A 288,358-nucleotide genomic window follows, 5' to 3' on the forward strand; every position below is an offset into this window, starting at 1 on the left:
GGTGTGCACACATAAGAGGGCAATCACCTCCAGAGCTGTCAGGTACTTTTCTGAAGTACTTTTAATTATTTTTTGAAGTTCCCACAAGATCTGTTCTAGTTTGAGCAAATGGTTACAATACATTGTGCACATATCCTCACTGCTATTTGAGCATGGCATAAAGGGATCGCAATTGTCTCTTGTTGCTGCTACAAATCTATGATGTACGTTCTGAAGATATTTTCTCAATTTTCATTTCCACCGAGTCCTTTATGAAACAATATGTATTATATGTCACAAGATATATCATCATTTGACGTTTGTATTGGCAATGTATATTGATTGGAAATGAAAATAAAAACATGAATGAATGAATGAATGATAGCATCTCTTTCTGATCATGCTCACATCAATGCATTTGTCAATCTAAGCTATGTACATTTTATAACATGCACTGATAATTTTTGTTCTTAATTCAATCATTTTGGTAAAAAGTAAACTTTTGCTAAAAACTAAACTGATTCTCCCATGAACAAACCTGAAACAACAGTCCATCAATATACTGACTCATTGTATTAACTAGCTCAATCACTTCTGGTTCTAGAGAAAATCTTTAATTAATCTTAAGGGGAGGGGGACCCCTGGGGCCCCCCAGGTGGAGCATGGTGCCCATTTGATGGAATTGAGATTCTATCCCCCTAGGAATGCTACCTGCCAAGTTTGGTGAAAATTCATCATGGCATTTTCAAGAAAAAGATGAAATGTACAATTTGGGCCCCATTAGGACCCCTCCCCACCCCTCTCCCCTGGGTCCCAAGGGGGGCACCCCTGATTCCGCCATGAACAAACTTGAAACTACAGTTATCAATGTACGAACTCACAGTATTAACTTAGCTCTATCACTTCTGGTTCTAGAGAAGAAGATTTTTTAAGATTCCTTAATTTTGGGGGGTTTGGGCCCCTCTGGGGGCCCCCAGGAGGGGTATGGTGCCCATGTGAACAAATTGAGATCCTATCCCCCTAGGGGATGCTACCTGCCAAGTTTGGTGAAAAATCGGTTGAGGGGTTTCTCAAGAAGACGATGAAAATGTAAAAAGTTTACGCACGCCGGACGCCGGACGAAGATGTGATCGCAAGTAGCTCACTTGAGCCTTTGGCTCAGGTGAGCTAATAATCCAAGCTTCTAATCTCATGTATAACTTTTCTGTGACTTTCATAATCTCTGGCTTACTCTAATACCTCTGTATTTACAAAAACTTCCTCTGTGAATTTCCCTTGAAATCCTACTGTAGACTGTTTTGTTCTTAGACATATGTATTAACTCTTCCAATTCTGAAATGCATTGAAAACAGACATAACAAAGTTACCTTTACATACATCATAGTTAGTAAGTACAGCAGTAGAGAGTTATCTTCTCCTTCTTCACCTACAAAACACAATAAAGGATTGAAATATACATATTTTATGTAGAGCACATATTCTGTTATACATTTAGTATGAGATGTTGTTTGATGCAATTTTCTGTTGTGTGTGTGTGTGTCAAAATTATACATTTGTAAACGAATCTAAGAAAACTAAAGAAGCACTCTGAGAGCACAGACCTCCGCCAAGCATGCAGCTCATTTCCACCACTGATCTTGTTCTTCCATAGAGATATCAGTGATTTGCACCCATACGTACTTACAGCATTGTGTGCTGAAAGTCGCGCGATTTCCCAATACAGAAACCTTTCGTTACGTCATAAACTTCCAGCTGCGCGGCGCGCCTCACTTTGGCAGAAACTAGAGCACACACTTTAGTGCGCGCATGCAAACCTCAAATACGCGCTGCCTGAACTCCCAAGTTCATTGACCCTACCTGCCAAAATATAAAAGATCCTTCATAAATTCCAAAAAATTCTTGGATCACTACCAAAATTTAATCGTCTGTTACTTGTATCATTCTAAACCTTTCCTGCAAGTTTCATCCAAATCAGTTCACTACTTTTTGAGTTATTTTGCACACGGACAAACAAACTAACAAACAAACCAACAAACCAACAAACCAACGGTAATGGAAACATAACCTCCTCCCTTGGCGGAGGTAACAAGGATGATCTTAAATGATGAGAATTCACACAGGAACAGAGATATACTATTCCAATACACAATGTATTTCATGTCAGAATGTGATAGTCAAACTTAACTTGAGCTGAGGTGCGTGCAGGGGGTTGTTGCCAAGAGTGGTATGTGACGAGGAGCTAAGGAAACGGTTTGGAGCATTGCTCTTCCTTTTCCAGGTTTATCAGACTTCCCCCATGGAATCCCCTCCAGTCCTACTACCTCAAACTGTGTAAGCTCCTCAAATATTGTAAGATAAGCAGTCAGCACCATGCACACACACAAACACAGCGACACACAACATACCTCATGCTCAGTGCTTGTCATTTTGACTGCAGCTGCAGAGTCCTAGTGATTTATTCACATATACCTGTATAATGCATTTTATAAACAAACAAATTATGCATTTAAGAGCAGGTCAGAGTTGCCCTGCTGTTGGATTTTAAAGGGCACTTCACGCAATGCACCCAAAAGCCAGTGTCCAATTTTCCTCAATCTTTCACTGATGTGTTCTACTAATATTGCTGCTTTCACTCAATCCACATTGCTCTTTGAGTTTGGGCTCCCTTTAAATAACTGTAAAGTTTTGACAAAATCTTTCCAGCAACCTTCATCACAGCAGTCATCTTTCGAGTCTCAGCGCATGTTGTGATGTGCAATGCAAGCATTAACATACAGACAATGAAAAGAAACCTACGATCAACTCATCAATGTGCCGATAGCACATTTTATGAATTGCTTGCAGCTCATGCCCCATTTATACATAGTCGGGCACAGGAGTGCTAATGATGCCCCTTTCAGTTCACTGTCACTTCCCATCACGACTCCCCACAAGTGGCTAACAGAGTGTCAGTCACTTCTGTTTCTGGTAGCAGAGAAAAGTGTGTGCCATTTGTGTTTTCTACCCATTGTTTGTGCGTGAATGATGAAGGCATGTTTGGTGGCACGCAGTTGACCTCTACTTCCCAGGTCAAACACCGCAAAGAAGCTGTGCAGTGATAACACTCGAACCGTGATTATATGGTGGTTCTATAAATGCCGCATCCCAAGAAATGCATTTCAAACCATGTAAAACGCCATTCTGAACGCGTTCTGAAAAGTGATTCTTTCTCACGAGTTAGATAAATGCAACCTCTTTCCTCCGTGAGGAGTTTAAAGGACAAGTCCACCTTCATATACATAGGGATTGAGAGAATGCAGCAATATTAGTAGAACACATCAGTGAAAGTTTGAGGAAAATTGGACAATCCGTTCAAAAGTTACGAATATTTTAAGTATCTGTGCAGTCACTGCTGGAAGAGAAGACTAAACTACAGTGTATGATGTCACATGCGTACAACTATATAAGGAAAATAAAAAGAGAATTTCACAAAACTTTACTTTTTGAATAAAGTGCACATTTCTTCGACTTGCTACTGACGTATGTTAAGGGTAATATTATTCCCCCTGCCTTCTGAAAGAGAGAAGTCGAGTGTTCTTTTGTTATGCGAGAAAAATGGAAATATGTTGAATTTTCTCTATTCTTTCTTTATATCGTTGTACTCATGTGACATCACAAGCTATAGTAGTCTTTTCATCCAGCCGTGACTGAGCAGAAACTTTAAAAATTCATAACTTTTTAACGGATTGTCCGATTTTGCTCAAACTCTCACTGATGTGTTCTACTAATATTGCTGCCTTCACTCAACCCACATGTCTATGAAGGTGAACTTGTCCTTTAATATGATATTCAGGATGGCCACCAATATGGTCGGCAAAATCTGAAATCCTATATACACTTTATTTCTTTATAAATGGTGAAAAATTAAAGAGATAAAAGATGTTTTAACCTATAAATATTTCAAGTGTGCTAAATCCAAATCTGGATGATTTGGATGCATCCTTGAGGAGTTGGAAATATTCCTAATAAATGGTAAAAATGGAAAATAAATTGATGGTTTTACCCTATTTCAAGGACGTCGCATCTGAATCTGGTTGAAGTAACTCATGCATCTCTTAGGGTTTTGATATATCAATGACAGCCAAAAATTGAAATTCCTATCAAAGTATTTCCTTATCATGGTAAATAATTTTTTTTTTTTAAATGACAATTTCAGCCTATTTTGGGGGTGCTGAATTCGAATCTGGTAGATTGATGCATCCTATAGAGTTTTGAGGTACTCAACATTTTGGTGGTCATTTTATTAACATGGCAAAGAGAGCATAGTTTTACTCTCATATCATGTTTTGAAACTAAACTAACAGGTCTTTTGGCTTGCTGGTTATTCCTTCTAATATAGGTTTTAATGCACCATAAATCTACTTTCTGTCTGGTATCACCATTAAAGCTGACAAAAAAAAAAATATAGCTGACAAAAATAGGATTAGAAAGAAGAAAGACAATTAAGTATCCTTGAGGTGCAGGTGTGTAAATGAGAATAAGAGAAACAATGTCCCAAATACATATATCACAGAAAAGGCTAATGAAGCACATGCATACAGTGTAGCCACCAAGAGGACCATCACATAAAAGCAGTATGTACATATAGTCTACTTTCAGACTGAAAATGTTTTTTTTTCTAAAAAAAAAATATTTAAAATCATGTTTCTTTTATACATATGTATGCATTTCTAGTCAACTTAAGATTCACAGGCTATTCAGTCACTTACATGACTCTCCCTACCAATCTCACATTGCAAATGTCATCCCATACAGCATCTGTGACATTAACTTCACATTTTAAACACGAAGCTTCTAGTATCAGAACACACAAATGAAGGGAAAATGTGTGCGTGTCAAATGAACACATGGCTGGTTTGCTGGATGAAACTAGAATTGTCCATTTAAGCTCATCATCTCAAACTCAAACAATTAAGATGACAATCAATGTACAACCAGAATCAAGCAAAATTTGAAAGGAAAACACCTCAAAACCATGACTGGTCAATCGTGATTTGATTAGAAAGAACATGATTCAAGTTTGCTTTGAGGCATGTGAAAATAACTTGATTAGAATGAAAATATACATTTACCAACAAATTCTTTCGACAGTTTGAATGGGTTCAATGTGAAAGATGAGACAAAAGCAAGAAATTTTTATTAGCAAATGTCAGTTAATGACCAATGCTATTCTTTTGGTTGTTCAGCATAGCCATCACTGTTTCATGACTTACTGTGGGTATAATTATGTCTCTCATCTCCTTCTGTGTTCAAAACATGAAATGGCAACAAATTTCGTATCATTTTTCTGATTTGTATGACAGTACTAACTGCTTCTGTATTGAAAGAAACTGAAATAGCAGTCCCTAGCATGTATTTCAGACTCACATCCAGCAAAATCTTCTCTCTAGAACTAGTAATATCAGTGTCATTTCAAGTTATGAAAATAGGGGGTTGTATACTGTCAACCCTAGAGCATGCCCCATTTCTTGATATTCTGGCTTTTGAATGGCTTGGAGCACTTTTGGATTGTTTGTTTTCTAGCTTTATGGCATATGATATCATAAAATTGTCATAGTTTCTTTTTGTTTCACTGCTTTCAATCTAACTGATGAGTTTCTTGGACATAAATTCCCTATTAAATGAAGTATACATAAATATATAGATTTTTTTTTTTTTCTGCAAACCATGCAGTACCCTCTACATTTACAATTTTTTCAAGGAGAGGCCTAGGGTGACTAGAAGCTCCCCTATTACAGTGTAAAACATGTCATATACTGGGTAATTTCATAATTTTCCTTTGTCAGAAGTCATGTAATAAGCTGGAAACAACTAGAAATATCACTTAAGGTGATTAATACTCTCACCTAACACTTCTTCACTGTTACACTGCCAAGAATGATAAACAGTAACTAATGTGCTATTATCATGGCAATAGACTTTTTGATAATTTTGAAAGATGGGTCTTGCATAACTTTACATCACACTCACCAGGTGTTGTTAACAAAGTGAAGAACATCAATCTACAAGGCTTCTTCCTGATATGGGGACCACAATGCACTGTCACCATGGCAACATACTTTTGCTACTCGAACAAATTTTTCCTGTACAACTTTGCATATGTTCAACAAGCTTGCCAAATTTGATTTGAACTGCAACAAATCTGAAGACATTCCATCTGCAAGGCGTTTTCCTGATTTGGGGGCCACAATGCACTGTTACCATGGCAAGGAACTTCTGACACTCTTAATGAAAATTTGTCTTATTCAACTCTATATCACAGTCACCATGTGTGCCAATTTTTTTCCTCAGTCACATAAAAATCTGGAGGAAAATCTAAATCTACAAGGCTTTTCCGGATGTGGGGGCCATAAGGCACTGCTACCACAACAATACACTTCCAGTACTCATTAAAAAATTGTCCTGTGCAACTGTATATTAGTTACTACACTTGTAATGCACCAAATTTCTTCTCAATCACATAAAAAACTAGAGAAGAATTCAATTTTGCAAGGCTTTTCTTGATTTAGGGGCCATAATGCACTGTTATTATGGCAATGCACTTACCGGTAATGTGTCTTGAAAAACTTCACATTGATTCATTCATATGTGCCAAATTTTTTTGTGAATGGCCAAAAATTTGAGAAATAGTTTGAGAAACAATTAGTGTTGCAAGCATTTGAAAGAGCTGGTCTGCTACCCAAATGTGGTGTTTCATTCTTTTTTATCATTGTAATAACATTCACTGGACATTCTGTGAGACGGTATACAGTTTCACAAGAGAATATACAAATGTGAGCAGTGAGGGCAGCAAACACCTGCCATAAAATGTTGCTGGGAAGGCTAGTTTGATATTGTGTGTGTATGCAGGCAGTCTTGTTTTATTCACAAATCAGTGCAAGATTCTGACAGAACTCTGTCAGAGTTTGTTGAGCAAATAAAGAAAATAAAGAAAATGTACTAATACTGCTTTATCTTTTAGGTTTCTTTACATTTTTCTTTTTGATATTTCACGTAAATGACTTATTGCTTTAATTGAAAAAAAGAAAGAAGTTGTGCACTACAATGATAATAATATCAATAATGATAACAATTTAATAACAATAATAATGACGATAGAGCTTCTATGGCCCATACACCTACATGTATAACAAATCAATGTTCCCTACGTGCTTTACAATAACTCACGATTTTACACACACATATCATCACAAAAACATATTAACAAATTATATTCAAAATGACAAAAAAAGTCACATCGAATATACAACACACAAGAGTAGCTGTAAGCATTGAAACACAAACTACATACTATCATTATTCTTCAAAGCAAGAAATCTACGTCCTTTGGAACTTGTATGCAACAAAACATACTGTCACTTATTGTAAAAGCTGTTATTCTATTCCTCTGAGGGTTTGAATTTCATGAATTTTGCAAATTATTGTTGGGTTGTGAATTTCATGATACAGGAAAATATCGCCACCTGATCTTGATAGCACTAAATTTGCCATGCAAAATGTGCTCATTTTGCACCTTCTGAGCTGGGGAAAACCACGGCCATGACTGGCTGGATAGGCACATGCTAGCTTGTCTAATGTTACATGCATCCTTCCTTATTCACAAACCTCGAGGGTGAGAGAGTGCTGTGAGGGTGGAAATCAAAACCAAAGCATAGTTGACTTTGATGTAACTTTCCTCCGATGATCCTTCATCAATTAAATTGTAACCACTGCTATCTCTTCAGGGGCCTCTAAGCAGTCATAGTTCTCTACCTATTAAATAGACTACATAGAAAACTAGAAATGTCGCTATGGCGACTGATGCCTCCGCCATAATGCATGATTCTCCCAATAGGTGTACAGTACAATGTCTTCACAATGTGTGATGACAGTTTCACATAACTGGCAAAATATTGAAATGACAGGTTTGTCAGAAATATCTTGAATGTTCACTTTCCTTGAACTGGGTTTGCTATAATTGTCTAAAAGTGCAGGCACACATATTTGGGGAATTGAGAATTTTTACTTGACTTCTGACCGACCCTTTTATAAGTTTATGCATTGAGTAATTTCCAAGGTATGAAGAAAGGGTGTAATTACAGTACAAAATAGATTTTTTTTTTTTTTTTTTTTTTTGGGGGGGGGGGGTTGAAACCTGGCCTTTGACCCTTAACCTTTGACCTTTGACCTTCTGGCTGGAAATTTCCCAGAGAATCTCCATTAGGTAATGCATGTATATATTAAGTTTTAAAACTAATAATGCAAGCATTGCATATACTAGTATATGAGGGAAATAGTAAAATTTTGAGGAGTTGACCTTGACCTTTGACCCCTGACTATTGACCCATGACCCCTAAATTCCCTAGATAATCCCTGCCAGTCAGTACATGCATATGTACCAAGTTCCATAAAGATACATTGAACCATTTGCGAGAAAAGTGATATTGCAACATTTTCACCAGACCTTTGACCTTTTGACACGTATGACATGAAACTCTCTCTGGAGAATCTTTACACAGTAGTACATGTCTACACTAAGTTTCAAGAAAATACCTTTGGGCATTGCATAGATATGGGGGAAATAGCAACATTTTTAGCATTTGACCTTGACCTTTGACCTTTGACCTCTTGTCAATGTCACTAAAATCTACTCAACTAATTGCCCCATCATACATCATCCTTGGACCAAGTTTGGTGAAATCTGCTTCATCCAGTTTTGAGCTATCACGTAAACAGATAAATTTTAGGATTTGACCTTGATCTTTGACCTTTGACCTCTGTCCGATTTCACTAAAAAACTAATTAAGTAATTGTCCCATCATACATCATCCTCCGACAAAGTTTGGTGAAATTTCCTCGATCCAGTCTTGAGTTATCGCGTAAACGGATACAATTTCATGATTTGACCTTTGGCCTTTGGCCAATTTCACCCAAAATCTAATCAAGTAATTGCCCCATCATACTGTATACTTGGACCAAGTTTGGTAAAATTCCAGTCAATATTACTCAAGTTATCGCGTAAACAAAAGCGGACGGACGGATGAACGTACGGACGTACGGACGGACGGACGGACAACCCGAAAACATAATGCCTCCGGCACCACTTCGTGGCGGAGGCATAAAAAATGTGTCTAATAGACACAAGATCATGCTTGAAATTCATCATAGTCTGATGCTCAGGAGCCTTACTCCAAAGTCTCCACTTAGGACCCCTCATATTCCACAACCGTCACTACATCCATGTACCATCAAAAACTTATATTGTTAACCTTGTATCAAATGAACAACTGTCCTCCCAGCTCCATTGAAACATTCCTGCAAATTCAAGATGAAATCAGACCATGGATTTTCAAACAGCAGACAAAATGTGTAAAAGTTGATAGGCAAAGCATAATGCAAGATGCATAACATACAGTGGACAACAGATGAAATGCAAATGCAATGCAATGTCCAGCAGTCCTTGCCATATACCTCTGTATGTGAGCTACAAAAATTATAAAACTGCAGAAGTCATAATCATTTGACTACAAATCATAATCTACTCTATAAAACACATACTTTGTGACTACAACATTTCATTTCATTCTAGCATTTTCCTTATCAACAATAACACAAAACTATTATGAAATGATAATTTGCACATCAAACAGGTGAAAAGGCATATTGGGATAGTACAACAGATTACCTAGTACAAATTTAACTACAAATGAATGAATAGATTATTTACAAATGAAGTGAGTAAAACACTTCATGAATTGGGACTTGTTAGATAATTCAGTGAGTGGTTGACCTCTCAATCAAGAACCACAGTGATAAGAGGAATAAGATTTCTCCCTTTTTAGAGGAAAATGTAGTGATTTCCCATCTTGGAGACACAATAGGGCATTAGTGTTGTGGGTAATAATGTTTAAATGCCAGTTTTTATTTGCATTTCTATCAGTCAACTCACAAAATTCACAAAAAACAACAACAAAACTGCACAATGTGCCTTGTGTACAGTACTGTATCTATCAAGTTCTATATCAAGCTGCACTATAAATTGCACTAAAACGATCCTTGAACCACTTCAATGTGTAATCAATAATACAGTAGCTCCATTTTTACTTTCAACGATGCTATGAAACATACTATAGATTGTCATGTGCATCATCTACTTTATAGAACCTGTTGTGCAAGTTTACAATTATCCCTCCTGAAACTCCGCAAAACTTGAATACTTTCTATTCCTGTGTGAGTCAGTTCAACTTGCAATCCTACTCAAAGGTATGCAATAGATCAACTTCTGAAAACAAGACATTCAGCAGAGTCATATAAGGACATTGGTTTTCTGTATTACTTTTGTCTCTCTGCTGACTCAATCTGAAGTTAAAAAATTACATTCTAGACTTCACACACAGGAACTGGACACTCTAATGAGATCTGGTATGTGCATGGGTTAAGGACTCTTTCAAATAAACTACAAGAAGACCACATCTTCATTGGGACAACTGTTCGGGGTGACTGCCCTGATAGACCGAGACCAGAAAATTGATTCATCTGAATACTACACAAAGTATAATGGCTTGTCCAATTGCAGTGCTAACATTAGTGTGCCCTGGAAATGCTGCCACAATAATGGATAATTTCAAGTTCCAGTGATAGTGCTAGTGCTAGTACTATCTCAAAACCAGCACTGGCAAATAAGACCAAACTTGAAATCAGTCAGTGTTGGGAGGTTGACCTAAAAATTATGACGTATGTTGTACACATGTATTTCAGATAGTTGGTGTTGGGCCTGGTGTTGAATGCTGTCTGCTGAATCGAGCTTCACCATTTGTGTTGGCTATTCATGTGTTTGTTTTAATTTTCCCATTGGCTAACACTAGCCCCTAGGGATTATTATCTCTGCCATTTCAAGCTTGATGCTGGTGTTAGTATTGCTGTGCAGACCAATATTCACGTCCATAATAGATGTACGTTGTGATGCAAAGTCTATGCTAATGCAATGATCGCTGACGTACACTATTTAAATACTCTAGACATGGCTACATACTTTTGAGCCTGGGAGCAAAATTAAGATCATTGTGTTTTGGAGAAGGAATGAAATTTGTGGCATTTCAATTCTTTTCCTCATTATTTCTCTAAAACTAAGCAGTCATGACTACATCTTTTTATATTTGACTAGAACCATTTACCGCCACTTTTTCGCTGTTGTGTGATGGTAACACCCACTGTCAGGATTGATCATTTTGATTGGTATCACTTGAGTTTAAAATCTGACTGTTGGTGTTAGAGCTTGATTTAAGGCAGTTGTTTGGGAGACAACACTAGCAATAGCACTAGCACCAAACTTGAAATCACACATTGTCTTGTCTCAGCCATCCGTGTTTACATTTACCTGTGTCCAGGGAAAACATCTGCACATACACAGCCTGAATGTTGCCATCAAGCAGTGTCCACAATCAAGCTGCCCTATCCGGGTAAAACCCACTTTCTCCTCATAAATGCTGGTTATGATTCACGACTTTCTTTATCTCAATCAATATTTTATTTATTTATTATATTTCATACATGTACACACACAATACGTACATTAACACACACCCATAGCCCTGAACAAGATCAAAATAATAGTACTGACATATTTTCAGTATAACAATTCTATTTAATCACAAAATGGAAGAAATTTCCAACCTACTTCAAATCATGATTCTTGCAGTGAGCAAGTAATGAACTATGTCCACAATAATAAAGCCAAAGGGTTGGATAGGTATTCTTATACCATGAACATAAGGTTGTCTCAGGTCAAATGAATAATTGGCCTGTACACTTGTACAAATTTTCTGAAGCGCACTGTCATCAAGTGGAAGAGTGTACGGATACCTATACCCTAATGCCTAGATGTGCTGATCTTCTTGACAATCAGTTGATTCCCTCCCAAACTTGTCCATGATTGGGTTCAGGATAACACCTGGTGAAGCATAACAATGACACAGCCCCACAGGAAGGCCATTCCAGTAATGTTGGGATTAACAGGATATCATGCGTTGGTCCTAGTTTATGAGTAAGCTGGACATCCGTGACAGTGTAGAGGGATTCAAGTGACAGCCACTGAACTCACCCCAATAGGCTGGCCCTGGAGGTAGTGTGCAGCTGCTGCCCTCTGTGTTGATGGCAGGAACCAGAGTCCCTTGGTGTGCACCAGCCTGGTCTTCATGGTCAGCACATCGCTCTCAAATGGAGGGCCAAACTCTGCCATTAGGCTACTCAAGGTTGGAGCGGGTGGGGCAGGGGTGCCCTTGGGGGCTTCCCATCCCCCCTGAACTACTGGCTGGAGAGGCCTGGACGGAACCTCTAGTGAGCTTGGGTGTGCAGGGTGCTGCTTGGAAGTTTTGGGAGGCAGCTGCAATTTGGGAATCTGAAAGCACAAACAAACAAACAAATAAACATTGTCACCATGCTCAGCATTCAATAAAATTCTGCAACTGACGGATATTCCTCTATATTAGTACGCACAAATAGACTGAATATAAGGAAAAACTAAAAATGTAGTAGTCTTAATACATAGTTATGATGTCAGATCCACTTACCTATAATTTCACGGGGAAAAATACTTTTCTTCCACTCTTTAATCTTTTATCTGTTCTCCCCATCTGGAAAAGAACTCACTTGAACCTGCTCAATTCCAAGCAGGAAATAATGGGTGGCACACTGTGTTTCACTGTGTATGTTTGGGAGTTCAGTTCAGGAACAGGTCACAAGTTGTGAAATGCCTCTATAATGACTGCACTGAAGTTATCTTGGGTTCAACACTAGTTTAGAAATGAACATACTTCCTATAATACTGCAGTGTGATGAAAATAATTTACAGCAGCAACACATAGTTTGCAGTTTATGGTAAAGTTCTATGCCATAAGAATGTGAGCATGATACAGACATGAACGCAAGTACAAGCTCATATGATAAGTTGCTACAACTTTAATTTTCATGCAGGGTTTTCTTCATAACATGGTCTGTCTGAATGGGAGGAGTGTAGAAATCATAAAATTTTGTTGATATACACATATGCTTTTGCCCATTGCTATCTGATTCATCTGACCAGCTCTGATGTGCTTGAATAGACAGGTTCTGTACTGTATTCAGATTTTATGCATGCTTTGCTCACAAAAGTTGCCCCTAACAACCACAAAGTTTGGCAGAGGCTTGCCCTACCTAGCAATAACTAAGCAAATTCCAGCCTACATATCGTAATGGGAGGGAGCAGGTGAATGAAATGCTTTGTTACTAGGCTGAGACAGAGAAACATCCAGAAATTGTAATACATTACAGAAACAGTGTACTGACCACGATTACATTAAGTTCTGCTCAATGAGCCGCCATCTAGGAGTTAATCATTTTGTACTGGTACAAATGTATGTCTCATCTCAAATTCATTCAACTTCAGACATAATATCAGAAGTTCTAAGCAGTAGTCCATAAACCTGTTATAATAATTTATTTCTGCAGTGTTCATAGAAAATTCATATGCTTTCAAACTTATACCCAGAAACTCTATTGAAAAGTTGAATTGATTATCTTTGATCACAACTTTCACATTTAAGAGGGCAGTCAAGAAATTCTGTTTCATGCTTAGCTGATGCATTAAAGTTAAAAATAGGTAATTTCTTTCAATATGACATCTACTTGAGCATCTGAAATACTAACATTAATTCTTATGATGCAAACATTGAATCTACTGTCAGATGGTGACAATGTTGTTAAATAATCTTGCCCAACCCCCCCCCCAAAAAAAAAAACCTTCTTTCATCTGTTGTAATTCTTGGTTTATCAATGATTTTCACAGTATGATAGTTCCCCATCTTTGTCCTTATCTTTAAGTAATTTTATTTTTCTTCTTTTTTTTTTTTTTTTTTTTTGGGGGGGGGGGGGGGGGGGGGGGGAGTCAGAAAATAGGGTAGACTGAAACCTATAGTCTGTTACAGCACAATTATTACACTGCCCCAAGCAGCATTCGTCATAATTTATGATTGTCATCCCCCCAATTATTGTAGCACATTAGGCGTTTTCACATCAGCCCGATAAAAATCCAAGCTCGAGATATTTTTTGCGATCGCAAATTAGCGCGCTATTTCATTTCCTATTCACATCAGCCTGAACATCATCAAATAGCGCGCTAGTTAATTATCCTGCTATTTCGGAAATTTCCCGAGTTGGACTCGAGAAATTTTCTCGATCAATTAGCGCGCTAATTTGTATTTACATTATCAAATAGCGCGCTATTTCGTAATCTGGTTAATTTCCCAAGTCAAAAATAGCACGCTATTTCGAAACATCGGGCTGATGTGAAAACGCCTAATGGTTCATTTTGGTAAATCATTAGGTGTGTTACATAATGAAACAGAGCTTGCACCTGCACTCTTAGCTCTCACATTCTGGGTAATCTGCCACAGACAAATATGCCACTAGGACAGAAATGTACCAATCTGTGAATAGAAAATAGTTGGTACAGCTGTTGACATATCTCCCTTCCTTTAAAAAAAAAGGAAAGAGAAAAGAAAACCTAGTTTGCTAAAGCATATTTTTAAATACATTCAGTTGAATGGGCAATACAAAATATGACCTGCAGTGCTGCACCAACTGCATCCCAGTGAACTGATGTGACAAACAATGTCTACAGCACCTCTGGGATATAATTCAAAAGTCTTTGCACTGCAGCACAACACTGGCTATAAGTAGACCTATTATATCTCAACACATATCAACTGAAACCACAACTTATGACACTCTGTAACATTTATAGAGCTCTGTGTACAGTAGATCATTCATAGTGTCACCTGACCAAAGGATTCATTGTATATCAAGTTTATAAACATTTTATAATTTAACCCTTATCCTACTTGAGAAGAGACTGATTATCAGTCAAAATAATGTCTTGTCAAATTACTTATTTAAACAGAGTAAAATCAGTAAAACAATAGAAAAAGTGTCATTACAAATGGACTTAAAACAAGAGTTGTGGAATTTTAGTCATAAACTGCACACTATTACCCATGTCAAGAAAAAAAAAATTCTGTGTAGAAGTTTTGAAGCCCTCACCTAGTGCCATCACATAAAGCAAATGGAATCGAAATTGGGTTAGAAATGGCGAAGGAGTAGCATTTTGTAGCCAATGTACAATATAGGTCAAAAATCAAGGTCAAAGGTCAAAGAAGACAAAGGTCAAAATTCTGTGTAGAAGTTTTGAAGCCCTCACCTAGTGCTATCACATAAAGCAAACGGAATCGAAATCGGGTTAGAAATGGCGAAGGAGTAGCATTCTGTAGCAAAATGCACAATAAAGGTTAAAAATCAAGGTCAAAGGTCAAAGAAGTCAAAGGTCAAAATTCTGTGTAGAAGTTTTGAAGCCCTCAACTAGTGCCATCATATAAAGCAAACGGAATCGAAATCGGGTTAAAAATGGCGAAGGAGTAGCATTTCGTAGCAAAATGTACAATATAGGTCAAAAATCAAGGTCAAAGGTCAAAGAAGTCAAAGGTCAAAATTCTGTGTAGAAGTTTTGAAGCCCTCACCTAGTGCCATCACATAAAGCAAACGGAATCGAAATCGGGTTAGAAATGGCGAAGGAGTAGCATTTTGTAGCAAAATGTACAATATAGGTCAAAAAATCAAGGTCAAAGGTCAAAGAAGTCAAAGGTCAAAATTCTGTGTAGAAGTTTTGAAGCCCTCACCTAGTGCCATCACATAAAGCAAACGGAATCGAAATCGGGTTAGAAATGGCGAAGGAGTAGCATTTTGTAGCAAAATGTACAATATAGGTCAAAGGTCAAGGTCAAAGGTCACGACTGAAATTCTGTGTAGAAGTTTCAAAGCTCCCATGTAGTGCTATCATATAAAGCAAACAGAATCAAAATTGGCTCATAAATGACAGAGAAGTAGCAAATTGAAGATTTTGATCACACACGGACGCACACACGGACACACGGACGGACGGACACACGGACGGACAGACACACGGACGGACGGACACACGGACGGACGGACACACGGACACACACACGTACGGAAACAACACTTGTATATGTCATCAAAATCTTGTTTAAAAGACTACACTTACATAATTGTTGCTATGTTATTACAAAGGCCACAATTTGATGTAAAGGATGCATTTTACTGATTTCCTATCAAATAATGACATATTTTTACTCAAAATGTGTATAGTTCAATTGAAGATCTTACGAGGTGAATATATATCATCACCTATGCCAATTTAAATGTGAAATAGCATCTACTATCACACATTCATTAAGAACAAAGGAAATTTAAAAATTCTGTAACTTCTTTGTTCTAGGTCCATTTTCACATGAAACCATTCATTACCACAGAGCTCATCTAATAGTACCCTATGTATCACAGGCAAGTTGATTATGATGTGGAATTGTACTTTAGAAATCACAGCTCAACATTTACAATGTATTTAAAGACTACACTCGAAATTTGTCCTGGGGTATATAAAATAGAATATCATCATTAGTCAAAGGAAATGTGTACAAATTGTAAAAAGGATGTGCTTTATTCATGCCCTTAGTCCCTACGTATGTTGTACAGTATTTATGCTAAGCCATAAACTGCTGAGCTTAGTAATTAGATTGGCATTGGTAAATCCCCCTTAAACTTACCCATTATGTAAGCTAGGCACACCTGCTGTGGAATAACTTTGCAAGCGCCTTGCTATCCTGAGACATAAAAATGGCATCATTTTTATAAATCAAAAGCTTGTGTCTGGACATCTGAGCCAAGCAGCAAACTAACATGCCATAAGATGTGTCAACTGGTGAACATGGTTTACAACAGCAACAAACTTACCTTCAGCAGATGTGCTACAAACATTCCCAAAATGAAACTACCAAACCAGTTTAGCATTGATGAGTCAGGATTACTGGGTGTAAAACAAATACCCTATCTTGTTAATAACAGGCCAATACCATACGTCTGACAATTTTATGAACTTGACATTTACAATAAGCATACCTCTTCACTCTCAGTACCCATCTGGATGGCTCCTTGTTTGCTGTTCCACAGTACATTCCTGCATAGATTAATGAGAAGAACATCGTATGGACTACATATTCATGCACAACCGTTCTATCCCATGTATATTACAATTACTCGATTGTTTGCCACATGAAGTACCTACACTCAGTTCAAAGGTCTTTACGAGAGCATACAAGACTTGCTTGGCACTTGATTGTAATTGTCCGTCAAAATTTTGAAGGAAAAGTTTCTTCATGTAAACCTTAATAGCTGACAACATAATACATAAAATCATCTAAGAAACCTCCACCAAAAAAACGAACAAACAAACAAACAAACAGCCAGAGGATTTTTGTGACAAACAATTGTGCTATCTTTAGGCTTTTTCTCTAAGGAATACTAGCACTTTCAATCATATTGACAGTATAGTCGAATAACATTTGTATGATAATAAATTCTGTTATATGCATAAACAACTGTTAATTTGCTATTGTGGCATTGCCTCTGGATCTTACAGCATAAATACAGTGAAGCAGTAAAGTTGCCAGAATACAAATTGACTTCAAAGTGCATGCATGTTTAAATGCTTCATATTTGCTCAGCATTTAGAAAATTTGAGCCATTATGACGATGCAATTCAACAAAATTTTATCAATAAGGTCTGCAACTTCGAAGACTCTGGGCATACACAAATACTCTGCTATTATATACAAAAGGAAAAAAAAGGAAAAGGAGTCCTCTTTCAGATCATACTGACCCCCCCCCCCCCCCCCCAACCAAGAAAATTATCACGTTTTACTGAAGTACCAATAGGTCTGAATGCAACATAATGGTATATTTAGATAAATTTCCTTGTACACGTAGAAGAGAAAAACAATGCATGTAGTTTATCAAAAGACATGAGAGAATATATTTCAAATTCCATTTTGCCCACCTCTTGAAGTATATAATCCATGTTTCTATAGGCATACTGTTGTCACCCTTGGAACTTCTGAAAGTGAGCAAAACAAAGTAGCAAGATACAAGGAAAATGTCAGTTTACCTGTCCTTGCTCTCGAAGGATATATTGGAAGTTGAGGCGATAAGGGGCGACTTGGGAGAGGACTGAGTGAACGTCTCATTTTTCTTCAGGTCTTTCAGCATAAAATCAAGTTCACTGGTGATGCTGGACAGCATCTGCATGGAAACCAGAAAAAGAGTGACAAAAAATTGAATGTCAGAAGGCACATATGATGTGAAGGCTACGTATCAATCATGCACACACACACACACACACACACACACACACACACTATTGCCGTTATTTTGCAGTGTAGCACTGAAAATTGTGGGAAATAGCGCAATTGTGATCATGACCTGAACCCTAGTATGGGGCAAGATTTTCATCTGAATGCTCAGTCTTTGGCTGTCAAACATCACACATTGGAATAACATAATACTTCCTTGACTGGTGAGCACTTTTCCAATGTGCAGCACTTCTCACATGCACAGCCAGCTTGAATGTTTTGTCTGCGCTACAGTCAACTTACCTTAAAGAAGAAATCCACTCCAAAATTTTATCAATTTCATAAGAAAGAAAAAAAAATTCCCTGCAAAACAATACAATGAGGATCAAAGTCGGATAAAGAATATGGAAATTATGACATTCTGAAATTTCAACATTTTTCGGAAAACACTTCTTGAACAGTTGTTATGAATATTCAAATCAGAAAATTGATGATGTCATGTTTTCACAATTTCTTAACCCGTTGAGAATGGGCTGATTTTGCTACAACACGCATTTTGCATAGACCCCTGCCTGAGTATACCGGGACTCGTCCTCAACGCGTTAATAATTTCATATGCAGAAATGACAAAAATCTCATATTTCAGCAGTATAGATATAAAACTTGCCATGAAACTACCCAAAATAAACAACAGCAAAAGTTACCTCTGATATATCTTGGTATGGGAATATGCTTAAATTACCTGCATAAGCTAAAAATAATTTTTTTTTCTGAATTTCATATATGGAGCATTATACATGAAAAATTGTGAGGGCATGGCATCATCAACTTGCTCGTGTGAATTTGAATATTCATAAGGACTAGTCAAGAAATGTTTTCCAAAAATGTCATATCTTCCTTATCTCTTATCTGATTTTTGCCATTCTTGGAGCACTCTGTAGGGATTTTTTTTCCATTTCTTTTGGAGTTTATTCATTTTGGGGTGGATTTCCTCTTTAAAAAAAAATTGATTAAATGACATCAATATTCAACAACAACCATTCTGGACAAGAAAAAAACAATTGTTGCGCACTGGTAATATAAGCAACTCATACTTGTCACTCAATAGAGGAAAAACCACCACTATTTAGGAAAAATCTGTACCATTAACAAGAGAAATAAGAGGGTGTATGAGAATATGTTGAATGTCCTATGAAGGATGCTGGGTATGAAAAATCAGGGGAGCATGAAGACCATCTAGGTACCAAAACAGGTATTCAAATGAGCAAGATATCTCAGTGCAGTCTTCATTGTAGCACTGACTTTATGGACCATGTCTGTAGTCCGCTAGTGCACAGAGAATGTTCATATTTGGGAAAAATGTAGTGCAGCACTGCCTATTGATCTTTAAAACAGTTTGATAAATGGTAAAATTTGAGAAAACATTAAAATGGAACTAGAAGAATATTTTCATTTTTCAGTGCGAAACCTATTGGTTGTGAGAATCAACACTCGGTACAAGGTATTCTGATGACCATAGCCATCATTTCATTGAACCATGATTGGTATGCCAGTATGAAGTGTTACTTCTCTTTGAGGTAAAACTGGGCACATTCCATACTCCTGCTATATACTGTAAAATCAACATTTTTTGCATGCATGAAACTTTGGCAAATTTCGCGAGCTGAAATTCGCAAAATTTGCAAAAGTAAATGCACAAACAGGAGTTTGTCTGCACTCAATGCATTGAATGCCAGTGGCAATTCACAAATGTTTCATGCCACAAAAAGACTGTCGGTTTCAATTCGCAAAAGTTTCATGCTGTGCATGTTTCTGGTTTTACAGTAATACTGCCAAAGTTTCTCCTCAAGTGCAATAGTTTACTGAGTAGCTGCATCCTTGAATTATGACACCGTAACCACAACTTTTGCTTATGAATGAAATTACACACAGGTAATAAGTGAGTTTACATACATTTTCCAGAGACTGTATCCGGCTCAAAAAGTGGCGGTCACTCTCTGGCCACTGAAAGGTACTTTTCTTTGAGGCCATCGTGGGAAGCGTAGTCTTCAAAGCCATCCTCATCCCATGAAATACATCTACATGTACACTGGGTTCAGTCGGAGGACTCTTACTATTATGTCCACTGGCACATATAAAATTCAGACACATTGGAAATTGAATATGTCCATCTACAAACACTGCATGTTGCCACTCCTGATATCATCCGCAGATTATTTACATTGTAGCAAGAAAGAGAATGGGTCCGACAGTACAGGTAGCACTTTCCAATGAAAACCACATGTGATTAAACATATGATGCAACTACTATATGCTGGTCCAGTCATAGCAATGGAGTTCACACACAATATTTGCAGCAAAAAAGAATTACAGCAAAAAATGCCCTATTTCTCTTGCTCTCCTGCTGCTTCAGTTGTCCAATGCAGACATGATCAGATACAGCACAAGGGAACTACCGGGTATGCTCTGAATCACAGTATTTTTCCTGAAGAGTGTGCAGGTATGGCACAGGAATTCTTGTCATGAACAGATCTATAGGCCAGAATGACTCTATGATGTCCACACAGAGTAATTTTGAACTGATCCATTATCCACCACAAGCGGCCAGATGATGTTCGATCTACTCTTGATCTGACTGTCCAGTGTACGTAATGATCTTTATAAGCTGAGCTTTCAAGATCAAGTGATACTGTATCAAGGCAGCCTGCTAAGCCATCTCTCTGTTGAAGTCCACAACTGAAAGGATTGAAAGCACCAGTTTCTCTATGATTCACTGCTCATGGTCACAGAAATTCTCCTTGCTCAGTGAGACTGTGTCACCTAAATACCAGAGGAGTGACACAAATTTTGTGACATTGTTCTTCATCAGTTGCTAAGGTGATACATCAGATGGGGAAAATTCCGAACAGTATGCAGAGTTGAGTCAGTTACAAGCCAGGCCTTGTCCTGGGTGTCACTCGACTGGTGAGACTATTTTCCCCTCAACATATTGCTGTGAATCACAAGTTTGGTGGCAGCAGCACATTGGTGAGATAATGTCCTGTCAAACATTGCTCAAGATGACACTTAATAGCTTCAAGTTAAAGTTTCAGCTCACTAGCTATGCTTTCCTGGAATGGGCAGAGAGGAAGCTTTTTATTCCAATGTAAAATGCATTCACAGCATTGACACAAGAAGCCTCCTCATCAGGATTTATGTTCAGTGTTCAGACAGCTTCAGAGATTGCATAACATCTGCAATTCAAACTCAATCTCATTCTAATTTAGAACTGACTTCATCACAGTCATGTAGAAAACTTGTAGGTCCAAGAATCATGAGTGCTGCATGATCTCACTGTCTGTCCATGTTGGCATGAAAAGAGAAAACTGCAGAGCAAATTTTGCGATTGTCCTGGAAGTTCCACAGAAAACGGCAGAAAATGTCAATTACCTAAATATTCTAGCAAGCAGTGATGGACCTTTACTTTCCAGTAAACACTGTGTGCTACATACAGCCAATGCACGTCTGCATAACTGCATACTTGAACTTTGCAATCACTTCCACAGTCTGACAGAGGACCAACGAGGGCTATGAAATCCAAGACCTACTGTAGGATCATTTCACAATTGAGCCATGGGTGTCAATCATCATTCCCAGTTTGAACACCTTCAGTCCCTGGCATATGTCCTCTATGTGTGCAAAGTACTTGATGTATTGCTCACAGGTTCTCTTCATGGGCAGACTATCCTAGGATTAAGTGATCCTCCTCTGCCACTACCCATAGATATGAGTAATATCACTCCTGGAGTCATGGTGTCTGATGGGAAAGCTTGTCAGACCAAAAGCGGATTCACTCAGCAACCATTACCAACCCCAACCCCCCCCCCCCCCTTAGAAAAAAAAAACCAACAACAACAACTACAAATCCATCCAAGGTACTAAACCGCTTCCACTTCCCATTCCACCACGGGGCTGGTGATGATGAGCTCATGCACTAATTCAGGGTGGCGAGTTGACACTATATGTCCTTATCCAACTTCCTGTGACCCATATTTCACCTGTGTATTGGGTAACGTTGGCAGTATAAAGTTACCTGGGTACTACCAGACTAATTTGGGGATGTGAGTTGGCACTAGTTACATGCCTTGAATCCATCATACTCCTACCCTGGATTGATAACTTCCCACTTTTTAAAACGAACAAGCTGTCATACAGGCTAGAGATATTAATACCTTCAGCAAAGAAATGTCAAAACAAAAGTAACATTCAACATCCTCATTCCATAGTTTTTGATGTGCAACACCATTCATCTTTCAATACTCCCCCTGGTAGATGGATTTAGATACTGAAATGACAGAGAGAGATGCCAACACAGGAAAAGCTGATTTCCTTTTTAATGAACATACAATGTCAGCAGAGTGCAATCTTTGAGGTACTAGCAGTTCTGTAGTGGTATACTCACACACACCAAAAATACACTGTAGATGGAAGCTTCACCCAGTATTTTGACCCAGTATGTTCCACTTCATTCAATGCCAATGTATGGGACCTAGCAGCAAAATACCATATATATTATTTTTTTTTTAATATAGGTTTTCCAGCCCAATTTCATTAGATTTGCATTTGAATTAATGACACTTTCAAATTCAAGCAATTTATGTCAACATTCTGCTCTCATATCATTTCTTTTTATAATTGATTATCATTTAATTTACAGAGAAATTCATTTAGAGAGAAATTCATTGAATTGAACAATGCAAAGTTTGCATTCAATTTTGTGCCAGCTGGATAGACATTCAATTTTATCCCAAGATTGAGATTCATTTATAGGCACAAAAATTCAAACTTTAAACACTAGAATTCAATCAACATAAACAAGCACTGTTTTATGGGACTAATACTGCATTTATACAGTATATCAAATTCCCATCTCAATTTTCATCTTTATGTCAAAGTTCTCTTCTTTCTGTTCTTTCTTCCAGTTTCACCTTATTATCTGTAATGGAATGGTCATACACTGTATCTCTCAAATTTCTGTATAAATGAATATAAGTGCATACGTGTATGCTCATGAAAGTTGTTGTATGTATGCATGAATTATGAAAGTTGTTGATTCAGATGACGGTTTATCAAAGGAACTAACAATATCAGTATAAGTCAAAGATACCACACATTAAGCTTGGATTATCTGTTCAAACAGAATGAGATGAGTTACTACATGTACATGGAAAATATGCAGAAATGAAAAGCACTGCCCAAATGCTGTAAATGATTGCCTTTTCGTGGAATTGAATTCCTTCACGTTCATCATGGCAATGCTGACGCAAATTTGAATGCGTTTCGCATGCAATTTAAATTTGAATGTACTTTTAAAATGTTCATAAATGTGAAAAAATCATGAAATAGAATGCTGATGACATCAAGTTGAATGAAATAGTTAGCTTTTTCAATGTTGATCTCGATGATCATTAAATTCGCTTGAACATGAATGACTGCATCATTAAATCGAATGCAAATCAGATGAAATTGGGCAGCGAAACTGATAGATTAAAGTTCAAATTCTGACAGAAGAGACTGCCAGCTAAGAAACACAAATAACCCTTACAAACCAAATTTGATGGTTGTAGCCAACTAAAATGAATAATGCAAAATTAAACATTAATGCCAGAATGCTACCTTGAGACAAGTGGCTTAGAAGTTGAAATAGGGTCTCTTTAAAAACAGTGTCATCCATTCTTACGTGTTAAACAAAAGGGGGATTTAAAACTTTGAGCACTGCACAAGGAATCACTAGATGAACTGGAAATTTAGTATACCAATTAACATTTTATTCATAATTAAGTCAGAGCATTGAAGTGCATCTGTACCCTGAAATTTAAATTTGAGGTGTAAGAACATGTCCTCAGTACCCTGAGAAAGTTCTTGTTTATCACAAAAAAAATACCCATAAAAGAGAAATAATAATATTCTTAATATCCAAGCGCAACCATGTATGCTTAATTAGTATCCAGTTCACTTAAATGCGTAGTACTAAATGGCATTTGCACATTTCCTTTGCCTGCCTCTGTCTGCAAACATCTTTACTGAATGCTTTCTATTGGTATCGCCTAGCTTATTGATACTTACACATACGTGCATGTGTCTGGGGGTTCGAAAAGCGATACCAAACATAGAAGTTTGCACAGAAAGTTATTGAACTATAATTGAATGTAATCGATAATGCTAGACAACTAGTTACATGTATGATATACACTTGTAGATCACGGCACCTGTAATTTTAGGTATTTGGGGACTGATCTTTTTAATTCAATATCTGTGTATGGGAGCAACCTCACACTCTCAGATTTCTCACAGATATTTTACAATAAACTTTAATACAGTTACAGTTTAAAGGCAGAGCTTAATGTGCTTTAATAGTTTGTTGGAATTTTCATGTACCCTTGCATACCACTTTATATGCAGAAAATGAATGAAACCAACCTGAGACAGAAAAAAAAAGAACAGTCTACAAAAACCACAACAATGGACATGTGTTTTATCTCAATTCTCATGCTTCTAAGCTTGAAATTGGATAGAAGGGGAACTAGAAGACACAGAAAATCTCAAATCAATGGAGATCATCCACATTACATATGTGACCCGCTACAACAAAAAGGTCCTAAAGTCGCGCACGGTCGAAGCTGTGAAAATTGAGTTTGAAGTCAGAGCATTAGAATGGGTCAAAACTTACGATTTTCTGATTTTGATATATTATTGGAGTCTAACATGTCTCCTATCATCTGTCGAAATTTTGAAGCAAAATGATCAAAGGAAAGATTAAAAAACCGCGTTTTTCTGAGCCATGTTTTTTTGCGTTTCAACGAAGCAGAAACTGGTTCGAAAATTTGGATTGAGCGCCACAGATAGGTTCCGCCCCTAACAATGACCAGAGTGATCTCATTGGTCAGTTTGCTGCTTGCTGCTTGCTGCTAACCGAAGCGTGAAGCTCGCACACTGCCCAGTCGACTGGTGCATGCGGGCGGGGTGCGCTATGCTCAGCCGCTTCTCACATCCTGGTCACTGATTGGTTGGTGAGGAGACCGCCGACGCTGATGTGCTTGAATGAACTCTTTGGGGGTTGCTAGGGCTTACCTTCTATTGTCCAGAGGTGAAAACTGACTTGCGTGTCCCTTGATCGCGATTGCATCGAAAGGAAGACTTTTAGGGCGCTTTTCTTGAAACAGTGATTTTCAAGACGTCTCGACATGCTCTCTTTTAAACATCGATATCTCCGCAGATGATTATTTTTATAAAATGTGTTATATATCAATTTAAAGCAGAAAGATTAGGGGATTATATAATACAATTTTCAAATAATCGACATCGCCCAACTTTAGGATCATTTTGTTGTAGCGGGTCACATATTATCATCCCTATCATATACTGGACAACTCAGCCTAGGTACAACTTTTTCTGAATTTAGTGTGCAGGGTCATGTGTGTTTATTTTTTCTTTGATAACTCACTAAATGATGCAAAAGAACAAATGCTTCAAAGATCTTGTAATCCATAGTATTAATTGTTCTTACCTGTTGCTCTGATTTGTAACCAGCGCTGTATTGGAATGCAGCCTACATATAGTGTATTGATAAGTAAATGATAATTGATACGAACCATCCCAGACAAAGAGTAAAAATTGTCTACAACTGTTGGGACAAAGAAGACATATCATGATTCCATCAACAGCGCTTAAAATGAAACTATACGATCATATAGGTCCAATACCTACCCCTAATCAAAAAGTGTTTAAAAATCAGTTACAGGTATTGGTTTTACAGGACAAGTCCATCTTCATATACATGTGGATTGATTGAATGCAACAATATCATAAGAACACATCAGTGAAAGTTTGGGGAAAATCAGACAAACTGTTCAAAAGTTTTGAATTTTTAAAGTATCTGCACAGTCACTGCTGGATGAGAAGACTACTACAGTGTATGATGTCATGTGCGTGCAACGACATAAAGAAAATCAAAAGAGAATTTCACAAAACTTCACTTTTTGAATAAAGTACGAATTTCATCAACTTGTTACTGACATATATGTTAAGGGTAATATTATTCCCCCTGCCTTCTGAAAGAGAGAAGTTAAGTGTTCTTTTGTTATGCTAAAAAAATGAAAATATGTTGAATTTTCTTTATTCTTTCTTTATATCGTTGTACGCATTGTGACATCACAAGCTATAGTAGACTTCTCATCCAGCCTTGAGTGAGCAGAAACTTCAAAAATGCATAACGTTTGAACAGATTGTCCGATTTTCCTCAAACTCTCACGGATGTGTTCTACTAATATTGCTACATTCATTCAGCCCACATGTTTAGGAAGGTGAACTTGTCCTTTAAAGTATTAAAGTGATGGGGAAAAAACACCCCCAAACAAAACTGATAATTATTGTATGCGAACACCAAATCGTCACCAATCATTGCACTTTGCATCACAATGTAAAGATCAGTCCAACATGATTTTTTCAAACCCCTTGAGAAATTCATGAAAATAAAATCCCCACAAAATATATGGTGCATACAGCATTCAGTTTACTCCATCTATGAGAAATAATAAAGATGTACGACATGTAAGTAGGATTGCTCAATATAAGCACAAAGGAGTTGCAATTAACAGATGGAGCTATTTGTTGTACACCATACTCTGACATGCTACCAAATACAGTGTGTCTCACATGGCCAGCCCCTCATGTTAATTCATGGGTGTCTGTAGACATATTCTGTAATACATTACAAATCACAAATCGACAATCACACGGCATTGTGCCAGGCCAAGCCAAGAAACAATCCTTTAATCATTGCATGTTCCTTGTAGCATGAAAAGTGAGAAGGTCTTCACTTTAGCCTCTGACAGGTTGTTTGCTATTTAATGCTTCTTCAGAAAATGAATGCTTGCCAACAGTAATGAGTATTGTGTTCCCTGCTGTGCTTCCTTTCTCAGTACTTCACCTTCCTCTTTCACAGAGTCCGTCTTTCATTCTGTCTGTTCCCAAGCTTGCCTCCATTCCCGATTGGGGAAGTTTCCCTGCATCATTTCTTTGTCTTCCTTTCAACCTCTTGGCACTGCTACACAACTTTATGACTGTTTCGGCCTGCATGTGCAGTTGATATTTCAGATCTTACAAGTTAAAGGACAAGTTCACCCTAAAACATTGAGTGAATGCCGCAATATTAGTAGAACACATAATTAAGTGAAAATTTGAGGAAAATCTGACAATCTGTTCAAAAGTTATGAATTTAGGAAATTTCAGTGCTGTCATTGCTGGATGAGAAGATTACTGCAGTTTGTGATGTCACATGGGTACAATGACATAAAGAAAATACTTTTTAAAAATCAACATATTTTCACTCTTCTTTAATAATAAAAGAGCACTCCACTTGCCTCTTTCAGAAGGCAAGGGGAACTAGAAAAGCACTCAGAAGGCTCAGACCTCTGCCAAGCAGCTCATTTTCACCCCGATACGCAAGCTGAAAATTTCCAAATTTCCCCAATACAGAGGCCTTTTGTTTATGTCATCAGCTTACAGCTACGCGGCAGCTCGTACATCGGCCAAGCAGAGCATACACTTTAGTGCGGGTAACACTCCTGTATGCACTGCTTGCACTCCTAAAGTTCATTGACCCTACCTGCCAAAAGATCAAAGATCCTCCAAAAATTGATGAAAATTCCTAGATCACTACCAAAATTCAATCATCTGTTCCTTGCGTCATTATCAACTGTTCCTGCATGTTTCATCCAAATCTGTTCACAACTTTTTGAGTCATTTTGCACATAGACAAACAAACGCTGATGAAAACACAACATCCTTCCTTGGCAGAGGTAATTATGTTACCCTTCCATACGTCAGTATCAAAAGTCAAGGAAATGTGTGCTTCCCCCCCCCCCCCCCAAAAAAAAGGAGAAATTTTGTGGAATTCTCTTTGTATGTTTCTTACATTGTTCTACGCATGTGACATCACAAACTGTAGTAGTCTCCTCATCCAGAGATGGGAATGTCGGCACTTCAAAATTTCATAACTTTTGAACGGATTGACTGATATTTCAAAAACTTTACTGATGTGTTCTACTAGTATTGCTGCACTCACTCAATCCACATATATGAAGGTGAACTTGTCCTAAAACAAAACAAAACAAAACAACTTTGTGACAAGAACAGTTTTAGTATGGGGATACATACGTTCCTCTAATTATGATCACATAGTAAATTTGTATGGTGTAGCAAACATTCATAAAATGCCAGAAGTTCCTTTTTAACACTATTTCAAATCACATACGTTTTCAGCCTCAGTACACTGTAAGGAATGTAACTGTACTTTAGACAGAGTGCTAGACAAGTACTGAATTATATCACATGAATGCTTGAAAAACACTTGTCCCAGACTATGGACATACCTCCACATGTTACCCAATATCACGTTGCCTACATAAAGTCACAGACACAGAAGCAAAAGAAAAAAAAGAGAGTAAAATAACATAAAATAAAATAAAATGAAATACATACAGTTGCCTACGAAATCATTCATACCCTAGCCTTGGACATTTTCAGTGCTTTTCTTTCTGATAAGTGAATGATAGAGTAATCATATTCTATCACCTACAAATTAAAAAACATTTGGTTTGACTTCATTTGCATTTAAACAATACAAACATTGATATTTCAGCATTTTTGGCTGTCATCAATTATTGTAGGCCTATATTATATTCGAATGTAACAATACTCGCTGGACATAGTGAAATCCAGTGTACTGAATGCTGTTACAATGACAAACAAATGGCTTGTGATCAATATTGATGACTAATGTCTGAGTTTGGATAAAGTCTGTGAAGCCTTTAAAATGAATATCCTTACATATTTTTTTTTTTTTGGTTACGCTAGTGAGATGAACTGGAGATAAAATGAATTTTAATATGACCACCTACATTGTAATTTATTAAACAGATGCCCAAGTGCCACTGTAAATTTATTGTTTATTAGGAATTCAAGGCATGAATGGAAAAAACAACAACAGGGATATGAATAATGTTGCAGACAACTGTACATAACAACAAGAGACCCGCGGGTCTAGCGCTCACCTGAGTATCGCAAGTTCACCTTTCACGCAGTCACTAATCTAAATTATTCACAGCTCTACCAAAATTTGACGAGGCATTCTCAAGTGGAAGATGAAAATGTACAAGAAGGGCCCAATTTTTTCAAGATTCCTTAATTTGGGGGAATTGGGGCCCCCTGGGGCCCTCTGGGTGGGGCATGGTGCCCAGTTTGATAAATTGAGATCCTGACCACCTAGGGATGCTACCTGCCAAGTTTGACAAAAATCCATCATGAGGTTTTCAGGAAGAAGATGAAAATGTACAATTCAGGCCCCTATTTGGACCCTTCCAACCACCCCCCCCCCCCACCCCCAAGAGGGGCACCCCTGGATCTCCTATGAACAAACTTGAAACTACAGTCATTAATGTACTCACTCATAGTATTATCTCAGCTCTATAACTTCTGATTCTAGAGAAGATTTTTAAAGATTCCTTCATTTGGGGGGTTTGGGCCCCCTGGGGGCCCCCTGGGCGGGGCATGGTGCCCATTTTAACAAATTGAGATCCTAACCCCCTAGGGATGCTACCTGCCAAGTTTGGTGAAAATGGGTCATGGGGTTCTCAAGAAGAAGATAAAAATGTACAATTTAGGCCCCATTAGGACCCCTCCTCACCCCCCCCCCCCCCCCCCCTGGGTCCCAAGGGGGGCACCCCTGATTCTGCCATGAACAAACTTGAAACTACAGTCATCAATGTGCTAACTCATAGTATTAACCTAGCTCTATCACTTCTGGTTCTAGAGAAGAAGATTTTTGCGGATTCCTTAATTTTGGGGGGTTTGGGCCCCCTGGGGGCCCCCTGGGTGGGTCATGGTGCCCATTTTAACAAATGGAGTTCCTAACCCCCTAGGGATGCTACCTGCCAAGTTTGGTGAAAATGGGTCATGGAGTTCTCAAGAAGAAGATGAAAATGTACAATTTAGGCCCCATTAGAACCCTTCCCCACCCCCCTCCCCTGGGTCCCAAGGGGGGCACCCCTGATTCTGCCATGAACAAACTTGAAACTACAGTCATCAATGTACTAACTCATAGTATTAACTTAGCTCTATCACTTCTGGTTCTAGAGAAGAAGATTTTTACAGATTCCTTAATTTTGGGGGGTTTGGGCCCCCCTGGGGGCCCCCTGGGTGGGGCATGGTGCCCATTTTAACAAATTGAGTTCCTAACCCCCTAGGGATGCTACCTGCCAAGTTTGATGAAAATCGGTCATGGGGTTTTCAAGAAGAAGATGAAAATGTAAAAAGTTTACGCACGACGCACGACGGACGACGCACGACGGACGACGGACGACGGACGACGGACGACGGACGACGCACGACGCACGACGCACGACGGACGCCGGACGAAGGGCGATCGCAATAGCTCACTTGAGCCTTTGGCTCAGGTGAGCTAATAAAAAGCAAATTGATCACAGTGATTTGGCTAGAAACTGAACTTATTTTATACCACTTATACTAATACTATATTTTCCCCCATACTTTTGACAACTTTAGTGTTTCTTCATTGTCTCCATTAAATATTTTCCACAAATAGGATTGATTAGGGATTGTTGCTATGGCATTGAATTCTAGCAATCCATCACTTATTTCGCCACCCATAGGAACAATCCATGAGCAACATTATGAAATCAAAATGACAATACACATTTCAACAGCAATTTTTAAAGAATGCAGCACTACAAATGACCGATCATTTCCATGAAAGCAACCCCATGTACCAATTTCACCTTTGAGAACAGAATGATCCTCTTCTCAACTGCCACCGGCTAGTGTGTGCTGATGGAGGGTTCAGGGCTATTGCTGCTGACCGATTACTGAAGACAACTTAGTGTACAGCATACTGTGGCCGTAACTTAATCAGGATAAGTCAGGAATTACGAGGTTAACCATTGGGTCACCAACATGTACACCAGGCACTTTAGCTCATTACATGGGCCTACATGACACTATAGCTTGGGCACACATGGATATTAGCAACAAGCTCAGTCCACATCTATGTATACCAGAATGTATTAATTGATGATAATTCATGTTTGCTTTTTTAATATCAATTTTGGGTGCAAATTTATTGCAATAGACCCTTGAACAATTGTTGCTTAAGTTATGGTTTCATCAACTTTTCAAATAAAATAGTCCCTTCCAGCTGGTAGCTCAAGATACTTCTTTTTTGTTTTATTCATCCTGTCAGTTGATGGTGTTGAAATATACTACACACTAAATTTTTTATGCATCATCATCATCACTTGCCAGTTGTTTCATAATACTGTAAAAGTGGAAATTTTCACGGTGTTGAAATTTTCGCGCATTTCGCACAACCAGAAACTAGCATGAAAATAAAAGCCCGCGAATCTTTTTGCTTGCCATATCTTCCTGTGCGTGACATCTTGATTCCGCCAAATTAAAAACATGTGAAACTCTTCTGACCCGGCCAAGTGCAAAAAATTAGTCGCGCGAAAATATCCACTTTTACAGTACATCTACATGTATTGTTCTAGCTTCGGATTGCAAGCTGTCATGTGGCATGCTGAAGCTGGGGCCATGATGGGCACACTGCTAATGGACTATACATGATGCACTGTCCGGCAATACATCTTAATTTGTTTCAATATCCACACATATGATGTAGTTTTCATAGCTTGCAAAATAGCTCCGACAAGACCTCTGGTAAGAATGTTTTCACAGGACAACATCCAAAGAAAGGACTACAGATTTACAGCGGAAAATGGCTTACAGCACTGAACCTTATAAACTTTGTGTATTTAACCCATCCCCGTCACATCCCACATATATCGTGGGTTTTATTATTTATGACCAGAGATCACAGAGATCGTTACTGGGACTCTGAAAAATAATCTATGCATAGAAATCTATTTTAGAATGTCTCTTATTGGCCAAAACACCTACCAGGGGTTCGAGCCTGCTGAGAAACTAATCAATATTCATGTTTACAGCGCACATGCATCTTTGTTGCTCCAGCAACGGCAGTGATTTCCTACGCGCGGTATCGTGTTATCGATAGCAGTCGAGACTTGTTGCCCGATACCTGTTTACTCACTGTGGTTACGAAGGTATTGCTGTGTCGCATTACGTTAGTGTGACATAAGTTCTGTAGGGTTTCGTCCATTTCTCTCATTTTTCTCTCTTTTGCTTTCATTTCACTCTATCCCTTTATTTTCAGAGTACAGCCGTACATCTGATCGTGTTGTGTTCCATTTTTTGTTGCGTGATTATTTCGTTTGCAGCAATTTGGAGGTGAGTTTTTGTTCGAATGTCGGTTGATTGATTGAACGTCGTTGTGTGTGTGTGACCATCGTACTTTTCATGTAGCCTACTGTACTGTACTCGTTTCTACCTACCGTAAGTGTCTCCGCAGCAGCTCCGTCCTTCGTCATCAAGCTTCGTGTTTTCATCGTAGTATTTCTCATTGTAGTTTTTCTTCTCCTTTTTAGATTTCAGTGCAAGATATTCTGTATATTTTTTTCTACGGTAATTTGCCTTCGTTGTCGATCGTATTCGTGTTTTATTATTTTTCCACCTCCATTTCATTTTTGTGCTGCAATATGTCTGCGAGGTATGAATCGTATGCTGATGTGTTTGGTTTGAGTGACGAGGATGAGAGTGATTTTGAGGGTTTTGCGGTGGATGAGATTGGTGGGAATGACTCTAATGATGACAGTGATGTTGGTGAAAGTTCGAGTGATGATGGTGATGGTGTCATTGGTGATGATGATGAGAGTGACACTGACAGTGACACACAAGCTGACGCTCAGGAGTGGTCTAGAGACCTGCATTCTTTTTTGGCAAGGTCCTTTTCAGGACCTCCACCTGGACCGACAACAAAACTGAATGAAACGTCTACAGTGCTGGATTTTTTCTTCTTGTTGTTTCCTTTGACTTTGATCCAGCACTTGGTCCAGGAGACAAATCGGTATGCTGCACAAAAGCGGCAAGCCAACCCAAATCTCCCTAGGTGGCAGCCTGTGTCGGTGGAAGAAATGAAGTGTTACCTTGGTATTCGGCTGTACCTCAGCATAATGCCTCTCCCAGAAATGCGCTGGATGTGGAGCTCCGATGATGTTTTTGGCCATCTCCGTATCGCTAAGTTCATGTCTCGGAAACGTTTTGAAGGAATTAGCGTGAATTTTCATGCTAATGATCGAACTCAACACCGACCAAAAGAACATCCAAATCATGACAAGCTGCACTTGGTTAGACCGGTGTTGAATGAAGTTTTGGCAAACTGTGTGCAGCAATACAATCCTCACCAAAATTGTTCAGTTGATGAGGCCATGATTGCTTTCCGTGGCCGTCTCGGATTCCGCCAGTACATTCCAAGCAAGCCGACGAAGTATGGGATAAAGGTGTGGATGAGAGCTGACCCTGTGAATGGATACTGCAATGAGTTTCAGGTGTATGTTGGGAAAGAGAAGAGAAGAGGGCGTGAGAGAGGGTTGGCAGCACGTGTAGTGACTGAGATGACTGAACGGCTTCGGGGGAGGCATCATGTGGTGAACATGGACAACTTTTTCACCACGGTTGACCTGTTTGAGAGCCTCCAGCAGAAGGGCACCCTTGCTCGAGGGACGGTTCGTCGCAACCGTCGAGGTTTGCCACATGCTGAACTTGCCGAGCCTAGGCTGAAAGTACAGGGTGAGTTCAATGTACTCCAGCGTGGCCAGCTTTCAGCCTATGCTTGGCAGGACAAGCATCTTGTGAACCTGCTCTCTTCAGCCGATGATCCTACAGCACAGACAACTGTTGATCGAAAGCAGCAAGATGGGACTAAGAGGGTGGTCCCATGCCCTGTCGCTCTCCGTGAGTATAACAACTTCATGAGAGGAGTCGACCGAGCTGACCAGCTGAGGACGGAGTATCCAACCTTCCGTGCGAGTCGGCGGTGGTGGGTGTATGTCTTCTGGTTTCTCTTTGATGTGGCCGTAGCTAATGCATTCATTCTCATGAATGAATCTGAGGCCCATCAGAGGGAAACCAGAAGTGGACGCCCAAAACCGCTGACTCAGCTTGAGTTCCGGAAGCGTTTGGCAAAACTTCTCCTCAGCTGCCATGGTGATGACGGTCGTGATGACCAGAATCATGGTGGTCATGCTCTTGGGAAGGGACCATCTCGGCGAGCGTGCCAGGCGTGCAAGAGAGAGAGGCGGCGTTGTGAGACCCGAACGTTCTGTGTGAGGTGTGAAGTGGTGATGTGCAGCAAATCCTTTGCAGCATATCATGGATGGTAGATGGTGCAGGAGAGAGCAGCGAGAGCATGAGGTGTAAGTGGTGATGTGTTTGCAGCATATGGGTGGTAGATAGTGTTTTAGTGTTCTGTTTTGTTTGAGAGTGGCATCTCACTGTGATCGATTTTCAGTTGTCAGTGCTGTCAGGATTCCAAATAACGCTTCATTTCTGTTTGTAAATATTTTATGGTAATTCATTGTAAAAGCAATGTAACATTTCAAACTGGACTTCCTTGAGGAAAAATTTATCAAACTGGTAACATGAAAACAAAAACTTCACATTACTCTGTTTTGTAATGTCCTTTCTAATTCACATATGAGCAATCACTGCAGGAATTTAACTTCCTATTTTCTTTTACCTTGTTCAGTTATTCAGGTTCACTTCAAAAATTAATTCAACTAAAAGCTAGACAATAAATTTGTATTAGGTCCAGTTTGAAATGTTAGCTTGTTTACTTGTTTATTGTATTCACAATTGTACATGTATAGTTATGTTGTATGGAATGCTATAATAAAGAGAGCCTGCAGAGCAGGTGTTTTCCATGCTGTCCCTTTCATTTCCTTCTCTCTTTTTTCTTTGCCCTTGGATGAAAAAAAACAAGGAAAAGTAGAAATTACGCAGTGCGTAACATATGTCCCCGCCGGAAGTAGCATTTTGTAACAAAATGTGCAATATAGGTAAAAAATCAAGGTCAAAGGTCAAAGAAGTCAAAGGTCAAAATTCTGTGTAGAAGTTTTGAAGCCCTCACCTAGTGCCATCACATAAAGCAAATGGAATCGAAATTGGGTTAGAAATGGCGAAGGAGTAGCATTTTGTAGCCAATGTACAATATAGGTCAAAAATCAAGGTCAAAGGTCAAAGAAGACAAAGGTCAAAATTCTGTGTAGAAGTTTTGAAGCCCTCACCTAGTGCTATCACATAAAGCAAACGGAATCGAAATCGGGTTAGAAATGGCGAAGGAGTAGCATTCTGTAGCAAAATGCACAATATAGGTCAAAATCAAGTTCAAAGGTCAAAGAAGTCAAAGGTCAAAATTCTGTGTAGAAGTTTTGAAGCCCTCAACTAGTGCCATCATATAAAGCAAACGGAATCGAAATCGGGTTAAAAATGGCGAAGGAGTAGCATTTCGTAGCAAAATGTACAATATAGGTCAAAAATCAAGGTCAAAGGTCAAAGAAGTCAAAGGTCAAAATTCTGTGTAGAAGTTTTGAAGCCCTCACCTAGTGCCATCACATAAAGCAAACGGAATCGAAATCGGGTTAGAAATGGCGAAGGAGTAGCATTTTGTAGCAAAATGTACAATATAGGTCAAAAAATCAAGGTCAAAGGTCAAAGAAGTCAAAGGTCAAAATTCTGTGTAGAAGTTTTGAAGCCCTCACCTAGCGCCATCACATAAAGCAAACGGAATCGAAATCGGGTTAGAAATGGCGAAGGAGTAGCATTTTGTAGCAAAATGTACAATATAGGTCAAAGGTCAAGGTCAAAGGTCACGACTGAAATTCTGTGTAGAAGTTTCAAAGCTCCCATGTAGTGCTATCATATAAAGCAAATAGAATCAAAATTGGCTCATAAATGACAGAGAAGTAGCAAATTGAAGATTTTGATCACACACGGACGCACACACGGACACACGGACACACGGACACACGGACGGACGGACGGACAGACGGACGGACACACGGACACACACACGTACGGAGCCCGTTTCATAGTCCCCTGCTCGAACTCGTTCGGCGGGGACAAAAAAATCCTACTTTGCCATGTAAAGACAGAACACATAGCAACATCAACTAGAAATGTCGCTACAGCGACTGGTTATACCCCCGCCAAACAACATTTCATAAGCTTTGGTCAAAAAACTGAGGAAGTAGTTAAATCCGCAAGATCTTTCCTTGATCTTCTGCCATTAATATCCCGTTACCATGGCAACATACTTTCGGGTACTGTCGAAAAATGCGTCTTGCACATCTACAACCAAAGGCACACATCTGTACCAAATTTCATGGAAATTGGGCAAAAACTGAGGAAGTAGTTTGCAACACAAAATTTTCCATCATTTTGGCTCATAATGTGTGAGCTGTTACCATGGCAACATACTTTTTGTCACTGTCAAGAAATGTGTCATGCTGACCTATATCCTAAGACAAACATTCAATATGAATTCCATGAGAATTGGAAGAACACTGATGAAGCAGTTTTGCCATGAAGCATTTTGCCCTATATTTTACCAATAACATGCCGTTACCATGGCAACGCACTTTTTGCCACTGCGGAAATATGTGTCTTGCACATTAACATATTCAGATGAACATCTGTACCTAATTTCATAAGAATTGATCAAAAACTGTGGGAGGAGTTCGCGACGCAAGATTTGTACCCATTTTTGCCCATAATGTGCCGTTACCATGGCAACGTACTTTTGGGTACTGTCAAAAAATACGTCTTGCACATCTACAACCCAAGGCACACATCTGTGCCAAGTTTTATGGGAATCGGTTGAAAACTGAGGAAGTAGTTCGCGACGCAAGATTTGCAACGGACCGACCGCCCGACCGCCCGACCGCCCGACCGCCCGACCGCCCGACCGACCGCCCGACCGACCGTCCGCTGATTCCTATATACCCCCTTCAAACTTCGTTTGGCGGGGGTATAAATATCATGACATTTGTAAATATTAGAACCTAATAAGCAAATGATAATGATTATGATAATTATAATAATAGTAATAATACTGTAATAATAATAGGTATAATAATAATAATAATAGTTTTAATAATTTAGATAATAATGATTACAAAATAATTCTAATGGTATTTGGAAATAAAAGAAAAAAATACATCAACTATTGTAATTCATGTTTGGACTATAAATGATTTCTTATGATATAAGACATTTCTTGTATTATATGAAATTATTTATAGTGCAAACATGAATTCTAATAGTTGACTTATATTTGTCCATATTATTATTAGCTCATTCAAATGTACAAGTAGTACAACATAGTTTGATAATGATCAAGAGAAACCTGAAAACTATCGTGGTAAAAAGTGATATGACAGGTACTTCTGACAAAGACTGCTTCATCTGATAATGCCTGAATTTCTGTAAAAGAAAAACAGAGAAGGTAAGATTGTAAAATCAGTAATGCCACTGATAAAATCACATTGGCATACATTTACATCTCACAGGAACTGCAGTAGTTGTACGACTACATAACAGCTGATTACTTATGCATCGTTGCCATGATCGCGCGACGTAACTGCAAAAAGGAGCGTTGAATTTAGACTCGAATCAAGAACTCTTCATATTACTATATTTGTTATTCGAAAAGAGAGAAATTTTGGGAATGAAAACCCTCAAAAATATTTGCATTATGTTTCAAAAGTGTACAATAAATATATAACGTATTCATATTTACGATTCTATAAAAAACTGGAATTACCACCCAAATATGAAATAAAGGGAGGGCTTCTATCAAGGCAAATTTCGCCCCAAGAATCTGTAGCACACCGTATCTGGTGCATTCCTTGCGTTCTTTGCCACATGACAAAAAGCACCTTCACTTCATGCAGTACGTGTTCTACAGTACAGTACACACGCTGTTGTATTGGTAGCTGTATGAAGTTCACCGATCTCATTCTTGATCTCGTCGTGCGAGGAAAACTCAGAAATACTATTCTCAAACTCAGCCAAACGTGAACTGGGAATCTACATTAGAGTGTTAAGACCGTTTGGCGATCGTTTTAGTGGATTTTGATTTCGCTATTCATTTTAGCTTTCGAAAGTGTGGCTTTTTTACATCGGATTCCTTTGTACCATGCCACGTTTTCGTTTTTCCGAAGCAGCATAACCCACGTGTTTACAACTGCGTCACATGTACGGTCTTTGTTTTCCCACGCTATCGCGATCGAAGATTGAGAGAGAGCGATAACTCGTGTGGTGGGAGACATGCGGATTTCTGCACAGGGTGAATGAATAGTCAAACGTATCGTGATTGTATTACAAATCTTTTTTTTGTGTGTCTCTAAAAATTTGAAATATGTTATCTAAGCATAAATATATCGTGATTCATTCATAAAATAGATTAGCAATCGCAAAAAATCTCTTTTATTAGAGTTACTTCATGATGTTGCAAAACAAAACCCCCGTGACTGAATGGAATGTCCCACAGTTGTCTCCGAGGGAGTCGAGGACATTGTGGACGCTTCGATTTACGTATGGGTAATGTGTGATAACAACGGGGTTGAAATGAAGAGGAAATACGAAAAAAATACACACAAACGTAACATTTCTTTCAGAATTCATACATTTTATTATTTTCTTTCACATAATTCACACAAACTAGCGCTGTATTGAGTCAACTAAGTGCACATTCGCTCGAGTGTACACGCATCAACCCTCCTGCCTAGTGGGAATGACACAGGCATTTTTTCAATGACGTATGAATGCCCTTCGCGTGTAGATCGCGCCGTAGGGAAGATTGCGCCCAAGTTCACTGCCGACTTACTAAACAGGCACAAACTTACAGATTACACAGAGGCCCGTACGTGGATGGGTTAAAGGACAAGTCCACCTTCATATACATGTGGATTGTGTGAATGCAACAATATTAGTAGAACACATCAGTGAAAGTTTGGGGAAAATCAGACAATCCGTTCAGAAGTTATGAATTTTTAAAGTATCTGCGCAATCACTGCTGAATGAGGAGACTACTACAGTGTATGATGTCACATGCATACAACGGTATAAGGAAAATAAAAAGAGAATTCCACAAAACTTTACTTTTTGAATAAAGTGCACATTTCTTCGACTCATTACTAACACATGTTAAGGGAAATAATATTATTCCCCTTGCCTTCTGACAGAGAGGAGTCGAGTGTTCTTTGTTATGCGAGAAAAATGAAAATATGTTGAATTTTCTTTATACTTTCTTTATATCGTTGTACTCATGTGACATCACAAGCTATGGTAGTCTTCTCATCCAGCCGTGACTGAGCAGAAACTTCAAAAATTCAGAACTTTTGAACAGATCGTCCGTTTTTCCTCAAACTCTCACTGATGTGCTCTACTAATATTGCTGCATTCACTCAACCCACATGTCTATGAAGGTGAACTTGTCCTTTAATGCAATCAAACCCAGGTGAAATAGAATTGCATCCAGTGACTACATTCGATATGATGAGGATTATGCAATGCAATTCAAGTCAGAGCTGATAGGTACAGTCTTCCCCTAGAGTGAGACAAAGGATATAAGGTAACTGAAAGAGGATGCTGCACTGAGTATCTTTTAATATAGAAGTAAGGAAAAATCTAAATGGAGGACTGACTATACAGCAAGATATTGTCAACACACCAGCAAAGAATGACAAGTCATGAATTGGGCATAGATGTTTCATATATATGTCTGCAGCATATTACAAAGTGGATTGTTGGTTGTTTTAATGCCAGGCTAGGGACTATCAGACCCATTTCTCTTGCCTGTTATAGTAAATGCACATGGACATACATTGTGACTGCTATTTGATACATGTACTTGTATCACATTCTGAAGACACATGTTTGCACTTTTATTGCACCTACTTTTGTCACCTGCTGGCAAATATATCAGAGATTACTCTGACTGGTAGTCACATGTTTGCACATACTTGAATGATCATCTGTCTTTGTGCACTAGCCATTTTCTTTGCGTTTGTCGTGTTGGTACTATCCATCTTTTACTTTACTATCCATGTGCATCCATTGTGGCCCAAAAGGTACCCATCAAATTTATGTTTCAATTGGATACCTCAATCATTTACATTGTCCACAAAATCAATTACGGACAGAAGGACTGACAGATGGACGGATGGACAGAAGGATGAACGGAAAACCCCCAAACATGTAATTTCTCCTGCGACACTTCATGGTGGAGGGATGAACACACACACACACACACACCCACACACACACACAAATCCACTGAAATCCAGCACAAGAACTGTAGTTGGGGGAGGACACACATCAAATGTGACACAGTGGCCTATAAAGGTTGGAACAAAAAGGGCAGTATCACCAGAAAATTACAGGAAAGGAACTATCAAGTATTATATTCCACATACTAAGAATCTTGCTATAGGATTGGTCAAGGGCTGATCACGTGATAAAACGTACAAGTTTTGCCCATCACATCTGTCTGTACGTGTTTTAAAACACAACACCTTTATACTGAGTGGTCCGGCTATCCCCTGGTGATCTGTTGTAATTGCGTACTAGTAATTATTGTAAGTGTGACCAAGATGGGTCTAATTGTACCAAATTTTGTATTGTATATTGAAACCCCACACACATTTGCACTTTGCACACACACCTGCACAGTAGTATGCACTTGCAAAATGCACATTAGCACCTATGCAGTTGTTGTCTCTCAAATCTCCGGTAATTTACATCTCTGTATTACGGAATGGCGTCGTCACATGTGAATACCCCCGATATTCCTGCTGACATTATGCCTATGCGCGACAGTAAATATTACACACCCCTTGAATTCAATGATATTGTATCGTATAGTTCAGATAATATTTCACTTCTTCATATAAACTCTAGGAGTTTGAATAAAAATTTTGAATATTTGGAAAATCTTTTGCACTCTTTAAACAATTTTGAATTTTCTGTTATTGGAATAAGTGAAACTTGGTTACATCAAAACTCCCCAGATATCTTTAATTTACCCAATCATAAATTAGTTAGGGCTGATCGTCAAGGAAAAAGGGGTGGCGGTGTTGCGTTTTATATTGCGCAAAATTTACAGTTCAAAATCCGTTCTGAAATCACGTTAAGATATGCAGAAACGTTATTTATTGAAATTGAGAACCCAATCTTTAAAAACGTTATTATAGGTTTAATTTATCGACCTCCTGATCTGAATTGTGAATTATTTTGTGATGAATTGGATTTATATCTCCATAAGATAGGTAATGAAAGCAAACATGTTTTTATTTTTGGTGATTTCAACATTGACTTTTCCCCCACATCCGATAACAATAATTCCCTTAATTTTATGCATTTAATGTATTCATATGGTTTTATGTCGATTATCAATAAACCCACCAGGATAAATCCACACTCGTCAACTCAGACTGATAATATATTTTCGAATGTGTATAATAATACAATTATGGGGGGTATATTATGTTCTGAAGTTTCTGATCATTTACCAATATTTTCAATTTGTGAATGTAAAGTGGGTCGTAATAAATTACATGATAAAATATGGTACTATAAAGAGTCAAAACGTAATGTGGAATTATTGAAACAGAATTTATTTTTAGAGGAATGGACAGATATTTATAGTATTAACAATGTTAATTTGGTATATAAATGTTTTAATGATAAATTGTTGTATTATTATGAAAATAATATTCCTTTATGCAGAATAAAAAGTAACCGAAATAAACCAAGAAATCCTTGGATTACAAAAGGTATTTTGAAATCCATAAACACTCGTAATTTTTTGTATAAGTTACATATTCGTAACCCAACTGAATCTTATTTGAATATGTATAAAGTTTATCGAAATAAATTGACAAAATTGATTCGTTTATCCCGCAGATTATATTTTTCTGATAGAATGAAAAAGGTTTCTTCGAATATTAATGCAACATGGAAAATTATTAAAGAGGTCCTAGGTAAAAAGCCTGATTCTCCGCCAACGGATGATATCACATTAAACGGTATTAAAATAAATGATCCTAATATGTATGCTAATTCATTTAACTCATTTTTCGTTAATATCGGTCCAGAACTTGCTACTAAAATTAGCAATACTTCTGCTCATTTTACAGATTATCTTTTTGACCAAAATCAAGAGTCTATTTATTTTAACCCAACAAGTCCCAGTGAAATCATTAGTATCACTAAATCTTTAAATAGCTCTAAATCTTGTGGTTCTGATAAAATAAGTATGATGTTATTGAAAGAAATAGTTTATCCACTCGCAGAACCGTTAAGTTATATATTTAATCTTTCTTTATCACAAGGTATTTTCCCTGACCTGCTGAAAATAGCGAAAGTTAATCCTGTACATCAAAAAGATGATCCTCATGAAATTAGCAATTATCGTCCTATTTCTTTATTGCCTAGTATATCCAAAATCTTAGAAAAAATTGTTTATAATAGACTTCTTAAATTTATTAATAAGTATGATTTACTTATTCCCAATCAATATGGTTTCAGAAAAAATTATTCAACTGATTTAGCACTAATACAAATTTATGACAAAATTACGAGTGCTTTTGCAAACAAAGAACATGTTGCAGGTATATTTTGCGATTTGAGTAAAGCATTCGATACTCTTGATCATTCTATTTTACTCACCAAACTTAGTCATTACGGTATTCGAGGACAAGCACTTTTATGGCTTAAAGATTATTTAACTAATAGAAGACAATATGTTATTTTTAATGGTTGTGAATCTGACCCCCTTTTAATTAAATGTGGTGTTCCTCAAGGCTCAATTCTAGGCCCATTATTATTCCTTCTTTATGTTAATGATATCATAAATACATCTTCTCTTCTCTCTTTTGTTCTATTTGCTGATGATACGAATATATTTTATTCTCATAAAGATCTTAAGATTTTAAATGACACTTTAAATATTGAAATTAGTAAAGTATCAAATTGGTTTAAGTCTAATAAACTTTCTTTGAATATAAAAAAGACTCATTTTATTCATTTCAAACTTCATTCTCATAATGAAGACAGACTATCACTTCCTTGGCGATCTGAATGTGTACGCTATCTTTACTCAGCTGCGCTTCGGAAAGATAGCTACATCCAGATCGCCTCGCACGTGATAGTTTGTCCCATCACCTTCACCAACGTTGATTATTTGCTTATTATCAACTTACTTCATCCTACCAAGTTTGAATGAAATTTGTCATGTAATGATTAAAACTTTATTCCTCCCCTTATCCATAGTACACCTCTATGCAACTTGTAATAGAGCCTCACATGCATACTGGCGGTACTGTATTTCCCAACTCTGCCCTGTACAGTGTTGCATGTACAAGCTGAAACACTGAGGGCACTATCACCAAAAGATAGGCTGCTAGATTTTCCACTGCTACACATCCATAGCATATTTGAATGAAATCTGTCAATAACTGTTTATGGTAGAATATACACAGGAAAAGTGACATGGTGATTAGGTAGGGCTACTGGCAATGCAACATCACTGAATCCAAGGTATCCTCAAGAGACTTTGATACCCAGGGGCTGTTTGTAAAAGAATTTAGGTTAACATGTGAAATAAACAACAACATAAATTATGGTATGTTGTGTGGGTCTTAAATAAGTATTCTCATTTCACAATGAAAGCAAAAATGTTGAAGACTTTTTGAAGTAGCCATTAACCAGTTCCTTACAGGAATCTGGTATACTGGTACCAGGTTCCCAAAATGTACACAAGTGTGCTTGCATTTGTGGCCTATGAATTCATATCAATTTATATTTTGCTGCCCAGAAAAATAGCTTTCATAAAAAGATTACAGTTTCTTCTCTCAATTTCTGTTTTTGCTCTGTATGAAAACTGCATGTATCGCAGTATTATTTGCCTTTTCTCCATAGTTTGCGCTTGTTTTGCTGTAAAACTCATATGAAGATGTACATAGTGCTCAAGGTTGAGCTCAGTAGATTTTTTATTTTGCTGACCCCATGATCATATGTGAGCCATCAGCACATACTCTTTTCATACCTTCCACCCAACTGATATTTCCATTGTTTGATGGCACATGTACAACTAGTTGACCATAGAAAGGGGGTACATGTATAATGTACTACTTGATTGCTTTCGCACAGGTGGATTGCCAACCTGTCCGTTCTCTCTTGACTTGCAAAAAGAATCTTGTTTGGGGCACTGAAGGTGCTCTGAGAATTGCCGGAGGAACAAGTTATACAGATCAAAATAGTGACAAAAGAAATTTTCTGTGAATTATGAAAACAATTTAAAAGTGGATTCTGGAAGGCTTTAACTGAATAGGGAAACCAGGGGCATAAGTTGATTGTAACTTTAAAGCTCAACTCACATTCTTTGTGAGCCCCCCCCCCCCCCTCCATAAAACAAAACAAAACAAAACAAAAAACAAAAACGGTACAGTTTAGTCCTGTCACAGACGTGCGAAATGCTGGCCAGTCCTGAAACATAATGCAGAAGGCAATGACTTGTTGCTGTTGTTTTAAATAGTTCCTTGTATTTATCATTATGAAACCTTTTCATCATGATGCTCAACTCCAAGGTTTTTTTATTATAATGATCTCTTACCTCAAAATAACTTGCTCTTTTGTTTGTCTTGTCAGAGGCAATGTCCAGGAGACCACTCTGTCCAGCCATCTCCTTGGTTGCCATGATGTCAGTCTACATGTAGGCCTACAGTGTACTCTTATCCTTCAGATGGGTACCTGGCTTTCCCCTAGCCAGCCTCATTTAGGGCATGCTCAAACCTGGTACCTGTGGCATACAACAATAATACAAATAAATATAAATCATTTTAAGGTAGCCATCACATGGGATTGAACAACAATTATTCACTCCATGACTCTCTATACTACATGCAAGTCCAAGGAGCACGATCAGCACCTCGACTGTAACACAATCAAGAAGCAACAACAATGAACACAATTTTGGCATGCTACAGAGCATACGCTCATTCTGTGTTCATCTTGCACGTAATCCCCAAGGCCATATGCTGTGCAACCAAGTGTTCTGTCTTCTCCACTGGAAAATTTCCAGATCTGAATCCATGTACAACCATGTACAAGAAATCCTTTGGCCATGTTGGAAAATGGACACAGTCGGGCATTCTGTCTCAAGACTGTGTCTTTTAAGTCCGTTCTGAGGACTGGGAATTTAGTTTAAGTAAAACAGTTGACAAAATGTTTCATCCCATTTCATGATGGTAAGATAGAGGATTTCAGATATGCAGTTCTGTAAGTTGACGATAAGGGAATCTCTTATGAGACCTCAGTTTAAGTGATCAAATGACTGACATTCACACTATTCAATTGTAATATGCTTTATTTTGTGTAAATCATAGTACCATGTAATTGATTTTTTTTTTTTTTGGACAGAGAGCAGATATTTTCTAAGTCACTTTAAAAAAAAAATCTATATCTTGTTAGAGGTGTTTTATTTCATACACAATGTGGACATAAAGCTGGACCAAAGTACAATCTCACTCAGTGTAAAATCAACACATAATATAGGTCTGTTTTTGATAAAGCATCTACCTTTGAAATAACAAAACAAAACAAACAAACCTTGTGCCAGAAACTAACAATACTGACAAAGGTACAATTATGACCACAGGTTTTGTGAAGTAAGAACATCAGCATTATGGTTTTACTACAGGTCTAAATTCATTTGGTACTTAACAGAAAACAATCTAGCTAAGTTTTGCTACACTCATTTTGTGGTGATTTTGAACCATATTTGGAAGATGATTGGCAAATCTGCAACACAGGCATTAAGTCACAGGTCTTGAAGCACAAAGCTGCAAGCAAGGAGGTAGTAGCCGGGTTCACACGTACAAAATAGCGGGATGACGATCGCGATGCACATCCCGAGTTTTTTTGCGAGTGTCCACACGTACCAAATTAGTGGGATAGTGATCGCGATCGGTATCCCGCTAATTTGGCGAGCGTCCACACGTACCAAATTATCCCGCTAATTGCCGATAGAGATAACAGCAAAGACTGCAAACTGGGTCACACAGCGCCCTTCTCTATCACTGCCTGTGCGCACTTACCTTTGTCCATTGTCTTTTACGCGTCAGTTGTGTGGTTCGCGCGCTGTTGTTTTTGTGCTCCAAAGAGGTGAAGGACCTCTTCGCAGAGGCCTCGCTGTTGTGATGTGCGCATTGCATGATGGGATATAAAAACTCGAGATTCGAATCCCAACCGTTCACACGTACCAGCACGGGGCCAATTATCCCACTAATTGACGAACCAGCGCAAGATTTCTTGGGATTAGCATCGCGATGCTTATCCCGCTAATTTTCGGATTTTTTCTGTCCACACGTGCAAAAAACTCGAGATGACGATCACGATGCAAATCTCGAGATTTGTATCCCGCTAATTGGTGTACGTGTGAACCCGGCTATTCTCTCACACCTCCTTGACAAGACATTCTCATTCCCCTGTGCCATGCTGCCAGCATGAAAACAGGTGTCAAACAGGTGCAAGAACAATAGATTGTATTCCCTGTACACTTGTTTTTATCTCAGGGGATACTTGCAAGTTTGAGTCAAAATGAAAATGATACCTACTTGCATTGCAGATTTAATATAAATTCCAAATGTTCTTGAAATTCCTAAAGGCCCTGTCAAACCTTTCCAGGTAAACCCTGCACACGACTTGCAGGGAACAATTTTGTTTCCCGGAGGTCCTTGCAAATGCCCTGCACATGACAGTACCTAGCACGTATCCCATAGTTGCCTGGAGGTGCACACACAAGTCCTATTTACCCGCAGCCATGTTTAGGCCCTGCCGCAACTTTCTAGGCAAGTTATGCAGGTTTGTTGCTTGTAGGAATTTTCCAGCATGCAGGATTATTTCTCCAGGCAGACAAGGATTTAGGCAAGTTTCGCGTGCATCTAACAATACGTGTGCGTTATCTTGCCCTATTCAAATCACCCTCTGCGAATCCACTTTGCATTTACATGGCAAGAATTAATTTGAAATATGATTCTAGTGATGCATCATTACAATTATTTAAATACTCTTGGTAGGTGTGAAAGCTCGGAATGATAACGACTAGAGTTTTTTTAAATATTTTTCCAACTCACCAAATCGGCCAGATGTGCATAGGACCTAAAATGTCCTAATCTGAAGAAGTCCTATTTACCTACTAGTACATACCAACATTCATCACTGTCTACGCATCAGGAGAGCTGGTTTGATCAAAGTGAACACCACCACATATTTCAGCCAGAGGCAGTATACCGGTACTCAAAATTGGTTCCCCCTTTTTTATTCCCCCATTAGGTAAACTGTACCACCCTTCAGAAGGAGAACAAACAAGAATCTCTACTTTGTACCCATACTCAGTGCATCTGAGAAGTTATGCGCTCTATTGCAGGTATCAATAAATTGCTTTGACAAAAGACAGCACTCTATATCAAGTATGCATCATTCCTAAATACAACATACCTAGCCAACAGCAATTCGCTGTCCCCCTTATTTTTGACAGCAATTGTTCAGTATGCAAAGAATATTCAGGTGCAGTGATACGGTGCAATTCACTCGCCAAAAGCATATGACCTCAAAGCCTCATTTGCATAAAGTACAACTTGTGTTCGCAAAACCGCTGGGGAAGTGTTGCAGGAAAATCGCAATATTTCACCTCAGAAGCCATCAAATGATTAAATCTATACAGCAAATTGAAGGAGAAACTATTCTCTAACTCGCAATGTAGTTATTTTGGGTTTTATTGAGGATAAACCTGTGAAAATAACGTCAAAACTTAACTTCCAACACAGAAAATTTGGTTTCTAAACAAGTGTTATTTTCTCACATTTTCCTTCATTGCCCATAAATGAAACTTCGGTATTTATATGACTTATGGTAGTATGTCCATACTGTGTTCCAAATATCTTTTCTGTATCATTTGGCACACGGTTATGTTGGGAAAAAATCGAGATCACTGTCACTGGTGACCAACGCAAAATCCATAGCGCAAGCAGTACACAGTCCGATGTATCGGTTTTCGTGCAGCATGAAGCAGTTGAAGCACATTGCAGGGTTTGTCTCTCGCCCACTCACCACCCTGTGGACTGAAAACCGAACCCTGTCGCCATGCGCTGAACCTGACACCGCTGATTGGCTACTGTGTAAGTGGGCGCTGACCAGTAGAGAACGCATGCGCAGGAGGATGATCTAGTTGTGCATGTCCAGTATTTTCTCTTAAATTCGGTTGTCTTTTTGCTCTGATTTTCACCTAACTACTAATTGCGCAAACACGAAACTTTGCAGGTAGTGAGTCTGGTGTATACAGACTAGCAATATGTTAATCAAATACATATTTATGCAGGCACAGAGTTGTGTTGGGAAATAATCCTAAACCTTGCCCACGGTCAACTCAAACAGAAAAATACACATATCTCAAAAGATACATCAGCATTTTCACCCATAAATCATATGAAGGATGATATATCCATATGTGTGAAGTTTCAAGGGATTTGGTGGTAAAATAACAGAGATACGAGGAGGTGAACTTGCGAGATTTTTCTGTCCTTCACTCCGCACAGTGCTTCGATGATCGTTACGAATTCAAAAGCTTTGGCCTCTTATCGCGGAGTTAATTGCACCATATCGCTGCGCCTGTATTGGGCATGCCAAAAAAATTAGTCAAAAACATACTTCTTTAACTGCAAAATACTACAAAATATATGCAAACACATGTATTAGTCAATTACTTAATTCAAAAGATTAACCATTCAAGTTCTAAACCTGGCAAACAATGTTATGCACAATTGTGCTCAATAAGGTTAATGTCTGCTTTTTATGAAATAAATACTAAAATTTCAGTCTGGGACCATCAGTAACAGGAGATTTGAAGAAAAACTTGCAGCACATGTATGTACAATGAAGCTGTTCTGTACAAGATTACCACCAAGTTCCATACAGCATTTCAACATTTCCTCTGAAAAACAGCTTAAAATCGTTAAAATCAAGAACCTCTAGACAGTCTTCTTTGGCATTCATATCTAACCTCTATGGAAGAGCAGCTTGGAGCATGGAACATCAAAGCCAGTGAAATGCTAAGCATTCAATTGTCATGTGATAGAACCTGTGCATAAATTTGCAAAAATTGCAATAGGCGTTTTCACATCAGCCCGATAAAAATCCAAACTCGAGATATTTTTCGCGATCGCAAATTAGCACGCTATTTCATTTCCTGTTCACATCAACCCGAAGAGAATTAGCCCGAATTCTTTTCGAGCTTATTCGACAGCTGAGCATGTGCAAACAGCATCAGTAAAGTGTGCACTTTCAAAAATTACTCATGATTTGTGTGCAGTTTGCCTTCATCGATCGGGTCACACATGCTAGGCATGATGGGATGCATCGCGCTAATTTCGTGAGGCGATTTCACATTATCAAAGAGCATGCTAGTTCGCAAATTATCCCGCTATTTCGGAAATTTCCCAAGTTGGACTTGAGAAGTTTTCTCGATCAGAGCAATAAAGTTAGCGCGCTAATTTGTATTCACATTATCAAATAGCGCGCTATTTCATGATCAGGTTAATTTCCCAAGTCAGAAAATAGCATGCTATTTCGAAACATCGGGCTGATGTGAAAATGCCTTAAGAGATTCTACTCCTTCTCTATTAAAACACTTTCCTGCTTCAACCATGGCTCATATAAATAATGACTTGAATATTACACCAGTACACCACATATATACCTACGATTTCATATGACTCGACTTTCCAGGGAAATCACACTATAAGGCCTTAATTTGTAAATATTCAAATAACAGTAAATGTATGGTATCCATGCTTATATTCCTGTGGAAATCTTAGGTTTGAGTAAAAAATGAAAAATACTATTAAACCATTTTTTAAAAAGGATTTCATGCTTGCAAAGCAGCTTCCCGAAAAAAAGAAGAAGAAAAGACTAAATTGTAGGCGTGGCTTGTGATGTAATGTGATGTCATGTCAGATATTCTTAGCCATTCAGCTGTACGTGTAGTAAAGCCCTAAAAATCATGTGATTTTTCACATAGCTGTTGAAATGACAACAAACGCCATTGGATGACTGATTTTGCATCAGTTTTCATGCCTATTAAAAAATACTTTCATTTCGTATTGTAGTTTGGGTATGATTTTTAAGAGTTTCCGGGGGCATTCTTTATGAGGGAAGTCACGAGCAGACGGTTTGTTATAGTAGACTCAGCACAGTCATTTCTTGAGTTTGGAGGGCAAGTTGGGCCAACTTGCAATGCATTGTTAAGCAAATTTACTGCGAGGGCGATGGTACAATCTAACATCGCCGAGGTGATCTGCGAGGTGTCTTCAGACAGAGCTGAAGGCAAGGGCTAATAGACACCTAGGGATCACCAAGGCGAAGTTAGATTGTATTCATTGCCCAAGAGATAGGAGATGATTATTTGCTTTACTAAATATCCTACATCGATTGACAAACTTGAGATTTAATAAAAATGTACTCTATCAACCACGCAGACTTTTATTTCATAATCGTGCTGAATATTCAATACAGGTGGTACAACCGCGGTCCACAGCAGTTGAATGAATGAGACTATGATAACAAGCAATACTGATGTATTGATAATTGTGTGATGTGCACGGATGATGGCGTTGGCACATCCAATGGACTAGGCCGTGGCCGATAGATGTGAGCGATACCTTTATCGATTGCAATCGCAGGTACGGTAAGAAGTGCTAACAAAAAGTATAAATATCGCATAATATGTGATAGTACCATGGCAGGGATGTTGGGAGAAAAAACATCACTCTGTCATGTGTTCCAAATTCCAGTAGTTCCACTGGTCAAACATACTTATGTGGATAAAAATGTAAATACCGAAAAATGACAACCACTGGTTTAGAAGCCCACAGTATTGTTTTATCTCCTGCTATGTACCCAGGCACGCGGCCAGTTCATTGATGAATCATTCACACACTCGCTCACTGCACGCTCTAGCCCTTGTTGTACGCAGAGCTAGTGCTTGTTATGGTGTACACTGTTGATCTAGCTGGGCCAGCTAGCTGTGTCTGCATATACAGTTAACAACAAAATCATTCATACCCCTTGGAAATTTTTAGTTTTGAGCAGATTTTTTACAAATAAAGGATGGAGTGATGGTGATTGGGTGCTAACTTTTTACTCTTATTGGTCCTCTATGAGTTGACATTAATTCCAGTTTCACCTTATTTGCATAACAATAGAAATGTTGACATATTAAGATTTTGCCCTTTACAGAATTATTCATACCCATGTCATGGTCATGGACAGACACGGAAGTGTTCTTGTGTTTGGTCACTGAGTTTGTATAGGTCTCCACCAAAGCATTTGTTGTTCTTTCTGCCAAGAGGACCTCCATTAGCATAAGATTTTAGAGTGTCCATGGCAACATGTGATATCTAGTTCCCAACTCACATTAAAGATTGCTTCAAGAATGTAGAAATTAATTATACATTGGAGTACATTTGCTGTAAATGCCCCATAAACATTACTTTCAACATCAAACCCACATATTTTGCACGGTTCCATGACATTTGCTCCCGCGACAATTACTCCCATGATATATCTGCATGCTAAGCCAAACGTAAATTCAACCCATAAACATAACCCTAACCCTAATCCTAATTCTCACATCAAACTAAACCTAAAACCCTATCACAACCCTAACCCTAACCCTAAGTCCTTAGAGAAAATAAGACCGGAGCAATTGTCGCAGGAGCAAATGTCGTGTCACCATTTTGCACCTGGGTTAGGCCAAGTGACTCTGAAGTGGCTGTTCTCCTTGAAGACAATTGCTGTATTGACATCCTTGTGGAAGTCTTCTCCCAATAGTCTGACTCTATTATCTTTGAGATAGTTCTGGATAGCTTTGATTGTGATCTTTGGGATGGCATTATTCCAGTGTTGCCATAAAAAGCTTTACCCTTGAGCTCCAGACACATCCAAAGAGATTCGTCACAATGTGAAACTGTCCATTCTTGAAACAGTAGTTGATATTGAAACTACAGACATTTATGACAAAGAGTGTTCACATTCCTTTCTCATGGAACAGGCTACTTGGTTAACAGTAGTACACTGCATCTCCCAGCAAAGATGAAAGACCTTTAAAGACATGTCTGTAGTGATATGAGGTGGTCAAGAGTCACGAACGTCTTAAACAGCATACATCCAAGGTGTGCGTTTTGTTCAGTACGGAGCAGAATCCTTCAAGGTGTGTCCGGACATCAAATTTGTCACCTTCTTTACCATTGAGAGATTGCTAATGAGTGACAATGACCTGAATATCACATCAGGGACATTCCAAGTGCATCTTGGGCAGGAATAGATCCAACTTATACTGAGACAAACTCCTTGGAGCATTTCCCTGTCCAGGATTCCATGGACAATAACCAGAAAAGAGCCTCTCCTCCTGCAGAGGCACAAAATAGTCTGGTACGATATTTACAAGTAATGGTCTCAGGACATAACTGTTGATGTTTTGGGGTAGACAAACTATTTCCAAGGTATTGAATGAATAGAATATGCATTGTAGTTCTAGAGATCACATGTCGGCATGGACACTCTGAAACCTCAAGTTACTGGAATACTGGAGGTTCCCTTTGACAAGAGCCTGGACCAATGTCTTTAGAAGATCTGCACAAACTCAATGGCAAAGTAAAAGGACTCTTCAAAGTTGCACTAATGAATAAATCAATGGCAATGACAGTGTTTTCATAAGTGTATGAATAATTCTGTAAAGGCCCAAATTCAAATATCTCAACACTTCTATTGTTATGCAAATGAGGTGAAACTGGAATTGATGTCAATTAGTAGAGGACAACTTAAAGTATAAAGTTAACACCTAATCACTATCACTCATCCTGCACTTGTAAGAAATCTGCTTAAAACTAATAATTTCTCAGGGGTATGAATAATTTTGTTGTTAAAGGACAAGTTCACCTTCATAGACATGTGGGTTGAGTGAATGCAGCAATATTAGTAGAACACATCAGTGAGAGTTTGAGCAAAATCGGACAATCCGTTAAAAAGTTATGAATTTTTGAAGTTTCTGCTCAGTCATGGCTGGATGAAAAGACTAGTATAGCTTGTGATGTCACATGAGTACAACGATATGAAGAAAGAATAAAGAAAATTCAACATATTTTCATTTTTCTCGCATAACAAAAGAACACTCGACTTCTCTCTTTCAGAAGGCAGGGGGAATAATATTACCCTTAACATGTATACGTCAGTAGCAAGTCGAAGAACTGTGCACTTTATTCAAAAAGTAAAGTTTTGTGAAATTCTCTTTTTATTTTCCTTATATAGTTGTACGCATGTGACATCATACACTGTAGTAGTCTTCTCTTCCAGCAGTGACTGTGCAGATACTTAAAATATTCGTAACTTTTGAACGGATTGTCCAATTTTCCTCAAACTTTCACTGAAGTGTTCTACTAATATTGCCGCATTCTCTCAATCCTTACGTATGTGAAGGTGGACTTGTCCTTTAACTGTATATATGTGAAGAATGAGGGTCATTAGTTTGTTCTTGGACCAGCTGAGGAGATTGTTTTTATTGCTGTAATTTGTGAATTGTAATATCCTTACTGGTGAATTAGACCCCTGTTACACATGAAAGGCAGCCTGAGGCCTGCTTTTCGTGGCCGGCCCGAGGCCGCTTTGTGGACCGTTTACACATACCATGAGCTTCTGGGTCGGCTCAAGCAACGACGCTCCTCATGGACCCTGTTTACACATGGGCCTGCCTCACGTCGCCTTTCCCTACCCAGAGGTGGCCTGAAGTAGAGCCGGCCTGAGGCCGGCCCCACTTTTGTGTGACCGTTTACACATACGAGAAAGCCGACCTGAGGCCGGCCTCAGGTCGGCTTTTTCGTATGTGTAACAGGGGTCTTAGAGAATACTTTGTGAGCTATCTTTAAATGTTCATGCCAAAGCAGTAAAGTAACTAAGTACCTAAATAGAGTACATTGAACATTGAAGGTGGAGGTGGTTTCTTTTCGATAAGACTTATACTCTTTTTTACCTTTGTGGACTCGTGAGCTGTGTCGCTACTATGTAACTCCATCATGCAATGTCTTGCCGCAAAGAATGAGGAGCGATTTGTGGAAACACTTCTGGAGAATGTGACAAATTATCCAATTTATTGCCGGTAGGTCTAGTCATGCATGTGTGGGTGAAACTTTACGCAGTCCCACGTGTTGCTATTCGTGTTGCATACATGTATACCCGTCGTGGACTCTGCTATACGCTTGCCTCCATATGTTAGTATTGTTTACATCTGCTACCGCTGCCATTCTTCTTGCCTGACCTTGTTCTTTCAATATCAGTTAAAATGCCTCCAAAATCAGTGTCAGCACTCTTGAAGGACGTCCTTGTGAGTGAGGACTTCCTTGGAGCCATTTCAGATGCTGTCGAGCGAAAGCTCAGAGAAATAATAGAGAGGCTCAATCAGCAAGAACAGCACCTAAGCCAAACTGAAACTGCAGCAAAGAAAACGGATAAAGTCGTGTCTAAACTTCAACAAGTGATGCTGGAAACACGACATGAATTGTCCACAAGGTGTGAGAAGCTAGAATCAACCATCATGGACCTAGAAAACAACTGCGAAACCAAGGACAAGCAGATTGCAGCCCTTCAGAAAGACCTTGAAGGCAGGAAAAACCAGATTGAAAGACTCACCACCAGCATGGAACAGCAAAATCAGTATTCCAGAAGAAACAACTTGAGAATCTTCGGAGCACCACCTGAACAACCTGGAGAAAATACCGATGCCATCGTCTGTGATGTAGCGCAACGAATTGGCGTGGACCTCAGCACTCCTGATATTGAACGCAGTCACCGTGTGGGGAAAACAACAGACAAGAGGGATAAGAGTCGCGGAATCATAGTGAAGTTCTGCTCTTACCGTGTGCGTCAACTGCTAATCAGGAACCGTCGTAAGCTGAAAGGCTCTGGCATTTCTATCCACGAAGACTTGTCATCGAAGAATTTCGAGCTACTGACAATGGCCAAGAAAGCAGACAACGTGACATCTTCGTGGTCTTCTGACGGACGCATATTTGTGACTACAAAGACAAGCTCAGGGAAATCAGCCAAACACTTGATAACCTGTGCGGCTGACTTGCAAAAGATATGAATTTTTAAACAGGTATCATCAATATTTATTCTTTTAGAACTTGTGTCATACTCCTATCTGTAAGCCACATATTTATAAGCGTATTTATACATCTTCTTGGTTACCCTGCTATTTCTTGCCTTTTGTACGTATGTCATTATCTGTGACTGAGATAGCAGTTACAGTACTTGACCGCTGAATACTCTTTGAAATTGTATGATACACTGATGTCATGCTCTCTATTTTTTGTATTTTTAAGAGCTCCTCGCGGCTATGCACTTTTTGAACCACTTGCTTTACATTGTTCTGTATTTGGTATCACTTTACGTTCTTTGATGTGTGTGTGTGTGTGTGTGTAGTTGTGTGTGTGTCCCACTGAGGTAACATGTTATAATGCTTGACCATAAAGAATATTCTCATTTGATTAATTCACTAGATTTATGTGCAATATCCAGATCTCTATTCCCAGAAAACAGAGAATATGATATGGGATTTAACCGACTGATATATACCCCAGATGAATTTAATCATTTTGTAAATGTAGGCGCCCAGAAAATTGATGTTTCCAAGTTTTCTTGTATTCATTTTAATGCCAGAAGTATGAACAAACACTTTGATGATATTCTTACATTTTTAGGCACACTTCAAATGCAATTTTCTGTCATTGGTATCTCTGAAACATGGCTGAAAGAGTTTGACTCATACTTCAACATTGATCATTATGACTTTGTTATGAATGGACGTCAAGAAAAAAGAGGAGGAGGTGTTGGTGTATACATAAGAAATGATCTGAAATACAGTACTCTCCGCGAAATCGGGTATCGCTTAAACAGGTACTCCGTTTAATTGGGTAGTAATGTCAAAATCACTTCCAATGCACATTAAAATTACCTGATAATCGGGTTGCCTCTCCGCATAAGCGGGTAAATAATTTTCTTCTAATCTTATTTCTACCCACATTTTATCGCAGATACAATTGTATAACACTTTAAGAATAATAAATCATGAATGTCAAATTTTTCACGGCTAATCGCATTCTCTGCTTAATTTGCAATGAAGACCGATCATTTGGGGAGTGATTGACACATGTACCAGTACCGACATATTGCCACACGTAAACGAACATTACACAAGTCGTTGGCACTCACAATTGCATAGACAGACAGGAGTTGAACACACTTGCGCTCCTCCCTTTCTCCACAACAACATTCACAATACGAGAAGTTTGCAACGAAAATCAGGCCATGCACCAGCTCCATAATTTTCCTTTTACTTTTCCCCAGTCACTTCTCGAAAAGTAACCCGATGTTCTACGTGGCTAGTGCACGCAAAGAGTCGTGTGCATGTCGGAAAACGCCTGCTTGTTAGCGAGGAGTCTATGGTCAAACGACAGTTTTCTGAAGACATATTTGTCCATAAAACGAGTGTAAATTATTGCCCGTGACTGAGCAAGGTGTAGGGTATGTATAATGTGCCGTGAAGCACGCATGTTAAGCATACAGTGTAGGTGTTTGGTGCAGTGTACAATGCATGTATATATACACATTGTGTGTGTCAATTGTGAATTAGACGTGTTCTTCTGTTAATCGGGTACTCCGCTTAATCGGGTAAGAAACGCTCTGCTCGAGCCTACCCAATTATGCGGAGAGTACTGTACCAAGTTCGGAACGATTTATCAATAAGCGAGCCTTTTATGGAATCTATGTTTGTAAAAATTAATCATTACAAGAAGAATATTACTGTAGCCATAATTTACCGACCACCAAATCAATCTGCACAATCTTTTTTTTGACTCACTGACGAGAATTTTTAACATTGTTAATAGAGAGAATAAATTGATATATATTTTATCGGAGATTTTAATATTGATTTATTTAATGCAAATTCTTGCCAAGATGATTTTCTGGATTTGATGATGTCATATTCGATGTATCCATTGATCCGTTTTCCCACACGTGTTACGAGAAACTCATCCACTTTGATTGACAACATTTTTACAAATAGTAATAGTTATGTAACTTCTGGTGTTTTATTTGCAGATATTAGTGATCACTTTCCCATTTTCTGTGCCAACCAACCAGAACAATGATTTTCGGTCATGTGCAATCTTACAAAAACGTGACATGTCTGAACAAAATATTCATAGGTTTGTAAATGAGATATCAAGAGCTTGTTGGAGAGTGGAGAGCAATGATGTGAATGAAGCTTACGAAGCTTTTTTAGCAAAATATTTATCCATTCATGATATATGTTTTCCATTCAAAGCAACCAGAGTAAAAAAGAAATATTCAAGCAAACCTTGGTTTACTAGAAGATTGTTGAAATTGTGCAGAAAAAAATGTAAATTATATAAAAAGTACCTTAAAAACCCTACCGAATATAGATGCACTGTATACAAACAGTATAGAAATATGGTAACCCGTGAAGTTAAACGTGTGAAGATGAGTTATATGAGAAAATTTGAAGATGCTTCAGGTAATATGAAAAATACATGGAAAGTTATAAACGGTATTCTTGGATACAAATATAAACGCAATGTTTTGTTTGATCTCAATAGGTTTTTGTGTAATGATGTGCAATTGATGAATCAAAAATATGTGATTCTTTTAATGATTTTTTTGTAAATATTGGTTTTAATCTGTCTCGTCAATGTGAGGATCCCTTGGTTGAAAGAAGAAATGAACATAAGAAGTATATGAAAGAAAATGATTCAACTGCATTTTTTAAACCTATCACTACAAAAGAAGTGATAGATATTGTTTGTAGTTTAGCTAATGGTAAAAGTTCTGGGTCTGATGGTGTGAAAACTGATTTGGTAAAAAAAGTTATTCATATTATCTGTTATCCTTTATGTGAAATTTTCAACTTGTCTATGACAAGTGGCATTGTACCGAATCAAATGAAATTAGCTAAAGTGGTTCCAATATATAAATCTGGACCTGAGGAAGAGATATCAAACTATTGACCAATCTCAATATTACCTGTATTTTCAAAGGTTTTAGAAAAATGTATGTATGATAGATTATCCAAATTTTTAGACACGTATGCAATATATTGAATAAGTCTCAGTACGGTTTCCGAACGGGGCACTCCACATCTTCTGCTTTGATTCATGTTTTGATCGTGTTATTAATGTATTTGAAAATAAACAGATTATGGCTGGACTTTTCTTAGATTTGAGCAAAGCATTTGACACATTAGAGCACTCTGTATTAATTGATAAATTGTATATTTATGGTATCAGAGGCATTGTATTACAATGGTTTGAAAATTATTTGAAAGATCGTAAGCAATTTGTTGAAATCAATAATATACAGTCTGAACTAGAAATGTCGCTACAGCGACTGGTTATACCCCCGCCAAACAACATTTCATAAGCTTTGGTCAAAACAACATTTGATAAGCTTGGGTCAAAAAACTGAGGAAGTAGTTAAATCCGCAAGATCTTTCCTTGATCTTCTGCCATTAATATGCCGTTACCATGGCAACGTACTTTCGGGTACTGTCGAAAAATGCGTCTTGCACATCTACAACCAAAGGCACACATCTGTACCAAGTTTCATGGAAATTGGGCAAAAACTGAGGAAGTAGTTTGCAACACAAAATTTTCCATCATTTTGGCTCATAATATGTGAGCTGTTACCATGGCAACATACTTTTTGTCACTGTCAAGAAATGTGTCATGCTGACCTATATCCTAAGACAAACATTCAATATGAATTCCATGAGAATTGGAAGAACACTGATGAAGCAGTTTTGCCATGAAGCATTTTGCCCTATATTTTACCAATAACATGCCGTTACCATGGCAACGTACTTTTGGGTACTGTCAAAAAATACGTCTTGCACATCTACAACCCAAGGCACACATCTGTGCCAAGTTTTATGGGAATCGGTTGAAAACTGAGGAAGTAGTTCGCGACGCAAGATTTGTACCCATTTTTGCCCATAATATGCCGTTACCATGGCAACGTACTTTTGGGTACTGTCAAAAAATACGTCTTGCACATCTACAACCCAAGGCACACATCTGTGCCAAGTTTTATGGGAATCGGTTGAAAACTGAGGAAGTAGTTCGCGACGCAAGATTTGCAACGGACCGTCCGCCCGACCGACCGCCCGACCGCCCAACCGCCCGACCGACCGCCCGACCGACCGTCCGCTGATTCCTATATACCCCCTTCAAACTTCGTTTGGCGGGGGTATAAATATCTTCCTTAAAATGTGGAGTGCCTCAAGGGTCAATACTGGGACCACTATTGTTTATAATATATGTGAATGACATGTGCAATATATCTCCTGCTTTGGATATTATTCAATTTGCGGATGACACCAGTATTTTCATTTCTGATACAGATATTCACAGATTAAACATCAAGGCTTAATGACGAAATGGAAAAAAATTTGATTTGGCTTCAAAGAAATAAACTTGTATTGAATGTAAAAAAGACTCATTTTATTGTTTTTAGTAACAGATGTATAGATCGTAATGATGTTAAGATTACATTAAAGAGTGAGGAGATAAAACGTGTTTCAAGTTTAAAATTTTTAGGTGTTACCATTGATGAAAAATTATCATGGAATGAACATATTGGCGTCATCTGCAATAAATTGTCTATGAGTGCTGGAGTGTTGAACAAGCTAAGATTTTTTCCTAGAAATATATTGTTGATGTCGTACAATACACTCTTTGCACCCCATATTAACTAATGTATTACGTCATGGGCCAGTACCACAGAACGAAATATGAGTCGACTGTTCAAATTACAAAAACGTGCAATACGAATTATATTTAATTCTTCATATTATGCCCATACTCAGCCAATGTTTGCCTCTTTAAAAGTTCTGAATATTTATGATATACATATTTTCCAAATTGCTATTTTTATGTTTATGTGTTCACACAACCTCCTCCCTACTTCTCTGCAAGAATATTTCACTTTAAATCGGTCCATTCATGATTATTATACAAGAAATTCTACTGCTTATCATCTCCCGTCCGTACGTACCTCTATGCTCAAAAATTCTGTTTTCTATAGAGGCCCTTTAGTATGGAATGATTTACCATATGAAATAAGAACTATCTCTTCACTAAATCAATTCAAGAAGAGATATAAGTTGTACTTATTAGATTTATATAACTTACAATGATTTTGCCACGTATAAAGCGATGTGTCACCTCATACTTATGTATGTGTGTGCGTGTGTGTGTATTAATCTGCAAATCTGAATGAATTATTTTGTCATCAGGGTCCAACTTCATATAAGGCAAACAGCCTTCCTGTTGTGCCCTCACACTTTTATAACGTTTCTTTTTCATTTTCTCCTCTGTCCTGCACAGGATTGTATGATTGTAAATGTGTTAATGTGTTTTTTGTTGTGTATCAATTGTGATGTTTTTTATGAAAGTGTTGAAATAAAGAACTGAACTGAACTGAAATCAATTTGGTGCGCGCACAGCACAGTAGTTGATTTGAATGGCGCTGTGTTTTGGAAGGCAGCTGTGAGACCTGTGCAAACAAGAAAACAACGACAATTTTTTTTAAAAATTAATTTAGAAAAATTGGTAGGACTAAGGCAAACATCCATTGGGAACAGATTAGACCCAACCTAGATGTTCCACTAGAGCTGATTCAGTGAGGCTGAAATGCCCTTTTTACAGCATTTTTAGCTGAAAATTTTACTGATAGGTTCAGATCAGTAGTTTTGCATAGCAAAGTGATATGAGGGGATTTTACTGTCTCTACTTGGGAGCTGGGGGCAGACCATGTTACATGTACCAACGACAGATAAGAAACCTGGGGAGAGACAGATACCATCTGTCTACAAATCAATATGACATAAGTTACGTTCAGACGGGAGCCCTTAACCTCGAAGTTAGGAAACTTCGAGGTTAGAGCTTGTAGTTAGGGACTGTGAAGACGCACGCGTAGTTAGCAAACCTCGAGGTTTGCTCGATGTTTCAAGCCACAAGAAATCTTATGGTTAGCGCTTTAACCACCGGGGGGTTCCCACTCGATGAACTTGAAGTTAAGAGTGACCTCGCCGTAAACTCCCAGCCCCCACAATTTCCCCCTGCTTCTAAACCTCCCAAACGTACACAACAAATACGCTACACGTGAAAAACCTATGACGCACGACATAACAACATCATCTTTTCTTCCCATGCGCTTGATCTCTGAAACTGAACACGTCAAACTCACTACTGTATTCTACAAATGCATATCCTTCTCTGACGCTAAAAAATGTTTTCGACGAATATCTTCATAAAGGCATAAAGTCATCAGTGCAGTGCTATCTCTGCATACCATGACAGAGAAAAAGAGTACCTGTAAGCGAGTCCGACAGGGTTGGACTAAAGAATAAATAGATGCCTTGTTAGCAGTGTGGGCTGAAATTTCCGGTTTTGTGGTTTTAACATCGAGTGGGACCCACTCGTAGTTACGGGGGGCAGAAGCTTAACCTCGAGGTTAAGATTCGTCGTGTGGACACACGTCGTAGTTAGGGGGCAAGAGCTAAACCTCGAGGTTAGGGCCTGTTGTCTGGGAACGTAACTATTGGAATTCGGAACCATTATCTGTTAAGTTTGGCTAGACTGAGAGCAGAGTCCCCAGTCACTGCATTTCAATGCAGTCTGAGCGACATCAACGCGTATTGCTGCAGTGACGCTAGCCTAAAGAGGCATGTATAGACTGTAGTATAGCAACAAATTAAATTTTATATCAGAAACATTTCCTTCACCTTAGCAGAGACAAGTCGATATAATTTTTCTGTAGCAAATTGAAACATTGAATTAGTGACATGACCGTGTGACTTACAGCAGTATCCTTCATCACTCTTACAATTAATTACACCATGCTGCTAATTAGACAAAATTCTAAATCTAGGGCTAGATCTAGACCTACATGGATTAGACCTATGAATACTTTGACATATTTTCTCAGAAACACTTTCTTAGCAAAAACAGAGACAAATAGAACTAGATATCACTTTCCAGAATTGACATGACTGTGTGACTATGATATTTATCAGAGTGATTCGAGACATCACAAACAATAGTGAATTGAACCAAGCAGTAGCACTACAGCAAAATCTCTGGCAGGGCTTAGGCCTGAAGCACGCACCAGGAGTGACAGGCTACCACTATGCATCATTTCAATTGGGTACCCCAAATCCTGGCACAGTCTGCTTGTGGTGCTGCAAATGCCAACACGAACAACATTTATTCAATCAAGACACTGTAAGTATCAATTTTATTCGTTTTTTTTATTACAATAAATATGAAAAAAAATATTTTCCAACTTCTGTCGTCTTCAGAAGCCTTCTTACCACGTGGTTGTGATCCTTGAAAAAATTAGAATCATCATAGGCCTTCGTAGGCCCTATCTCCCTTGTCTTCGTGACTCCTGCTACTGGCTGCATAAGCACAACTTCTGGCTCAAGGTCTATAACTCTCGATATTTTCTGGCTGGTAACGAATGAAATATTTTCTCTTCTGTCAAACCTTCTAACATCTTCCCCCCTCCCCCCCCCCCCAAAAAAAAAAAAAAAAATCACTAAACTAGAAATGTCGCTATGGCGACTGGTATGCCTCCGCCATAATGCATGATTCTCCTAATAAGTCTATAGTATGTCTTGACAATGTGTGATGACAGATTATTAAACATAACTAGCAAAATATCAAAATGACATGATTGTCAAAAATGTATTGAATGTTCACTTTCTTTGAACTAGGTTGAATTGGGTGACTGGCTATATTTTCTAAGAGAGCATGTAGTTGGGGATTTGAGGATTTTTACTGGACTTTTGACTCTTTTATAAAAAAAGTTTTATATGCATTGAGTAATTTTCAAGGTATGGAGAAAAAGTATAATTTCAGTATTAAATAGTAAATTGTTAGCATTTTAACCTGGCCTTTGACCCTTGACCTTTGACCCTATGACCCTAATATTCCAAGGAGACTCACTGTCAGGCAGAACATGCATAAATATGTACTAAGTTTCATGATGATACCTTGAGCCACTTCCTAATATGGAAGAAGTGAAATTTACCACTTTCACTTGTCCTTTGACATTTTGACCTCTGACCATTTTGGCGAAAGACTTCCTAGAGAATCTCCAGTGTGTAAAACATATATGTAACACTAAGTTTTAAGAAAAGTCCTGCAGACATTGCATAAATATAAGGGGAAAAAGTGACATTTTGAGGAGTTACGCCTGACCTTTGACCCTGACCTTTTACCCCATGACCCCCAAATTCCCTAGATAATCACTGCCAGTCAGTACATGCATACAGTGTATGTACTAAGTTCCATGAAGATATGCATGTACCTTGAACCACTTCTGAGATATGGAGGAAAAAAAAATGAAATTTCAATATTTCCACTTGACCTTTGACCTTTGACTTAATGACCCGAAACTCTATCTAGAGAAGCTTCATTTGATAGTACATGTATACACTACATTTCAAGAAAATACCTTCAAGGCATTGCATAGATATGGGGGAAATAGTAAAATTTTGAGCATTTGACCTTGACCTTTGACCTTCAGCATATGCACCCAAAAGTTGATAGGCACAACTTCGCTCACTCATACATACAATGCCAAGTTTCATTGGGATACTTCAAATGTTTTTTAGTGTACGCTGTCCACAATATCTATTACGGACGGATGGAAGGACGGACAACCCGAAAACATTAAATGCCTCCGGCAACACTTCATGGCGGAGGCATAAAAAGTAGTAATTGGCAAAGGTTCAAAGACAAAGGACAGCATAAATCAATACACAGTGCACATCATGCGTGCTTGTTGTTCACCATAGAGCTCATTCCTGAGATGATGTCGCCTGGCACTTCATGTGGTTGCATGGTCGAGTTTTGGCAGAATTTTGAGGGGCGTTCCCAATTGTAGTTTTTCTTCCTCAATATCGCGTTCCTCACTCAAAATTGCCAGAGTGTGAAAATCACAATCAGTGAGGAAAATTACCCACAGGATGATGTCTGATGACAAAAAATGACATGTTCTTGACTTCCCTAGACCTTTAAAATGAGTGTAAAGTTCAATATTCAAACCATGAATGCATTCACCACTTCACGAGGTAGTTTCATAACGCAAGGAGACCCTCCATCAAATTGGTTGTTTGGTCCTCCAAATGTTTCCTCTTATATGAATACAGCGTGTACATAGAGACTAAATGCATAACATATTACAATATATACAATCAATGTACGGACACATTTGGCAATGTAAGTATCACTAGGGATTTCTCCAAGTGCCCTGTACATTATCCATTATACACTATGCAAGTATCTGCCGGTTGTCTATAAAGAGACACCCTCTTAATAGTTTTGAGAAATTCTACACAAGCACAGCTTTCAGTTTCATTGACCACAGCCTATCATACAATTAAAATGACAGCCTATAATTGCTGTATAATCTGGAGTGAACAAGCATTGTGTCTCAGCATGGAAATGACTGATCAAGATTTACGAGCAAATTGTGTCACATCTCTTGACAACTGTTTTGTCTGCACAGCCTGAGCATGAGATACACAGTACACTCAAGCGCCTTTACAATTTGCATCGTGAGAGATCTTGAAATTAAATGGGCAAATGGTCATGAAATGAACTAACCTACCCTCAAAAGTATGATTTAATCATTGTTGTTTGGGGTGGGGAGATTGAGGTAAGTACAAACTAGATCACTGATGGCTTCAGTCAGTAAATACATTGTGTACATGCACAGGTGTAGCCTTGTTTTTGCAGCCCTACAGAAACTCCAAATTACTACTTAGTGAGCTAGGCAGTGAGACTAATACATTTGTAGGTCATGGACATTTAAAGGCATAATTTATCATAATTTGCAGATGAAACAAAAACCCAGCAATAGTGCTTTAAAATAGTTCCAAAATGTGAGTTTGGAATAGAAACAACGACTGTAAAAATTTGAATCGGTATAATCAATGTTATTAAAGTATTCTTGAATACACAAAATGTAAACAATAGTCTTATATTATAATCGAGAAGGATCGCCCCCATGCCTTCCTGTGCTTTTTTTGTGCAGCTATCTCCTTCTTCTTGTATTTCTTCTCTCATAACGTGGGTGAAGAAATATTGAAGAAAAAAAAATCCCACGGGTACCTAATACTTAACAAACCTAATGACTATGATCTCCCTCCCCAAATATCAATAATAATAATAATAATAATAATAATAATAATAATAATAATAATAATAATGATAATAATTATTATTATTATCATTATTATTATAACAATGATAATATGATGATAGTAATAATGGTGATGCACAGTGTGAAGCAGATAAACGGATGGTTCTATGATCTATCAAAGTTTTCGGTGATAAAAACATATAGGAGGGAGCAAATGAAGACAAAAATATTTCATTCTTCTATCATAACGTGGGAAAAGAAATAAGAATTTTAAAAAAATGGGAGGCCTTGAGACCAGCTGTTGATTCCTGAATGGAGGCAAGAGCAGGGGGTAATAAATATCAAAGTCATAGAGTCAAGGGTATCTCCCGTTGTTGCGACGGGAAGAATCTGTGGGCAGAACTTTCGGAGAATCTCATATGGGCAAGTCCAAGATAACGCACACGTTACGTATGGGACATTCAGAGACTTTTATGACCTGAAAAATAGTGTTAATGGCCTTTGATCATATTGAACTTCATCATGGTGATTGATATCTAGAAGAAGTATAATCATGTAAAAACTTGAGAAAAATGACCTTGACAATTATATTCTAGAAGAGAAAATATGTGCCGTTACGTATGGGACCAGAAAAATTTTGTTTTTTTGAACACTTTTTTCAACCTCAAAACTCTCTGAAAGTATACCATTCTACAACTTGTAACTCACTGTGATGAAAGTCACAACACTCAAGATTATCACAGGTAAGTTTCATGTCATTAGGCAAAAAGCTCTAATTACAGGTTCTAATCAAAGACAGACATGACGTGTTACGTATGGGACAGTTTGTCCCCCATTCATTTAGTGTGTGAAGAACCATGTTTATGGGTATTTTGCATAATCATTGAAGTAAAATCAGTTGAAACTACTCAAATACTGATCCAGATTGTCAAGGAAACAATATTCCCCAAATATTCACCATCATAATCATATTCAATCATATTTTTATATTTTTATGACCAACCTGGGTATGCATGCCCTTTGTCCCCCATTCGTTTAGTGTGTGGAGAACCATGTTTATGGGTATTTTGCAAAATAATTTTGCAAAATACTCATTTAAACAAATTTTTGCATAATTATTGAGGTGGAATTAGTTGAAATTACTCAAATACTGATCCAGATTGACAAGGGAACAATATTCCCCAGATATTTACCATCATAATCACATTCAATCATATTCTATATTTTTTATGACCAACCTGAGTATGTATGCCCTATTTTTATCATGATAGTTACTACTGAAAAATTGAATAGTTTAAAGTGTTTACTTCCATTGATGAAGGGCAGTTTGCCATTTAGTTTCAATAAAATACAACTTGACACAAGAAATATTAAGTTTAATAAATAAGCAATACCTGCTTCGTAGAACCCCAGTGATCGAGTAGATATCACGATGTCTGTCTAGCAGTCGGGTCATTGATTCGAGTCACAACTCAGTATGTATACCCATGAATTTTGTTGTGGCTACTACTGAAAACTGAATAAGGACAATTTGAGTATCACTTGCAATAAAAAAAAAAATCATTTTACTTTTTATTTCTTTTCTGTATATTTCACAATCATTTCAAATTGGATCTCCATCACATAAACTTTGAATTCCTCTAGTCTTAGGATTTTATGCTCTTAAGTAATTCATATAATTGGTTTCCAATCATCTCTTTAAATGTTGAAAACTGAATCCCCATTTCTACAAAAAACTATATCATCCCTTTAATGCTGATTTTTCATTGTGTATTTTGCCATTTTCCCCTCCCCCTTTCTGAAAATTGTTCAGTCAAGTTCATGTATTGTTTCAAGTGTCTATAAACTCAAAAAGTAGCTACAATGTTGGGATGCTTTCTTCAGGATGATTGACCATCTGTTAACTGAGAGACCTTCCCAGCTAGCTACATGCATTCACATGTAATATGTATGAGGATGTCCCATACGTAACGCATTTGTCCCATACGTAACATTATTTCAATGCCTAACAAAAAATATTTCTTTTACTTTTTTTTTCTTTTTTCTCTGGTATTTAATTTCTCTAAACAATAAATTGGAACTTTCCAAAAGGGCATTAAAACAACCTTAGCAATTTCAGAAAAAACCTAAAAAAATGACCTCATTTAGTTACGTATGGGACATCTCATGATAGGACACGAGCTAATTTGCATAATCATTTGCATAATCCCTAAATTTTCATACCAAGTTAAACTATGTGATGAACTTCTTATGTCCACATATTAATCAAATATTATTTGCTTTCCTTTGAATTAATATGAATTTTTATAAATGTCCCATCTGATACGTAACGCTGTGTTTCACATTTATGCAAATGAAGCCCTTGAAATTTGCATGAATTTACATAATATCATTTTTTCCTCCATGGAAATCAAAACTTCAACTCATAAGCTTCAAAATGATACCAAACATGTCAATATTGAGCAAAGATGAAATTTTGCCTTCTGAGGGGACCTTATCTTGGACTTGCCCATAAGCATTTTTGGTAATTTTTCCCTAAATGTTTTGTTTGTTTGTTTGTTTGTTTGTTTTTAGCGGAATCAAAATGTGTGTGTGTGTGGGGGGGGGGGGGTGGTGGTCATGGGTAGAAGAGAGCATGTGCACAAGTGACGAAAGAACGAGAAAACTTGTCTTTTTATTTCATCAATAAAAATGTGCAAAATCATAATCATGAGGAAAAAATAAAACCCCTCAGACCCGTGAATTTCCACGGGTGCTGCTAGTTATAATACAAATGTTGCTAGACTAAACCATCTACAGTTATGGTTTAATAAGAAAAATACTGATATCTCCTTATATGTTAGGCTTTATTGCAAAGAATTTATCTTATAGTAGGATGTTTTGTGATAAAACAGACCTATACATACGAATGTATGCATCAAATGTGATATCTTGAACATTTTATAAATCACTGTTCCCAAAGGTAAACAGAACTTTCACGACATTTGTAATATAGAGAAAGGTCATTACATTCAAGGCAAACTATACTGTCTGGTGAAGGTTAACTGTTGTGTCATGCTTATCATTCCATCTTTATAATAACTTCATAAACCTCTTTTGAGTTAAAATGTGTACCTGAATGCATGAACTTATGAGCACACTCCAGATTATAACAAGGCAAGGGCCATAATGTGTCTCGCCCATTTGCGTACAAGAAATTGTACGTGAATGGGATATAACACATAAAAAAAAGATAGTTTTAACAGATAAAAAGAGATATAAAAGAGTAAAAATTTATGGCAAAAAAGAAACGTGCCTTAAAATCTTAACATTGAGCCCTTAAAGTTTGTTGACCCCTGCCTGTGACCTTTGACCTTGTGGTGACCATCCACTCCCCAAGAGACATCTACCATCCAAGCTTGGTCACAAATGGAGTTATGGATCAAAAGCTATGACCCATACAATAGAAACGCACCATAAAAACTTAACATTGGGCTCTAAAAGTTCGTTGAACCATGCTTGTGACCTTTGACCTTGTGGTGACCATCCACTCCCCTAGGGACATCTACCATCCAAGTTTGGTCACAAATGGAGAACTATGGATCAAAAGCTATGACCCATAATAGAAACGTGCCATAAAAACATAACATTGGGCTCGAAAAGTTCATTGACCCATGCTTGTGACCATTGACCTTGTGGTGACCATCCACTCCCCAAGGGACATCTACCATCCAAGTTTGGTCACAAATGGAGTTATGGATCAAAAGTTATGACCCATAATAGAAACGTGCCATAAAAACTTAACATTGGGCTCGAAAAGTTCATTGACTCATGCTTGTGACCATTGACCTTGTGGTGACCATCCACTCCCCAAGGGACATCTACCATCCAAGTTTGGTCACAAATGGAGTTATAGATCAAAAGTTATGACCCATAATACAAACGCGCCATAAAAACTTAACATTGGGCTCTAAAAGTTTGTTGACCCCTGCCTGTGACCTTTGACCTTGTGGTGACCATCCACTCCCGAAGGGACATCTACCATCCAAGTTTGGTCACAAATGGAGTTATGGATCAAAAGTTATGACCCATAATACAAACGCGCCATAAAAACTTAACATTGGGCTCTAAAAGTTCGTTGACCCCTGCCTGTGACCTTTGACATTGAGGTGACCTTCATTTATGGTAAAATGTGAAACTTTGTATGACCCCTCTTCCCTCCAAGTTTGATTGCAATTGAAGCCCAGAGTAAAGAGTTATTGAAGTTTTTGTAGCGTTACGGACAGACGACGGACGGACGACGGACGGACTCCCCGCACCTCATGTGGGCTCGACAAAAATGACTTGTATTATCAGCACTACCATCACTACTGTATATCATCAGCTACAATATTATAATATACAAATGATGCACAGGATAGAGTGTGTTAGTGTAGGCGTGGTGCACTCGAGGGTATTTACAATTGTGAAACATGCACGAGGCGAAGCCGAGTGCATGTTGCACTACATTGTAAATACCCGAGAGTGAGCTACGCCTCCACTAACGCCACGAAATAATCCTGTGCATCATTTGTTTTATAAAATGGGTCGAAAATTCGAAAACTAACATCATTTTCAGCGTTTTTTCACGTACCTTTGTGGGTCAAGACGTCCGAAGATGTTCGTCCCAAACATTTACGCACGTCGCACTCGCGGAAGTCCCGCACATACAGTATAACTAATGGGGGGTTGGGTTTCCGGACACTTAAGTTCCCGCATGAAAACTTACTTATTTTACATAGAATATGCACCCTTTACCTTAAAGACTTGATATAGACTCCTCATATAGGCCTACTAGACAACATACTCTGAAAACGGCGTGAGAATTAACCTGCTAAATCGTTGGATTTGCTCTTCAAAGTGACTCCATGTACGCGTCCGGTCCCATAACGCTTGGTCTACTGTACTGTACAAAGTGTACGTATAGTAGAGTATACGTACGTACGCCACACATGTTATGCACAAGGTAAGACAGGCCGGCCGGCCGGCAGCCCGAACTAGAAGTTGTTTACAGGATTGACAGCGCGTATGCATGCAATTCATCAAAGGAGCCGCCGCGCGCACAGACGATCGGCAATCTACCATAGGATTACAGGCAGTGCAATTGTACTGAAGTAAAGGAAGGAGGTGTGTCTCATTTCAGCGCTTCCTATTGGCTACATTCTTGAACCCATTTTATAATGTAGTTTAAAGGGAGGCTAAGTTGAGATTATTGTGCTCTTACAAAGAAAAACAAAAGACTACTGCCTATGTACACTTGTCCATTCAAACTGAAAGTAAAAAATGGCAATATTAGAAAAACTGTAACCTGCGATGTGTTGCTGGGCAATTGTTTCAAAAGCCACCAGAGACATTATTCACCAGAAAAATCATGATTTGGAATGTGAACCCTTTGCGATGCAGTCATGAGACTTTTCACCCACTGTGTAAATTACTCCACATTATATATCCACGTTATAAATGTAAAATGTGCAAGTAATTGTAGGCCTAGTGATTAAAATGTCAGCTGCACAAAGCAGATTCCTAAATGGCAATTTTTTTCTAGGGCCAAAAACTTGTCATTTTCATTGCAGTGTAAATTGAAAAGTCAAACTTTACAGATTAGCAATGTAAAACTTTTCAATGAGAAAGGGCCTAATGATAAACTACTGACTGAACTATTCTCTCTTTCTTTTTTTGTGAGGCAGGAAAGTTTGTCTGGTACGTAAGCATCGAGAAACACCCATCCCTGAGGCATGAGTATTGTAGGTCTGTGGATTTGACTCACATCTTTCCTAGCATCATCACTATTAAACTGGCTGATTTAGAACTTTAAAAGCCAAAGGAGATTTGGCATATATCTTTGCCTGTCAGTTTGCACATTAATTAATGAATTTAAAAAAGCCACTTTAATAAGATATTATACATCATTCATGCAAGCAAAGAAAATACAATAACATTTTTTGTATTATACATGCAAGCAAAGATGCATACATGTAGGCCTAAATGTATCAAACTGTAAAGTTTAGCCACAGTCCCATGCACACACTGGAAGTAGAGTCACTTTCACTTTTCCACCTTACCACACACACAAAGCAATAAAATAAAATCTAAGTACCAAGTACAGTGTACTGTATAGATTAGCAGAAAGTTCAGTTACTACAGTCTAGAATAACCATTACAGTGCATTTAACAAAATACTTTTCAAGTCCCATCCCATGTAAGACTACTGATAAGCACAATGGCAATATAGGCCGGTACAATTCAAATCAGACATAAAATACCATAGATATATATCATCTTGTACGTAGCCTCAAAATTACATTACTGTGTTACTCCCCCCCCCCCTCCTCCTTTTTTTTTCCTGCTTTTTTTTCCTGCTTCTGACCATCTGAATGCCATTTGACTGGGAAGCATCAGAGCTTTGCCAAGTTTGTGTTGATATTGACTCAGTTTTTTTGACTGACGCACTTTGTGTAGATTTCTGCTTCTATGCTGATATGATGCATCAATCACGTTTTGCCTTAAGTTATACTTGCGCCAGCCATAGTCACACCACTACCATGATACAGATGCAGGGTGGTCTTGGGGGGGGGGGGGGTGTATGTCCCTGCAACATGCTCAAATTCTTGTGCCACATCCTCCAAACTCAGCAACATGCTAAAAAAATATATAATCAAACATGTGCAAAACTTGAGAAACATCAAACTACCACTGGCACTTGGAAAATTTTTGCACAAAACATAAGACGGTACACAAGAATGTAAGCAGCACAAAATAAGTCTTGAAATATTGTTTGTTTACTATTTCTGCAATATTCTCACGTTTAGAGCTTGCAACATGCTCATATTTAACAAGCTGGGAACCATCCTGCAGATGAAGACTGGTACAAGTTGTATTGGTACCAGAATCTACCATCTGTGGTGGCTGCTCGAATTTCAAAGTACTTTATCAAAATGAGTGCATTTTTAAAAATATATTTTAGTGCACAAATGTACTCTCCTAATAAGTAACAATAACATATGTGTAGATACTGATCTGCTACAAATAACAAATAACAAATAACAAATAAATGCTGAAATGTAGGCTAGCATTATCATATTGACAACTAAACACAAAACACTAAACACAAAACAACAACAACAACCCTTACAAGCAAAAACACACCAACACACATTTGAAAAAAATATTGTGTATATATGGTGGAAAGCAGGGCTACTCCTCTTCTTCTTCTTCTTCTTCTTCTTCTTCTTCTTCTTCTTCTTCTTCTTCTTCTTCTTCTTCTTCTTCTTCTTCTTCTTCTCCTTCGTACAGTATATCACCGGAAGTATAGTTGTACTATTTGGCAAGTTTGGTGTGTATACAACAGTGACTTTAAGAACATTTCTACATCGTATGGTACTACTAACTATGTGCGGCTGAAAACAATGCTCCTCTACATTTGTACTAGATCAACAAAGCAGGTTGACCGAAAGATTGGTCTGTAGAACTCTACAGTTTGTATCTTGTCGTAGGATATGTTTTGCTGAGACTATGTATGTCTGGCCACTCTGGGTTCAATCATAGAATCCCCTCCTGAGGAGAGCCGTAAAAGTAAAAAGTGATGAAAAACTCCTCTGGACAGACGGATTTTTCTGTCTACAAGGTCAATTCCATTGTGACTTATGGGACAAAGTGACAATTTTCAGCAATTTCAAACCAGTATTTTGAGAAAATAGTTGCATCAAATGCATTTTTCTCAGTTCATGGTTAGATCCATCGTATCACAGTTTATGGAAACGCCATACTTAGTTTGAAAAGTATCATTGCACTACGTACAGCAAGGAAAAATTGCTGTCGTGACTTATGAGACATTTGAGGACCACTGTTTTTCACATGGGAAAGTAAGTTCTGAAATATTCTTACACACAGAGTCTCTGGAAAGATATTTTCTTTCCTGAATGTAGCAAAGGGTTGGTGCTTACCCTGAGCCAAGTGGTATGAATATGTACTCATTGGTACAGTAGCAGGATAGGGAAAACCAGTGTGACTGATGGGACACAAAAACGTGACTTATGGGACGCTATCAACTACCACATTTTGAGATTGAGAGAAACATTTTCACTGATGCCGGAACAAGTTCTAGAACATCATAAAACCAATCTATGACCAAAGAACATTCAGAAAATAAGCCATCTGAGAATTACACAAGCTGTATTATGGTCATAATAGTGTATCAGAAGTGATACATAAATTCTGCAAAAATTTGCAATTTTCATGAAAAATGAAGGTTTTTCGAACATAACTCCACTCCACGTTCACCGATGTTCACAAATGAGGTATCAAAATATCCGTTGTGAAAGGCTGCTTTGAGTAAACAATACCAGATCATCTAATTAAGCTTCATTAATCATCTATACTCAATAGTTTGATTTTCATAAAATCCAACCTTTCTGTGGAATTGACCACAAAAGACAGGATCTCAAGGTTGACCAAAATTGGTCTGTAGTGTATCTTGTCGTCAAGGAAATGTTCCATGGAGGCTACGTCTGGCTTTACGGAATCCCCTTCTAACAGCCTAACCTGTGGAGAGCCACAAAGTAAAGAAATGATTTTAAAAAAAACTCCTCCGGACAGAATGATTTTTTTGTCTATTGACTAGGTAGATCTCCGACTGATGTTCTGATCTGGTTCCCTACTCTGCAACTGTAGAACTATCTATCTATCTAATGATATTATTATGACACAGCCCTGTCGTTGTCGGGCCAGATGCTCTGCGGAGCAGCTGCACCTCTAACTGCGACCAGCCTGAACGCGAAGCGTTCGGCTCCCACAGTATAACATATGGTTATGGGTCTACTGTGTGAAAGAGCACCCCGGGGTTACTGCACCTCTATCTAGACAGAAAGATCCGTCTGTCTGGAGGAGTCTTTTAATTTTTTGACCTTATCGCTCTCCTCGCTCGGGACACAAATCCGTGAAGCCAGTCTCGGTGGAACATATCCCGACAACCAGATACAGACCTATTGATCTTTTTTGGTCAACTGCAGACTTTAATAGACAGAAAGATCCGTCTGTCAGGAGAAGTCTTTTATATTTTTCACGTTATCGCTCTCCTCCGTAGAATCCGTGAAGCCAGACGCAGCTGCAGTCTCCGCAGAACATTCCTCGATGGCCAGATACAGACTGATCTTTCGGTCAACTGCAGACTGCACCTCCTGCTTGAAGAGTCTGTCGTATAACCAAGGAGGTATGAGATACCTCCTTGGTATAATTATAACTAGTCTAGAGTGCCACCTCTCGATTTTATAATAGACTCTATAATATATTGGGCATAAGATAAACACAATACTCAATATCATTCATACGTTTACGCCCGGGGGACCTGTGATAAATGATATGACAAACTCTGTGATAAGATTTGACCGAAAGATCGGTCTGTATCTGTCCGTCGGGGAATGTTCCGCGGAGACTGCGTCTGGCTTCACGGATCCCCTCCGTATAATGGCAAAATACAAAAGAGTCCTCCGGCCGGACAGACGGATCTTTCTGTCTATGATAAGATATGAGCAGTGTCATTACACAAGCGGACAGCAGAAGTAATAAATAAATGTCATAGTCTGAAAATTTACATTACCGTGTTCTTGAATTCCTGTTCTTCGCCTGTTTCTGACAATTTTGACTGTTAGTGCAGAATAGTGTCAACTCTGACCACGGATGACCATGTACGCGTGTCGTCACCTGTACTATGTGCGAAGAGCTCAGGGCTTGGACGGCTTGTAGTTCAAAGTTGTACCATCCCCACCAGGGAGGTATACCTCCTTACTTGTACATGTACTACACGCGCGCCAGCACAGCACATACACACACGAACACAACTACGCGTACTGTACTGCACTGACACACTCTGTATGAGTATAATCGTAAAAGAAACGAAAAGTTTTGTTCGTTGTGCGATTTGATGTGTGCTGTGCAGTGTGCAACATCAATCAATCATCAGTCAGCATGCAACATGTAGACCGCCGATTAGTCTAGCTTCAAGATGTTTAATGCCCACCCTTTCACCACCAATTTGCTGCGATTGTATTCGAATATTAAAATAAAGATGGGCCTAAAGATGACCACTATATAGCCATCAGAGTACAGATACAGTGTAGGCCTATCTAATCATCATGATGATCTAGTGTCACAATTGGAATCACTTTAAAGAAATAAGATAAATATTTGCACAGATAATACTGCGCTGATTGATCTATTTCACATTGATTATTATGTGAACTCGATCCAATCCCAACATATTTATCACAAGCCCGCCTGAGATCAGGGCCCCGTTTTATCAAAAGCTAAAATCGATTTTAAATTTCCTTACTAGATTTTGACAGAAAGATGTGTCTGTATATTGTCGTCGGGGATAGGTTTGTTCCGCAGAGACAATGTCTGGCTTCACGGAATCCCCTCTGATCCCTCTTATGGGGTGAGCCATACAAGTAAAAAGATGATGATGGTGATGATAATAATGATAATAATAACAATAATAATAATAACGATAATAATAATAATAATAATGATAATAATAGCGATAATAATAATAAAATGTGTTTGATAGAGCAGGCCGGGCCGGAGCGTTTTCAAATGTTGGGGGGGGGGGGGGGCACTGTCGGGTTTCATGAGCTAAGAAGCAAAAAAAAAAAAGAAAGGACTTCAGCTCATCTCTCCCCTTCCACTTCCTGGTTTCTTCAGCTGACAAGCAAAAAAAAAAAAAAAAAATGTCTTCAGTGCAAAAACATGACCTTACCGCGCTCACACTACAAGATCTCAATCTATTTCTTTTTAGTGCCACTTGCGTACTTCCGGGGTAAAAAAAGTTGGGGGGGGGGGGGGCCAAACTAATGACACCTTATGTATTCCTTGTGTATGGTGCACAAAATCCGGCCATATAGAGGTTTGTTGCGGTGATTTTGTTCTGTTGGGGCTTGGCAACGTAAGATGGTTACGGGCCAGCGAAGCGAGCACAGCCGAGCCAGTCGAGCACCCCCCTCGGCTGGGCGCTCCTCACCATACAGCGAGAGGGCCTTGACAGAAGGCTACTGTCAACCAAACTGTGCGAAAAGCTCTTTCAAGCAATCCGGTCTACCCTGCAGGTTTTAAAGTACGTGGGACTATTGTAACGCCCGCTCGCAGGTGCTCTCGTTGAACCTCTTAGGCTTTAGCGAAGGATCTTCCAAGGAAAGTGATCACGATTTACAAACTTGAGCATAACTGTGCCATAAGCCAAATCACCCTGCTGATATCTCAGGCTCTGGTCGACTGAACTACGGATATGTGCGGCTTCTTAATATTATATTTCATGTTGTAGGTCTCATCTCACGCACTTTTGCCACCATCCCCAGTCCATACATACCGCCATTACCGCCATACCGGTAAATACAGTACAATCATCGAATAATACCAGCTGACATCCACTTTATTCCCTATGATTTTGTATTCATGAAGCAGAGAATTATGGAATATGCACACTTTGTGTCTGTAACTTTGTTCCACTAGCATTTCAAATAGTTTATGTACTTCGATACTATGATACACAATTTTAATTCAGCCCAGTGAGTAAGCACAGAAAATACAGAGCTACCAAGTCTCACGCATTCTGCGTGAGGCTCAAGCATTTCGGGGCAATCCCACGCATGGCACCCATTTTTCTCACGCATCGGGCGAAGTCTGCAACTTGGGCCTATAATGAGTATATAGCTCAAAAGATTAAAGTGATAGTTCAATTGCAAATGAAGGTATATTTCCCTCTTGTCTTTCAAAAGTAAAAAATAGTCAAGTATGCACCTGATCGCACCATCAAGAGCTAAAAATTGAAAAAGCTCCCTACCGTGGGAGGCCGGGGGGGGGGGGGGGGGGGACCCCTCCCACACCCTCGCTCGCGCGCACATTGGCATGCCGAGTCATGAAAATCTCACTCATAAAATTTTTTTGAACTTGGCATCCCTAAAAATATGCAGTCTTTAAAGCTTTGTTTTGCTTAATTTTGCTTTGTTTTTGGTGGTTAATTTCTTGGCTATGGAAGTATTAAGGAGAAAAAAAGTCTGCAGTTTGAAGAAAGAATTGAGAATAACTCCTCCCCCTAGTTAGAACTTTTTGTAATATGTGTAATCTTTCATCCAAAGATTTGACCTATCAATATTTAAGATAGTCTTCAATGTTTCAAGGAAACTTAATTTACGTCTGTGTTCAGGGAAATATTCTCTCTTTTTTTCCTGGCAGGTGTTGGTATAAAATCACACAATTGTTAACATATTACTCCAAAAGGGCTATAACCGTATGCAACAGAATCAAAGCCCTGTAGGCATTCTTGTATGCAGAGCTGCACTAAGCTATCGTGTTTTATGTCTTATACATTTACTTCACTATTAAATCATCCACATTTTCCTGAACTTTGATTACCGTACCGTACGTGATATGTGCAATTTTCTGTACCATGGTATTACAAAAACAAACAAACATGATTTTTGTTGGGATATAGTTTCAGAGACTCCAACCCCAAGCACCTTCTGATCGGGAGATTCTCCCGCCCGAAACCCATAGCAAACGGGAGACTCCAAGTTGATGTGCGAAGTGCGAAGTTCCTAGGATTCTAGATGTTCACTGGTGCTATCTTAGGATTATTTTTTCAACATACGATAGAAATAAGTAAGAAATCCTTTCCACCGGGAGACACAGAGCTAGGGCGGGAGAAATCAAATCTCAAACGGGAGAACAGGAGATTGTGCAAAAATGGGCTTTCGGCGGGAGATCTCCCGTCGAAAACGGGAGAGTTGGAGTCTCTGTAGTTTCTAATACAGTGTATGTCTAATATTTTACTGTGTAATTGTATGTTCTTTCATCTACAGAAACTAGCAGCCCTGCATATGAAATGGCAACAGCAGCAGGGCTCTGCAGTCAGATTGAAGTGCATGTACCCTGGTACTGTATCAGAGACTCCAACTCTCCCGTTTTCGACGGGAGATCTCCCGCCGAAAACCCATTTTTGCGAAATCTCCCGTTCTCCCGCTTATGATTTAATTTCTCCCGCCCTGGCTCTGTGTCTCCCGTTGGAAAGGATTTCTTACTTATTTCTATCGTATAAATAAGCCTTAGATAGCACTACTAGAGAGCATCTAGAACCTGGGAATATCGCGCTTCGCACACATCAACTTGGAATCTCCCGTTTGCTAGGGGTTTCAGGCGGGAGAATCTCCAGCTCAGAAGGTGCTTTGGGTTGGAGTCTCTGCTGTATACAGTATGTTTCTGCCAAGTTTTAATTGTTTTGTGTCTGATGATATAACTTTGTATCTTTCAGGCCTGGTCTGTAGCAGTCTACATAGTTCAGACATCAGCCATGATTAGATTTGTGTTGATGGTATCAAGATCAGAGAGAACTTGCTTTGCCCACTATTTTGAACACAAAGATCCCCAGGAAAGGACCTCTCTGGAAACAGATTTGATCCATAAGATTCTGGCCAGAAAGACAAAGAATGTAAGTAACAGAGACTGTGGTTAATTCTTTTAGAGAACTTTTGATATTAATTGAAGATGCATGAATAAATGTCTTGTTTTTTTGTTTTTTTTAATGCCAAAATAAAGGTCAGGAAATACAGTGCTTTAAACTGTAACATGCCTTGTTTATGTGTGCAAGTTTGCCTCTATCCAGGGTACCATGTTTACATTTACCAGGTGACAAGTGGGCCAAGTTAATTCTCACTATCGGGATACAGCCACTGGCTATGCCTGTTGATTTCTGTATATTTACAGTGTACTTATTATTTAAATGTAGTATTAATACCTCGCCTACCGTACTAGTTTTACTTGTTTGGCTTTAAAGAAGGTCTAGGTGTTGTACAGTGGTATTATGTAAAAGCAGTGTCAAAACATTGATAATTCTTTTTAAAAAGCTCTCTGCATCATCTTTGGTTGTCGATACGCCACTGACTTTGATATGCTTGCACAATTACGCATGATCACCCTGAAGGAAAACATGAACATGTGGCATTTGACGTTCATTAAAAAAAAAAAATGAACTACACTAATTCAAAATCTATTTACCTCAGAATCCAAGTAACAGAAGACATTGTCAAAAAATTCCTTATTTTGTAAAACAAACACGATGAAGTACAGCCCAGTTCCATCAGTACATGTAGTACGTCTGTATAATGCTAAATAGGTATTCAATGTGATACAATGTATTATAGTGCAATGATTCTGAATCTGTATCATGTTTGAATAACATGCTTTGTATTTTTATTATTTTGATTTGCAACCAACACAATGTAATAGTGTAATAACTCAGTCTACATCTTCTTTTTTATTTGTTTTTTCCTCATCTGTTTTGTCCTCTTCTACTTCATCTCTTTTATCAATTTTTCTTTTTTTTTCCTGCTCTCCTTTGATGCCTTTCTTTTCTTCTCCCCCTTGCCTTCTACCAGGTACTTTTTCTTCTCTTCTCTTCCCCCTCTATCTCTCTCACTTTCCAGGGGCGGATCCAGGAATTCCGCAAAGAGGGGGCGCGTTTACAAAATTAAAGGGGGGGGGGGCACGCACCCCTCCCCCCCCCCATTTTTTTCTTTTTATTTTGTTTCAACAAAAAATAAAGGGGGGGGGGCGTGCGCCGGTTGCGGTCCTCCCTGGATCCGCCACTGCTTTCCCCTCTCCATCTCCTTTCTCACTCTGGCTCTATTTCTCAATTGTTTCTCCATTTTCTTCTTGATCTGTTATCCATTTCTTCATTGATTGAATTGTGATATATCACTAATGATACAACTTGTATGTATCAGGATGTAATCAGGCTGGATTATTTTCTCAAATAATCAAGTAACTAAATATTTTTTATTACATATGGCATTCTAATAGTATATCTGTATACAATGCCAAATTGGTGTATGAATGTATTCTAAGGAGTATCGTAATGATTAAGAATCTACATCCTGTTTCAATGACATGCCTTGTATTGGTTTTTTTTTTTACATGCATGCATTCAGCATTGTGATAGTGTAATGATTCATGGTGTATATCATGTTAAAAGGACATGTTTTTTGTATTAAAAAAAACAACAAACTTACATTATGTATTCAATACAACATAAAAGTCATGCATGTTCGAATGACTTGCCTTGTAACTTTCTTTTACTTGTTTTTTTTTTGCTTCTTTTTTGTTGTCTTCTGCTTCATCTCATGTATTGTTTTGTTTCTTGCGCTCTCCTTTGGTGTCTTCTTTTTCTTCTTCCCTCACCTTCTACTTCTCCTCCCTTCTCTCCCTGCTCTCCCCCCCCCCCACCTCCTTTCTCACTCCCGCTCTATTTTTATGCCTCCGCCACGAAGTGGTGCCGGAGGCATTATATTTTCGGGTTGTCCGTCCGTCCCTCTGTCCTTCCGTCCGTCCGTAATGAATTTTGTGGACAGGGTAACTATCAAAACCTTTTGAGGTATCCTCATGAAACTTGGCATGTATGTGTATTAGGAGGTGAAGTTGTGCCTATCAACTTTTGGGTGCACATGCCCAAGGTCAAAGGTCAAAAGGTCAAGGTCAAATACATAAAATTTCACTATTTCCACCATATCTATGCAATGCCTGAAGATATTTTCTTGAAACTTAGTGTATACATGTATTACCTAATTAAGATTCTCTGGTGAAAGTTTGGGTCGTGAGGTCAAAGGTCAAAAGGTCAAGTAAAAATATTAAAGCTTCACCTTTTTTCTCTGTACCTTGGAAATTGTTCAAGGTATCTTGATGGAACATATTGATATACATGTACTGACTGGCAGTGATTATCTAGAGAATTTTTGGTTCATGGGGTCAAAGGTCAAGGGTCAAAGGTCAAGGGCAACACTCCAAAATTTTACTATTTCCATCATGTTTATGCAATGCCAGCATGATTTTTTTTTTTTTTTTACACTTGGTGTATGCATGTATAACCTAATAGAGATTCTCTGGAAAGTTTTTTTTTTCTTTTGTTTTTGCCTCAAAGGTCAAAAGGTCAAAGTTAAGTGAAAGTGCTGAACTAAGTTTTTCCTCCATATCTCGGAAGTGGCTCAAGTTATCTTGAAACGTACTACATATTTATGCATGTTCTGCCTGACAGTGATTATCTTATGAATTTTAGGGTCAAAGGCCAGATGAAAATGGTAACAATTTAGTATTCAATACAGAAATTGCACTTTTTCTCCATACCTTGAACATTATTCAATGCATATTAAACGTATGAATGGGTCAAAGTCCAGTTAAAGTCCTTAAATCCCAAATACATGCTCTCCTATTCATCCAATTAAACCTAGGTCAAGGAAGGTGAACATTCAACACATTTGTGACAAACTTGTCATTTTAATATTTTGCCAATTTTGTAAAAATGTAATCACACATTGTCCACATGTACTATCTAGACCTATTAGGAGAATCATGCATTATGGCGGAGGCATACCAGTCGCCATAGCGACATTTCTAGTTCAATATTTATTTTTTCGATATTTTACCCATCTTACTGTCAATGGCAAAATTGTGATACAATTGTATTAGTGATGAGGTGTATCAGGTATAAAATTAGGTTGGCACTATCTTTCACATAATCCAATTATCTCTGTTTTTATTATACAAACATGACTTTTATCATTTCTACAATTTCCTGATAAGAATGTTTTCCTTGTGTAGCATATATTCTCTCTTTGTACTTTTATCATTGTAAATCAAACACAGTTCATCCATTAGGCCGTGAAGTTTGATAATAAGTAAACCCATTCAATTCTGTTCAATTTGATTTAAGCACTATGATATTTATACATTAGTAAATGCATTCATTGTGGTCCTCTTGTCTTTTTCGTATAATGTTTCAGTGCTCCTTCTTCAACTATCATGATGTGAAGATAGTGTTTCGCCAGTACACATCAGTCTTCGTGATACTCGGCGTGGATGAAAGTGAAGTGAGTAATGTCTTCGTATGGTCAATTGTCCTCTTCACATCTCAAGCAAATGCCCGCCAACTTTCCTTCCAGTGTACCCCATTAGAGAGAGAGAGAAGGAGAGAGAATAATAGAGAATTGTTGTACAGCTGTAGTAGTAAGCATGCAGAATCTTAAAATGGACATTTCTTTGTGTTGTATAATGACTACAAATTCATATTGTGTAGTGTGAATTGTGAAGAGAAAACCATACCACAGGATAAGTGTACAAGTACACTCAACCTTGCCTAAGTCGAATCTATTTGGACTGAAGAAATAGATTGGACTTAGAGAAAATTCGACTTGGGAGATTAAAATCAATAGAATATAAAGAGAAGAGGACTTGAAAAGACCTTCGACTTAGGCGATGATTCTTCTTATGCGAGGTTGACTTAATTAAGCAAGGTGGACTCTAGCTGGTTATAGACGATTTTAGTTACTTGCACTGCACAGTATGTAACTCTGCAAAGTACATTTTAAAGATATCAGTGGTACATGCATTTATTGTCATGTCAGAGATATCGGTATTCAGCAGGATTTGGTAACTTCAAGTATCATGTGACTTTAATATGATGTTTAAATGTTTTCTTGCCCACTTTTATGCCTTTCATTTTGTGTTATTTTTCACCTCAGAACGAACTAGCGATACTGGAATTCATTCAACTTTTTGTAGAGATTCTAGACAGCTATTTTCCAAGAGTGGTAAGTTTGCAAACTAAGCACATTATCTTTTGTTACAACATACCACCTGTTATGAGTGCTACTGATTAAGTTGTCATGCCCATTTTGTGTTTTTGCCAGTCTTACCAATACTCCTAAAAAAGTTGATGAATACCATTATCAAACATCAAATATCTCACACAATCACTAGGATGCCTTATTAGATTATGCAGTCTGACAGCTATAGACAGGGCAGAGCCAGGCAAAAACTGCCTTTTTTTCCAGTCAAGGTTTTCTCACTTGATTCTGGTACTTTAGACCATACTTAACAAAATAAGCTTCTGTGCCATCTTGAAATCTGTCCCGAATCCAAGATGGCCGCCAAAAATCCAAAATGGCCGCCAGAGGACCTAAAAAGTGCCTTCTGTGGTTAAGATTTGTCTGGGGATGGGATTTTTTTACTCTATTTGATGATAAATGGTAAGAGAAATAAGATTCAGTGGATTAAAATTAGAATCAGTTTCTTTTTTATTGCGAAAATCCAACATGGCCGCCAGACGCAGCTGCCGAAATTAATAAATGTCATAATAACCGGAGGGCCAAACCCTAAAAACTTGCTTACTTAACGAGTGAGTTCCACTCTCTCTACAAACTAAGTAGACCATGCTTATTTTCAAATTTCTATTGTAACAAACAACATACCACTGGTCTACCTCAAAAAAATTGTTGCAAAAGCCTCCAAATCCAAAATGGCGTCCAAGATGGCCGCCATATTTACTGAATTTGCTATTTGAAAGATGATTTGATAGAAACATCAGATTTCAACAAATGTGGTGTCATATGAAAGAGAATAAAATTTCCTACAAGTTGATACCATTTTTGTGGGCGATTGTGATAACTGAATTGAGATATAAAGGAAAAACTCTCATTTTGTGATATTTTTCTGAAAAAAGGAAAATCATGAAAATGCATGATTCAGCATAAATCAGAAAAAGACGGAAGGATTATCTTGAAACTTTTTAAGAATTTTGCTTTACATAGAATTAATATTTGGAGAAAATTAGGGGTCACTACCATTTGTGGTTCAGGAGTTATAATGTCTCAAACTTGAAAACTCACTATGTAAAAATTTCCACTTTAGCTGTGACAAGACCTTGTTGGTCGTAAAGCGAGTCTGCACGCGCCAAGACTACTACACGCACCACTGGCACTGACGCTTGTAGCATGCAGTGCCAGTGGTGCGTGTAGTAGTCTTGGTGCGCGCAGACTTTTTTGACAAACAAGAGTTTGTGCCTGCAAACTAACTTTTCATACCATGTGGTAGCTCAGGTGACGCTGATCGCTATCATTTCAAAGTAGATTGTTCTGGAGCAGATGAGATGAAGCAAAAAATGTCTTTCAAATAGAGGTAGAAGCTTGAAACAACCATGCTATAGAAAGTTTCAAACAAAATTCGGATCAATCACTCAAAAACTTCAAGATTGCAGGCCATCAAAGTTGACATAGTTTATTGCGCCAAATTAAATGTATTATTTTAATTTTGGTACAATTTTGTCTGTTGTGCTATCTATTTATAGTTTTTATATATTTTGAACATTGTAGTGCTATTTCAAACCGTCATGGGTTTTTATGGAGATATTTTAAAAACCAGTGATATTCTACTCCGAAAAAGAAAAAAAAATCGAGTGGAAGTTTCATTTTTGAAGGAGTTAATAACGGAAACCAGTAAATTTAAAGTAAAATTGGAGTGAATTTTGAGTGAAAATTTTCATTTTCACTCATTTTAGAGTGACCTTAGGGATCACTCGTCACTCTTTGAGTGATCCCTGAGATCACTCTAAAAGGAATGAAAATGAACATTTCCACTCTCGAGTGATCCTGATATCTAAAATGTGAAAGCATCTACCAATGGCATTAGTTCAATTCAATTTTGACACTATAACCCACATGAAATCAGCCTAAAACGATGTAAGAAAAATCTATTCACAGTGAATACACTTTCAGCATGCTTATTTGTAAATTCAATTCAATTCAATTCAATTCAATGTTTTATTTCATTTTTCGACAAGAACATATAAACATCACTTCTTCTTTTTTGGTAACAGAAAATTAGGTGCTCAAAACTATGTAAGATGAAAAGAATACAATAATTGTAGCACCTTTACAGATTATCATAAAACTCGAGTGATTTGAAGTAAGTAAACATTGTGGATAATTCGAAAAATGGAGGGACCCACTAAAAAGACAAGTCTTGTAGAATGTGGGCCCCTCAGAAATGTGAATATACAGCATGAATAATCATTTTGGACAGTGTTATTTGAACAATATACTGAAAAGTAATTTCGCACAACACATTTAAAAGCAACTTTGAGAAATTGCCGCCATGTCGGATTTTTCGGGGGGGGGGGGGGTGCTCGGATCAGAAGGGCTTTCAAGGACATGTACGGATCAGATATTATTACACATATGCCATCATCATTCACGTTTCTACAACAGCAGAGTAACATACAAGTACAAAAGCATATCTTTGATACAGAAGCATTTCTTTTTTAAATCAAAGATCGGGCCTTACCCAAACACTAAAATGAGCTCCACCCCCCCCCCCCCAAAAAAAAAATAAATAAATAAATAAACCCTCAATATGGTTTAAACAAGGACAATATATATGATAGACAGCAATACAAGAAATTCTAAAAATATATCAAATTATTAATCAAGATTTGACTCTGACGCAACACACTAAAGGTATCGTTTGTCATTGGAAGAGATATCACATTCGATTTATATGTGCAGGTTAGTTGTATCACAAAACATTCTACCATGTAAAATATATATATATATATATATATATATATATAATGAAGCCTAAAACATACGGAGATATCACCATTTCTTTTCAAGAAACCATGACATTGATAACTGTTGACAGCTTAGTATAAAAAACTAGAAATGTCGCTACGGCGACTGGTATGCCTCCGCCATAATGCATGGTTCTCATAATAGGTCTATAGTACAATGTCTTGACAATGTGTGATGACAGTTTCACACAATTGGCAAAATATTAAAATGACAGGTTTGCCACAAATCAATGTCTTGACAATGTGTGATGACAGTTTCACACAATTGGCAAAATATTAAAATGACAGGTTTGCCACAAATGTGCTGAATGTTCACTTTCCTAGAACTAGGTTCAATTGGATGAATGATTAAAACATCAGTGCAGGTATTTGGGGAACTGATGATTTTTACTTGACTTTTGACCCTTTTATAAGTTTATGCATTGAGTAATTTTCAAGGTATTGAGAAAAAGTATAATTTCAGTATCAAATGGTAAAATAGCATTATCTAAACCTGGCCTTTGACCTTTGACCTCACATTTCCAAAGAGAATCACTGTCAGGTCTAATAGAACATGCATAGATATGTAAGTTTCATGAAGATACCTTGAGTTACTTTCGAGATATGGAGGAAAAAGTGCAATTAAGCACTTTCACTTGACCTTTGACCTTTTGACTTTTGACCTTTTGGCAAAAACTTCCCACAGAATATATATTTGGTAATACATGCATACATCAAGTTAAAAAAACAAACCTTCAGGCATTGCATAAATATAAGTAGTGATATTTTGAGGAGTTGACCTTGACCTTTGACCCCCCTGACCTTTGACCCATGACCCCCAACTTTCCTAGATAATCACTGCCCATCGGTACAAGCATATATATACTAAGTTCCATGAAGATACCTTTAACCATTTGCGAGATATGGAGAAAAACATGAAATTTCAACCTTTTTTCACAAAATAACCTGTGACCTTTGACCCCATGACCCCATGACCCTAAAATCCAAACAAAGGATTATTCCCCAGGATATACCCTCATACCAAGTTTGATGTAAAACCACAACACGGTTCTTGAGATATCGACAAAAACAAAACGGGACGGACGTCCGGACGTACGTACGGACGGACGGACGAACGACCCGAAAACATAGTGCCTCCGGCCACTTCGTTGGCGGAGGCATAAAAACATATCAGAACAATCTACTTTGAAATAATAACGATCAGCGTCACCTGAGCTACCACTTGGTATGAAAAGTTAGTTTGCAGGCACAAACTCTTGTTTGTCAAAAAAGTCTGCGCGCACCAAGACTACTACATGCACCGCTGGCACTGCTGCCAGCGTCAGTGCCAGTGGTGCGTGTAGTAGTCTTGGCGCGTGCAGACTCTCTTTACGACCAACAAGGTCTTGTCACAGCTAAAGTGGAAATTTTTACATAGTGAGTTTTCAAGTTTGAGACATTATAACTCCTGAACCGCAAATGGTACTGACCCCTAATTTTCTCCAAATATTAATTCTATGTTAAGCAAAATTCTTAAAAACGTTTCAAGATAATCCTTCCGTCTTTTTCTGATTTATGCTCAATCAAGCATTTTCATGATTTTCCTTTTTTCAGAAAAATATCAAAAAATGAGTGTTTTTCCTTTACATCTCAATTCAGTTATCACAATCGCCCACAAAAATGGTATCAACTTGTAGGAAATTTTATTCTCTTTCATATGACATCACAATTGTTGAAATCTGATGTTTCTATCAAATTCTATCTTTCAAATAGCAAATTCAGTAAATATGGCGGCCATCTTGGACGCCATTTTGGATTTGGAGGCTTTCGCAACAAATTTTTTGAGGTAGACCAGTGGTATGTTGTTTTTTACAATAAAAATTTGAAAATAAGCATGGTCTACTTAGTTTGTAGAGAGAGTGGAACTCACTTGTTAAGTAAGCAAGTTTTTAGGGTTTGGCCCTCCGGTTATTATGACATTTATTAATTTCGGCAGCTGCGTCTGGCGGCCATGTTGGATTTTCGCAATAAAAAAGAAACTGATTTTAATTCTAATTCACTGAATCTTATTCCTCTTACCATTAATCATCAAATAGAGTAAAAAAAAACCCATCCCCAGACAAATCTTAACCACAGAAGGCACTTTTTAGGTCCTCTGGCGGCCATTTTGGATATTTGGCGGCCATCTTGGATTTGGGACAGATTTCAAGATGGCGCAGAAGCTTATTTTGTTAAGTATGGTCTAAAGTACCAGAATCAAGTGAGAAAACCTTGACTGGAAAAAAAAGGCAGTTTTTGCCTGGCTCTGCCCTGTCTACTACAGCTTTCTTTGCAAATTTGATTTTCTAATTTGTATTATTGTTTTAACATAATTTTGCTAAGATATTATCTGAGCTGGTGGTATCTGTTATGGCTTTCACTCCATAGTACTATTTTCATTTTGAGTAAAATCTCATCAATATTTTGATTGTTTCTTCTTTTTTTCCCCCCATGTAGACGGAGTTTGATGTATCCTTTTTACCAGTCTCACAGAGCTCTGGTCAGTTGATCAGGTTAAAATGAATGTGTGTGATCTTGCCAAAGCTCTCCATATGTGTGGTATTTGTCTGAGTGAAAAAAAAAACAAACATTTTTGATTGGAGAGAGCCACAGTATTTTGTTACTCTGTGCTCGTAATAGTCATTATACCCATACAGTTGTTCTTGATTATGAGGAAATTTTTGACACTGCATTATGAAGTTTATGATGTCTGTTTAGATGATGCTTAACCATCAGGCCACAACTGATATCAGTCTTAATCAGTTGAAAGTCCATGTTTTAGGCCCATTTCTGAGGGCAAGTTGCTTCTGTATTAGTGTAAATAAAATGCTGCAAAGAGAACATACTTTCCATATCACTTATATACGCTGTATTGGTGCCAGGTATACTTGGTACTAACGTGTCTAGTGATGTGGAAAATGTGATGATTTTCTGATTATGTGAGCCAATACAACTTTGCAATTACAGGGTGTGCATTTCCAGATGCAGCTTTTATATAAAAACAAAGAAAAGAAAAAAAGAAATGTATACACCAAATGTCTTACATGCAAATTATATACATTTGCACCTTGATGTAAATAATTTCCCTGTCAGAATATATGTACTGGCTACCCAGAGTGCAAATAAATACAGCTATGGGTCGAAACACTCCAGCAGGAAGATTACAATCCTATTAACAGTCAAGTCACACCTATGTTTCTATTGCTTGCATAAAAGTGTTGTGTACTTAACCAAAAAATGAACAGATCATGTTCAACTTGGAGAAGCTGCACATTATACTGGAGGAGATGATCAGCAATGGCTTCATTGCAGAGACAAGGAAGAGCCACATACTGTCGCAGCTGAGGCTCACAGATTCCCAGAGATGACAACGCCAACAGAGGTCCCATGGGGGAACTGGCCAATACCAAAATCATACAGATGGGCTCTGAGTAGAGTTGTCATTTGAAAGCTTAGGGCACCAAAGTCGTACACTACACAGAGGCATCATATATGTGGTGTGTTGGTTTTGAAATGGGCTCTTTGATCAGAGGATTGTGGGTTCAATCCTATCTAAATTCTTAGAGCATGTGTAATGGATGAAGACGCATGACATTAATGGCTAGAGAAACGTAATGCATTCAAGTGAGCATTAATGCCTATCACTTTGGACTTTCTAGAAGATGATTCATCCAAACTGCCACTCTCTTGCCAGGAATGTGGATTGGTGCCCAGAAGAATGCAGAAGACTTGAAATAAATGTCTGTCACAGGATGCCATTGTAGCCAGCAAGGGTAGGAATGAGAGTAAGAGCTGGAATGTGTCAGGGTAGTCTGTCTAACTCAAAGTCTGAATAGACAAAAACTTTGACATCCCCCTTTTCACACTACTAACATCTTGAGAAGTATGTGTGGATTTCCTTCATGGAATGTCATTCACACTTTGGCAAGAATATTTTCATTAAGCTGGTCATGATAAAATCAGGTGTATCAAGTTTAATTACTGTCTGCAATGCATATTACTTTCATGTTATTAGTACATGTATTTAAAACAAAAAACAACAATCTCAAGCTGTAGTACAGTAAACCTCGTGTAAAGTCCACATACAGGGGACCAGAGAAAATCTGTCAACTTACATGAACATCAACATACATACTCTCTGAAGTAAAAAAATGAATGAAGGAATCAAGATTTTTCATTACGTTGCTATGATTTGTTGACTTATGTGATGTTAACTTACAAGAGGTTTACCTTACAGTGATTATCTTGAAATAGTGTACATTGTATCCATATCACACAAAGCACTTTGAATTTCCTCCCCCAAGAAATGAAACCATACAAAATAAAATTAATGCTTGGTTTAACTTTTTATTTAACATACCATGATTTATGTACATCTTGTGGACTTGCATCAATCCTATAAGCATATGTACATTAAAACTTTCATGTTGCTCATGAAATGCATTGAACTTTAGTAAATATGTACAGAGGTGCTTCTTTCCCTAGAGTCATGTTTAAAGCATAGAGCATGATTCACACGTGAGCTGCTCTTTTTTCTCTCTTTGCACATCAAATGTCAAACATATTTAATGCTCTCTGAGCACCATTTATTCACCACTCTGCTCGAAGATAGATGAAGAGCGATGTCCTCAATTTAGAATACACTGTACGTATAATCCTCGCTGAAAAAAGACTTGTCTACTTCAGTCTTCTAATGTACATGTATCAGGTAAAGACAAAGATATACATGTTACATAAAAGTGAGATATTTGTCATATACAGTGTCCCACCTGGACAAAGTCCCACTTATACAAAGAGGACTTGACAACAGGGAATTCCCAGTGTACAGACAATAGTCTTCAGAAACCATTGCAGCAGCTCATACTGCCAGTAGAGTGGACTCCCGTTATAACCGGAATTTCGTTATAACCATGTTTGTTATAACGGGAGTACACTGTAGTTTAATGTTTGTGCCATGTCACATGAAAAGGTAATTAAGGCCTCAAAGGCATTTCCAACATTGTGAGTGGCCACCTCTAGGACTGAAAAACTGCTTTGTGACTACGGGTTACTGTACCCAAAAGCCTTACATGGCTAACATACTGGTCAGTTGACTCGTCTGTCTTCATACGTGGCAGCACGCGTTCGTCTATCATTTAACTTTGACACCACCACCATGAGGCAAAAGACTGGTAGAGTACATGTATCATATTCACCTTTAGAAGTGAGCTTGCCCGAGATTTGCCCAATATGGCAACAGTTGTTAAAATGTCACCTAGATTCTATTTTTGGAATATACCGGTATTATAAACAGATGATCTGGATAGCTCACCATCAGTTTCTTGGGTAAAAGATTACCTGTAAATGTGAAAATACACATATTTAAAGCCATTCCAGTAAAACTTGCACTAGACATGTTTCCATCCATTAGTGAGGTACAACGCGAATAATATTCACAAAGAGGTAACATGCTGGATTGGTAAATTTCAATGCTTGTTTACCACCACAAAATACAAAATGCCACCAATGTAATATTAAGTTTGTGGACTGGAGTGATTTGAATGTTGTGGTGTGTGATTTGGTTGCATGCAGCATGACGTCTGATGTAGTCTGGGTGTGAGCATGTGCACAAGAATTTATGCTCAAAGTACAGTTAAACTCGCCTAAGTCGACGTCGCATGTGTCGAATAATCGCGGAAGTCGAAGATTTTAAAAAGTCCTGATTTTTCCCCATTGACTTACGTGTATTAATTCACTCACAAGTCAAATTTTTTAAGTCGAATACTCGCCTAGGTCGATGAAATTCCAAGAACACTTTCACGGAAAAACCATTGAATTCACTGTGCCTAAGTTGAATAAGATTTTATTTTGTAATAAATCACTGTCAAAATCACGAGACGCCAGTTTTTGTTTACATACAGTATATACCAAAAGAAACTTTGCGTTAATAAACGTTTCATTAACGCAAGCGGTTTCACCTGAATCGTTATTATAACGCAAACTAACGATCAGGAAAATTCACGTTTATTGTAACGGATGAGTAACGATCCCAAGCGCAAACTAACGATGTTTCGTTGACATTAACGATAGGTAACGCAAGAACTCACGCGAGATTTTGGTTTCCGTTACCCAGACCTGGTGAAAGGACGACGTATCGCCCCTGCCGAGTGTAGCGATCTATGCCTTATGTACTTAGCGGAGTCTTTTCGCGAATCGAATCACGATTTCGCGAATGGTTAATAACATTATGCGACCGGGGTCACCAAAAACGCACGCCGGGCGACCAAAAAAAAGCCGGATGTTTGCCTTCAGTTTTGGAAATGAACAGCGGTAACAATCGGCTCCATAAGACGCTAGAATAAATGTCAGATGTTTGCTCTTAATTTTGGAAATGAATAGCAGTAATATTCAATGTGGATAGAGTGTCTTGCTGAAGGGCAAATATCGGGCACACCGCTCTAGCTCTCGGCTCCAGAGTAGACAACATGCATGTACATTATACATGTGTCCACGTGGTGTAACTGTAAGTCGATTTTTTTCGACTAACGCACAAGTCGAAACTCGCCTAAGTCGATGTGTTTTGCTCAGTCCCGAGAAGATCGACTTATGCAAGTTTAACTGTACTGCATAAGCTGTTATTTTCGTGAATTTCAGGAATCACAGTTGGATTGCAAAAATGTCTCCGAGCGCTAGGTAATACCTGTCCATTTAGTAAGCGGCAGAGTCAATTCGCGAAAACAACATCTCGTGAAAGTGTCTATGACCTCGTTAGCGAAAATATCTGCATGCGAAAATAACAGCGTATACAGTATCATGCATCACTGTGTGGGTGAGCAAATATTTGCCAATTCTTTGGTTACATAGGTTGGTTGAACTTTAAGTTATGTTCATAAATATGTGATGTATTGGACCATCCAAATTTACAACCATACAAGCACTACCTCTGTAATTCACACTGCTACAGGGGAAACTCGGTATAACGAACACTGCTATAACAAGATATCGGTTATAACGAGGAAATTTTCTCGGTCCCAAATTTCCTTCCACACAAGTCTATGTAAAATGCTACTCTTATAGCGAGATCGGCTATAACGAAATAACTGCTATAACGAGATAAATTTTGTGACTTCCAAACAATGAAAAACATAGTAAATGAAACCTGCTATAGCGAGGTAAAGCAAAATGCCTTCGGTAAAGCTTTACTTCGCCTGTGCTATCATCTTCGGAGATAGTAAAGCTTGATGCGCCAAAAACTGTCTTGTATACACATAATCATTTTCTTCAGTGCACTCCAGCTAGCACTGCATGTTGTACGTGTGAAGTGTGTGTTGCACGCACACTGATACATGCAGAGAATGTGGTGGGACGGCCATGTGTATACATGACATCATCATGACGTTTAGCAGGTGTGAGGCAATCTGATGCTGTGATTGGCCTTCTACTTAGGGAATTCCCTGTCTTCACACACAAGCAGTCATAATGTACATACAGAATGTGTCACATACACACACAACATTGTGCAGACCATATTCAAGCTTTCCACACAACACACACCCATACGATAACCACATACCTATCCACAGACGATCTTGATACAATCGCAAGCTATATGAATTTACAAATTCAAACATCTACAATTAATAAGAAACACATTCTTGATATTGGATTTCCTTGGCGAAAAACATCTTCTTACCCATAAAGGTGAGTAATTCCCTCACACACAATATCAAGTTATCAGTATTGATTGAAATATGATGGGTAGTCCCACATGTGCAAATTAATGTCTTTATTTTATGCCTTCTTTTATGCCTACTGATATTACGAGATATCGGCTATAACGAGGAAAATGACTCGGTCCCGACCATCTCGTTATATCGAGTTTCCACTGTACCCCTGCCCATTCTGCATACAACTGGGTAGGCATGCTGAGATCTGCCGGTCACATGACAGTATAAAACTACACATTTTGGGCAATGCAATGTGATTTTCGCACCTAAGTCTGAGTCCAAGTATTTAGTGTTCAGCAGAAAGTTCAATCGCTGTCACTAGCCACTGGTGATTCGGCTTCACTTTCTTGTTCCTGTTCTTGCTCCTCTTCCTCCTCTTCATGGCCTTCCTGCTCCTCCTCACCACTGCTGACTCCACCAAAGATCTCCTCCTCATCCCGGTCCTCCCTCTTTCCACGTTCCTCGTCATCCTCTTCCTCTTCCTCCTCCTCGTCTTCCTCCTCTTCCTCTTTTTGTTCCTCCCTTTCTTCATTTTCGCTGGCCACCTCCTGCTCACTCCCTGCCTGGGCTTCCTCCTCCTCCTCCATCTCCTCGTACTCCTCCTCTTCTCCTTCCTGGGCCTCCTCTTGCTCCACTTCCTCACCATTCCCTGCAACCTCCTCATCATCTTGATCACCATCTGGATAAAATGAAATAACATATTTTCAACTGATTCATTTTGTATGGTGCACACTGTGCATGCTTTATACAACTGGATTGAGTTAATAGTTTCATGTGACTGCTAAGGAACATTAAATGCTTTATAAGCAAGCAACCACATGATTGATGGTTTTTAGTTTTTAGATAAAGGATAAAGTGCCTTGCCTAGGGGCACAATCGCTGCTTCCAGGGGACTTGAACCAGGGATATTGTTATTGATAATCTGCAGTCTTGTCCAATGAGCCACAACAGCTCCTCAAACTTGTGCTAAGTCAAAATAAGCATTGGCATCAGGGAAGGGGTTATTTCCACTTTAATACCACCATAAACAAAAATCATAATTTCATGTGCCTTGGTGGGACCATCTTTTCTATGATGGAGCATATTTCCCCCATTTTTTTAGGGCAAAGAGGAAGGTGAACAAAATTCTGGATAAAACACAGAGAAATATTTATGAAGAAAAAAATAAAATCTTCAAAAACAAGGCAAGTGCCAAAATGTGTCTCGCCCATTCGCGTAGAAGAAATTAATGTTTTTCTAAATCCTGGAAGTTCATTGACCCCGCCTATGACCTTTGACCTTGTGGTGACCTTCAACTCCCCAAGGGACATTTACCAGCCAAGTTTGGTCACAAACGGACATATGGATCAAAAGTTATGAGCCATAATTGAAACGCGCCTTAAAAACATAACATTGGGCCCTAAAAGTTCTTTGACCCCTGTCTGTGACCTTTGACCTTATGATGACCTTCAACTCCCCAAGGGACATCTACCATCCAAGTTTGGTCACAAAAAGACATATACATCATAAGTTATGAGCTATAATCGAAACACGCCGTAAAAACTTAACATTGGACCCTAAAAGTTTGTTGACCCCTGTATGTGACCTTTGACCTTGTGGTGACCTTGAACTCCCCAAGTGACATCTACCATCCAAGTTTGGTCACAAACGGACATATTCATCAAAAGTTATGAGCCATAATTGAAATGCGCCATAAAAACTTAACATTGGGCCCTAAAGTTCATTGACCCCTGCCTGTGACCATTGACTTGGAGGTGACCTTCATGTTTGGTAAAATGTGTAACTTTGTGTAACCACTCTTCCCTCCAAGTTTGATAGAAATTAAAGTCTTCAGTAGAGAGTTATTTAAGTTTTTGTAGCGTTACGGACGGACGACGGACAGACAGACGCTGCAGGCGATCCCTTAGTCTCCCTGCACCTCCGGTGGGCTCGACAACAAGAGCAAGATTTTGGTCACTGTAAGGATTCTTATATGAGCAAATTTTATAAACATATATGGTTCACCCCATGTTTAAACATGAGATGGGTCACCAACAGCCACGATGTGGTAAATGACTAAACATTCTGTATATTTTTCTGATCTCTGCTGAGAGAATACCTCCCAAGCTGCTCCACACAAATAGAAAATGAAACAAGTTTCCAAATCAGTTTGCAATTACACGAAGCACACACTAGTTTGTCCCCGCCGAACGAGTTCGAGCAGGGGACTATGAAACGGGCTCCGTACGTGTGTGTGTCCGTCCGTCTGTCCGTCTGTGCGTCCGTGTGTGATCAAAATGTTCAATTTGCTACTTCTCTGTCATTTATGAGCCAATTTTGATTCTGTTTGCTTTATATGATAGCACTACATGGGAGCTTTGAAACTTCTACACAGAATTTCAGTTGTGACCTTTAACCTTGACCTTTGACCTATATTGTACATTTTGCTTCAAAATGCTACTCCTTCGCCATTTCTAACCCGATTTCGATTCCGTTTGCTTTGTGTGATGGCACTAGGTGAGGGCTTCAAAACTTCTACACAGAATTTTGACCTTTGACTTCTTTGACCTTTGACCTTGATTTTTTACCTATATTGTACATTAGCTACAAAATGCTACTCCTTCGCCATTTCTAACCCGATTTCAATTCCATTTGCTTTATGTGATGGCACTAGGTGAGGGCTTCAAAACTTTTACGCAGAATTTTGACCTTTGACTTCTTTGACCTTTGACCTTGATTTTTTACCGATATTGTACATTTTGCTACAAAATGCTACTCCTTCGCCACTTCTAACCTGATTTCGATTCTGTTTGCTTTATGTGATGGCACTAGGTGAGGGCTTCAAAACTTCTACACAGAATTTTGACCTTTGACTTCTTTGACCTCTGACCTTGATTTTTGACCTATATTGTACATTGGCTACAAAATGCTACTCCGCCATTTCTAACCCGATTTCGATTCTGTTTACCCTGTGTGATGGCACTAGGTGAGGGCTTCAAAACTTCTACACAGAATTTTGACCTTTGACTTCTTTGACCTCTGACCTTGATTTTTGACCTATATTGTACATTGGCTACAAAATGCTACTCCGCCATTTCTAACCCGATTTCGATTCTGTTTACCCTATGTGATGGCACTAGGTGAGGGCTTCAAAACTTCTACACAGAATTTTGACCTTTGACTTCTTTGACCTTTGACCTTGATTCTTTACCTATATTGTACATTTTGCTACTAAATGCTACTTCCGGCGGGGACATATATTACGCACCGCGTAATTTCAATTTTTCCTTGTTTCTTTTAACATTCCATTCTCATCAGCAAAGCAGCCCTGTGTAAAATAGGATACCACCTACAAGATTTATCAGATTCTATTGCATCCTCTCACCAAATTCCTGCTGCTTTTCCCTGTCCTCGTCTTCCTCCTCCTCTCCACTCTCAGCCTCGCCTGCCTCTCCTTCCTCTGCTCTGCCCTCTTCCTCCTCCTCTCCCTCCCCTTCTTCAGCCATCTCCAGTAGAGTCTCCTCCTCCTCCTCCTCCTCTTCCTCCTCTTGTGGCACGTTCTCCAGTTGGTTCATTCGGATATCCTAATCAAAATAAATTTGAAAATCATCTTGCAGATTACCCATTTATGGCATTTTGTTCATTTACATAACACTGAAAATAAACTTTGGAGAGCTCAGATTATATCTCATGCCACTCATTGTACTAATGTTGTTACCACTTCATTTAATGTGTGTGTTCGCCCCCCCCCCCCCCCCAATTTTTACCCTTAACTCTGATACAAAGACCTTTGGACTAAACTGAAAGATAAATTAAGTCACGTCTCATAAGTAAATGAATGGATATATGGGTTATTTTATCGGTATGTTGACACCCTTTTCCAACATCCTCATCTAAATATGCAATTGAATCACTTCAAAAGTAAACTCCTGGTTAATAATTACTTGATATACACTATTATCACTTGTTGGTTGTGGTGGAAACAAAGAGCTAGATGGCTTAGGGGAATTTCCCTTGGGCACCATTTCAACTGCAGGCATCGAGCGCTATTATGATTAGAGGATTTGCAACTTTCGATAACAGCTGACCATGCAGTCCATGTTAAGAAAATGACACGCGCAAATACCATGCATTTGACGAAATCACACGGCGTACCTGCAGGCATTATGTTGATCCACAAAATTATGACATCCTTGCACAGTATTGAGCAACATTCAAACTTCGTCATGTCTTTTTTTTTCTTTTACACTGTACATCTAAATAACTGCCAAATTACTTGAGGCAATTGTGTCAGGTGATTTGTTGACATGTGAATGTTGACTAACACAGGATTTCATAGGAAGTAACAGAAGAATAATTGCATCGGCAACACTTCGTGGTGGAGGCATACATGTAAATATCAGAACTATTGCATTTAATTGTATTTTGTGATTACAGTGATAGCAGACTTAAAAGACTGAACGGTCAAGTAATCTCTTCTACTCCTCTGCCATCCCCATGATATGAAATCATCATCTGACCTGCATGTTTGATTCCTGGTCAGTAAGCTCCCTATGTTTGACCACCAGGACTGAGTTACTGGAGGGACCTTCCTTCACTCTCCTCTTGCTCAGCCTCACCCTGAAATTAAGAACAAAACGCAAACTAAATGTGTCAACAAATTTGTTTGTTTGTCTGTTTTTGTTTTTGTTTTTGTTTTTCAAAAAGGGTTTTTTGGCACTTTATAGCATGCACACAAGATAGGTCACTAAAAACTATGAAAATGTGATACAAACAGGGACAACTTGTATTCATAATACATACACAGTAACATATAATACTTACAACACTTTCATAAAAACCATGCAGGCCACTGGCTGCTGTATGTCTATGCATACAATACTTGCACATTCTCAATTATTATCAACTTTTTGGCATTTTTCCTTCAAAGAAGTTTACTGATATCCAAGCAGGTTTTGATAGCATATACAGTATATCAATTATTCAGTGTTTCTTTTAGCAAGTAATAATGCATCCATAATGAGGGGTGAAATAAACGCCCTTAAGCATGCATTTACTTCCTGCAGAGTTTGTACAAGTACCTTGTTTCCAACTCATTGTAGAAAACACCTTTGCCCTTCCTGAAGACAAAGAAGTAGTTTTCCTCGTAGCCTCTACTTGCTTTGTTCTTCACATTCCAGTTGTACTCCCTGGTAAGCTTATATTCGTATCTGCAAAACACATATGAAATAAAGATACAAACAACTTACAAAAGCTTAAAGGACAAGTTCACCTTCATAAACATAAGGATTGAGAAAATGCAACAATATTAGTAGAACACATCGGTGAAAGTTTGAAGAAAATTGGACAATCGGTGCAAAAGTTATGAATTTTTTAAATTTTTGAGTTGGAACCGCTGGATGAGGAGACTACTACAGCTTGTGAGTCATATGCGTACAACAGTATAAAGAAAATATAAAAGAAAATTCAACATATTTTCACTTTTTTCGCATAATAAAAGAGCAATTGACTTGCCTCTTTCTAAAGGCAGGGGGAATAGTATTACCCATAACATTTATCGGTAACGAGTCAAGGGAATGTGTACATTTTTCAAAAGATGGAATTTTGTGAAATTCTCTTTATATTTTCCTTATATTGTTGTACGCATGTGACATCTAAGTTATTCATACACTGCAGTAGTCTTCTCATCCAGCGGGTACTGCACAAAAACTTCAAAAATTCATAACTTTTGAACGGATTGTCTGATTTTCCTCAAACTTTCAATGATGTGTTCTACTAATATTGCTACATTCTCTCAATCCTTATGTTTATGAAGGTGAACTTGTCCTTTAATATTGTTGTACAGTGGTACCTTGTTATAACGAGTTCAGATATAGTGAGATAACTGATTTTAGGAACTAATTTTGCAGGCTCCATTCCTTTCAGACTCTTTTGTTTTTATCCTTGATATAACAAGATACTTGGTACAATGGAAATTTCAGCGGGCCAAAGCAGCTTGTTACATCAGGGTTCACCTGTAGGCCTACTATTTCAATAATGGTGTTGATGACTTCATACTGCCAGACTCATATCAGCTGCCATCTGCTTTATCTCATTTGTGTCCCTAGCAAATATTTCATAGTGCATAGTGGTCTTGGACTCCAGCAGGCCCATCCAGTAATTTACTACTCTTATCGCCAGTGTTTCTGCATCACATATGATGGTCACTCTTATAGCCTTGGAAATTATGATCTGACTGAGAGCATAATAAACTCAAGAAAACCTTTTGTGCATTCATTTGTTTTTTGAAGCAAGACATGCAATGTTTATCCATTTTTTCATTTTTGATAAGGGAGATATGCCGTTAACATTTATGGCAGACATGTAATACAAAAAAAAATTGAGTGATTTCCCTGTCTATAGTGGTAGTCTGTCTATAAAGGTCATCTTTTACAATTTCCTCAGGTGGTCACAATATGCAGCTTTGACTGACATTGAGATATGCACGTTTTCCAAAGAAGACCTTCATATTCATGTCATGAAATAGCTACACAACAACACCCCTTCTTAGCATATACTGTGGAAAGTTGAAACGTAACATTGTTGTTGTTATTGTATATTACAATTACATATGGAATCTTCTACCAGCACGGGGCTGAACTGCTGAAATACAGGCACCACTTACTCTTCGCCCTCCATGTAGTCAATGTCTTCCTCAAAGTCCCGTTTGCGTTTGCGGCAAGTCTCCTCATTTGGAAGAAAGTAGCCAACGAATTGCTCCTCACTCTCATCTACCATACCTCTGCAAGACCACAAGAAATGGCAAAGAGCTTATAGAGACGAACGACTGTCACATTATTTGCACAAAACAAAAGATCAATGACGATCGAGGCAGCAAGGCAGCTATAGTCTGCAGCAGACACAACACTGAGGAAACTCGCAACTCTTGGGAACATGATTAAGGAGGAGCACACATGTTGTCTTGTTAGTTTTATTGTTGGAACATTATATTGTGCTGTACGGCCAGGGAGAAGAGAGAGGATTTTGATTAACCTATCAGGCAGTTCCTTGTAACAACACCCAATCTGTACAACTGTTCACAATAGTACTTTGCTGACAGATGCATAAAAACACAAATCCATTCATTTTGCTTTTTTTTTTTCTATTCTTCTCCATCTATTGATAACTACTTTATGTGCATGAGTCTATATCTTCTGAGGTTAGATGTGAGAATTTGATAAAGCAAAAGTGCTTTCTAAATCTGTGAACAACTGAAATGATATATAGCTGTATGAAAGATGAGATTGGTGCAGTGTGCCAAGTTCTATGCTACATCACACACAGCCAAAATGATTGCCACAGCATGCAGTGATTTGGCTTTGCTTCTTTCCCGAATTTTTCATCGCCAATGATCCAAGTGGGACTGCTTTTTGTAAGTTTGTTGTGTTGCTTTAGTAGCACATTTGCATTATTGAAAAGCAATGGCTGCACAGCCAGGCAAGTGTTCTTTCATTTTCTTTCACCAAATGGAATGTTACGGAGGTATCAGTAAAAATTGCATCCATGACAACCAACATCATCATGAAACACCAAAGCTCACCTGATCATGGCCTGGGACATTTCTTCCAGTTGCTCGTGTGTTGCCTTCCCCCTAACTGCTGGATCCGAGTCAAAGATGACTTGGGCACATGGGTGAATCCAGGTCTGAAGAACACATCATATATTGAGCTCAAGAGCAAATTGTATTTTCATTTTCAACTTTATTTCAAAGAAACGTCTTGATTTGGGGGATTTCATGCAGGGTGTGGTGAAGGCCATAACTTCCTCTGATATCCTTCAACACAAAGGATATCTATAACATAATTTAGCTTTTAAATGATCAGTTTGGTTATCTTTACTATCAATATTTCACCAATGATGTATTTTGTCATTGCTACATGTGTTATACTTTATACAGTACCTTAGTTTACTTGGGCTTGTACCTCTGCAAAACAATACGGAGACTCCAACTCTCCCGTTTTCGACGGGAGATCTCCCGCCAAAAACCCATTTTTGCAAAATCTCCCGTTCTCCCGCTTGAGATTTAATTTCTCCCGCCCTGGCTCTGTGTCTCCCGTTGGAAAGGATTTCTTACTTATTGCTATCGTATGTTGAAAAATAATCCTTAGATAGCACCAGAGAGCATCTAGAACCTATAGGATCTTCGCGCTTCGCACACATCAACTTGGAGTCTCCCGTTTTCTTGGGGTTTCGGGCTGGAGAATCTCCAGATCAGAAGGTGCTTGGGGTTGGAGTCTCTGACAATATAGCCTGCCGCACACACCAAAACAATACTGGTTTGTTGGAAGATTCTATCACAAAAGAGAAGCAGTGCTGCACTAACAACAATGTTGCTCTAAATTTAGAAATTGTGAAATTCTTACCTCAAAATCAGGGAATACAGGAAGGATTTCAAGTGGCGTGACATGTGGCTTGCTGTAATGTTTATCAATCTGTAGGATAGAAAGACAGTGTACAAATGATTAGCAAGATGGATAGAATTCAGAGTAGAGAAATCATATGGATGTTAGCCATGTACCAGACATGTACACAGTCTTTAATTTACATTTTGATGAATTTACTGATCTTCACTACAGACCAATGATTGCCTGTGCACTACATCAATTAACATCATCATTGGACTTACCTATGAATCAATGGCCATAAGACAACATTATCACTTATTTTACTGGTCTTTGACCTTTTATACTGCCAGTTTAGGCAACTACAGTTGAACCTCTCGTATCCGGACAAGTCGGGACCGGGGCTCATCTGGATAAAGGATTTGGCCGGATACGGGAGACTCAATGCTTTATACATGTACATATACATCCACATGTACTGATGTAGTCTATTGTAGTACCACATGTAGTAATGTGTATACTGCAACCTTTTCATTGTTACACTCAGTCACAGACCCCAAAATAGAGGTTCGTGTTTGCAAGAATGAAATAATTTTCTTTTATAAATTCTATATAAATTTTACCTAAATAATTATTAAGAAATGTATCAAGTATATGAAATTCATGTGTGTTTGTGTAGGAGTTCTCAAGGAGTTGGGAATCCCCCTTTCCTCCCGTAATCATTAAAGAAAAAAAAAATCACGGCGAGATTGCGTCCGTATAATAGAGAGATCCGGATAAAAGGAGGCCAGATAAGAGAGGTTCAACTGTACTTGCGATTCATTCTCAATCTTCTCACCACTCACTGGATAATCATAGCTGAAGATATGGCTAACAAATTCACATCTTAAACCACAGTGCAGTGACCTTTGACCTTTAGGGATTTTGCTTCAAATGGATGTATGAACAGACAGACAAATGGGCAACCAGAAAACAAAATGCCTCCGGCACCCCTACAGACGGATGCATAAATATGATTCCTGCAAGTGTATCTGAAAGCACACTTGTTTAGTTATTAAGAAGTTTCTCCTGCACTTTTAAAGGGACCATACAGTTCTGGTTGAGAACTAACTTCAGGTTTCTAACATTTTGTGTTGAGATAATGAGAAATCTCTTATGAAATATGAAAGAGCATGTAATTCCAAGAGGGATTTCACATTTATTCGATGAAAATTGGTTTCAAATTGCCGAGATATCCAAAACAGAACAATCCTAATGAAAGGTGGGAGTCTCTTATTTCACTTTGTTTTTGGATGTCTCAGCCATTCTAAAATCGATTTTCATCTACTGAACTTTGAATTCCTCTTAGAATGGTACTATGTATGCTCTGTATTATTTCATAAGTGGTTTCTTGGTATCTTGCAAAAAGTTTAGTGCGCAATCTTCATCTCCACCAGCACTATACTATCCCTTTTAAGTCACCTTCATAAGCAAATACACTCAGAAAAAAAAAAGAAAGTAAACACTTTTTCAAGTTTATATTTCTCATAGAATATTTGGCTAGAAGTTAATGTATTATATACCATATTGAAGGCAATTTAATTGGCTATCAGTCTAGTAGGTCAATATGAAGGGAAACTTTACGCATGAGTGAACACCTTTGTTTTTCTCTTCCAAGGCACAAAAGCAAAAATTGCAAAAATGAACAAGTTGTCATTCATGTGCAAGTGCTCTTCCATATTACAATAATAACAAAAGACAGATTTAACACAATCAGATGCATTAATTAAGTTGCAAAAAATAAACCTTTGAGCTTTATATCTTTGAAGCCCAAAATATCAACAAAGGCCAAAAATAAAGGAGAAAAACAAAGAATCTTTGGTCAAATCCAAATTCAAATGAAACAAGGAAAAGTAGAAATTACGCGGTGCGTAATATATGTCCCCGCCGGAAGTAGCATTTTGTATCAAAATGTACAATACAGGTCAAAAATCAAGGTCAAAGGTCAAAGAAGTCAAAGGTCAAAATTCTGTGTAGAAAGTTTTGAAGCCCTCACCTGCTGCCATCACATAAAGCAAACGGAATCGAAATCGGGTTAGAAATGGCGAAGGAGTAGCATTTTGTAGCCAATGTACAATATAGGTCAAAAATCAAGGTCAAAGGTCAAAGAAGTCAAAGGTCAAAATTCTGTGTAAAAGTTTTGAAGCCCTCACCTAGTGCCATCACATAAAGCAAACTGAATCGAAATCGGGTTAGAAATGGCGAAGAAGTAGCATTTTGTAGCAAAATGTACAATACAGGTCAAAAATCAAGGTCAAAGGTCAAAGAAGTCAAAGGTCAAAATTCTGTGTAAAAGTTTTGAAGCCCTCACCCAGTGCCATCACATAAAGCAAACAGAATCGAAATCGGGTTAGAAATGGCGAAGGAGTAGCATTTTGTAGCAAAATGTACAATACAGGTCAAAAATCAAGGTCAAAGGTCAAAGAAGTCAAAGGTCAAAATTCTGTGTAGAACTTTTGAAGCCCTTACCTAGTGCCATCACATAAAGCAAACAGAATCGAAATCGGGTTAGAAATGGTGAAGGAGTAGCATTTTGTAACCATTGTACAATATAGGTCAAAAATCAAGGTCAAAGGTCAAAGAAGTCAAGGGTCAAAATTCTGTGTAGAAGTTTTGAAGCCCTCACCTAGTGCCATCACATAAAGCAAACGGAATCGAATCGGGTTAGAAATGGCGAAGGAGTAGCATTTTGTAGCAAAATGTACAATAAAGGTAAAAAAATCAAGGTCAAAGGTCAAAGAAGTCAAAGGTCAAAATTCTGTGTTGAAGTTTTGAAGCCCTTAACTAGTGCCATCACATAAAGCAAACGGAATTGAAATCGGGTTAGAAATGGCGAAGGAGTAGCATTTTGTAGCAAAATATACAATATAGGTCAAAGGTCAAGGTCAAAGGTCACAACTGAAATTCTGTGTAGAAGTTTCAAAGCTCCCACATAGTGCTATCATATAAAGTAAAGAGAATCAAAATTGGCTCATAAATGACAGAGAAGTAGCAAATTGAAGATTTTGATCACACACGGACGCACGGACACACGGACGGACACACACACGGACACACACACGTACGGAGCCCGTTTCATAGTCCCCTGCTCGAACTCGTTCGGCGGGGACAATAAGAGAAGAAGCAATATTAACAAAAATGGTAGAAATTTCAATTTGTTTTCAAACGAGGAAAATTGTAGATAATCAGATTTGGTCATGAATCCTTAAATTACTACATAACAAGAGTGAAATAAAGAAATTTTGTTTATTTAATCATCTTTATGCCATTTATGCCTTTATCAAGCTGACAGAATCTCACTTTCCTCCTTTAGTTTCCCATTTTGTTTTTGTTTGATGTTATAAAGAGATAAAGAGAACAAAATTTTGTTTTTGCTATATCATTCATGTCTCTCATTGTGTTAAACTGGCTTTTGTTGTCATTGTTATCTTGAAGGGCATTGCCATATGAAAGACAACTTTTCAAATTTTGCAATTTTTACTTTTGTGCCTTGGCGGGCAAGAATGAATGTGTTCACTCATGCGAAAAGTTCCCTTTTAAATTAACCTACTAACATGATAGCCAATTAAATTACCTTTAATATGGTATATAATACATTGATTTTCATCAAAATCTTCTATGAAAAATATGACCTCAAAAAAGTGTTTACTTTCTTTTTTTGCTGAGTGTACATTGTTAAACTGATTTCGATTACTCATGTTTACCTCATGTTGAAGAGGGTTATTTTTTTTTTTCAAAATATTCATAGACCTCTTTCTTGTCATTTTTTCTCAATGTTCCAAGACTTATCAGTCTTTTGTCTACTGCATTGAGAAGTACAGTATGTAACATGGATTTTTAAAACAGCAAATAAAAATCCTAACACTTCCATATAACATCAGATGAGTATTCTATAAGCTTCAAGAGTTTGAAAAAGCAACATTATATATATCATATCAAATGGTTCAACATCTATGGCCATTACGAGACTTACAGGTTTCTTGGCATCCTCAAAGGTCTTCTGAATAGCATTGATTTGGTTACTTCTGTCCTTGTAGAGATCTTCCTCATTGAACTGTTTCTTGAGATGGTATGCAACTCTGTAAATTGATTGATTGATTTGAATTCATTTCCACTTTGTGTTCACAAAAACAAGAAACATACATAGCTGAGTCACATTGATTAATATTATACAATAACATTTTGAAGTTTTTTTTCTTTTTTTAATGTACAAAAATAATTGAAACCTTTATTCTAATACATTGCAATAAATGGTGAATAAGTAGTATTCATATAAACCAAAGTGGGGGAGCCTAAATCAAAAGCACAACATGTATTACTTAAGCTCCCGAAAATTGAAAATGAAAAACAAAGGTGAGAAAATGAGAATAGACTTTGTGTGTACTCTGTAACACCACCATTTAAAAGGCCCTTGCATATGTGTTACATGCATTTCATCATCACTGGTAAATTACCATTTAAAATATAGAGCAGAAAAATGTGCAGTTTAGAAGAACTCTCATAAGAGAAGTACAGAAATATGGTGAGGAGATATTCTTCTTTCAGAATGTGGTAAGATGCTTGTTAATGAAGCAAGTTCAGAAGCGTTATAACTTGACTCCATTCTCAGTTCTTTGTATTCAAGCTGTAAATCACTTACTTGGTTTCAACCTTGTCTCTGCTGTACTGTGACCTGTTGTACTCACTGGAGATATACTCAGTCTTTCTCAACCATGACACGCTTTTTGTGTGTTGCCTTGACCTGAATCAAAGATCAAAACAAAGCATGCCAAATATAGAAGGGTGATGCAGACATGTACTCTTTCATGTCTTTTCAAATGAAGTCTAATAAGCATGCTGCATATTGTAAACAACATCACATCACGACACAAATTATGAATGTTGAAGATAAAAAGAATTTTGTTGTATATGTTTGAGCATCAAGATACTAGCACTGTATGTTTGACAACATGCACTGGTTATCTGATGTCTTACTGTGTACATTACATACAGAATCAACGTACTGACACTATTCACAATGTAACACCAGACATATAACATCACGTTTAAGCATTATTGACATGTTTCAATTGGTGTTCATTTCTTACACTCTTTACAGAGCCTTCATTTTGTTTGTGTCACAAAATTCAGAACGTCAATGATCAGCTCCAAGATGTGTTATATAAAAATCTTTGCAGGGATTTCAAACAACTCATTCATGATATGTGAGAAAAAGACATATTTCTATATCACAAAGGAACTATTAGTTTATGAGTTTTGTTTGTTTTGGGTTTTGTTTTTTTGCTTTTTACTATACTGTAGATCAGCTTGCAAGAGTTGACCTCACCAAATTTGGGAGGTGTAAGACACTTAGGGATATTATGGGTAAATTTGAGGAACACACCTCTTAGAATCCCCAGGTGTGACAGTGTCTTCCTCTAACAGTTTCTCGTCGGCAGCATCATGCTCTACAAATGGTTCTGTGATGATCAAGAAAAGAAACATTCACTAATTACAAGCTACCCACAAAACTGGAGACAACATGGGTAAAAAGCTCTTGGGGGAACATGAACAATGAATATACTTAAGCAATACCAGGTAGGTCAGGTAAATAATTAGACAACAGCTGGAAAAGCAAAGTATGACCATTTCAGTTGATGAATTAGAAAGAAAATACTCCTAAAAAAAAAAAAAAAAATGGGGGGGGGGGGGGAAAGAGAAGTACTATCCAAGTATGGCAACACTGATGCAATGTCATACAGTCAAACAGCCATTTCCAGAAAGCTGCCATGTGGGATGATAATTGACACAGAAGCAATAATTGTGATCTGAAGTTATTGCCTGACTTTGACTAAACTTTCACATATCAGTTGCTTCTTAAATGTTCTACCTTTCTATTCTAATGATTCTTCCCTTGAACATCTCTTTGAGTGAATAATGATAAAAACAAAACAAAACAGCAGATACATCACCTGGCAGCCTGTAGGTGTCAGGGTTGATGAGATCAATGGTGACACCAAGGTCATGTTCAGCCAGCAGCTCATGCTTGTAGTTTCTCTCGAGAGAAGTGGCATTGTACTGCACAAAACGGTTGGCCTCAAAGGGGTATGTGATGAACTTCGGGTCGAATGGAATGTCTGGGAGAGCATTGCCATACTTTACTCGGCAGACAATATCAGATCTAATAACAAACACAAACCATAACAATATATACTGCTACCATTGTATGCATGTATTTAGATTCTATGTATGTATGTCCACACACATTGTTTGTATATGGCTCACTACTTTCATTTAGCGGAACACCATCTCAACTATGACCATTCGTTGCAACAGTATGAAGACAGACTTCAGCATTCTTTACAGGCAAGTTTTCATTCATGAGCACAAGACCTCTCATTTCCATGCTCATTTACAGTGCAACAAAAGCAGACATCTTGCATGATGCATCATAAGGATGCTTCGAGACAAATTACCAAATGTTACCTTGTCATGAACTTCCTTTCATTATTCAAATCATTCACTTTCATCAAAGTTTTTTATTTTCACCACACTGGCATACCACATAATACTGTACGAGCTGAAATTTTCACGTACAGATATTTTCGTGAATAGCTACTTGAAGGGCATTTTCGCGTGTTGTTAATTTCGCGGTTGCGAGGGTCTAACTGAACTTAGTTATTCACGCATTGTTATTTTCGCGGCTCAAAGGCGATTCACGAAATTCACGAAAATAAAACCAACACGGAAATTTCAGCTCGTACAGTATATTGATCTAAAATAGTTTTTGTGTGTCTTTTTGTTGCACGTTTTAATGAAATCTTAAAAGCTTTACCCTTATAGACTAGAAATGAAAGTCTTACCTTGCTGGACCAGTTGCGGAGCGAGACCTGAGATGCAGAGAAGAAGAAAATTAACAGTGTCTTAATGCCCTAGCATTCTCACATGATTTTGTGTATCTTGTCTTTCAGAACAGACATTCTTTGATGTATCGAGACAGACACAAAGGACATGCTTCAGTTTGCTGACTGCAAGGTATTGGTATAATTCACTCATACATTTGAAATATACATTGTGTACATGATAGATCTGTTTACATCTATCATGTAATACTAGGCAGTGACATCAAAATCTGTCAATATATAAACAGTGAACTTGAAATCGTGTGAATGAATTTAGAATGAAATTCAGTTCAACACCAGTAACATCACCACGAACATCTTAAACGAGACTACAGTCTAGTCAAGTTCATTCATGTGTGATCAAGTCTTTGATCTTACTCTTTGTTATAAACTACTCAAGTAATGATGAATTCAATCTAATATTTAAAGCCACACAAATCAATCACTGTGAATTCAATTTGAGTCAAATTTTTGAGAAAAAAAAAATATCATGTCCCCATATTGCTAGGCAGCCTACTGATATACAAGTTCCCTTATTTACATACACGGGTAGCATCTGGGTCTACAAAAAGCACAGTGTTTGTTAGTACCGGTTGTCAAATGTGACCCCCACATTAGCACACACACTGCATAACTATCATTTTCAGGGTACACATAGCATCTACTAGAAATTTAGGACTTAACTCCCAAAATACTGCTGTTTATGACAGTGTTACACTGTTTGCAATTGAATTCAAATATATACATTTTACACATAGTATACAGCATGTGAATTGCTGTTATACACGTACACTGTGCATGTTAACTACATTCAATATCCACACTAGGTGGGAAAATGGTTGGTCTAATGTTGGGACAATGCCATAACAAGATGAAAAAGAAGTTGTTATGATGGTGGTCTAATGCAGGGATAACATCATATTGCAAGGTGGAAAAATGGTTCGTATAACATTGGTCTAATGCTAGGGTGACATCATAACAAGGTGGAAAAGTTGTTGGTAAAACGCAGGTCTGTCGTGATGATGTCATAACCATGACCAGGATGTCCAGTGTGACAGTAATAGCAACATTTAATGAAAAGCAGATTTCTGCAATATAGTCAAGGAAACTAACACATTGTGAGTTAATTAGTATGTAAGTTGCTAAATATGTTTAATAGCTTGATTCTCAGCACTGAAACTTCAAAAATTCATAAATTTTGAACAAATTGTCTGATTTTCCTCAAACTTTCACTGATGTGTTCTACTAAGATTGCTGCATTCACTCAATCCACATTAATGAGGGTGAACTTGTCCTTTTGAACAATAATGTCAATGCCATACCATAAGTCATATGAAGCATCACGCGTTACCCCAGGGTACCACGTTGTGTAGCGCACCTCAAGTCCACTCGAGGACAGCCGCAGAGAAATGCATGCACTGTGTAAGCGTGTACATAGTCATTCCCATGCCACTGTACTGCATGTTATACTACGCTTGCATGGCACGCTGTGCTAGCAATAGCGTGCAGTGATTGCAGTGCAGTGCAGTGCAGTGCAGTGCAGTGTGCAGTGCAGCGCAGTGCAGTGCAGAGCAGTCAAAGATCGTACATGTACGATCTTTGGTACAGTGCAGTGCAGTGCAGTGCCTAGCGTGCGAAAGCTCCAGCACCAAAATAAATTCCACTTTTTTGGCAACCCAGGGTACAACCTTTTTAAAAAAATAAATAATTCAACAAATTGGCTGATTTTTATTTGGTACCCTGGGGTACCATTTATGTCATCATAGTTGGGTGTCCAATACACTGACACCCTAATGTTTTTCTATCAATAATACTAATAGATACTTAAAATATCTCACAATTTGCCTGAAATTTCACTCACATGTAGATAAGGTACCGGTACTCTGAATTCACAAGCGCGCATTAAAAATGTGATTTGTGGTACATGCTCAAAGATAACTGCTTCAAACGTATGGGTTGTTATTTTGACGCACTCAGTTGCATCGTAATTTTGAAACTAACATGATGATATTGACAATACGTGTGAAATGCACGTAATGCTTTTCCAATGTGCATTTGTAATCTATGGTATCATTGTTTTGCTGTTGATCTTGTTTATTATTGGATTTTTCAGTAATATTTCGACATCATCAAATCCCCAGTGCAAAATGCAAAACCACTGCTTGTATTCTCAAGCGTGAAAGTTTGTTCTTTTGCGCGCAATGCCAATGCTATAAATAGAGGGATATCAGTTTCAATGACTACTGCGTCGCGTCGATGTGTTGGACACCGACTGTACTGTCCAACATTACATAGACACCTTGTCCTATATGGAATGGGGGATTGCCATGCCGATGCGATGATGCATGGGATCACAGACAATAGGATATCCTCTTCCTCCTGACTTCATTGCTACCACCTTTCTTCTTCTTCTTCTTGTCAGAAGTCATAATCTGCTTCCTTCTCCAACCTTGTTGATGGCAGGAGTATGACGATTCTTGCACTTGCAGATCTTGTATTCTTGGTTTAGAACCCCTATAAAGAATCACATCCAAGATCATAATATTCACCTATAAGCTGACCATTGTAAACACACGTCCATTTTAGGCCACTCCACTTAGTAGAGGCTACTATGTAATCCCGTGAGATTTTTGTGCCAAAATTGATTTTTTTGGCTAACTTTGTCAATTTGGAGGTGCTGAATCCAAAAAAGTTTGGTTCCATTTTTTTCCACCACGTCTTCAGCCGCCATTTTGAATTCCAAAATGGCCGCCATAGTAAACTGTAATTTTATCCATATCTCATTAAGTGAGTATTATAGAAGCTTCAAATTTGGTGCAAAGTGCATGGTTGTGATGTCAGACACTCTGGTATATCTTTTTCTGATATTGCGGATTGTTTTGATACAATTTGTAGGCTGCCATCTTGAATTTCAAAATGGCCGCCATAGCAAACAGTATTTTGAAACATATCTCATGCAGTGAGCATTGTAGAAGCTTCAAATTTGGTGCAAAATGCATGGTTGTGATGTCAGCCACTCTGATATATCATTTTCTGTTATTGTGGCTTGTTTTGATACAATTTATAGGCTGCCATCTTGAAATTCAAAATGGCCGCCATAGCGTTTTTACCCATATCTCATGTTGCAATTATTGTAGGAGCATCAAATTCTCAGTAATAGACATGCTAGTGGTGTCCAACGTTCCAATACAGCTGTTTCCTATTGTCGATCATTAGATAGGCCACCATCTTGAAATTCAAGATGGTGGCCATAGAAAAACATATGATACTGTGGTAAGCGCCCTACATATTTGCCAAAATTGTCTTAGTTAGACCGAATTCACTTTCAGGTCACGCAGAACGACAGCCATCTCTTAATTCAAAATGGCCGCCATAAATTCAGACTGTAAGGACGAGGTTCTAATGACGTCATCAAGCCATCCTGAGGGGCAAAAACTGTGTGTGGGGGGGGGGGGGGGGGGGGGAGGGGAGGGGTCCCATACCATTTCCCATAAGTGTGGGCAAGCGTGTAAGCGTTACATCCCACGTCCCATAATAGCGCCAAGCGGGTATGTGATTCGCTTACACGTGATTTGTTTTTGCCTCTCAGACAAAACATTATCTGGTTACGTGGAACCTCGTCAATAGTTACATTCAATCCCAGTTATTAAATATTTGTACAAAAGTAAGCATTGATACGATTAAAGGTGATCTTCAAAAACTTGATGCTGCCTTGAGAGAATGAAGACAAACACGGAAAAGTCTCGCAATGTCAAGAAATGCCATGGTCACCCTACCAGGCATCCCATTCACAAACTTGTTTGTTGACCACAAAATAAAACAACTCATCAGGGAGCTCATAATTGCTGGATGTATTTCTGGAATAACACAGAATGAATAAGGAATGCGAATGAGTAGGTTTTTCCAGAGCCTAGAAGACATTAACTAAAGTAAATTTCCAATAAATTTTCTAGTACACGGCTAATATTGTTTATTTAAACTCTACAACCAAATCGTCTAAATGGGGGCATTTAGTCACCCAGACACAGTTATTGAGGAACTTTTGAAAGTCATTTGCTTTGACACCAGAATCACATGATTTCCCATTCACAAGTTTTACCCAAATGCAATGCTCTTAAAGGAATGTTTCCCATGGCAGCCATTTTGAATTTCAACATGGCAGTGTACCTACAGGAAGCAGTCCCTCCTATGCAATGATAACACTATTTATTGAAGTGATTTACTTACACATAGGTCCTACATGAAAGTGCTCCAGCATGCTTGAGTTTGCAGGGTACAGATCTTACAGTACCAGATATGGGTCGAAATCATCTTGAATTTCATGAGTGGCAGCCAATGCGAATAATCCATTATTACAGAATGTATATGATTATGTGTGTGTGTCTGTGTTTATAAAATGTGACCCTGCACCTCAAAACAAACAAAAAGTCACCAGACATGAATTTTTAGTTAAGACCATATTCTGAAAGAGCAGACTTTAAGCTTTAAAATGATGTATAACTCAAATCAAATGGACTCTCCTAACCTATCTAAATATTGGAAAGAAAGCACAAACTCAGGAAATGTGTGAACTGAGAAAAGAGGCTCTGAAGTACAGTGTCTATTCAAGCGCTTAATCTTTACCAAACCGTGCTGGCTGTGCGATGAATGGGAAAAAAAAACAGGAAGTAAACCACCAGAGTAACAACAATGAAGGGATTTTCAGATTACACTGAAATTAAGCATGCCTCATTAACTTATTCTGTCTATAATTAATGCCAACTTTCAAAGCAGTAGCACTATCCTTTCAAAAGTTATTAGAGTTGAAAGTGAAGAGTGTGGACAAGGTTTTTCAGAAATGAAAAAGGGATTCTAAAGACGCACATAATCACACTATTCTACCAAAAATGTTCGAGATAAACTGCTAAAAAAACACACTTTCCTGCCCGTTTTATGATACCAAATTTTAGCATAATGTAAAAGAAGACCCGCTCTTTCAGAAAATATGAAAAAGTCAAGTTCGGCTAGGTTGACCCATTTCACTTATTTTCAGTCCTCACGCAAAATCAGTGTGTGCGACTTTATGTTCGTTTTGAGGTGCACGGTCACAAATGATGTACAATGTACACCACCATAAACATTGATATGCCTAAAAGTTGCTTGTCGACCACAGATATTAGCTGAAAAGCAGCCATTTTGAATGATAAAATGGCAGCCTCAAAAATGATCTGCAATTTTAGAGAGGGGATCAAAGTACATCTGAATGTTCAACATCATGAGCCCGGTTTATGCCCGAAATGTGAACTTTCTGTATTGTTTACTGCATGAAATACGGGTCAAAATATACAATCTGGTATGGCGGCCATTTTGAATTTCAAGATGGCCACCTATGATATCAAAATGGACCATCATTTCAGATAAAGATGTTTCAGAAAGTATGATAGCAAACACATGCTCTTTGCCCCAAGTTAGAACCTTACACAATGCATACAATATGAGATATAGGCCCAATTACATTTGCTATGGTGGCCATTTTGAATTTCAAGATGGCCGCCAATCAAAATTATCCATCATTTAAAACAAATTTGTATATATTAGCATATCTGACATCATAAGCATGCTTTTTGGCCCAAATTTATACTTTCCATAATGCTTACAACCTGAGATACAGGTAAAAATGCATTTAGCTATGGCGGCCATTTTGAATTTCAAGATGGCAGCCCTCAAATTGTATCAAAACAATCTACAATATCAGGAAATGGTGTATCACAATGTCTGACGTTATAAACATGCTTTTTGCATCAAATTTGAACCTTCCATGACGCGCACATTATGAGATCTGGGTCAAAATACAGTTTGCTATGGCGGCCATTTTGAAACTCAAAATGGCGGCTGAAGACGTGGTCGAAAAAAATGGAACCAAAGTTTTTTGGATTCAGCACCCCCAAATTGACCAAGTTAGCTATAAAAATCAATTTTGGCACGAAAATCTCACGGGATCCAATATTTCGACATAGCAGACCGTACTAACTGTCATGTTGCCACACTTTGTTTTTTGTGGCTGAGACTCAGAGAGAGAGGATTGCTCGTAACTCACCCCTAGCCCTACCCTACCATAACCTAACGCATACGCGCATTCTTCGCGTTCGGGCTGTGTTTCGCAGCTACCCATAACCATTCCCTAACTTGGCAACTGCAGTGTGCATGCTGCACAAGTGCAGTAATCTTAAGTGTAGTGTGGAGTAAGTACAATTTTGGGCGCTAGTGTACTTTCGCACCTCTTTGTCAAACAACCTCCAAACAAGCGCAGACTCACCCTGGTTATTTAGTAACCAAAAATACTTCCATCTGAGTCTCCAAAGTCGAATATAAGTGAAAATTTTTACACTTTTAGCGTTTACAAGTGTCGAAAAATCGTTGGAAAATCTTGATCGCTATCACTGGAATTGCTGCTCTGAGAGCAAGCGCAGTTATGAATTGGTCTGAATGTAGCGATACAGGTAGTCAGCGGCTTTTTCTATGGTGTCGTTGAAAAGCTAAAAATTGTTTTTTCCTTGTCCTCAGCCAAGTTTTCCGTTAGCGGTTGTGTCCAAGTCTTCCGTTAGCAGTTGTAGCTTCATGGCAGCGGTTGAGCGTGTGAGTGAGTGTATGCTGGCTGCCACTTATATCTTTCTCTTTCTTTTCTTTCTTTTCTTCTTTTATTTTCAGGTAGAATCTATACCCTTCCTTCCTAGCAATCATTTCTTTGTGATTTTCCTAGGCTTCTCTCTTTCTCAAAGGAGTTCCTTTTTGACTGTGTAGATCTACTTTCTGCCTATTTTTTGTTTCCTTCATGGGTTGTTTTTCCCTCCAATTACAAGGGTCTTTCTTTTCTATCCTCTCCAATATCTTTTTCTTACATGTCATTCTAATGATTTTTTCCCTTTATTTCCCATTCAGTCTGTATTTAATTCTTTCTTGCCTTCACATTCATCTTTGCTTTCATCATCTTTTTTGTTCTCAATTTGTAACTCTTTATAGTAATTGCTTTCCTCCTTTATTTTCAAACTTATCCATCTCTCCCTTGCTTTCCTTTATGATGCAAGTTTCTCTTCTTTCTTTCCTTCTTTTAGTGAACGCCTATTTTGTAAACCTTTTGTTTCATTTTTTGTGGGTTTGACTTTTTTGATACAGTGTACCTTTGAGTATCTCCTTTCCCCCTTTTCCTAGCCTTTCCCTATATATTCTTCACCCTTATCTTATCACCACATTTGCACAATCTTCTTTCATTCACGCCAATTAACATACACACACACTTTTTTGTCTTTGTCAATCTTTTGTTTTTCTTTCTTCTTCATAGAGACAAACAAATTATTTCTTTGCAAAATAACACAAATTTTTTATTATAGAAACATATTCTACATTGTCAATATCAAATACACAAATCTTGATTTACCTTGATTCAACATCACAGTAAACTAATGTAAATCAAGAATTTTGTATATAAAACAAAACACACACACAAACACACACAAAATTCACTGTATGACCAACCCCAATCCTAAAATCGCTATACCGCCACTCGGTAGAAGCCAAGAGAAAGGTGGAAAAAGTATTTTCTTTTCAAGGACACGTCCCACCATAGAAGAACTGTCTGCTCCTACTCTTGTTGAGTCTTGCTACAGCTGTGCAACGCAGTTAGCGCCGAGCGAGTAGCTGCGATCGAGATTATAACGAGTAGATAAGTGACAAAATGGTGAAATTCCATTTCTGCTGGACTTGAATCTCACTCAGAGGCAAGTATTTGACAAACAGGTGCGAAAGTACACTAGCGCCCAATTTTGCATTTACTAGTATACCCAGTCATTAGCCGGGTTCACACGTACACCAATTAGCGGGATACAAATCTTACCGTTTGGGCGCTTTCTCTGGAATCATCCCGCGACGCGACGTACGTCGCATCATATCACGCATCCAGCACATACCAGTCTGGTATGTGCTGGATGCGTGATGTGATGCGACGTACGTCGCGTCGCGGGATGATTCCAGAAAAAGCGCCCAAACGGCGGAATCGTGGGCGGAATTGACGAGGAAAGTGAACTCGTCTTTCCTACAAAGTGATTATTTTGCTAACAAACTGGAGTATGTCATCTACCCACCTACTCTATCAGTGTGGAATAGTAATTTGGAATATATGGACAAGATCAGGTTAGTACTGATTTAATTTTTCTCGTTACGAATTTGTGTAAAAAGATGTCAGACTTCAGCTTCACGAGGCTGATTCGTGCGCGGAGAGGTGAGAGCCGCAGAAAAAAGCATCGAAAACATTTAGTCGGATCAGGCCGCTAGGTGCGGCAGTCTTGCATTGTGCGAACGCGCTGGCGCCCGTGTTTTGATGGGCGCTCTGCATCGGTTGATTAAAACTCGATTTTTGAAAAAAAAAAACAGACAGGATTTTTTCTTCTTTTCATCATGGATTGTGGACATGTGTGTGTAACAAAAAATCACTGTGCAAAGTTGCGACAATTTATACGTCAAATGTGAGAATGAGAGATGAATAAGAAGTGAATGGGGGGGGGGGGGGCCTCATGAGGCGTTCCTCGGGGGGCCTCATGAGGCGGGGGGGAGGTCCTCATGAGGAGGGACAGTCCTCATGAGGCGGGGGGGAGGTCCTCATGAGGAGGGACAGTCCTCGTACGCGGGGGCAGTCCTCATGAGCGGGTTTCCCGGACTGACATAAACAGTTGTTTGTCAGTGACGAGCTGCGCGTAAATGCGTATTCAAAGTAGAATAAGCAAGTCAGTACGCGAGAGTCTTAAGTGTCCGGACACCCAACCCCCCATCTTATTCCTAGTTCTTATAGACCATCTACAGCGTATGACGCCTGTGATACAGCGTAGCACGAACTACTCAAATTTGTGTTAGTAACGTTAGACACTTGTTAGTACTACAAAAAACAAAGGTGTACTGTAGCTGTACCTCGCTCGGGTCTTAGCTAACCGCTAGTTTCTACTCACTTTCGATCTCGATCCTTCCTCTCCCCACTTTGAATTGTAGGTGGCATATTTTGGTCGGTATAATGAAGAGGTGCCGTAAGTCTGCTGCGTCTCGACTTGAGATATCGAACACTATCAGTAGCTGTGTGTGCCGCTCAGATGATTGATGACATCGGTATCGCGATCGGCATCTATTATGCTGTGACGTGCATCATGATGTCGACCTGTCCTGTGCAGTCAGACCGCAACGCTGCTGTTAATGAGCTCAAATCAAAAATTTATCGTACGCGCAGGTATTTGCGCATGTCCTTCTCAGCACCCGAGATTTTGCGAGATAATTCAGAGACAAAGTGCATGGTCTACGAGATTCACTTATTGGCAACATGAAGATCTACTATCCGTGACTAATTGACATGGTTTGTGAATATTTGAAATAAATCACACCTTTTACTGCTTACATTATACAAAATGAGCTTATGATACCATTATTCATATATCTGCATTATATCGATATTTTCCAAACGACCCTGAGACAAATTAGAACAAGGCTTTCTATTTATTGCCAACCCGACCCGTTCATAGGTTGAATCACCACATGAATGATAGTCAACGTTTTAGATATACCTGTTATAATAGCACACTAAGAACTGAATTGGTCCCTCGCTTAGAAAACAATAAAAATTGAAAGTCTCGTCGAGTAAAAATCATAGTGTGGCAATTTGAGATACATGCGCTCCCAGGGTATCATTAGATAAATTACTCAGCGATGTATACAGTGGATGATTAATAAGGAATAATTATTCTAATACCAAAAAGAGAGTCCCAAAGAACTCATGTGTGCAAACACAGTGCTAGATCTTTTATTATTGATTTGTATGCTATTTATTAATGCACTCTACTCTTATCTAGTTGTGCCGGCAAAAAAAAGTTCAAGCCAAAGTTGAGCTGTCGATCAGAGTGGGGTGTTGTTCTTGTTGTTTACGTGGAGATCTTACACCAGCTGCAGTTGCCTGAACCTGAGCGCGTATACATACATTGTGCGCGCGCACACACACACACCATAGGGTCCTACACTGTCATCTACACACAGTGCATTACTGTTATGTAGAGTACACGTTTACTGTCATTCCGCGAGGTGCGTTCAACTCTCCACTCAGAGGGAATTAACCAATCAGAAACGCGTATTCGCGGCAAACTGAAATCTCGTCAAAAATTAATTGTACAACGCAATGATTTATTCGCCAACCTGACCCGTTCATAGGATCAGTCCACATAAAGTCATTATGGTTTCATAGAATGATATTTCCTCTTTCATTTTATACCTCTTCCATTTTGGTCCACCTTAATTTCGTCGGTCTAGTGTACCCCTTAAGAAGAATGAAAAATATGCAAATTTTGTGTTTTATAATTTCCTTGTTCAGTATATTTTGTATGTCATAACCTATCAAGTGGTCGAATTTCATCAAAGTACAACTCTTCAGCTTTTTATCGATATATAAATCATGAAGATTGATAATGTCGTTTAGATTTACAGACACTCTAAAAATGTGGTCTCCCAGCTCATTACGTATTCATGTCCGCGAGGTCCATGCATACGCGTACGATAAATGCGAAGGCTTTTCAGGACGTTGCGGTCTGACTGTGTGTGTGTGTACAACATGTACGATCTTTGCCTTGATGTACAGCTAGCCGTACCTACGTACACACCACGTACGTACAGTCGCAAAAAGGGACGAACAGCATTGTCGCCCTCAACGGTCGTAGCGGTAGCAGGCATGAGATGCGATGCACCGTCCCGTGTGGACGTGTGTGATGTGCAGTGCATGCTTCATACTCTTTCGTCAGAACAGCAGTATTCGGCAAAGAAATCATGACGTACATCACGTCCTGGGAGGAATTTTCCAAAGCAGCAGAGAGGTTGTACCTTTCGGACCCTTCAAAGGTAGGCCTAAATCTATTCTAAATTTCTAAGTAAACTAGTCGAAATGATCAGAAAATTTCTCCAATCAATGCCAATGGAAATTAATTGGAGACTATTGTATTGACACTAACACAACACTCACAGTATGGTTGGACCTACGGCTACGCCACTACGGTACTACTAATTTACTCATCGACCGCCTTTATTTGTACCGGAAACCACCATTTCACCGAAACTATTCAACACTACAACAGATTTAGAACACTCTACCTCAATTTTGTCTCACTTTGGGAGAAAATAGCGCAGATCCTTACCCCATGCTCAGATTGTCGCTCCGTATCCTACGCACGTAAATCTCGGCGATAAACACACGGGGTGTCGGGAGGTTTTTTTCGTGCGCCCGTGGGAGCTCATTTCTTAAACCGACCGCCCATTTTCCCATTGAAAAGCACGAAGATCTAGTGAATGGGCAGATATGTGTTAACAATAATTAAGTGTATTACTAATGAAGATCTTCTTCAATTCTTTTTCCTCCTGTTTCCTCAGGTCATTTACTTGTATCCCCCTAATTTTTCTTGATTTGTATTCATGTTCAAATGTTCCGGCGTGTTGCGCTCCGTCCCACACATATTTTTTATTTTATACGCGAGAAAGCCATTGCGCGAGGGTGGTTGATCTAAAAATAGGTGGTCGATGACTTACCATACAGTGCTTATCAAAAAATGAAAAAAAATGAAAAATGGTAATCCAACTTTGGACTCGACCTCTCGAGGGCTAGTCAATGACGATGAAGCTGTTAGTGGTGGTGCGCTTGAAGATTGTATGTCTGATCTGACCTCTAGCTCTGATGGGTGCTGGACTGAGACTACGTACGACTGCCCCCCCCCCCCCCCACCATCTCCATTAAAAAAAAAAAAAATTGGGGAACATTTTTGAAAAACTTCTTGCCTTCGTTGGTTACATCTAGATGTCTAATTAAATGCATTACTAACTCTCCACCCTGCAGGTGCGGATCGTTACAAAGTACAGACACTGCGATTCTAAGTTGTCAGTAAAAGTCACAGATGATCAAGTGGTAGGTATAACTGTCACTATAAGACATTTCACTTTGACTTTGCGCGATCCAAGAAATGTAAATGTGATGTGTCATCATGAAAGCCATATGTTCCTACTGTAATGTCAGGAAAATTTTTTTGGTTTTGGTTTTGGGCAGATATAGATTTGTTTGATGCTAAGCTTGAAATTGATATACCAGGTATAAGTTTTTCTACTTCCATACGTGGACAATGTGTTAAAAAAGGAATTTGAAGTTAGAAATCTGTATGGATTACGTGATGATGCATCACATATATATTGTGTAGAAGATAAAGATCAAGAATTGTTTGTACTCTGTGAGACGACACATGAAACATTTCACCCAATTTTGTGAAAGTCGTAAGGGCATTACAAAAAAAACTGCTTTCTCCCACTTGCCCAAACGTACTGTGTTCAGGCAAGTGCCCATTCTTATTACTATCCCAATAAGGACTTTTGTTGCCCCAGGCAAGCTGGCGGGAGGGTCTGTAGAACCATTGCATAAGGAGACCTGTTCCAAGGACCAGAGTTACACTTGTATTTCATCTTGACTTGGGTACCGCCCACTGTGGCAGAACGAGAATCTTGAATCAAATATCAGGGTCAGGTCTGAAATGCACTTTTTTGTGTGCAAGTCTACATTGTAGCACAACTTCGTATAATAGATAACCTGTCACAACTCCTTTATTTTTCTATGAACAACTTGACAGTTGTGAAGTTATTCAGATATATGCAACACATTTCGTTTGTTACTCAAAGTTTCACTTATCAATTGTTTTGTTCTTCTTGTTTCATTTCACATACAGGCTATTTAAAGTGTAGTAAGCTGGCAGTGTCATATCGTGTGTTGTTTTATAATTCACTGATTCTTTATTCCTCTTTTTATTGCAGTGCTTACAGTACAGGACAGAACACAGCCAAGACCTGAAGAAAGTAGAAAAGTTCACCAATCAATTGATGAGGTTGATGCTAGCAAAATGAATATATCTTTTTAACACAATGGACTTGTAACAAATGTGAACCTTTGTTTGTACTTCATACAACGGTTAGAGTAGTAGTATAACTGGCTGCTACAGCTACTACCTAAAACTCAGTGACATCTCAGTTTTCTCATGTATCCCAAGTCTGGGCACAAGGCAGTGTACATACATGCATACTGGATAATTGGAGCAATTTGCAATTGGCATTTTTGCTCTGCACATACCATGCTGGGGCAGGTATTGATACACCTCTTAATCTTCTTATAACCATCATCTCAAATTACCATGATATTGTATACAGGTGTATGCAAATAGTTTGCTGAGACTCGCGAGGGATGACAGAGTTAACTGCACATGTGCTGCAGGGGAGATGGCTTACACAACAGAAAAGTCTGTTTGTACCCAATAACTATCTTGCTCATTTGTTCATATTTTGAAAATTCTGTTCAAAGGTTTAGAGTAAATCTATTGATACTTTTCCCACACCACTGGAAGTGGAAGTGTTGTTGTCCTTCTCTTTAGTTTACTTGTATTTTTTCCAGAGTGACCTTCACATGAAAAGAACTGACAAGGGAGACATATTTTTTTTCAAAATTAATGTAAATGGCACTAATTGGCAGAGTTTATGATTTTGAGGGCAAAAGTGAAATGACTTAATTTGATATTATGTGCAGATACCAGTGGAGGCTGTTGAAAGATGCTCATAGAATCCATGGTAGATGATTTATTTGCTCAGAAAATGTCTTCCATAATGCTTTATTTAACGGTATATGATTTCACAGAAATATCCATCAATAACTTCACTTTCTTTTAGTTCACAGCTTTTATTTAGTGAAACATTTCTGCTGACACTGATAATCATTTGTCAGATCAGCCTGCTAAATTAGCGTCTTAGATGGAGCTGTTCTATTAGACAAAGTTGAGTAAGAGCATGATGTCAGTTGAGCAATAGAATGACAAATAGGTTGCAAGTATCTGATTACTGTAAAACATGATATATTCGCGGCACGAAATTTTCGCAAATTGGAGCCGACGGCCTTTTTCGTGGCATGAAATTTTCGCGAATTGCCACTGGCGTTCAATGCATATAGTGTAGACAAGAAATTTCGCGTGCATTTTAATCTCGTGAATCTTGGTGCTCGCGAAATTCGCGAAATTAAAATGCACACGAACATTCCTCGTTTTACAGTATATTACTGTACTTCTGTGAATCATTCAATAATATGTTTCTATCACTTTGTATGTGCAATTGGATAAGCTATCAAAACAACGTCCAAGGGATATGATTGTGCCAGACCTGTACTTGGAGAAGTGATTTGTTCCAGACACAAAAATAGTTTGATCAGTGTAGCTGTTTTGTTTTGTTTTGTTTTTTAAAGATAGTACAAAATACTTGTATATGGGCCTTTAGGACATATATTTACCAAGTGAATTCCTGTTTGTTCAAGGGTTTTATGGCATTATGCAACCAAAAGAATAGTTATAAATGTGCGTGGTTGGCCTTCCGGACATATATTTAACAAATGAATTCCTGTTTGTTCAAGTAGTTTTGTGGCATTATGCAACCAAAAGAATAATTATAAGTGTGCACAGTATACTGTGAAGTAAACAGAAACTCTCATGAAAGTCATGTTATGATGTTGGTGATTTTTAGTGATGTGCATACTGATTGTCAGAAGAGATTATCAGAGACTCCAGCCCCAAACACCTTCTGATCTGGAGATTCTCCCGCCTGAAACTCCTAGAGCAAACGGGAGACTCCAATTTTGATGTACGCTGTGCGCACATCACAAGCGCAAAGTTCCTTGCGGCCGGGATCCAGGGCCCGCTTAAGGGCCCTGGAAGCTCTAGGGTTCTAGATGCTTTTTCATGCTATCTAAGGCTTATTTTTCAACATACAATGGCAATAAGTAAGAAATCATTTCAAGCGGGAGACACAGAGCCAGGGCGGGAAAAATTAAATCTCAAGCAGGACAACGGGAGATTTTGCAAAAATGGGCTTTCGGCAGGAGATCTTTGGTCGAAAGTGGGAGAGTTGGAGTCTCTGAATTATGAGCTGATTAATCATAAAAGAGATGAAGTGCATTACCGTTATCTGCGTAAAACCAGGACAACCCAATTTGTAGTGTGACATAAAGACCTGTAGCGTGGGGATACAATTGTACCGTGGAATGGGAAGTCTGGCATGGCTCGGATATGAAGAATCCCTGTTATACATTTTTCACACACAGCCAAGAATCTTGACTGGAGTCGACCATTACCAATGTGCTTCACTTCACATATTTGCTGATGGACACTTATCATGGTTTTCAAACTTTGTACTCTGGTGGGCAGTGAATGAAGATCAGTTTAATCGGGCCATCCATGTCTCCCCACACTACTTGGTCTGTAAAAGATAATGTAATGCTGTACTCCCATCTTCAGGGTACCACTATTTGCAAACTATTAAACATATTCTGTGAATTAGAAATGATGTTATTTGGATACTCCATATAGCAAATTTATCTTTGTGCTCATACTGCCAGGCTTATATGTAGTTGAATTCTAATCAATATGGTTATGTTTTTAGTTCTGTATGTTTGTCTGTCTGTTTACAAGATAACTGGAGAACATTTGAACAAAGTTTTACAAAATTTGCGGGGTGTGTTTATAATGATGTAGGAAAGAAATATTGAAATTTGGGGTCATATGGTCAAAGGTCATAGGGGTCATAGAGGACATTAAATAAGCTCAGTCTCCCAATAACTCAAAAACAGATGATCAGATTTTCACCAGGTTTGCAGGGTGTGTTCATAATGGAGTAAGAAAGAAACATTTAATTTGGGGTCATAGGGGTCGTAAAGGACATAGAATAAGCTTAATCTCCCAATAACTCAAGAACAAGATGATAGGATGTTCACTAAACTTGCAGACTGTTCATAATGAAGTAATAAAGAAAGAATTTAATTCAGGGGTTGTGAGGTCAAAGATCAAAGTTTATAGGGTTCATAAAGGACATGAAATATCCTTAATCTCCCAATAACTCAAGAACAGATGGTCAGATTTTTCACCAGACTTGCAGGGTGTGTTTATAGTGAAGTAACAAAGAAATTAAGTTTGGGCTCATGAGGTAAAGACCAAAAGCCATGGGGATCATACTGGATATAGTACACTTACATATAATTTCCCAATAACTCAACAATGGATGACCAGATTTTCAACAAATGTTTTGTGTAGATGTCCCTATACATATGTACCTCATTATTTGTGTTAAAGATATTGCCCCGGATAGATGATATTTTAATGGTGGCTGCTTGATGGAGGTGTGCTATCTTGGAGTGCTCAAGTTCTATGTCGATTGACTCTTGTACCATTTACATTGTACGTGTACATTATATCTTTCTGTTTCAGATTTGATAGGTCGTAATAATCTCAAGATTATATCAAGTAATGGAGAAGTTAGGAGAAAAAGATATAGTGTGTGGGGAGAGGGGATGGTACATTGGATATGTCTGACATTATGCTTTAAAACAGATTCACGTTTTAGTACATTTATGTTATGATATTCTCCTCTCTTTTTTTTGTCAAAAAAAGAAATGAAAAGATCTGACAAAAATGCAGTGCATTTCTTCCCCCTCCCATTGTTCATGTTTTTTTTTAGTGTATCCATGACCTATATGGGTATGTATAGCTGCTTCCACTGCTTCCACAAAAGCTTGTGTTCACAATACCAGTTAAACCATGGGAAACACATGCTCATGCAGTTTACAAGAGAAGTAATGCTCTTCAGTGCATTCATATTTAACCTCTACTAATGCAACACAATCCATGTTCATATCTTTTCCATGTTTTAAAACAAAAAATCGGTAGGAAGAAGTTTCTCCACAAAGTTAATACACAGAAATAGTGAAATGTTATAGTATAAAGGATATTGCAGATTTCATTAAAGGTCCCATCTGGGTCCTGTTTCATAAGACTTGTTATCAGTAACAACTGCCACATTTCTATGACAAATTTGCTCTCAGCCAATCAGACGCAAGGATTTCAGTAGCTTATAACAACTATTGTAACTATTGTAACTTGATATTGATAACAAGTTTTATGAAACGGGACCCTGATCTGCAGATAAGGGATTATAAATAAGTTAATTGTGTGTGTGTGTGTGTGTGTGTGTGTGTGTGTGTGTGTGTGTCGTGTGTGTGTGTACATGCATATACATGTATATATGATTTTTTTTTCAGTTTCAGTTTCAGTTTCTTTATTTCACAAAAGCAAGAAACTTATTAAACACACATGCACATACACACATTGACATCAGTATACAATTACAAACATTTCAGTTAAAACAGCATAAAAAATGAAAATGATAATGATGATAAAATAATTCAAAAAATACTCCATAAAATAAAATGACAAATACATACATAGCTTTACAAGTACAGTATTATTGAAAGCCAACACGAACAGCCAGAATGGAAGTGACTCTACCGGTACATGTACTCATGGGTGTCTTATAAAATGTTCATTCAATTTCAGATATATGTATTTTATGTGTTTAAAGGCACATAAAACATTAAAGGGCATGAAAATGTCAAATCAAAACACAATGACAAAGAACTGGAATACAGTATAGGATGTCTCGTAAAGGGATAAAGGAATAATATTCTTAATAATATTCTTATTCTTCTTATCGCAACAGTTTGGGTAAATTATTTCTCATATATATAGCCATATATGAATATATATATATATATATATATATATATATATATATATATAATTATATATATGTTAGGGTACATTGGCAACATATATGATATATGAAACAAGTGATACATTTTTAATCGTCCATTTTAAGCAAGAGGTGTACAATGAATTGAGCGTCATGATAGGCCATTTGTTAAATTTAGGGGGGAAATTTATAGTTCTTTTGTGTTTTTATTCTGAACAGCAAAGTAATATCCAAACAGAAACCAACATTTGAAGTTCCCTAAACATGCAGATTGTGCACCGCCAGGCTAATTAGAAAATCAAAAACTCGGACAGTTGCATGGAAGTCAAGGAATTGGATACTCGAGTGTTCAAAGGTTGAACTTTCATACTCGTGGCAAATTCTATGCACTGCCATCTAAAAATCTACAATGTGATGTCACAGTATAGCAGAATGACACAAAAATATAAAAGCAATCTAATTGTAACGCAGATTTTAGTAGAAATTCACTATTAGTAATATTCCCTTGACTTGTTGCTGAAGGCAATGAAATAAGAGGAATAGGAAGCGCATTTCTCTATGCGCCTTTTAGAGGAACCAGGTCAAATGCTCTTTTTATACAATGCAGATTTTGGAATTCCTTGCATATTTTCTCTGAAAATACATTGTTGATACCACGACATCACAAGACTAGAAATGTGTTGTGCCAAATGTGGTCGAGTCATGATCTGAAGGATACATCTCCAGGTCAGCCTGAAATCTACATCTTCATCAGTAGGCCTATTATAAAAATGCAAACTCTGGTCAACATAAGTATATGATATAATGAAGGGCAGCTAAACCAATAAATCTTGAATTCGTAGGTTAAAATTTGATCAACCCATATTTATGTTTTCTTGTTGTTTGGGCATATAAAGCAGAAAGTTGTTAACTTTGTAGCATTGCAAAGAGGCTAATCAGTAGAAATCTTTACAGAATGAGTATATACATTTAACAAAGACATTCATCAGGGCTGTATCAATTTAATAGTACTATCGTTGTACAGTGTACTGTAATTGTGGAAATGCTTGCGCAAGTACAGTAATTTTTCATGCTTGGTTGGGTAAGATGAATTTTGCCTGTTTTTAATTCTGCAAAATCAAAATACAAACTATTATATTACATATAACAAGAAAAAAAAAAGAATTCGTTGGTTGTGATTTTGGCATGCTCAACCACTTCAACGCGATTCGATGAGTGTTTTTTTTTTTCTTTCTTAAATTGTTACTGTATACTGAGATTCTACTGTACAAAAGATTTGTGTGACGTAGGTACCTACAGCTTACGTGTTGAATCTCTTATCAGCTATCTGTCATGTTTGTCTAATCATTGATTTTTTGTCTTCGCCCAATATTACAATTTTTGTAATTTGTTATTCTTGGTGGAATTGAACAAATAGATTGAATTGAAATTGAAAATTGATAGGCCTACATGTTTCATCACTCGATCTCAGGTCCATCATAATCATGGTCAGAATGTAACAGGAATTTGAAGAGAAGAGTATCGCTAGGGGTTGACACTACTCGATATTCTATAAATTTTTTTTTCTACCAAGTGCAGATTAGACAATACTTCTTACATCGTTTGTGGAAATATATGTAGGCCTACAGCAAATTGTACTGGAATATGTGCTGCTTCGAATATAAAATGCTTCACAGCCCAATATTTTTATTTACACAGAAGAGTTCCGTTCATACTAGCATTAGACGCACAGACCACATAGACCGGGGGCCCAGAGCATTTATTCAGCTGAAAAGGGTCACACTTTTTGATGGTCTCATCATGTAAGGATGTGGCCAAGGGTCAATAAAATGAATTGCTGGCAAGTCACATCCTGTACCGTAAGCCTAGGGACCACAAAAAGGGACCCCGAAAAATGGATTTATTCAGCCGAAGGGGGTCACGGACAAAAGTTGGTGGATATTGTTCCTTTGGGTGTACTTATCATGAAAACAGCAATGCCAGCTATTTTATCCTGTACGGGGCCCCAGACAGTAGCCCCAAAGGGCCCCAGAAATATGGTGTTATTCAGCTGAAAAGGGTCACGGCTAATTTCTTTTGCAATTGAAGTAGTTCCCATCAGAGATATCCAAAACACCAATGCCAGCTATTTTATCCTGTACGGGGCCCTAGACAGTAGCCCCAAAGGGCCCCACCCCCCATAGGCCTACGTACAAACACACACAAACATTGATTTTATTCAGTTGAAAAGAGTCACGGCTAATTTCTTTTGCAATTGAAGTAGTTCCCATCAGAGATATTCAAAACACCAATACCAGCTATTTTATCCTGTACGGGGCCCCCAGACAGTAGCCCCAAAGTGCCCCACCCCCCATAGGCCATACGTACAAACACACACAAACATTGATTTCATTCGTGCAGCTGAGAAGAGTCACGGCTAATTTCATTTGCAATGGAAGGAGCACCCATCAGAGATATCAAAAACACCAAAGTCAGCTATGTTATCCAGTACGGGGCCCCGGACAGTAGCCCCAAAGGAGCCCCCCCCCCCCCCCCCCCCCAACACACACACACACACTAGTTTCATTCAGCTGAAAAGAGTCACGGCTAATTTCTTTTGCAATGGAAGTAGTACCCATCAGAGATATCCAAAATACCAAAGCCAGGTATTTTATCCTGCACGGGGCCCCAGTCATATGGATTTTACCCATACACTTAAGCATCAACCTCTTTAAACCCACCGCGCGCTGCAGTAAATAGCAGTAAAAATGTGTAATTTCCTCCTTTCTTCAACCATATCTTCTGATTCGATCGGCCTAGTTCACCACCGGAAAGAGCATTAGAAAATTTAACTTTTCTTCTTTATGATGATGTAAAAATTAAGATTTTTTGTTGTTCCATTGCACCGTCATTTATTGCTCACTTTTCATTAATTTGGTCAAAATTTCTGTGGTATCGATCTTTCTTACTGAACTCTTCCGACTATATCTAGCGGTTTCTTGCCGGGAGTGGGCTATTTTTCATCACCGGAAAAAGATTGAAGTCCTTCAGGTTATTCTGAACAGTTTGATATATAAAGCATTTCCATTGGATGAATAATACCCCCGTCAAAAGATTAAACCAATTGGGAGCTTTGTCTCATTTTGGGAAGTTTGCTATGAGTTCCGCGGAAACCGGAATTGCACTGATTTACGTGTGTTACGTTGCCCACCGGTTGTGTTGCCTCCTGTCTGGCTCGGGCATAGCCGCAAATTTTGGTAAGTTTAACTTGTTTCTCTTTAATATTATATCATCAAAGTTATACCTGTTTATAAATAAACGTTTGAGGAACATTGTAAAGTATGTTGAGCCTGATGGCATGCACAGAATCGTTAAAAGGGATGATTGAATAAAATCCATAATTCTTTCGGTACGATGTCGTTACACTGAAATCTGCAGGCAGCCAGCGAACCGGGTCGTACCATCCTTGCTCAGGGGAAGTCAAGGGGTTTCAATAACGCGGATCAGCTGGCTGCGCTTACTGGGTACTCTCAGAACTCGTGCATTGCATGCATACAGAAGGAAAATAATTGTATTGAACTGTGTGTGTGTGTGTGTGTGTGTGTGTGCATTTGTATGTCTATATTAATGATTCATCATCTTTCTTAATCTTACTCATTTGATCGATGAACAGGCTTAGACTTAGTCCTAGCAGCGGCGGATCCAGGAATTCCCTAATTCTAGTAGAAACCTCTAAAGCCTAAACTAAAGGGGGGTGGGGCTCACTTTTTTCCATCGTCGGCTGCCATCAGCAGAATCTCCAAAATCATGCTCAGTGGGGGGGGGGGGGGGGGGGGGGGGGGGGAACTTTTTTCCCGTCACCGCACACCGACTAGCAAGAGAATCTTGAATGAAAATCATTCTCAATGGGGGGGGGGGGGGGATAGGCATATAGGGTTGATTTAACGTATCTCATTTTTCTAATTTTTTTTTTTTAGGGCGTAAAAAAAAAAGACGCAATCAGAAAAAGAAGGGGGGCGCGCGCCGTTTGCGCCCCCCTCATCCCCACTGGTCCATAGAGACAGCTGAGTAAAGTAAGAAGTATTTACACAGCAATGGGTACTACAATGTTTATCCGTCTGTCTACGGAGGACATGCTAATGGCAAAATACAAGGTAATGTTGGGTCTAACGTTAATTTGGATCGAAGGATTCAACTTGTAAGAGTCTAGCACTGACACTGCATTTCCTTTTTTTCTCTCACTTTGGTTTTAAAGAGACTCTGGGTCTGGCTTTCTTTTCTGTTTGTTTGTTTTCTTGTTTTCTTGCATCACTTCAAGGGAATAAAAGGAAATTCATTTGGCTGCAAAGCAAATTTACATGTATGCAAAATAATTACCTAAAAATGCAATTTGAAAAAATTCTGTGTAGCCTATAGATCTACTGTTTTCTCTTCGGCCCCCCAAAAAACCCAACAACAAAAAACACGATTTTAGCCCCAAGCCAAAGGAATTTGAGACAATTTTCTTTTTTTCTTTAAAAGTCATCAATAGACAAAAACAATTTCCTTTTGTTTTATATATCACAGACAGACCTCCACTGCCATCATCCTCTACTGCAGCTCATGATGTTCAGTCGGTGCTCAGCCAGAGACGAAATACTCTGATCAGCCAGGATGTACAAGCGAATGTTCAGTCGACCTGCTGCACAGCAAGATGCTAGAATTATAACTGGTAAAATCACTGCATGAATTTTTTGACTTCTCTGTCACTGTGCTATAAACTTAAAGTATGCACTATATTTTTGTTTCTGTTCATGTTATGAATAGCCAGGCTAGGACTTAAACTGTATAATTTGCTTGGAATAAAAAAAAAAAAAAAAGTCAATAATAGTTTTAGTCATACTGGCAGTTATTGTCATTTCAGTTTTGATTTATGCATATGTTGGGGAGACTGGGGAGAAGTGGGACATATTTTCAATTTTATGAATTCTACCCTGTAACTCCCAGAATATTTAGGATAGCCAGCTCCTGTTTACACGTCAAAGACAATGGGTACTGCGGTGTATTGTGCAGTAGTTTTTATTAGGCCTTCGTCTTTCCTCTGTATGTAATCAATGACTTTACAAACTGTTATTTGGGGAATTAGGGGGTGACTTGGGACACCCTGGGGAGAAGTGGGACACTGGCAGGGGTAAAGTGGGACAGTAAGAAACTTATTTGGGAGAAGTGGGACATCGTGGGGAGAAGTTGGACAGGGAGTGCAATAAGAATCGGTGTGTCAGTTTACCCCATTGGTAAAAAATACTAAAAATTAGCTCATAATCAGAGGTTTAGGTATTATCCTAAGAAATTTCGTGAATTCTTTTACACATCTACCAGACCATTATGTAACTCAGGTGTAATAGCTCCACAGCCTTGTATGGTATCTGTAAATTTACTTACCATTTCAAGAAGGCAGCAAGACCTGTGAAAAAAGGACACGTTTTTAAATCTAGATGAAGAGTGCTTAGCAACACCTGTTAAGGGATATTTCAAAAGCAGACTGTTCATCAGTTTATTAGTGTTTGAGTTATAGAGCTGTCCCACTGGCTTAGTGCAAAGAGCGCGGCGCGTTAAATGGCGCGTGAAATGGCGCGTCAAACGGCGCGTAAAAAATGAATAAAATATAGATTTTTGTGGCATTGCAAAAAGTTTTCTATTTTTCGAGTAATTGCTATTTGCGCTGTTGGTATTTATACATGTCGATCATTATACATATACATATACATATACATATACATTAGCACAGCATAATTATGCCATAGGTATTGCATACACTGTAGCTGATGGGCGGTAGTGGAGCGTTACGGAAAGTCAGCATGACACCGTCAAAGTTACAGACCCAAAGTTAAACGAAATTTGCGGTGAGTAACTTTACTTGTTTTGGAAATTCTATTCTTTTTTGATGAAAACCGCAAAACTAATTCAGTAGATTGTCCTAATCAATTTATTCGGCGTTGATTGATTCTAATCGTCTGTAGTTTTAGGAGCCATTCTGCGCGTGTTTTGGTGAAAATACCAGTGCAGTCCCACATATGGTATTTTATGTTTGCTGGCTAATCGGTCAACTGATTTGCCAGTAGGATAGACCGAATGAAAATCTGTCGGAAATTCACTGGCCTCTTATTTTATAAGGACGTCTGTAATTAATAGGGAAATGAGCGGCCAACCCTATTTAAAACTAGACGATTAGAATCAATCAACGCCGAATAAATTGATTAGGACATTCTATTGAATTAGTTTTGCGGTTTTCACAAGGAAATAAGATATGCAAAACAAGTATTAAAAGCTACTCACCACGAATTTCATTTAACTTTGGGTCGGTAACTTAGACGATGTCATGTCTATGGCTGTGCTATTAAATGTATGTAAGGTATACAATGACATGTACTACTTGTTAGAAAAAACATTTCTTACTTTTGATCCTTAATAGTTCGGAAACTATATATCAGATGACACTGTCGTGGATATGAGAAATAGCTTAATAGTGTACAATTTAGTTGGAGGTGATTTGAATACGAAAGCATAAATAGGTTTCAATAAATCCATGATTGATTTTAAAGTTATATTCCAGATTTTGGTCAAATTCTAATTCTCGGTAGAAAACTTGATCTTTAATTACACAGAAAGCAATGTTGTGTATCTGAGTGTGTGCTTACAATGACCTCGAACAATGGACATGGATACCACCTTCATGACCTTTTTCAGAGCTCTGCCGACTAAGCTTCTGGTCTCTTGCTCACAGGCACATGAATGCTTTATTAATGATTTATGTTGGATTGCCCTAGACACTGCTAACCTGAATTCATGGCAAAGGGTAAAATGCACGCACAAAAAAGTAAGCCCTGTTTCCATGTGCTTGCATACCACACGTTTCATTCCAGCTGACAATCATTTTCAAAATTTGTCTCAATGAGGCTATCACTAAATTTGGTATAAGCTTAAAATCTAAAGTTTTTTTAACACAATTGTTTACTAGTAATCTGACAAATTTATAGTTTTTTTTCGATACCATGAATTCAGACTAGCAGAGCCCAGGGCAAGCCACATGAATTGATAATAAAGTATTTATGTGCCCTGGAGCAAGAGACAAGAAGCCTAGTCGGCAGAGCTCTGAAAAAGTGGTATTCATGTCCATTGTTCAGGGTCATTGTAAGCACACACTCTGACCAAAATCTGGACCCTAACTTTAAAATTAATCATGGATTTAATGAAACCTATTCTTTCATATTCAAATCGACTCCAACTAAATTATTGTACACTATTCAGCTAAATCCATGACAGTGTTATCTGATTTAGTTTTCGAACTATTAAGGATCAAAAGTGGGAAATGTTTTTTTTTTTGTAACACGTAGTGCATGTCATTGTATGAATACCAACAGCGCAAATACCAATTGTTCGGAAAAAAATTGAGCTTTTTGCAACGCGCCGTTTAACGCGCTGATTGACGGGCCATTTAACGCGCCGCGCTTTTTGCACTAAGCCGTCCCACTTCACCTCCTGTTCCACTTCACCTCGGTCTTCATAAAATGTACTAGGGACCATGCACAGAGCCAAAAATTGTGTTCTTTTTGTAAATATTTCTTTCAGGTTATGGATCTGAGAAAGAAGAGGCGTGTGGATTATGCTTCAATTCACGACCATGGCTTTGAAGATGTCAGTGTGAACTTAAATGAACGTCTTCACGAAAAGAAAGACAAATGGTCCACAGCTACGCTATTCCGCTTGGAAGTCCTCGATGAAAGAATATCTGATAAAGGTGATGAAGTTTTAGTCCATTATGTCGGATGGGAAGATAAGTACAATGAATGGAGACTTAAAAGTGAAGTTGTAGATGTGAATGAGGAAAAATCAGATGCTCTGGAACTTGTGAAAAAGGATTTGCTTGTCAAGGTGAAAGAAAACCTCAATATTTCCCGTGTTCAGGACACCGAAGTTACTCTGCATATTCCCATACAAGTAGAAACATTCAATAGGTTTGTGGAGGTCATAAATGGTCATCCAGTCCGTTTGAAAAGGAAAGACATCTTCACAGCTGATTGGGCATCCGTTGCCACATTTCTAGGGACTGATTGGTTTTTTCGCATAGTCAATGCAGCAGGAGACTTTGCTTATGTTGTGGAGAGCACTATACAGATATGGATACATGAAAGAAGGTGCCTGGAACAATATGTTGTAAATGTGGAAACAAAACAACTTGACAAAAAACTACTCCATCGTGGACATCTTCTTGTTTTTCGTTTCGTGAAAGATCGAGGAAACAAGTTTGAACTAGGCAAAGTAGGGGTCACCTTATAAAGCATGGGCTTGTTATCTCATCTGTAACTTCCAAGTAATTCATGTACACATTCGGACAAATTCATATGGTTGTGTAGCTCATTAGGCTTTCAAATTCATATTTAATTGAAACTTTGCCAGATATATCTGAGTTCAAACTGTGACTTTCAAGTAATTCAAGTACACATTCGGACCAATTCATATGGTTGTTTAGCTCATCAAACTTTCAAATTCATATTTAATTGAAACTTTTCCAGATATGCGTGTATCTGAGTTCAAACTGTGTGTGTACAATGATGTAACTTACACTGGTGTTTGAACTGGGTGGAAGTTTTGAAATCTTCCAACTGATTTAGATTTTTGATTGTGTTCATCGCTGACTCATTTTGGTCGATTCAACTTTGGACACACAGTACTTACAGTGAGAATTACACTGCCTGAATTGTGTAAGCTTCAATCTAAAAACCTAAGTTTCCAGCTGACTTTACTTTGTATTGAATTATGACTATTGTGCTAAAAATTACTGTTTAAACCCCCCCCCCCCAAAAAAAAAAATAATAAAAAAATGAAACTGTTGACTGTGAAGCTAATTTTTTCCTCTTTGGCACTATACTTAGTATTTAGTGTAAGTTTTCTACCTGCAGTATTTGGTGCACCTTCTGGAACAAATTCAGAATCGTGGGTAATTTACATCAATTGCTTTACTTTGTACCAGCTAGTACGCGAAAGTGATATGGGACCTGGACTCAAACAGAGTGAATCTGTACTAAAGAAAATATTTCATTTGAACAGCATTGATGCAAAATATGCAGATGCTGGCATTGTTAAACGTCTCGATGACAAAATACGATATATTATGCGACCTGCATCAAAGGCTTTGAGTGCTGGTGGCAGGCAAGGTCAACAATTTTTGGACAAGTTGAAAAGCACCATATATAAATTAAATCTCGGTGGAGTTAAAAGACAAATGGAACATGAACTAGAAAATGAAAGGAAACGTAGGAAGGTAGCAGAAGACGAAGTTAGAGGCCAGAAAAGACAAGCGAAAGAATGCCAGAAGAGTGCAAAAACAGCACATGTGTTATTAGGAAGACTCCTTAAAAGACGCACAAACAAAAGGAAAGTCCTACCTAAAACAAAATATGGGCCAACCTGGAAAAGTGTACAAAAGAAAAACCTTAATGAAAGTGTGAACTTTGCTCGTGACCTGCTGGCAGAAGATAACATCAAAATCCAGAAAATGCTTGTAAAAGATCACTATGGAAATACTGTAGGCTACCATGATTATCCAACAGACGACTTGCCCTCTGGACCCTCGGTGGATCGGATGCTATACATAAAGGACTCAAACCTTATTTCAGATGATGCCTACCAAGAACTAGCCATAGAAAATCAACAATTCTTAAACCAATTCAAAGATCACCTGCCTATACGAACCAATTATCCATCACTTTATGCAATTCAACAACGCAGGGCAGAATTAAATGCCACATTTTCTGTACAGCTACTTCCAAACAAAAAAGGTGTTCAAGAGAGACTTGAAGTAAAACTCAGACGTTTCTTGGAAAGTGCTTGGCCGATAACTGATGATGAACTTGTAATCAAAATCACAGGTGACGGAACATCGGTTGGCCGTCTACATGTAACCAATTTTGGAATGACAGTAATTACAGATTCTTGGCGGTCGGATGACCTATTGTTAGCAATTGGAAAGATCCCTGAAAAGTACAACGAATTGGCAGATGCACTACAAGACATAGTACGAGATACCCAGTCACTTCAGGAAATTACAGTTCATGGCAGAACTATCAAACTGAAATACATTATTTGTGCTGATTTGAAATTTACTAATATCATCCTTGGCTTAGGTGCCTGCTCGGCAAATTATTGTTGTGTGTGGTGCCAAACACATAAAGGGGAATTTCACCGTCTCAACCAATCTGGAACTGCAAGGAACATATCCGAAATGAACCAGCTGTGCAAAAAGAAGAAAACCAAGAAAACGGAAAACTACAATTGTTTGCATGCTCCAATCTTCCCCCACATTCCAGTCACTCACGTCATACCAGATCCCCTCCATCTGTATCTCCGCATCTCGGACCAGCTGACCCGTCAACTTGTACTACGCATCAGGACAAACGACAACATTACGAAGAATGACAAGAATGTTGACAAATTGAATTGCCCATCTATGTTGAAATTCGAACAGTTTGTCCAAAACCTCGGAATCGAATGGCAGTTTTATGTTGATAAACAAGGTTATCTCACTCATCAAGACTTCATTGGGCCACAGCATCAAAAAATTCAAAAGGCCATATGTTTAGAGGATTTTTATGGTTCTGATAATCCTAAGCTTGAAGATATCAAGTTTTTGTGGTCGAAATTTGGAGAGCTAGTTAACCAGATGAAAAAGGATATGACAGAGGACGAGTTGGTGGAATTCCAGTCACAAGCTTGTGCATGGGTTGACAAATTCTACCGAGTCCATACTTAAGGTGATATCACAGTATACATGCATGTATTTGCAAAACATGTCAGTGACTCAATCCGCCTTCATGGCAATCTCAGCAAGTTTTCACAACAAACTTTTGAAAAATTGAACGATCGAATAACTAGCTGGTATTTTTCTTCTTCAAATCGACGCAATATTGAAGCATTGAGACAAGTTATGAACATCCAAAATAGAGTCGAGTACCTGGAACCATCATGTAAACGTGAAGGTTACAGAAAGACATGCAGTGTGTGTGGAGTTTCTGGGCACAACAAGCGTACCTGTCCTGAAAAAAACACAAAAAGCAACCAAACGTGAATGTGGAGTTGTGCATTACTGATTATTCACATTAATGGCCTGCAAAATTCGGAAAACATTGGCCTTCACTTAAAGCCTTTTCTAAAGCTTCGCTAAAGTTTAGATAATGTTAGGCATATTGGACTACAGTGTATCCAATATTCAAATCTTACAAAAGCGTAGTGACAATAACATCTTTGTTATCATCGGTTGATTCTTTGGGAAAATTTGAATTTCACCTTTGAAGATATTTAAACCATTTCATGGTAATGTTTTCATTTTTCTTTAAAAAATGCCCTTCCCTTCTTAAAATGTAGTCATTGTATACTAGTATGAGAAACCTGCATAGGAAGATTATATCGTGCATTTTTCAGCTAATTCCACGAGTGAGAAGATTAGGAATTGGTTTTATACCAAAAAGAAGTTTAACCCATAGATCATATTTTTCATTCAACATGAGTTATATGATACAGGCTTTAACTTGATGTTATTGCTAGTGAAGATTTTGATACCTTTTATATCGAAGTATGCAGTAACATGCAACATGACTATGATTACTTCTTTCTGATCAGTTTCTCATGGTTTGTTGTTTACTGCGATTCAACCATAGAGTTACATACTACGAAGACTAGAGTGAGTAGTACGCGTACCAGTGCATGTTATCAAACAGCCCTAATTGAACTACAGCGCAGTCCCTTTAGCGTGTGCACCTATGCGTAATTACACACATTGGTTGGGGCGATCTGACGCGTCACGTAGGCAGTAGCCAAGTAGTAGCCAGCTAGCTTTGTCTTCAGCATAGAGTTCAATGGTTGCACAGTCCCCTATTAAAATGTCAGGGCGCGTTCAATGAAGGGCGTCTCTTCCGGGTTAGTGCGCACTTTAGTACTTAGTAGTATGTAACTCTATGGATTCAACACATCTGATGATTCTGATCTAACATACTGCAATGAATATTAATATCTTATTGACAAGTAGAAGCCAGTAATTAGGCTTTTCATTAAATAGATTTGATTATTTGTAAAATATGTTCCACATACAGAGATGCCACTTTTCAGGAAATTTCCTGAATTCAGGAAATTTTTCCAAGGAAAAACAGAACTTCAGGAAATTTAAACAATGTTTGTACCTGAATAATAAGTGTAGAAGGGAAGAAAAGACTGTGAAAGAAGAAAATAATGATTACTACAGTACATTTGCGTCCATTCTTGTAGGTAAATTGCAATTATTATAAACAGGTGAGTGTTACAGATAGTAGTTCGGGAAATTTTGAATAGCACCCCTGGCATCTCTGCATATGTACAGTGAAACCTCGTTATAACAAGCTCGGATATAACGAGGTAATTTTTCAGGTCCCATTCTTTTTATACTCTTTGTTTTTATCCCTGATATAACGGGCTTGTACCGAAAGGTTGGGTTGCGTCGCGTCGCGTTGACGCGAACGCGACCATTCGGCCAAAGCTCCCCCGGTTTGACTGAAAGGGTGCATTGGGAGCGTTGGGAGCGTTGGCGTCAACGTGACGCGACGCGACGCAACCCAACCTTTCGGTACAAGCCGATATAACGAGATACCCGATATAATGAGGAAATTTCTGTGGTCCCAAGGAGCTCGTAACGAAGTTCCCCTGTAAATGAGTGCTACAATTTTAGTGTTATGGAAACTACTGTAAAATTTTTCCATTCAGTATTGCTATTTCTGAGCAAATAATGAATTTGTTAGTATATTTATTGCATTGGCTTGTGTTGCCAAATGTAGTTCAGTTTAGTGCCTAAAATTGTTCTGCCATTGAAATTCTATCACATTTGAATAAATTGTTGGAAAAAGAAACCAAACTTCCACGTGTAGTATTTGTATTAAAATTATCAAAATTTTGAGAGCCAGAGGAAGCAATAAGCAATCTTGGGGTCAGTGAGAAATCGAGTTATCTGATATGAAAGTGTAGACATTCCAGAAACAAAACATGAGGAAGAAACAAATAAAAAGAGCAGAGGAGAGAAAGCAATTGAGAGAGAAAGGGGGGGGGGGAAGAGAGTGTGCAAGAGAGAGAGAGTGTGTGCAAGAGAGAGAGAGAGAGACAGAGTGTGTGCAAGAGGGGGAGAGAGGAAGGGATGGGGGGGGGGGGGCAGATTTCGACAAGTATAAGGAGATAGATGAAATTATGAGAGAACGAGAGAAAGAGTGGGAGAGAGAGGAACCCAACACTGGAAATATCAATTTGTTATGTACAAAAGACATTCCTCTTTTTTCCCAGAGAATTGTAAGGTTTATTTATACGGGTAAGAAAGTTGAAATGAGATTGCAGCAATTTGAGCCAGATTTCTCATTTCTAATTCATAGATTACATGTCAATATAATAATCCAAGATTCATGGAGACAATACAGAATGACTACACGAATTACAACATCTAAAACTCCAAAGATTATGAATATTTCCATGTCATTTGCAGGTCAATGGACTGACTGGTTTGATCAGATCATTTTGTAAAGCTGTTCTCACAATAAGTTTTTGGAATAAATTCCACATAAGTAGAAAGAAAGTAACTGAGAAAAATCATTTTTGAATACATAAAGTGAACAAAAAAAAAATCTGAAATGGGATTTGAACCTGCAAACCTCGGTTTATCAGTCCAGTGCTCTACCAACTGAGCTATTCAGTCTTTTGTAATCTTGTTTGTTGTAAAAATGATTTATTTTGTTTGTATCTAAACTTGAAATATAATATCCACAAAATACCATATCTAATCACATACTAGTATCTAAACATCCTGTAACCACCAACAAAACATAACTGGACCTATTTTGTTAGCTTTATAGGGGGCAGGAGATGCATGTATACATGCATGCACACGTTAGCACGAGCGCTGTTCGCTCGGCTGTGTCTAGCGGGCCAGAAAATCTGAGCAATTGCAGAATACCCCAGCTCTCTTGTGCGTACTTCCCCTTAATAACGTGTTTCTATGGCCGTACGCTAACGGAATAAAGCACAGTGTCTATGGGAGACACGCTCGGAATGAAGGATTGCCGGGGTATTCTGCAATTTAGCCAAAAAATCTGCTGCAAAAGAAACAGTTCCGATGCAGTCAGTGCGTGACCGGGTAAATAAATCGCCTTCGTGTCCCTGCCACGTAAATAGGCACCGAGCTCCGTACGTGTCACCCCCTTACTCTAAATAGAACGGTCGCGGACCTGACGCGATCCAATCAGATCCACTCAGAGTCAACCGCACAGCTGATCGGACATTGTACGCTTAGTCGGTTAGTGTATGCGCGTACAGCTGACCCGGCTGATTAAAAGCTTCAAATTAGGTGAAAGAAATCGGGGTTCTAAAATTCATATGCAGAAGCCCCAAATTGCTCCCTCCCCCCCCCCCCCCCCCCCACACACACACACATTGATTTTGTTCAGCTGAAAAGGGTCATGGCTACTTTCTTTTGCAATTGGAAGTAGTAGGCATACTCATCAGAGATATCCAAAACACTAAAGCCAGTTATTTTATCCTGTACGGGGTCCCAGACAGTAGCCCCGAAGTGCACCCCCCCCCCAACACACACACACACACACACACACACACACACACACACATTAGTTTCATTCAGCCAAAATGGGTCACGGCTAATTTCTTTTGCAATGGAAGTATACCCATCAGAGATATCCAAAGCACCAAAGCCAGTTATTTTATCCTGAACGGGACCCCAGACAGTAGCCCCAAAGTGCCCCCCCCCCCTCCACATACACACACATACACACACACACACACACACACACACACACACACACACACACACACACACATTAGTTTCATTCAGCTGAAAAGGGTCACGGCTAATTTCTTTTGCAATGGAAGTAGTACCCATCAGAGATATCCAAAATACCAAAGCCAGTTGTTTTATCCTGTATGGGGCCCCGCACAGTATAGCCCCAAACACGGGTAATTTCTTTTGCACTGGAAGAAGTACCTATCAGAGATATTCAACACACCAAGGCTAGTTATTTCATCCTGCACAGAGCCCTAGACAGTAGCTCCACAGTGTCCCATCCATTATACGTGTACTGTGAATCAGCTGAAAATGGTCTTACAAATTCTTTTGTAACGTTGATATCAGGGCCTACTGAACAGAGATATCACAAACACTAAAGCAAGTCATCTTATCCTGTATACGGGGTCCCATAGGTTACAGTAGCAAAACACTCAAGAAATTTTGCAAAGGAAGCATACTTCTGGGCCATTCTCAGATTAAGCGTTCAATTCCATGTGAGTAAAACCGAAAAATCAACCACAAAGTAATACATACAAAGATGTGTTTTCGGAAACTTCAAAACCGGTCAAATACGAAACAAAAAGTGGAACATTCTAAATGATGGCCATTCATTGAGTAAAAATGAATTGAAATAGAGCATCATATATGATTTTTGATCACCAATCAGATACGTTACCGCAAATTTACATGTTGTAATGGACTCCTAACTCTGAATTAAATTTATTGTTTTGATCCAATTTCTGTTCAGGAAAAGACATCTGTCCCCCCTAAAGATATTGGGGTTTTTCAAGAGGTAAAGATGTTGTCATCCCTTGCTAATTGGTAGAAATTATTTCTGTGTGGTAGGTTGAAATATGCTTTTTGCTGAAATGAAATATAACCTTAAGATTCACTTTGTATTTTTAGCAAATTTCGCTTACAAATAAAGTTTCGAATCCCACAAATCATGCAAAGGGAACGATCCGATCTGGAATTTCCACAGGAAACAAATATGAATTGCTTTCCTGGGGAAATAACTATTGAAAAACATCGAATCACCTTTGGTAACGTATCTGGTAAAATATAAGTAATGATTTTAGTTGTGTATGAATTAATAAATATCACCTGTTTAATTATTTACCTCATGAATTGATGTAAAAATGAATGATGTAAGCCAAAATTAACCATTTTAAACATTGTACGTAATATTTAAACTATGAAATGTAGTGGAAAAGAGCCATAAATGTGAAAGCTGAGTTCTTCATTCACAGAATATTCTCATCTTACGTCTGAATGTATTTATCCATCTGACTGTAAATATTCATTAAGTTTTGATGGATAATGCAAACAAGGTTTGAAAAATATATTTTTGCAGGCACTTAGAAGGAAGTAGGTACAGTCTCTATGAACTCGATATGCTAAACAGTTGTTTGGTATGGTAACGTATTTGGCTCATCCCTTTTAATGAAAATGAATAAATAATTGTTCAACTTATCAATGAATCTTGAGTAGTCCTTCATATGTTGAAAAACACTAGAATAAATACGCAACAGAACACTGAAACTTTTCTCGGAAGCGTTTCATAAACTACTTTTTACTCTTTCAAAGTTTGGTAACGTATCTGGCGTACCGTAAATGAATCTGTCGGTGAAGTTACAAAGCGATTTCTACTGAATATTCTTCATTTGAACATAACTTTAATTTTTTATGGAAGCGTCATTCTATGCAGAATTGTTTTATGAACACTTTGTTTTACATAACATTATTTGTCACCGTGGGTGCCCTGAATTATACGTAACGTATCTGCTAAATCTGAAAAGCAAAAAACTGATATGCTGAATCTTAGCTTCGTCTTGTAAAATAAACGTTCAAAGTTGTTGCATAGAATATGAAAGTGGCTGGGTTTTATAGAATAGAACTTTGGAGTTTATGAGCACACAACGATTTGTTTGTAAAAACATTTACAATTTCTTTTCAGCATTTTGATTATGTGGTAACGTATCTGTCGGAAAACTTGGCATTAAGTTGTGAGACACTGACGCACAAAGAAAAATCATGTGGAAGTGTTGCTCTTTTTCACCTCTCTGTCCTTTTGGTGTAAGAATATAATCCTGAGGTCCAACAAAACGAAGCATGTAATGTGTAGGGATGAATATTGACCAGATTTGATCCCCAGAAAGCACAAGACCAATGAGTAAAATTCGGTCACGTATCTGGGGTAACGTATATGGTCGATCATATTATTATGAGAGCGATATCTACCAAATATTTCTCACTTGTACTAAACTTTAATGTTGAATCGATGCGTCATTCCGAGGAGTAATGCATAATATACAATTTGTCTGACATTGCAATATCTGTCGCAGTGGGTGGGGTGAAAAGTATGTAACGTATCTGTCCAAATAAAAGTGTAGAAAACCGATATTTCAAACATTATACCGTATTCTCAATAAAGAGCTGTTGCACAAAAAATCTAAGTACTTGCAGTGTATGAAGTATATCCTCAGGGTTTCATATACACAGGGTCATTGCATAGTCTTGTTATTTTCCCAATGCTGTAACACTAAAGAAACTGGTAACGTATCTGGCGGTGAATTTGGCGACAGGTTTCAAAAGGCTATAAAAAAAGAAGTCAATAAAAATTTTGGAACTTTTTGAGTATTGTGATTAGCACATATGATATGCTCATCGTCCATGAAAATGATATTTGGAAAGTGTGTTTGTGGACGGAGAGGAGCAATAAAACATAATTCTGAAATAGCCGGCGACACTGCGTTTTGGGGGTCTTAACGAAGTTTAACAGCAAAATTTTATACAAAAAGGCAGACGATCGCATTTGATCGTGTTTATTTCTAACAAATAAAGTCCTCGTGATATATTATAAACATTTAAATAGTATCTAATAGGTTTCACGGAACCGCAAACTGTCATGGAATGTCGGCGACACCAAAATTCCGTATTTGAACGCTTTTGCTGAGAATGGGCCTTCTGTATAGTGCACAACTAAGATGACCATATTACGAAAACCAGTCATTTCTTGTACTGGGCCCAGGTTACAGTAGCCATAAAGTGCCCCTCCCCCACATAATTATTATGACATCATTTAACTGAAAAGAGTCATAGTTGTTTTTCTTTTACAATCGAAGTAGGCCTTAGTTTACATCATAGATACCCAAAACATCAAAGCCAGTTAGGTTTTCCCAGCCAATTTCGCACTTTTGTTGGTTCATTAATTTTGATAGAAGGTTCGAATTCGTAAAATGGGTATTCAAATTGGCTGGTACCCTACGTTCATTCAAATTCGCCTTGACTTGCCGAAAAGGGTATTTCAGTCATTAAATTTCGAGAAAGACAGTCAAATTCCAAACGTGTTCATTCAAATTCAAATCATGCTATTTCTTTGTTTCAGATCTTTTTAACATGTCTTTCTATATGTGTGTTTTCGTTTCATCTATAAATTACTGTTATAAAGCAGTAAAAGTATCATATTTCTTATCTAGTATAACTGGATTTGGTTGTTCTGTAACCAGACTGGTAACGCTCCTTCTCTTTCATATGCATGTCATTATAGGCCTATACGTGTACCAGTAATGCAGCTTAACCTCATTTTTTATAGTCATGACAGCACAATATATACAGACGTATATCTCTAGAAGACATAGAAAGAATTATTAAAAAAAAACAAATTTTGAGGATCATAACATTGACTTCTTGTAACTGGCCGACCGCTCGTAATAAAGCGCTCGTAACGGCCAGATAATTTGTGGCTTCTTACTTCTTTGGATTCAAAAAGCACGTTAAAAAAAATGGTGTCAAAGTCTCTTAAACGAATACGAAAACATGAAATGCTATGATGCTTACAAAACAATAACTACGACGAAAGAAAATAAGGAAAGAGGCCAAGCATGAACATATATGTTTAATTGACTGCACAACATGTTAAATTAGATGGCCAGAAATCAATTTGAGTGAACGAGCGCAGCGTGTAATCACGTGACTATATCATTATGAATTTATGAATGAACGGATAGTGGAATGGTACTTGTCTTTAATGGATTTCAGTTGAAAAAGTGTTATTTAGAATAAGGTTAGAGGTAATGTGAATGTTTCAAAATAAATTTGAATGAAGAGATTAATATGACATTGAACTACCATGTCATCTAGGCGAAATTTTTGCTAAATTTAATTCAACATTAAAGAATTCGATTAAAAGAGGTGCGATATTGGCCCGGATGCAGGGCCCTTGACAGGTATAGCCCCAAAGTATTCCCACCCCATATGAATTAATTGTTTTTAGGTGAAAACAGTCATGTATGCCTATTTTCCTTGGCAGTGGAATTAACAGCTGAGATACGTAAAACACAAACCCATCCAGTTAAGGGGCCCCCAGCCAGTAGCTGGAAAGTGCTCCCGTATTATTTTATTCTAAGTGAAAAGAATCATTGCTATAATTTCTTTTGCAATGGAAGTAGTACTCAAGGAGGTATCAAAAACACCGAAACCAGTTATATAGCTGTACGGGGCCCCACGGAGTGTTCCTAAAGTGTCCCCACATGTAATTCCACTTTCAAGATCTGCATCCCGATCTATTCAATCTGTCAGATCGGGAGAGAGCGGCAAAAGTGTACGGGGACCGGGAGCATCGTAGCAGCAGCGTTTGGGTGATGGGGTTGGATCTGGCAATTTTACAAATCGGGAAGAAATTTTGAACTGGTTCAAAATTTCTTCCTCATCTCCCCATCAAGATTGACCTATTTTGAATCGTAGCTCAAACGGGGAGAGAGCAGTGACAGTGTAAATACCGCGGGATGAGCGTAACAATTCCAGGTTTTTCTGACCGTAGTAACAGCGGCACAAGAACGGGAAATATAGTCTAAACTAGACACCGACGACATGGTCCCGCTGCTGCGCCGCTTTCTTGATCAAAGCACGACCTTCCCGCTTTAACGACGCTCTCACTAAGTTCTCTGCTCTCGTATAAAATCAAGGCCTGTTCCTACGACGCTTCATTCCTGCTTCGATAACGCTGTTGGCCGCTTTAGCTACGCTGTTCCTACGCTTTCCCAGACTCAATTATGCACGTCTTCCGCTCTCGCCGCTCTAAAATCGAACGCAGCCGATACGCTGGAAAATGTTTGCCAGAACAGCAAAACTGATGATGATGAGGAGGACGCGTTGTCGTTGTCGCGAAAATGAAGACGAAGGAGCGCATATTTAAGAAGAAGAGATGCAAACAATAAAGAGAATAAAGCAAAACACTTTGGAGCTACTGTACGGGACCCCGTGCAGGATAAGATATCTGACTTTGGTATTTTGATATCCGATGGATACTACTTCCATTGCAAAAGAAATTAGCCGTGACCCTTTTCGGCTGAATGAAACCAATGTGTGTGTGTCTGTGTGTAGGGGGCACTTTGGGGCTACTGTCTGGGGCCCCGTACAGGATGAAATAACTGGCTTTAGTGCTTTGGATATCTCTGATGAGTACTACTTCCGATTGCAAAAGCAAGTAGCCTTGACCCTTTTCAGCTGAATAAAATCAATGTGTGTGTGTGGGGGGGGGGGGGAGGGGGAGGGGGTAAGGGGGCAATTATCTTGGGGCTACTGTCTGAAGCTACTGTGTGGGGCCCCATGCAGGATAAAATAACTGGATTTGGTATTTCTCTGATGGGTACTAATTCCATTGCAAAAGAAATTAGCCGTGACCCCTTTTCAGCTGAATGAAACTATTGTGTGAGTGTTGGGGGGGGGGGGCACTTTGGGGCTACTGTCTGGGGGCCCCGCACAGGACAAAATAACTGGCTTTGGTGTTTTGTATGTCTCTGATGGGTACTACTTCCATTGCAAATGAAATTAGCCGTTACTCCTATCAGCTGAATAAAGTCAATGTGTGTGTGTGTGTTTGTACGTATAGGGCTTATAGGGGGTGGGGCACTTTGGGGCTACCGTCTGGGGCCCCGTACAGGATGAAATAGCTGGAAGTTGGTGTTTTGGATATCTCTGATTGGTACTCCTTCCATTTCAAAAGAAAATAGCCGTGACTCTTTTTAATTGAATAAAATCAATGTTTGTGTGTGTTTATACGTAGGCCTATGGGGGTGGGGCCCTTTGGGGCTACTGTCTGGGGCCCCGTACAGGATAAAATAGCTGGCATTGCTGTTTTCATGATAAGTACACCCAAAGGAACAATATCCACCAACTTTTGTCCGTGACCCCCTTCGGCTGAATAAATCCATTTTTCGGGGTCCCTTTTTGTGGTCCCTAGGCTTACGGTACAGGATGTGACTTGCCAGCAATTCATTTTATTGACCCTTGGCCACATCCTTACATGATGAGACCATCAAAAAGTGTGACCCTTTTCAGCTGAATAAATGCTCTGGGCCCCCGGTCTAACAGATCTGTTGGCGGTTTGAATCGGAGACTAGTGTGTTGAGGAGTTGAAACTGAGCTGAGTGCGCGCGATCTGCTCTGTGAGCGCCATTTATTCCCCAAGAAACGTTCGTCGAATCCTCGCCCCAATTTCCAACGCTGCGATCGACCCGGGTGCGCTGCGCGCCATCTCGCAACAATCCGCAAACACGTCATACATCGCACAAACCCCCTATGCCAATGCGTGTAGAAGCCATGCAACTGGAACGACTGAAGTCTTCTTTTCGCCGCGCCGTCGCTCGTTCGTCGAATTTCGCACAAACAGCGAGCCAGCCAGGCTGCTGGATAGTGTGCACTTCTTATGTGTGATGTACGAAAACCACCTCTCTACCTCTCTCAACAAACGTTCAAGTAAGTACCCTGTTACCCAATATTTCTCCTTCTTGTTTGACTACACAGTCCTGGATTTATCGCAAAATTTAATCGCAAGTCGTGCTGAGAATCCCTCAGTTTTGTGAATGCATTGTTTCATTCTAGACTATATCGTGTTGATTTAGAACACATGATACTTGTCCAGACGACACGAAGGAACTATCTTACTCATACACTCTGCACACACGCGTTCAACCTGCCTTCTTTATCATGTTTATAACTTGCTCTTTCAATCGGACAATGGGCAAATGCACAAGTATTTATCATGTTCTAACCACTGACTGACTGTGAGGATCGCCTTTTTTCAAAATTGCGTGATTTTCATGTTTTCACGATTTGGAAAGTGGTTTCTTTTCTTCCCCTGCTAAGCTCACTGAGCTAGCTGTTTAGTGTTATTCTCAGTGTCTCACCTGCCCCTATGGCTAAGCAGCATGCTATGTATGGCTATTCTAATTTTTCTATGCAGCCTTCCGTTAACAGAGAAGCTCCCACCACATAACAGCCTACGTAATTTACAGCTCTTCAGGATCGCCTCAATCAACAGTGGGCCACTGGTGTTCAGAGGAAAAGGTGCTCTGTGTAATGTTCCATCCCTGAAGCAAAATGCCGTTGCTTCGTCGTCGAGAGTTTAGGCCTGCCAAACCGCCAAAAGATTTGCAGCCTGATGAGGAAGTTTTCTTGTGTCGACTGACTAATGAGATATTCAGGGATTATGAGTGAGTAACAAATAGAAACTACCATTGTACCAATGACTGTGGTACCAAGATGGCTATCCTGGGTTTTTAGGGGGCTAATGTTAAATTATTTTAGGCTTAGCAAAGTTAGACCTCTACTTTAGCACAGCCCCTAACCTAACTCAACTGCGGAGCCCCAACGTGCAGCATTGGGGCTGTGACGTTTTCACATTCAGATCGAGGAGTTGTACAAAACGGTGCCATTTCGGCGCTATATTTCCTTAATTTTTCAACAAAAACTACTAGGAATACTTACATGGGTCGATTAAACCTAAATGATTAATTTTGGCGACTGTTTGATGCATTTCATTGCTTATGATGCAGAAAATGTTGTCTTATAACTCGAATATCTTTAGCTCACCGATGCTCACTGAACTCACAATCACTCGCACAGCTCCCAGGCGCGCGCACAGCATGCATGCAGTGCAGTGCATTGACAGCATGCGTAATACGTACTAATGGATATAGCAGCAAGTCTCTCCACTACTGTTGCACTAGGGCAGGCCGCTTATTACTCCTAAAAAATGTAGAAAATTTTGCAGTTTCTAGATAAATGAGTGAGAAAAACCAAGTCGAAAAGGAAATGTATATTTCATTTTTTATTGTCACTGTGTTTATGATGGAAATTTAGCCGTGCTTTATTTGTGAAGTCGCCGTGAATGTGGCATTGGAGTTATTCGTGATTTTTGCTCCCGCTCAGCTGCGAGGTAACCGCCAGGACCGCGCCTTGCGGCGCGGTCTCCGGGGCTACCCCTAACCTTACCTAACCCTAACCCTAAAACCTAAACCCTAAAACACTAACCGGTTAAACTCTCCTCGGGTTTAACTAGATCTATAACTGGTAACCCTATCAAACCCTGTAAAAGCCACCTAGCTAACTTTAATCAAGTATGATACATATCGCTTAATTTTTCTTCAATTTTAGCGGGGTACATATGGATATGGCTGTGCTGAAGTTAGAAGCCTAAAATAATTTAGCCCCCTGAAACCCAGGATTGCCCAATTTTGTCCTTGACCTTGTCTGCACCCAGCCATTGACTGAAATGATTAATATGAATAAAACATAGGGTCTGGTGAATCTAGAGCATAGAGGATCTAACGGTTACTACCTAGTGAATGCCTTTACATGAATTTAAAGAAGTTATTAAGTTTGTTGTAATCTTCACATTTTAATAGTTCAACTGATTTTGCTCTATTTTAACATATTATCTCCCATCATGTAAAATAATTTGACCAAGAGTGAAACAGATGAAAATAGCGACTTTTTTTTCCCATAGGGCTAGATTTTAAGTCTAAGCTGCACATGATTCATGAAGGGCAATGTATCTTCAAAGAGAGAAAGTGAGTTCTTTCAAAAGAAATCAACAATTCAAAGAGAAATATTGTCTTCTTCATATGTTTGACTTGAGCATAATGTGGAGGTTTCTTTGTATATTTACACACAGAACAGGAAGAAGAAGAAGAAAGAAGGATTCATATATATTTGTGGTAGTATACTATAGAAACATCTTATTATGAGTAATGAATTGCTCTTGTGTGCTGAATAGTGCATCTAAATGACTGTATCTAATATTCAAACAACCTTCTTTTTGAGTAAATTCGAAGTGACCAAACAGGGAGATTGTGGGAGGGAGGGGTGTCCCCTTCCCACAGTAAAGAGCTTTAGCATTTTTAAGCTGTAAATCATGTTAACTGGTGCATACTCGATGTAATATTTTGGAAAAACTCCCTTTTGCAACAGCCACCTAGAATTGATCCATTATAGGCTAGAATATTTTGTTAAAAAATGATCGTCCAAAAACAATGTTTTGTTTTTTTGTTTTTTGATTTTTTTTTTTAAATGAGGCATGGGGCGAAACTTGCCTGTCATATGACCGTGAGAAAGACCCAGAGGCGTGACTGTGGTATACCCGATGTGTGAGACTTTGTACGTCTATGTTGTATTTGTTTGTCTGTTTTTAAGTAGAGAAAATATAATTGATATGTTGGTCTCATCATATTGTTGGACATATAGCAATTTCCATGCATAGGAATCCAACTGTATGACTGGAAAATGCAAAGTGCATAACGAAAATGCTGACAATCCATGTAAACTACCACTGTATCGCTGAATACTTTATTTCAGTGATTTCTTCAAGAGGACAATCCTGTGCAACAGCTTAGTATGGAGCTGCAGTTTGACAGGGAGGCCTGGTCTAACGTACCAAGAAGCGATGGAAAGTGAGGAAAGGGCTTTGAAATATTTAGCAAGCTTCCCTGTGTACCTTGAGCCCCCTGTCCTCTACCTGGCACAGATCTGACATGTGTGATGATATTTTCTTGTTTGTCAAGGATCGCTTCTTTGTTGGGGAAATTGTCGATGTTGTACACCTAGATACCAGGTAATTTTACACATTTTCTGTATTTGTATTGTAAAATTAAGAAACAAAATTAGCAGAAATTACTAATGGCTATTTAAGTGGAATCCAGCCACTTTCTTGTAAAGCTGCCAGATTGTTTGTGTGTTTTTCTAACTTGTCATACAGGGATTTTTTTTTTTTTCATTTTTTCAATTTTTTTTTTCCTTTTGTCGCAGGCTTGGGCAAGAGGGCAATTGGTTTGTAGTGCACTGTTTCTTTAATGAACATGAAATGAATGTGGGTGTCTTATTATCATATCAAAATGTGTTGGTAATATGTCTACCATTTACATTTGCAATTGACCAACACAGGGAAACATGCCGCGTGAATCGAGTCATCGTTCCCCCCGCAGTACTCAGCAGATGTTAGTGCATCAGAGAGCAGCGATGATGAGATCATATTTGTCATGGATAATGGAAAGGAAGAGAAGATGAAATCTGTTCATGCAGAGCGCAAGACACCCAAAAGGTATACTAGAAGGTTTGGTGACAACAGGCATACATATTGACTGTGTAACCTCACCCTTATCTGTGATCCCGTAATGCCTCATTAGAATGCTATGCAGATTATGTGATTCTTAACCAATGCAGTGCAGTGAGCAGTACAATTTAGATCACAGCTGCGTCAAGTATGCAACTACCGATAATTTGTGTATGCAAAATTCCCAGTTGACTACAAGGAGAACAAAGTAATTGCTGTTAGGAAACAATATACAAAGGTCAAGCACTATTTCATGGTCTTGTTCCTGACCCAATAATTGGAGTTTTTATGCCTCCGCCACGTAGTGGTGCCGGAGGCATTATGTTTTTGGATTGTCCGTCCTTCCTCCCGTCCATCCGTAATCAATTTTGTGGACAGCGTAACTACAAAACCTTGCGAGGTATCCTAATGAAACTTGGCATGCATATGTGTGAGGGGGTGAAGTTGCGCCTATCAACTTTTGGGTGCACATGCTCAAGGTCAAAGTTCAAGAGGTCAAGGTCAAATGCTCCAAATATTTAACTATTTCCCCCATATCTATGCAGTGCCTAAAGATGTTTTCTTGAAACTTAGTGTATACATGTACTACCCAATTATGATTCTCTGATGAGAGTTTCAGGTCATTAGGTCAAAGGTCAACGGTCAACTGAAAATGTTAGAATTTTACTTTTTCTCCATATCTTGGAAATGGTTCAAGGTATCTTCATGGAATATAGTGTATATGCATGTACTGACTGGCAGTGATTATCTAGGGAATTTCGGAATCATTAGATCAGAGGTCATGGGTCAAAGGTCAAGGTCAACCCTTCAAAATTTGACTATTTTCCTCATATTTATGCAATACCTGCAGGATTTTTTTTTTTTTAATTTGGTATATATTATCCAATAGAGATTCTCTGGGAAGTCTTTTTTGCCAAAAAGGTCAAAGGTTAAAAGGTCACAGATCAAGTGAAAGTGCTGAACTTTACTTCTTCCTCCATATCTCGGAAGTGGCTCAAGTTGTCTTGAAACTTAGTACATATTTACAATGTATGCATGTTCTGCCTGACAGTGACTCTCTTATGAATTTTAGCGTCTTAGGGTCAAAGGTCAAGGGTCAAAGGCCATGTGAAAATGGTAACAATTTACTATTCAATACAGAAATTGCACTTCTTCTCCATACCTTGAAAATTACTCAATGCATAAACTTATAAAAGGGTCAATGTCAAGTAAACGTCCTCAAATCCTCAAATACATGCTCTCCCATTCATCCAATTAAACCTACATTGTAGGTTAAGGAAGGTGAACATTCAACACATTTGTGACAAACATGTCATTTTAGTATTTTGCCAATTATGTGAAACGGTCATCACACATTGTCCACATGTACTATAGACCTATTTGGAGAATATGCATTATGGCGGAGGCATACCAGTCGCCATATCGACATTTCTAGGTAGCATTTATGATAGGCTGAGAGCTCTGACTCGACCAGTCTGTTATTTTGCCTTAACGCCAAAATATACTTTTTACCAGTTATTAGTATACTGATGGCTGGTACTAACAATCACTCTAATGCTTTAAGCTGCATAGCCGGTGTATTATGAATGAGTTGCAATTGTTTTTGTGTGCAAGTCAGTCAGCTGGGAACTGCTGCTGACCTGAGAATCTTGTGAAAATGGATGCTGCAGAATTTAATTCAGAATGCCATCATTTTGTCAACAAATAATGCACAACACTTGGTTGGATCTTAGTAAAGTTTTCCATCGTGGCTCATGCATCATATGTTTCGGTCTGTTCCAAAGTTACGTACATGTGGATAGTTCTTACTATTAACTAACGTCTTGTGTGAAAGGCATTATTTGCAAAATAATTATTTAAGACTGATAATGGCTGTTCTGTCTTATTAAGTTTGGTAATTAGTCAATGAAGTTGACCATATACGGCACTAATCATGTTGGAAGTGGTGCGCCCTCAGTGGCGGGGCGCGGCTCACGATATTGCTTGGCATATGTACACACTGAAGAATCACGATTATACAGCTGCACACTATATTCAATGATACTCGGTATTATGATGATATGTAATTTTTTTTTTCTTTTACGATTTTTATAGAATATTATATGCTCAAACCATTTCTTAAATTGCATTCAATGATAATTTTTGCCCATTTTTTTGTCCTACCCTTTTTATGGTTGTTTTTGGTATGTCATGGTTCCTTCCTTTTGGATGTGCTCTTTTTTTTCTTCTTCTTCTTCTTCTTGTCCCTATTTATTGCAAATCCAGTTCTTTTTTTATGTGACTCATGATTTATGTAACAGTGTATAACGACATACAGTTTTAATATTGTATATTTGCTCAGGGGATCAGCCTCGAAAGGCCAATGGCCTACTGCTGATTTCCTCCATTTATTTTAATTGTTATGTCAATCTGGAACACACACTTTTTAACTTTTAACTGTGATTATGTATTTATCCAAAATAATTTTTGGTTTGTATATATGTATGTGTTAGAACTGATTGATTGTGTATTTATATGTTTTTACCTGAACTGTGGAAATAAACTGAAACTGAAACTGAAGTTGCTGAAGAAATCGTAGTGTGATTCTCTTTAATGACAGAAAGTGGTATCGAGTTATGTCTTACTGTTCTAATATGTTTGTTTGTTTTTCTTTTTTCTCATCCAGGAGTTTACCTGCTCAAATGCTCAAGCCCTCGATGTACAAATATGAAGTCACCTCGCTGCAAGGCTCAGGAACTTACATAGCTCCCCATAGCAATGTCAGGTCAGTGATCATGGTGATGCCCAAATATGCAGAATGTAAAGGAAGCATTGCAGGGACGTGCAAGTCAAGTCAAACTTTGTTTTTGTAATTGAATGATTTCTACAGATACTGGCTAAATTTTGTGCATAGTATTTACATGTGTAATTACCATGCATATGCTTTTTTGGCCGTGAAAACCACGAAACTTCAAACAAACTTGCAAACTCTGTCTGTGCCACACCGTTCTAATGCAGATTAGGTTCATGGGACTGATGAATGAAAACCTTTGAGATGAGGAATTTGACAATTATACCAGGTAATTTTGTTTGTGTAGTCATATCTTGTTTCTCAAGCCATCATAGCTTTACAGTGTACCAGATAGAAGTTTTGTTGTTATTTTTAAGTGAAAAGTAGTGTTTGTTTCTCTCACATTGAGGCAACTAAAGTGTGACATATCAGGGTTCTGAGGACGGCCATTGCTTTATTTAAGTTGTCTTGAGTGTTGGGCAAGAGCTTTTGCTTTGAACCAATTACTAAAGCACCGTGGCATGCATCTGTAGTAAGTCATGTAATCATACAACTTCGGAATGCACCAAATTTGTGCGTTGCAGGCGAAAAGTTTATGCCATAATGTACAGAGTTGTAGGAAACTGTTGTGGAACATACCTGGGTAGCTGCATTACAATTCTAAGTTTTGCATAAAGATGAAGCTTATGTTAACCATCTTGGAATGTTTTTCTCTCTTCCCACAGTCGAAAGAGAGGCCTCTACACCAGGGATAAAAACAAGCTGTACCTCAAACATCATTGTCATGTTGTGGATTATATTTGGACTGTCAAGGTATTGCCATGCTTGTGTCGAGGCTTGATTTATTGCCTGAGTTGTTGTATCTAAAAGTACTGTGTTTTCAAGTTACTTGAGTGTGTATGTGTGCATAAGTCATGATGCTGAACTCATGCTTGCATTCAGGATTGTCTGATTTGTTTTTAGACCTGTCTGAAATTCTCAGTATGGATTAATTCAAAAACATATGAGCCATGTTGGCCAAATGTAGCACAATACTGAAGCTATGACCAGGTTGTTAGCCAATTAAGAAGCATGTGAATAATAAGTTTTGGTAAAACATGCATGACTTCTGTGTAGAGCTTTACCCATAGAATCGATCAGGATTGACAAATGAGTTTTCTCATTATGTATCACCCAAATCAGTCACAATACCTGCAGAAGTTCCGCTTGAATGAGAGGCGCTTTGAGGAATTCTTTGCCGGTCCACCTCCAAACTTCAGCTCCACACCTGCAAAGCGAAACACCCATAAAGTCATGCAGCATTCAGAGCAAGAGAGCTCTGCAGATGACGATGATGATGCTAATGATTCAGAAGATTCCGATGAAGACGATGATGACATCCCGCTTATGGAGGTGAAAAAGAAGGCTGCAGCCAAAGGTGGTGAAAAGAAGAAGAGTAAGTACCCACTATTGTTGAGTGAGCCATCCTGCATCATGATAAAACAGTAGAAGATTACCATCAGTTAGCAATATAAGTAGAAATATGGGATTATCATTACTCCATGCTCAAAGTAGATGGAAAAAACATTTATTCCAGACTGTTTTCAATTATGTGTTCTACAAAAGCCAACACCTTACTGTAATTTGAGTGCTGATGTGCATAAAACCAGAAATGGTTGTGCAAATGTCAGATATATATATATATATTTTTTTTTTTTTAATTTTTTTTTTTTAAAGATTCGTCATGCATGCAGTACAAGGTAAAATATTATGCAGAACTGTTTTCTCAGTCGAGTTCCTCAGTGTACTTCCAATTTTCTTTACTAAGAGATAAAAATGTATGTCATGTTTTTCAACTGAAAGCTGCCTCTGTGGTCCGATAGTAGGAACATACTAGAGGAAAAGAAAAAGCGAAGATCTGAAGTCAGAACTGCATATCTCATAGTAAATCTCATCTTGAATTTGTTCAGGAAAATACAAGACTTCAAACAAGGAGAATCGAGAGGCCAAGGTCAAGAAGCCAAGGCTGACACCAGAGGAGAAGGCTGCCCTCAAAGCCAGGTTGAAGCAAGAGAGACTAGCAGAGAAGATGCTCATGAAGCAGAAGATAGCAGAAGAAAAGGCCAAGGCCAAGGCTCAGCTCCGTGAGGAGCAGGCAAGAGCCAAGGAGGAGCAGCGGGTCCAGAGGGAGCAGGAAAAGGCTGCAAGAAGGGAGCAGATACGGAAGGACATCGAAGAGAGTAAAGAAAGAAGGAGAAAGGTGAGGGATCTTTTTAAAGCTGACAGATATTTTGCATGTTGTGTCATATCTAGGGCTGCCTTGTCTCAGTTATTATGCGAGAGGCTCTCTACAAAATGTTGAATATTTCTTTACTTGAGAATTGGTATTTCAAGTACATTTCCCTAATGACTCTTTTGAAAATCCCTGGCTGTGATGTGTGAATGTTGGTTGCCCTGCTTATATGCAGTGATTAAAATGTGATGATAAAAAAAAAGGAAACAAATCATACAGAGTTTTCCTGCTTTTTTGGCTGTTGAAAGGGTACATTCCATGTGACAGTAAAGGACTTTTCGAAATTGTGTACCTTTATGCCTTGTGTAATACCATCAATGCAGTGGCATTCTTAAAGTCTTAGTTCTTTCGTGTGCTGTTATTTGTTCTCTGCAGGAAAAGGAAGAAGAACGGGAGCGCCAAAGAATTCGCTTTGAGTACATGAAAGAGTACATGAAGCCAAGAGATGATTTAGAGTGTGATGATCATAAGGTAAGATCAAGTTTGTTTTTGTTTTTTGTTTTTGTTTTTTACATAAAGCTTAGCTAGTTCGTATGTTCATGTGTGATGCATGTCATCTGTTGTGCGTCGTCCTTCATGCATTGTGCATCTAACATTATCTTTTTAACATTTTCATCTCTTTCTTGAAAATTGGTGTCAGGATTTTTGACCAAACTTGGCAGGAATAATCAATTTATGGAGATCATCGTGGCCTGTACAAATGGTGATTGTACCCAGTAGGAGACCTCTTGGGTTGGGTCCAAATATTCAAAATTACCAAAAATTAGAATATATTCAGTATGGAAGTGTTTTATTCAAAATATAGCCTGTGCTTTTGATGGTGGCTCCTCTTTATACACAAAATGGTTGAGTTTTTAGCGTCTCCTTGTCTGTACTCTTCTGACCACATTCCTTGACAAATTTCGCTCAAGTTTTGTACAGAGGTGATCATTGTCAAATCTTGACCTTTTACTAATGTTTGTAATGCTGCTGCAATGTTTGGCCTTTTATTGGGTCAAAGGCAGCAACTTTTTGTCTTGCTCTATCATCCAGAGACAAGCGAGACATAGGCATTACCTTTAAGTCGGCTGCGGTGGAAGTGTTGTCGTCAGCAACTTGGTTTACTCTTTAATAACTTTCCACAGCTTTTAGCTATGACCGCCAAACTCATACCACAGGTATATCACCTAAAGATGACAGTCACATTCTGATATTGGTGAAATCTATCATGGTCAAGGGGGGGGGGGGGCTGATTCCATACCATCAGTGGATCGATTGTGGCGAAATTTGGTACGCGCGACATCCCATTAAGATTGCCTCTTAAAATTTTTTGAAATTATCCGTTTTTAATTTTAATAAATTAATTGTGCAAAGTAAGCCCAACTTATTTTGATCTGTTAAACACTAATTAAAAGCATTGAGAGTCTATTTTGGGGTTTGTATATCTGTTTTGATATATTCAACAATTGCGCTTCGTAAAATCTTTCAAAAGTCATTTAAATTCTTAAGTATTTTATTGTTTTGGGAATTTCTTATGTATTTCTTTGTGTTTTACTATTTTTTCAATGGAAATTGTCATGGACCTCTTATCTACCATAATTAGCAAAAAAAAATCAATCAATGAAAGTGATGAATAGTAAAAATGGTCATGTCTTTATGAGTTTCATGAGAGAGCATTGATTTCCATAGGAAATCTACACAAAATCACAAAATTGTGCATGTTTTCGGGTGAAAATAGTCAAGAAGCCTCACAAGTGTTGGAGAATTATTGCGTGAAATGTGGAGGGGGGTTAAGGGGAAGCAAAAGGTATTTCCACGACAAATGCACACAAGATATCCACCATGCAAATTTGCACCATACTGTAGTTTAGAAATTGTCAAAGCAAAAAAGTTAACACATTTGTCTGAATACAATGTATCTTTGTAGGAACTCCCGAAAGCCTTACCTGTTACAGGGCTAATTCCTCAGGAGCTCTTTGGGGATTGTGTCTTGCTGCTGGAATTCCTCCATGCCTTTGGGGACCAGCTAGCTGTCAGTGAGGACTTCCCAGATGGTGTATCACTAGGTTAGTGACAAAGCTTCACATCTCACCTGTTAGGGATTTGAGTACTCCTGTTTAATGAAATTTTAACCCGTTGAAGATGGGCTGATTTTGCTGTAACACATATTTCCCGTAGACACCTGCCCGAGTATACTCAGGATTAGTCTTCATTGGGTTAAGGCACTTGTGTATACAGTTGACTCTGGTTCTAAAAGTAAAATCAGAGTGTTTATATCATGATTTGAAGAAGAAGAAGAAAATACAAAGAAATTTTGCATTTTGGGGCATTTAATTGTTATATAAGTATTCTTGATAAAGAATGTCCACTTTATATATGGCACATCTTAAGTTAAGCGTCTGTGGGAAAACAGCTGAATGCCTTGGTGAGTTGGTTAGTACTGCAACTAGTGGGCCAAATTTAGAGGGTTAATTTGGCTTGCGAACCATCTAAATTAGGCTCGCGAAAAGGGGTAAATTGTGTCCACAGCTATCTCTTGGTTCATTTCTTAACCTTGGGCTACCTTTATGAAAACTGACCAAAATCTGTAAGAGACTTTCTATAACAACTAAGGTTAAAATAATTGAAGTAGATGTAAAAAGCAGATGAATTAAAGGAGAATGATTTTCTTTCTTGGTATGTGTTTATTCTGTTATTACCAATATACCCTCTGTTTCTATAATCCTGTATTTACTTTATATTATACCCTCTGATTGTGTAATCCTTCTCTTAACAGAAATGCTTGAGGAAGCCCTAACCTCCAACAAAGTAGATGGTAGTCTCTATGACATTATGAGGTTTTTGCTGAAGTCTTTGTTCCGAGTCCAAGAAGAAGATGAAGTGGAGTGGAAGTCAGAGCTTGAAGAACAGGGAGTGCAAATACCCAAAGGTACAAGCCTAAAAGAAGCCTATTTTAGATTTGATTTAACATGACCATTATTGGAATGTAGGGTGGTTCTTAACTTGCCAAAGTAACCATGAAAGCTTTAAAAAATTTACAGGTTTAAGTGATAAATCTTTGGCTTATATTCATGCAAGTCATCTTTATATTTGTTTGAAGTCATTTTGGAGTGGTGTAGCTCCCTATAGTTATGCAATACTGTAAGAAATATATTCCAGCAACAGATCAAATGTGTATCACCAGGATTTTTTTTCAAAATATATATATACAGGGTGTCTCAAATAAAACTATACACTTTTGAAATGGCTGCCGAATAAGAAATATATAATTATGGGGGAAAAGGTTTATATGTATGGATACTTTATGGACTCAACTTTCATGTGACACCAAAAGGTCTACAAATAATTCATGCTTGAATGAGCACTACTCACTTTTGTAAAGGGTATGAAAATTAGGCTGCGCAGGAATTAGCCTTTTAAATTTTTGACAGGTGAGTCCGTTGGAGCTTAAAAAAACTGAAGTTGATATGATAAATTTATCAATTGCGATCTGTTTGGGTTTGCTGCGTGAATTTTTTGGTTTATTAAACCAAACTTTTATGCCTGAGTAAACCACAGTTGCATTTATTTTATTGTAGCATTGCAAATTTCCCTGGTAGACTCAGTGGTGTGTTCATGTGAGTAAGGATGAGGTGATGGTACATGTTGCAATTTCCATTTTACACACTCTTACCTATTTTTATGCCTCCGCCACGAAGTGGTGCCGGAGGCATTATGTTTTCGGGTTGTCCGTCCGTCCGTCCGTCCGTCCGTCCGTCCGTCCGTCCGTCCGTCCGTCCTTCCGTCCGTCCGTAATGAATTTTGTGGACAGGGTAACTACCAAAACCTTTTGAGGTATCCTAATGAAACTTGGCATGTATGTGTATTAGGGGGTGAAGTTGTGCCTATCAACTTTTGGGTGCACATGCTCAAGGTCAAAGGTCAAAAGGTCAAGGTCAAATGCTCAAAATTTTACAATTTCCCCCATATCTATGCAATGCCTAAAGATATTTTCTTGAAACTTAGTGTATACATGTACTACCCAATTAAGATTCTCTGGTGAAAGTTTGGGGTCATGAGGTTCAAAGGTCAAAAGGTCAAGTAAAATGTTAAAATTTCACTTTTTTCTCTGTATCTTGGAAATTGTTCAAGGTATCTTCATGGAACATAGTGTATATGCATCTACTGACTGGCAGTGGTTATCTAGGGAATTTAGGGTTCATGGGGTCAAAGGTCAGGGGTCAAAGGTCAAGGGCAATACTTCAAAATCTTACTATTTTCCTTATATTTATGCAATGCCAGCAGGATTTTTTTTTTTTTAGACTTGATGTATGCATGTCTAACCCAATAGAGTTTCTCTGGAATTTTTTTTTTGCCAAGAAGGTCAAAGGTCAAAAGGTCAAAGATCAAGTGAAAGTGCTGAACTTACTTTTTTCTCCATATCTCGGAAGTGGCTCAAGTTATCTTGAAACTTAGTACATGCTGAATTTATGTATGTTCTGCCTGACAGTGCTTCTCTTATAAATCAAAGGCCAGATGAAAATGATAACAATTTACTGTTCAATACAGAAATTGCGCTTTTTCTCCATACCTTGAAAATTACTCAATGCATAAACTTATAAAATGGTCAAAGTCAAGTTAAAGTTCTTAAATCCCCAAATACATGCTCTCCTATTCATCCAATTAAACATAGGTCAAGGAAGGTAAACATTCAATACATTTGTGACAAACATGTCATTTTAATATTTTGCCAATTTTGTGAAAATGTAATCACACATTGTCCACATATACTATAGACCTATTAGGAGAATCATGCATTATGGCGGAGGCATACCAGTCGCCATAGCGACATTTCTAGTTTACATCTGTGACTTGAATGAAAACCTTTGCCCCACATTGCAGTTATTTTCAGATTAGTAGAATATTTCATTGATTTACTTAATAACCAGATGGGGATTATGTAAATTCATTATTCAAATTCATTTTGTTGAAAATTTTGCTGACTCACATGAACACACCACTGTGTCTACCAGGGAAATTTGCAATGCTACTACAAAATAAATGCAACTGCGGTTTACTCAGGCATAAAAGTTTGGTTTAGTAAACCATAAAATTCACTAAGCAAACCCAAACTGATCGCAATTGATCATAAGTTTTTCATATCAACTTCAGTTTTGTAAGCTCCAATGGACTCACCTGTCGCAAATAAGGCTAATTCCTGCGCAGCCTAATTTTCATACCCTTTACAAAAGTGAGCACTGCTCATGAATTATTTGTAAACTTTTTGGTGTCATATGAAAGTTGAGTCCATAAGCTATCCATACATATAAATCTTTTCCCCCAGAATCATATATTTCTGATTTGGCAGCCATTTCAAAAGTGTATAGTTTTATTTGAGATACCCTGTATGTATTTTTTTTTTTTTTTTTTTTTTTTTGGTCACATTTTCAACAAATGAATGCCCACTTTGTTCGTGAACTTTAACTCTTTGCCAAGGTGAGAGCAAAATTCCTGGCAGTGTAGACGTGCAGTTAACCACAGTGAATTTGACTTGGATTTGTTTGCATTTTGTACAAAAGACATTTTGTGTGCACTTACCAAGAATCCCTTTGACTGGGACATAATGGCTCATTGAAGTCACACATACCAAATCTACAAAGCAAATGTAAATTTTTACTTAACTCAAAATCGTTTTGAGGGGCTAACTGTTCAAGCTAGGACTTTACATTTACGCTATGGATGTGAGAAGAGGTGAGAAGGAATGTTATGAGTAACATGGCTGAGTTGTTTTGTTTTCACAGTGAATATAGCAGAGGCACGACTGGAAGAAGACCCAGACCCCACATATGCTGCCATGACGAGAGCCGCCACAGCTGCTCTTGCCTGGCCTGTTGTCCATCAAGGTAGACAGTCCCAAAACTTTCTCAACAAACGACTTGTGTAGCTGGTAGATATATTTTACATAACTTCTTGGAAGCCATTGCTACATGGTCCATCTGCTCTTTGTCAGCAAAGAAATTGAATGTTTGCGAGTTTTTTGTTGTTGTTGGTTTTTTTTTTTGCACTAAGCAAGGTAAGATGAATTTCTTGAACAGTTGAGACAATTGAGCAAGCACTTTGAAATGCTAACCCTTGTCACTGCAGCTAAGCATTTTGGCAAATTCACTTCAGCCACAGGACCAGTGAACTACAAATGATACAGTATTTAAACCACTACAATATACCTACCTTGGAATCAAAGCTGTGAAATAATATTACATATAACAAGCAAAAATATTCATGCACTGTTCTTTTCGTGCTAGATTCATGTAAAAAATGTCCACCTTGTGAAAATTTCCTCTTTTACAAGTACTGTAAAACAAGGAATGTTCATGTGTATTTTAATTTTGCAAATTTCGCGAGAACCAAGATTCGCGAAATTAAAATGCATTTGAAAGTTCTTGTCTACACTACGCATTGCATTGAATGTCGTTGAGGCAGCTTTCAAAAATTTAATGCCGCGAAATGGCCGTCAGCTCCAATTCACAAAAATTTCATGCTGCGAAAATATCTTTTATAGTAACCCCAGCAGCCATTTTCAGGGCTGACATAACACTGAGTGAGAAAAGTCTGGGTCATAGTGTAGGTTATGTATTGATTCAATGTGGTTAATTTGCACCACATGAAAAAAAAAAAGTAATCAAAAATGAAAATAATGGTAGACATATATGCACAAATAAGCTGAAAAAAAAAATTGGAAGTGAAGGAGTGACAAAAATTGAATAAAACAGTGCAAATGTGAAGATAATTACAAAAGTCTATATCAAATGTATTATTTTTGGTTAAAAAAAGAATATGTGATACAGGTAGAGTAAGTAATGGTTTGAAGTGTCCAGCATTCATAGTGATGCTTATGTGCAAACTTTTGAAAAAATCTAATCAAACCCGACTCCGTTTGTGTGAGTTAGAGTTTTGTATTATTATTTTTTTGTGCGTGTAGGAAGAGAACTTGCAAAGTACATTTATCATTAAAGGATAATAAAACTTTCTCTCAGGGAGTGAAGTTTGCCAAGTGACATAAGACTGATTAGCAGAATATATTTGACTCTAGCTTTATAATTCACTTCAAGTTTATATTCACTCTCAATTTTCACAAAGAATTTTGATTGGAAGTAGCTTATTTCAATCAATATGTAATAGCAACTGATGAAAGAACTTGAGTTGAAAGACATCTTCGTTTCCTCTGATGACAGGCATGGAGTTGCGAAATCTTCCTATTGAACCGACGACGGTGACAGAGATCATCCGGCTACATTTCCTGTCCTCTGGTGCACAGACAGGCTCAGAGGATTCCAAGTGGCGCTACCAGCAGCGGGGAGGCTACACCTGCCATGACGACCCTGGCCTCGAGTTTCGCATGCATGATTCATGGATTCTCAAGACGCTTACCAAGGGAAACTTGTTTGACTTGAGTCCCGGTAAGGCTGTCATGCGGATGAAGAAAAAAAAAATCCCTCCCCTTCCCCCCCACCAGCTACATCATCATGGAGGGATTAATTTATAGTGTTAATTTATTGTGTAGAGGCCTCCACACACTGAGCATGGTAATGCCAACGGTCCAGTTTTCTGCTATGGCATGCCCAAAGGAACCATGTCTGGTTCTGTTTCAATATCACTTCCCGCTAATAATTTTGTTACAAAATAAATCTTCAACTGGTGATTTTGCTGGTATTCATTTTAACATAAGGGTAAAATTTTTGGTGGTTTTGTACCAAAATTATTGATTTTATATCAGAATTAGACATGTTTTTTTGTGGCATGTGATTAAAAAAAAAATGGACTGTGTCTGTGTTTGTGCTCTGTGTGCAGATATGATTGAAGAAAAACGCTTGCACAATATTTTTTTGTTAGTTGGCCCAGGTACTGTATGCAACTAGATATTTACATGTTCTGAAAATTTCAGTAAAAGTTTAGAAAATCAAAGTCACTGAACTCTTGGTAAACAGATGCTATTTTCCAGCCATAACTTTTGCTGGGAATGTCAAATGATGATAGAATGTAGCAGGAAGGGTAGAAATGTTAAAAACTTCTTAGCAGTAAATATTATTGAAAAGTCATGGTTGAAGGTCAGTGTACTTTGACTAGGACTAATTTTACAGTCATATCTTCAGCTAAATGTGCTGATTGTGTGGACTGGATGTGGTAGGAAGGATGGAAATAAGTAGACTGAGACACAGATGAAAGCTCAAATTGAAAGTTTTGTGAAGCTGTCATTTTCTGGCTGGAACTCTTGAGATCCAATGGTGATTTGATTTTGTGTGTTTGTGTTTGTGTTTGAATGCTTTACTCTCAAGTGGTTTGAATACCTTGTTGATAACACTCTAACATGCTTTGATACAGAGGGCAAAATGAAGATTCTGAAAACCCTGACCAATCAGTTGCTGACATACGTTACAATGCGTGACGTCATAGAGGGGAGCTTTGACAACTGGATGACATCACGCAGGGAGCTGAAAGAACTTCAGCGCCAGGAGCAGCGGAGAGAGAAGGAGGAGGTCACAGCGAGGTGAGCAGCTTTCTGGAATCCTTCAGCTTGTGGATGTTCTTTTGTCTTGCTACAAATATGCCTGACAAGAGATTGCACATTCCCATGCATTCAAATGTTCAAGTGTAAACCAGTCAAAACCTGTGTGTTTGATATATGTTACATGCACTCCATTTATTTATTCCTGGTCATATGCCCCAGCATTAATGAAGATAAAAAAGAAATAAAGGGGAAAAAAAAAAGAATTCCAGAAAGCTAACACAAGCTGAAAACTTCTAATATGAATGAAGCATGGAAATAAGACCATGAGTTTATCTGAAAAATTTCAGTCTGTGATTGATCGTCAATATCATGCTTCAGAATATTTCTTTCACATCTAGTTGTTTTCTGCTGAAATGTTGCATGGGTTTCCTTTTTACATGATTGTGAAGCCAAAATGGAGAATGCAGTAGTGTGTCTAGAAGCTACACAATACTTGTACACTGGTTCCATGTTGTACACTGTAAGTGACCTATTTCTAGCAAGGTATTATGCATGCATGGTTTCTATTATTTTAGAATTTATAGAAACATATACCTTTAGATTTTTCACCTTCATGTCATATTGTCTTTTGACTTTAATGACATATCAAGACCGAGGTCCAACAACCAAGCCAGCACTATGAAAATGTTGGTGAGGTTATATTATGTTGATGATGTTGATTTTTAAAAAGGCAAAGCTTTCTTCTTCTTTTTTTCTTGCCAGGTCCACTAATGAGCGGGTGTGAGTGCATATGCATATGCTTTGGTCTAGTAGATACATAGCACTTCTCAGTGAATGAAAGATAGTCAGACCATAGTCATCCCTGTTACTCAGCTCAGAAACGATACCTATGTAGATTTAGAAAAAGTTGTTTAGCAGAAAGAGACATTCTTTGTTCTTTGCTCTAGATGGAGATTGCGAATGGAAGAGAGAGCTCATGAAAAGCTGCAGAGAGAACAAATAGAGAAGGAGAGGCTAGAAAAGTTGGCCCAGGAAGGTTTCCAAGGGGTGGTGAATGGGGCCAGTCCTGTCTCCTCAGGAACTCTTGGAGGAACTCCAGAATCAACAAACAGGACTCAATCTAGGAACAAGGGAGACTCCCCCAGTGACTCCATGGACACTGAGGGGACAACCCCCGGTATGACGCCTACAGAGATTGAGGGGAAAAGGAAAGAAATCGAAGCAGAGAGCTGTGCTAAGAAGGCAGAATTTGTTAAAGAGGAGGAACGACTGTCAAAAGAAATAGCAGAGGCTATCATGATGTACAGTGTAACCCCATTGGGGGAGGACAGATACTTTCGACGGTACTGGAAATTCAACTCCTTACCCGGTCTGTACGTTGAGTGCAACAGAAATGTGGATATGGATGTACTGAAGGAGATGGTGCATGAAATGAATGTGTGTCAGAGGACATCATTTGAGGTGAATGGGAAAGAGAGGGAAGTTCAGGTACTATGTGATCACCACAATACCTCCAATAACAGTAACAAAGAGAATGAGGACACCAACATCATCACCAATGGTCAGATGGAGACAGATGACCATGCAGTGCCTTCAGAGATTCCCAAGCAGCAGACTGACAGTGGGAAAGAAATCGCCATGGAAGTGGACAGGGAAATGCCCCAGCTGACACCTCAAACGTCCACGGCAGAGGAGTCTGCCCCAGAGTGTCAGTGGGCATTCTACAATGACCCCAGTGATGTCGACAAGCTGGTGGAGTCCCTGAATGTTCGAGGCTTCAGGGAGGCAGCCCTGCGAGATGCCTTGCAGCAGGAAAAGGCCAAGCTGGTTAGCGTGATGAAGAATGTCCCTACAGAATTCCTGACCAAGTCAAAGGAGGAGCAGTCGGTAACAGAGTCAGGGCCGGCGGTCCGGAAGCAGGTGGAAGTAAAGATGAACAGCGGCAAGAAGGGGCTCCTGTCCAACACTGCCAATGGCGAGGAAAAACTAGAACTCATGCTCAGGGAACAGATTCTTGACATAGAGGATCGCATGTGGCAGGGAGCTCTGGGATTTGTAAAGGTATGCATGCAACTTATCTGTCGTACAAAAGTTCTTCACCTTCCTTTCTAGCTCAGGGAAAAGATATGTGGGTTGTAATGAACAAGTTGGAAGCATTAAGTATTGACATGGAGAAATATTGGCAAAGATTACGACTCAGTGATGTTGAAAATTATCTTCTAAAGAGGTACTTTGCATTTCCTTAGAAGGTAGTTGGTATTTCACAAGAAAATATACCTCAGTATGTGATTTTGTTTGAATAAAACCTATTACATCAAAGCAATAGATAGACAAAGTGATAAAATGAAGCCATACATACGGGTATGCAGCAACATTTAAATACAAGGAAGTCACCAGAAATAATGTTTTATGAAGTAACTTTGGGAAAAACAACTGTTTAAGTTGCTTCTTTTGTCAAGTAGGAGTATTGATATGATATCCTGACAGTCTCATGACCAAGATAACTTTCAGGGTACCCATTGATCACACTGTTGAATTAAGAAATCCTGGTGTTCATTGGTCATAATTTTCTTACATACTAGTAGTCCTTCCAATTTTGGCACAGATGTTTGCTGATCTGTCCCTTTCATTTCAGTGCACTCACAGTCACAGTATGTACAATTTATATGTCACCCCGGAAAATGTTATTTTCATTACTTTCACTTGTATGGAAAATGTTGACCATCTGCTAGGTTTTCATACTGTTATGATAATATTTTGTATGCACAATAATAAAAGCAGAATTAGTACTGAGTTTCATAAAATGTCTGGGCAGGTGCCTGATCGAGCTGGCTGGGTGGAGGCCATCGAGCAGGGCTCCTATGATCGTCAGACCAAGGAGATCTCCTGGGGCCCTGTGTGGGCTAGGTCCATCTTGAATGATGGAGACTTTCTCAACATGTCCATGTCAGACCTACCACTTCCTGATGACAGACCAAAGTCTAAAGACAGGTAGGATGAAAAGCAGCCAGCAATTTTCAATGAGCATTGTATTCAATACATCCAATCAATCACACATATAAGGCAAAATAATGTGCTGAAATTCATACCTGTAGATACCCTGCTGAGTCACCTTTATGCATAAGACAAATTTGGTTATACCTTACATGAAGAAATTAAATTTGCATAAGCTAGTGTTCGTTTTACCATGCTTATAAATTCATGATGAATAGAGTTGAATATGTTGGATTAGGGTAGAGCTATGACTAACTGACAATGCTGATATGTGAGACTCACTGTCTATCACCTCACACCAACCTCCACATAAGAGGACAAAATGTGAATCACAAAATGCTGCAACTGTTGAACTGATAGTCTTAGCAGAAATACTTCCTTTCAATTTCATTTCATACGTTAGACAGCTAGACTAGATTCTTAGAAACAAAGATAAATAATAATCGATATTTACATAAGCCATGGTCACAACTCGCCGTACCTGCAAGTGCGTGCTGTCTACTTGCAAAAACATGGACAAAATTTGGGGATCCGTACGTTGTAAGTACCACCTCAGTACGAATTTTGGAGCACGCAGACACGCCATAGCACTTTTATGTCACAAGGAACTTTCGCTGCGTTCGGGCTATGGATTCACCGTAAGTACGGGCAACGTACTTCCCTCTACAGTAAACGTGCATACAACGCACTGACTCCGTGCGTCTTTTAAAATTTTCCTACCGTCACTTGCTTGACGGACGGCGCACATAGCACGTGCGTATTGAGCATGTGATAAGTACGTAGTCCATGCTTATTCGGCACTTCCGCGAGTTCAACTCTTCAATAGAGCATGCAGATCGTACCGAATAAGTACCTGCTCCGCACTTACAACGCAAGTTGTGCGCACTGATTTCTACAATGTACACAAGCCGAGCTGACAGACGATTGTCATCATTTCGTCTCCAAGACGTTGGCAATTAGGTATTCGTACTGTTCTACTTCACCTACCGGGCAGAAATGCCCTATATGGATCGTGGGCTCGAAAAAAAATCGCATACACAGAAAAATGATTGTTTTATTATATGAAAGAGCCTTCAAAACTCTATCAAATTGTGTCACTAACCAAAATGTCATGCTATAGGACCTTTCTGCCTGGCAGGCGATGAGTAATGATCATGGTTATTTAAAAAATTTGTATGTTATATTTTGCAGAACATAAGAGACAGTCAAAAATTGCTTGAAGAAGCAAAGCATTTAGATATCTTGAGCTCTGACTGGTCAGTGCATGAAGTGACTAGGTTTTTGGAGTTCTGAAAATTGTTATATTTTAAGAGTTGCACAAGCTTGGTTAAAATGCATTGGTCATCATTGTATTTGTAGAGTAGTAATAAAGTCAGTATAATTCTCAGTTAACCCTATTCCAACTGGGGGGGGGGGTCAAATTGACCCCTCCCCCTCGACATTTCGCGCCATGATTCCGCAACGCGCAAAGATTTTTCCACGTCGTTTCATTACTTTTTTCATTGAAGTCTCCTGCGTATTTTGAGACCAAATTTGCGACGTCCGGGTACACCGTTCTGAAGTTACATGATGTTTTGCATATGCATGTCAACCCGAAAACGACTCAAATTCATGATATCGTGTGCAAATCCAATGCAAATAGTGTTTTTTTGTTAAATTCATATAAATTAGATTATTTCCACTTTTAGCCATTGAAATTAATCAATTCTGATGTAGGTAAGCTTGAAAAAGTGCCTGCAACAAATTTTGGCAAAAAAAAACAATAGAAAACGAAAGGTCGAAAAAACAATAAAATACATAAGAAATTTACAGAACAATAAAAAATAAAAGAAATTAATTTTGATTGTGCTATTTTTTTACAAGAAAATTGTTCGATGTGTCTTGAGAAAGTCTGAAACAAGAATTTAGCAATCCTTCAGTCTTTTTAATGGAGTTATAGGTGAAAATATGATTTCATGCGTAAATTTGCATAATTAATTTACTAAAAATAGAAAACCAATATTTTTCTATTGTATGACCTTGCAGCCTTGTAGTTGACATCCGACTCTATCTTCAGGCAAAATTTTGCGGCGATCATGTGATCGGCGTCCAAGATCTGAGGGGGGGGGGGGGGGTCAAATTGACCCCCCCCCCCCCCCCCCCCCCAGTAAAAACGTTGTCTCAAATAGCCCAGTTAGAATAGGGTTAAGCTGAAATTGAGAATGTGTATTTTGAAATTATGCAAGGAAGAAATTACTATGATGGCAGTATTACAATATAAAATTGCAAACGTGACACCTTCAGACTCAGAGAAAACTGCAAAACCATAGGCCTACATTCATCGTTCCAGCAATATGCTGTTGATCCAGCTCAAAATATGCCTGGATGGCTTAAATAAACCACTGGCCACCTCTGAAACTTGGTGTAAAATGGCAGACTTCATAACAGCAAATTATGCATCTGAAATAACAAACGTCTATTCTCAGCTCATCTCCAGTGCCAATGTTTTAGGCTATCTAAACCAAAATAATGTTTTACAGTGTCAATGTATGCAGTATGTTTATACCTGATGTATTAACCCTTTCTCTGTCATTGAGTCAAGTATACACACATTTCACATATAAATGTATGGACATGAAATATGGCACACATAAGGTTAAACTGCCATGTACACGTATGGAGAGGACGTATGATTATCCATGTGAAGAACCTCGGAAGGTGGTCCTATAGGCCTACCCCCAACATCTGACGGGAAAAAAAAATCATCACACTTGCATGCACATACAACATACGAGAGACTAGGGATACCATACGTGACCAGCACGTGTAATTACAGCCTCTGCAAGATATCATGGCAATCACACAGAGATTGTACGTTGTAAGCACGTACAACTCACTTACCAAGTGCACATCGTACGATGCGCGTAACCACTCACAGCCAGGCGTGGCGTGCGGACCTAGTACTTACTCCCTGCGCAACTGTGCGAGTGTGGTGCGTTGACATACTTCCTCCCTGCTCTAGTCACTCCCTCCCCACCCTCCCTGCTCTAGTCACTCCCTCCCCACGTTTTCAGAAAAAATGTGAATGCCGTGGCCTCCGCCAAAAACGTACAGACTAAAAGCACGCACGGCGAGTTGTGACCAGGGCTTAATGTTGAGATAAGCATGCAAATTTTTACCTTTGTCATGACATCAAATCTCTTGTCAAATGACTGAATTAGTTTTATGATTTGTAATGCAACATAACAAGCCCTGTTTTATGCATGTATACAACTATGTGACCTTGCCTATATACCAATGGTACCAACAAAAGTTATTTAAATGTTGTGCATTGTGAAGTAGGGGGAGAAATGATTATCATGTGAGCTCAACTCGTGATGTGCTCCCATTCCTCCATCCTTCCAGATTATCCTCTCTCAAGAAGGCAGAAAATACTCCAACAGGATCCCCCGTCTCCACTAGGTGCAACACCCCAGATGCAACGGACAATGTGGTACGGGACCTGGCCTGCGCCCTGCTCCAGGTTTCGCAGGGTGCTGATGACAAGTACCTGAAAACCCCTCTAGGTAAAATTAGTAATTTGGGGTCAAACATTGAAGTGTGCTAAACGATGAATTGTGATAAGCTCTTTGTGCCATGATGTTTGAAAATATTAATGTAAACTGTTATTTGCAGAGAGTAATATATTGTAGACTCTGCAAAAAGATTTTTATTTAAGTTATATCACTGTCAATTGATCTGAAGTGAAGTGAAAATGATTCACCAGGAGATGTTACCGTGTAAGCATTAGTTGCAACATTGTGATGTATCACAAGGTCTTCAATGTATTCCTGGGTACATGTGCCGAAGGATACTTTGGATTCAGCTGTGTTATGTTGTGGTTTTGCATTTGTGTGTGCAATACTGGCCACATTTTGTGACGTATTTGATTCAAGTGCGATGTGGAGGTGTTATGTTCAAAGAGCCTAGCTGCCTATTAGTTTTGAAGTTAGTGCTATTGTTACCTCCGCCAAGGGAGGAGGTTATGTTTTCTTCAGCATTGGTTTGTTTGTCTGTGTGCAAAATAACCTAAAAAGTTGAGAATGGATTTGGATAAGAATTACAGGAAAGGTTGAGAATGACACAAATAACAGATGATTACATTTTGGTGGTGATCTGGGATTTATTATGTACTTTATGAAGGATTTTCGATATTTTGGCTGGTGGGGTCAATGAACTTGGGAGTTCAAGCTGACGTATTGAGGTGTGTATGTGCGCACTAAAGTTTATGCTCTATTTTTTGCTAGGGCGAGCTGTGCTGCGCAGCCTGAGGTTAATGACATAACAAAAAACTTCTATATTGGGAAATCGGGCGACCTTCAGCATGCATATGTATGGGTAGAAGTCATCGATCTCTATGGAAGAACAAGATCAGTGGTGTTAATGAACTACTTGGCGGAGGTCGTTGCTTTGGAGTGCTTCTCTATTTGTACTATACTAGCCACATTTCTTGACAAATGGTTCAAGTATTGTACAAAGGTTTATTATAGTCATAGCTGAACCTGTATAATTTTTGGTGATCATGCCCCATATTATGTTCTGCTTTTTACAGGTCAAAGGTAGCTACCATGTTATATATTTCTTGTGTGCACTCTACCATGCACATTTCTAGATCGAATTTCTTCAAAATTGTATGGAGGTGTGTCAAGGTAAAACATACACGTGTTCGGCAGTGCTTCCCCCAGTGTTCCGCCTTGTACAGGATCAAAAGTCATATTTTGGTTGATGTTCTGTATGTGACCTGTGGGCTGCATTTCTTGACAAATTTCATGATCATTGTACATGGAAGTGTATTATTTAAAAATGTAGCTGCTTGTAACTATTGGTAGTAGTGCCCCCACTTGTTCCATCTGTATACCGGTATGCAAAATGGTTTATTTTCATGGTCTTGTTGTCCTCACACTGCTGGCTACATTTCACAATGGATTTTAATCAAGTTTGTTACAGAGGTGTACTGTTAAATCTTGACCTGTACTAGTTTTGGTTGTGCTGCCCCCAATGTTCTGCCTTTTGTTGGGTCAAAGGTCATGACCATGTTGATATTTCTTGTATGTGCCTTATATTAACCACATTTCGTTATAGATTTTTTTTTTTTTTAAACTCGTATGGACCCGCATCATGGTGAAAGTTAGATCCCCTTTGCTTCTGGTAATGCTGCTCCCAGTATTCCACCTTTTGTCCTTGGGCTTTCGGCAACAAAAATACACCTTATGTTCACAAATTTGGTATCAAATTCAAGGAAAATATGTAAACTATCGTCACATGTTACTCAAATTATTGTAAATGAAAAATATCATATCGTAATTTGAGCTTGAAAAATGATGAAAAAAGTAATTCGTGCAGTACACGTTCAAGACGTCAAAAAATATCAAATTCACCTTGCGTCTCAATAAAAATGCTTTATTTGGTAGTCCATCTCCTAATCTTGGTATCCATGTAAATATCTTGACAATTTGTTGCTTAATCCGGTCAGGAACCAGTAAAATATACATTGATGTCAGTGCTGATCAGCTTGAAACCGTGCAATCTCAAGAGTAAGCTCTCTCATTGGACAGCGCTTGCATTCAGTGCTTGCATTACGCCATTACGCTGCTACATAACGGTTTCATGCCACTTGTGGTTTCTTGGTACGCGTGTAGTTCAAGCGCTGAATGCAAGCACTGTCCAATGAGAGAGCTCTTTCGCGCCACTGTACACTTTGTGTGGAGCATACTTCCAGCTTAGGAGTGAATTTTACAGACATTTTAAAATGGAAAAACTAGTATAAATCATGCTTGCGTCTCCTTGACTCCAATATATGATGAGCATCTAAGTTTCCTCTCTACGAAAAAGCCAAAATCAGAAACAACAGTTTCTTCATCCGGTCAGGAACCAAAAAAAAACTTTAGACGACAAAATCTTCCGTGAAAAGCAGGTAAAATTTACGCAAATTCAACTGATTATATAGTCATGATAAGATCCGATGTTATACGCTAATTTGGTATCAAGATAAAGATCAAAGTCTGGAGAACAATTTATTGTGACTTGTAGCCATGACGAATGTATGTACAAGTCGCTACACTGTGAAAACCATAGCCCTATCAAAGTCTCGCAAAATCTCGCACAACGAGACACCTTTCGAACGCAAAGATCGTCAACGAGAGTGCTGAATAAATCTTGCCGGATCGGCTCATTAGCATACGTGCTGCGGACTGACTGAAAGGGGGTATGTAGACCCTCTGAATATCTTCAATTCAAGTAATATGTCATCTAATGTTACAACTAAAAATTTTGTGTTATGTAAGTAAGATTTTGATGTCATTTAATTTCCACAGAATCTCACGTTAACATCTAAACTCATATGGGCAAAACCGAAACATTGAATTCTATGAGAATGAAACCAGTGTATTTTGTATATGTCCTGTCATTGGTTCCACTTACTTGCAGGTAAACAGGAAGACATCAAGCCCATGACAAGGAACCGGAAGAAGCAAGAGGAAGAAAAGGCTGAAGAAGAGGAAGACGCAGAGGAAGGTATCTACGCATTAAATTCATTTTGAAAGTTTTGGGTTTTGTTTTTTTTGATATATTTTGTTTTGTTTTTTTGTAAAGTGTTTTTGTTGTTTGTTGCTGTTGTTTTCCATACAGCCCTGTAGTATAGTACTTAGCTACACATTAGCATGATAACATGCTAATGTGAGACAAGGAACTTGGAACAGATGAACTTAGCTGTGGAAAGAAGGCTGTGAATTTGTGTGCAGCTATTGTCCAGGATCCATTCAAAAGACTACCCAAGAGCCAGAATAGTGTTCTGTAATAGTGTGGGTTGGATATCTCTGATGTATGCTAGCAATCATTACCTCCGCCAAGGGAGGAGGTTATGTTTTCGTTACCGTTGGTTTGTTCGTTCGTTCGTTTGTCTGTGTGCAAAATAATTCTAAAAGTAGATAACGGATTGGGATGAAACTTGCAGGAAAGGTTGAAAATGACACAAGTTACAAACGATTAACTTTTGGTCGTGATTCAACAATTTTGGGGGAATTTATGAAGGATTTTTAGCTCACCTGAGCCAAAGGCTCAAGTGAGCTATTGCGATCGCCCTTCGTCCGGCGTCCGTCGTGCGTCGTGCGTAAACTTTTTACATTTTCATCTTCTTCTTGAAAACCCCAAGACCGATTTTCATCAAACTTAGCAGGTAGCATCCCTAGGGGGTTAGGAACTCAATTTGTTAAAATGGGCACCATGCCCCACCCAGGGGGCCCCCAGGGGGGCCCAAACCCCCCAAAATTAAGGAATCTGTAAAAATCTTCTTCTCTAGAACCAGAAGTGATAGAGCTAAGTTAATACTATGAGTTAGTACATTGATGACTGTAGTTTCAAGTTTGTTCATGGCAGAATCAGGGGTGCCCCCCTTGGGACCCAGGGGAGGGGGGTGGGGAAGGGTTCTAATGGGGCCTAAATTGTACATTTTCATCTTCTTCTTGAGAACCCCATGACCCATTTTCACCAAACTTGGCAGGTAGCATCCCTAGGGGGTTAGGAACTCAATTTGTTAAAATGGGCACCATGCCCCACCCAGGGGGCCCTCAGGGGGCCCAAGCCCCCCAAAATTAAGGATTCTGCAAAAATCTTCTTCTCTAGAACCAGAAGTGATAGTGCTTAGTTAATACTATGAGTTAGTACATTGATGACTGTAGTTTCAAGTTTGTTCATGGCAGAATCAGGGGTGCCCCCCTTGGGACCCAGGGGAGGGGGTGAGGAGGGGTCCTAATGGGGCCTAAATTGTACATTTTTATCGTCTTCTTGAGAACCCCATGACCCATTTTCACCAAACTTGGCAGGTAGCATCCCTAGGGGGTTAGGATCTCAATTTGTTAAAATGGGCACCATGCCCCACCCAGGGGACCCCCAGGGGTCCCAAACCCCCCAAATGAAGGAATCTTTATAAATCTTCTCTAGAATCAGAAGTTATAGAGCTGAGATAATACTATGAGTGAGTACATTAATGACTGTAGTTTCAAGTTTGTTCATAGGAGATCCAGGGGTGCCCCTCTTGGGTAGGGGGGGGGGGGGTGGTTGGAAGGGTCCAAATGGGGGCCTGAATTGTACATTTTCATCTTCTTCCTGAAAACCTCATGATGGATTTTTGTCAAACTTGGCAGGTAGCATCCCTAGGGGGTCAGGATCTCAATTTATCAAAATGGGCACCATGCCCCACCCAGAGGGCCCCAGGGGGCCCCAATCCCCCCAAATTAAGGAATCTTAAAAAAAATTGGGCCTTTATTGTACATTTTCATCTTCTACTTGAGAATGCCTGGTCAAATTTTGGTAGAGCTGTGAATAATTTAGGTTAGTGACTGCGTGAAAGGTGAACTTGCGATACTCAGGTGAGCGCTAGACCCGCGGGTCTCTTGTTTATATTTTGGCAGGTAGGGTCAATGAACTTTGGAGTTCAGGCTGCGCGTATTTGAGGTTTGCATGCGCGCACTAAAGTGCGTGCTTTAGTTTCTGCTAGGGTGAGGCGCGCTGTGCAGCTGAGGGTTTATGGCGTAACAAAGGCTTCTATATTGGGAAATCGGGTGACTTTCAGCACACTATTATAAACACTTTCAGCATGCTATAGCAAAAGTACATATGGGTGGAAATCACCGATATCTCTATGGAAGAACAAGATCAGTGATGGAAATGAGCTGCATGCTTGGCGGAGGTCTGCGCTCTCAGAGTGCTTCTCTAGTTAAATTTTTTATTATGCAAGGCAGTTTTATCTTTTAATGCTTTAATAAACTTGTACTCCTTATCTAATTTCAACAAAAATGCACAATCCCTGATGAGATTTCTGTGCTTAAGCCATGGGAGTTAAGTGTTTAGCGTTATTGGCATATTAAGACAGGTTCTGTCAATGCTTCTACTCTGAATAGATATCCTTGTGTGTTCATTTGTGCCATTATTTTAATCAGAGGATATCCAACTTGTGAAAGACAAGTTATCAATTCATCCGAACATAAGCAATATCCTATAATCTCTAAATAGGCAGTCTTCTGTCATTGATCTTTACTAAGATTTTCTTTGTAGGGGTGAAATTGGTTAACAATATTATGTTTGTTGTCATCACACAGAGATGAAGCCTCAAAAGACATGTCGAGAGTGTTGGGAGGAGTCCCTCATGGCCTGCACCAGCCTCTCCCAGATCTTCCTCCACCTTGCCACACTGGAACGCTCCGTCACCTGGAACAAGTCTATCCTCAAAGCCCGTTGTCGCATGTGTCGCCGTGGTGGCAACCCGGAGCAAATGTTGCTGTGTGATGGTTGCAACAGGGGTCACCACATGTTCTGCCTGAAACCACCTCTCAAGGTAAACTATAGAGCTCATGTGTGCTTGCTCAAAATGTGTGGGCAATCTGCTCCAACATATTAAAGAGGTAGCTTTTCCCCCATGAAATTCTTGGATAAACACACATCTAAAGTGAAAATAAAGAAATAAAAGAAAAGAAGAAAAAAGTATTGACGGCACCCTTTTTCACGTTGTGATCTCTGCATCTTCCTCAAAAGTATCGTTCTTTCCTGTTGTTGTTTTTGTGTTCCAGAAAGTGCCTCAAGGTGACTGGTTCTGCAAGGACTGTACCCCCAAGGAGATCAAGCGAAGCCCTCACAAGCAGCGGGTCATGAAGAAGAAGCCGATTGTGGAGGAGAGTGACGAAGAGGAAGAAGAAGAGGAAGAAGATGATGACAGTGAAGAGGAGAGTGAAGAGGAAAGTGAGGAGGAGAGTGTAGATGAAGAGAGCGAAGATGAGGAAGCAGAAGACGACGAGAGTGAAGAAGAGGATGAGATGGAAGTGGATGTATCAGATGACGAAGAGGAAGATGAGGATGAGGACGACGATGAGGAAGACATTGAAAAGTAAGTCGTATTTCCATAATGTATGCATGCCTTCAAAGCCAATGAAGAATCATTGCTGCTTGCAACAATCTTGAGGAACATACACATTTTGTTCATTCATGTTATATTTTTTCATTGATTGACAATGCTTTGAAAACATGTGTATCAATCATGTTTCTTTTTTATCTCACCTAAGCTAGGGGGCTTAAATGAGCCTCAACACTCACTAGTTCATTTTTTTTTAGTAGCCCAATTAGGCCACCAAAATCATCAAATTTCAAATTTTGGTGGCCTAAAAAATATGAGAAAAGAAGAAAATATTTTAAAAAGCAAGAATTTTAATTGCAATTGAACATAATTATGTGAAAATTATCATGTACAATAATGTACTTCAAATACCATTTGCTGTGACTAAGAAGTAAGAAAGAAAATTATAAATGAGCTTTTACTAAGTTCACAAAGTCTTATGTTTTCAGTATTGAATTGAGATTTGAACATGGTTTTCCATGACACCACATATTCATGAAATGATCATACTAGCAAAAGTGTATACCTACTTCTGTTATTAGATAGATAGAATTTGGCCATGAAATTTAACTGTAAAAATAGTTTGACCGAATATGGCCATAAAAGAAACTTGAGTTTGCCTGTGAAGACTAGCATTGATTTGGCAACCCTGGCCACGGCAGTTAGTGTGCAGTTATAAAGCACTGAGTCTCCCCTCTTCTGGACAAGAAAAGCACATGAAAACAATGAAAACACAGTTTTTGGTGACCCATTGGTGGGCCAATTGAGCCACCAAAATATGTGATTTCTTAAAAAGTGGTGGCCTGACATCAATTTCTTGTGGCCCGCGGCCTGTGCCAATGTCAAGCCTTGGCTCATAATAGAACCCAAATGGAGTCGGTGAAAGTCAAAATCTCAGCCTTGATGGCTGCGTACGTTTCCATCCAAGTTTTATAGCAAAACAAGTGCACTACTATGTTGGAAGAAGGTAAATTTGACCAAAAGACACACAGTTTTGGGAAAGAAAAGTAATAGATATTAATATTAATAAAGGTAAGTCTAACCTTTCAATCAAAGTCATTTTTGTCGAGCCCACCGGAGGTGTGGGGAGACTAAGGGATCGCCTGCAGCGTCTTTCCGTCCGTCGTCCGTTCGTCATCCGTCTGTCGTCCGTCCATTGTCCGTTTGTAATGGTACAAAAACTTTAATAACTCTCTACTGAGGATCTCAATTTCAATCAAACTTGGAGGGAAGAGTGGTTATTCAGAGTTAAACATTTTACCAAACAGGAAGGTCACCTCAAGGTCAAAGGTCACAGGCAGAGTTCAACAAACTTTTAGGGCCCGATGTTAAGTTTTTACGGTGCGTTTTGATTATGACTTATAACTTTTGATGTATGTGTATGTTTGTGACCAAACTTGGATGGTAGATGTGCCTTGGGGAGTTGAAGGTCACCACAAGGTCAAAGGCCACAGACAGGGGTCAACAAACTTTTAGGGCCCAATGTTATGTTTTTACGGCGCATTTTGATTATGGCTCATAACTTTTGATCCCTTTGTCTGTTTGTGACCGAACTTGGATGGTAAATGTCCCTTGGGGAGTTGAAGGTCACCACAAGGTTAAAGGTCATAGGCAGGTCAATGAACTTCTGGGAGTTGGAAAACATTGATTTCTTCTACGTGAATGGGCGAGACACATTTTGGTACTTGCCTTGTTCTGGTCAGAATAATACAAATAAACATGAATTTGGGCCACAAATGCAGACACTCTTGTCTTGTCCAAGGGAACTTGGTATACCAGATTCCCGTAAGGAAGGGAGTAACATATCACCTTCTTGAAATTTGTTACAAAACTTAATCATCATGTACTTGTTGGCCGACTCACCATTAGTTTCTTTTTTATGCCTCCGCCACGAAGTGTCGCGGGAGGCATTATGTTTTCGGGTTGTCCGTCCTTACATCCGTCCGTCCGTCCGTCCGTCCGTAATTAATTTTGTGGACAGCATAACTAAACAACCGTTTCAGCAAGGAGGTTCAAGAGAATGGAGTCTCAACTGTTGTATTTCCTTTGAAGTCACGTTTGATGCCGCCACTCGAAAGTATTTGAAGCATGTGGCAAACTGGATCTGCCGCGCAGATAGGAAGACAATTGACTCATGTCTCATTGCATAATCATCAGCCACTTTCTAACGAAAATATGTCTTTGTGATAGTAATTACTTTTTGCCATCCCTACTTATAAAAGATAGGTCGTATATAATGGTAAAGACACGGGGATGCGCGAATAGAAATTGCGCAAAAAATGATGAAATGAAAATGAAAATTACTCGACTGGCCGTGTCCGGCCACTAATTTGATATATTTATTAATATAGAATTATACTCGAAGATTATTCCATATCAGTTTTATTTGGAGTCCGGAATTAAGTGGAAAAGTGATAAAACTGGCTTTCCTGGAGGGTACAGTTTTAAACACTTACACATTAAGCTCTGATTTACATTTTTGCACATATTTCTTGAAGGGATTGACCTTTGTTTAATGAGCTTTATCATTAAGTGAGATTTCGTTTCATTTAATAGATAAACAAGCAAAATATAGCCAACATTAAGTTAATGTTCAAAATGAATCTTCAGATTGCTCAGCAAGACGGCGGCATCAAACCCCATCACCAAAGGCACAGATGCACCTGTGGAATTATTTTGTACTTCAATAGAAAAGTGACAACTGTTTCAATAGTTACAGCTAGTTGGAACTCCATCTCTTAAACCTCCTTGGTTTCAGGTATCCTAATGAAACTTGGCAGGTATATGTATGAGGGGGTTAAGTTGTGCCTATCAACTTTTGGATGCAGATGCTCAAGGTCAAATGCTCAAAATTTCACTATTTCCCCGATATCTATGCAATGCCTGAAGGTATTTTCTTGAAACTTAGTGTATACATGTCTTACCCAATACAGATTTGCTAGCGAGAGTTTAGGGTCATGAGGTCAAAGTTCAAAGGTCAAGTGAAAATATTAAAATTTCACTTTTTTCTCCATATCTCGGAAATGGTTCTAGGTATCTTCATGGAACATAGTACACATGCATGTACTGACTGGCAGTGATTATCTAGGGAATTTTGGGGTCATGAGGTCAAAGATCAGGGGGTCAAAGGTCAAGGTCAACTCAGTGAAATTCACTTTTTCCATTATATTTATCCAATGCCTGCAGGATTTTTCCTGAAACGTTGTGAATACATGTATTATGAAATAGAGATTCTCTGTGATGTTTTTGGCCAAAGGGGTCAAATGTCAAAAGGTCAAAGGTCAAGTGAAAGTGCTAAATTTCACTTCTTCCTCCATCTTGGCAGTGGCTCAAGGTATCACCATAAAACTAATATTTATGCATGTTCTGCCTGACAGTGATTCTCTTTGGAATTTTAAGGTCATAAAGTCAAAGGCCAGGTGAAAATGCTAACAATGAACTACTCAATACAGAAATTACACTTTTTCTGTATACCTTGAAAATTACTTGATGCATAGACTATAAAAGGGTCAAAACTTGTATAAGTCCTCAAGCTCTTGGAAAATGTAGATATTCATCCAATTAGACCTAGTTCAAGGAAAGTGAACATTCAACACATTGTAACATGTCATTTCAATATTTTGCCAATTAGATGAAACTGTCATCGCACATTGTCAGGACGTACTATAGACCTTTTAGGAGAATCATACATTATGGCGGAGGCGTACCAGTCGCCATAGCGACATTTCTAGTTTTTTCTTTATTCATATCTGCTCCCATTCTCGTAACTTTGGTTTTGTTTTTGCCATTCATTGGCACTCTTGATGATTCCAAGAAATCCGACAATCTTTTCAAATTTTTACTGAAGCTTGTTTCGTCTTTTTATTTATTTTCATCACTTTGATGCATGCAACAAGGCAACATTGACAGTCATTACTTCTTGGCTAGGCCATGTTTCTTTCCTTATACGAGCATGAAATGCAGAGCTGCCAAGTCTCCCTGACTCTGCAGGAGTCTCCATGAAAATGTCAAAATCTGTTCATGTCTGAATAAGAGAATACTAAAATCTCCCTGATTTTGGAATTATTTTCGCCCATTGAAATGCATGTAACACACAGATATCTCCCTGATTGCTGTGTTGAATCTCCTGGATTTGGATGTGGGAATGTTGGCAGACCTGGAAATGATGTGTCGAAGGGCATTCAAGTTATTTACGTAGCAACACTGGAACTGTTTTTTTTCTTCTTACCATGCGTCATGTAACATGGCTTATATATTAATAAAACATAGTATCAATGTAACTGATCGGTATTATGGCTCACATCAGAGCATAGCATGTACTGGAACTCTATTCAATATTTATGTCTACTTGTAATTAGATAAATCAGAGTTACAATGATTTGGTTAATTAGATTCAGTATTGTCTGCAAAATATGATTTCTTATTTATATTGTATGTTGAAACCCTGTCAAGCAAAGCTAACATTTTAGATGTACAATACCTAAATCAAACTGTGAATCAACTACATGTAAGTATTCATCATCATCTGTCAGTCAGTGTAGAGGGTATGCTTCTGATAGCTGCTTCATCTAATCAAACTTTCACGATGTGCACCATTTCTCATCACTAAAGGCGGCTAGATGCCATGAATCGTTCAGCCAAGAGACGTTTCCCTGATCACAACGAGCTGTGCCAATCGTGTGGCCATGCGGGCCAGCTCATTCTCTGCCACGAGTGTCCGGTGGTGTATCACCGTGAATGCCTAGACCCTCCCCTAATCAAAGTCCCCCACTCCCACTGGCACTGCCCACTGTGTGCCCAGGACCAGGCCAATGGGTAAAGTTTTCCTCCAATACACTCTTTGCATCCGATTACCATGCAAGGAAAATGCAGTAGAAGTCCTTCTCCCGTTAATACCCCCCCCCCGACACCTGTGCCTCCTTCAGAGCAGCTGCCCTTCCTGTTCAGATGCTACTTACACCTGTCTTGTTCATGATCAATGGTTGCATCCATTTTTGTTTGAATGTGATAATGTGTCATCATGCATCATCACACTTAAATACCTTTTTTCCCCCCTTTGTAGTATAACAATTGTTTGCATATTGTGTATTTGTGCAACCCCCTGTAACAAATTTGTATGTGTCCAGTTGTGGTTTAAGAATTTAGTATTGATGTGTGTATGTCAACCCACCTCTGTCTATATTCTGCTTTGCATAAAAATGTTTATGCTCAATGGTGTCTATATGTACACTACTTGTCCCATGACCATTTCCTGTATGCGTTAGTGCCCAATTCAGCATTCAGAAGAGACAAAAACAAAGAGACAAAAACAGGAGTATTGAAATAGAAGTATAAAGGTACCATGATGCCAAAGAGTTGTGTGTAGAGGTAGCTACCAGTACTTAACTGCCAAAGAGTTTTTATGTTCACCAGTTTTCCTGTAGTATCAAACACCTGCAAGGATATTGTGTCATACCAACAGAAATGGTTTAACCTTTTTATACACATTTTACTTTGGCATTTTATTTAGGCATGGATTGCGTATTCTTCAGTTGATAGCCGGAAAACTAAGTTTCCACAGTGCTAACCTTTGCATACTAGTTGCTTCAGTATTAGATATCATATTCACAATCTTCATAATGAACAAACCTCAAAACCACCTCTTGTGTCTTGTTGATGCATTTTTTTTTTTTCATTGCTAGCAACAAGTCATATTTAGTTTACATTACATCGATTTCTTGTCTTAGGTTTGCCTTGTATGCCAATCAGTTTTATGAAGAAGATGATCATTCTTGTGCATGTGTGAAGGTACAATGGTCATGTAAACAGTTTCTCAGAAGTTGAAAGAATAAATTAAATGTATATTATGTCCTTTAATTTAATGATAGTGGTATATTACATATGTAAATTGTCTAAAGTGCTGAATGAAACTGTTTCTGAATAGTAAGAAAAATAGAAATTGCAAAAAATATGTCACAAGCTTGTGAATGCATTGTTGCTCCAGGAGCCATTCAAGAGTTCAGTTTCTTTTAGAGTCATGTGAAATCACTTGTGGAAAGGGTTAGTTTAGATCACCCTAGATTTGCAGTCGTTGTCATGACCATGTGCATTTACAAGTTTACAAAAGAAAACATGACCAGTTTGTGCAAGTAAAATATGTTAAAAGTTGTGTAGTTATGATTTATGTGGTGAATGGCGTTTAAACTCCCTCAACTTGCATGACCCCAGTGCTAAGAATGATACCTGCAAGCCGAAATCACAGCATCTCCAAAGGGGAAAACTGCTCTGGCATGTTTGCAAGGCTTGTAAAATTCACAAGAAAAATGCATGAACCCCAACTAATGTCCCATTCCACCTGACTGCATTCCTATAACACACATTTGATTGTAGCATACAGCAGTGGTAGTCAAAAAACTTGATGCATCATTAATACCTTTAGGGAATGTAAAAGATGATTCAGAGGATTCACAATGCAAGTTTACCAGCAAGCAAAACCAGAAAGTTCAGTTCTCCCACGTCTTGCGTTGCAGATGGAGCAAACATGGTAGAAGTGATTGCTGGAATACTCTAACTCCATCTGATAATGGGCTCCAGTCCCAGATGTATGTTACAGGATGTTGATTATGTTAGTCTGTAGCTCGCAGTCCATGGATGCCGATTGCAAAAGGACACTTTTACGATTCAGTTCTTCTAGACATATGGAAGTATGTGCAGTATGTTTAATGCACAAGCCTACGTTTGTTTGATTGGATTATTGCTCACTGCATATATTCATTGTCCAGTGTCTAGTTTTGACAGCACAGTTTCTGGCAAATGTAACTTTGTATCATAAAATTGATTGTATTTGCAGATGTGTGATATAGATATTAGATTGAGTACTACCGTAAAAGCAGTTCCTACCATTTACACTAAGATAGAGGTAATTGCATGTATATTAATTTTTGCATATCATCCTGGTGGAATCAGTCCATCATGTTTAGTTATAGACAGCCATGCCCAAGACATATCAAGCTAGTTACTGACAGAGGGGCATGTTGTGTAGAATATAGAAGGCCTTCCACCCAATACAAGAGAATTTTTAATGTCTCTCCATCTGATTTGATAACAGTGATGTCTCGGAGGAAGAGGAGGAGGATTCTGATGAGGAAGGCAATGAACATGACAATGTGTGCACTCGTTGCCGCCACGGAGGTCAGTTGGTGTGCTGCGATACGTGCCCCAAGGCCTTCCACATGGAGTGCTGTAAGCCTGTCCTGCGCAAGGTGCCCCGCGGCCAGTGGGAGTGTGAAGACTGCAAGAAACAGGCCAAGTCTTCAGCCATCAAGGTGCCCACAGGCAAGAAAGGTCAGCATTGCCATCTCACATCAGCACACACTGATTGAATATAGCACATCACAACTGTCACTGTATTGTAATGATAGAAATATTCTTAGGCTGAAATTGCAAAATTATTTACATAGCATGCATAGAAAGATGATGCATATGTATTTTATGTGAGATAATCACTTGTGTACATGCTGACTTAGGAATGGATATATTCGTATACAGCTGATACTTTTGATTCTTCAGTTTGATGGCTACTTGCATGCCCAGTAATTATCTCTCTCTATCTGTCATTTATATGTCAGTCTCATGACCAAACATAAAAAATATTCTTTCTTGTGTGTAGGAGTGTATACTTTGTGATTTTGCAAGAATATGAATACGGTTAGTAATAACAGCAGTTAAAGCTACTTGGTATGTCTACCTCTACCTGTTATTTGTCCAGCCAAGTAAAAGCTGGTCAAAGAACAATTTTCTTGCAATTGTTGCATACTGAGTAGCATATGTGTGTTTCTGTGACTTGTATTGCCAAATTCACCATCTGCTGTAGGACATTGCTTGTATTTTTATTTTCAATTTTTTTATGACATAAGTCCTGAGGGCAAGGGGAATTACAAATTATAATGAAGAATTTCATCATAAGAGCTCAATTATAAATGCACTGTGAACAAGAAGGAAATATGCTCAACAATTGTAATATTTACACTTTTTTCTTCATCTTTGGGTGGTTTCTATAGGTGAGGTCAAAAAGTTTGCCAGTAAGCCCAAACGTGAAAGCCCAAAGCCCCAACCCAAGGTCCAAGAAAAGTCAGGGGCCAAGGGCCGGTCTCAGAGCAAGACTCGCTCATCCAGACAGAACACTCCAGAACCAACGCCCACACCACCAAGCAGAAATTCTAAGAACACTAAGAAGGAAGAGCTGCAGCCAGCATCTGGTGGGAGAGACAAGCGGGGAAAGGCAGGGGTGCAGGAGAAGCCAAAGGGAGGCAGGCAGGCCTCAGTGGAAAGGCGTGGCCAAAAGAGGGGTCTTGTGGAGCGCTCTGAATCGACCGACTCGGAATCCTCTCAGGAAGAGGTCGTGAAAAGAAGCATTGGAAAAGGCTCCTATAGGGTAGTCCTCAATGGCAGTCTCAACATAGATGGTGAGTGAAGTTCTATGTGTCTGCTCTTTGCTTTTATGATCTCATACAAATTTAGCTTGCCCCAGGTTATTGATATTCCATTCAAGGACAATTTTAAGTCTTGCTGACTCTGTTTTATGTGCCATTATCATCATTTGATTTGTCTGCTGTCATACATCTCTCCTGAGGAATCAGGCTGTCTATCCATCTATCCTACCATAATAACATTTCCCAAATGTCACTGTACATGCTTGTTATTCCTAGCCTGCATGTCAAACATCATGCAAATAATAACTTATAGGGATTTATACAAGATGTAATTAAAATCATGTCATCACCTGTACATGATAAAATATTGATTTTACAGTAAATTGAGGCATTATCTAAAAAGAAAAAAAGGAATAAGTTGGGTCCACATTGTGTATATGCAAGTGCCATCATACTAACATGGCTTAATTAACATGAAAGAATGGACAAAGAACCAGAGTCCATAGAGTAACAGTGATAGGCAGATTTCCAGTTAGTGGGTATAGAAATTAATGCTTGAAATCATGTATGATTATGGTACTACATGCTCAATTTGAATCTTTCATCTTCATGGCATTTGTTGAATTATAAAACTGAAAGAGCTTTGGGAAATGATAAACTATTCGTAAGTTTAATTGAATGATGATTTTCAAGATCCAGTTTAGCCATCTGATTATTCAAAAAGGATGATATGATTATGACAACCCAAGATTGTTAGCCCAATGGTGACAGTTTTATGTTGATATGACATATATCTTTTCCACACCGCAGCCCAAGTGGTCTCTGAACTAGTTCTGAATTATTTCGAAGAGAGAGAGAAATTAAAAAAAAAATTAAAGAAAAAATTAAAGAAAAAATAAAGAAAAATATCCAGAATTGAAGTCTGTGTAGGGAATTCATGAAAGCCCTTTACCATTTCCCAGACTGAGAAAGAAACATCATGAACTGTGAGGTAAAAAATTCGGCATGATGAATTGAATTCAATGTTTTATTTCCGTGCCCCCTGCCCCTCTTCCCTTTTCAGATTCGGCCTCAGACTCATCAGGGCCATCTTTCAAGAATCGCAGATCTTCCAGTGGGCGAGGCAATAACTCTCTAGCTCAGCTCACCAAGTGTGAAAATCTCCTGAAGGAGCTGATCAAGCACCGAGATGCAGGGCCCTTCCTCAATGCTGTCAGCAAGCGATCAGTAAGATTATATCGACACATTTGTCATTGCTGGTTTGGTGATTGCTTTTAGTCACAGCATTGAGACCACCATCATTTTATGTGTACAATCAGAAACTCATACTGCAGTATGCAAATATCTTTTAAATACTCTCATTGCTTGATTGCTGTATTGAGAAAGCAGAAAGAAATGAAATATGTATACAACTACCGGATGGAGTTCTTCATATGGTTATCATTTTCTTATGAAATGTGCAATGTTTGCCTGATTCACTCATTCAACAACCAGTTAAGTTTTTATTTTTAGTTAAGTCCATTATGCAGGGTGTTACATATCTTTTTTTAGTCACTTGCCCAGTCGGGCAAGCAGATTTGCAAATTATTGCAAAACACTTGCCCGAACAGGAATTTCACTTGCCCGAAAAGAAAAGAAAAAAAATCAGAAAATATAAATAATGCAAAAAATCACTTGCATGTCAAGGTTTTAATGAAAAAAGAAAGAAAGTGAAGTTGATAAACAATTGATAAAAAGAGAGAAATAGCCTATTTGAGGCCAATTATCAGGGTTTCATTTTTGAGGAGGACTAGTACTGCGCTCCTCAAGCCTTGTCAAGAGCACTAAAATAGCACTTTTTATCCCCCCCCCCCCCTCAAAGTAGCCTACATAAACCACCTGCGTCTCAGTTGCAAGTTTTGTGGAAACCAGGGCCCGAGACTCCGCTGCACCTGGAGAAATAATCTAATTAATCACAGAGCCTCTTACTGAGACCAGTATTCATTTTTTTTCACATAATGGTACTTTAATATTTAAAGGACAAGTTCACCTTCATAGACATGTGGTACATGTGGGTTGAGTGAATGCAGCAATATTAGTAGAACACATTGATGAGAGTTTGAGGAAAATCGGACAATCCGTTCAAAAGTTATGAATTTTTGAAGTTTCTGCTCAGTCACAGCTGGATGAGAAGACTACTATAGCTTGTGATGTCATATGAGTACAACTATATAAAGAAAGTATAAAGAAAATTCAAGATATTCTCACTTTTCTCACATAATAAAGAACACTCGACTTCTCTCTTTCAGATGTCAGGGGAAATAATATTACCCCTAACATAAGTCAGTAACATGTCGAAGAAATGTGCACTTTATTCAAAAAGTCAAGTTTTGTGAAATTCTCTTTTCATTTTCCTTATAATGTTGTACGCATGTGACATCATACACTGTAGTAGTCTTCTCCTCCAGCAGTGATCGCACAGATACTTTAAAAGTTCATAACTTTTGAACGGATTGTCGGATTTTCCCCAAACTTTCACTGATGTGTTCTACTAATATTGTTGCCTTCACTCAATCAATATGTGTGTGAAGGTGAACTTGTCCTTTAAAAATTGGTTATTCCACCTCCCCTCTACCTGACTCCTTTCATCGTGTACTTGTACTCATTTCACTCTGATCTTTCCCCACCTTGGCCTCGAACCCATAGGAAAAAAAGAAAAAAAAAACGAGAAAAAAAAAAACAACCACACACAAGTTGCAACACACAACAAAAAACCCTTCCCTACACCTTCCTGATTTCTGTGTTTCTGTCAGGTGAAACGACATGTTTAAATACAAGAATAAAACAACAGTAGATATTGATTGAAACTCTACACCCATTCATGCCAGCCAGGCCAAGCTGTCATGTAACTTCAAAGCACATTCCGACAGCTGGCTAGCAAAACCACATGGCAGAGGAATTTGCTCGTGTGTAAATTGCTCGACTGGAAGGCCTGGGAACAGGGGTGATTAGTCTGTGAGTTATCAAAAGCAGACCTGAACAATTTTAAATGTCATGATACTATTTTATCTTCCTTTTGGACTGAAAGAAAAACATCAAAAAGACGAGTTGAGTATCACAAATTTGTACATAGTCATGCAAAAAGATTACTACTCTCATGTCATGACAAGAAATGAATCAATATTCCAAGACAAAAACAAAGCAGCCTCGGGTACCTGACAGTAACATTGAGATGCCATGCATTCATCATGCACGTTGGGGAGCAACATGTTGGAGTTGGCAGGGGGAGGGGTGATCCTGGAATTTGTGAAAACTTCCCGATACTCAGTGACAACACAATTTTGACAATCTCAAAGCAAAGCTGAAGCTTCTTGTGGTCTCACGCCCAGCAAATCTGCATGCTACTTCTCAATTCGAAGGAACTTTATCTCTGATTTGTTGAGTTGTTTTTGCTGAATCTTGGGAGCTTTTCATGCCTGAAGTTCAAATGGATGGTTGCCAAAAATTTCATGATTCACAAAGCTTCAGAATTTACTGAAACATTGCCTACTACATTCATTTGAAATGTCAAGTTTAGAGGGTACAAATCAATGTGGACGATCATCATCCACATCCGATGATCATCCACATAGATTTGCATCCTCTAAACTTTGACATTTCAAATGAATTTAGACAATTTTTCAGTAATTTATTATAGGCCGTTGATGCTGCAGTAAAAACATCAGAAATTTCATATGAACTTGGAAGTGTTAGTCAGGATAAGGACAAAAAATCTCTGCACAAAACAAATACAAGTCTTTTTTTTATTGTCACTGGTAGTCAAATTTGTGTTTTACAGATTATGAAATCAGTAGGTATAGTATTGCACTAATATTATACGTACGGTGTGTACAGTTCTGGTCGAGGTGAGAATTTAGCTTGTAACGTTTTGCGAGATATTCAGAAACCACTCTATGAGATGTCAAAGAGCATGCAATTCTAAGGGGTATCAAAAGTTTCTTTGATGAAAATCGGTTTTGAAGTGGCCGAGAAATCCAAAAACATGGTGAAACAAAGAGATCCTCATAAAGTAGTGGCCTGTCACCTTTTATTATTATCACTTTTTTGGATATCTCAGCCATTTGAAAACCAATTTTCATCAAATAAACGTTGAATCCTTCTTAAAAGCACATGCTCTTTCATATTTCATTCAGGTTTCTCATTATGTCACTTTGGAATGTAAAAAACATGAATCTCCACCTCAACCAGTACTGTACAGCCCTTTTAAGCTCCTCAAAAATCGCAGGAGAGTGCTTTTAAGGAGCTTAAATGAAAGAAATAAAGAATCATTACCTTTGTAATCCTGGGTCTTCGACTTGAGCTATTCTTTCCCTGTTCATCCCAAGACCCCAGACTGTTCATGACCTCCAAGAATGCGCCAGTACGCGCGGTTTCTTCTGTTGAATGGTCTCTCTCTCTCCACCCCTTCCCATTCCCCAGTCTGGCACCTTGGCATCGTGAGATTTTTCTTTTTTCTGGGTGAACTTGGTGTTCACTCTTTATCTGAATCATGCACTGTGTTCAAAAGTTACACATTTATGATGTAGATCATGCATAGCAAGTCACGACTCGACTCACCTGCTGGCAGCTTACCGCGAGCAGAAAACGGCAGACAGTTTCTTCTGTTGCTGCTACTTTTACTGCCGAAATACTGGCTTTGTCATCACACATTATTCGGTGAGACACACGTTGGAAGTTGTTGTGTATTGGAATATAAATGGACTTTCTTCTATATAAACGTTGGTGTTTCATTGAGTAAGTGTTCGACAGTATTTGAAATCATGACATCGCTAGACAGTTGTTAGTTTTAGGCTTGCGTATGCGGGATTTCATGGGTTTGTTAGAGTGAAACTGGGGAAAAAGGTGGCTTCGAAATTATTACTTGCCCGATTCGGGCAAGCATTTTGTACTTTTGTTCCTAAACGCTTGCCCGACTTTGATTTGCACTTGCCCCGGGCAATTGGGCAAGCGCTTATGTCGCACCCTGCATTATGTTTTTACTGAAAGTTGTAAAGACTAATTGTTAGGTCAGATTGATGACTCTTTGAACTGTCCACTGACTCTGGTGTTCTTTCCCTCGCCCCAGGCACCAGACTATTATCGCATCATCAAGCGTCCCATGGACTTTGCAGCCATGCAGACCAAGGTGAATGATTTCCAGTACTCAACCCCAGCAGAGTTCATAAGTGATGCTCGTCTCATCTTCACCAACTGTCAGCAGTACAACAGGCGCACCAGCATGGAGTACAAGGCAGGCCTCAAGATGTCTGCATTCCTGGAGAAGAGACTGAAAGAGCTGGACATAGAGCCGGTGTCCAGCCCTCCAGCTGGCCGTCAGGACCAGAACACACCCACATCCAGGAAGAGATCTAGGCAGCGATAAGAATAAGTCCTGCACTCCTTCTCAGGTTTCTACGGGAATACAATGGGGAATTAGTTTGACACAATAAGTGCGGTGTATTTTTTTACTCCTACATGTGTGTTAACAGTTGTATGTAATATTGCAGGTTTGATTTATATCTGAAGTGTCATTTCTCTTTTTTTTTCCTTCTTTTTTTCCTTCTGTTTTGTAATTTATGTTATATTGTGCTAGTAAAGAGGAAGACAAATACATTTGTTGGTTTAAAAAGCCTATGCCCTTATGAATGATCTGCTGGTTAAATGGAGCTTGAAGTTATATCATAGTAGTGTGTCTGTTCATTTTAATATTTTTGAAATGCTCTTTTCTTTTTGATTGGAAAGAATAGACAAGGCAGTTCCAATTTGAAGACCATGTAGATACACACCTATCTGGTGAGATGGTCGGCAATAGATTTTCTGAGTTTTCAAGCATCTTCTCAACTTCCCTTGTGTTTGCATGCATTTGAAGTGTGTTGAGCGTGTGTGCTTCACATAGGTTATGATAAACATCTTTCTATGGACAGTGGTTGTATTTACAGCTTACTTACACAGTGCTGCATGTTGTGTCTTCACCGTTTTGCTTGCCAAGTGGGCCAGTGAATGAGAGCTACACTGGCCAACATGCCAAATTTCCTAGTCAAAATGGCCTGCATTGTGACTGGAGCAGCCTCAACCAGGTTTGTTTGCTCATTTGTGCTCATGTCAGTGCAATTTGGAAGGGAACAGGAAAACTACTGAGGATGCAAAAAAATTTTCTGTAGAATGCAGGCATAAAATGAAAGCATCAGGGAATGAATCAGTCTACTAGGATGACTAGGAAGAGTGAATTCTGGCAAGTCTGCTCAGTCCAAGCCGATGATGAATGGCTTTGCAGCATTCTGCCAAAGTTAGGAAAATTTGCAAACATTCAGTAAAATATTATGCTCAGCGTTTGTAATGCAGTAGCGTTTATTTGCACCCCATGGGAAACAGACACAATCTGGATTGTGTGGATTTCTGTGTGTTTGTATTTTGTGAACAGCCTGTCTGTACACCGTTGGTGACAAAACAAAAAACAAACAAACAAAACAAAACAAAAGAACTTGCCTATTTGAAATCTCAGCAGATTCATCTGTTTCAAATTACTGGTATGATATATCTGCCCTTTGAAATGTACAGCCAGGGGGGGGGGGGGGGGGGGAATCAGTGATATTATGAAATTTTGTTTAGCATGCTAGAATGAAGCATTAATTTACAAATATACCAGGCTTTAGATGTTCTGGTTGAAACTATGTGCATATTAAAGGTGATTTCACTAGTACTGTTACACAGCCCAGAAGAAAATAGTGCTACTGAAGTCACCAAAGGCACATACTGTAAAACATGATATATTCGTGGCATGAATTTTTCGCGAATTGGAGCCGACGGCCTTTTTTGCGGCATGAAATTTTCGCGAACTGCCACTGGCATTCAATGCATATAGTGTAGACAAGAACTTTCGCGTGCATTTTAATTTCGCGAATCTTGGCGCTCGCGAAATTCGCGAAATTAAAATGCATGCGAAAATTCCTCGTTTTACAGTAGTTTAAAAGTGCATGGTCCCGTTGTTTTAGTCAAATGCGTACGCGGGCGCATGGCGCAAGTTTCCTATAGAGACCTACACTATGGACTCCTCTTTGGCGCTTACGCTTTGGCCCACTTCCCCGAGTCTGAAGAAGTCCGATTCACTGAAGTCAGTGGTAGGATCACAGTTCGCTCATGATTCGGCTGAGGGGGATGACAGCTTTAGCAAACTTCTTTTGCGATGTCATAATAACAAGCACATGCACACACCCTGGCATTACTACAAACTGCGCGATGCACAGAGAAGACAACGAAGGCAACGTTACTTAGCAACAGCTACGCCCTTTACTCTTGATGACAGCTCAACTTCGGTAATCTTCGTATCAATGCTAACGGTGATCGGCAGTATCATCAACAGCGCCCTCTACACTACCGGGACTATGCCCCTTTAACCAGAACCTCGAACTATGGCCTGGTATATTTGTTTATACCTCTCCCAATGAATTTTAACCCTAAAAAGGCCCGGGGGGGGGGGGGGGGGGGGGGGGGTTGAATCAAACCCCCCCCTCGACATTTTTCATGACTATTCCGCTGTACGAACTTTTTTTGACCGCGCCGTCCACTGACTTTTTACCTTCAAGTCTCACACATTTTTTGACACCATTTTCGCGAAAATAGCGCAGACCATTACGACGCTGCACGACCTTTTGTACATGCCTGTAAGGCCGAAAATGGCTCAAAAATGTGATTTTGTGTACAAGTTTATGCAAATTGAGTTTTCTCACCTTATTCATAAAGATATATTTTCACTTTCATAGGCATTATGCTTAAAAAAGGTTCTGTCATAAATTTTTCGGAAAAAAATGATAGAACAAAAGGTCAAAAAACAAAGAAATACATAAGAAATTCATGAAACAATAAAATACGTAAGAAATTAAGTTTGATACCAGATTTTTTTGAAGTATATTGTTATGAATGCTACAAAGAATGTTATCACCAAAACTCAAGATTCTAGGAGCTTTACTTTCTGATTTAGAGCAAAATGTATGATTTTATGCATATATTAGCATAATTGATTAATATAATGGAAATTTCCATTTCTTTTTGTATAGTGTGGTAGATTATGCCACAGGTATAATGCATGTGCCAATTTTCATGGTGATCGCTCGATTGACGGCCGAGATCTCGGGGGGGGGGGGGGGGGGGGGGGGGGTTTGAATCAACCCCCCTCGGCTACAGAACTCCCCAAAAAGCCTGGCTGGTTAGGGTTAAAGATAATATAAAGTTTTGGTACCTCAGAAGTTTCCCTAAATTTCCTTGTCTTAGTTTGTGTTTCAGGTTAAAGTACCTGTCATATAACTAACACTGTGAGACTTACTAGCCCCAAAGTGCTCTCATGTCTCAGTAATCATGCAATAATGGTTTCGTACCAGAGCCGCCGCCGTACAGCGGCGAGGTAGTACACGTATTGTACGAAACCATTACACTACGTGATAACTGCGACCAGCAGCGTGCAGCCCCATACGCATAGCTAACTGCGACCAGCAGCCCCATACGCATAGCGTAATGGGGCTTCGCATTGTAGCATTCAGGATCATGACAGATTTAGTATCGCGGATAAATATCAACTTAAAATCCAAAAATTTCTTCAATTTGAAGACTTACCAATTAAGTTGAAGTATTGAAAACAGGCTTCGGGCAACGTTTGGTTCTACCAATAGTCCCTTTCTGTTCGAATTGATGACTGAATGTGACTCGGTCGAGGGGACCTTGGGAGAGCTACATACACTGAATACTACGGCCAGCGCATGCGCACACAAACATCTTATCCGTTCATGGATTTGAAATTTGTGCGCATGTGATGTGTGCGCATGCGCTGGCCGTAGTATTCAGTGTATGTAGCTCTCCCAAGGTCCTCTCGACCGAGTCACATTCAGTCATCAATTTGAACAGAAAGGGACTATTGGCAGAACCAACGTTGCCCGAAGCCTGTTTTTAATACATCAACTTAATTGGTAAGTCTTCAAATTGAAGAAATTTTTGGATTTTAAGTTGATATTTACCCGGGATACTAAATCTGTCATGATCCTGGATGCTACAATGCGAAGCCCCATTACGCTACAATGTATGCGTATGGGGCTGCTGGTCGCAGTTAATTGCATGATTACTAAGACATGAGAGCACTTTGGGGCGAGTAAGTCTCACAGTGTTAGTTGTATGAAAGGTGCTTTAACCTGAAATACAAACTAAGACAAGGAAATTCAGGGAAACTTGTGAGGTACCAAAACTTTATATTATCTTTAAGAGTAACAGCAATGTAAAGTGGGTGCTTGACTGAGCTAAAGTTATCCCTTTTTTTCACGCACAAAATTACAATGGGAAAGTGTATGCATCAACTGTGCAATCCCCTTTATCTCGCAAAGTGTAGATGCAGCGCATTTCTTGGTAGCAAATTGTACTGTGACTTGATGTTTCATGCACTAAAATACATGATTGTGACAAGAGTGGTGTGCGTGCACCATGACGGCGTGGTAGTTTTTTTTTTACTGTTTTCCTAGGGAAATAGTTGGACTAGGATTTTTATGGTGAAAATATGTTATGTCACTTTCAATGCCCTTGACCATTCAGAGCACACGAAATTATTTGTAAGGGACATGATATTTAATTTATCCCTTCAATAAATAAATGATTTATATGAAAAGAAAAAGATGATAATATGCCCCCCCCCCCAAAAAAAAAAGAAAAAAAAAAGAATCAGAATAAGATATAACAGATGTCGACATAGTATAATTTTCTGTATTTATAAAAGCGTCACTCCTGATTATTGGGTGTTTTTTTTTTTTTCTTCTTCTTTTTGAGCTTGTATTGCATCATGATATATGACTTCCATAGTTAGGAGAACTGCTACTGATGTAGCTTTAAATACCATACATGATATCAAAATGGCAAGGATATGGTGACTGAGAAATCAGACTTGTGCGCAACCACTGCAGTAACAATACACCTTTGGAATTGTTCAAACATAGTGCAAAGGTGTACTTTGACATTGCACTTTACCAAGGAGCTTTTAGAGTCAAAGGTCTTGGGTGAAAAAGTCACAGCAGTTGTTCCTTTGATGTATGATGTCAGACAAATATCTCAGGGGCATACAGTGACCATTTATACTCTGTGACTCATACTGGTTGGATTGATGGGTAGTTGGGATTGACATATAAATATATTTTTTAAAATCATTCTTTTGCCTGTTTTCATTGTAAAATGGAGGTAAAATGCCACACTACCAGTTATGTTAACTGACGTGGACACACCAGGAGCAAGATGGCTGTGTTTGGTTAGTGTAGCTTGCTCTGCGAGATTTTTGTTGTGACCTTTTACAAACAAAATAGTGAGCGTCCTATTCCAGGCTCTTCAGGTGTCTGTAAATCAAAAAGAAAAAAAAAAGTCCTCATCACTATATTGGGACATATTCATGTCTTCTTTCAAATAAAATCTGTGTGCTTTATAGTGGAGCTCACAACAAAATTTGAATGACCATTTACATGCATGAATCACTGTGAACATTAGTGAAACTTCAAATTAAATTATTGTTATTGGTGACTTTTGGTGATGGTAGTCTTACAGTTCTGTAATTGTGATTCAGAGTTAAGTTACAGAAAGTGATTGTGTTTCAGAAAGGTAATGATTCAAATGCTTGCAGCATGTTAGTTCACAAAGAGTCACTGCGATACACATGCTTGATTATTAAAGTCTTATGTGTTTGAAGATGTTTTCACATGTTCAGTACTATGTCAGAAGGGATTCTAATTTTTCTGCACAATTTCCAGGTGACAGCTTATTGGCCATTGTAGATGCCTATTTGGTTCATAATTTTTTGTACCACCATAAAAAGAACGCACCTTGTTTTTTCAAGTGATAAGCCTCTACTTTTTATGGTTACTGTATGTGTAGCAAGAAAAATATTGTGCAAATGGAGGCTTGAATTTTGAAAGTGTTTGAATTCATGATAAGATTTTTAAAAAATAATAAATTGTTGGGTCAGCTAGTAAAATTAGTATTATCCCTATTCAGGAGAAAAGTTTCCCATTTCCAACCTTGGAGAATATACATTGCATTTTTGCTGTGGGAGGCAATATTTTCGCAAATTGTTCATAAAATCCTCAAAAAAGAAAACACTAAGAAGCTTTTTACAACGCTCAATGATTCATGCTTCAAGCATATCTACATCTTGTACTTGCTCATTGCTGTTTTCCTGGGAAAGATACAAAAGAATGGAAATATTGCATGTATTAGATAACATCGTCTTACATTTCTGTGTTTTTGTTACAATTGGCTTGTCTACCTCTGGCAAATTGAATCTTATTTGCTGTCAGTGCCAGGTGACTTTGTAGTCATGACTATTACTATTAAAGAAGTTTCATAACTTGACATTGATAGTCAGTTGCATTACCCTGGCACCAGCAAGGAACATTCTAAAGAGAGAGAAAGAGAGGAACAGAGGAATCCCTTGTCATGTTGTGTGTTGCAGTCACACAAAAAGTGAAAATGAGGCTCATCAACTCAGAACTTTGAGTGGTTGGAGATGCAGATGCCACCCTTTGTCATGCTAATTTGCTCTATAGTTTGTCCTAAGTGATTCATGATTATGCAGAATTGTATTTAGATAATGTCCTTTTTGTTTTGTTATTCCCTTTTCATTTTCATCTATGGTTGTCAGTGGTGTATATAAATCTTTCATGCTAGCTTCAGTTGTGATGGTTCCGTAACTTTTTGTGTTTGTTCCGTAAAGATAAAGAAAAAGAAAGATATCTTGTGGTTGTACCATGATGAACACATCTGAAGGAATACATCTGAAGATGTAAATGTTGTTTTAAACATTTGTAATGTAGATAAAACTTGTCCCTGGATTGTGTTCAGTGCACTTGATATCTTACCTTTTTCTATCCTTCAGTTTTCCTCTAGAAATTCACACAAATAGATAAGGATTGAACGCTGTAAAACGTAACATATTTTGTCCTCATTTTGTACGGCATGTACAGATGTGTAAATAGTTGTTTGCAATGTTTTTTGTATTCCAGCGTGACTTTAGATAACATTTAATGTATGTGTACTTCCATTCCAAGAAATCTTGTAACCTTTGTTTTCTGTTTAGATAGGGTTAAAGATGAGTTCCTTTTAATCTGTGAGGGGAACAAAATTAATTTGTCCACACGAGAAAACAGCACGAATTGTCTTTAGTCATTTATTCTATTGCACATCAATACTACAGTTGATCTAGCTTTATTTCACAATTGAAAAGAAAATTGAAATCCATAGACTAAGCCTTATACTGATCTAATTTATGACCTGTATATACATCCATCAATTTACTTCACTTATTTATAGTGTAGAGACATTCAGCGTCTTCTCTTGATTTATTCAAAGAAAGGAAAATTGTTGTACTGTTGCATGTGTGGCTTCACACCTTCAGAACCGCAGAGTCTGTACAGGATGTATGAATAGTAATAAAATTTGGTTGAGGACCAGATCAAGTGGTGGTTTTGTTCTACTATGGTGTTGCACTGATTTTTTTTTTTTTTTTTTTTTTTTTTCATTGTAGAGAGATTCGGTGAGTGAATAAAGCAGGGTGGTATCCAAGGCAGCATTGCAGTATTGACTGTCTTTGGAATTCAAGCGCAACCATAAAAATATCCTAGTTTGCAATTTTTTCCCTTAAATGGACTCACTGAATTTTGGACTGAATGGACTATTGCAATTGCTTTTCCACAAGCTTTTCATAATTTTTCCTTCTTTAAACCAAAGATTAGATTTTGATCAAACTGGGCAGGAGTCATTGGCAGCACAGGATATGATGTTTTTCAGATGGTACAATTGGCCCCTATGAAGGACCGGGAGCAGGGCCCTTGGCCAAAACAGTGTATCTAATTATATTTCAGCCTTGTTGTATGCAGTAAACCCTACATGAATGGACATACATACGACCTGAGAAAATCAACTCGCACGTTACAAATGCACAAAGTGAGTTAGCGGTGTTTTCAGTCACCCTTAGTTGTTGAATACATAGTTACAGGATGCTCTGACATTGCCTACCAATGTTGTAAAAAGTTTTTTGAACTTCTCTCTATTTACTCTGTGACGAAGACCTTTGGAATGAAGAGAAAGGATAGCAAGTAAATTATCAGACAGAAACATGTAAAGGGCTATGTGGACATCCTCTCCTAATGCACTGTACCTTTGGTCATACCAATGTATGACACCAATGTGTTTCTGTTTTATAATACATGTACCCGTAGATGTGAAAACTGGAGAAACAAGAAGACACTAACCTGTGAGTTTATTGTCTGAATCGGATCCACAGCGGCATCAAAATAGATGTGCTGCATTTCCCATGTGTTCAGGGAAGATGGATTAACAGTGCGAAGGCCAGAGAAAATTTTGGAGCATTTTGTAATTTCAGAACAGTCAAAAGCAGATGACAACACAGCACAAGGCAAGGAGGATGAGGCACACACACAAACATACAGGCTTTGACACAACCAAACACATACTTCCAGTCTGCCAGCATAAATATTGATTTGCAGAGAATTGAACCACATTGCAGATGATGGAGCATTCTTGTCATGTCTTTCATTGAAATTATCAAAGCAAAAAGTGCCTGTCATTCTGTACTCCAAATGAGACAACATGGGGATTCCCCATTTGGGACCTAAAAAAATTATGTCAACAGATGCAGTTATCAAAATGTAAATATCATCTTACACAAGGAAGTTCTTTAAAAATAGGCAAAATATTGAGGCTTACTGAGTAGTCTATCGAGTTTATCGATGCCTGGCAGAAATCATTCTGAAGGAAAGGTCAAGGAACCAAAGGTTATCAAACTTGGCATTAGTGCCCATATGATCAGAATCCAGAAGCAGTGCCTCAAAGCATTTACATGTATGGTTGTATATACATCTCACGATGTGGTAGTGTACCCAGGAGTGCACATGGGTGGTATGTCGGTGACCTGCTGAGTGAATAACCCACATTATATTACACCTAAATAAATCCTTGTCATTTGATTGGTTGTTTGATATTGATTTGTCCCATTTTACTATTATGTCATTATTCATACCATTGTGGCTGCATTAACCGTACAATCTTGGATTAATGCAATTTGCTCCATTGCATGCACACTGAGAGCCCGGCACACTACGTACGTAAAACACGTTTGCAGTGAGCATGCGATCAAGCATATTAATAGCATACTGGCGCTCGTAGAGCACTCTCTCGATCTCAAATCTCGCACATTCTCTCATTTCTGAATTCATAAAACATCACATGACAAGGATTTAGGTGTTATATAAAATAAATAATAAATGTTTCATTCGTGCAATGGATAGAATATTTAATTTGGTTAAAAATGGAATTAGTGATCTGCTGTGCCTCGAATGGATCATTTCATCTTTCACCTCATGAACTATTCTGTCCATTGCACTTCATAAACATTCTTATTCGTATATTATGCACAGCAGGTTTCGTGAATGGTTTCAGTGTCAAAGTTTGTGATACATGAAATTTTGTCAACATAATGAGGTATCACTCCATGTTAACCATTTCAACCCTTTACTGCTCCTAGTCAGCAAGCTCTGACCTACAACAGAAGGGTCAATGGAAGACACTGCTCATAGCTAATGTTACAATAGCCTACATCAAGATTCATTGCCAACCTTGGGTTTTTATTATTTATTTTTTATTTTTTAATCTTTTTATTTTTTGAGGGGGAGTGGGTTTCTAAATGCAAATGGCCTCTCTATTCAACCATGCATTGGCAAGAATTTAATGATGTGTTGTTTAGGTGACATGGTTTAAGAAGCCTACAGAAACTTGGATTGTAAAAGAAAAGGTAAAACGTACTATTTGTAAACGATGACATTTGCACATGGCACATATCCTTTATGAGGAACTGAGGAATGTTTTCTTGACATGCACAGTTTTTGTATCTCCTTTTCTTTTAACAAAAAATGAATCAGTCACTCCACATACACACACAAATTATGCTTAATTGCTTAAATGCTTAAAATGCTAAAATTATGCTTAATTACAAATTCATCAGAACAAATGTCTCTATTGCTCTCATTAACAGAAACAGAAATGGGGAGACAAATATGACAGAAGCTCACTCTTATTATGTTTGTGTCTGAAATGATTTATTTTATCAGTTATTGATAGAAAAAAATGTGCACACCAGCAGTTATAATATAAAGTAATAATAGTGATAACTAGATTGTACAAATCTCTGTCATAAAAGGGCTGTACAAGGGGAATAACACAAATTGGAATACTGCTGCTTGTCTATAAATGGCACAGTCATATGGTCAATGGTGTAAGGAATATATCTTTTCTCCTAATTATGTTACACTAGTTTAGTGATGAAATACAACACCCCAAAGTCTCCACATCAGTTTATAAAATAGCCTTCATCTCTCGTAAAAATATACACGTCATCATGCAGTAATGCAGTGGATGACACACTGATAAAATGTTACAAAATGCATAAAAGGAGTGGTATTGAGCAATCAGTATACATACATATAAAAGATTAACTCTGGCTGAATAAAATTGTATGAATGTGTGAGGGAATACAATGGAAGAGGAATACGCTTCACACAAAAAAGGAAAAAAAAAAAAAAACAAAAAACAAACAAACCAGGATTTAAGATATGAATGAGTGAATGAAAACTTAGCATTTCTAAATATAAATTAAAACTGAACAATTAGCACTAAACTTCAATGACTTCTTGTAGATATTGTAGCAATTGAGAAATTAAAATTATTGCAATCTCTCTCTGAGCTTTGGTTGATCCAGAAAGGGGGGATTTTCTTACTAATACTCTTTTTTTTTTCAAAACAAAAGTAATTAAGATTTGGTTTGCACACTTACATGCACAATGGCATTTCCTTCTGACTTTACTGCACTCCCTTAAATTGACTCGATCATTTCATTCAAATTTGAGATTCAAAATGATTGATATAAAACTTGCATGAATAAATCAGTGTCAGAGCTTACATAGGCTGAAAATGTGTAAAAAAACAAGCATTTGAGGTGTAAGCCTTCAGATTTCAGAAAGAAAAACACACAAAAAATTAAACTGCGAAAGGGCACTGTGAGTGATTCACAGAAAAACAAGAAAAATCATATAAACATGAAAAGCAACATTCCCAGACCCCCAATGCAATTGAGCACACGTGCGAGTACATACACAGGAATTAAAGAGTGAACCATTGCTGCTCTGCATGTAACACAAAGGCAATACCTGTGCATTATGTAAAGCTATGAGGCCAACCCACTGTTAGCCTCATAACTTTTAGTTTCAATGAAGCTGTGGAAAATGAAATTTCATATCTGAGTATAGGATCCCTACCATACCAATTTCAGGTGGCGATGGAGAAACACTAAACATGGCAAACAGAGCCATGAAAAGAGAGCCAACACATTTAATCCACAAAGCTCCTATATAAACCTGGAACCTTGTATTTAGTAAGAATGTCAAGAATGTGAATGTGACAATTTTTGGATTTGGTGCATTACAAAGTGACTGCCCAGCTTGAAATGATCTCCCTTCGGAATGAAGTCAGTGTGCAGGTTTGATGGCTGTGTTTAAAAGCGTGCTTAGCACCACAAAATCACAGTGAAAAGGTGCTATGCATAAAAACCAACGCTCATCATCATCACCAATAACAAGATGAGGTGTGTTTGAAACAAACCATCTCACTGAGTTGTCTGAAATATTTCATTGTGGCATTAAAAAAAAAAGCTGGAGCAATCAGAGAAATCTTCAGCTGGAAAAGTAGCACTTGCACTTTATAAAGAGCTTCAGTTATGTAATATAACATAACCACCCCCCCCCCCCCTTAAAAAATAAAAAAAAAGAAAGCAATGAGGAAAACAAAATAAAATATGCTAAAATTACTGGAAAATAAGTACAAATGACTCTGTTTGATACTGCTAAGTTAAATAACGACACCAGCATCCTACAGAGCAGAGGCATAAAATCAAAAGAAGCTGCATTTTCTGAGCAACTCATCACTTAAATAAATGCTGCCATGTTTCAGCAGGAACCACGTACTGGTTTGAGAAAAAATAGTACCATACAGAAAATCAAGAAAACATCTGTTCGATGCTCCTGATAGTCATCTAAGAATATAAAATATATAACTATGACAATAATCTTAATATTCAAATATTACACATTGTATTCACATATCATACACTCCTTAACTGATACTGTCAAATCTTAATGACTTTTACATGTACAAAAAGAGTAACATTTCTTGAAAAGCAGGAACACAATTTCATCAATTCTTCATATACTTGTAAATGCTGGAAGCTTTCATGATATGTAAACATACAACACAGGTTACATCAAAATCAAGACAGAATGAAGACTCTATTTGCAATAAGAGTGTTCAATTTGCTCAGATATAAGCCATGACTTTATGGGGTTCATGTGGGCCAGAAATACACACTGGTAAGCTGGTAGGGGTGCTATTAAAAATGCTATTACTATAGACCGGGAATAAGCATGATAGGAAGAACTACATACTGTTAACTATAATACTATAGTATATTTAACCCTTTTGGGTCTGTTACTTCAAAATATCACGACATCTTACAGAGAATAGATGCAAGGGATAGCGATAGGGTAAGTGGTGAGCTTGCATGACTCTTATTCCTCCCCCCCCCCCACACACACGCACAAAAAGGGGGGGGGGGAGGGAGGAGCATCCTGTAATCTATTTTGTTTTTACTTATAATAGAGTAATCGTTGGGATTACTTTACAACGCTTTACCTGCAATGCCCCAGTTTCTCTGTATAGAAGGCAAGATGCTCAAAATGGCTTGGAAGACAAATGTCACAGGTTTGTGAGTCTGCAATCAGAGCCCTGTGTTTCAGTAATGTGTCGTTTACAGACTGGACATTGCGTTACTATGATATCTAATGTCCTGTTAATAACACTTTTTAATGAATTTTCTCTTTTTTCTCCAGTAAGTGATATGTGATACAAACTTGAGATCTCTCATATACATGTATAATCAAAGATGGCCACTGACCCAAGATTCCTACACATCACTCTGACTGTTCCCTCCATGACACAGATTTTGAGCAAATATGATGATAAATTGTTTCCGTTCTCTACTCGCATTCACATGCGCAGGGCTCCAGTAACCCATGGCAAATTTTCTCTTCAAATCATGTTGTGAGTGAATACATAATATGATGATGAATAACATTAATGTTAAATAAGATAAATCTACAAGCCTGTATAGGGAATGTTATATCAACTTCAGAACTTATACACTCAAATGTACAACTGATACTTCAAATGTGTAATATGCAGTGAACTTAAGCTAGATAAGCATATGGTGGCATATTGTAATATTTTATAGTAATTGTAAACAAAACCACATTAACACAAAACAGTGAAGTCCTTTCCTGTACGTCATCATGAATTTAAATTTTACACTAAAAGAAATTAGAAAATTGTGCATGTGATTATTCAAAATATCCTATTTGAAGCATAGTCTTCTGTGACCTGGGAGGGAGAGTTATACAACTTGTCACCACTGGGTTGAAGAAAAAATTCTTGCCCATATGACATGATAATTTCAAAATGACTTTTCTACACCCTCTAAGATGCTGTAGATGCCAATTCATACAAAGTCCATTTTGTCCCACTCACTTTTGTTCATCCCTGCTTACCTCCATTTCATAGCTGAACCTGGCTTCTGCAATGCTAACCTCTAGGCATGACAGTGGAGGGCAATGTCAAACAGATTTACAGCAGGCTTTGGAAAATTTTGAAAATCAACATCACGCTACATTGGGATGTCCTAGTCAATTAACTTTGAGAAACTTGACGTGTTCTTAAAATGCCTGGCATAACACACTTTCCACTCAGTTGTTCAATGTGCGCCATCCATCACTCCAGGATTGGATGATTGTGGGACTCTATGGCAGCAGCATGATACAAAAGATGAATCGTTGTGCATTTAAGAACACAAGAAGTAATCAAGTTGTTACATCTTTGCTGCCACACCCAGAACTCAATGTTACAAGGATGACTGTTACTGCTCAGGGCTATTCCTGTATAGGGTCCACTTTCTGGTCCATTTCATCTGCAGAGATGGTCTTGCCTTAGCCACAAAGTCAGAAGAGGAAATGTCATTGGAATGAGCTGTTGCAGACTGCAGACATTTTGCCCTTGGGGCAGCTTAGCCCTGCTGTCCACACCTGATGTTACTGGTAGTCCCTTGGGCAAAAGATGAGTGAGGAGACTGACAAGTCTTTCTCCTGTCTCTCAGCGAGTTTCTGCCTCCCTCATGGGAGATCCTTGGTCTGACATGGAGCGATGCCATCAGCTGAGCCATTCCACAGGCACCCACTGTGGTTCCACCTGTATCCTGTCGATCTCCTCCATCAGCTCGTTGTAGGCCCGGTCGTGGTCGTGGTGGATGATGACATGGTCAAAGTAGTGGCCGAAGGCATCCTCCATGCCCCTGCCGGCGTCAATGATCTCCCGCAACTCTTGCTCCTGGGGGACAGAGTTTAGATAAAACAGCTGAGTCTTACAACCCTGTTTGTATCATGGTTCATGCATGAAAAACCCATACCAAGTCTTTCTTTTACCCTTTAAATGCTTTCAGATATATGTAAGTGGTGTGAAATCAAAGCATTTCACTATCAATTTGAAAATGACATTACTCCCATTATTAATAGTCAATAATATGATGTCATGCTGCAGGAGATATTATTATCTGCAGGTACAATCAAACTCTTTCTGCTTGGGGTCAAAATTCTAATTTCATTTGAGGGAGAACTGCTTTGGTTCTAAAGTACTAATATAATTCCAGCATGCATTTGAGTACTATTTTCACCAATCTATGCAAGTCTTGTGCTCTACATGTGGGTATACCAGTCTTGTGACAGAAGATAGGCTTAGATCAAAAAATAAAATAAATAATATCAATAACAATAATACAACTGAAAGATACATCTCATTTCACAGACACTAATAAGATCTACAACATCACCCGAAAAAATGAGAAACTCAGTTCTCACCTTCAGGAGGTCCCCAGCATCTATCCTCTGCTGCCGAAGTCTGTCGATGGATGGAGGGCAGATGAAGATGAAGTAAGGCTTGAGGGATGATTTCTTCAGCATCCTCAGAGCCTGATGGGCAGAGTGACAGAGACAGGAAAGAAAATATAAATATAGAGGCAAATATTGATCAGTATGACAGAAAAGCAATTCATGATCACCATGTGTACATACAGAAAGGTCTGTCCATTTCCTGCTTTCTGGGTTCATTTCTGAACAGAGTTTTTTTTTTTTCCCCTTTCCTGTATAAAATGAGTTTGAAATGGGATCTTAGCTGAGGACCTTTTTTTCTGCACAAACATCTTTCTATGACTTACACTTGAATCAGAAGAACACAGAACAAATCTTCCCAAATCTACACACAGTAGATATTTAACTTTCTTTAGTTGCATCAATATTCTTCTCCTCCTGATACAACTAGCTTTGGTTGGATGTGATGTAGATATTAATATAGGTAGATGTGAAAAGGGAATTTGTTTCACCACTTATGATAATTTGATGACATGTTTCCTTACACACTAAATCACCAAATTTTGGAGAATTTCTCAATCAATTTGTATATGATATGTCTTCTGTGGAGTAGATACTTCATGATATGAATAATGAATATTCAAGTTGCTAATATATGATATTCCTTTTCGATGGTAAATGAAATTTGCAAAGTGGCTGAGGAAAAAAAAAATGAAATTCACATGAACAATATATGAATTCTTCCACGGTGTTAATCTCACTAACTCCTCAAAAAAGGATTGGTTTAGGCACCAAGGGGCATTATGCCCCTTTCTTTCAGAAAACATTTCACGTAAAAATGAAAACACCCAAAGTATTTTTACACTTCATTCTTAATGCAGATTCCCTCAGTATATCAAACAGTTACATGCAACAACTATCCAGGTAACTTATGAACAGATATACACTTTCAATGGGGACGATGTGATGGTAGACTTTCCTCTTGCATCATACCACATGCAATAATTACGCACAGGCACTTTGAGGACACCCTGACAGAGATCAAGATACACAGAGTAAATTGATACACCAGTTTGACAGGCAGGTTGCAGAACTAAACAATTCAACTACAACAAATTCAAATACAAAACCCACATATCCTATCGTTATCAACGTATGCATACGGAAAATGATACAGATATGATATTCAATGAACAAGAAAACAGAGCTAAAATATTGGATGATTCCCTTCTAACCAGCTGTAAGGACTGTGAAGTGGTTTCATCTTGAATGGGAACGAGAATGTGGCGTGGTAACTCATACAAATTTGGGTGCTTGTCTACACAATTAAAAGATAAAAGATTGGAAATCATGGTGTAGGCATATGTCTCATGACGAGTATGTTCATCTTGTGTGTGAATAGGTTTTGAAAAACAAAAACAATCATATGCATAATTTCTATTTTCTTTCCTTTCTTTTTTTAATATACACAGTCAACAATGCATGTTCAATTCTATTCAATCTGAAGTCCCAGCTGTAAGTGATTTTCAATTCAATAATGACCAGACCATGTTTGCATAAATGGGCAGTAAACCTAGCCTGGAGATAGCATATTATCACATATAGTCACTAAATCCAATTGACTAACAGACTTGTTTTTTCAAGGCAAAATAACAAAAATTTACTGGGCATAACTGTTTTTAGTAATTCATACAAAAGTGTCCCGGTACTCATGCAAAATCTGGCATACCATCCCAAAGAACATTTGATATAGATCAATCATGCATGGAGAAAGCAGGCACATACAAGACATAAATGAAAATGACATTTGTCACCACATACATTCTCATACAAACAAACATTTCAAGTACACATAGTCTGTGGGATTCAAATATTGATTGGAATCTGATCCTTTCATATTAACAGATATTGATCACATAATGGGAATATAATGGAGAAAGGTCAAGGGTGAGGGAGAATTTGAATTTTCCCCTTGGAACCAGAAAATGAGAGACAAATTTTGAAGAAGTGATTGATAGCAATGAATATGTTTGTTTGATGTACATGCTCTGTATTGTGAGTCACCACAAAATATTGGGAGGTTTGCACTAGACAGGTCTGCCAACCAGATGAAAATGCAATCACAGGCAAGTCAATTTGAGCATGATATTTGGACCCTTAATATGCCACATACGAGTTCACTTACATTGAAGGAGAGCCATACATATTAACTAGCACATGGTAAAGAACAGCATTCATATTTCTTTGCAATCGATGTTTAGTCACAGTCTATGTCTGTTAACCTTAGTGATTTGTATTGTAGGCAAGACTAGATTCTTTGGGTAATCCCTCGGCATCCTAGTTTGGTTCATTTGTAATGAAATCTTCTGCTGGAGTCATCTTCTATTGTTGATTAAAGGAAGTATCCATCCACATCAGCCAATGGAAGATCAGTATCTTGACACTTGTTGAAAACACAATGGGCACATTAAGAGTCAGTGTGAGAGGTGAGGGAGTAGCAATATGCAACTTGAGAGCAGGGAGGTAAGAGCCAGGACAGGATAGGTGAAAAGAAACTGTGAGAAAAGGCCTTTACATGATATCATTTGTGAACAATCACAGGCAAATACAGGTGTTAGTTACATTGCTTGAGTACCCATGCATGCATGACATGAATTTGTAACACAAGTGACATGACAGATCCCATCCCCCCTTATTAGCATGAAGCACAAAATGCGTAAGTAAGTGTTAATTGTGAGAACACACCCTTGCCACAGCACCATGTCTGAGCATGCACTCTCGTATTTCTGCCACCTGCCAGCGAGAGAGAGAGGGAGGCAATCGTTTGTTAGACTTGCATCAGTCGGTTACTGGAGTGCAGCATTAAGTCCAAACTCATGTTGTGTCATTACAGTTTTTACTAGAGAGGTTACTCATGATGTGTCAGAAGGACATTAAATGTGATTTACAGTGAGTACAACCAAATAGGGTGAATCGATAATACCAGGGCAACATCTTTTGCTGGGGGTATGAGCTGTAGGTTTCGCTCTTTTGCACCCTGTACATCAAATTCATTCATAACTAGAAAGTAGGATTTATTTATTTCACAATCTATCAATCTATCAATTTTTTTTTTAAATCATAAGACACCCATATTGACTGAAAGGGTTATATGTGCTGTTAGATGTGAAACTATAAACTACATGATGTGTACAGTTGTGAAGTGATGTCAGACAGTACAAATATATGAAATAAACAAATTGATGACACTTCGATACTTTTGGTAGAATGTTAGATAATCAGATATTTTTAATGGAAGTTATTCCAATAAATGGATGACCACATGAACAGAGTGCAGAGAATATATACAACTTATGTTCCAATGGGTTAAAGCTACCATAAAAAGCATTAAAAAAATTAAACAAATGACAAAAGAATAGAGTATTCTCCCCATGAATTACTTGTGTTGAGATGATTAGCTTACACGAATAAATCATTCCAATGTCTTTCCTCAACACAATCAATAAATCTATATCTCCCAAAAACACACGTAATATTCTTGTGTGATCAATACCCTCTTGCCACACTTTGTCATCTAGCCTGGTATGGCTATCCTCTGTCAAATAAACTTCTATTGGTAGATGTTGTGGGATATCCCATGTTTGTAACTACAAAGTTGATTTGGTTACTGGTTAGCATCATCTAAAACAAAAACCTGCATCCTGCTGTCTACCTGAGCATGGAGATTGAGGAGGCAGATCTTGGATTCATTGATGACTGCTTGAATGGAGTCAAGTGACGTGCCGTACAGGTTGCCTTCGTAGTCCCCAGACTCCACAAACTTGTTTGCTGCCACGTCCTGTTCAAACCGGGTTTTGCTGATGAAGTGATAGTCCACTCCATTGATCTCATGCTCCTTCATGCTGCGTGTTGTATCTGAAGAGATTGCAGACAGTTTGAGTGGATTATAAAGCATTCCATGGGTTTTAAAGATCACCAGACCAAAGAGAATACAAAATACAGGTGATCACAGGTCAAATGTAATTTATGACATAGCTTTGAAGCACTACTCTTAACAGCTGGTTGAATTTGACATAAGTTAGACATCAAAGACATATCTGACTTGTTTTATATGTCAGTCAAAGAGCACAACTTTTGTGCTTCAAAACAAAATCTGTAAAATCAACTACTTTGAACACATACGTCATCTTCCCCTGTTACATTCCCCAAAATGAATACATAAATAAACTAGAAATGTCGCTATGGCAACTGGTATGCCTCCGCCATAATGTATGATTCTCCTAATACACACGTAGGTCTATACAGTACGTCTTGAGAATGTGTAAGGACAGTTCCATCTGATTGGCAAAATATTAAAATGACATGTTATAATGTGTTGAGTGTTCACTTTCCTTGAACTAGATTTAATTGGATGAATGGCTACATTTTTTAAAAGAGCATGTACCGTATTTGGGGATTTGACGATTTTTACTTGACTTTTAACCCTTTAAGTCTTTTAAGTCTATGCATTGGACAATTTCAAGGTATAGAGAAAAAGTGTAATTTCTGTATCAAAAAGTAAATTGTGTGACTTTTTACCTGGCCTTTGACCCTTGACCTTTGACCCTATAACCTTAAAATTCCCAAGAGAATCACTGTCAGGCAGAACATGCATAAATATTAGTTTCATGATGATACCTTCAGCCACTTCCGAGATATGGAGAAAGAAGTGAAATCTAACACTTTCACTTGACCTTTTGACCTTTTGGCCTTTGACCTTCTTGGCCAAAAACTTTCCACGGAATCTCTATTGGGTAATACATGTATACACCAAGTTTCAAGAAAAATCTTGCAGGCATTGCATAAATATAATGGAAAAATCGAAATTTAATGAGTTGACCTTGACCTTTGACCCCCTGATCTTTGACCTCTTGACCCCAAAATTCCCTAGATAATCACTGACACTCAGTACCACAGAACTATAACAGGTAGAATGCTCAAGCAGGGTCTCAAAGAGTAGCCAGCGTTCGTTCAAGTAATAGTCTGGTTTCGAGACCCTTTGCCAACTGGGCTCCGCGGCGACATAAGTCGCCTCCCCGCAACGAAGTTGCCGCCTTTGTCAAAGACAAAGGCAAGACAAATCCAGCTAAACCTACTCCAGTTTTTGACGTTGAAGGCATCAATATCCAGAATAGCAAAATAATACAAGAAGGGTCTGGAAGCCAAACTAGCTAAAGTAGGCCAGCAAGACTAACCAAAATGGCAGCGTGTGCGCGCAACTGGCTATAAAGCTACATTGTATGCGTGGGTTGTGAATGGGCTTGAGCATTCTACTTATATAGTTCTGTGGTCAGTACATATATATGTACTATGTTTCATGAAGATACCTCGAACCATTTCAGTGATATGGAGAAAAAAAAAGGAAATTTTAACATATTCACTTGACCTTTGACCTTTGACCTCATGACCCGAAACTCTCACTAGAGAATCTTAATTAGGTTATACATGTATGCACTAAGCTTCAAGAAAATACCTTCAGGCATTGCATAGATATGGGGGAAATAGTGAAATTTTGAGTATTTGACCTTGACCTTTTGACCTTTGACCTGGAACATTTGGACTCAAAAGTTGATAGGCACAACTTTACCCCCTCATCACGTATTCAGCGTGCGCGCATATACGTACGTCGCCATATTGATTATGACGTAATCGAACTTGACAACATGAACAATTCGTCGCTGATGAGCTCTGCATTTTTAATTACCCATGTATTGAATTGCAACTGGAAAAATAAAAACAAAATGAGGGTGGAAAGTACAGGTTTCCTCACTTCATGCATATTCATATGTTCAAGACACTACATTCATAGTTGCAAGATCTTAATAAAATTTCCATATAAGTGTACATTTTTGTAACCCTAATTTTATGCATTGAATATGACTTTATGCAAATTATTTATAGCCTATCAATAAGATGTCAATAATAATTTTTTAACAATTTTTTTGTATCTATTCCTTTTAAATTTGAATGAAAGAGGTCACGTCTACCTGTTTCATGCAGTCGGCTTCCATCCTACAGTTTTTTGCTCATTGACCCAGCCTCCCGATAAAGGGGTATGAAATGTGACCTGTTGCGTTGCTAGCGTCAGATTTTTATTATATTGAGGTGATATATTTATGATCTCGTGTCAAGTTATTGTTTCTGTTATAACGATCAAGTAGACTGCCCTTGGTATTGCATTTTTTCTCTGTAGCGGAAAAAATAGTACATTCTTTCCTGACAAAATAGCCGCAGAATTTTATTTCTATCGGTGTGGCGCTCGCGCTTCCCCCTTGTGCGTAGGCGCAGCGATTTGGTCCCACGTCGTCCATTGTTCGATGCGTGAACGTGCATTTTGGGAGTTGGCGCATACGCGCATGCCTGTGGCCGCTGCATTATGTCGTGCTATTTTGCTGGTTTATAGGCTAGTTTGCATGCAGAATGGATGTTGTACCGCATGGTTCATTGGTCAATAAGTTTTTGTCATTAGAAATAGACCACAAAGGACTAGGTTCCTATGTGTAGCCAGCTAGAGACTTGGAGTGCTAACAATTGCTACGAATAGACAGCAGTCTGTCGTTGTTATAGGTCTAGACGTAATTTAAATCAGATCATCAGTAATAAAATAGTCGGCCTACATATCAAACCTAAGGTATTAATTCGTGCATTTACACATTGGCTTTGCAATATCTTGTATTGAGTGTAGCCTGTATATAAACTAGTAATAGTATTTATTTTAATAATATTAATAATATATCTACTAGGCCCTAACAACACTGATAGTAGATCTACGTGTAGGTTGCTACGGGCAATTTGCAACATGTGTCTAATAATATACTTGCCATACATGGTGCATATCATGTGCCAAAAAAGAAATTAAAAAAAAAAGTACCTGGTACATAATTTCTATATCAAATATACATGACACGTTACGTATTATGAGTCTAAAGTGACAGTGCATGCGGAGGTTGTTTACTTTGTATCTTTGTTGATGAATTTGACAAAATGCACAATAATAATGTGACGTGACCTGAAAAAGTACCGGTATTAGCTACTGCTATAGTGATGTGTTTTTTTTTTTTGTTTTGTTTTTTTTGTTTGTTTGTTTGTTGTTTTTTTTAACAGTGTTGCACAGAGAGATGTAATTTCCTGGTTCTTTGTTGAAAGTACAGATTTTCGCGCTGCAAAACCATGCAGTTGATGCAATGAAAGTTCATCAAGTTTTTTTCTTTTCTTTTTATTCAGCGACCAAAGTAATGAAAGGTGATGGTGTTCACTATATTATATAGGGGTAGGAAAATAGTGGGGTACCGGTACCCAGTGTTGAACAAAAGTTTCTTCTAGCAAAGTATTACCACAAACAATCACAGTCAATGGGTTCAAATGATATTTGTAGCATAGTCAACTGTTCATAAGTTGTTGAGATACTGCTACCACACACAGTCATGGAATCAATTGGTTCAAATGACATATTCATGATATTTGTAGCATAGCCAACTGTGATAAGTTGTTGAGATACTACTACCACACAAACAATCACAAAATCAATGGGTTCAAATGACATATTCATGATATTTGTAGCATAGTCCTCTGTTCATATGTTGTTGAGATACTTCTGCCACACAATCATAGAATCAATGGGATCAAATGACATGACATCTGTAGCATACTCAACTGTTCATAGTTGTTGAGATGTACGTACAATATAATGTGCAGCAACAAACAAATAATTTGAACTAGGTGTACTCGTATGCCAGATAAAATTATATTGCACTGTATCTATTGATAAACAAATTAATCAAATTACAGCTACCAGTATTTTCTGCTTTCCTGTAAATTGTCTGCAGTCTCAATTTGATAGTGATATTGGTAGTGGTACCTATACCAGGTACATATCACTTGTATTGTGATGATAATGATAACAGCATGGCAATAATGAAGTTATGATTTGAAAGTAGATTTCACTTGCATACAGAGTTGTGCAGTCTTGTATAGTGCCATGTGCAATCCAGTCTTTTTTAATTGAAGGAAGTTTGATTGATTGTAAGCTTGTGACGGCAGTAGCACAATACAGGAAGTAGTGTAATGAATATTGACACACTCCTTTGATCCATCCTCCCTCTGCCTACCCGCGCCCGGCCCGGCCCGGCCCGGCCCGGTCGCGCCCAGCCCCGCTCCGCTATACCCCGCGGGCCCGCATGATATCTGCACACAACCCGTGTCGGGCAATTGAAGCAGAGCCCGCGTGCGGTGACCATCTATTTGATTTGCCGTAAGCTTGAATCGAATAGCCCTGAGCAGTAACACAAGGTCAAATGCAAGGGGCATAAATGATTCACAAAAAAACTGTAGGATGAACAGAAACCACAGATAATTGTCAGAAATGTCCTAAATGATGTCAAAAAGACTATCACATTTCACAGAAAATTGCAACTTAAGATATGAAAAAGTCAAGAAAATGTGTTGAAATCTGATGCTAATTACGATCCTGTCTGTGTGTCCCATGGGACCGACTCATGCATGATAGCGACACATGGTTGAAATATCGAGCATTGTGAAGTGAATGTTCAGCTAGGAACGTTCTTATTTTTTGTTAGAGATTGTGTATGTGTTGCTCCTTTGGATTTTAGTTTTAATATGTTTGATAACCACTCTGAATTTTTTTAATGACGTCAGATATTGAGTCATCATCTTCCGTTAGTGAGTAGTTTCGAACGGAGACCGAATCGAAGTATTTTTAATGTAAATGCTGAAGTGAGCCCTCTCTCGACGGATTGCGCAATGGCCGCGCTCTAGGTACGATGATGAAGCGCCTATGACGACCCCACATACGTGTCATACGTATACCTGCCAAGTTTCATTAGGATACCTCTAACAGTTTTTTAGTTATGCTCTCCACAAAACTGATTACAGACGGACGGACGGACGGATGGAAGGACGGAAGGATGGACAACCCGAAAGCCTCCGGCGACACTTCGTGGCGGAAGCATAATAAATATACATGTGAATAAATAAACATATAGGGGATCATTAAAAACCTGCATATAAAAGCATCTTCCCATTCATAAGCTTCAATGATAAGTCTTCAATGCTACAAGCCAAGATGACATGAAAAGTACTTACGAGGCACTGCTGCTTTGAACCTGCGGTCAGACTCCAGTAGCCTCTGCTTGAGTTCCTGCCTGCCGACATGGGGTGGGCCGATGAGGACGATGGGTCTCTTGTGTTGTGACTCTGGCTGGTAAAGACCAACTTCTTCGTATGTCAGGATCTCATCTTCTTCTACAGAGACAAAGACACAAGAGCAGATCTCCGAGGTCATGGACTGAATGTGTCATTCCGATATTCACAGTACAAGTGTGATTCAGATGAGAGGGTGTGAGTATGCGCCTATGTAAACTGATACATTGCTTGGCATAGACTTCCTGTCATGACCAACTCACCCCAACCCTTCCTGCTTTATGAGCAGCAAATGTATACATGCTGTATTACATGTTCATCTTTACTACTAATATTTCACTGGACAAGGAATACATGCTCAGGTACAGCAAAGATAACAGGCATAGAAGACACAAATCACAGAAAAGGGTAACTGTGGTTACAGTGTTAAGTTTTGAGTGGCCATGATGGGCTTTACCATCTTCATTTGGACTGAAGAGCTTCTTCTTCTTCTTCTTCTTCTTGGGCTTCTTGCCACGACAGCTGCAGAGGAAGGACTTGTTCTGGGCCTCCTGGTCATCATCTGGCAAGGGCTGTTTCATGGCTTCTCGTCTGTAGGAGGGAGGACAATCAGTGAGAGTTACCAGCCAATGAAGTAGGGAACTATGGCACAGCAAAGCTACAGGCGATGAACATTATTAGGCTTCTACTGCAAGTGTTTATTTAGAATACAATCAGTACATGCTTCTGAACTTGGCCTCTTGAATGGCATTACTATGAGTGAGTACACTCATCTTTACGGAATTTGCGATCCATTCAAACTGTGAGTACTGTGTGGCTTAATAAGAGAAAACTGCCCTATATACCTGCTCCGTATTTCACCAGCTCAGGGCCACTTGTCAAATCTCACATACCACTACAGACATGAATAATTCCTTTGGCTGTGATATGGTTTAATGTTTTGTTCGATCTATCTGAAATATTGAAGTTAATGTCCAAATTGTTAGAACTTGTTTTAAGAACAAACTTCCAAACTGGAGACAAATTCTTCTTCCTCAACAAGGTTAAAACATGCAAAGGTTCGAAGAATTAATAAGACACTAAGACAAGAAGATTTAATGGAAATAAATAACTTCATACTACCGACAGTGATTGTTAGTAATGTTATCACTTTCACCACTATCATCATACGAAACATCAATACCATCATTACCATCATCACTATCACCAATATATTGTCATCTACGTCTACATAATCCCCATTGCCGCCAATGATACACAGTCAAGTTCGTTCGTATCAGACTAAAAGTTCCACCTAACTGAACTTTAAGTAAGTTACTACAACCTATGCACGTTTTAAGAAGAGGAAATAATTGGAAAATTGGGATTGTCTTCGAGATAAGTAATATTCAGCTAATATAACGTACGAGGTATCTGAGGTATGCAAGGTTGACTGTATATTCTATACTCAACGATACCATTTATAGTACAATTTTCATCATCATCACCATCACCACCAGGAATCATCACTACCACTAAGTGACCATCATCATCACTATCACCTCCACCACTGCAATCAGCATGGTCATCATTCATCACCATCCTAAATCCTTACAATCATTATCATCATCTTTACCATCATTATCAACACTATGATTCAACAGTAAGCATAGACTCACTGTTGCTGGAAGGTCTTACTGGGGATAAGACCAGCCAAAGTCTGGTCTTCATCCCCCTCCCGATAAGCCTGCCACCAGCTAGGGTCGTCCTGGGCGATCACATGCAGAATGTCTCCCTTGCGGAAGGACAGACCCAGCTCGCGACAAGGAATGTACATGTCATCCTCTGGGTCATAATCAAAGTTAGCCTTCACATGCATCTGGAAAAGATAATAACATTGACATTTTTAAGAGTTAACATAAAGACACAGTTCAATTGCAAAACTTGTAAAAAGAATGACAAAATTAATAGAATGTGGGTTGGGCTTTCAACTCAGTGCAAGAATGATCACAAATTGCATCCATACATTGATTCCTTTGGCTTTGAGTCAACAAACTACTGTACTCCACAGCAGCAGATATACTTCACCTACGGCATTTCTCTTCCTCTTTATAAGATGCTTCTAAGCTCTTTTTCACAACTTCACGAGCTGGAAACAGTTTTGTGGTGTTACTATGTTACTAAGAAGGACAACCCTCACTCTCTGATGAGCATCTGTCTGCCATCTGCCCTATCCTGACACCCAGGATTGTATTAAGACTTATAACCCATGAGTTACCACCATGTGCTCCTTGGTAGAGCAGAATGTTATAACTTTACACACTGAAAAATACAAATAAACAAAGACTTCATATGATTCAAACCCAAAACTTTTTGACAAAGAATCAGACACACTTAAACCAAAAAAACAACAACAAAAACAAACAAACAAACAAACAAACAAACACAACAACAACAACAAAGAACAAAAACAAATAACAAAAAAAAAAAGATGTGTGCACTCTCTGAGCAATACAATTGTGTTTTGCAAAAATATTCTATTACACAAGTCTTCTTAGTAGAGAATTTGTAAGAATGGGACCAAGTAAGTCTCACCAGGACAGTGTTTGCTGTGGGTGGCTGCTGGGCCGGCACAGTTGATGGGACAATAAGGAACACCATAGTACCTGTCAAACTGGCCTGAATATTGAATTCAAGATTAAAGAGAGAAAAAAAGACATGTGACCACATGTAACATGAAACTATGTAGACAAATCTTCGGAAGATCAAGACTTTGTCCTTCCACTATATGCAAAAGTTTATGGCAGTACAGAACAAGACTTGCTATGCACAGCACAATATCACACCATAGCTGTACACTACAGAGGCAAAAAAAAAGATATCTTGGATGCAGACTACTGTTGGAAGTGATAGCTGTAAATCTTTACTACTATCAATATTACCACTGGATCAGTGTCACACCAAGGAGGTTCGAGAGATGGAGTTACAACTGACTATAATTATTCAATCAGCTGTCAGTTTTCTATGGATGGACAAAAGAATTCCACAGGTGCATTTGTGCCTTTGATGTTCGATGCTTGAAGCCACCATTTTTCTGAGCAATCTGAAGATTCATTTTTAACGCTAACATAATATCGGGTATATGCTGCTCGTTTATATATCAAATGCAATGAAATTTCACCTAATGATAAAGCATATAAAACAAAAGTCAATTCCGTTCGAATACATGTGCAAAAATGTAAATCTGAGCTGTATTTTGTGAAAGTGTTTGAAATTTTACCCTCATGGAAAACCGGTTTTATCACTTTTCTCCTTATTTCCGCCAAATGAAACTAATATTGTATCATCTTCAAGCATAGTTCTTTATAAATTAATATGTCAGATTAGCGTACTGACATGTACAATGGAGTAATTTTGATATCTATTTCAGCAATATTTGAGCAATTTCTATTCGCGCACCCCCGTGCCTTTACCATTGTCTACAGCCCATCGTTTGTAAGTAGGATAGCGAAAAGTAATTACCATCACAAAGACATATCTTCCTCGGAAAGTGGCTGGTGATTATGCAATGAGACACGAGTCAATTGTCTTTGCATCTGAGCGGCAGATCCAGTTTGACACATACTTCAAATATTTTTGAGTGGCTGCTTCGAGAATGGGATCAAAGCGAATAAGACTGTTGTGACTCCATTTCTCGAACCTCCTTGGTCACACCACAGATTCAAGAAATTTCATCTTAGCTGCAAATCAGGGATCTCCTTTATGTTTAATGTGAACCACTGCCTGTCAGGCATTTCTATCTTCTAGCATATATCATGTACTAAACTTGAAGTAATCATGCTATTATAGTTTGCAAATGTGCATGAAAACTTCCTACAAAGTCCTCCATAATGTACAAATTTTATAATTGCAAGTAATTTTCTGAGACAAAAGCAAAACTGCAAGAAGACTACCTAAGATTACCCATCGCAAGAAATCAGAGTAAACCTAAGAAAAGGATGGTCGTTACAAACAACAATTTTCAACTGCTGACAAACATCAGAAAGGAATGTCAGACCTCACAACTGTGACATCACAAAGAATGTAGAATACTTATTTAAAGATAATGAACAGGTTAATCAATGGCATGCCATGAAATAAGAATAGCATTTATCACACATGGAATGCAGAACCTCTCTTCTCAGGCATGGATTACCAACCCCAAACCCCTCAATGTCAAACACAAGCTAAAGGGAACTGCCAGCAGTGTAGTTATGTTAGAACAAAGAGGGAGGAGAAGAAAGTGTTACTGACCATGAGATCTGAGATTTCGTTGACTGACTTGCCCGTGACATCCTCTCCATTGATCTGCAAGATCTCGTCTCCCTCGTGGAGGAGACCACTCTTCTCCGCCATGCCACCTCGTATGATGCGGCCAATGATGATGGCATCATCATTGTTCAGGATGGTGGCACCCTGTGGAATACAAACATTGCAAACTCTTAGACATTTGACACTCCGCACCATTCCATTCATGTCTTTGATGACTAACAGAGAAAACCTAGCTAATACATGTGCACAATGCATTAAGAAAATATCTTGTGTCATGTCTAAACGATATCAATCATAGCACTGCTTATGCCAGCAGTTACACTGCTGATCTGGGCCCTGTTTCACTTACATAGGAATATACTCAAGCTAAACAATGAACCAAAGTTGGGACAGATTCAGATCAGATGTAGTTGGGAAGGATACACAAACCTTAAATATGTATTCTAAAATGTGGCAAGGCATGCACCAGATACTGATCCGCAGCAGTTCCTAACTTCTGAGGACTGACTGATCCAAAAGTTGTTTTTAAGATCAGTTGAATTGAATGTCATATTCACTCCAGAGCCTTGTATAACAGACCCCTTGAATCCAAAGGCATGAAATATTCTTTGCTTCAGGATACATTGTACAATAGATGCAAAGAACGAATTGCATGTAGCTTTCTGGAGTATAGAATTGTTTCCTTAAACTCTTACATATATAGATCTTACAAAATATTCTGACCCTCATGTCTGTATGTCATTTTTTTTTTCAGATTGGTATAGTTCTGGGGGATTTTCCTAATCATCCACACAGAAAAATGATCTGTCATGTGTAAACCACATAGGGTATGGTTTGGAGATTAGGCACTGTAAGATATGACACACATGACTTAACCTGACATCATAACACGAAGCTAGCATGAAAAGTCAACCACTAAGCCAGAGCCTACATATGTATTTTTGACAACTGTTGATGCAATGGAGTCCCCCCACCCCCACCCCTAAATATTTCATCTTTGACACACACACAAAAATAGTTTATATATTTTGAGTAACTAGTTTTGCAATGCAGCAGCACAGAGAAATCCTGGGGATCATGATGGGTTAGGATTTGTCTTTCAGTTGGGTCTCAGCCACACCCCACAGCGAACTAGGCTTCTCATCAAGTATTCCACAAAGCTAGAGAAGGGTAGCAGCCAGGGTTCTAATAGGAGGCCTACTTCTTCTCAAATCTCCTTTCCTTCCTTCCTTTCTTCCTTTTTTTTTTCTGTTTCGTTTTCTTATATCAACTCAGCCTGATGATTAATCTTTATACTACTCATTTTGTTCTTCAAAGCTAAAAAGAAAGTCTTCATCATATAAAAACAAACCTATCCATTAAGACGTAAAAGATAACTGCCAGAAGAAAACTATAAACTACGTATATGTAGGTCATGTATTGTCTCAATAACAGTCAGATGTGATCTGGATCTTTTCAGAAACACACTGTAATCAATCACATCTATTATATATCAACACGTTAAAAGAGACTAATGTGAGACTTTGTTTTTCATAACATCTACATCAACCCGTTGAGGACGAGTCCCGAATATACTCGGGCAAGCGTTTATGGGAAATGCGTGTTGTACTTGTAGCAAAATCAAACCGTTCTCAACGGGTCAAACCGTTGAATTTAATGAATGTTCAATAAATTACTCAAGATATAATTCACACTACACTACTAGCCTTTGCTTCATTCTGTTAAATGCTTATTGACATATCAGATTAAAAAGAATCTGGGTCAACAAACTGTAAACAAGCCTTATATTGCATTAAAATTTATGAGGTAGTTATGTGTTACCAAGATATTGGTACAAGTAATCTGCCATCTCATCAAAGGGGTCACATTGATTGTCAAGGTCATATAATCTAGATCTAGAGGGAGAAGGATGGCAAGGTTAGTGTCTGGTTTATAATACTGCTGTAAAAGCAACATGAAATTCCACTCCATATTCAAGTTGACAGTGAAAGTAATGAAATCATTACCTAAATGTATCAAATTGAGCAAGGTATCACTGTTTTGTGGAACTTAAATACAATTTATTCCCTATTTCCATGAAACATTCACTGCCCTGTTTGTCTGACCCCATCTTTTAATCTATGTCAACTTGTACATGGAGTGGAGTTTCCCCTTTAATCATTAAAAAGCTGTGATCACTGTGATGAGATTTGGCTATTCTCACCAGTGGTTCTCCTGTCTTCTCTAGTTTGACAATCTTCACAGATTCCTCTGCATTCTCAGAGAGATAAAGCTGAGGGTAGACGTCTGTCGGGAGCTGGGCAGGGTCTGGGGAGGCAACATCGTCATGGGCCCTCAGCAAACCCTGCAATGCATCATCCACATACAATCTTAATTACATGTACATTCCATCTCTCTGTGTGCTATTCATATCACAATCTGAATACGTAAGAAAGATTCCAATCTCTCCTTCCCAAACTAGAGGAAGTGTGATCCAACAATTGACAGAAATTGTACTGACAAACAGCATCTGTTAAATTAATGGTCAAAGTAAACAAGTGTATACTCACACACAGACACACACACACAAACTCATGTCCCGACAAAGTGAGAATACAATCAAGCATATCAGAGGCAGGTTTTATGAAGGGCCTTTCCTTGACGCTGATAACTTCCCATGGATGCAATCTAAATCTTGATCACATCCATCAGTACAGAGGCACAAATCTAGCCTGCTAAATGAATTAATAAAGTAAGAAACAATGAAAAAAATGAAAGATAGCAAAACAGACAGAAATAAAGGAACATACACATGTAACTGAATCTTCAACTCTTAGGGAATATGACCCTTTCAAGTAACGAGTCAAATCACTATCGTACTATCGTGAAATGGCAATCACGCTGTACATCAAAGAACACAGACATCAGTGAATGAGGCAATCTTACCCTTAAAACTGGTTTTGAGAGTAGTCTCCTGAGCTCATCCACCTCTCCTTTGCCCCCTCTTGAGTTGTACGAGATCTGAGACATGAAACAATGACAAAAACCAATCAGAGTGACAAGCATGGGCCAGACATCACATGCTTATATTGCTCTCCTCATGATCTACTGACAGCAGACTGTTGTATTAAATAGAAACCAGAGGGCAGTATAATCTCATCTATGGCTCACATAAAAAACTCCATATCAAGCAACGTGTGTAGCCAGTGACTCACGTTTGAATCAGCTGGGTCTACTTAATCAATTACACAAATATTTAGATTTGATTCAGAGAACTACCACAAATATAAATGAATCAATGAAATCTATGAATGCAAGTGCTAAGACACCAATACAACTGCTTACAAGCCTATGAACATGCATACATGCATAAAAACATACATACATGCATACATACATACATACAGATTATGTAGGCCTTTATACTTCTTGATGTGTACATATTTATTATATACTTGCATTAAGGGAATAGGTCGATGCAATAGGCCATTTATATGAGCATAGTACTCCCAAGTACCTCCTTGGTACTACTGATATGAGAATTAAGCTACACAATTTCAAACATGCTGAGTACACAATGAGGGGATCTAATTTCAAAGCAAGCAAGATTCAAAGTATCAAATCCCTCTTATACCTTCAAACAGTATATATTTGTCTGCATATGCACACACATGAATGCAAACTACCATAAGACCCAGCATCCCAGATTATGGTAGGGAATATTCTTTTTTTTTTTCAGCTATTTTGATAATGCAGTCCTCTCTCTCATATGATATAAAACCAACATGGTGTTCACAGTAATACATAAAATATATGAACACTCCCCCCCCCCAAAAAAAAAACTCTTCCCCTGAGAGTAAGTATCAAAGTTAAAGGGACATTCCAGACGATTTTCAAAATTTCACATCATATAGTACATAAATCGACAACTCCATGTATAGATTTGTGGAATTTATTGTGGTTCTTGAGCAGAGAAACAATATTTTGAAAAACCTTCAGCAAATTACACTGAACAAGGATGATGACATAGGAGGTTCACATATTTCAGAAATGTAGCAGTGTAATTCCATTACAATACTGCTTGCTTGCGAGTTCACCTGTGTATAATCTATGCATGCCTTCTTCTTTTGTTCTGCTTCCTTGAGCCCCAACTCATGCATTCTTATGGTGACTCTGCCATGTCATCATCCTTGGTCATAGCAATTTGTTCTAAATTTTGAAAATATTCTTCTTCTTCATCCCAATTATCACAAATTCTGAAACTCTGTCCTCGGTATAACTAATTTATAGTTATTCAAAAGTAAAAATCTAAAAATCATCCGGAGGTCTCCTTTAAACCTACAAGCTGGGAGATATCACCATGACAACTACAAATCATATGCCCTGCCAGCCATGCTTGGAATGCAGACCTCCCACCTATGAACAATTTTCACCCTCCCAAACTGATCACAATATTTCCAGTCAACTCCATCTTGCACATTGAGCCTCAGGGCTATATGCAACTTGCCTAGACCCATTCACATCCATGACAAACCAACACAATGATGCCTGCCAAATTAACAGCAGCATATTATTGCTTATCAAAGAAAGAATAACTTGATGATTACTGATGTTGGTAGTGTTTATCTTTATGAAGCATTCAAAGGCAGCACACTAATAAAATGCCATCCAGTTTCATATTAACTGAGCTCTAAGCACAGTTGACAATATGACACACAATGTGTGGACCATAATGCCCATTATACTTTTATAAATCAACCTCATCAGTGAGATACATGTACTTTTGATTGTTTGATTTAAACCACTTTGTTTGTCAGCTACAGGGAGTATACAGGATGTTTATACCTAACACCTACGACTAAGCAACCTAAGGCTAGTTTCACATTGAGTTTATGAAAGCTTTTGAAATGTTCTGAAGAAAATTGAAATTGACATTTTTTTTTTTCTGCATGACAGGCCTTACTCTGCTACATGCTGAATCTAAGTTCCTAGATTGGTCAAATTTCTGTCATTTTTCCCCTTCAGCCATGGTTAAGTATCAAATCAGGGCTCCACCACAACCTGATTGAAAGGTCACTATGTGTAACTTGACATATCAAGCACTCTGGCCATGTCTCCATCATCAAGTGCCCTGTCAAAAAACATGTTTGATGAAAAGAAAAGTTTGACCTTTCACACCTAGCCTTCAAAACATCCCTCTTAAATATCATTAGTGGGAACCTGCATGTCATGTACGGTGTTGTTTTGGGGGGGTTTTTTTAGGGGTGGGGGAAGGGGGTCATAAATTTTCTTATATCAGTTCAATTCTATCAACACCTTCTGGAGCTGTCAGTTGAAGATGCATGGTGAAGTATTACAGTTCAAGTTAGAAGAGGCCATAATGTTTGCTTAGTCATCTATACTTCAAGGCAGTTGTGATACCTGTGCCTTAGTGTGTGACATCATGACAGAAGCTATGATTAATCATTGCAATCTTGAGGAATGGTGATATGGCATTCATGGCATGTCATTTATAAAGCAGATGTCATAAATGTGCAGGCTGTGTGTGCTATATAACTCTTCAACCCCTTCTCAAGAGTGTTTTACTCTGAGATTACTCATGCCTCATTGGTGAGAGCCTTGATTTACTGACATGCTATCAGCTGCCTGAAGGTTGAAGTACGAAAAAGATTTCTAACACACATGTTAGACAGGTACACTATACATCTCTCTCACTACACAACATTGATTTGTTTTTGAACAAGAGCAACCACATGTGTTACAGTAGCTGTAATCAATGTGTGTTTGCAGATATCCTCATCTTAAAGGCAGGACCATCTTTCCGGAAAAAAAATAAGACCACCATGCTATATAAACTAAGTGAGATGAAATTTTGCTGACATGACGTTCAGTAAGTTCATGATAATTTAATTTATGTTTAATATTCAAGACAAAAGCAAGGGATATGAAGCAAAACAAGGCTGCAAAGTTTTGCTGATAATCAAAACAATTGATCCAGCCAGTACAAATAGTTCAATGTGGGATTTGGTACTTTGAGCAAATTTGCCCTTTCATCTGTAAAATAGTGTTTCATGTATAAACAAGGAAAAGTAGAAATTACGCGGTGCGTAACATATGTCCCCGCCGGAAGTAGCATTTTGTAACAAAATGTGCAATATAGGTAAAAAATCAAGGTCAAAGGTCAAAGAAGTCAAAGGTCAAAATTCTGTGTAGAAGTTTTGAAGCCCTCACCTAGTGCCATCACATAAAGCAAATGGAATCGAAATTGGGTTAGAAATGGCGAAGGAGTAGCATTTTGTAGCCAATGTACAATATAGGTCAAAAATCAAGGTCAAAGGTCAACGAAGACAAAGGTCAAAATTCTGTGTAGAAGTTTTGAAGCCCTCACCTAGTGCTATCACATAAAGCAAACGGAATCGAAATCGGGTTAGAAATGGCGCAGGAGTAGCATTTTGTAGCAAAATGCACAATATAGGTCAAAAATCAAGGTCAAAGGTCAAAGAAGTCAAAGGTCAAAATTCTGTGTAGAAGTTTTGAAGCCCTCAACTAGTGCCATCATATAAAGCAAACGGAATCGAAATCGGTTTAAAAATGGCGAAGGAGTAGCATTTTGTAGCAAAATGCACAATATAGGTCAAAAATCAAGGTCAAAGGTCAAAGAAGTCAAAGGTCAAAATTCTGTGTAGAAGTTTTGAAGCCCTCAACTAGTGCCATCATATAAAGCAAACGGAATCGAAATCGGTTTAAAAATGGCGAAGGAGTAGCATTTCGTAGCAAAATGTACAATATAGGTCAAAAATCAAGGTCAAAGATCAAAGAAGTCAAAGGTCAAAATTCTGTGTAGAAGTTTTGAAGCCCTCACCTAGTGCCATCACATAAAGCAAACGGAATCGAAATCGGGTTAGAAATGGCGAAGGAGTAGCATTTTGTAGCAAAATGTACAATATAGGTCAAAAAATCAAGGTCAAAGGTCAAAGAAGTCAAAGGTCAAAATTCTGTGTAGAAGTTTTGAAGCCCTCACCTAGTGCCATCACATAAAGCAAACGGAATCGAAATCGGGTTAGAAATGGCGAAGGAGTAGCATTTTGTAGCAAAATGTACAATATAGGTCAAAGGTCAAGGTCAAAGGTCACGACTGAAATTCTGTGTAGAAGTTTCAAAGCTCCCATGTAGTGCTATCATATAAAGCAAACAGAATCAAAATTGGCTCATAAATGACAGAGAAGTAGCAAATTGAAGATTTTGATCACACACGGACGCACACACGGACACACGGACACACGGACGGACGGACACACGGACGGACGGACACACGGACACACACACGTACGGAGCCCGTTTCATAGTCCCCTGCTCGAACTCGTTCGGCGGGGACAATTAGTGACAATTTTGGTCTTGATGGAGTTTTCTTGCTGGAAATCTTCCTATACTATTTCACAATATCTTCACTCATATTGTTGTTCAATAAAAGTGAGCTTTGTGATATTTCCCAAACTCTACAGAGGCCTTATGGAACCTTGGTTTATTCATCATTCATCAGGATGATATCTGCATACATCATTGTGAACTTCGGCATAACTTTATATTCTTACCTCTGCTGCTAATGTTTCACTGTTTGCTGCCACTGGCAGAGGGGGAGACCTAGAGTGCTGTAAGTGGCCCAGCCTGTGCTGTATGCTGACAGCATGCTGCACATCTGAGTTGTGGAAGAACTGTTGCAGGAAGAGGAGGTCGTCCCTGTCCTGGGGACCACTTAACTTGGCTTGTGCGAGAGAGAGTGTCGCGAGGAGGTCATCGAGACCTACATGCAGAAGAGAACACATGAAAAGAGAGATCAATTCCTATCCATGAGCAATGATAATTCTACAGTACTTTCAGGCACACATATGGCCCGCTACGCTACCCATGATTTAAAGTTGTTCCCTGAATCAGTGACTGAGAGATGGCACCAAGAATTAGCATCCTTTCTGACAAAGATACATCCTTTCCGTGTAAGAACAATTTACTGATATGATGAATCAAGCCCGATAAGGTTGCAAATTTCACACAACAGGTGTCCATCTACATATTAAAGGTCCTGTTTACCTTTGGGAGTAGTGATTTAAAAAATTTTCAAGATATCACTTGTGATGCATAGTGTAAATTAGTTTTATCACAAAACATCCTACCATGTAAAGTTTTTGCAATAAAGCCTAAAATATAGGGAGATATCACAATTTTTCTCATTAAACCATAACTGTAGATGGTTTAGTCTGGAAACATTTTTGTTATAACTATTGTTCACATTTTGCATATCTAACAATACTTAACATCGATTATACTGGTTCAAATTTTTGCGTTGATTGTTTCTATCCCTGACTCACATTTTAGCACTATTTTGAAGCACTAATACTGAGTTTTTGTTTCATCTGCAAATGGTAAATTATGCCTTTAACATACTGTTCATTCAATTTCTTTCAATATTTTAGTCTCTTTAGACAGTGACTCATGAGGTCTAGACAAGACATTAGTTATAAAGGACAAGTTCACCTTCATATACATTTGGATTGAGAGAAGGCAACAATATTAGTAGAACACATCAGTGAAAGTTTGGGGAAAATCCGACAATCCATTCAAAAGTTATGAATTTTTAAAGTATCTATGCAATCACTGCTGGAGGAGAAGACTACTACAGTGTATGATGTCACATGCGTACAACAATATAAGGAAAATAAAAAGAGAATTTCACAAAACTTGACGTTTTGAATAAAGTGCACATTTCTTCGACATGTTACTGACTTATGTTAGGGGTAATATTATTTACCCTGACATCTGAAAGAGAGAAGTCGAGTGTTCTTTTATTATGTGAGAAAAGTGAAAATATCTTGAATTTTCTTTATACTTTCTTTATGTAATTGTACTCATTTGACATCACAAGGTATAGTAGTCTTCTCATCCAGCCGCGACTGAGCAGAAACTTCAAAAATTCATAACTTTTGAACGGATTGTCCGATTTTCCTAAAACTCTCATTGATGTGTTCTACTAATATTGCTGCATTCACTCAACCCACATGTCTATAAAGGTGATCTTGTCCTTTAACTTTGAATTATGACTTATGAGGGAAGATGGTCCCAGCATGACATTCAGCACTTTAACAGATTTGTTCCTTTCATTTTCAGGTGACTGGAAGAAGCCTAAACATGAAATGACACAAATGGGAATTTCACTCAGACAATTAATGTTATCTTTATGGATGTGACAGAAAAATTGGGATGGTACATATATGCACCAAAATCAAAACATGATACAACAAAACAATTCAAATGGGACTGGGTGAGAAGCTACCAGCTTCAACAACTATCTGTTACTAAATAAGAGAAATGTGGATTTCTTTTAAAAAAAAGAAAAAAAAGTATACATCCCCCTGTTTATGAAAACCCATCCCCCCCCCCAAAAAAAAAAAAAAAATCATATAATTAGGCAGAGGAAGCAGTTTGGAGTAATTCACACAAATGAAGACATCCTGTCTTTGACTGATCAAACTGAGATAGTGTGTCTGTTACCACGCAGGAGACAGTCTTTAGCTCCTCATGAACCTCAGATTAGTGCAAGTATTTGGTTGCACAAATTTTATTTTCCGTTAAAAAAGAAAAGACTTCCATTCTTACCACCAGCTGTCAACTGGCTGCATCATGGGATTGCCACAATGTCAAGATCAACAATTATAAGATAAGGGCAAATCCTCCAGCAGTAATGAAATTCTAAATACCATCTACCACAAAGGAAATGAGGCTTGGGGGAACACTAACTCAAAGTCTGACTGAAGAACATATGCGAGAAACAAATACAAATGTCATACCAAAGTGTCACAACAATGAAGCAATACAAAAACAGTTCAGCTGCAACAACCAAGGAGAAGGAGAGGAGAGGAAATCAAATATTTGTGTTTGTATCAAACTGAAATCTGAAAGAAGTTAGGGCATACCTCACTGTTAGTATTTCCTCGATTTTTATGAAGATTACACAACACAGACATGACATACAATTATTGATGTACTGCATAAAAACAATCAAATACTCACACACATAAACAAACACACAGACAGAGAAATTTCACACTAGTTTGCTTTAAAATGCTGAACAAAAATGAACTTAATTCATATTGCTACTTTCTCTATTTGTGGAGATCAGCAGATCAAAATCATTTATGTACCCTTTGTCACACAGTCACAAGGTCATTATTCCTTACCTCTGTTTCTGCGTAATGACCTTTTATCATTAGCTCTCATCCCATTGCAAGCTTTTGTAATTGAAACAATAGCATCACATGATATAAATCAATATGAGATAGATGGTTGTTACAATGACTCTCCCAGCCATTATTTGATTCCCTTAAAAAAAAAGTCATCCACAGACAGCCTAGTATCATTGCTCTATCCTGAGATTATGTCATGTATTGGCAGCATGGCATATTGTTGTCTGGGAACTACATGTATCATTCATATGGTTGTGTGACAGTGTCAACAACTAGCTATCATACAAAGACAAACTTTAAAGAAAATACACTTCATGATTTTCCAGGGAACTCTCATCAAATTTTGCAGATGTGAAATACTCTGGTACAAATTTTATGATTCCATTGTATGAATTTGTTCTCAATTGCACATACACTGCTGTCACCACCAAAATCCACAGTATACCTACTGCCTTGATCTTTGATATATTATACTTCATCATTGAACTAAAGCATTCACTTGGGTATCTAAGAAAGAATCCTGTGCTCTGTATCACATTGACTGACGAATCAGTGTAAACATTTTCATTCCATGGGATTAGCCACTGAAGTACAAAATTTACTTATCGACATGAAATAGATTGTGCCTTCTTGTTGTACTAGGCACAGGTGTGCTACAGACAAAACAAAGTACCAGATTGTTGTTGGGCATCTTTTGTGTGAGCGTCTTTTCTGCTTGGTCTCACCTAGAACTTTTTGAGGCGGTGGCTCTGTTACAGAGTACTGTCGAGACGTGGTGGCTTCATCAAAGAGGGGGTGGTTGTTGACTGGCTCGAATGCTACGCTGCCCTGACTGTTGTTCTGGCTGGCATTCTGTAGTAGTAAATATGAAGTTGACAAAAAGATACTGTAATAAACACAGACTCATTTATGTCAGAAGGGAAGATTGCTTTGTATACATTTATTTTGACTTGTTGGGATGAAAGACATGTACCAGGTAGATGTTCTCTCTTCAGTGAATTAATGCTGTTAATACAAAGTTTGATTTCCATTACAAGCAAATAAGATAATGAAATACAACCCATAGGATATTTATATCCATGTTCCTGACACCACAATAGACTATCACAGACTGTATAAATCCACCGCCTACACTACACATTGGCCCGAATTCATGAAGGTGGTACAAATGAAACCATGGTTTAAACCATGGACAAAAACCATGGAGCGCCAAGTGTCGCATGGAATATTTCATTAGGAAATTGGTCATTTCGTCGATAAAATGATTATTTTGTAACGAAATGACAACATTTTGTAACTAAATGAACATTTTGTCCACGAAATGATAATTTCGTTTACAAAATGGTCATTTTGTAGATGAAATGACCAATTTCCTAACGAGATATTCGGTGCGACACTTGGCGCTCCATGGTTTTTGTTCATGGTTTAAACCATGGTTTCATTTGTACCACCTTCGTGAATTCGGGCCTAATGTAGACAGTCTTACATACATGTAGTAATAAGAGACTTGGTATCAAAGCCTGATTTCTAAGAGATGAGGATATACATGTACACTGTAATATTGCTGGCAAATATGTCCTTTGTATACTAGAACATTCTCCACGGTTCTGCCATCACTGGTGCACGTACCCCTAGCTTTGTCTTGACAGGAGAACAAACAAAACTACAATACAATTGTATGATTCCACATACCTCATCAGTGATGCAGTAAGCGTGTCTGACTAAAAATATACACGACACCAATGGAAGGACAAAATACACCTTATTTGTGCAGAGTCCAATGCAAATACAACAAACAGAGAATGTGACAAACTGCTGCTCTCCATTGTCAATCTCTAACCCTTTTATCTCAAACAAAAAGAAATGTGTTCAAGAGAGCATATTTCTATGACATTCAGATTAATTTCTCGCTCATGTAGATCTGCCTTTCTGTACCACCATAAATGCATCTAACTGTACATCAAAGCATAATAAGGGGACATATCCAAATTCAGAAACTTACTAGCTTTTATCACAATTCATTGTTGGTGTCTATTTCCTTTGTTGTAAGTATTTAGTCTCTTAACTTTCCTAAATGCTGACTGAGAGAACTTTGTATCCTCCCTGTGGAACTCGATGCCTAACAACACATGAATATATCAAACAAAACCATCATTGATTTCAAATACCAGTAATTACAATTACCAGTAGTACAATTTTGCCATTGATTCTCTGCAGACAGAAACAAAAAGTTAAACAGCAAAGAAGAAAATTATACATATTTAAAGTAATTTGACAACATAGAATCTGTAAATCTCTATTCTGTTAATGTAACTTGACACTTATGAGATAAATGTAGCATGCTTAATTTCTATGGTTCCATGTTGACAAGCGACAAAAATAGGCTCACGATAAAAATGAACCTAACGTTAGGAAGTACCAATTTGTCACACTTTCAGACAAAATGAAATTAGATCCATTGCTCCCACAATTAACTTTGACCTTCACGTCCATGTAATGCTACCCTGGTGCAATGATAGAAGCCTCTCCTACGCTAACTGGGTTATCAGTGAGAGAGCTTTGCATGGTTGGTTACGACATCTTTCAACTTAGGATGTTGATGTGAATTCCCCGTTCCCCTCCAGGCACAGTCTAGTGAGAGTAGCTTGGCCATTATTAGTGCAGGAGATGTCAATCATGCAGTGTTATGTGGAAGAGCATCTGTTTGAGATAAGTGAGGCAATTCCGAACCGAATCACACGCAGATGCTGCATCAGGTGCAGACACTGTTGGCATATAACTTAATTCGGAGTTCCCTATACACCAATACACACTTGTTCTACAGTCACTGGCAAGTCAATATCCAGCATTTAAAGAAGTAGGCCTAACTCACACAAAAAGAGCAATATATATCTACAAAGCTGGTCAACATTAGGACACAAAATTTTAAACATTATGGCCTCCAGATCTAAATTATAATTTCAAATCCTCACAGTCATAGCCTCAAGATTTTTGCACAAATTGCAAAATATGCAATGCAGATTACATATCAGATGATCAAAGAGAGGTGTTGCACATTGATGAAGGCTGCTTGATTGGAAGATTTTGTGTAAAGGGGTATCTCACTGAGCAGTGTATGTTTGCGAACATAGTGCATTCTAGCAAATTTAAACTTTTGTCAGGGTTCGCAAACAGTTGCAACCAAATTTGGAAACAATTTTTCTTATTGCTGCAATATTTTGCAAAGAAATTTTAAACACGTTTAAAATATCTTTTCCACAATTCAAACTGTTTGCGACAATTCAAACTGTTTGCAAAATTGATTGTAACTGCTAATGAACTTGATGGCTAATGCTTACTAGCCCTGACAAAATATACCATAAAACGAGGAATGTTCGCTTGCATTTTAATTTCGCGAATTTCGCGAGAGCCAAGATTCGTGAAATTAAAATGCACCTGAAAGTTCTTGTCTACACTACATGCATTGAATGTTCAAGGCAACTCGCAAAAATTTCATGCCGCGAAAAAGGCCATCGGCTCCAATTCGCGAAAATTATATGCCGCGAAAATGTTTTACAATGATATTCGCTACATTCACAAACATTTGCCGCTCAGTGAGATACCCTCTTGAGAATCTGATTTTCTTAAAATTCAGGTGCACTTCAACATCAGAATTTGACCATCTAGCTATTGCCAGAAAGACATTTATGAATCATTGTAATATGAATCATACCACTGGCATCTGATCTCTGCGTATGTACTACCAGTATATTACAAAAAGCGATCACATACACAGCTCAAAGCAGCAACAACCAATGAGTTTAAAATCAGGACTGTATTCAGGGATACTGTATAAAGTATTGGTAAATGTACATACAATGCTGAGGTATGCTACCCTCTACAGAGGGTACCATAAGGGGACTACCTATTCTCATGTTGTAAACAAGAATAAGGTGTGAACAGGGTCTCTGGGATAGATACAGGCACACAGGGATCATGGTAAGATGGTAAGATGCTCTCAATGTCAGGCTGTGGGATTAGGGTTGTGCTATGTTGAATGAAAAGGTTTTATGGACTGTAAACCACAGGATTACCTTGAAATCTTTCACAGCCTCACAAGTAGGTCCAGCAGTGAGTTTTGACACTGACAGGTGATAAAGATTCTATTAACTGGATGTAACTGCCTGAAATGGCTTGTTTAGGTTTCTTTAGGGTATGGCATATGTGCATTTTGCAATGCAAGTACATCTTCACAATGACAATCATGTCAAACCATATGGTGTACCAGTATACATACGGGGCAGTGGCAAAAGAATTAGTATCTCAATAGACTAGCAATACTTTTTTGTTGCTGTATAAAACACTACATCCGATTAGAAAAGGATTTACTAAATGTTTTACATAATGTACATTTATGCTCCATAGATTGTTGTTATATATTACATTAGGCCTATATACTTGTGTATTCGTATATATATAACTCTACTAGTATCCTACATTTCAGCATCAATCAATCTTAACAGTTTCAAATATATGTCACACAATGAGTTCACATTGATACTATATGCACAAATGTGTAAGCATACAGAAAGGCCCTGGTGATCTCTTCACTACTGTATGTAGCATCATGTCCACACACTGAAAGCCTTTCATAGGTTTCTGAGTGTCATGACCCTGTGTTCACTGCCACAGACAGCTTTCAATTAATCAAATACAGTGGTTGAGGTCATCTTGCAAATTGATTACGAGCTATTGCCTGGCATGATGAAAACGCTTTTCCATAGAGGTGCCGGGACAGCATCCGAGCATGTTTGTAAATGAATCTCATTAATCTTGATATAAAAATTTTTAACAGCCAAATTCTGCATGACAACCACACAAATACAAGTTTGTACACTAGACCTGTATGAGAAGATCAAATTTTCTGACAATAGCTCTACAACATGTACAATTGTGTTGTCTTTTGTTTTGAACTGAAGCATTTAGTCAAGAAGTATATCACTCTATACCACAACACTTGACCTATTAATCTGTCAATCGCATAAAATCACATTGTTGTACATTTTTGTTTTATGCATACACAACAAAATACTGTACACATACAAATTTAACAGTACAAGAATATTGCACATGTTCTGAGATACTTGAACAAATAGCTTGCCTTTTTTTTTTTTTGGACTTGCAATATCTCCTTTACTCCTACACTAAATATTCTGTTTCAGAATGCATGTGAATGTGATGATTTCAGCACCAAGCTACACTGTAGATGCTATTGATGACCAAAACAGTACAGTCACATTCAGGTTCACACTGCTGACCTTAGCATAGCATATTTCTCACCCCCCTCCTCCCTCCCCCTCCCCCCCCCCCCCAAAAAAAAAAAAAATTCACTTGCTAACTTGCCTAGGGTAGCATAGGGCTCTTTCTGCCCAAGTGAATAACATTGTTGTAGGGCTTGCCTTGTAACTGTGCTGTATCTGTGTTCAGAGCGAGGGAGGGGGATTTTGTCAGCGGTTTTTTTTCCCCCCATTTTTCATTTGCTAAGCTTTGTTTTGACTGGGAGTTGTGAAGGATGTAGGCCTATAGCTTGAAGTTATGATACCTCTGTCAACCACATTGACAGTGGCTTTAATACTGAAGATTAACACATGGAAAATTTGGTTTTACATCCCAATTTATGTTATCAAGCTAAGTAAGTTAACAAGTTCTTCCTGCAATTTGGTTATGCTACACAAATACAAGCCTTAGCAGATCTCTTTCTCTTTCTAGTCATACGAGGATTGACCTTCATTTCAACCTCACATAACCACATGTCTGATCACATGAGGGGTGATTTCAGGGAAGTCATGAAATACAAACCAACACAGGGAACAACTAGATAAAGAACCAACTCACTAGCTCCGTACAAAAGTCATATCAATTCACACATCTACCTTTCATTTTATAACTTTCAATGACATGGAAGAGTCTTACCATAATATTTCTTCACTCTGAACAGCAATATAGTGCACACTATCCACATTGAAGAATAGCTAAAAGTAATTAATTCAAATGTGTCACATTAACATTGCGCTGTACTATAGATTTGAGTTTCAATTTTCATAACACATCACCATAAATCATCAAATGATACATAATATGTCACAATGTGATTCTTGACAAATTAAATGAGTGTTACAGTGTATTGATTCATCCTCACAGATTGAACCAAAAAAGTTAGTAGCAGTTATCAGCCGTTATGCAATCTCAGTTTGGAAAATTAGTAACCCTTCATTGTGTCAACACTTCAGACTGAGGAGTAGGCATAGTTTTTGGGAGGAAATTCCAGGTTTGGGAAAGATATGAAATGCTTCCTGAACAAGTACATCAACCTACAATGTAGGAGTGCAAAAGAAAGAAATTCTTCTTGACAAAATATTCAAGATGATGTGGGATTTATCCTGTTTTCTTGTTCCTTCCTCCTTTGTTAACTTTGCTCAGCAACATTTATAATCATTTTCATAATGTTAAGAGCTAGGTAGCAAAAAATAAAAAGGAATAAAGTAAATAAGATCTGTTCGTCTCCTGTCACTACTTCTAGTAAAAGCCACTTTGCTCTTTGGCATTCTCTTCCTTTAATGGACAGAACGAATGTCATTGCTTTGTGTGTGTGTCTGTGTGTGTGTCTGTGTGTGTGTGTAAGTGTGTGTGTGCACATTATTTGATTAGAATTTGAATGATTTATCTTTATCTGACCTTCAAATTTGCTTCTATAAAAACATCTTCATATAAAACTGTCAAGGACCTTTCCATGATGCCGCATGCATAGGCTTTGGTATATTTCCAAGACTTTTTGATCATTTAAAGGCAATCTTGAACATATTTCTGTTTGCTAAACTGCATCATTAGTGTAGGGAACAGGCATTTAACAGACTGTCTTCAACTGCTGTCAGGTATTCAAATCTGAGTACACAAGGAAATGCTCACACACACACACACAAACACACACACACACACACAAATACACACTCACACACACACACAAACACACACACACACATATCACACACACAGACAAACACACAGAGGAGGAGATTGAACAGCAGTCACTGTGAGGCATTATTCACTTCCATGAGGTGAAGAGGATGACTCATTCTTGCACATCTTGGATGTAAACGGTGAATATCATCCTCAAAGCAAAAATCCTCTCTCTTTCCCTCCCCTGCCCTGGGTGAGATGGTCTAGAGGATAACCTGAATATCAAGTATCTTCTGTTTTTTTTTTCTTTTTCCTTTCAGCTCTCTCTTTTTTTTTTCATAGGGGATCATGTCCTTGTTCAAACAGCAGCACAAGGGGAACCCTTTCCATGACAAGTGAAGAAGCTGCAGGGGCAATATCTTGACAGAAATGGGAAAATGGGTTGCATTCTTTTCTGTTATCTATTTCTCCCTTTTGGTGACATGTGCTTCATGACATCTGCATAGCGCAGCCACTTTCATTATCGCCATGATCTCAAACATCGAATTTGAATGTTTCCCTTCATATAATATAATCCCTGTTTTATTGCAAAGGTAGCACTACCATACAGGACAAAACTTAATGTTACAAATTTGTTGAGAATATTCAAAGAGCTAAGCAATCCAAATCCATGACTGAATATACTGTGAAAGAAGTCCAACAAGAGAGAGGGAATAGTGCTTGTAATAGCAGTACTGAATGAGAGCATCTTTCCAGCATTGAGTTATTACTTTAGATATATTGTGAAAAAAGCATAACTTACCTGTTGTATCATTACACCTGTGTGCTTGTGAATGTCCTTATCCCTCCTGGACTCTGATTCCAAATTGATGTTGTTCTGCCTCGAGTTGGCAGACAAAGAGTCTGTTCCATTGGTCAGAGTGTGTCCATTGACTTTTGCATTGAGAACTGATTGTGTAGGTGGATTTTTCATGCCACTTGCTGCCACAAAGCCTGGTGGACAGTCCACTGCAACCTCACGTGGAACACGAGGTTGTGATTCCACCCTGACGGCAGCACTCGGTTCAGGCATTTTGTTCCTTTGCGAAATGGCAGGTGCAGAGGAACTTGCTTTTGTAGCAGCAGCAGCTTTGGCAGCAGCTTCAAGTTTGGTCAAATCTATGGGAGGCACTTCCTCTGCCGAGAGTACATTGGCTTGTATGTGTGGTTCCTGCACAGGGGGCACTACATCAGGACCAATAGATCCTGACTCGGACACACTAGCATCAGATACCACAGGCTGAAACTCTAGGCTGAATGTGGGGTTGTCATAACCGCCCTCTGATTCCTTGGCTGCTTGAACGTCCTCTCCAAATAACTTGCTCAATCGATCACTGGTACTGTTGAATCTATCATCTGGAATGTCTACAGGAGTGGCAGTCAGGGTTGCCTCTGGATTCGTGCCAGAGGCTGCAAGCTCAGGTTCTGGGTAGCCATTCGTGTGGCCATGCAGCTCTACTTCGGCATGTCCATTGGTGATGCTGGCGTGCTGATCTGACTTGTTCAGTTCAGACAGGTCTATTGCTGGCACATTGTTGTGGGCAGCGATCTTTGCAAAGTTGTCACGAGTTTGCTGCTCCACGGCAATCACATAGGCCTGCTGCAGTCGTTTCTTCTCAAGGTCATCCTGACCTGTAAAGATCAATAAGATGACAACAATAACAAGTTTTAATGCAATCTGTTTTGGCACACATTCTATTAACATTGGCAAGTGAAAGCTCTCTTTTACACAAGGGAAGACCAGTTGTCATAGGATTCTTCTCCCCCTTTCATGACCTCTTCTCCTTCTAATCTTCAGATCACCATACAAGGCAAGTCTGTGATATCAGAAATGTCGGCTCAATCTTGACTTCTGCAGCATGAATAAACACCTCACTTTATTGCAATCAGGAGTTTGTGTGGAGTCACACATTCTACTATCAACATCCACATTATAGCCCCACTTTACAGGGCCTTTCATGGGACTTTAAAGCCAGTGGTGTCTAGCTGTATGTTTGCCTACTCATCAGGCCCTCTCCCCACCCTTGCACTCTTTTTCTCTCCCTTTCAATATAATATTGATGCATATACACTTCTAATGATGACATGAACATTTTACATGAAAAGTAAACATTCCCTCAACCTGTTCCTGACATGAGTCATGGGAAATGTTATGCCCCCTGCCTTCTAAATGACATGTAAGCGAAATGCTCTTCCAATACGCTAGAATAATTATTAAAGATAGAAAGAATTGTCTTCCATTTTCTTGACATCATTCCAAAACTTTGACATCATGAACTGTTAAAACCCTCTTATCCAGTGATGACATCACATAGATTTAACCAGGACTGGCTGATTTCCCACACAGTTCACTCAGAATGTGTTATGGTTTTGTGCATACATATTGTATTTAGATACTGAATACACATTGCATGCATTTTGGGGTGAATTCCCCTTTAACAGATACTCCAGTTCTCTTTCTCTCCCTCCATCTCTCTTTTCATCTGTCTGTCTCCCTTACCCTCACCCTTTCACTCCACCTCCATCAAATGCCATAAGGATGTGTGTTAATTACAGACATTTCAAGTAGAGCATGGGCTGTCTGCGGTAATACGACAATGCTATCATTGTGGCACACACGAAAAACATTAAAAAGTTGCCAGAGTTCCATCAAAGTTAACATTTTGGGTCACCCCCTCCCTTCCCAAGAAACAACCGTCAGCAGTTATATGATCGTTTCAACATCAAATATTATCATCAGCTCATTTTTTACTACGTTCCATCTCCTATTCCTCAAAATATCATAGAACACAATAATATATGCATTACACCTTCAAGCTCCAAAACTGCCTTCTTGAACCTATGGAGCAATGGATTGCATGCTGTCTTATGAGGCTGAAGAACACTTTCAGACAGAGGTATTTAAGTTTACTTTCCTGTGCTGCATTCACATTGTCTAAAAAATTTGTACTGGGGTTGAACCAAGACAATGCCTCGAGGTATAACACCGTGACAGTCCTGTAACAAATATCTTTACACTGCTCTCGCTGTTTCAGAACGACTCTGATGCAGTCCTGTGATAGTGCATTCATATCGTAGGAAGGTCATCAGGCAATAAAGCACATGAAACTTGCTCACCGAAAGAAAGAAATATTTTAATAATCACGCTCACATAATCTCGCTGCAAACTGCATGCTACACGTGGCAGCTCTGTTGTAAAAAAGAAAAAAGAAAAAAGAGAGATGAAAGTAAATGATAAGTGTGGAAGGAATAACAGAAAGAGACTGAAGTGAATGGGTGAAGAAAGAGAAGATGAAGGATCAGAACCAACGCACAAGTAGGGCTTATACAGAGAAGAGATCAAGAGTCTCACCTCCCTGGTATTAAGAAATGATAAACGATTATGATGAAAAGGGACTTGAAATTAGGGGGGGTTTTCTGCCGTAAGAGTTTCTGAGGAAAATCAATATCCATCACATTGCCTGTTTTACTAATCATAAACTAAATCTTCCTCGTAAATATAAATTATGATGTGATTAATCCAGAGTTTTCAAAGTGTTAACTCACATTTTCCTAAAAAACCAACCTGCTTCAATCTTCAATATTGTAAACAGCAACCTGTTTGACTGACCTTTTGAACTGTTTGGAATAGAGTTGTACCGAGATGTATTCACACTGTAAACATCCCCTCTCGGTACAGCACTGGTGCTGTAACAGGACGCACCCTAGCATACTGTATACGCTATAATTTTCGCGTACATAAATTTTCGCGAATTGTCGCTGTCACACATTTTTGCGAGTGGTTATATTCGCGATTGGGGGACCAGAGAAAATATGAAGTGGCAAAGAAAGTGTGAATTTTCAACTTACAGGTACTAGCAAATAAGAATGATACTAGTTATACACTGCATGAAAAAGACTTGCCAAACTCTGCGAACTAGTAAGTTAGAATTCAACATTTTTGAAGTGGTTAAGTCCATCGCGCTAGATTTCTGACGAGTGGTCCCCTTGCAATAATGGATTGGCTCTCTACAGTATTCGTAAGTAGACGTGGACGTGCGTAAACAAGCTTAGCCATTATGGTCTGTTCGGTAAGCATGGTATACTAGTACTGAAATGTTCGTATCATCAAGGCAAGGGATTCATTTTGGAAGGTAATATTTTCGTGTGTTGTTAATTTCGCGAATAGCTCACGACTCGCGAAATTCGCGAAAATAAAACCCCCGCGATATATATAGCGTATACAGTAAATTTGTAACTGGACTGTACCATGACAAACTACACTGGTAGAGTTTGTGACAGGAGATGCACATTCACACTATGGGACTGCCACCAATCATGGTACAACTGGGGTACAACACCGATGCAGCAGCGGGACAACTGGGCAATTTGAATGCAGTACTAAGGGCCCTGGGAATGATTGGGAAACAAAAATATATGAAGAGACAAAATGGAGAGAGTTCTCATGTGGGGTTTTTAAAACTATGTACAATCATTTTTTTTTTCAAATTGACATTTCATTGGGATGCACAGAATCAAAATTATTTCTGCATATCAAAAACTTTGGTAAATAATAAGTTCCTAATGGTCTGACCATTTCATTCAATCATCTATAAGGGAAACATTTGCATTATTGTTCAAGAATTAATTTTCTGTTTTCTGTTCACAGAAGTAGTTTAAGCACATCTACAAAGAAGAAAAAAAAAACCACTAAAGTTGTTACAATGACATTAAACATAGTCAACTTTAATAACATTGGTTTCATTGGGAGCCTTCATGATCACCCAGTATTTGGATGTTCATATCCACTCTGTGAGTAAAATGTCTGCAAAATGGGCATTATTTCAGAAATGTAAATGTACCTTGAACACAAGAGTATAAGCTTGGAGAAGAAAATGGAAAACATGGGGGGGGGGGAGGCACTCTTTAAAAAAGTGTGTTAGTAAGTTTATAGAAAGATATTGTTTCAAGACCAAATGTTGACACAAGCTTGTTCTTGGTTTCCTTTGTGTTATAATCTTAGGATGATCACACTTCAAGTCTATTTCTATATTCTACATTGCTTCACTATGAAAGGACTTTAGATTCTTGGATGATTTATGCATTATGGATTATGGCAATGTATTACCTTTGCCAGCACATATTACTGACAAAAGGAAAGGAACCCAAATGCAACCCCCCACCAAAAAAAATAATAAAATTATAATGATAAAGAATGTTTTGTGTTTGGGTTGAATGAAGTATGGTGCTCCAGTATGCAAAACTACATTGGCAGAACATACTCTGCATACGGATCAGGGCAAGTCCAAGATAACGCGCACGTTACGTATGGGACATTCAGAGACTTTAATGACCTGAAAAGTAGTGTTAATGGCCTTTGATCATATTGAACTTCATCATGGTGATTGATATCTAGAAGAAGTATAATCATGTAAAAAATTGAGAAAAATGACCTTGACAATTATATTCTAGAAGAGAAAATATGTGCCGTTACGTATGGGACCAGAAAAATTTCGTTTTTTTGAACATTTTTTTCAACCTCAAAACTCTCTGAAAGTATATCATTCTACAACTTGAAACTCACTGTGATGAAAGTCACAACACTAAAGATTATTACAAGTAAGTTTCATGTCATTAGGCAAAAAGCTCTAATTACAGGTTCTAACTAAAGACAGACATGACGTGTTACGTATGGGACAGTTACGTATGGGACAGTTTGTCCCCCATTCATTTAGTGTGTGAAGAACCATGTTTATGGGTATTTTGCATCATTACTGAAGTAAAATCAGTTGAAACTACTCAAATACTGATCCAGATTGTCAAGGAAACAATATTCCCCAAATATTCACCATTATAATCATATTCAATCATATTTCTATATTTTTATGACCAACCTGGGCATGCATGCCCTTTGTCCCCCATTCATTTAGTGTGTGAAGAACCATGTTTATGGGTATTTTGCATCATTACTGAAGTAAAATCAGTTGAAACTACTCAAATACTGATCCAGATTGTCAAGGAAACAATATTCCCCAAATATTCACCATTATAATCATATTCAATCATATTTCTACAGCCATATTTTTATGACCAACCTGGGTATGCATGCCCTTTGTCCCCCATTCGTTTAGTGTGTGGAGAACCATGTTTATGGGTATTTTGCAAAATAATTTTGCAAAATACCCATTTAAACAAATTTTTTGCATAATTATTGAGGTGGAATCAGTTGAAATTACTCAAATACTGATCCAGATTGACAAGGGAACAATATTCCCAGATATTTACCATCATAATCACATTCAATCATATTCTATATTTTTTATGACCAACCTGAGTATGTATGCCCTATTTTTATCAGGATAGTTACTACTGAAAAATTGAATAGTTTAAAGTGTTTACTTGCATTGATGAAGGGCAGTTTGCCATTTAGTTTCAATAAAAAACAACTTGACACAAGAAATATTAAGTTTAATAAATAAGCAATACCTGCTGCGTGGAACCCCAGTAATCGAGTAGATATATGATGTCTGTCTAGCAGTCAAGTCATTGATTCGAGTCACACCTCAGTATGTATACCCATGAATTTTGTTGTGGCTACTACTGAAAACTGAATAAGGACAATTTGTGTATCACTTGCAATAAAAAAAAAAAATCATTTTACTTTTTTTTCCTTCTATATATATCACAACCATTTCAAATTGGATCTCCATCACATAAACTTTGAATTCCTCTAGTCTTAGGATTTTATGCTCTTAAGTAATTCATATAATTGGTTTCCAATCATCTCTTTAAATGTTGAAAACTGAATCCCCATTTCTACAAAAAACTATACCATCCCTTTAATGCTGATTTTTCATTGTGTATTTTGCCATTTTCCCCTCCCCCTTTCTGAAAATTGTTCAGTCAAGTTCATGTATTGTTTCAAGTGTCTATAACTCAAAAAGTAGCTACAATGTTGGGATGCTTTCTTCAGGATGATTGACCATTTGTGTACTGAGAGACCTTCCCAGCTAGCTACATGCATTCACATGCAATATGTATGAGGATGTCCCATACGTAACGCATTTGTCCCATACGTAACATTATTTCAATGCCTAATAAAAAATATTTCTTTTACTTTTTTTTCTTTTTTCTCTGGTATTTAATTTCTCTAAACAATAAATTAGAACTTTCCAAAAGGGCATTAAAATAACCTTAGCAATTTAAGAAAAAACCTAAAAAAATGACCTCATTTTGTTACGTATGGGACATCTCATGATAGGACACGAGCTAATTTGCATAATCATTTGCATAATCCCTAAATTTTCATACCAAGTTAAACTATGTGATGAACTTCTTATGTCCACATATTAATCAAATATTATTTGCTTTCCTTTGAATTAATATGAATTTTTATAAATGTCCCATACGTAACGCTGTGTTTCACATTTATGCAAATGAAGCCCTTGAAATTGGCATAAATTTACATAATATCATTTTTTCCTTCACGGAAATCAAAACTTCAACTCATAAGCTTCAAAATGATACCAAACATGTCAATATTGAGCAAAGATGAAATTTTGCCTTCTGAGGGGACCTTATCTTGGACTTGCCCATCAGCAGGCATCAACCATAGTTTGCACATAACAGTATATGAAAGGACCTGCTCTATAAATCTGTCTCCATCAAAATTTTGTCTCTATTTCTACCTATTGCATACCTCCTTTGATCTATGACTGGATGTTGGATTTTCATAGGATAGAGGCTTATGCTCCTAAATTCTAACAGGGGATTAGGTCTCACATATTTCTGAGCCATTTATAACATTGCCCATGCATTGTCATTCTTTCACATCACAACCCAATGTTCAATAGCTACCAGTATGTCAAAGGATGCCATTATAGCTAACTCTCCTCATAGCAATATACAATTCTCCAAATGAGGGGGAGGGGGGTCATCAACAGGGTACTCTAATTGGACAGCCATCAAACCTTCTGTGCCTTATCATTAGGATAAAGCAAATTAAATGTGTGGTCCATTTATCAAATTAGACCTCGGAAACAACTGTAATTTGAGATGACTACCCCCAATTTCCTGTTCTGGGTACATCTGACTTCGCCCAATAACTGATAGAAGGCATACATACGTCATTCTAACAGCTCATACAACAGCTTCCCATGGATTTTCTTTATAACAATGTATAACAAAGACACAGTAAATGCAATTTACCCCAACATGTTGTTTTAAAAAAGCACTTATATCTGAAAAACAAATTATAGAAGAATTATAAACAAATATTCTGAATGTTGCTTGTTATCAGGCAGGGGTCTGGAGCATTTAGCTGCCCTCAAATCAAATTTCCTTCCTTATATGTAATCTCTATTACAATACTGTAAAAGTGGATATTTTGACACGACTAATTTTTCGCGCTTGGCCGGGCAAGAAGAGTTTCGCGTGTTTTTAATTCCGCAGAATCAAGACATCAACTACTGGGACATACGGCAAGCAAAAATATTTGCGTGCTTTTATTTTCGCGCTACTTTCTGGTTGCGTGAAATGCGCAAAAATTTCAACACCGCGAAAATTTCCACTTTTACAGTACGTGCATTCATACATATGTACCCATACAGACCAGGGTAGTGATTTACATAAACACACATAATCAGAAACAGTACATTCAGAGTGCATCATTCATTTTGAAATAATGCTACAATCACAAGGGTGATTCAGTACAGGGTATGCCATGACTGGAAGATTGCTATTTGAAGCTGGCAATGGGGAAGCCCCAGTTCCACAAGGCAGTTGCTGTTGTGGTCACATCCCCTAGAAATTCCTTGATGACTGTTGGCACACCATAAACTATCGATTGTATGTAAGTGAAAAAATGTTATTGTACCTGCATGCCATTAGTGTTGTCAAAAAGTGCCCTACTTGTGCACACTTCCTGGCACATACACCCCTGTCAAGAGAGAGCTAATGATGCATTCATGATTAAAGATTTTTTTTTTTTTTTTTGCCATTGTCTGGCCAGCAATCCTGAAATCGTACCAACAAACTAAATCTTTTATAAATACAAATCTATCACCACACACACACAGAAATACTGGCAACTTTTTGGAATATTTTATATACATGCTATCTCTACTGACCAAATAAAAAAAAAATGGTAACTTACAATGAGTAATTATCATGGATACAACCTACAAATTGTGTCAGAAATATCTTTTCCAAAAGCTACATATGTATTTATGATACTCAGAAGATTTTGGGGCTGTTGACACGTTTCATTTCTTCACTACCAGTACTTTCTGACAATTTGTTAAACCATGGACCTACAATGGTCCATGGCTATACAAGCTGACAACTCATGTGACTTGAAGCAGCAACCACAATCTTGGCCCTGTTTCTGGTATGTCTAAATAGACAATCAAAACCACACATATGAAAAAAAAAAAATTAAGAGCTTTGTGATTTTCAGTCAATTTCTGCAATTGACGAATGATTCAGCCATCAAAACACTTGGTGGGAATGTTTGCTGTACACCACAGGGACTTTCAACACAAAAAGAAAAGAACCTGAAAACATAATGCCTCCAGCGACACTCTGTGGCAGAGGCATTTTAAAAAAAGAAAAAAAAAAGAGGTAATACTAGAATGGCATGTTCACAGTTGCAAAGATATCCATGCATGCAATCTGCATGGATGACTGCGCAACAAACAAGAGACCAGGGGGTCTCGCGCTCACCTGAGTATCGCAAGTTCACCTTCCATGCATTCTTGCGGACACTTACCTGAGAACATTGGAGATTTATGGTGGGGGTAGCTTTGAGAGTTGGGGGCATGGTATCACACTGGTACCAAGTGTATAACACCGTACTTCATAGAATGTTGGATTATTAACTTACAAAAAAAAAAAGACTTTAAATTAAAGCCCTATCACTTTTGATTCTAGAGAAAAACATTATTGAATATTCATTATTTAATTTAGGAGGTTTGCCCCACCCGGGACCCCCAAAGAAAGCATGGTGCCCATTCAAACACTTGGAGATCTTATCCCCCTTATCCCCCTAGGAATGCTACTTGCCAAGTGTGGTGAAAATCCATTGTGTTGTTTTCAGCAAGAAGATGAAAATTTAGGCCCACATTTGGACCCCCCCCCCCATCCAACCCCAATTCCTTGGGTACCAAGGGGGGGGGGGGGGTGGGGAGGGCACCCCTGATTCTCCCGTGAACAAACTTGAAACAAAAGTCATCAATATACTGACTCCTCATGGTATTAACTTAGCTCAATCACTTCTGGTTCTAGAGAAAATCTGTAAAGATTCCTTACAGAGGAGGGGGAGGGATGGGACCCCTGCCCCCCCCCCCCCCCCCAGGTGAGGCTTGGTGCCCATTTGATGGCATTGAGATTCTATCCCCCTAGGGATGCTCCCTGCCAAGTTTGGTGAAAATTCGTCATGGGTTTTTGAAGAAAAAGATGAAAATTTACAATTTAGGTCTAAATTTAGGCCCCCTGGGGCCCCCAGGTGGGGCATGGTGCCCATTTGATGGGAATGAGATTCTTTCCCCCTAGGGATGCTACTTGCCAAGTTTGGTGAAAATTCATGATTGGCATTTTCAAGAAAAAGATGAAAATGTACAATTTGGGCCCCATTAGGACCCCTCCAACCCCCCTCCCCACGGTCCCACGGGGGGCACCCCTGATTCCGCCATGAACAAACTTGAAACTACAGTCATCAATGCACTAACTCATAGTATTAACTAAACTCTATCACTTCTGGTTCTAGAGAAGAAGATTTTTTAAGATTCCTCATTTTTTTTTTTTTTTTTTTTTTTTGGGGGGGGGGGGGGGGGTTGGCCCCCTCTGGGGGCCCCCCGGGTGGGGTATGGTGCCCACTTGAACAAATTGAGATCCTATCCCCCTAGGAATGCTACCTGCCAAGTTAGGTGAAAACCGGTCAAGGGGTTCTCAAGAAGAAGATTACGTATTACGATTACGTAAAAGTTTACGTACGACGGACGACGCACGACTGATGCCAGACGAAGAGCGATCGCAATAGCTCTTAAATTAAAGCCCTATCACTTTTGATTCTAGAGAAAAACATTATTGAATATTCATTATTTAATTTAGGAGGTTTGCCCCACCCGGGACCCCCAAAGAAAGCATGGTGCCCATTCAAACACTTGGAGATCTTATCCCCCTTATCCCCCTAGGAATGCTACTTGCCAAGTGTGGTGAAAATCCATTGTGTTGTTTTCAGCAAGAAGATGAAAATTTAGGCCCACATTTGGACCCCCCCCCCCCATCCAACCCCAATTCCTTGGGTACCAAGGGGGGGGGGGGGTGGGGAGGGCACCCCTGATTCTCCCGTGAACAAACTTGAAACAAAAGTCATCAATATACTGACTCCTCATGGTATTAACTTAGCTCAATCACTTCTGGTTCTGGAGAAAATCTGTAAAGATTCCTTACAGAGGAGGGGGAGGGATGGGACCCCTGCCCCCCCCCCCCCCCCCCCCAGGTGAGGCTTGGTGCCCATTTGATGGCATTGAGATTCTATCCCCCTAGGGATGCTCCCTGCCAAGTTTGGTGAAAATTCGTCATGGGTTTTTGAAGAAAAAGATGAAAATTTACAATTTAGGTCTAAATTTAGGCCCCCTGGGGCCCCCAGGTGGGGCATGGTGCCCATTTGATGGGAATGAGATTCTTTCCCCCTAGGGATGCTACTTGCCAAGTTTGGTGAAAATTCATGATTGGCATTTTCAAGAAAAAGATGAAAATGTACAATTTGGGCCCCATTAGGACCCCTCCAACCCCCCTCCCCACGGTCCCACGGGGGGCACCCCTGATTCCGCCATGAACAAACTTGAAACTACAGTCATCAATGCACTAACTCATAGTATTAACTAAACTCTATCACTTCTGGTTCTAGAGAAGAAGATTTTTTAAGATTCCTCAATTTTTTTTTTTTTTTTTTTTGGGGGGGGGGGGGGGGGTTGGCCCCCTCTGGGGGCCCCCCGGGTGGGGTATGGTGCCCACTTGAACAAATTGAGATCCTATCCCCCTAGGAATGCTACCTGCCAAGTTAGGTGAAAACCGGTCAAGGGGTTCTCAAGAAGAAGATTACGTATTACGATTACGTAAAAGTTTACGTACGACGGACGACGCACGACTGATGCCAGACGAAGAGCGATCGCAATAGCTCTTAAATTAAAGCCCTATCACTTTTGATTCTAGAGAAAAACATTATTGAATATTCATTATTTAATTTAGGAGGTTTGCCCCACCCGGGACCCCCAAAGAAAGCATGGTGCCCATTCAAACACTTGGAGATCTTATCCCCCTTATCCCCCTAGGAATGCTACTTGCCAAGTGTGGTGAAAATCCATTGTGTTGTTTTCAGCAAGAAGATGAAAATTTAGGCCCACATTTGGACCCCCCCCCCCATCCAACCCCAATTCCTTGGGTACCAAGGGGGGGGGGGGGTGGGGAGGGCACCCCTGATTCTCCCGTGAACAAACTTGAAACAAAAGTCATCAATATACTGACTCCTCATGGTATTAACTTAGCTCAATCACTTCTGGTTCTAGAGAAAATCTGTAAAGATTCCTTACAGAGGAGGGGGAGGGATGGGACCCCTGCCCCCCCCCCCCCCAGGTGAGGCTTGGTGCCCATTTGATGGCATTGAGATTCTATCCCCCTAGGGATGCTCCCTGCCAAGTTTGGTGAAAATTCGTCATGGGTTTTTGAAGAAAAAGATGAAAATTTACAATTTAGGTCTAAATTTAGGCCCCCTGGGGCCCCCAGGTGGGGCATGGTGCCCATTTGATGGGAATGAGATTCTTTCCCCCTAGGGATGCTACTTGCCAAGTTTGGTGAAAATTCATGATTGGCATTTTCAAGAAAAAGATGAAAATGTACAATTTGGGCCCCATTAGGACCCCTCCAACCCCCCTCCCCACGGTCCCACGGGGGGCACCCCTGATTCCGCCATGAACAAACTTGAAACTACAGTCATCAATGCACTAACTCATAGTATTAACTAAACTCTATCACTTCTGGTTCTAGAGAAGAAGATTTTTTAAGATTCCTCAATTTTTTTTTTTTTTTTTTTTTTTTGGGGGGGGGGGGGGGGGTTGGCCCCCTCTGGGGGCCCCCCGGGTGGGGTATGGTGCCCACTTGAACAAATTGAGATCCTATCCCCCTAGGAATGCTACCTGCCAAGTTAGGTGAAAACCGGTCAAGGGGTTCTCAAGAAGAAGATTACGTATTACGATTACGTAAAAGTTTACGTACGACGGACGACGCACGACTGATGCCAGACGAAGAGCGATCGCAATAGCTCACTTGAGCCTGGCTCAGGTGAGCTAAAAATGCAGCAAAGGAATCAAGGCGGTGGCAATTTGCAAACAAAAAGAAAGTTGGTAGATTAATCACCAAATGGTATACTGCACACAGGTTGTTCTCTAAAACTGCAAGAACCATGTATCAGAATAGTTCAGTCAAAATGAACAGGCATGTATACAACTCATGCATCTATGAAAATCGAATATGAAAACTTGTGTGATTTCAGAGACTGATACAAGAGGTGGCATGCAACATTCCCCAAGAAATATCAGACTTTGATATGAATATCAACACTGCAAAGAAGGAAATGTTGTTGAGTTTTTAGAGAGAGTCTCAATGCAGAATACATGCACACACACACACATGCACATCAAAACTTTACACGAGACTAACTGGCTAGTTTTCCTCAGTCAGGTTTCACGTTGAACACAGTGACATTTATCAACTTACCAGCTTGACTGCCACTTCCATTCATCCCAAATGAGGACCATACAACACTGTCACATTAGCAGTGACCCTTGCAAATATGAAAGTCATGACTACTCTCCCACCCAGACACCTGAACATACCTCTATAAATCAGAACCTGCTATTATTTTTTGATGGTTTGTGACAGCATCACAGATCAAAGGTCATGGCAAGAGGCAGTCTGCCCCTACTGGCTTACAGCTCTAGCGCAGGGATTTGTCTTGCTTATAGACTACACTATTTCTCCCTTCGATTGATAGACTTTACACTAACGCTGCATTCGTATCGCCCTCAAAGCTCAACATATTTGTGTAACACAGACTAAACTTACTGAGACAAATAAACCCTAGAAAATCAGACTGATGAATTACAAAAAAAAACAAGAGACCCGCGGGTCTAGCGCTCACCTGAGTATCCCAAGTTCACCTTTCACGCAGTCACTAATCTAAATTATTCACAGCTCTACCAAAATTTGACCAGGCACTCTCAAGTAGAAGATGAAAATGTACAATAAGGTCCCATTTTTTTAAAGATTCCTTAATTTGGGGGGATTGGGGCCCCCTGGGGCCCTCTGGGTGGGGCATGGTGCTCATTTTGATAAATTGTGATCCTGATCCCCTAGGGATGCTACTTGCCAAGTTTGACGAAAATCCATCATGAGGTTTTCAGGAAGAAGATGAAAATGTACAATTTAGGCCCCCATTTGGACCTTCCCAACCACCCCCCCCCCCTCCCCGAGGGGCACCCCTGGATCTCCTATGAACAAACTTGAAACTACAGTCATTAATGTACTCACTCATAGTATTATCTTAGCTCTATAACTTCTGATACTAGAGAAGATTTTAAAAGATTCCTTCAATTTGGGGGTGTGGGCCCCCCGGGGGCCCCCTGGGTGGGGCATGGTGCCCATTTTAACAAATTGAGATCCTAACCCCTTAGGGATGCTACCTGCCAAGTTTGGTGAAAATGGGTCATGGGGTTCTCAAGAAGATAAAAATGTACAATTTAGGCCCCATTAGGATCCCTCCTCACCCCCCTCCCCTGGGTCCCAAGGGGGGCACCCCTGATTCTGCCATGAACAAACTTGAAACTACAGTCATCAATGTACTAACTCATAGTATTAACTTAGCTCTATCACTTATGGTTCTAGAGAAGAAGATTTTTACAGATTCCTTAATTTTGGGGGGTTTGGGCCCCCTGGGGCCCCCTGGGTGGGGCATGGTGCCCATTTTAACAAATTGGGTTCCTAACCCCCTAGGGATGCTAGCTGCCAAGTTTGGTGAAAATGGGTCATGGGATTCTTAAGAAGAAGATGAAAATGTACAATATAGGCCCCATTAGAACCCCTCCCCACCCCCCTCCCCTGGGTCCCAAGGGGGGCACCCCTGATTCTGCCATGAACAAACTTGAAACTACAGTCATCAATGTACTAACTCATAGTATTAACTTAGCTCTATCACTTCTGGTTCTAGAGAAGAAGATTTTTACAGATTCCTTAATTTTGGGGGGTTTGGGCCCCCCTGGGGGCCCCCTGGGTGGGGCATGGTGCCCATTTTAACAAATTCAGTTCCTAACCCCCTAGGGATGCTACCTGCCAAGTTTGATGAAAATCGGTCTTGGGGTTTTCAAGAAGAAGATGAAAATGTAAAAAGTTTACGCACGACGCACGACGGACGACGGACGACGCACGACGCACGACGCACGACGCACGACGCACGACGGACGCCGGACGAAGGGCGATCGCAATAGCTCACTTGAGCCTTTGGCTCAGGTGAGCTAAAAAAATGGTTCACGCAGTCCTGTAGAGTATCTCAGAAGGCACTGTGTAACTTGTGAAACTGACATAAACGTTGGGTCTAGGAGACAGCCTAGTTGCTCTTGAAGTCTAGCACCAAGTTGGAGTTGTCCTGTCAAAGTTGAATCATCACAGAGTCATGAGGAGATAGCAAAGGGGATAAGAGACCATTCCACACAGATGGTGTCTCCTTGGTGTAATATCCCTCACTAACAACCCTATCTCTTCTATCACAGTGGAATTCTTTGACTATGATGAATGGTATTTTGACAGCACACAAACATGGTAGAGGAACAAGTTTGCACAAAAATCATAGCATCTGAAAAAAAAAAGAAACAAGAAGGAAAGTAAATCCAGTCCATGAAAGAGCATGCTTATACAGAATATTTTTTTAGTTTTCATGTTTTACATGGTAGGTTCTTCAGCAATTGAGACACTATTAAATTCCCAGATACTCTACAAGCACAATCCCTGGCATGACAAAATATCAAATAAGACTTTGCTATGGATCTAACCAAATGCCAGTACAAGTTTTTTTTTTATTATTTTTTTTTTTTTTACTTTACATCCAGAATACATAAGAAATAATTCATGAAGTAACCAAGAACAGTTGTGGTAAAGGGAAATTGTTTGCAAGATTATGACTGCATGGCCTCGGTCTACTAGCATACAATCATATCTTATGGGTACCTTTACACAGTGTAGCAAAGGTTTCTTCTTGACAACCAAAATACTTGTCTGACGCTTGCGCGATAAAGTGAAATCCAATGCATGTAGGCCTAGCACATGAATCTGAACTTCTGAAATTGTTTGCAAGATTATGACTGCATGGTCTCGGTCTACTAGCATACAATCATATCTCATGGGTACCTTTATACAGTGTAGCAAACGTTTCTTCTTGACAACCAAAATACTTGTCTGACACTATGTGTCAAAATACTTTGTCTGACACTTGCACGATAAAGCTGGTATCTCACTGAGCAGCGAACGTTTGCGAACGTAGCGAATTTGGGATTTTGCCAGGGTTCGTAAAGGGTTGCAAAAGGTTCGTTAACAGTTGCAAGAAAGTTCGCAAACGGTTTTCATTGTCGCAAGCAGTTTTTCTTTTCGCAAAGAAATTTTGAACATGTTCAAAATTTCTTTGCGAATTTGTATTTTCACGAACAGTTGCAAACATTTGCAAAGAATTCGCAAAGACTCGTAAGAATTCGCAAAAGGTCGTAATATGGTGTCGCTAACATTTTCACTTGATTCGCCACTGCTAGCGAACAAGTAACCATATGGTTCCTATATAAAAGCTCCTGAAACAGGCAAGGTTTCATTCTAAGAAAATTCTTGAAGCTCTTGACAGTTCCATCATGTAATGATTCCTATATACCCCCTTCAAACTTCGTTTGGCGGGGGTATAAATATTGCTGCAAAAACTTTTCATATTGACCAAAGTCTGTTTTCTGCAACAATCACTCTCTGACCAAACAGTCTTTCTTTTCTTGTTTTTCTTCATCTTCTTTCCCTTAAGCTGCACGATAGCTGTAGCAGCAGCCAGGCAAAGCAGCTCTTCAAGGATAGCAGCACGTTTAGCCTCTTCTTGGCAGATATTCATTTCAATATTCTGAAAATCCATCTTGAACGGTGGTCACAAGATATCTGAATGCAGCGGAAGGTTGTACGTTCGTTTTATAGGTCTGACTATACATAATCGCCTGGTACTTTTCCAGGTCCCAAAACATTCGCAAATTGTCGCAAGGGACTTGCAAACCAGGGCTCGACACTAACGGTGGCCCGGTGGCCCGGGGCCACCAAAAACGCGCGTCGGGCCACCAAAATTTCAGAAATGAAGATTTTGGTGGCCCAATCGGGCCACCAAAAAGTCGGATAATTGCCTTTACTTTTGTAGATGGACAGCGGTAACAATCGGCTCCGTAAGATACTAAAATTTAATGTCAGATGTTTGCTTTTTATTTTGGAAATGAATAACGGTAATATTCGACTCCATGTGATACTAAAATAAGTGTCGGATGTTTGATTTTGCGTTCGGAAATGAATAAGGATAACATTCGGCTCCAGAAGATGATGAAATAAATGTGGAATGTTAGCTTTGACGTTCGGAAATGAATACTAATAACATTCAACTCCGTACGATGAGAAAATAAATGCCGGATGTTTGCTTTTTATTTTGGAAATGAATAACGGTAATATTCGGCTCCGTATGATACTAAAAGAAGTGTCGGATGTTTGGTTTTGCGTTCGGAAATGAATAAGGATAACATTCGGCTCCAGAAGATGCTGAAATAAATGTGGAATGTTAGCTTTGACGTTCGGAAATGAATACTAATAATATTCAACTCCGTACGATGAGAAAATAAATGCCGGGTGTTTGATTTTACGTTGGAAAGTAAATAACAACAACATTCAGCTCCAGAAGATGCTAAAGTAAGTGTCGAATAATTCTTTTGACGTTCGGAAATTAATAAACATGATATTCAACTCCATATAGATAGTAAAATAAATACCGGATGTTCACGTTCAGGTGAATGATAAGAATAATGTCTCATGTTTGCTTTTATGTTCGAATGTATATAGCAACAACATTCAGCTCCGGAAGATGCTAAAATAGATGTCGGATATTAATTTTGCTCTGACGTTCGGAAATGAACAACAATAATATTCAACTCCATATAGATAGTAAAATAAATACCGGATGTTGACGTTCAGGTTTGAAGTAAATAGCAATAACAGCTCAGCTGCGGAAGATGCTAAAATAAATGTCGAATGATCCCTTGCCCCTTTGACGTTCGGAAATGAATAACAATGATATTCAAACCCGAATGATGATTAAATAAATGTCGGATGTTTGCTTTTACTTTCGAAAGTACATAGCAATAACATTCGGCTAAGGAAGATGCTAAAATAAATGTCAGATGATTGCTTTTACGTTCGGAAGTGAATAGCAGTAATATTCTGCTCCATACGATGCTAAAATGAATGTCGGATATTTGCTATTACATTTCGAAAAGAATAACAGTAACTTTCAGCTGCGTTTGATGGTAAAATATTTAATGCCTGATGTCTGCCTTGACGTTCAAAAATGAAAAACAGTACAATTCGGCTCCGTACAATGCTAAATTGTCAGATAAATTATTCATTTCACTTTCGGAAGTGGACAGCAGTAACATTCGGCTCCGTACGATAATAAAACAAATGTTGGATGTTTGCTTTTTTAATTTTAAAATGAATAACGGTAATATTCTGCTCCGTACGATGCTAAAATAAATAACAGATTATAGCTTTTACATTTGGAAATGATTAACGGTATCAATCGGCTCAGTTAGATGCTAAAATAAATTGGGGATGTTTGCTTTCACGTTCAGAAATGAATAAGGATAACATTTAGCTCCGTGAGATGCAAAAATGAAAGTCAGTTCTTTGCTTTTACATTTGAAAAAAAAATAATTAATAGGAACATTCGGCTCCGTACGGTGTTAAAATACTAGTAAATGTTGGATAATTGCTTTTACAATCAGAAATGAATAACGGTAACTTCCAGCTCTTTATAATGCCAAAACAGATGTCGGATGTTCACAAATGTCTGCAAATGCTCCCACTCTATCGTTTCAAACGTAAGTTTCGACCACCTAAATAGGCATCAACTTTTATAATAATCTATATAGTAGGCCAGCCAAGACGATTTTTTTTACTTTGGACGGCAAAATTTGTTAATGCTAAGTTTTCCAGCTGAAAGTCTTGCAAAAATACTCAAGTTTAGCGTACGGCCGGATGTCAAGCGCGTTTTTGCCGAAAAATGTCTTTTTTAGCACAAAATTTGAAAGAATGTAAAAAATCACGATTTTATTTTTTTACCGAAATAAGTAATGGTTGATAAGTACCTTTCAAACTAGAAATGTGTTATCTTCCATTTCAAGTTTAGAACCTGACTAATATGCATTTGAATGTAGAATTTTTACACGCACATATATGGCGCAATGAAACATAAAAACTTGATTTACTCAAAATTGTACTTTGTAAAATCTACCAATATAAGAAGTTTTTTTAAACTACCTAAATCAATCTATTCAAAAGTTTTTATTATTCCGAAATATAATATATATTCTGATATCTTATGCAGCAAAGAAATTACAAGATAAGGCGAAAGATAACTCGTTTTATGTTATCCTAAATGGGACGATGTATTTTTACCGGACGCGCATTTTGAATGAAAAATCGAATGTATAGCGTAAGCCCATATATATTGTACATGGTATAGTGCGTGTAGGTATTTATCTTACATAATTGGCGAAGTCAATGGACAGGTTGGATAGCTGACTGCAAAACCCTTTGTGGCACCTTGATATGACTGAAATGTGCTTCTTCCCCACCCCCCCTCCCCACCCCCCCAAAAAAAATAAAATAAAATCAGTAGTGTTGTTACCATGGCAACTGATCATCATTAGGTCACTCCCTGAAAATTTCAAATATTCATAATTGTAAAACGTACGAAAGTGTTGAAACATTTTGTGTGTGTGTGAAAAATGTGTCAATCTAACTAATCTATGTTTAACAATGAAACCTAAGAGTTATATAAAATTGTTTACTATGTTCGGAAATGGTTGTCATGGAAACCGTGATAACAAATCACATGTTACTGGGAAAAATTACGATACCAAATCTCCCATCCTGCATACTCACCCCTTCCCCCGAGAATGCTTTGGAATTCGTAATGCTATATAGTTTGCATTCTCAGGCCCTGAAAAACGGAGCCCTGCAAGGGATAGGCACGAAATCACTTTTACTTTTGTAATGTTCTAAGGCGAGGTGTTTGCATTTTATTTTGATTTATTCTCCCGCAGAAGACTTATACTAAATGTTTCTTTTATGATGGTTGATTGTTGACATGAACGTTGTTTGGAACGCACACTTAGTCGGCGACATAAAAATGTTATTATGTATCCCGGATTTGTGTGAAAAAGTAAGGCAAATATCACCCTCAAAGAGAAAATAAGAAGCGAAAAGGAAGTAGAAGTGAAATGCGTACAATGCAATAACAGCTTTATTTCCCCTTCCCATCGTTAAGTCGGTTATATCATCGAGTCTATATTGCAGATTATATTAATCCTTGGCCAAGTTCTATGTCCTTGGAGCAGACATGTAACAACTTGTTTGTTTGCAATTCGATTTTTTTTCTATATTATCACAAATTTGTGAAAAAAAAAATCATTTCAGTTATCACCAACACTCTAAATTCCCAGTCAACCAACAAAACGTACTACACAATGTGCACACGCCCGCAACCACCGTCTCAAACAGCGTTCACGAATGAAATACAGTAAACAGTAAACGAGGCAATTTCTCTTTTTTAAAGCAATGATTTGCCATTAGCGTACATTTACTAGAATAGCAGCACTTGACATCTATGTAGCTGGTTACCAAAATGCTGATTAGAATACCATACACAGTAAGAACATGCTTGAATCCTGCAAAATATATATAATTATTTCTCTTCAACAGTATTTCGTTTTGAAAGGTAAAGAACCTCAGTCTCCATTTGTGGACATCTAAAAACAAACAAAAAAATCCATCTGAAAGCAATCTTCTTAAATGATTAAAAGCTTTAGAAAAGAATGAGTCCTCAGTGAAAATGTCTTTCATGAACAAATCTCTGTGATATACATCAAAAGAGTTTGAAAAACAATACAAATTGCGCTGACTACATTAACTGCATTGACAGCCTCAATTTTTTTTTAAATGTGACATATACTATAATGTGTCCAGCATCACAAACGTTACACCAGTTAGAAAAACAAAATGTTCTCTTTAAGCAATATTTCAATATCTCTATCTTTTTAAAAATTTGTGGTTACATATCCTAGCTAATTATGACTGTACGCTGTTGCATTGAACTTTCGTCAATGTACAACTAAATTAGAATGGTGACTGCCAAATTTTTAAAAATCTACTTTTAGTCTGATATTATTTTTGTGTTCTGCAGACCAGTGTGATAAGGTATCTGTACTGAATACTCGTCTCTCAATGAAGAAAAAAAAAAATCACCTCTCCAGAATGCATGGTACCGGTATTTCCCTCTAATACTTTCCCTCATTCCAAGTACCAGAATACATTGCTGGGGCCCTGAATAGCTAACATATATTACAGTATTACCAACATCATGACAATTATGGCACATGTGAAAGAAAACCTGGCAAAACATACATCTTGACCAGTACATTTTCTTTTCACTACTTCTTGTACTTGGCGTTTGGATTGAAACATTTTACTTATGTTCGTTCCTTTAAGCTACATACTATTCTTTTATATCTTAAACTAGAAAAGAAAAAACATGCTCTATGCTATTTCCCTTCAGATTCACCAACTGTTACTTTGTGAAATTTTCTCTTTTTAAGCACTTCAACGTGCAGTTTTTTTTTTTCTGACTAACATGTCACATATTTTCCTCCATCTGATGAAGAAAGGCAAAGTTCACTTCCCTTTTGCTGCCCCCCCCCCCCATAAAAACAAAAACAAAAGACATTCCAATCTGACAGGAATAAAATGTTGGCGTTTGGGCTTCAAAGGAAATAACAGGATCAATTTCCATGAACTACTAGTATGCGGCTTGTAACTGTGAGTCTCAAAGGCATGGTATAGTTTTGGTTGAGATGGAGATTCAGACTTTAACTTTTTGCAAGCAAATAAAAACAACTTATGAAATATGAAAGAGCATCAAATTCTTAGAGTAATTTGAAGTTTGTTTGATTAAAGTTCTTGGTTTTGAAACGGCCGAGAAATTTTTTTTAAAAGTGACACAGAATGATAATAATTAGAAGTGGGTGCCACCTTTATCAGGACCCCTTTGTTTTTGTACATCTCAGCCTTTTCAAAACCAATTTTTAACAAATAAATTTGGAATTCCTCTTGGTATTGTTTACTCTTTAATATTTCGTAACAGGGTTCTCATTATTTTACAAAATCTCCATATCAGCCCCCATCTCAACCAAAAGTAGGCCATCCCTCATCCCTTTAATGCTGCCATCAAAATTGGAAGTAGATCTACATCAAATCATATTGTAAATGCTCTTTGCCAAGTAGTGTTGTGCACATTTTGATATCAGGTCTTGTTTTACTTCATCACTAAGGGAAAAAAAAGAAAAAAAAGATTAGAAAAGAAGCATTTAATCTGGATTAGTAGAAATGTCTAATATATACACATGTCTTTTATATATTCAACTTCTATAATAGTTCTGAAAGCACATTGTGATTATATTTGAGAAGTTTACATGGATGCATTCCACATGTAAGTTCAGGTTCTGATGACATCCTTCATACGGAATCTGGATGCGGACCGGATAGCCTGGCAGGGTTGTTTCTGGAGAGAGACAGAGAGAGAGAGAGAGAGAGAGAGAGAGAAAGAATGGTGTATCTGTCTTTACTTGATGAGGAAAGTGACATGGGCATTTTAATCTTTGGTGAAGACACAGTGACATATAGGCTAATAAAGACATACGGTTACTTGATTTCCTCTATATGTAGTGTTTCTTTGAAACTGTAAAGTATATCATTTTATACAGTAGATCCTAATTGTAGCAATTTAACCGTGAGTACACGATGAAATATAAAATGTAGGAAACTTTCATGATCCAAATATCCAATTCTTTCCATTAAGCTTTTTATTCCATTCAGAAGAATTTCAAGGTAGTGCTTGCCTGATACTGCAACTGGATACATTCATCACTTTCGTGCATATAATGTCCCTGTGACCTTTCACATCAATACCCTCATAACTAATCAAAGTCAAATTGCTTAGAGGTTATGGTAACTTTACCATCCGAAGGTAAATATAATGTCATGGTAGCAATGCTCTACAGTCAATAAAAATCAGGGTTTCCCTGTAATTTACAATCAGCAGCAAAATCACAACAATAACTAAAATGCTACTTGTACAAGGCTCAGCAGGTAATCATCTCTTCTGTATAAAACCAAAGTTGAAGATGATCTGCTGAGTAAATTTAAGTTATTGCAAGATGAGAATAGGACAGATGTGCGTGTGAATGATGACTGCAACAACATAAAAACTCCTGCAACCATCTTTGACAGAGGCTAAAAAAAAAATAATAATCAGCGTTAATTCATGTAAATCTTCGTTGTTGGAGTGATTGACTACATGCATATGCAGTACTGCATTCATTTAGCAAAACATGCGTTAATTTTCTGCCCAATGAACGATCGACAGTCAAAAATTTGGTCAAGATGTCAAAGGCTTGACAAAATATTCCAACATATTTGGGGTTTACATTTTACATGTACATGTATTATTGCTTACCTCCCACATTTCCTTTCGAAATAGAGTGCAGGATGCACAGATTAGAGGTTGGTAGTCAGGACATCTCTCTCTTTCTTTTTTCTCTCTCTCTCTCTTGTCCGTAGTTGGCTGTGGTTTGCAGGGTCCATTTTGTCCACTTTGTGCTAATTCTGGTCGAAAATACAATTAACAAAAACTTAAATAAGTTATCATTTTTATGAGTGAAACAGGATAATCATACTGCAACATAAACAAACACATTCATCATGAATTAGAATTAATCATCACGATCTCATGAATCCCTTAGTATGAGATTTTGGATCTTCAGGTCACTGTCAACATTAATTTGTCTTACATGTAATACATTAATCATGTCATTGTTATTATCATCTTTGATGCTCTAAAGCCATATCTTACTGAAAATGAATTATGTAGGATGGAAGTCATCTTGACACCTGTAATTCCTGTACACAAATATTTGATTGTATCATGCTCTCATTTGTATGTGGATTAGGATATGATTTCCTTGCATAAATCGATTTGTATTCATGAGATGATATTCCTAATTTCAAATCGATGACACTTACTTCTGAGCTGGAAAGGGCATTCACATCGCAGTCAAGACATCTTTCTATCTCCCCCTCACTCTAGTGGATGTGATCTCAAACTCAGCATGTCCATTTGTTGGTGACACCTTGATAAAAATAAAGAACAATACATCACAGCATATCACCCTTACGTCATACTTAACGCAACATAATAACAATGGAAAGTTAATTGATCTGTGACTACAGACGTATTTTCATTTGTGCACACATTAAACACTTGTGCCAATTGACATGGTTGAGAAATATTTCATTACATATAATATCTTACTTGATTACATTTATGTTTGATTTTTATATGATCTCATCTTCAGTAGATAGAATACCGTTCTTTCATATGATCCTCTACAATAGAACATGCAATGAATTTACAAGAAAACAAGAATACACATCCGATCATAGATTTGCTCCCCTTATTATATAAATGGAGATACACGTGTATAAGATTATTCTCCTCTCTTTGTTTGCAAAGTATTTGTACACTGCATTGTAATGCAACTGTCAAAGCGATAACATGCTTGTTACAATTTATTCAAATGGAATAGGAATATTTGATACTCAATGTATTTAGATTTGGCATTATTTTCAACTGGGCACTGAAGTGATACATTTGATAATCAAACACTTAGTAAGTTAGTATTTAAAAGATATTTCAAATTAGACCGCTATTTAAGACATTTACCATTTCTTACCTTCTGGTTGTTCTGCAATTTGTTGCAGGTAGAAAGAGCTCAGTCTTTACAATGAGATTTTGGCAAGTCAGAATAGGCATATGTCTCTCTCTTTGGTGAAGTTTGAAGACAAGACTCAGTCTGTCCACTTGTTGGTACATCTAGCTGAAAACAGAAATCAACATGACCCAAATAATTTTTTTTTCATCTTTAAAGCAGAGCATTATAAGCTAATAGTGAACAAAAAATAAAATCAATTTGAAATTTAATTGTTTTGAAAAGGCATCTTGACATTGACATAATTTTCTTTGTTTCCCATGCAAATCAATTATAACTAAAAATATATCTCTTTCATTAAGATGATTTTTTTTTTTTTAGCTTTTTAAAAAGTTAAAAAAGAAGAAGATATTTAGGTTTCAGTGAGTCGGTATAAATGATCCATTAAAAATGTAATATTTACATTTTTTCAAATGAACCTTTATTCTTTGAGACATTAACATAAGAACTTGGTACTTATGAGTAAAGACATTTCTAAATAGTTTCTCTTTGACTAGATCTATTTGTAAACTAGAAGAGTACATGTAAATGATTCACAGATTAGGAGAGGTTGGCAGTCAGGACTGAACACTTTCTCTCTCTCTCTCTCTCTCTCTCTCTCTTTCAGGCATATTCGAATGGCAAGATCACTTGGTTGTAGACTCGCTTTTATATAAAACACCTAGGCCTAAATCCTAGACTCTTTTTCTGAACCCACAGGTCTACAAATACCAGAAAGAGTGGAATCAACCTTAGACCTCTGCTCTAGAGACTAATATTAGCCTAGATAATTCACGTTAGAGCTAATGTTAGGATCTTCTAATGTTAGATCTAACATGAACTTTTTGATCAAAGTTAGCCTACATATATAGTATAATTATTATGCATAGATTTTAGAACCTCTAGATGCCTAAACTTAGGTCTAGCTAGGCCTAGTAAGCTGGGTCTTTACAACAAAACTGCCTAGATATGAGTAGTAGATTACTAGAAACCTCTAACGTTAGGTAGAATCAGTGGCCCAGATCTTGACTAAGGTTAGACCTAGATCCTAATTCCAGACGCCAGCTATTTATGCTTCAGACCCCGGCCCTAGATTTTATATTGTAGGTCTAGTATATTACTATTAGACTCTAAACGTTGGTAGATCTACATCTACATCTTCTGTATAGTCTACAGCCCCTTGCCCTGGACCTGGCTCTAGCCCTACAAATAGAAATACATCTAACCAGCGCAGTAACGTTAGTAGTAGTGGACCTGTACTGTCCACGTTATACAACTGCTAATGTGCTAACGTTAGGTGTTAAGTTCATTGTGATTATACTACTAGTGTCATAGGGCCTAGCCCGATTGAATTGTTTTGGCATAATAACAGGCGTAGCCGTACATTCTAGCACTAACACTAACATTCGTCGTTAGAGTAACAATACCCCTACTAGCTAGAATGTCTAACACTAACGTTAGTATTATCGCAACTATTAACAGTTAGAGAGAGTGTATTACCGTTAAATAGATTAGACCTAACAGTAGACGAGGATTCAGTCCAACTGCATGTGATGAGGCCATAAATTACAAACCTAGATCGAACTAACAAGACACCTAAATCTAGACGTAGACCTAATGTTTGTTAGGCCTCTTTTCGCACCGTGTCAAGACGTGCTTTACGGAATAATCGCTGTTCCACTAACAAACACTGCCGGCACGGTCGGGTGGCGGCCCGGGGGTTGGTAGGCATGCCCGCGCCCACGGGATCGGTGCAAAATACAGTAATTAAAGACATCGGCCTAACGTAGTACTAGCGCTTGAACCTTGATATTAACCAAGTCTCAGATCAAAGTTGTATATCTAACTAATAGATCAAAACAGACTTTTTAAGTTCCGTTATGCAGTGCAATAAGGAACTATGTATTTATTTACTAAGTTACTTACATTCGAAGGAAATGGTCCCTTTTCCATGCAGTCACCACGTTTCCAACTCAACGACCGAAACATGCAGCTCTCGCGCGAGAGATTTTACCTGTATGTAGCTAGATCGTAGGGGTAGTGCGTGGTAGACGTACGCACACGTATTAAGTATTCGCGCGCACACAAGCTGCGCGGGGCTACTGGAAAATGCTCGGAAAATGCATTTTCTGAGTTCCTGCAAGTTCAGAGTTTTGATTAAAAGTAAAGATTTCTTCAAGAAAACTAGAAATAATATTGACACATTCAATTAAAGAAGCACTTGTAGTTTTATAAAACATTAAAGTACTTTTGGAAGATCATCTAATTAGCTTGGAAAAGCAAACTTTGCAGAACGTTAAGTAATCTGTGAATATTATTTCCAGAAAACAACACCCAAACATTTGAGAGCCCCATATATGGCTGTACAAAATGACTTTTTAAAATGCTAAGGAAACACATTTAAATTGCAATTTCATTAAAAGGGACAATTGAAACTCATGATCTTTCAAATATCAATTGAATGCAAGCAAAAAATAAAAATCGTGATTTTTGACATGCTTCTGAATTTTGTGCTAAAAATGACATTTTTCGGCAAAAACGCGCGTGACATCCGGCCGTACGCTATTCCTTAGTATTTTTGCAAGACTTTCAGTATGAGAATGGAGCATTAACAAAAAATGCCGTCGAATCCTTATCTAGAGCCTTTTTTGAGGTTTGGCTGGTCTACTAATAAGCCTATTTGCTAAATCTTAGAACTCAGAATAACAGTAAGATGATTAAATTTTCTCTTCATTTATTTTAGACATGGGTACATGTATCACTTCAGTAATACTTAATATTTCATTTTCTATGTTCAGTAGGACCGATTTAGTATTTCTTATATTTTTCTTGATTTTTTTTTCGGGCCACCAGATTTTACTTTCGGGCCACCAAAAAATAAAAATTTATGATTTTGGTGGCCCGATCGGGCCACCAAAAATAAAAGTTAGTGTCGAGCCCTGCAAACAGTTGCTAATATTTGCAAAACTGTCACTAACATTTGCAAAACTGTTGCTGACATTAACTAACAGTCGCTAATAGTCGCCACCTGTGTTTTGCAAACACTTTCGCTCAAGTGTTGCTAATTGTCACTAAACATCGCTAAAAGTCACTAACTGTCGCTAATGGCAGAAACGAACTTGATTTTTCACAAACATTCATTAGAAAAGTGGGAGAATCTCAAATTCGCTACGTTCGCAAACGTTCGCCGCTCAGTGATATACCAGCTTGAAGTGAAATTTAATGCACGTAGACCTAGCACATGAATCTGAACTTCTGAAGTCTTAAAACGCATTGAGTACCAAAGTATGCACAGTCATTTTGGGTAGTTTGTTGCTATAGGTCTGCAGATGAAAATATCTATTAATTAGACATTAATCAAAATGCACTAGTTACTCAAACTGATTTATGTTATAGCAGGGCTGCCAGCCTCAAGTAAGAGTTTGGAGTGAGACTGCGAGGGAGGAGCAACCAAACCTGAGGGATCGAAGCAATAGTTACGTTCAGACGACAAGCCCTAACCTCAAGAGTGAAGGTTAGGAAACCTCGAGGTTAAGCTCTTGCTCCCTAACTTCGACATGCATCCACACATCGAATCTTAACCTCGAGGTTACGAAACCTCGAGGTTAAATTCCTGCCCCATTGAGTGCGTTGATTTTTGCGTCCACATGGTGCTTAACTACGAGTGGGGACCCCCCCGCGGCTCGTGGTTAGAGTGCTAACCATAAGATTTCTCGGTGCTCTTAACATCGAGCTAACGAGATTAGTTAACTACCAGTGCATCTCCATGGTCCCTAACTACAAGCTTAACCTCAAGGTTTCCTAACCTCAAGGTTAAGGCTTGTCATCTGAACGTAACTAATGATGGTGGTGGTGATTGAAGGGGGGGGGGGATGGTGTGGAAGGGGAGTGACACTCCCCTTTCTATTGGGGGGAGCTTTGACAATGCACTCTGGTGCGTACTTCAGTAAAGATTTCAAAACATGCATTAAGAGTGTGTGCCTGTGGGAAAATCTTGAGAAAGTTTAGGCTTGGGCATACTGAATGTTCAGATTATCAGGGACTTGGGGAACATTTTTTTTTTACTTTCTGTTTTGGAGATTCATCATGAAAATTCTGTCATCAGAGTGAGACAGTTAAATTTTGGTGAATTGCATTCAGTCTCACGCTAATTGCATGAGAGTTGACAGCCCGGTCATAGTTGCTAGAATACACTAATTCCTATAGGGCCTACATAGTATGTTTTGATCACATGAACAAGAAAAACTCATGTTTTAAGAAATCATAAGAAAATATTGGGCATCACGTACACAGCAAGGGCATCAATGTGGATGCAGCTACACAGAAATGCCTCCTTTCCCTCTTCTACAAACAATATATCCCAATACAGATTCTGGTCTCATACCAACTTGTATAAATCAGTAATTGCTGCAACAAATACGAATATGGATGTACATGCACAACAGACTAGTACAAGTCTACAACTATTTTTACAGAATAGCACAAAATTGTGTCAGTCATTTGATGGTAAAATCTATGACCTCACAACAAATTTCTTTTCTAAACTTTACATTGTATGAACACTATGAGATGCCTCATTTTCTATGACTGACTCTAAAATGGAAGACAAAGTTTATAAGTTTTCCCAGATTACTTCTGAATGACTAAGCCCTATCTGTAACCCCTCCATCATTACCCAGCTATTGCACAAGAATGACTTATGTCAGGACATAATCATAAGAACTTGAAAAGAAATGGAAGCACCAATAAAAGCAACAACACTCCAGCCCGAGCATAGGCAATACTTGTGTATCTAATAGGTAAAGCTCTTGCAACACAAAATACATTGTATAACAGCGAGCTCACAGCAATGGGATCACAGCACTGAAGATATTTGAATGGTATCAAAGGTGAAGGCATACTTTAGGTTGGTGTACTGTCATGAAAGAAAAAAACAAAAACGAAACAAAGGCAGAAAAACTTCAACGTCTTGTCTTCCTCTCTGGTTGCGAAAAATCCCACACACCAAATACTTTGGGAACAAAACCACATGAAATTTCCATAACAAAGCTTTCTCACTGCACACCCTGCCATGGAGGGCACAGAGTCAAAGGACAGGTGTTTACTTGTGTTGCTTGATAAAGCCTCAGATATGCAGTAACAATCGGGCACTTGTCAAAGAAGAGAATACTTATGTGAGAAGTGGATGTAAATGTAGTGCGTGCAAATGTACCACAAACCAGCAGTCATACACTTGTCACTTTTCACAGCATCTAATCCTCAAAACTTTAGATTTAAGATGGGACTCTGAAGGGAGGCATAAAGAGAGACCTGTCTGTTTATAAGCTATCTACTTGCATTGGTCAATGGGGTGCTAATGAAAATTAGGAGCAACCTAATTAAAGTACCAGTTGTACATATCCTTCTCGGAGAACTGCAGCATCCTTTGCATCTGAAATAAACTGTCAACACTAATCTTACAAAATGTACTTTGTCTTTTGGTTAGGTTATCCTGAAAGGAGAAACATTTCCTGATTTGGGGAGAATACAAATGTTGGAATAAACTGATTTTGAGTAAATGTGATTTCTTTTGATTGGAACTCCCTTTACAGTACATGCAAGATTCCTTGGCATACATGGTAACTAAACAGTGCTTACCAAAAGCAATGCTGAATAAGATAATGAATAAGAATACATGTAGCACAGGCATTAAAGAGTAACCCTGTTATGATTTGTCCTCATTGAACGGCAGGGGTGCAGGCATGCTTGAACCCAGATGTCAAGCTGTGTAATATCTATTTCTACATGGTGAAAAGGTCATGGTATACAGTACATTGTAGAACCATGGCACAGGGAATAGAAAACTTACTCCACCAGTGCCTAGTTATGAGACAACCCCTGAGTGGTCTAGGCCTATATTCTATCATTCACGGACTAGTATTTTGAAAGAAGAAATCGCCTCAATTTGCCCTGAATGGGTATAATAACTTGACAAATGCTATGCATAGATCTTCTTGAACACTATGAGTACATGCAGACTTGTATCATCTTTATCGCTTTCAACAAATGCATAGGCCTAAATAGTTTTTATCATAATTTGCATCAAAAATCATCCTATAGTGAATGACTGAAAGGGCTTCACCTGATTAGGTGTAGGCCTACAGTACTACTTCAGGATATTGGTATGTTTGATACTCCAAGGTAAATTGTTTGGAAAATGATGTCACTTTTTGAGATGACATTCTCCAAATAATACTGTATAAGCTGTTATTTTCATGTACAGATATTTTCGCGAATGAGGAGGTGACAGACATTTTCGCGAGATGTTGTTTTCGCAAATTGACATCAACGCAATTATAAATGCAGTCTTACCCTAGCATATGGCGACATTTTCGCGTGTTGTTAAATTCACCGTCCAACTGTGATTCGCGAAATTCGCAGAAATTAAACCCTTGCGAAAATAACAGCTTATAAAGTACACTATTTGTGAAATGGGTCACAGGGGCATTTGCAGCATTTGTGATGTCATCCTGTGCTGCTCCGTACAATCACTGTTATACAACACCTAAAAAGAATGTAGCGCATCACGTGACATGCAGTCAGAAGTACCATTGCACGCTGTTGTTGTCAGCCGTGCAATTTTGTTTTGTGAATTTACGACATTAATATGCATGCGAAAGTTCTTGTCTACACTATGCATTGAAAACCAATAGCATTGAATACCAATAGCAGTTCACAAAAATTTTATGTCGCGAAAAAGGTTGTCGGCTCCAATTCATGAAAAATTTCTTTGCGCGAGTATTTCTGGTTTTACAGTAATGCAAGGCTAATGTCACCAATTTCCACTGATTCCCTTGTTAAAACTCTTGCTCAACTCATAGATTTTGTTCCACTGCACGGCTCTGATGTCACTATAAACAGACCTTTGCCAGTTACAAAGTGTGCATTCTGTCAATCATTTTACTGTAAACAACTAATTTCCAGCTATCAGTCTCGTGTACTTGACTGATTGACTGAGACTGTGTTTCTCATTTGCCTTTCATGAAAAAATGGTTGCCATTTCTGTACTAAATTTAAGAATCCGTGTGGACCACATCTTTTGATGTCCGAGGTGTTGTGTAAAACAAAAAATGTATGGTCTTTACTTGTGCAACGGAACAAGATTTTACACTCAGTGAAAGATGAGGCCCACTATTCAGTGTCTCCATTAGTACTATTCACTTCAGGCTACGCCCCTCAGTGGATAGTACTATTTTGGTGTCACCTCTGCCCACAGCTTTAACCTGAAACTTTTAAGGCAAAGTATACTGTTGTATTATCATAGTACAGCCATAGAGAAATATTCTTCTATTGCAACAAGGCCAATGAGACAACCTAAAGTAGACTTTTGGTTCATAAAAGTTATTATAGCATGGAGTCAGGGATGATTACTGAACATTTACACTGCACATGTGCATTGCTTATTATGGGAAAATTTATCTTAGTAAATACTCCAGATGCAAGCAATTTGGTGATCTTATCATATAATGTATGAATACTAACATACTAGCAGCAAACATACCCAAAAATCTTTAACACAACTGTACACAGCTGTATAGCATCATCAGTGGGTAGTCAATTTCATTTGTAAGCATATTATATGTACATGGCATATAACCATGAATAATGAAACCAAAGCATTTATGGAAAATGCATACAATGTCTCGCCACAGGCAATATTTTTTTCCTAGTTGATATTGAATTCTTGTAGAAAAACTGTAGAATCAATTGACAAGATGCCACAGTATCAATCATGCAAAAAAATCAATTTCCAATCACAAACTAACAGCATTATTAGAATAATTTACATCTCTGTGTATGTGGGCCGTCTTCTAATTCTGGATTGGCCAGTTATAATGTAAAATTATGCAAACCAAGGACCACTGGTATTCTGTGGAATCAGAAGAAAAACTAGAAATGTCGCTACGGCGACTGATGCCTCCACCATAATGCATGATTCTCCCAATAGGTGTATAGTACAATGTCTTCACAATGTGTGATGACAGTTTCACATAACTGGCAAAATATCGAAATAACAGGTTTATCAGAAATATCTTGAATGTTCACTTTCCACGAACTGGGTTTGCTATAATTGTCTATTTAAGAGTACAGGTACACATATTTGGGGAATTGAAAATTTTTACTTGACTTCTGACCGACCTTATTATAAGTTTATGCATTGAGTATAATTTTCAAGGTATGAAGAAAGAGTGTAATTACAGTACAAAATATATCTTTTTTTTCATTTAAACCTAACCTGTGACCCTTAACCTTTGACCTTTGACCTTCTGGCTGGAAACTTCCAAGAGAATCTCCATTAAGTAATACATGTACATATATTAAATTTTAAAACTAATAATGCAATTATTGCATATATGAGGGAAATAGTAACATTTTGAGGAGTTAACCTTGACCTTTGACCCCTGACTATTGACCCATGACCCCTAAATTCCCTAGATAATCCCTGCCAGTCAGTACATGCATATGTACCAAGTTCCATGAAGATACATTGAACCATTTGTGAGAAATGTGCTATTGCAACATTTTCACCTAACCTTTGACCTTTTGACCTTTGACCTTATGACATGAAACTCTCTCTGGAGAATCTTTATGCAGTAGTACATGTCTACACGAAGTTTCAGGAAAATAACTGCGGGCATTGCATAGATATGGGGGAAATAGCAACATTTTTAGCATTTGACCTTGACCTTTTGACCTTTGACCTCTTGTCAATGTCACTAAAATCTACTCAACTAATTGTCCCATCATACATCATCCTTGGACCAAGTTTGGTGAAAGCTGCTTCATCCAGTTTTGAGTTATCACATAAACAGATAAATTTTAGGATTTGACCTTGATCTTTGACCTTTGACCTCTGTCCGATTTCACTGAAAAACTAATCAAGTAATTGTCCCATCATACATCATCCTCCAACAAAGTTTGGTGAAATTTGCTCCATACAGTCTTGAGTTAATGCGTAAACGGATAAATTTCATGATTTGACCTTGACCTTTGACCTTTGACCTTTTGCCGATTTCACCTAAAATCTAATCAAATCATTGCCCCATCATACTTCATACTTGGACCAAGTTTGGTAAAATTCCAGTAAATATTACTCAAGTTATCGCGTAAACGAAAGCGGACGGACGTACGTACGGACGTACGGACGGACGGACGGACGGACGGACAACCCGAAAACATAATGCCTCCGGCACCACTACGTGGCGGAGGCATAAAAAGGAGAAATTGCCCATGTAATAATGCACTGCTGCATATACAGTACAATGTACATTTCTGTTTTGCTGCATTTGACCAAACTTCATGTATGTTGCAAAGTGCATTGAACACCATGATGTGGTAGGAGTACGCTAAAGGCAAAAGCTAAAAACATACACAGTAATGTCAAAAACATAGCAGCACTTAAACATTATCTTCAGCAAATATTGGCATTTTCAATTACTCATGGCTGGCCCATCAAAATCCATAGTACATGTATATCATCTATCAATGGCACAATCAATCATTTAGAGTAAAGTATAGATACAATGTACATGTAGAGTCTCTCCAAACATGAATTTGTCACCAGAATCAATGCAAGGACTTAGACTCCATTTACAGTGAGCGAATATGCCGGGCTCGGCCGTGGCCGAGCCTGGCCTTCATTTCAGTGTAAACGCGCAAAAGGCCAAATGCGGGGCCAAAATTGGCGCGCATTTAGCCACACTCTGGAGGTGGTCTCGGCCACGGCCGAGTCGCGGCTGAGTCGCGGCCGAGCCCGGCCTTTTCTCAGTGTTAACGCAAACTGGGCCAAATGCGGTACCAAATTTAGTCTGGCTTCCAGACCCTCTGCCCGTACTATTTTGCTATTCAGGATATTAACCCTCTCAACGTTGAAAACTAGTATAACTTAAGATGGTTTTGTCCTGCAAAGGATTTTTCCTTTGGCAAAGGCCTTTGCCGAATGGCGACTTCGTTGCCACCGAATCCAGTTGGCAAAGGGTCTGGAAACCAGACTCTAACAAATTGCATTTATTTACAAGCAGAGCGCAACTACGACAAAATACAGAAAGGTTTGAATTAAAAGCACTGTAAACGGGCAGAATTGCGGGGCTCGGCCCAGCCCCGCACTGTAAACGGGGTCCATGACAGTCAACATTTACTAGCACTACACATTTTTTTCCCCAAAAGACAATGAGCAATTAATCACAACCATACATGTCATTGATTCTTCACAAACACTTTTTTTTTCCCTCGAAAATCAGTAATGTGAAACAAGCCTGTTGTGGGCTTACACATGCACTTACAGAGGCCCTGTACAATGATTGTCTCAAATCAGCACCTGTAGTTATTTTCATGCCAGCAAAAGCCAGTGAAATACTGTTTCATTGTGTTTCACTGTGACTGATAAACAGACTTGTTTCAATTCACACGACACATTATCAGTCACACGCAAGATACGCCAACTCTAATGCCAAGGATATATATCTGACTGTATAGTTGAGGAATTTTGCACATCTGAAGGAGGAGCATTCAATCAGATATGAAGTCATCCTTTCACTTCCCCTTGGGATATTGTCTGCAACCTTTAACCTTGACCTTACTGGTCTTGCAGTTGCCTGGATAGAGATAAGCAATGGAGCCATGTTCACAGTATCTAACAGAAACAAAACACCTCAATCCCAGCACCAGTGCGCACCCCTACACTTGTGTCGCAGTACAATGTACACCATGTATCACACACCCTTCTGCTACTCTCTGTCAGCAGAACATGTTGTACTGTAGGCCTATACGGCCAATATTTCGCGAGGTTTTTATTTTCGCGAATTTTGCGAGTCAGGTGCTATTCGCGAAATTAAAGACACGCAAAAAATATTGACTCTGATCCCCATGTGAATGTGACGTATGTGTGTACACTTCTCCGTTTAGTACAGGACTCCACGATCGCGAATTAAACCACTCACAAAATCATCTGGAAGTCCTGATAATTTGTGAAAATTTAGACTCGCGAAATATATGCCGTACACAGTACTTAAATGTTATCACATACTTTTCAAGCAAAAATAGAGTTGGTTCAACAATGAATACAATGTAAATGATTTATCTGCATTTTTATAACAATAAAAGCATTATTATAGGTTCAGTCTTAAGCAGCATTGTAAGTTCAGTCTTGAGCGCAATGATACAGTACACAAAACAATATGATCCTCTGAATTACAGATAGAAGGAAAATAATACTCCTATTCGATTCTGTATCATTACTGCAAAACATGATATATTCACGGCATGAAAATTTCGCGAATCGGAGCTGACGGCCTTTCTCGCAGCATGAAATTTTTGCTACTTGCCACTGGCATCCAATGCATATTGTGTAGGCAAGAACTTTCGCGTGCATTTGAATTTCGCAAATGTTGCCGCTCGCGAAATTCGCAAAATCAAAATGCACGCGAACATTCCTTGTTTTTACAGTACGTGCCAAATATTTAGCGAGTCTAATTTTTTGCAAATCGGGACTTACCAACAATTTTGCATTTGGTTTAATTTGTGATTGGGGAGTACAGCAATGGATGGGAAAATTTATGTTATGCATTGCGTTGCAGAATTGCAGATCAGAATTAATATTTTCACATAATGTGAATAGCAACCAACTCGTGAAATTCACGAAAATAAAAACCCAGCGAAATATATGGCATAAACAGTTATCAACTGGACTATAAAACATGACCAGTGATGCAGAAGACTATTACCAGTGACAGTGTTGTGCTAATTTACATGCCTGTTACTTGACAAGTACAGAGAATGTCGATGCTGGCCAAAGGAAAGTTGCCTCCTTGCAATTGACAGCTCTGTTCTATTGGCACAATTTTGTTTCCTAAGCCATCTCTCTGGCAGCAGTACATGTATTTATCTATCCATCTATCCATATATCCATACCAGTAGGCCCTACATATTCTAAGAATTTCCATATTTTTCACATACAAAAGTTTTCCTATAGGTAAGCGGTTATATCACATTCCTTTTTTCTTCTGAGGTCAGAAGTTAATTATACTGTTGTTGTTGTTTTTTTTTTTTTTTGGGGGGGGGGGTTGGTGAAGCAACTAAAGTAAAATCTCTTCAATTTGACATTTCTAAACTTTATTGATATATAAACTTCTTCTGCAATCAGGAAACTAAACCAACAATTTTGAAATTCCAAATAAACTTGACATGCTACGGCATTTTCCATTCAGCCAGGTCACCTGATCACATTTGGTAAATGCAGAACTTTGTATAAAAGCACTACTCTACACCAATAGCTGAAGACAGACACCCACATTTCTTGAATGCTTATGCGTATATCTTTACCCATACGCAGAAGTAGCACAGTGAAATTTTATGTCATGAAATGTGGATATATATAGCCATGGTACTACAAGTATTGTTATGGTTTTCACAAATAAGACACTTTAAAAAAAATCAAATTTGGCATTTTAGAGGTCTTGATGTACACAACATGCCCAAGAGCTCTAGGACTGTACATAACACTGACTATCGAATGATTGCTTGGTCAAAGAGGTACAAGCACAAATGTACATGTACCTCCTTTGAGTCCTTGGTTTGGTCAACTCTTTGCTGTTCTAGTGTTCAGTCAAATCATAACCTGAAAGAGGACAGGAAGCACCAGGTTAGACAAAACAACACATGTATTTCATTTGCTGCATTACAAGTCTTTTACAAATGCTGCACCGCAATCCATCAGCCTGTTTTGTTGCAATCAGCTATAATGTAGGCCTACTTATACATAGCATCAGCTATCATATATAGCACTGTAATGGAGTGTACAGCCTTGGAGCTATTAGGAGTGATGATAGCAGTGCACATAAACAAGTCATCAAAACAAATGTCATCACTTGACCATGCCTTCACTCACCATCATAGCCTGTCCATTAGGCCAGTCCACCAGTCTTTCCCTGCATGCCTGAATGATATACCCTGAATTGCAACAGATGGTTTCTGCTGTTATACTGTACCAGTCTATTCAAACCACCTTCACGGCACTTTTAACACACACGTTGGACAAGCAGCATGCATCAGCCGATGGCTTCTGCCATGAATAGATCCGCATCAAAATTAATGTGCACTGGCAGGTCCGCTAATTCTGCGGTGTGTAGTTGTTTCCCTCTTTGGAATCAACTACCACTTGGGTTGACAATCGTGCCTTCTATTCTTGCACTCACTACCAACAGGCACCGTCCTTACTGTTCCTATTTGCTCACTGCACACAGATCGGTGATTATTATTACTGTTTTCCTTGTTGAAATATGAGGTTAATTGACGTGAAGGAGCAAAACTGTACAGTGATTCAAAAGAATGAAAATGCAGTAACACAAAAAAGAACGGAGATTACAGCAGCAAAACACACACACGAGACTAGTCACACAGGGCAAGGGAGTACAAGTAGCCAGCTTAGGGAGGGTAATGAAACAGGAGGGACTCCAGTTTTGATCACTACCCATTTCTTCTTGCTCACTACCCATACAGAGAGAACAGTGCAAGAACAGCCCCCCTTCCAAATCTCAGCTCACTTATTCATTGACCTTCTGTCTAGACCAGCATTCTTCACATTCCACACTGACAAGGACTGCTCCATTCACCTCAATAGGGGAGAGAAGTGGATTACACTTGTTTGTAGCAGGGAGGGAATTAGTAATGTTTGTATAAACAAAACAGATGGATGACCGTGAGGAGATGGGATGTAGGCTACAATGCACAGTGCTCCAGTGTTGTGTTATACTCCAATAGCACGATTTCATTATTTTTTTTTTCTTTTAATATATGCCTATTTATAACCAGAGCCACCTGTAGAGTCAACTGACTTTGGCTAATTGGCACCATGTGACAAAAAAAAAAAAAAAAAAATCATGCTGGTAGCATGCAATGCTTAAAATTATACATTTATTTTCATCAGTCCATTTTTCCCTCTATAATTATGCATAGTCTGATGAACTTTTCCGTTTCATACACCATGACAGGCATAACAAGGGCTGACTTGTGACTGTGAATAATCTATGAATTAGGATGCTATCTTTAACAACCAGTGTTGAAGGTTGTCTTTATTGTGTGCCTTCCTGTCATGGACTAGAGTGCCTTTCAGTGAGGTAATCCAGTCAGAAACACTATCAAAGAAAGGTTTTCAAGAACCTTCGTGTTGCACACATCTTCCTAAAGCAGAACCTCTAAGGCTAGCAAAGCTTGTGAGTGTCTGCATGCCCCAAGTTATGCCCAAATAACCACTTCAATTATTTGCATAATTGTGTTTTGCTGACAAAATATACTTACCTCATTCTTATTTGTACTGTTTTCTATTTGTACCCTACACAGGTGATAAATTGTGGGTATATGGAACTAAAGCAATAATTATCTGCCATGAAACTTTTCATGATGTTACAGCATCAAAATTTCAGTCTGAAGTGACGTCTGATCTCAAGTTATATGACACGAGTGATATAACTACAAGGTGACTTTTTCATATTACATACATGTGTATGTGTGGGTATATATGATTTGTTCCCCCTCCCCCATCAATAATAATAATCATCATCATCATCATCATCATCATCATCATCATCATCATCATCATCATCATCATCATGATAATAATAATGATAATAAAAAATCACCCAACTCCACAAACTTGATCTTGATTAATGTGAAATAGAACAGGGCTGAATGTACTTTCCAGGGGTTTTGTTTATATGGCAGACCTATACCCAAGTAGCTTAAGATTTTCTTGAGACACAATTTCTCTGGTGTAGGGGAGTTTATCTGTCTCAATGATAATAAAAGAGCAAACAGAATTGTTGGAAAACGAGTGCCCTTTTGTGACATTGAAATAATCATCAATTCAAGAAGCCATGCAAGTACAACCAACTGACAGACTCTGATCATGATACTTTTCGACAAAGGCCCTATGTGAGCATGTGCTTGATGTGGCCCTCTGTGAGTAAAGACTTCTGTTTGGCTGAGAGATTTTAGACAACAATGTTTAATTTACTTCTGCCTACATTGTACCTTATTTCAATGAATAGACTACAAGAAGTGCCACTCCTTTTAAAACAAAAGAAGGAAATAAAAACCCCACAGATGCTGTCATTTCATATCTACTTGTTCTGAGTTTTATAATCATTTCAAATGACACACACAGTTTCTGCTCAGGTTAAAATCATGTTTGTTTGTTTTTTGCATGATCAAATTGAGTTAATTCTGTGCATGAAAATGTAAGACCCCGTTTACAGTGCAGGGCTGGGCCCCGCAATTTTGTCTGTCTACAGTGCCGGGCTCAGCCCAGGCTTTTAATTCAAACCTTTCAATATTTAGTCTTAGTGGCCCTCTGCTTGTAAACAAACACTATTTCGCAATTTGGTATAGTCTGGTTTCCAGGCCCTTTGCAAACTGGACTCCCCGGCGACAAAGTCGCCGCCCCGCAATGAAGTCGCCGCCTCTGCCGAAGGCAAAGGCATTTGCAGGACAAAACCACCTTCAACTATACTAGTTTTCGACGTTGGGGGCGTTAATATCCTGAATAGCGAAATTATAGTACGGGCAGAGGGTCTGGAAGCCAGACTAAATTTGGTACCGGCCCAGGTTGCCTTTACAGTGAGAAAAAGCAGGGCTCGAGACTACCTCCAGAGCTTGGCCAAATGCGCGGCCGATTTTGGTACCGCATTTGGCCTTTTGTGCGTTTACAGTGAAATGAAGACCGGGCTCGGCCGCGTTTCACTCACTGTAAACGGGGTCTAAGAATTTATGACACTTGATTTCTGTACAATAAAAAAAATAAGCCTTGTTTTCAGATGATACTATGATACTATTACATTCGAAAGGTGATGGTGAACTTGCAAGCAAATATAATTTGTTACTTGTCTTTTTTTTACAAATGCTTCTCCAATGTTCACTATCTTCATGCTCTTGTCCTGCTTTTGTCAGACAGTAAAGACTCACTGTAGATTCTTTCTCTACTGAGCAAAAAAATAATAATAATAATAAAAAATCACAAATGAAGTATGTTCCTTTGCAAAGAATGCCATCAACAGAAAGATTTATCTCGTGGTAGTCTGCATAAAATCACATGTATCCAATTTTAGATAAGACTGTTGCCAGTGTTGCACAGGGAACTAAATTTCCATTCTTTTCTTCTCTTTTCTTCTCTTCGTCACTTAAAAACAGTTACCTCAATAACAAATTTAAAAAAAAAATCTTCCTTCTAATACTAATGGCCTTTCGTGCATCAGCATGGGCTCTATAATTTTCCTTAATGTTGCCTTTGATATCAGAATAATAGTACTGTAAAAGGCTGCAAAATGAGGAAGAAGATTTTAGGGCCCCCTTCCCTTCTTTTCTCTGCAATGCCTTCACATAACTATGGTATACAAGTTCACTTTTGATAAGCAGTCTTTTTTTTTTTTTAAAGAAAGAGATAATTTTGCTAGAATTTGACATAAGTAAGAAAATTATGAGATATTCAAGTGTTACACATTACCAGGAAACAGTGGTATCAGTCTTAACCACACATGCGAATTGGAGGTAGTGATGACATCACCTTTTAGAGCTTCCCATTAACCTGTACACTAATCTTCACTAAACCACCTTCTTAGAAATGACACGAAAAGGGAACTAAATTATATCTATTGCATTGAAGTACTGTCGTGTTATGATTTAGCGATCATTTTAAGGGGAAAAGGGGTTACACACTGCAGTTGCTGGATCATTGACCACAAAACTTTATTTCTGCAATATATTTGTGAACATCCAATAGATAAGTACTGAGGCAATAAAATCATCTCCTCCTCTGATTCCTGTGTATGATTTTGACCAATATCTCTAATTTGTGAAACCAGTGGAATCATTAAAATTCCATAACGTGTTTCATATGGAACATTAAAAAAGAACTGCAAACATTCTGTTTGCTTGATTCTATTTCATTCCTAGCAGTCAACTTGAATATGAAGTGGCATTTCACTGCAGATCTATGCTATAGATGGACTCTCTTTCCATTTCTTATTGAGCCACACTATCAACACGACAGCATGCCAGCTTCTGTTCATCTCATAGCTCCTTTGAGGTGAAAGAACTGAAAAGCATGCACGACACTCTAGATTCACTTGCTCTGTGATGTCGCTACCAACTAGTGAGAAACTACACCACTTTTTTTTTAATTGGAATCTGACAGTTGCAAGTTTTGACACTGGAAGCATCTCCTTGAGCTTAGAAATTGCAACAATTATGCCAGGTTTTGTGACAATCAGATGGAAAATCCACTATGCCCCAAAATTTTGAGAGAATAAAGTTCTTTGTGTTTGCCTCACAACGGAAGACGGGGACATCTCATATCAGTTACAAGTAATTAACAAGGCAAACAACTACTCTCAATGGTTACAATACACAGACAGCTGGGTATCAATGTAAGGTCTGCTGCTAATCTACAATAGCGCCCTCTACCTGCATCAGCTGGATAGCTTTTATTGACAAGACTGAGTATGAAAGACCCCCATCATCTTTTTACAATGGAATGAAATAATCTTTGTGTCACCATTGATTCCTGCCAGACAGATATGCCACATGCACCATAATACACTGCAGTTGGAGTCCTCACAAATGCATTAATTTCACTCACGGTATTCTGATGATAATGCAATGTCAGTGTTTCTAACTGTGATATTTATTCAGACTACACCAAAGAAGGATGTTACTAATTTTTTGTTGTTGTTGAAAGTACCATGCAGTCTGTAACAGTGTTTGAGGTTGCTCAGAGACATTCTGAGGGCTTAAAGTTACCAGCTACATGGCAACCACAATAACAACCATGTACCCACATAAAGCTTTAAACACATGCCAATGGCATTATTCCAGTCTCATAAAAAGAGAAAACTTCAAACCCAGACCAACTGCACAACGACGTTGGATCTTTTGTTTTTGGAGGGTTTCTTTTTTTTTTTACTCACCCCCTTCTCTGACAGTTCTCCGCCGCACACGCAGGTTGATTTTCTTTGACTTAACACACTGAAGGGGGAAAAAAAATGAGAAAAACACTCATGAAAACAACTTGACAAATATCCATCACGCACTCTTATGAGATCTTTAAAAGGTTGGAGTTAAAGTACAATTCTATACTACATTCAAGTTGACTTTGATAGGGCAAAATCATATCAACAGAATGGTAGAGGTCTCATGAAAATCTCATATACAATAGCAAAATTATGGAAGCTAATAACCTTACAAGTTTTCAACAAATGATTCCGCACGCCGTAATCCAGGGAACTGGCATACCAAGTTTAAGCATTGTATAGCGCCATCTCCTGTTATAAAGATGTACAATAACACAGAGCCGTCACAGCTGCCAAAATTTAGCAATCAGCCATATACATGTATGATCCCAACGCCTATCCATCCCTGTTATGAGATGTTTACCATCATTACAATTCATGACCTCACGAAATTTTGTTTCCAAGAACAAAATTATAAATTCTGACAGTAATTCACAAAGAGATCATTTTAATTGACAAACTCAGCCCATGATTATTAAATATTTTTGTTTGTGGACTGATTACGCACAGTGCAATGGTACAGGTGCTACTGTACTGCACATGCATGCACTGTCTATGTCGCCAATATGACAAGCAGCAGGGCAATAGCATTACACTGCTTGGTAGTGTTATCAGAGAGAGAGAGGACAAAAATCATTGAATTACAGGATTCACTTCATGCATTAACATTCACTTATCACTAATCCAACAAAATTTTATATAGGTTTTCTTTTGTGCTGCTACTCGCCGTTAATAAGATCATGGACCCTACAAGGGTCCATGATAAGATCTTAGAAATGCTCAATCTGTATTATCATGAACATCTAGTGAAAAAGAAGGGACTAAACTGGGACTTGAGAAAATTTTGGACAGCAAAGGCCTCAAAAAGCAATTTATTTTTTCAGTGTTTTACAGATGACTGCTAATGTAGTTCAAGTCATGTTAGCAGTTTTAAATAACAATTTAACTAGTAAATTATAAAATGCTGAAAAACTGCTTCAAGGCGTTCAAGAGAGTGGCAAAAATCTGGTCTTTTCACAATGGATTAAGATTGCATGTGGTAAGACCTTGTTACTGCATGCTTGTAAAAGTGAACCAGCATGGACACAGAGAAGATCATTCGGTTGGCGCATTTCCCTACATTTCTTCTTTGGTTGCTTTATTTTATTAATCATCGTCAGTCTCTATTAATCATGGTACCTCATTTTATATATTGTTCTACACATTTCATCTCGATGTTAGGGCATGATCAATGCAACTTCAGTTACTGTATAAGCTGTTATTTTCGCGAGGGTTTAATTTTCGCGAATTTTGCGAATCTCAGTTGAACCGTGAATTTAACAACACACGAAAATGTCACCATATGCTAAGGTAGTAGTGCGCTTATGTAGGCCTCTGTGTCAATTCGCGAAAACAACATCTCGCGAAAATGTCTGTGACCTCCTCATTCGCAAAAATATCTGTACGCGAAAATAACAGCATATACAGTATTCTATACAAGCAAACTTTTGGTCTGAACAAATATGTCAGCATTTTAGTGGCCAGTTCATCAAGTTTCTCAGATGCGTTTCAAGCATAACAACTTGTTATCGCTATGATATTCTACTGATCTACAACCATTTTGACTTGTGATGTTATTCTGTATATCCTGTAGTAAAATAAATGATAAAAAAATTATCTGTGCAACCTTTGTGCACCATGAGTACATCAAAACTCTAGTTGCGTATTACCAGGAGTGTCTCGGGCCTGGTCAAGCAAAATCAAAAGCTCAGTCTTCGAACCAGTTTCAAAATTTGAAAGTTCAAAATATCCACATATCTGTTCATCTCTAAATGTGCTTTTGCTGTTTTTAATTGGTTCAACCGAGGCACATCTCTCATACAACATAGGTATGTTATTCTGAAGCTTGAATATGGATAATTCAATTAGTACTGGTACAGAATCTTGAATTTCAACAGTCCCTCCTGAAACCTTCAGACATTGTAAAAATATCAAAATGTGGGTGACAATCAGGGACACATCTTTTTGATTAATCGTTCTCACTGTAAAAAATGTCAAAACTTTTGGGGTCGCAATTATTTGTGAAAAGCTGACATGTGCATATACATGAATAGTATGTTTACTACATCACAATGCCAATTCAATATACTGAGGCTTGCCACAGCTGGTAAAAATAGCAAGGAAAATACGCACTGTGCATTGTGGTATAAAAAATTTGTAACTTTTTGCGGTCATTGTTTGCACTGCACAACATCAAGTCTTTTTTAAAAAATGGACAAATTTGTGTGACTTGTGTGATTTCTGCTTGAACTACACAATTCAAAATTTGAATCGCGATCCTGATCACATGCAAAATAACGTGTTATATTTACTGCAATGAGAATGGTACTAATGAAGAGCACATGTACGCTTGAGTATACTACAATCACTAGTTTGCAGGAAACACTTAAAATCCCATCCTTCAATTCACTGTACTATATCAGTCCAATGACAGCTTGCTCACAAATTAATATATGACACTCTTTTATCATTGTGATAAAATTGTCTTTAATCTCATTTTGATGTGCAGTAAAGAGAAACTAGGGAGGTACAAATTTTACACATCATCAATCATACTTCAGAAAGATGTCCTTGCAGTTTATTAATTGAAACCTAAACCTAAATCTGATTCCATGTTCTGTGTCATCTGCAATCTGCTGTTTAGAAAACCTGAAAGCTATCCGTTCGGGTAGTTAGAAATATTACCCAAGGATAATAATAATAACAAGTACCGTATCTGCCGGCAAATTGGACCTCACTATTTTGAACAGAAATAAAGCAGAAAAGTCAGGATGCAGCCCACATGTACGCTGTAATGCACCAACACAACTAAATCACGATCCTTCCAACCCAGCAAATCACCTAATTAACTCACACATGTAATCATGGGAATATACAATGTTCCAATGCACTACTCTATACCATTCACTTAAATTTAAAACAATCTGTTATGTCAGGTATTAATCACTGTTGTTTCCATGCCAATTTTAGTTAGAAAAACCAAGTTTTAAACAAAAGCATAGTGCAAACAAGAGAGTTTGAATTCCCATCATGGTGATTGCAATATAAAACTGGAAAACCAGAAATATTTGCAGCATAAAATTTTTGCAAGCCGACAGCCTTTCTATGTGGCATGAAATTTTGGCCAGCTGTCACTGGCATTTTAATGTACATAGCGTAGACATGAACATTTGCTTAATTCTTCTTCACATTACATGCTAAAGTATTGTACAAATCCAGTCACTTAACTTTTATCATTTGGTTTATTCATGTACAATTTAAAATGCAATAAACTCCTAAATGTTGTTATTAGCATGCAAAAACAATCAGATGTACTTGTAAATGAAGTTTGCTGTCAAATTCAGAGAAGAGATGAGTTAAGGTTTGATCACGTCAAAATTCCACAGCACTTTTTTTCCTTTCAAGTCGCCAAAATTGGAATGTCGTTGCACAGTGCTGTGGTCTTACTGCCATCAAATATGGCTTTGACTACTCTTTGTGCATAACATAGTCCTCAAGTAGTCTTATGAACATTATGAATAAAAGAACCTGTGCAGACTGAACTGCATGTCTGGAAGAAGAAAAAAAAACAGCAATTGGATGGTTCATTTATAAAGAAAGTCATGTCAATATTGTTGAGCACTGTTAAAAAAAGTAATGATGAAGCAACTGCCCTGTCCATAATATACTAGCACACCTAGTAAGATGTCCCCTTTTACCTGAATATGACAGAAATTAAAATATTAGCAAGGTTTTTGTACATGGTTTACCAAAACAAAACCCAAACTTTTCAGGTGCTACAACTGCATACAAATACTTGTCATCTGCATTGCTCCATTAATAGGTATCCAGTCTCAACCACAGTGAATAAAATGATAAACTAGGCAGCCACAATATGACAATGCATGTATTAGGTATAGTGTGATAGGGAGAACTGGTAAAATAGGCATGACAGCCATTGCTCTATAAACACATGGCCACTCAAAATGGAAATTCCACATGAATTTGATATGATGGTACAACCATTGCAAAGGCAATGGGTTTGGTGTCACTTGACAAACGATCCATCTAATGGGTGAGTGTGCTGCAGGGGGATCTGTGCACCTCAGCAGCTGATCAAAGTAGGTACACTACTAGTATGAGGGAGACAGCACTCTTATGTGAAACAGACCTTAGTCTGCAGCAGGCAGACATACTTTACATTCAGCATATCACTCCAATTTCACTTACTGATGACATTTGATGGGGAAAGTGCAAAGTATGGACATTTGATGGGGAAAGTGCAGAGTATGGACATACCAGAGTACTAAATAAAACACTCCCTCTATAGGTCTAATACAGTACGCACACACACACACACACACACAAACTATAAATGGATGAAGATACAGTACAAACATTCGTGAATATTTTGCTTGTCCAGCATAAGATATTTTGTTGGCTGCTCTATAATGCTAGCAGGCCTGGCGATATGGTGCAATTAACTCTGCGAAAACGGGCAAAAGCTTTTGAATTCATAATGGTCATCAAAGCATATGGATATATGTCATCCTTCATATGAATTTTGGGCGAAAATGCTGATGTAGCTTTCGAGATATTTGTATTTTTCTGTTTGAGTCTATCGTGGGAAAGGGTTACGATTATTTCCCGACATAACTCTGCTACAGCATGAATATGCATTTGATTAACATATTGCTAGTTTGCATACCCCAGACTAACTACCTGCAAAGTTTTGTGTTTGCACAATTAGTAGTTAGGTGAAAATCAGAGCAAAAAGACAACCAGATTTTAGAGAAAATACTGGACATGCACAACTAGATCATCCTCCTGTGTATGCGTTCTCTACTGGTCAGCGTACGCTTAGCCAATCAGCGATGTCAGGTTCGGCGCACGGCGACAGGGTTCGGTTTCAGTCCACAGGGTGGTGAGTGGGTGAGAGACGAACCCTGCAATGTGCTTCAACTGTTTCGTGCAGCAAGAAAACCCATACATTGGACTGCGTAACGCTTACGCTATGGATCACAAATGACAATGGTCTCCGTTTTTTTCCTGACATAACCATGCGACAAATATTACAGGAAAGATATTTGGAACACAGTATGGACATACTACCACAAGTCATATAACGAAGTTTCATTTTTGGGCAATAAAGAAAAATGTGAAAAATCAACACTTTTTTACAGGCCAAATTTTTTTTTTTGAGGCTAAGTTTCGACTTTATTTTCATAGGTTCATCCTCAATAAAACCCCAAATGACAAACATTGCCAGTTAGAGAATAGTTTCTCCTTCAATTTGCTGTATAGATTTTATCATTTAATGGCTTCTTAGGGGCGATATTGCGATTGTCCTGCAACACTTCCCCAGCGGTTTTGCGTACACAAGCTGCTTTACTTTATGCGAATGAGGCTTCGAGGTCATATGCTTTTGGCGAGTTAATTGCACCATATCGCCGCGCCTGCTGGTATCATAACAGGTAAATTTGTTGTGACGCTAATGTCTTACTTCTCAGGCAAGAGCAGCGTGTTGCACAAAGACTATGGTTATCGTCCTCACAAGTATCCTTCCAGAGATGTCTGCTCAGTGGAGAGTTATGGTTGTCCCATGTGACTTCTAGTAAGCCTGCCCACACGACAGTGTGACTCTATGGACTTTACTCCTCCCATCAAGATCATTATTAAATCCTAAATGATATGATACCAACTGATTTCTGAAGGTGTTATACCACCAACTGACACAACCAATGTACAATGAACCAAAGTGAAGAAAACCATCAAAGTTTTACCACATCTTGTCTTCCATAACATGAAGCTTAAAAAAAAAATCAGTTATATTTGCAAGAATATAAATATGAGTTTTTAAAATCTTCTGTGCTATAAGCTCTTCAGTATTGTGCAAATACACTAAGGTACATAAATGGCACGCAGTGAAGCACAAGGCCTGTCTTCATCAGCCTGAAGTTTCAAAATAGCGCACTATTTTGCGGTTACGAAACTAGCCCGATGTCAAAATAGCGCGCTAATTTTGTGGTGAAGACTCAAATAGCGTGCTATTTGATCAGGAAAATTTCCCCCAAAATCTTGGGCTAGTTCGTGAACTAGCGCACTAATTCGTTTCCGTCTCCATCAGCTCAAAAATTTCTCAGTCCAACCATACATTACGGGGAGCACTGGCTGATGCAAGCAACATATTACGAACTGTACCCTTCATTTTGCTTCCCGGCGAAGGCCCTGTCTATACTTATCACGGATACAGTGTTCCATAAGGGCGGACGTCCACTTAGGCGCGGACAAGCCCCGGAAGGGTTGCGGAAGCAAATTTTGTCATTTCGGCATCCTGTCCGCGACAGACGCGGAATAACTTTGTGAATCTGCTTGTCCTAGGACATTCCTAGGACAGTCCGCGGACTGTCCGCGGACTGTCCGCGGACTGACTGCGGACATTCCTAGGAATCACTCCGGAAGAGCGCGAAATACCTCGGAATATGCTAATCGTAGCCGGGCAGCGCGGAAACATTTAGGATTACACCAGGAATGAACGCGGACAATCAGGATGCCTTCCGGACAACAAAAGTTAGGCATGCGGACAAACTGCGGACAATACCAGGAAAATGGAAAGGTATAAATTTGGCGCTGATTTTGACTTTTCCTCATTTGACTGCTCACTGATGCTCCTTGTTGTGCTTCAGCAGTAGCGGCTGATATTATATTAATATGATTGGTCAATATTATTTGATAAATGTGACCACCAAAAGTCGAAAAATAGGATTGTGTGCATGTCCGCTGACGACTCATTTTTTTTTATTTGTCTCATCTGGGAGAACAATTTTTTCTCTGCCTACAGTCACATGGATGACATTCGTAAACTTTTTGAACCATGCATATATATATATATATATATATATATATATATATATATATATATAATATATACATAAAAATGCAAATGTAAATATGTATATATAGTCATGTTGATAAGGTAGTCCACGTGTGGGCAAGATAAAAAGATAAGTAACAAAACTGCAACAAAGTTCATGCTGTATTCACCAACGATTTATTTCTTCACAAGAAATAAACCGTTAGTGAATACAGCATGATCTTTGTTGCAGTTTTGTTACTTATAGTACTAACTGTTACTTATGTTACTATATATATATATATATATATATATATATATATATATATATATATATATAAATGTATATATATATATATATATATTTATAAATGTATATATATATATATATATATATATATACATATATATATATATATATATATATATATATATATATATATATATATATACAGGTATATATATATACAGGGTGTATATATTCTTTATTCCCTTTTTTTAGACATGTGCTTTATCCATCGTGAAGTATATACATGTTTTGTCTGATACTTGCCAAATTGATCCTAATCATTAAATTTGTTTTTCTTTCTCTGATTTTTCCCTTGTGCATCTCTAACCCTCTCTTATTTTGATCACTTTTGAACATTTCCAAGTCCGAGAATTTTTTTTCATGCTTAGAGCTTACTAGCCTATTGTCGATGAAGTGTAAAAATGGGGAAATATTTGTAACT

General features: G+C 38.4%; 6 protein-coding genes and 2 long non-coding RNA genes across 9 annotated transcripts in view; 4 read left to right on the top strand and 4 right to left on the bottom strand.

Annotated features, from left to right (window-relative positions):
• Positions 1–9,767: 9,767 nt before the first annotated feature.
• LOC139732387 (uncharacterized) lies at positions 9,768–75,362 on the bottom strand. Its single transcript, XM_071643253.1, has 5 exons — positions 75,223–75,362; positions 44,881–45,066; positions 18,050–18,183; positions 17,005–17,062; positions 9,768–12,394 (listed from the first exon to the last, which is right to left on the bottom strand). Exons 2-5 carry the CDS (start codon positions 44,962–44,964, stop codon positions 12,074–12,076), a joined length of 597 nt encoding a protein of 198 aa, XP_071499354.1. The 5' UTR covers positions 44,965–45,066; positions 75,223–75,362; the 3' UTR covers positions 9,768–12,073.
• A 1,443-nt stretch (positions 75,363–76,805) lies between these two features.
• Positions 76,806–89,553, top strand: LOC139732393 (AP-4 complex subunit sigma-1-like). The gene is made up of 6 exons (XM_071643258.1): positions 76,806–77,005; positions 78,928–79,104; positions 82,448–82,534; positions 83,186–83,254; positions 88,546–88,557; positions 89,334–89,553. Exons 2-6 carry the CDS (start codon positions 78,967–78,969, stop codon positions 89,454–89,456), a joined length of 429 nt encoding a protein of 142 aa, XP_071499359.1. The 5' UTR covers positions 76,806–77,005; positions 78,928–78,966; the 3' UTR covers positions 89,457–89,553.
• Positions 89,554–90,377: 824 nt separating this feature from the next.
• Positions 90,378–118,200, bottom strand: LOC139732391 (RNA polymerase II-associated factor 1 homolog). Its single transcript, XM_071643257.1, has 13 exons — positions 118,050–118,200; positions 109,036–109,062; positions 108,145–108,353; positions 107,577–107,652; positions 106,833–106,934; positions 106,167–106,272; positions 102,176–102,244; positions 101,353–101,456; positions 100,438–100,554; positions 98,855–98,983; positions 98,294–98,393; positions 97,159–97,357; positions 90,378–94,473 (listed from the first exon to the last, which is right to left on the bottom strand). The coding sequence occupies exons 1-13, from the start codon at positions 118,094–118,096 to the stop codon at positions 94,100–94,102; spliced, it is 1,659 nt and encodes a 552-aa protein (XP_071499358.1). The 5' UTR covers positions 118,097–118,200; the 3' UTR covers positions 90,378–94,099.
• Positions 118,201–119,853: 1,653 nt separating this feature from the next.
• On the top strand, positions 119,854–122,330 carry LOC139732385 (signal recognition particle 9 kDa protein-like). Its single transcript, XM_071643252.1, has 3 exons — positions 119,854–119,970; positions 120,956–121,024; positions 121,915–122,330. Exons 1-3 carry the CDS (start codon positions 119,899–119,901, stop codon positions 122,002–122,004), a joined length of 231 nt encoding a protein of 76 aa, XP_071499353.1. The 5' UTR covers positions 119,854–119,898; the 3' UTR covers positions 122,005–122,330.
• Positions 122,331–129,656: 7,326 nt separating this feature from the next.
• LOC139732388 (uncharacterized) lies at positions 129,657–135,176 on the top strand. The gene is made up of 3 exons (XR_011711020.1): positions 129,657–129,950; positions 131,260–131,404; positions 134,302–135,176. It is a non-coding gene; the product is annotated as an uncharacterized lncRNA (long non-coding RNA).
• A 13,630-nt stretch (positions 135,177–148,806) lies between these two features.
• On the top strand, positions 148,807–193,328 carry LOC139732389 (bromodomain adjacent to zinc finger domain protein 1A-like). The gene is given in 26 exon segments (XM_071643254.1): positions 148,807–149,031; positions 151,175–151,342; positions 151,344–151,430; positions 151,760–151,790; positions 151,792–151,916; positions 154,594–154,692; positions 155,424–155,511; positions 155,881–156,133; positions 156,648–156,937; positions 157,346–157,441; positions 158,877–159,015; positions 159,726–159,878; positions 162,730–162,831; positions 164,161–164,385; positions 165,308–165,473; positions 166,382–167,495; positions 168,250–168,425; positions 171,813–171,973; positions 174,873–174,959; positions 177,542–177,777; positions 178,010–178,323; positions 182,941–183,144; positions 185,417–185,652; positions 186,369–186,773; positions 187,804–187,967; positions 191,845–193,328. Coding segments are annotated over 26 exon segments (5,529 nt in total). The 5' UTR covers positions 148,807–148,918; the 3' UTR covers positions 192,142–193,328.
• Positions 193,329–204,465: 11,137 nt separating this feature from the next.
• The window catches only part of LOC139732390 (protein PALS1-like), a 162,749-nt gene continuing 78,856 nt past the window's right edge, over positions 204,466–288,358 (bottom strand). The window contains exons 5-19 of one of the 2 annotated variants that reach the window (XM_071643255.1): positions 280,655–280,712; positions 238,250–239,118; positions 231,237–231,363; positions 227,869–228,077; positions 223,223–223,297; positions 222,501–222,641; positions 220,280–220,441; positions 218,582–218,665; positions 217,666–217,865; positions 216,465–216,598; positions 215,951–216,109; positions 210,522–210,724; positions 209,555–209,602; positions 206,801–206,911; positions 204,466–206,273 (exon numbers count right to left, since the gene is read on the bottom strand). In XM_071643255.1, the coding sequence (XP_071499356.1) occupies positions 206,097–206,273; positions 206,801–206,911; positions 209,555–209,602; positions 210,522–210,724; positions 215,951–216,109; positions 216,465–216,598; positions 217,666–217,865; positions 218,582–218,665; positions 220,280–220,441; positions 222,501–222,641; positions 223,223–223,297; positions 227,869–228,077; positions 231,237–231,363; positions 238,250–239,118; positions 280,655–280,712 (2,757 nt within the window). In that variant the 3' untranslated portion in view covers positions 204,466–206,096. The remainder of the gene's footprint in view (positions 206,274–206,800; positions 206,912–209,554; positions 209,603–210,521; positions 210,725–215,950; positions 216,110–216,464; positions 216,599–217,665; positions 217,866–218,581; positions 218,666–220,279; positions 220,442–222,500; positions 222,642–223,222; positions 223,298–227,868; positions 228,078–231,236; positions 231,364–238,249; positions 239,119–280,654; positions 280,713–288,358) is intronic. The other variant, XM_071643256.1, reaches the window with a different exon arrangement.
• Positions 259,608–262,792, bottom strand: LOC139732386 (uncharacterized). The gene is made up of 4 exons (XR_011711019.1): positions 262,644–262,792; positions 261,934–262,040; positions 261,368–261,516; positions 259,608–260,413 (listed from the first exon to the last, which is right to left on the bottom strand). It is a non-coding gene; the product is annotated as an uncharacterized lncRNA (long non-coding RNA).

Source organism: Diadema antillarum, unplaced genomic scaffold, assembly GCF_040938485.1.
Source record: "Diadema antillarum isolate AM-2024a unplaced genomic scaffold, OU_Dant_1.0 seq00000418_RagTag, whole genome shotgun sequence".
Taxonomy (NCBI): domain Eukaryota; kingdom Metazoa; phylum Echinodermata; class Echinoidea; order Diadematoida; family Diadematidae; genus Diadema; species Diadema antillarum.

What these genes read in the sequence shown, in the direction of transcription:
- LOC139732387 (XM_071643253.1), bottom strand. Translation starts at nt 44,964, where the DNA reads ATGGCAACCAAGGAGATGGCTGGACAGAGTGGTCTCCTGGACATTGCC. An exon ending in TCCTTCGAGAGCAAGGACAG is followed by an intron (nt 17,063 to 18,049) that starts GTAAACTGACAT and finishes TAATCTATGCAG; the next exon opens with GAATGTACTGTGGAACAGCA. An exon ending in TGGGTACTGAGAGTGAAGAG is followed by an intron (nt 12,395 to 17,004) that starts GTATGCTTATTG and finishes TTGTGCTTTCAG; the next exon opens with ATTCCCAAATTGCAGCTGCC.
- LOC139732393 (XM_071643258.1), top strand. Translation starts at nt 78,967, where the DNA reads ATGATTAGATTTGTGTTGATGGTATCAAGATCAGAGAGAACTTGCTTT. An exon ending in TGGCCAGAAAGACAAAGAAT is followed by an intron (nt 79,105 to 82,447) that starts GTAAGTAACAGA and finishes ATAATGTTTCAG; the next exon opens with TGCTCCTTCTTCAACTATCA. An exon ending in TCGGCGTGGATGAAAGTGAA is followed by an intron (nt 82,535 to 83,185) that starts GTGAGTAATGTC and finishes TTTTCACCTCAG; the next exon opens with AACGAACTAGCGATACTGGA.
- LOC139732391 (XM_071643257.1), bottom strand. Translation starts at nt 118,096, where the DNA reads ATGCCACCTACAATTCAAAGTGGGGAGAGGAAGGATCGAGATCGAAA. An exon ending in TGACACCTACAGGCTGCCAG is followed by an intron (nt 107,653 to 108,144) that starts GTGATGTATCTG and finishes TGATCATCACAG; the next exon opens with AACCATTTGTAGAGCATGAT. An exon ending in TTGAGGATGCCAAGAAACCT is followed by an intron (nt 102,245 to 106,166) that starts GTAAGTCTCGTA and finishes TCTATCCTACAG; the next exon opens with ATTGATAAACATTACAGCAA.
- LOC139732385 (XM_071643252.1), top strand. Translation starts at nt 119,899, where the DNA reads ATGACGTACATCACGTCCTGGGAGGAATTTTCCAAAGCAGCAGAGAGG. An exon ending in ACCTTTCGGACCCTTCAAAG is followed by an intron (nt 119,971 to 120,955) that starts GTAGGCCTAAAT and finishes TCCACCCTGCAG; the next exon opens with GTGCGGATCGTTACAAAGTA. An exon ending in AAGTCACAGATGATCAAGTG is followed by an intron (nt 121,025 to 121,914) that starts GTAGGTATAACT and finishes TTTTTATTGCAG; the next exon opens with TGCTTACAGTACAGGACAGA.